Consider the following 288,358-nt stretch of genomic DNA (forward strand, 5'->3'; position numbering starts at 1 on the left):
AGACTTCCCGTCCCTGGGCTTCTCCAGGCAAGAACACTGGGGCGGGTTGCCATTTCCTTCTCCAATGCATGAAAGTGAAAAGTGAAAGTGAAATCGCCTGGTCCTTCTTAACTCATCCACATACTTCGAATCTTGGCCCCTACATCACCTCCTCAGAAAGGGCTTTCCTGATTATCCCAGTCTGTCTGCTTAGAGGGGATCTTTCTGTCACAATTTTCTTCCCTAGTGCCCTTCACATTTAATAATTTTACAGTTATGAGTAACCCCCATAGACACATGCCAAACAATGAGCTCCATGAAGATGGGGCACTCGGGGACTTATTTTACCACCAGTATGTAACCCAATCTGTAGCACAGAGTCGTTGCTCAACCTTCAACTCGTTTGTTGACTCAATGAATAAATTAAATTATCTTTTAATACTTTGGATGAGTGATATGGACCTGTTGTGCTTTTTTTTTCTGTAGTTCATTGCTTACATGTGATGTATGGCAGCCATTAATGAAATAATAGCTTTATCAGGAACACTTTGATTAACAGCTAATAAACAGTTTGACCTGAAACAGCTAATAAACATTTGGCATGGACATCTTTTTCAACAAATTCTTGGTGAACTTCATAAGTCAACTCAGTTTTGACATTGAGAAGTTACGTGCTGTCCCTAAAGGCTAGTGTTCCCAAAGGCTAACAAAAAGCTGTTCTGAAGGTTTGGATACCCTCTTTGTGTTTCTTATTATTATCTGGGTCATGTTGGGAGACCCCTTAAACTCTGTGAATGTCATTATCTGTAAAATGGGGGTCATTGCCCTTATTTTGCCCACTAAACAGTAGTCAAATGAAATAAGAGTATGTGAGAACTCTTTGAAAATTCTAAAGCACCATGAAAATCTAAAGTATTATTACCACTTTTCTGTCCAACTCCTATTACCGAAATGGAAGGATGAAAATATCCTCTCTTGCTTTCCTCCCTTTTGAACTGAGTATCCTCTTGACAGAACTTACAGTAAGAGTAGATGGCATCAAACCTTTTATCACTTGTTCAGGAGCCAAGCTCTAATATTTTTGTTTGGATTCTGTTTGTTCTGAAATGCATTATCTTTTCCCTTTGTGCATTTACCTCTCACGGGAGGAAAACAAGTCACTTGTAGACTTGGGATCTGCAAGCATAAAATATGCCTTTCTTGTCTGTTCAGATATAGAGAATCTAAAAACATGAAACTTGAGATGTTTCTTCAATGTGCTATGGGCTTTGAGGTGAAGAATTTGCAACAGACCAGTATTCCCCTCAAACAAAAATCTGTGTATCTGAAAATGCCTTTGTGCTATAAAAAACCTTCCTAATTTATCTATACAATATGCATAGTAAGTATGGAGTGATTTTCACAAACCATACAGAAGAATCCATTTCACTGTACCTGTCCCTTTCTAGGTGTGCATCTACATTAATGCCATTCTTAGTGCAGTGACCAGTGTCTTTATAAAAAGGGGAAGTTTGAAGAATGACATACAGGGAAGATAAAACATGTGAAGGGGGAGGTGGAGATCAGGGTAATGGTTCTACAAGCCAAAGAATGACAGGCTGGTCATCGGCCCTCCAGAAGCTAGGCAAGAAGGGTGAACAGATTTTCCCTCTCAGTCCTCAGGAGGAACCAACCCTGCTAAGACCCTTCTTCACCTAGAACTGCTGGCCTCCGGAAACTTGAGACAATAAACTTCTGTTGTTCAAGTCACCTGGTTTGTCACACTTTGTTAACAGCAGCCTTAGCAAAGTAATACACGTCCATGCTGGAAAGTGAGTGACAGCAGCCAGACACATTCAAGGGGGCAACTACGTAGGCAAGCATACCAAGAACCTTCTCCTGTTCCTTTCTCTCTCTGAAAACCCGCTGGCCCTCCCAGGCTGCTCCAAAAGCCATTTCCACCACAAAGACTTCTGTTGGGAAATAATTGCTTCTCTTGTGCTCACAGTGTAGGCAAGCATATGTCCCTCGTTCACCCTTTCCCTTTAAAATTCATTCTGCCAGTGAAGCTAGAGTATCTCCCTTAAGATCACCCTTATATCCTAGTTACGTGTTCACCCCTGTCCCTTACCCATTCAATTCTGAGGGTTTTGAGAGCCCAAGATGTCTCATTCACTGGGCTGTGTCAGATCCACCCCTACCAGCTAATGAGGAATGCATGCTAGCCTGGGACATACAGTGGATGCTCAGTAAATATTTGAGAACTCAAACTGATTTTCCCATCACTACTTCTTCATCATAACTGCACTGTGAAAGAACCTTTCAGAGAGGGAGGAACTAGACCTAGTTGGATGACCAAAGGTAAGTACCTAAAATTCTCTTTTCTGTTGTTGAGGTTTGTGGAAAGGGAACTGGTGGTCAAAAAGCTGCCGGGGAATAATAGGGAGTTCAAGGCTCAGAGGCCAGCAAACTAATGTTGTCCAGTTGAGGTAGAGGATGGGAGAGCAATTTAGGGCTGGAGGTCTGAAGGCTGGTCAAGGTGGGAATCCTGGTTACCACAGTGAGAAGGAAGGTCAGGTTACGGAGCCCAAACAGATTGGAGCTGGGGATTGTCTGGGCATGGGGGAGGTTGAGGGGGAAATGATAGGGAAACCAAAGGGTGTCCAGCTACTGGTGGGAGTTGGAACTGGGACTACAGCAGGAGTGAACCTGAGCGCTGGGTCCAAGTGGGTTTGATAACAGTATCTTTCAAAAGTCAGCACATCTGATAAATACAAATGAATGTATCTGAACATTAGTGCAGAATATTTGAAAATGGACTGATTCAAGAAGATGTACCATATGTGGTTTCTGTGGTCGTAAAAATGATGATTAGAATAAGTCTGAGATGATGGTCTTTTCTTTCTTATAGTTTTTGTCATCTTTTCCCCTTGTCTAGCCTGAATAGTGAACTGAAATACATTTTGATTATTATATTTTTGTTTTAAGAGCAGGAGAATTGATTTTCTATTTCTTAAAATGTTGATTAAATTATTGGTTGTCTATAGCCCTCAATGGAGTTTTTCTCCCATTGCTTAAAATTTCCCCTCCTGCTCTAAGATCTCCTTAAAAGAAAATTTAAATTCCCTTTTTTTCATTTCACAAGACCAAGAGTATTGCTCCTTTGCTTGGGGATACCCTATATCTTTTTTAAAGGCTTTTGGAATTTTGTTCATCTTTTCCATTGTTCTTATAACATCTATATGAATTGGACTTGCAAAGGCATTTTTTCATTGGATACTTACATTTAGCACAAGAACATTCATATCACTGATCCCTTAAGTTTAAATTAACTTCAACATATTTATATTTTTAGACATGCTAGTTAGCAAGGGAGATTCCCAGCTGGTACGGTGGTAAATAATCCACCTGCCAGTGCAGGAGGCACAGGTTTGATCCTTGGGTCCGGAAGATCCCCTGGAGGAGGAAATGGCAACCCACTCCATTTCTTGCCTGTAGCATCCTCTGGACAGAGGAGCCTGGTGGGCTACAGATCCACGTGGTCACAAAGGGTTGGACATGACTTAGCAGTGAACAACAACAAATTATCAAGGGTAGGGAATGCAGCAATAGAATGTGTATAGTTCAGCTGTAAAGTACAAGAGACTGTCCTAGTAATTGGGCCATTTTCTCAAATTAATTGTAAAACAGGCTAATCACAAAAATAAATTATCTAGCAGTATAACTCTAGATAATTATCTAGCAGTATAACTCTAGAGTGATAATCTCTCACATTATGTCTTCAAGTGTGTAGAACATAGGTTACATTTTACAAAATTTCTGCTATGGTGTATTCACTGGCTTTCATGTGTGTCTCAATTGTGCATTTTCTGGAAATGGGCTATCTTTCCTCCTGTGTGGACCTCCAAAATTCTGTCCACAAGCAGTGCTCCTGTAATCTTCCAGGAACTGATAAGCTTTTAGCCTGTAAAATGAGATGCACTTACCTTACTGAAAGAAAAAAAGCCGATAAACTTGCAACTTTTTTTTTAAACGGATGAATCTTTGCCTTTATAATGCATAGCAGATTGAGGACATTTTTCGTTGCCCCCTGTTTTTTCGGTAAGTGAACAGTTAAGGATCCATCTGTGAACCATTAGGAGTTGTATATTTACTTCAGTTACTTATTCTTAAATTCCCCTTGACCCTTACTCTGAAGTCTGTCTCCTTTTATGTGGATTTTAAGAATATGTTCAAAGATAATCTTTTAAACTGCCATAAGCTTAAATTGATTGATATGTTTAAAATATGGCCTTTAGCTATAAAAGGAAAGAGAATTTGTATTGTGAAATAGCATAGCTGAAGTGTCAGAGGAGTTCAGCAGAGAGGTGGTAGAATACAGTGGTTAAGCAACTTAAGCCTGGGTTCGAATCCCACCTCTGCTACTTACTAGCTGTGGCCTGGGATGAATTATTTAATCTCTGCACTTCAGTTTCTTCTTTAATGAAACTGTGGTGTTTCGTTATGTGATAGCTTGTGACTGATTACCTTATAGGTTTATGATGTTAAATTAGTGTTTATAAAAGAATGAGAACAGTAGGGGTTTCCCAGGTGGCTCAGTGGTAAAGAATATGCCCGCCAAACAAGAGGGGCAGGTTCAATCTGTGGGTCAGGAAGATCCCCTGGAGAAGGACCTGGCAACCCACTCCAGTATTCTTGCCTGAAGAATTCCATGGATAGAGGGTCTTGGTGGGGTCGCAAAGGATTCAGACATGACTTAGCAACTAAACAACTTCAACAGCCTAGATTGTAGTAGGTTAAAATAAGCATTAAGTAAAATTCTTCTCATAACTAGCAAAATATTTTTGATGAAATTTCAGCTGTGCATTTCTTTGCGTAAGTGTTACATTTATGTGGATCCTTATGAAGAACTCTGAATCTTGCTCCAGAGTCTGGTCAGTAGGAGATTATGAAAATAACTAAACCCATTTATTCTGAAGAGCTCTTTACATTCCCCACATCAGGTCTCAGACAGGGGCCAGCTGCTGCCAACTCTTGCTGCTTGAGGTTTCCGGGTATTGCTCTGAATGGTGGGGGGAGACTCTGAATGAGGTGCAGTTGGAGGAGGAGATTTCAGTTCTGCTTTTGTGACTCAGGAGTGAATCAGGGCATCAGGCAGTACTTCCCCTGAAGTCCTGTGATGTTTTTGGTATGTGTGAATACGTGGTAGGAAGCTGCATATGAGAAAAACAGCTACTTCTGAAAAATAGCAAGACAACACAGTACAGTACTACACATTCAGCTGTAAGGATAATCAGCAAGTTTGAGAAGCATGATAGGTTTAACAAAGAATTAGTATTAGTTTTGATGTTAAATTGGTAGTTCTAGTCTCGGATAACATTAGCAAAATCTCTCACTCCACTGGATTAATGGGCTAGTAGGGCTGACCGTTTCGGAATATGCAGCTCCACAGTCCATGATGACCACTCGGGGGGAGGGGGATGGGGCACAGATAGCATCAGCTGCCCATGACAGTAAGATAGACCTGGTGGGCTATGTGAACTCACTTCAGTTTATTTTCCTCAGCAAAACTCAGTTTAATATACTCATTCTAGCACATATTCTTGTAACAACGGAGCACCTCATCAGAGCACAACAATACTTATTAGTCTCAGCATTGATACTTTGCCTCACTTGTAACTGCAACCTGATAAGCCCTTTCTTCTCTACAGTACTATAAAAAAATAAGGCTTTTTTTGGAAATAATGATTAATGACTGGCATTTAAAAAATATTTCCTATCAAGTTAAAAATCCGATTTCATTCTACATGCCATTTTAGTTTCATAAACAACTGGGAATCTGTCATTTAAATATTATCCTCGAAATAACCTGAATCTGAAAGTATGATTTGCTACTTACAACACTATTTAAAGGATTCATTCTCTAAATCCTAGTTATAAGATGACTTCCAAAAAGCATTTGAAAGTTATTCTCAGTTATCTTCTTTGTATTTAACTGTTAATCTACTATATTATGACAGCAAGTATCTTCTAGCTTTTTCTAATTATGGAAAATCTCAAAGATGCACTAAATAGAATCATATAATGAAGAATTTCATCTACCTTTCAACAATTATCAATCCGTTACTAATTTTGCTTCCTTTAATGACGTATCTGTATCCCTTTTACCTCCATATTATTTTGATGGAAATCCCAGATACCATGTCAGTTCTTCTCTAAATATTTCTATATGTTTCTCTAAAACAAACACTACTTCTTAAATGTTATCACAATACCATACCCCTTCAAATCTACAATAATTCCTATATTGCCATTTCGTTTTTAAATGAAAACTTCTTACTTATTAAAGAAATCAAGTTTGTCCTGTAGTCCTATAGGGTCTCCCTTGGTCAATGTAGCATTGATTGCATCCCCATGGTGTCGTTTAACATACTCTTCTATTTGTTGTATTGGTAGTTAGATCTAGGTTGATTGGATATAGATTATTTATTTATTTTTGGCAAGACTGTTTCACAGGCAGTATTGTTTATTTAGGTAAATACCTAAACATGTAGTATTTAGTATTTTTCTTTGTTGGATATTAGTAGCCACTGATGATCAATGTCTTAGATTCATTATTTCACTAGAAGTTGTAAAGAAGTTGGATTTTTTATTAATTTTTTGGGGGGCTTAGTGTCTTTACAATGCTGTGTTTGTGCTCTACAGAATTTTAATTATATTACTCCTTCCTCAGTTACTCGTCAAACTGCTTTTATAAGAAAAGATTCCCTCATCAACTTTTTTATTTCCCTGAGGTAAAGTTCCTAAAATAAAGGCAGGATAAATATTCATTTTTTTAAATGTAGCACTTTTAATAATAAAGAATTGTGAATTTTTTGGAATTCATTGATTTAAAGGTATTTGACATGTTTCAGTGCATTGCAGGTATTATCCTTATTGATAATAAAGATAATATTGATATTGTTTCATCTTTGACAAGTGAGGGATTATCACTTATGGGTTCCTGAGTCCATTAGTAACACTCAGTAGTTACTGGTAGCTTCTAGTGTGATAACACTGCCATCAACAATATGAGTACTAAAAATAATTTTTTGTCCTACTAGCATACCCACTCAGAATGTATAGTCAAATTATTGGGCCATAGGGTCACATGGAATAGCTCCTCAAAGAGAATCAGGCTTTGGAGTGAGTGCACATAGTTAGCTTGTTTTATTGTGCATTACATTCTAAGGGGTTGATTTTATAATGCTTAATTTTCTTTTATAACTATGCGAAATGTGTATAAATACCAAATAAGGTGTATGCAGTTGAGTCTAGCTTCCTCCTCTGTACCTTCTATTTCCTCTTCCTATATATAACTATTTATATTTTAAAAGAATTTTTGATTTAAAAATTAGCTTTCATGGTAAACAGTAAGATTAGCTAAGTTTATTTGTATCACTTGATGACTTCTGAAGAAGGTAACACTACATGTTGTATCACATGTAAACACCACCATGCACATGATACAAACCATTTTCCTTCACCTCGAAAAGTTTGTTTGTGCCTCTTTGCAGTTATTCCATTTTTCCTGTTTCTGGTCCATGGTGACCATTAATGTGCTTTCTGTCACTATAGTTTGTCTTTTCTAGAATTTTATATAAGTGGAATCATACAAAACAACACAATTTTAAAATGAGCAGAGGAGCTGAATAGGCATTTTTCCAAAAAGGAAATGCAGATGCTCAACAGGCAATATGAAAAGATACTCAACATCATTAATTATAAGGAAAATGCAAATCAAAACCACAAATGAGACATCACCTCATACCTGTCAGAATGGCTATCATCAAAAAAGAATACAAATAACAAATGTTGACAAGGATGTAGAGAAAAAGGAACCCTTGTACACTGTTAGTGGGAATGTAAATTGGTACAGCCACTGTGGAAAACAGTATGGTGGTTTCTCAAAAACTAAAATTAGAACTACCATGCTGCTGCTGCTAAGTCACTTCAGTCGGGTCTGACTCTGTGTGACCCCATAGACGGCAGCCCACCCAGCTCCCCCGTCCCTGGGATTCTCCAGGCAAGAACACTGGAGTGAGTGGGTTGCCATTTCCTTCTCCAATGCATGAAAGTGAAAAGTGAAAGGGAAGTCGCTCAGTCTTGTCCAACCCTCAGCGACCCCGTGGACTATAGCCTACCAGGCTCCTCTGTCCATGGGATTTTCCAGGCAAGAGTACTGAAATGGGTTGCCATTGCCTTCTCCGAGAACTACCATATTACCCAGCAATTCTACTTCTGGGTATATAGCTGAAAAAAAAAAATCACACTAATTCAAAAGGGTATTTGCACCCAAAGTTTGCAGCAGCATTATTGACAATTGCCAAGATATGGAAGCAACCTATGGATAAAGAAGTAGTGGTATTATATAGACAATGGACTACCACTCAGTCGTAAAAAAGAATGAAATTTTGCCATTTGCAGCAACATGGCTGGACTAGGAGGCCACTCAGTCATAAAAAAGAATGAAATTTTGCCATTTGCAGCAACATGGCTGGACTAGGAGGGCATGATGCTAAGTGAAGTAAGTCAGACAAGACATGACAGGACATTACGTGTTCATGAAAAAGTGAGCCTTAACTTGTTCATCCACCACATATGTGTTGTGAAAAGGAAGGTATAAGAGGGCTCGGTGATCTTGGCAGACCAAAGCTCAGGAAACATTTTCAAAGGGCCAGATTGTAATGTTTCAGGCTTGCAGAGACTGTGTATGATCTGTTTCGCAGTTATTCAGTTCCCCTGTTACAGCAGGAGGGCAGCCATAGACGATATGGAAACAAATGAGCACGCCTCTGTTCCAAGAATCTTATCTACAAAAACAGGTGGCAATCTGGATTTGGCCCATGTGCCGTGGTTTGCCTCTCCCTGAACTAAAAGATTGGAATTGGAAGGAAGATGAGATGTTAGAAACACAGAAGAGTCTAGGAAGTATAGGGGGAAAGTCAAAGCAACACAATCTCTATTTTAGCATCCTCAAAGAGCAAACACTTCTAGCGTGGTGGTCCCCACTATGTAACTTTACAGAAATAGTATGTAAATCTTAGATCAGAATCCTTCTGACCTTTTCTGTTGAAAAACATGAGTTTAGGAATCAGAAAAGAATGCTGATCTCATTTTGCCTTGCCCAAGCGGGAGCAGGAAAAGCTAAGTCTTCCAGAAACTTGGGTAATCTTAACCCAGTTACAAGCAGGCACCACCCTGTGCTGGAACTCTCGCAAAGGGGGAATTTTGATATTGGAAGTCAGTCTTTTAGTGTGGTAATTAGCCAGGCTTGTCATTTTGATGGTTAAAGTTATAGAAAGCTTAAAGGCTCCTCAAGCATTACGTAAAAGTCTGGAGAATTATTGAATAGATCTGAGAGCAAAAGGGTAAACCTCTTGATAAATTGAACAGGATGCCTAAATTGGGTCTGAAGGTGGATTAAATGCATTCTAAATATTCTTCAGACGTGCAGATTCTACAAATAAAGGCAGCTTCATAACAACTTATCAGAATGTTTGGCTTTGACCAACTGCTAAATAATAGAGAAATTCAGTTGTCTAGATGCGTCTTCATTTTGGTAACAGTACAAATAATTATTATGTACTTCACATAATCCATCAGTCTGAATACAAATCTTTTTGAGTCACAAGGGTAATGACTATAAAAAATTCTTATAATTTTAAAAAAGTGACTGTATGCCTTTGAAGGAAAAAAATCTAAGAATTATTAAAGTGAAGATGGCAACTTTCATCATGGAGGTAATGATGTTTCCATAATTATTGTTTTACAGAAGGGTTTAAGTCATTTATATAATTACTTTTTAATTTTCAGAATCCACCAGAGAGAAAAAACAAAGATTAGTTATTGAGCGGGATACTTATTGAGAATGTCAGTAGGAAGCAAATCGCCTGTCAACAAGATGCAAGCTTCATGATAATTCTAAATGAAATTCTCTTAGGTAGCTGCATACATTATGGTATATGCTGTTTGAAATACAGAGATAAGTAACTTGGTCCTCCACAGTGTTTCTTTTGTTTCTCGTTAGTTTAATTTTTCAGGAAAGAAGCAGACATGAAACATGTTTTCCCTTGTTCACCAATTATTACTCAGTTTGCCTCCTGGGCCCTTTTCTTTTTATCACTTCACTATTCTCGACAAATAAGATTATCTTATGCAATAACATATTTAAGCTCTTCAGTAATCACTGGTCTGTGACCTGGAACGTGATCTCTTGCTCAAACTATCCAATATTTTTGAAAGTTTGAATTTCAGCTCCTGGGATTTCACCTAAAGATTGGGGTGGGGGCGGGGGAAGGTAGGCTTGGTGGAGGCAAGATTTGAGCAAAGGGATAGAAAATGATTATGAATACTGTGTCCCAATCACTGTTAAACTCTTTGCATAAATGATTTCATCTGAGGAGGTCATAGTCCTGAGGAAATCGGAGGAATTATCACTGTTGTGTCTGATCAAACTGTATGATGTTTCAATGCATTGGCCAGGACATCTAGTAAGATGTTGAATCCGTGTTCTGTATTTCATTCAAAAATTAATCTGTTTATAGTAAGTGATTATTTCATACCACTGCCCACATTTTCCTCTCCCTTCTCTTCCTTTCCCCATACTCCCACCACAACTCAATGTACACCTCCACCACAACCTAACAAAATGTTCATACATAAGAAGTTCTTTGCATCATTTCAAATACAGCACTTCAAAGGAGATGAGATAAATCCGAATGGGTCCGAGGGCAAGGGGTGATGATGGTGGTGGATGTACTGTGTCTGTGAACACAGTAATAGGCCCAGTGGAAGGACCTTGCGTGGCCAGATTTGACAATGTAGGAGGTTTGGGGAGCCTAGACTGGTGAATAGGGAGACTGGTGTGAAGACTCTTATAATGCCCACATAAAGAATAGTGAGGACAGCCTGGTAGAAGGGATGATGACATTGGCATGGATTTGAGAACGAGTCAACCATTATTACATGTGGACTCGAGGAAGAGGGGAGAAGTTAACACGTCTCTTAGATTTCTCGTGTGGAGGACCAGGCAGATGATAATGCCCTCAACGAAGGCAGAGGACACTTCTGACTTATTAAACTAAAAAGTATTTTCAGCTTTCAGATTTAGGCATGAAGATTAATATTAGATAGAACTGTCCAATATAAATATAATACAGGTCATACTTGTGAGGCACATATATAATTTTAAGTTTTATAGAAGCCACCTTAAGTAAAATTAAACAGGTGAAATTATTTTTAATCATTTATTTAACCCAATGTATTAAAAATATTGTATTACTAATTTAAACTTTTAACCAGTATAACCATTGTTAATGATACTTTTACACTTTATTTTCATATGAAGTCTTCAAAATCCGATGTGTGCTCTATACTTAGAGCACTTCTCCAACATCTCGTCACACATGAGATGGTCAGTGGTCACATGTGGCTACCACACCGGGCAGTGCAGCTGTACAGCATCCCAGTGTGATTCGATGAAAGCATTCTTTTTCATGAAGAGCAATATAGTTCTTGGAAATTGACTAATTAACTAGTCAAGATAAGTACCGTAGAGCTCAGAAAGAAGCCATTTAGCTTAACAAGAGAACAGATTATCAGATGTGGCACCTACTTTGAGTTCTAATACTAAAAGTTGTGTGATCTTAGGTAAGTCAGTTTTTCTGCACCAGAGTCGATGTAAGATCAGGTACCTTCTGCACAGTTTACTTCAGAATCTAGGTCAGGGCATTGGCTGCCTCGTGTTGCAGCTGTGATTCCCGTAATAGTAGTGGTGATGAAAAGGGCAGACCTTCACCTGTGTGCCGGGCTCTGCGTCAGAAGACTTCACACGTCAGTTCCTCTAATTACCACACAACCCTATGAAGTAGACTGTACTCTCGTGTTTATTCCATAGATAGGGAAACTAAAGATCAGAGAGGTTATCTAAAGAGATAATAGAGTTGGCAGTTTGCAAATTTGGGTTTGAAATGCATGTATTCTGGCTCTCAGGCCCTTGCCTTTAAGCATTGCACGTACCATTTTCTTAAAAAGCAGTACATACATACAAAGGCTGTTATTTTTTTTCAAACTCATAAAAAATAGTTTCAGAGCCCACACTAATGTGCTTCAGGTCAGCTTGAATAGCACAAATAATGTGCTATGTCCATATTTATCCTTAAAAGCCAGTTTTAATTGTAAAGAAAATAGAAAGGTAATTATTACTTTCTCTTTCCTTGTAGTAGACCTTAAAGCAAGCTCCTTTTGACACCATAAAAAACAATAAAGGCCAGTAGGTAGAAATACAAAATTGGACATTTCTCAGTACAGATAACTGTCCTCTCTAAGAGTAAAAACAGAACTAACAAAAAAATAAAAATTGGACCTATCATTCACTTTTCCTAGATGAAAGTGAGACACAAGTAGTGATATACTGATAAATATCTGATGACTGTCTCTCTGGAAAAGAATGTATAAGTTCTATATGTAAATTTTATATGTGATTTATAAATGATAATAAATATACCTGTGCCCTTTATTATAAACTCCATATAGCCACTGATTCTCATAAAATACTTTTATTAACTTTTTAATTTTCTGAGCCCTTGTATCTCTTGGTGATCTATGGCAACAACTGATGAATGAGTGTAGTTTGGACATGAGTGTTGACTGATATTTGCATTTATGTTAACCTGAAAGACAGCAGTGAGACAAGACAGAGTGGAACATCTCTTTTGTAGATGATGTGCGTCACTTTGCTGAATCTGGTGGAAGAATATTTCCTCATGTTATTTGTGTTATTTGCAGTGTAATGGCTATGGATACTAAGCATAGTTTTAGGATTAAACTATATCATGAAGACTTTTTCCTTCATCTTTAAAATTTTAGGCAATCAACAAAATAATCAAGCCCTCTTTGACAGTAGTTGGCTGATTCCCTTGGTATAAATACCCCCCATCAAGGCCACTTTCAAGCAGCAGACATAATGTCCTGAAAGGAGAACTGGAAAGAGATTGTCAGTGGCACATCATTATATTATATTTCCACTATACAGGAACATTACATGTTAATAGCCTCAAAGGCAGAAAAAATAGTAAAATATAATAAAATAATTTGAAAGTATTTCCTACTTTTATGATTTATTCAACTGTAAGTTTATATAACTCAATTTTAATAACAGTTCTAACAACTGATTCACGAAATTCCTAAAAATGTAATAATCGTCTTTTATGCGTTGGTACAAGTTGGCTCCCGCACTCCACGGACACGAGAATGGGACTTCATATGCTGACTTAGAAAGGAGCGTGTGGGGGAAATCACTTCCCCCAGCCGAGACACACAGGAGAGTCAAAACCTCGAGATTGTACAGCCTGGAAAGATGATAGGGAAAAGGAGCTGTAGCAGCATAAATAAGGGTAGCCCATTTAGCATACTCATCAAAAAGTAAAAGTCTCTGCCTCTCTTTACTAGAATCTCGCCGTTAATAACCAGTCAGACTCCGTGTAGAGGGGCATATTTAACTTAGATTTTTTGGCAACATCAAAAGCGTTTGTTGAGAATGACTAAACCCATGCATGCTCTGTAATAAGACCTCTTACAATTTAGAACATGCAAAAGTAACTCTGAAGGAGGCAGAATGTGTTTTTATACAGGTGTCTGTTCCTTCTTTGCTAAGAAATTGATGACAGTGCTTTCTCTCTCGTGATTGAATGGCTTTGCTGGCTCCAGCCACATCTTCTGTTGGCTGCCCCAAATTGTTGCCACAATTCAAAATCTGTTCTGTCTTGAAGATGTCCGCTTCTTGCTTCAAAGTCCTGGGTACAAAGCAAGGCCGTTGCTTGTGCCTTTTTGCCCAAACCCTACCCTGAATTGTGAGACTTGACTTGTCTGCCCTAGGAGTGTGTGCAAGGCTGCAGCTCTTTGAGCCTTTTCCGAGGTCCTCCACGTGGGGAGTGTCTCTGCACCGGAATTTCACTGGGGAATGAGCATTCTTTTGCATTGCATCTGGGTTTTCTCAGTGTCTAACTGTAAGGTGTTTTGGAAGAAAATCCCTTCTTGTCTGTTCTGAAAACAGATCCTCCATCGCTGGGGCATTTCTGGGCAACACAAGTACACATACCATATGAACCTTGCCCACCTCCCTAACACATAAAATACAAAGTACCTGGGATTGTGTCACTTCTGATAGTGTGTGGGGTTTATGGAGTCAAGAAAATCACCACTGTGAACCAGACCATCCTTGGAGCTATCATTTTTAAATATTGTTGGAGTAAGATTGAATAATGGTTTGTGATGGTTTTAATATTTTTTAAAAATCTGATAGACTTTATTTGTGTTCCTTCTTTGCATTTCTTGACTAGTTTATCATATTACTATTTCTTTTCAGAAAGCATTTTCCTCAACCTATTGATCGCTTACATTGTCCTTTACTAATTGTTTTTCCTCAATTGGCATTGTATTTCTGCAGTTGAGCAGTAGCTCTTCTGTCCCTAGGCTTTGTTGATTGATTCTCACTTTAACCCCCACAGGACCAATTTATGAACATGAAATGTATTTATTCATAAAATTTCAAGATCAATCATTGGCAGAATTGTAGGGCAGAAAAATCCTGGCTTCAGTGCCTCCTTTTATAACATACCTAGAGATTATAAGGTTCTTGAGGCAGAGATTTTATCTCATTCATCTTCATGCGGTAGGTTTTATACTTCAAATACAGTCACAAGTTAGATGTACAAGAAGTGTACATCCGTCCTTGAAATCAACTTAGCTCTCTACCACTTCAAAGACACTTTTAATCAGAAGATTAAAAGTCTTTTTTAGGAAATGACTAAATTCAGAATTGAAGCTCAGTCAGTTCACATCGCAGCTTCCCATCATGGTTCCTCTCTGTGGTGAAACTGTCCTGGTTTTTCATCCCCTACTCGATCCTGAGATGGTGTCTGGGTGCAGGGGGCTGTGTGCTGTCTCCCAGACTATCGCTCATCTACTTCACTCTTCGGTAGGGGAGCGAGGTGGCTGCCTATGTTGCCCCCACTGGTGGTGGAGCCTCATAGTCACTCTCTCCACACTCGCAGTGTGTCATGAGCTCTGACATGTCCCCATGCTCCTTGGCACTCCGACTCAGATCTCGCTGGCCTTGGGGGTCCCCTGTGGCTACTATTTGACCCCTTAGATGGGTCTGTCAACCCTGAGGTCCCCTGCCACAAGGTCTCTCTTTTATAAGTTGATATGTTTCATTTTCATTTTCATTTTTATTCAGTTCAAGAAATTTTCTTTTTTCTTTTTCTGGCTCTGTGACATGTGGGCTCAAACACTCATGCTCTGCAGGGGAAGTGTGGAGTCTTAACCACTGGACTGGCGGGGAAGTCCCTGTCACAAGGTCTTTTCATCTCAACCATAGTGAGTCCTCTGAGAGCTTGCCAGTCCTTCTCGCTGGGGAACATGGGAGATGACTGATCTCTGCCGTGCCCTCTACGATGGTTTCTGGAAGGTGTGGGTGATCTCGGGTTCTGTCTGGACTGCTTCATCCCACACTTTCAGGTGGGGATGGCAAAGAAGCCTCTCCATCCTCCAGTATTCAAGCCTGTTGCTCATGCTACCCTCCACCCCAGGATTTAACTCAGGAAGGGGCCTATCGGGTAGCCCCTCTTGAGTATAATTCTCTTCTTTCTATGCTATCTCTGAAGATGAGATGATGGAGACCACCCTCTGTGGAAGCAGTGCTGCTCTTCTCTTTACATCACTGTCTGCAACTTAATAGTCTCCACATTCAGTCTCCCGAACTTTGGTTTCTGAGGCTAATAGGGAGTTTTTAGGATTTAGGAAACTCAAGTGCCAAGTTCTAGTCATGGAAGCCTGGTTCTCTTGCTTAATCTTATCTGGAATGTCCTTCAAGAGCCAATCTCAAGACACAGTCTGAACTGCAAAACTTTAGCCATTTCTCTCTTCCAGCTGTAACAACCTCTTATCAGTTTCTACACCTGCAAATGTAAAATGCAACACAGAGCTGTTATCTTACTGTGACTTCCGTTAAGAAGTAGGGGAACCCAAGAGTCAAAGGAGAGCAGCGAGGCTGGGCCTCAGAAGCAGAGGACAGGGTGCTGTGTAATGTGTACACCTAGAGTTGTGTGTGTGATGCAGCTCTGTTAGAACAGCTTTGAAGACAGGGGCATGTGGCTCAACTAAACACTCATTGTGAAGTCACTCAGTCGTGTCCGACTCTTTGCTACCCCATGGACTGTAGCCTACCAAGTTCCTCTGCCCATGGGATTTTCCAAGCAAGAATACTGGAGCGGGTTGCCATTTCCTTCTCCAGGTGACCTTCCCGACCCAGGGATTGAATCCGGGTCTCCCACATTGTAGGCAGACGCTTTATCGTCTGAGCCACCAGGGAAGTACAAAATTAAACCAAGTTAAAATCAAAATGAAAAGTCATATTATGTCCACAGTTACATCAGTCCATCTTAGGATTGTTAAATGTCATCAGTTTAAGAAGAGGCATCACATGCGATTGTTGTTGAAGGTATTTGCAAACTTGGAGAAAGTCTTTTCCTTGCAGTAGAGATGTCCACCACGGGAAGCCTTCCACTGATGGAGAGGGGGGCGCTCCACAAACCCTGAAGTTAGACTGATTGTGAAATGCTGCGTAGGAGTGAGCCCAGGACAGGAAGGCATTGTCTTGAGGATCAAATGGCAGACTCAGGATTTTTGGAGTCAGCAGAGGTAGGCTCACATAGATTATCAGGCCCGTCTTTTGGCTCATCCAGACAGTCCCATTACGGAAGCGGATTGGGAAGAAAGTGGGCCAGGGGCTTCAGTAAGCACGGAGTAAGTTGCCTCAGTATCTAAAAGGAAATTGACTGATTGGCCCACAGTTATTAATATCTGGGGTTCCTCAGGTGTAATTAGGACAGGAGCTTGTGTGGGGACCCCCAGGCACCTTCAGTCCTGTTTATCTTGAGAGTCCAACCCCTGAAACCTACGCCTCTGGGGACAGTCTCTCTTCCAGTGTGGTCCTTTGCAGACCAGACTTGTATCGAAGGGAAAGAGGACAATTCTGATCTCTGTGGGCCATCCACTCGCCTTGAGCCCACCTTGCACTTCTGTGTGTTCCTGATTCACCCACGGAGAATCCACACTAAAGCAATTATAACCTCTGGCTAAATAGGAAGAACATTATATTAGGAAATACAGAAAAGAAAACATGAATAAATTTCATAGTGTTGTTTTACTATATTTGTATCCTCAGAACCCAGAATGCTATCTGGCATGTATCCTCTCAAGAAAGGTATACATTTATAAACTTATGTTTAGTTTATATGTAGCGAGATACATTAGGGTGTCTTTTCCATTCAAAACCCAGAGCCAGGTGACTCCACCCAGCAATGACCACAGTCCTCTTCTCCAGGGGGACCTGGAGGAGCAAACCAGCTAAGAAAAGGGCAGTGGCTAGTTTGTCCTTTGTCTGCTGAGAACAGATTCCAATGAGAACGGGGAAGCTGCAGGGAAGAAAAATCATAAAAGAGGCAGAATCTCAGTGCCTGCAGTTACCTGAAGGTAAATTGCCACTCATCAAATTACTTTCAGAATTGTATTTCATTTGGATCAGATTTGTGATCCGTAGAGAACAGAAATTCATCTACTTTAGGAAATACACCCCTTTTCACCATTAACCGTTGAAATGAATTCAGAACAAAGGGTTGCTAGATCTTTGAAGCACTGCAGTTAAGGGTATAATAATTCTTTCTCAAGTATCTCATCATCTTCAGTCTCTTTTCAGTCACTTTGAGAGAATTTTTAAAAATAGCCAAGCTTCAAGTGACCATTTATTTCTACATGTGATGGCAATATGGACGGATACAATCAAGTCATCAGGTCCAAACTGATGTTCCATTCTTCCTCTGTAGCAATGAACAAAACTGTTACTTGTTTTTAGGGAGCCAGACCCTCATGATTCTTGTGTGCTGCATGCTAAGTCATTTCAGTCCTGCCTGACTTTTTGTGACCCCATGGATTGTAGCCCACCAGGCCCTTCTGTCCATGGGATTTCCCAGGCAATCCCTGGGAGTGGTTTGCCATGCCCTCCTCCAGGGGATCTTCCCGATCCACGGATAGAACCCATGTCTCTTATGTCTCCTGCATTGGCAGGTGGGTTCTTTACCACCAGTGCCACCCGGGAAGCCCCATGATTCTTAGAACCCAACTTTTATCCCCAGTTCTCAAAGCTGTTTATAAACATGAACTTATTTACTCCCACTCACCAAACACCACTCATGAAGGAATGGATGGAAAGATGGAAATGGATGAAGTAGTGGATAATTATAAATACTGCAATCATTACTGCTTACTGAGAGCCCACTCTGAGAAAATGTTGTATATTTCCTCCTCATGTTGGAGGCGTAGAGGTGGTGCATTCCTGGAGCAAGTTCACAGTGTTTGTCTGGGCACTTAAGAGGCAGCATGGTGGTGTTGCTAAGTTCCTAGATCCAGGTTGAATCCTCAGTACATCTCTTTCTAGGTCTGTGACCTTAGATAAGGTCACCTCCCTGGACTCCCATTTCCCTCTGCAAAGAGGAGAAGACAACAGTGGTGCCGCCACATGGGGTTATTGTAAGTACTGAGTGAGTCCAGATCCTAGCGCAACACGTGGAACCTGCTGAATACCCTTTGAATGCCGGCTGTTGTCATTATCCTGTGGTTGCAAGTAATAAGAGCCCAGCTCACGCTAGCTGAAGCTGCAAAAGAAAAGGCGGCAGCATTTGCTTCAGACGTGCCTTAGAAAAGAGGTTCAAAACCTTCCCCAGGATCTTTGCTTCTCCTTGGCTTGAGGATAGACCAGATCAGATTTGTGGAAGCAAGAGGGCTGTGTGAAGCTTCAGGGCTGTATTATCCTCACAGAGAATGGAAAAATTCTTGTTTCGAAGATCTGGCAGAGGTCCCAGGGGAGTGACCCAGCTTTGATCCTACTCCTGTCCCGCCCCCAGGCCTGTGTCATGTGACACACACTGAGGAACCACGTGTGCCCCATCCAAACCCAGGGCCTGAGGAGAGTTCCTATGTGAAGACACTTAGAGTGGTTCCCAGGATCAAGAAGAAAGATGAATAAATATTATGTATCCATATTGTTTCATGGCCAGCAGATGCCAGGGCAGAGATCAGCACTGTCCTCTCCTTCCAACACAACTTTCATTACTACAGCTATTACTTAATTCAGCCTGACCCTCCTTTTTTCAAAGGCATTCTAACAGGGCTGTATCCCACAACTGTAGGTGCATACGTTACACAGCCTTTAAGTCTCTATTTTTGTGGCCATTGAACCGCTCTCATATGACTTTGTAGTTTCCCTACTTTTCTGAGAAAGGCACAGGAAGGTAGCAGCCCTGTAATTTCTTCTTATATTTGCTGTATAGAAAGTGAGGATGGAATAGACAAGGGCATCTTATTCATTAAGTAGCCGTTTGAGCCTACTTTGTGCCAGATGCTGTACTAAGTCTGCTAGCAGGCTTCTGAGAACTCAACCAGAAGTGACCAATCCAGGATGCCAGTGTTGTGAGTCAAGACTTCCTCTTTGGAGACCATGCCAGGATTCTGGCCTAGTGATGCCAAGGCAGTGGGCTGTCTATGAGTTTTCTGAACTAGATGGTAATAATAACTAGGGACATCACTGAATAACGTTTCAGCTAATAAACATCAATTTCTTGCTCTCTGCCTATGCCTGCTCAGTTTCAAAGGACCGTCTTGGAATCAGTGTATAATAAAAGGAGCGTATGTTTATTGAACATGATGTGTGCAGTGATTCTGCACGATATCCTCTCTAAATCCTGGCCAACAACCCTGTGTGTGGAATATTGTCATCTCATTTTACAGATAAGAAAAATCAGATACCAAAGAGATTAAATACAGGCTCCTAGTCCTATGGCACTAAATGGAAAAAATAGGGTTTACTGGCATGTCTGCTTTGCTTCAAACCTTGTAATTCAAACCTACAATTCAAATCTTGTAATTAAGATTACACTTTCAACGATTCTTCTCCAGACCCAAGTGGCTCACTTCAGGTCATGTAAGTCTTAATGAACGATGTAGTCTGAGACCTATTTGAGGATGGACTCATCGATATGAATTTGGACCTTCCTGTTCTCATCACAAAATCACAGGTCCATTTGTTTGTTAACCTCAGGGACTAAGACCCCACCCCCTCATTTCCATGCTTCCTGAAGGTAAGTGTGCAGCCTAAGGCAATCTGATGCAATATTCTGAAACTCCGTATTCTGAGAAGAAGGAAGCCAGGATGGGAGAAAGGTTAAAATCGGTTCATTTTACAAGAAACACCGACTGAGGCAAGTCTGTGTTCTCATTCCTGCCCCAAGTCTTGTTCTTTAGCTTGACCGTCATAATCCTGTGACATTCCCACGACCGTTCTAAAACATTCTTCCTTGTTTCAGAATCAAATGTTTTTGTGGTTTGCAACCAGAGAACTCTTGTAATAAATCTTGCCTCCCTGTTGGTAGTCCCGCAGGCCACATCTCTCCCCAAGCGTCTCACTGTTGTGCTCGTCTGTCACCAGCTCAGTGCAGCCTAGTATCTTTACTCCATCACTTTCCAGATTGGGTGGTCTGTACTGCCCACGGTGCCTGCTAACGAGTTAGGGAAAGTGAAAGTGAAAGTCACTCAGTTGTGTCCGACTCTTTGCGACCCCAGGGATTACACAGTCCATGGAAATCTCCAGGCCAGAATACTAGAGTGGGTAACCTTTCCCTTCTCCAGGGGATCTTCCCAACCCAGGGATTGAACCCAGATCTTCCGCACTGCAGGCGGATTCTTTACCAGCTGAGCCATAAGGGAAGCCCATGAGGCAGGTAACTTACCTGTAAGGATGAGCTAGTGGCAGATGGAGTCTTTCCTCAGCTTCCCCTCTGAGGCACTTACACAGTTTAGTATTAAACTAAACTTCTCAACAGCTGTTTAAAATGCTTCTTGGACTTAGAATACTGTTTGGAGCTTAGCATCTGGACAGATATAATCGGCTTCCTTCTTTCCCAGACCACAGTGTATACTCTTCTCTAAAGGAGGCCAAAAAGCACAGGAGACGTAGCCCAGGACAGCTGAGAGAAGAACACACTATGGAGAAGCCAGGAAGGACCATCTACAAGCACAAGTATTAATACATCCTGACTCTACCCGTTAAGAACCTGCCATGGATTTCCCGTCTGAACTCCTCACTGGGCATTCAGATTCCCCCAGGGCCTGGCCACTGTATTCAGCTTCATCTCTAGCATTCTCTCCTTTACTCTTTATTCTCCAGCAAAGCTAAACTAAAGCAGGCTTCCCTGATGGCTCAGGTGGTAAAGAATCTGCTTGAAACGAAGGAAACCCAGATTCGATCCCTGGGTCGGGAAGATCCCCTGGAGAAGGGCATGGCAACCCATTTGAGTATTCTCTCCTGGAGAATCCCATGGACAGAGGAGCCTGGTAGGCTACAGTCAACAAGGTCCAAAGAGGTGGACAGGACTGAGCAACTAACACTTTTCCCTGAATGTGCCAACTTGTTTCTTTTCTCTGTGCTTTTTTTTCAGTCTAATCTCTCTCTCTGGAATTACCCTTCTTCTCATCCCCTGCAACTCCAGTCACCTACTCCTGAGCTGACCAGTTATTTATCTTTTAAGACCCATCTCTAGCATTACCTCCCTCCTCTGGGTTCTGTGAAGACCTACTTCTTCAAGCCCCACTCTACCCCCTGCAGGGACTGTGCTTTCAAATTCTTCATCATTTTTATATTCTTAGTGCTTAGTATTGTAGGTACCAATGAGGTTGTAGGTTCTTACGATGGATGGATGGATAGATGGATGGATAGATAAATAAAGCCTTTGTATAATTGCAAAACATGGTGCTGTGGAAAATATTTCATAGTGCAAATCTTTTTAGACCAAAGCTTCATGTCTTTTCGCTTCTCCCACCCTGCCTGGCTCTATTAGTAGTGATTCATTTCCAATCAATAATGATTCAGTTTATTTGTAGAAGTCACTTAAGCCACTCAGTTAAGTCATTCCCAGCGGCTCAGTTATGTCCATCCCATAAATAACACAAGTCTTGGCCTGGCTGACAGGCTCTCTTAGTGACACAGTCTGCTTCATGTGATCACAAAACTGATCAGAGAATACAGAACAGTTGCTGAAGGAAAATAGGTCCTGATGTCTTTTTAAAAATAGATGCTAAGAAAACAATAGGAAATTCAGAGTAATCTAAAAATTGTGTGTCCTTTTGAGAGCATTCAGAAAATAAATCTGTATAATTAGTGCCAATAAGTTTTAAAAAACATTTCAGGGTAAGAAATTCAAGAATTATCAGCTGACTTAGTGACAAAGGATTACTCATTACTTTCAAATACTTCTAAAATACTTGTTTCATTTAAGTATTTTCTCTTTACATAAATGAAATTTTGCATTCAGTTCAGTTCAGTTGCTCAGTCGTGTCCAACTCTTTGTGACCCCATGGATTGCAGCACACCAGGCTTCCCTGTCCATCACCAACTCTCAGAGCTTGCTCAAACTCATGTCCATTGAGTCGGTGATGCCATCCAACCATCTCATCCTCTGTCATCCCCTTCTGCTGCCTTCAATCCTTCCCAGCATCAGGGTCTTTTCCAGTGAGTCAGTTCTTCGCATCAGGTGGCCAGAGTATTGGAGTTGCAGCTTTAGCATCAGGCCTTCCAATGAATATTCAGGACTGATTTCCATTATTTTGCATTAAATCCTCCTACTTTTATCCAATTTTTCTAGAGGATTTTCAGGAAGTGGTGAATGTGTGTGTAAGATGGAGTTTTGACAGAAGTAGCATGTGTCTCTAGGTAGGTAAGAACTGTGCCTTCGTTTCCGGCAGTACAGCTCTGTTGGCTCTGAAACCTCAGACCCTCTTGCCGGGAGACCAGCAGTCAGCATTGCAGGGACTCCTGTAGCCACAGCTGTCTTCCTGTTCTGGTGCTAAACGACCATCCCAGCAGCAGTTTTGCCAGATAAGCAGCCACAAGAGACACTTTCCTTTTGTCCATGATGAGCTCCTGCATAAAGGCCCTGTGTTATTGCCCTTCCTGGTGAGGTCGGCTATGTAGGGCTACGTACATGCTTCATAATCTTACTGCCCTGTCACATACTTGGCACCCAGAGTTCGTGAGGATTTTCCAGATAAGCTTTATTAATGTGAATTAAATCTGACTCATCCCTCAGTATAGGTTATGAAATACCTTTGGAATTCTGAAGAGGAGGCTGTTTAGTCTTGAAGGTAGAACACAAATGATGCTTCTAGAAAGGCTGAGCTGGGATGGGGTAGGAGAGAGAAGGGACCCCACATCTGCTGAGCATTTGGGACAAGCTCAGTACCAGGCAGGATTGGTGTTTGGCAGATGCTGTTTCATGTATCTGACTGTCTGTTAACTCTTGGAGGAGATTCCTTGCTTTTCAAATTAAGAAATTTAAACAGGGAAAAATTAACACAGAGAGTGAGTAGCAAATCCATAATTCAGACTCAGACTCAACTCTGTCTGACCCTCTTTGGTCGACCAACCTTCCACCTCTGTGTATCTGGAAAGTGCAGACTCTTTGTGCAACTGTAGATCACGTATGTCACTGCCCTCTAATGCCTCATACATGTGATTCCACTGACAGATTTACAAGGCAGCATGAAACAGTGAATTCTAAGAGCAGTTAGTAAACTATATATATTATATATATGTGTATGCACGCATGCATGCTCAGTCGTGTGCGACTCTAACACCCCATGAACCATAGTCCACCAGGCTCCTCTGTCCATGGGATTTCCCAGGCAAGAATACTGAAATGGGTTGTGTAGCAAACAAGCATTTTCCCTCTACTGTGGTCCCTAGTCTAAGTAAACTGGAAATGCTGCTCCTGTGTGCTGAATGGCCGCTGTCTACCACAAGGGCAATATATCAACCCAGTTCCCAGATAGAGAATCTTTCCCAGGGTCCCTGGTCGCTCCAAGGGCAAATCAATGGTCACATTCTTGTGCAGTCATCCCCAGCCCAGTGGTTCCAGCAAGTCAAACACGTGACTGCTCGGTCCACAATCCAGACTCTACTAGTTCCACAATCCCGTATCTGTCATTCCGAAATCCAAAAAGCCCTCAGGTCTGGAAGCTTTTCCGTAACTCATTTTGAGTGTAAAACCCTGTTGAGACCTGGACTTAGCTGGTGACAGAGCATCTGATCTGACGGGACTTTATCTTGTGTCCTTCTCCCTCGTGGAGGAGTCCTCGCACACGCCTGTGGACTTGCTGCTGCTTCTGCTCACAGGGCACCGCCCAGATCTCGTGGGGCTGCTTATCAGGCAGGATCTGGGGTACTCAGCCCCGGTGGATGAGCAGAGTTTGATAAAGGACTGTCTGTAACAGTGTGTGGGTGGGTGAAGGACCAGCAGAGATGCATGAGGGCAGGAGGGAGGGATTATGTGATGAAGCAGGCTCTGGTACCGCCCCAGGTGTGAAGGGCCAGACAGAGGCAGAGTTCAGGAATCCAGGGAGAGAGCAGGGGAGATCACAGTCAAGCGTTCTGGCCGGCAGCCGAACCGCAGAGAAGAGCCTGGGAAATACATTCACCCTGGTTCTCCCCTCTCCCTCGACTCAATGGACATGGGTTTGGGTAGACCCCGACAGTTGGTGATGGACAGGGAGGGCTGGTGTGCTGCGGTTCATGGGGCCACAAAAAGTCAGGCACGACTAAGTGACTGAACTGAACTGAACTCGAGATCTGCTGGCGCCTCTCTGATCGCACCCTGTTTGTGTGTGAAGTCGCTCAGTCGTGTCCAACTCTTTGCGACCCCATGGACTGTAGCCACCAGGCTCCTCTCTCCATGGGATTCTCCAGGCAAGAATACTGGAGTGGATTGCCATTTCCTTCTCCAGGGCATCTTCCCAACCCAGGGACTGAACCCCAGGTCTCCTGCATCGCAGGCAGATGCTTTCTCCTCTGAACCACCAGGGAAGCCCTGATCGCAGCCTACCTAAAGTCAAAGGCAAGAGAGCTCACTGAGGCAGACCAGAAAGTGAGCCGCCAGCACCCGGAGGGGTGCGAGGGCGGCGAGTGGATCTAAACGGCAAAAGGTGAGTGTCTTGTACAGCGTATCCTGTAATGGGGCTTCCCTGGTGGCGCAGCAGTAAAGAACCCACCTGCCAATGCAGGGGACTCAGGAGATGAGGGTTCGCTCCCTGTGTTGGGAAGATCCCCTGGAGAAGGATATGGCAACCCACCCTAGTCTTCCCACCTGGAGAATCCCATGGACAGAGGAGCCTGGCAAGCTACAGTCCATGGGGTCACAAAGAGTCAGACACGACTGATGACTGCATGCACACACATATCCTATAATATCTAATACATGTGCCCCACCAGCTTTATGAAACCCCAAAACTCAAAAATGCTTATAGAGTCATCATTTATTAAATCAACAGCACATATCCACATTTGAAAAATATTAATACATACAAGTGAAACATTTTTTTTTTTTTTTTCAGTTTTCAGTGCCTGTTCTCCAGGTGAGAATACTGGAGTGGGTAGCCATTTGCTTCTCCAGGGGATCTTCCTGACCCAAGGATCAAACCCAGGTCTCCTGCATTGCAGGCAGATTCTTTACCATCTGAGCTACGAGGGAAGTCCCATAGAGACTTAGGAACCACTTATAATCCTTGGCTACCCTGAAAATTGGAACTGTTGCATTCAAGAGTGCTATCTCATTCACTGATTCATCGATTTCTGTGTTCACTCAGCAGTATTCACTACTGAGTCAGAACTCTGCAAAACATGGGCTCTGGGATGTAGCAACAAAAATGTGACACTAGCATTTCTAACAGCTTACAACTTAGGAAAAGACATGATTTGTTGCAAAATAGTAATACCACTCTGGGTTAGCAAAGTTTCGTCTCAAACCTACGTCGTTGCTATGGCTTCCCTCTGAGACGATTTCATGGCCACGTCTGGACTCAGTGGGGAGCACTCCTCTGCTCTATTGGCTCTGTGTGATGAGGGTCCAGGAACCAGGCATGTGCTTAGCGCACACACGATTCTGGCTGACTGTGCTTTCAGTGCATGGCAAGATGGGGCGGTTCCCACCACAGGAGCAGGAGCAGCGTCCTCAGGAGGGCAGGAGGAGGGGTTCTTTTGAATTTGGAACACCTGAGAAGACTTCTTGGGGGTGGGTGGGTGGTTTTAAGGATTTCCAGACTGGAAAAGGACAGGGAAGAGCAAAGGCAAGGTAAGAACTTGAGAAAGGTTGGTGTAAGTGGGCCGCGAGGACTTGGGAGTACAAAAGTAGTAGGTGACCAAAACAGAAGAAAGAACCTGTTCTAAGGGACTTGGACTTAATTCTGCAGCAAGTGGGTTACAACTGAGGGTTTTTAGTGGGGGGGGGGGGAGGGGGGCGGGTCTTGTGTTTAGGGAAAATCACTCTTCCAGCACTTTGAATGTCGGGGCGGGCTGAAGGGAGGGAAGAACACTGTCACCCAGGAAAGAGATGCTGACTTGAGAACAAGGACAGCAGTGATGACGATAGAAAGAAGGGCTGGCAGATATTTTGAGAAAGAAATGACAGCTGGGATCACTGTTTGGAGGGAGGAGCCAAAGTGACTCCAGGGTGTCTAAAATACGAATATTCAAGAGAAAGCAGAGGAGGCCCCTGAAAGTAGCATCAGGGAGCTCTCTGCCATGTTGGACCTGAGTCATGGCCAAAATATTTCCAAGGAAATACACTGCAGGTATTTAAAATTGTGAGTCTGTTGTTCAGAAACAAGCAAGTGCCAAGGAGAAATCCCATGCCTGGGAAAGTTTCAGCTACTCTAATTCCTTAGGGTAATTCCAAAAATCAAAAAGTTGTAAAAGTCACACATTTTTTAAAAAGTTTAGTGTCAAAAGTTATTTGGTGACAAACTTGACCTTGATAAACATAAGACTATTGGTAGACCTTATTTATCCCTCTTAGGGTCATTTATTTGCTGAAGAAATAAAATATTTGAATACAGCGGTGCTGTCTCAAACTGCACTAGACAGGTTTCTAAATAAAATGGGTTTTTGCTGTTGTTGTTTCAGACATTAAGTCATGTTCCACTCTTTGGACCCCATGGACTGTAGCCGGCCAGGTTCCTCTGTCCATGAGATTCTCCAGGCAAGAATACTGGAGTGGGTTGCCATTTCCTCCTCCAGGGAATCTTCTAAACCCAGGAATTGAATCCATGTTTCCTGCTTTACCTCTAAGCCACATGGGGAAGCCCCACTACCTACCTTACAGGATTGTTCAAAGAGCTAATGTATAGGATCAGTAAATGTTAGTCATTATTATCTCACCTTTTAATCAACCAAACATTTTCTAAAAAGCCATTTTGGATCATCGTTTGTTTTTGTCTTCCCAGTTTCTGAAAGGGCAATGAAAACAAATGTCTCCCTTCTCGGTGAAAGTGAAGGAAGCAACAGAGAGAACCAGCATGTACTTAGTGAGATTACTCTCTGGTTCAGGGATACAGAAACAGACCCTGAGAGACTGAGTCTTAGCAGGACCCAGGTCGCCCCTCAGTAAGGAGTAACCTAGGTTCCCAGGGGAGAATAAGTGCCAGCAAGTCAAGCGCTTGGACAGGGTGGGCCTTTTTATAGGGTGAGATGTTTTGGTGAGATGTTTTGCTTCTCCTTTTCATCGATTAGAGTGTTCTTTAAAGATGCATTTCAGACCCCAAATTTCTGAGTATGCTACCTTTACCCGCCTCCCTGCCGGGTCCCTGGACCCCTCTTCAATAACCACCTCTGGGAAGAACATGCTCTCTTCGCCTAAGGATCAAGTCTAGTTTTCTCCCATTCTAAAGGCAGTATCTGAATTTGATGGGGATGGGGAGGAGGGCAGGGACGCGGGGCCAGGCAGAGTTTGGTGGTTGTGGCACCCAGGGTGAGGGAGGTGCTCAGCCTGTCGCAGGAGGGCAGTTCCTGCCCCAGAGGCAATCAAGTCCACTGTAACCGGACTAAGTAAACAGCAACGTAATCCGCTTCTTCAATTTTTCATGTGGATGCTTTAAATGAGAGAGTCCCATCTTCTCCCTCTCCTCCCCACGTTGGAGGCGGCCCCTCGGCCGCTTAGCACGGGCTCCCAGGCGCGGTTTTTTCTCGGCTCCAAGCTGCCGAGCAGGAAACGCTCCCGGCCGCGGGATAAGCCTCCCGCTGGAAGGGGTGGGGGCGGGGGCAAGAAAGGGAAAAAGGGAAAGAAACAAAAGCGAGAAAAACTTGACCCGAGCTGCCAGCGCGAGCCTCCGACGATCGCGGCGGGCTTTGGGTTTCCCAGAAGCGGGGATCCCACACCCCAGCCACCCCAACGCCACCCACGGCCCCCCACCTCGCCCTCCCCGCCCCAGCCCGCGGGGCTGGTGGGCGTGGACTCGAATCCATGCTAATGAGCCGCGCGGCGGGCGGGGCGGCGATCCCGCGCCCCTGACAGCCCGGCCGCGGGAGGAGCCCCGGCCGCGGGAGCCCGACGGCCGCGCCTCCCCGCCCCGCCGGGGACCGGGCCGGTGCGCTGGCCCATGCTGGTCCCCGCCTTTGTTCTCCGGCCGGAGCGGAGCCATGCGCGGCTGACGATGGAAGTGGAGGACTCGGGCGGCGTGGTGCTCACCGCCTACCACTCGTACGCGCGCCCCCCGCCGCCCAGCCCCGAGCCGCGCTGCGCGCCCCGGGCGACCGCCAGCCTCCCCGGCAGCAGGTACCCACATCGCCCACCGGGCACGAGTCTCCTGGGCTGGGGGGTGGGGGGTGGTGGTTTCACAGGCAGCTGGGTTTTCTGCCAGAGCAGAGGACCACCATCGTCCGATTGTGGTTTCAAGTTTTAGTGGACGCGATGAGTGAGCCTGTGGTTCTTTGTATTGTCCTCTGAAGACGTTGGCCAGGAGAGGTTAGCAGAGTTGTGTTCTTCTACAACTTGCTGGTAATAGGCATATGCCTCGTTTCTGCCAGATTCATCTATTGAACTATTGGAGAATTAAAAAAAAATGAAGCAGCAGCAGAAAATAGAAAAGAAAGTAAAATGTATTATCTTAAACCTGCAAACACTATCGAGAACTTTTTAGTAACATTTCACATTAGCTAAAACACAGATGGAGAGATTCTCCAAAAAGGAAATCTCCGTAGACCTTTAAAAACGATTTTACTTGTAGATTAAAAAAAAAAAACAAAAAAAAAACAACAACTTTTGAATGTATACATACATTGGTATCACTGTTGTTTTATTGCTAATGTTGACTGTTTATAAATGCAATTCTAATTTTCCTTTAGGTCAAAAGAGGTCTGAAAGCTTTTCACTATGTGCATTTTAGATTTCATAAATCAGGGATCTAGCTTAATTACGTTATTGGTGTTCATCTATTTGACGCAAGATCAAGGCTGGCAAGACTTCTGTTAAGTAAACGAATGTAAGACCCTTAAAAAGTTATCTTGGATGTTCAGATATATTACACTAGTAAGTGAGATGGTTTGATGTCTCTGACACATATTTAGGGGAAATAGTATTTGTTTAAATGTGACTATCTGCCATGCATCCATTGAGCAATGGTTTTCTTTACCAGTGGGGAGTTTGAGTGGTGTGCTTTTCTGCATGTTTATTTTCAGTAATTTTTTCCTCTTGCTTTTATCTTTAGTTGTGATAAGGATTACTTGTTTCCTAATTTAACGGACTTGCAAGACTTTTAGCAGATTGTGACTTTATTTCAAGAAGTATCCTCTTGGCTAGCATCCATGAGAAGAACAACCTGCATTGGCATGAGACCTGGGCTGGGCTTGGCTAACAAAGAAAATATCATTTCTTTCAAAAAGAGCAGGTTGAGTGAAATCTAATTTTTATATAAAGACAATGAGAAAATAACATTTTTTCCTTCCAGTTTTAAGAGCCATGCACATTATTTTAAAGGCTAATTGAAGGTACAAACATGTGTTTGTCTTTCGGGTATTTTCTTTTCTAAGCATGATGGTCGACTCTAATCACTCAGATTATGAGGAACTAAATAGACATACTGGTGAGAGGTGGGCGCCGGGTTTGCACATTGCTAGCTGGTCCTGGTGTGGCTGCCCCCGTCTGTAGCCCTCTGCAGCTGTCTAAGAGTGGAGCCAGATCATGCCCTTTGGGCTATCCGAAATTACATCCCTTTCCAAAGCAGACTGGAGAAGTTCCATCTGCTCAGCATGCGGTCTTCTGGGATAATAATATATGAGAGCAGGAGTTGCCTATCCCAGCTGGTGCTTTACCGTACAGTTGCCAATTAGACTTATGTTGCCCCAACTTTGCATCTTTGGTGACTGCCCTGCACCCCCTGTGGGGGAACATTTGTGCCCCTCACCCTCTGATGCAAGAGATAGATGACCCCTGCCCCCTGCAACCGAATTGTGAGAGAATAGCTCAGTTCCTCGGTTCTCAGTAACAGCAATCCAAAGGGGGTCCCTGTTCTTACAGGGAGCTGAGGACACCATCAGTCATGCGTCTGATAACAGAAATAATCAGGCCTGAATTATTAACCTTTGACTCACTAACTACTGATCAATACTCCCTTTCAAGCCAAGGAGCAAGAATGTATTGTTCCACTTATGAAGAGAGCACTCTCTCTTTCAAGAGTACCCTCTCCTTGAAATTGCTTACATATGTGTAGCATATTTGTGGAGTAGTGACCAGGGTGGCACTAGGAAGCATGGGCTATTGTATCTGATTTCCTGAGTATCAACATTCTTTAGCTCTGGGTAGCGTAGTTTATTTCAGAGCAAGTCATCTGCTTATTCTCCAAGCCTATACTTCATCTAACTTTATGTGCTTTTGATTTTTTTTTCTTTTGGCCTATTTTTTTCCCCACTAAGATATAGTTTCTCTCCCTTTCTCTTTCTCTCTCGCTCTCTTTTCTATTCTCTTTTCTTCACTGTTGTATCCTGAGTGCCCAGATCAGTGTCCAGCCACTGCAGGAGCTCAATAAGTTAATGAATTCCTACCAAATGGCCAAGGTAAAATGGAAGCATTTATAACAGCGTGAGTCAACCTATTTGCACCTACTATGTCCCAGAAACACAGTAGGCATTAGTGATACAACGATGAATGAAATGAAAGAGCCTGCCTTGAGAATGTAGCCTTGTACCTTTCAGACCAGTAGGATTTTTAGAAAAAAAGCTGGAAATAAGTGGTAACATTTCAAAATCAAGAGGCTTCAGATATGAACTTCAGTTTCCCATTAAAAAAAAAAAAAAAAACACAAAGGATCCAACAACTCAGGCCTGCACAGGCTGAAGCTGCGTCCTGGCTTCTCCATTTCACACCTCTCCCTGTTACTCTTCAACACTGAAGATGGGTGTCCATTGTAATTTTTTGGGGGGCCTGCCCATTTTATTTTATTAAAGTATCCATTATAAAGTACACTTGCCAGTTACTCAGGCTTGAGGTCAGACTGCCAGACTCTGTTCATCACTTACACCATTTTCTACCATGTGACCTTGGGGAGCCTGCTTCAGCTACTTAGACTAGTGTCTGACACCAAGGAAGAGACTATTACCGCTTTTAATCACAGTTGTTGATGTCAAGAGGAGTAAAATGTTTTTGATACCTATTTTCCATACTTACTCATGCAGGAAAGACACTCAAGTACTAAGCATTTGTTGGGAGAGAAAAAGCAATTCCTTATTTCACAAACATCTATATTTACATTCTGTTATAAGGATAAAAGAGAATGAAGGATTATAAATTCTCAGTTCTGTTAAAACAGATGGTTGGAGTTGTCCTTAGAATCATGTGATTTTTAGGAAGCTCAGTTCCTAGACCTTTATTCAGAATCGAGAGTGAAATATATGTTCAAAATGATTTCACTTAGAAAATGAAAAGTAGCTGAAGATGAAGGTAGATATTTTGTTTTTCAAAGGTTTCCTAAATTATATGCAAATAACATATACAACATTTTTTGGTGAAGGTACAGTTTAAATGACCATGAGTGTTTCTGATGTTTTTCCAAAGATACCATAAACTTCCTGAAAGAGGACAAAAATAGAGTAGGAAAAAGAGCCAGCTGTTCCTCAAAAACAAATAGAGAAGCTCCCCAAGGTTATCCTAGGAATTCTAACTCTACGGCAATTTTAAAACTTTCATCCAGGCCATATTGTTTCCTAATAGCATAACTATTCATCCTAATGGGGATGATTTGATTAAACTAGAATTAGTGATGAATAGAAAGTAAATATTTTATTTGTGGAGAAGACTAAAATTAACAACTTTTAGTGACATATTTATGGGTACTTTTCTGGAAAAATATTAATTAATTATAAAAAGACATTTATTTCAAGGTGCCAGCTCTCATTCAGTTAAGTATGAATGTAGGTCCATGTGAGCTTATAAACATATACACAGGTACACCAAATTCTGGGGCCTAGTAGGTATACTTTCTAGAGGATTCAGAAAGAGTAATGGAACTAGAATTCTTCGGAGAGAATAAGGTATTTAGAGATCATTCCTCATACGATAGTTGAAACTGGAGTAGGTGTCTCTGGTTTCTTTTTACAGCGGGGTCCTTGCTGATTGTAGGTGGCTCCCTGTGTAGAGCTGTTGGAAAACATCTGGCACATTTCCTTTGATCATGTCATTTGGCTAAATATTTTGCCAGTTGCTCTGTCCATTTTTATCTTGCTCTGTTCTCCCTGATCATTAATCCTTAATGTTTCCAAACAAATTCAGGGAACTTAGAGTGTTGTAGAATCATTAACTTTCCCTTAACTCTTTTTTTTTTAAATTTTTTAAAAATTAATTAATTTTAATTGGAGGATAATTACAATATTGTGGTGGTTTTTGCCATACATAGACATGAATCCACCACAGGTGTACATGTGTCCCCTCATCGTGAACCCCCCCTCCCACCTCCCTCCCCACTCCATCCCTCTGGATTGTCCCAGAGCACCGGCTTTGAGTGCTCTGCTTCAGATTCCCTGGAGAAGGAAATGGCAACCCACTCCAGTATTCTTGCCTGGGAAATCCCATGGACAGAGGAACTTGGCGGGCTGCAGTCCATGGAGTCGAAAAGAGTTGGACATGACTGAGTGACTAAACAATAACAGTACTAGTAACGAAACTATAGACTTTATTCTGATTTCACAAGTTTTTCCCACTAGAATTGGGATTTTTCTGTTGTAGGATTGCATCTGGGATTCCGTATTGCACTTGGTCATGATGCCCAAACCTCCTGCATAATCCACGACGGTCTGTTGTCTTTTGTGACCTTGCCACTTTAGAAGGACCAGTTGGTTGTTGTAGGCAGTCCCTCACTTTGGATTGGTCTTATGTCTTCTCTTGATTGGATAGAAGTTATGCATTTTGGGTGAGAATTTCACTGAATGATGTCAGGCCTTTCTCAGTACATCATTTTGGGGGTTCATAATGTCACGGTCTTGTTGATGTTAGCTCTCATCACCTGGTTAAGGTGTTGTTTGCAGGTTGTTACAGGTTTCCCTATGTAAATTAATCAGTATCTTGGGATAATTTTTGATGGTGCTAACATCCTGTTAACTCCTCAAACTTTCTTCCTCTGATTTTCTTGTCCATATATGGATCTTGCCAATAACATTTATTACAGTGATGTTCTAATGATTTTCTATTTTTCTCATTCCTTCTACATTTATTTTACAAACTATAAAATCTACATTCAGTATTCTCTCTAGTTTTATTATATGTGCCGTTTTTGCCCTTAAAAAGTCAACCAATATATTTTAACCTACTTTTTTTTTTCAGCTTTGCCACAGCATACAATAAAAAGGGTTAGTTTTACCTGGTCTGAGTTTGTGAAACCTATAATGATAAAATTCCTAATTTTCAAAGTACATTGTTTTTTGGAAGCAAAATTTTATTCCACAATGACAACATTGTTAACTGACTGTACTCCAATATAAAGTTAAAGGTTAGTATGAAAGAGGCTTCCCAGGTGGTGCTGGTGGTAAAGAACCTGCCTGCCAAAGCAGGAGATGTGAGATGTGGATTTGATCCCTGGGTCAGGAAGATCCCCTGGAGGAGGGCATGGCAAGCCACTCCAGTATTCTTGCCTGGAGAATCCAATGGACGGAGGAGCAGGCTTCAATCCACGGGGTCACAAAGAGTCAGACACGATTGAAGCAAAGTTGCTGAATTAAATGCTGTGTTCGGGGACGGTGGGTATTAGCGTCCACTTTGTCTGATTTGCTACCGAGGATGCTCTGATGGGAATCTTCTCCCCTTAGCAGTGTCCTGAGATGTTACTTGAATGGTTTGCAGATGTGTCACACGAAATAAACATTCTAGTTTGCATATAATCAAAATTTCTTCTCATTTCATCCTTAAACCAAGTAATTTCACTTCCAAGATCATTCCCATTCTCTGTTTTCTCAATCTGTGGTCTCTTGATACCAGTTCTAGCCAAGAATAGAAGTAAAATGGTCTATAGAAAAGCAATGGAAGAGAATAAAATGTTTCTCAGAAGAATTAAATGATAGACTTTGTTTTGTTTTTAAGTCTCTTTGGATGAAAATATTAAGTCAAATGTATCTACAAATAGTGCAGAACCTCAATGACTGTCCTCATTAAGACGAGAATTGCAGTGCTATAGTATAGGCACTGACTGATGTGAAGTTGTTTGCTTTACAAGTGAATAGCTTAGAGTTAGTTGCTTTGCTGTGCGCTTGAAACGGTCACAACATTGTTAACTGACTGCACTCCAATATAAAGTTAAAGGATAAAAAAAGTAAATAGTGTATGTTGGTGTATTGTTTTCTTGCTTATGTAATTTAATTTAAATATTATTTATTGTTGCTATTTTTTTCTTTATTTTCAGGCAGATCTTAAAGCCACTAGTGGTACTTTTGTTCTTTCTAATATTGCTATTTTTAACATGCTTCGTGATTTACTTTTGATTAGATAGTCAAGCTGGTTAGAACTGTGTAAAGAAGATGCTGTTCAAACGACTAAAATATATAATCTCAGGAGAAATTTTGATAGCATTTATTTCCATTTCTTTGCGAATTTTTTGGTTTTCTTGTTTGCGTTCATGTTTTGCTGTGGTCTGGTTACTTGAGTTAGTGGGTTTTGTATAATGTTCTGTCTTTTATAACAAGGAATTCCATGCGTCCATTGTTCTGAGAATATTAGAGGATGTGCAGCAAAATGTTAACGTTATGTGGGAAAACTTAGAGTGGAAACTAAAAGTAGTGGATTGTTTTTATTATATATCATCTTCCTAAATATTCACAGATTATGACATATTCTTTGAGTATCAGATGTTTTACATCAGTCTTCAATAAATGAATATTACAGATAAAACTGTCCATTTGACAGACATTCACTGCCAAGTAATTCCAAGCGTGGGAGGACATCTACTAATGTCAAGTTGAGAACCAGCTGTGGTGTCTCGTGTTGCTCTTAATAACTGATTAAACCTGTGCATTCCATCTCTGATCCCTTTGACAGATAGATGATGACTGCACACAAACACGTAATACCAAGGACAGGAAGCAGAAGGAGGAACTGGAAACCAAAGAGAGGAGTATGTAGTAGTTTTAAATTGTCCAACACCTGAGATCTATGTGTACCGTCTTAGTTATTCTGAGTTGTATATCTTTTATGTATAAGAGAGAAATCTTTATTCCTATCTTAAATTTTCTGGTCAGTGGACCAGATTTGCTCTTGTAACTCTGTAATGTATAAGGAAAAGAATTCCTTCGAAGTTTCCTGTTCAGTGTTTAGAAAACAATGGACATGTGTTTGTCTTTATACAAAGACCGATCAACAGATTTATATTTTTTAGAGCTATAGAGAAACCTGACAGGTGTTTAGAACAAAAAGGTTAAACTTACTAAAATGCCATTTTAACTAATAATATGATGTTTGATCTCTTTCCTTCGCACTTTTCCCCGCCTTCATTACCATACTGAAAAAAACCAACAGAGTAGCCAAAGTTAACAGATCAGTGGTTGGGACTGAACCCATATTTAAGTGGCTGGGGATATAAAGCAAAACAGAAGAGGATAAATGTTGTTAAAGAAGAAAGGACTAAGCTTCCTTTCTGAAGATTTCCTTGACAGTTGTAGCCAGAAGTTTTCACCTACCATAACAATAATGATCATTTGGTAATTCATCACATGCTGTCCTGTGGTGTCAATTCTGTTTTTTTTTTCCCCCCCAAAAGTCCTCATTTTATTGATAGCTTACCGTGCTTGGCATGCACTGTCTCATTTAATCCTTCCCACAATCCAGTGATGTAGGAGGAAACTGAGGCACAGAGAATCAGCCTGAGATCACATAGCAAGGTGATAACGGTCTTTCAGAAACTGGTGCTTATAACCTGTTATTTAAATCTTGAAACATTATTTTGTATATTATGGATTTAGTGTTTTTCTGCTGCAATTTGGTTATAGGTTTATTGAGAGCAGGGACAGCATTATCATATCCCCACTTAGCAACCAGCAATAGTAACTCTCCCACAGTAGATATTATGCTTCAGTTCAGTTCAGTTCAGTTGCTCAGTCGTGTCCGACTCTTTGTGACCCCATGAATCACAGCACGCCAGGTCTCCCTGTCCATCACCAACTCCCGGAGTTCACTCAGACTCACGTCCACCGAGTCAGTGATGCCATGCAGCCATCTCATCCTCTGTCATCCCCTTCTCCTGCCCCCAATCCCTCCCAGCATCAGAGTCTTTTCCAATGAGTCAACTCTTCACATGAGGTGGCCAAAGTACTGGAGTTTCAGCTTTAGCATCATACCTTCCAAAGAAATCCCAGGGCTGATCTCCTTCAGAATGGACTGGTTGGATCTCCTTGCAGTCCAAGGGACTCTCAAGAGTCTTCTCCAACACCATAGTTCAAAAGCATCAATTCTTCAGCACTCAGCCTTCTGCACAGTCCAACTCTCACATCCATACATGACCACAGGAAAAACCATAGCCTTGACTAGACGGACCTTTGTTGGCAAAGTAATGTCTCTGCTTTTCAATATGCCATCTAGGTTGGTTATAACTTTCCTTCCAAGAAGTAAGCATCTTTTAATCTCATGGCTGCAGTCACCATCTGCAGTGATTTTGGAGCACCCCAAAATAAAGTCTGACACTGTTTCCACTGTTTCCCCATCTATTTCCCATGAAGTGATGGGACTGGATGCCATGATCTTCGTTTTCTGAATGTTGAGCTTTAAGCCAATTTTTTCACTCTCCACTTTCACTTTCATCAAGAGGCTTTTGAGTTCCTCTTCACTTTCTGCCGTAAGGGTGGTGTCATCTGCATATCTGAGGTCATTGATATTTCTCCTGGCAATCTTGATTCCAGCTTGTGTTTCTTCCAGTCCAGCATTTCTCATGATGTACTTACTCTGCATATAAGTTAAATAAGCAGGGTGACAATATATAGCCTTGACATACTCCTTTTCCTATTTGGAACCAGTCTGTTGTTCCATGTCCAGTTCTAACTGTTGCTTCCTGACCTGCATACAGGTTTCTCAAGAGGCAGGTCAGGTGGTCTGGTATTCCCATCTCTTGAAGAATTTCCCACAGTTTATTGTGATCCACACAGTCAAAGGCTTTGGCATAGTCAATAAAGCAGAAATAGATGTTTTTCTAGAACTCTCTATCCAGCGGATGTTGGCAGTTTGATCTCTGGTTCCTCTGCCTTTTCTAAAACCAGCTTGAACATCAGGAAGTTCACGGTTCACGTATTTGAAGCCTGGCTTGGAGAATTTTGAGTGTTACTTTACTAGCATGTGTATGCTTAGTGTTGATTTAATCATTTTTTGCAATCATGACTATTCTGTTTAAATGGAATAAGCATGGAGTAGGTTAATTGTGAATGGATATAATTTGAGAAATTTTGTTACCCCTTGAAGGGAAATAATGGGATTTTTTTTAAAATGTAAAAGCTGTATTCTTGCCCTCTTGCAGTCTCATTTAGGTAACAGTATTTTAAAAATGGACAAAATGTATTATAGAAGTCAGCTTGATCATGAAAGTGAGATCCAAGCAATTTGGGGTTATAGGAAATATTCCCTGGACTCGTTTTTAGGCAGAAGGAAGGGAAGGCATTTTTTAATCCTTTAACCTGTAGGTTCATGTTCTTAGAATTTTTTCATTTTAGTTTTATCAGTTGTTTTCTCTAACTACTAAGACAGATTTCTACGGCTAAAAACATATGTTTCATTTTGTTCTTTCCATGTGATCTATAACGTAGTTCTTAATGCAGGTCAAGAAACAGGCTCCAGGAGAATTATCAGGGTTTTCCTTTTGTCTCTCCTAATATTCAGTCAGGTTTTCACTTTATCTTGACTCTGAAACCAACCAAGGGATAAGCAGCTCCTGGACCTTGCCTTTGTGCAGACCAGGTCTGTTCTAAATGTTGCTCAAAAACTTAGGATAAGTTGAGCTAGATTGTACAGTCCAGTCTGGACTCCGGGCCATCCCTAGTCTCCTGTCCGCCTGAGCACAGTCCTTGTCCCTCAGTGACCCTGGAGCCACGGATGATGCTGAACCAAAATTGGGCTTCAAGGATTTCTGTTTAGAAAACAAACCCAGGGCTCATTGCAGTCTGGACTTGAATCTTCTGGAGAGGTCAGAGTCCACAGAGTGGCCTCCAGGCACTTGTGTTCATTTTCCAGGGGATTCATTTTGATCAGCTTTGTTTTTCAGAACACTGGAACTATTAAAGACTGGACGGTCATTTTAGTATACATAAACAGTGTGGTCTGGGCTTCTCTGCCAACTGCCATGTCTTTAGAAGTGTTCTCTATTTTTAACCAGCCGAGTTGTTCAGAGTATATTACTAATAGGAACTGAGCATCCTGCAAAAAAAGTAATGAGTGAGGACTAATCTCTGTGGTTCAGCTGGGGAGCAAAGAATGGAAAAGGGCCTTGTGGAATGCGTCAGGGCTCTGAGTTTGTCCTGCCGACCTCTGGTCACCCGCTCTCATTACCTCGGCACCTATGCTGGCCCAAGGCATGGACAAATGTGTTCTGGGAGCAGTCAGGCCAACAACAAGGAAAACATGGAGGCGGGGGAAACCGTAGACTTGATGGGAGACCATTAAATGTCCAGAACTGGAGAAAAGGTGGTGACCGTTATGAGAACGGCATTTCCTTAGCTTCCTTTCAAACACTATTACGACTCCCCATGCTCGTTATCCTACCAGACTTAACTTGGAGAGTCTCGAAAACACACTCGCTGTGACTTTTCATTGGCATCTTAAAGAAAAACATTTGCTGACCTCAGTCGAGCAGGCAATTAAATGGGAAAAGCGCTGACTGTTAAGTTTCCGCAGATTCTGTTTTGAAAGAACAGATGATGCCTGGCCCCTGTGATTTTTAACATACCACAACTTCACTTCTCTCCTCCTCGCTTAGAAAGCTCAGTGATTACAAGGTCCACTTGGCAACTATTTTGGTAAAATCAAAATTGTGCTTAGTTGCAGAAAGCCCCATGCCAGAGGACTCCCCCCTCTTCAGTTGCTGGAAGCTGGTAATTGGAAAAAGCAGGCCACGCTCTGCTTGTTTAAAGCTGTGTCATCCTTTGTGGGGCAGTGAGTCAACACCAGCTAAAACAACATGAGTCATTGTTTAGAAGAAGCCTAGGAGAAGCTGGTTTCAATTATACAGTCCTAAATAGACACGATACTACTCTTATCTATACTCAGTTTTATTGTGGAAGTTAAGGAACATTAGCACCCATTCTCTTTAGAGTTCATGGAAGTATTAATACAATACTTAGCTACTCAGAGGACTTTTGAAGGGGTCTTAAGAAGGAACTCTCTTCAGTTCATCTGAATTTTACACTTATTTCTTCTTTTGTCTCTTCCACTCCCCACTCCCACCTCTCTGCTCATACCCAGTTCAGATCATTGCAGTTTTAATCTGGTTTCAGAGCTGTTGGGTTAAAATCCGTAAATTCACAGTTGTGGTCTTGTAACTGTTTGCTGCTTCTGTTCCAGGATCCCCCTGTGTCTTTATTTCTCTGGAGAGGAACGGATAGCTTTAAGGTGCACCATAATTGTGGGGCAGAGAAACACTTTGGAAAGCTAATGCACCGATCCAAGTAAAGACAATGAGAGTCTAGACGAGGATACAGATACAAGGGAATAATAAGGGAAGCCTGTGGGGAAAACAGCAATGAAGTTGCTGTGATTTGGTGATTAATGCATACAGGGGACCAGGAAAAACTCTTTTGAGTTTTTGTTTTGGAGTGTTATGAACTGACGCTTCCCTCATAGCTCAGCTGGTAAAGAGTCCGCCTGCAATGCACAGACCCCGGTTCGACTCCTGGGTTGGGAAGATCCGCTGGAGAAGGGATGGGCTACACACTCCAGTATTCTCGGGCTTCCCTGGTGGCTCAGCTGGTAAAGAATCTGCCTGCAGTGCGAGAAACCTGGGTTCCATCCCTGAATTGGGAAGATCCCTTGGAGAAGGGAACGGCTACCCACTCCAGTATTCTGGCCTGGAGAATTATACAGTCCATGGGGTCACAAAGAACTGAAATTGAGAATTCTGATGGATGAGCAGAAAGTGAATAGGAGAAATTTAGCCTGTGAAATTTGGAACTCAGCTGCTGTACCCAGCTCAGTTCAGTTCGGTTCAGTCACTAAGTCATGTCCCACTCTTTTTGACCCCATGGACTGTAGCACACCAGGCTTCCCTATCCCTCACCATTTCCCAGTTTGTTCAAATTCATGTCCATTGAGTCCAACCATATTGTCCTCTGTCGTTCCCGTCTCCTCCTGCCTTTAATCTTTCCCAGCATCAGGGTCTTTTCCAATGAGTTGGTTCTTTGCATCCAGTACCCAGCTGATAGTTGGCTATACAAGTTGGAAACTCGGGCAGGAGATCAAGGCTGAGAGTTCTAAACTATTTACTCGCGGGAGACTTCAGCATTTGAGAGATGGTTAAAACTGGGACTGGATGAGATCTGGCAGGAGATTATAGTGTCTCTGTAGAGACAGCAGTGGAGCGAAGGTGGAACCCAAGGAGCAGCGCCAGGTGGAGTCAGGTAGAGCTTTGGGGACCCCTGATGGAGACTATTTGGGAACTTTCTGGAAGCTCAGGCATCAGACTTAGAATGAGTGGACAGCTGTATCAGGTATCTAAATGACCAGTAAGGTCAAAACTAAACATTGTCCACAGACTTTGTAGTGTAGATAACAATGGAGACCTTTGCTAGCCTGGGTCTGATGGAAATGAGAGGGGGAAGCCTGTTTGCTACAGGTTGGAGAGTGACTGAGGTCAGGAAGCAGAGGCGGCCAGGGGAACCTATTGTCAAAGCTTAGCTGTGGGAAGGTGGAAAGAGGAAGGCAGGACCAAGAGCGGAGCTTTTAAAATGAAATGAATATTGGCCAAAAGTCAAGAAAGAAACCTAGCACTTCTAAAATGTAAGACTTGAACACACTTGAGCTCCTGCTTATAATCCTGTGATAACATTTCTGCGTGTAGGATGAGCCTTTATCACTAGGCCCACAGTGGTGTGTCAGCGCTTCTGGGAAGGGAGCACTGTTTACTTCATGGCTGACTCTCACTGCCTTCCCCCTCCTCCGTTAAAGAGCCTGACACTCAGTAAGAGTCTTAACAAATTGCTGCTGAGTAAACCCTGCGGGGGCTGATCTGTGTAGATGTGGCCTCTCCTTGAGCCGAGGAGCTGTTAGGGAAGTCTTCCAAAATCTCAGTGTCGCTTCCTCTGTGAGGGCTACCACCTCTCCAAGCCACACTGCTCACTCCACCTCTGTGCCTTCTCTGCCTCTATACTCCTCTTATTATGCTTATCCCGCTACTTAATAGTAAGACTTATGTGGCTGACCTTTCTAAAGATGAGGAGGTTATTTATGCCCTGGACCATGTCTTATTCATCTCGGGTCCCTGGCACATACATGCTTACTCAGTAAGTGAACAATTAATTCACTAAATAATAGTGAAGCTATTTTAAATATATGATCATATTTTCATAATTGGCTATAGTGTTGAACCTAGAAGTATTAGAAATGTTGGACTGGTGTTGTGTTGGAGAATATACTGTCCTGATTTTGCATACTACCTGCTTTCCCAGAATCTACTAAACTAGCCTTTCATCATAGGAAAACATAAACTCTTTGATGATATGCTATGAAGTAAAGATAGAAATCAAAGCTGGCAACAATTGTAAATGAACATGCCTTGACACATAAAACTGAGAGCATCATGGATAATGAAAAGAAGGTAAATATAGCCTCCATTGTTTTAAAGATTAAATTTTGCTCAAGGGTCACTTCGCTTATTAAAACAAGAAGAATTTAAACTGATTTTTACAATAAAAGCGAAACTGAGCAACCTTCTACTGAGCCTCTGTATGCCATATACCCTATCAGGTTCTGGGGCTGCAAAAATGGTTACTCGTCTTTCAGTGAGAATAGATGGACTGTCATCAGGCATTTCAGTGGCATCTGAAGTACAGCTCGTTGAGGGTAGAAGTGATGTCTCTCTCTCTCTGTGTCCCAGCATTAGCCCCCAGACCCAGAGTGGACATTCAGTCTTTGAATGGTGGGAAGAATGGTGGAGGAAAATCTCATGAGATGCTCTGGGAAAGCAGAGAAGGTGTAACTAACGCTTGGGGCTACATTGTTGAGGATAAGACATGGTTAAGGAAGGCATCTGGGAGGGTCCTAGCTAGATTAAGTCTTAAAGAATGAGCCTGGATTAGCAGGAGGAAGGAGACTGGGAAGAGTGTTTTGTCAGGAGCACCAGTCTGGGGAAAAGGAACAGTACACGTAGCCATGGTTGCTGGTGTGCTGAGGCTGGTAACAGGAGACCAGCCAAGGGGGAGGGACCACTCACTGTGCAGTCTGGGGAAAATGATGGAGGCAGGCTGAGCTTGGTTACATGTCCAGTTTTCTCATTAGCATAATGAAGGACTTCTACAGGCTGACCTCTAGGATCCCTCCTAACATAGAAATTCTCTTATTCTCTACAGTTAATTTGGTAAAGAGGGCAATCAGATAATCCTGGATTTTTAACCAAAACATGGACTCCTACCTGCCCTCATTTTGTAATAACATCTTTCCCCTTCTCCATTAGCTCTCTTGTGTAGATGATCTCTTGGGTACTTCTGTGGTCTCTGCGGGAAGCATGTATTGTCTCATGTAGTACCTTTGATTACTCTTAACCAAAATTTGATTCATTTCAAAGAAGCTACCAAAGGTAGAATGACTTGTCAGTAAGGTCTGTGTCTTTCATATTTTCTTTGAAAAATACAGCCGGTCCAATAAGCAGAACTGATTTTTGTTTTTCATGTGATTGTAAGTTGGTAGCCCAGTTAATAGCTTCCCTGGTGGCTCAGACAGTAAAGAATCTGCCTGAAATGCAGGAGACCTGGGTTCAGTCCCTGGGTTGGGACGATCCCCTGGAGAAAGAAATGGCAACCCACTCCAGTATTCTTGCCTGGAAAACCCCATGGACAGAGGAGCCTGGCGGGCTACAGTCCATGGGGTCACAAAGAGTTGGACACAACTAAGCGACTAAGACACACACAGCCCAGTTAATAGGGGTGTTAGGTACTGTTGAAGAGTGCCATGGCCTTTTATGGTTTTTTGTCCACATTTAAAACAGTATTTATTCATAACTTAATTTTTGAAAGATAAATTTTCTTAATATCATACTTCTAGTTATATTGGCACAAAATTAGAATAAATTTAATATGATTTAAATAAAGCAGAGATTTCCAAGAAATATGTGAGCATATTCTATGTTTTCTCTGTGTTTTTCAATAGTCCAGCAACAAGTACACGCAATTTAAGGAGGAAAATATGTTTCAACTATTTCCTCATTTTCTGCTTTTGAGCTTTTGTGAAAGACCAGGTCCCCCAGTTGAGATATCTGAGGACTTACTGCTGGCACGTGCCTGTGAGAGAGATGGGCATGGAGGCCAAGAACCACCCACCCTGTCTTCTCCTGTCTCTCATCACCTCAACCACTCCTATGGCAAGAAATTAATGTAATGGCAATGATCTTAAAGATCTTCAACATTTTTGAAAACACAGCCTCAAAAAAGCTTTTATTTAGTGATAATAGTCACTTGAAAAAAGTGAAAGTGTTAGTCACTCAATCGTGTCTGACTCTTTGCAACTCCATGGACTGTAGCTCACCAGGCTTCTCTGTCCATAGAATTCTCTAGGCAAAAATGCTGGAGTGGGTAGCCGCTTCAGTATTAAATGTACTTACGTATTAAAAGTATTAATGTATTAAATGTACTTAATATATTTAAAAGTTGAGATATGCTCAATATACAGTAAAATTCACAGTTGATTCAGCTAGTTGACTTTTAACCCATGTAACTACCATCCAAAGTAAAATACAGAACATTTCCATCACTCTAAGAATCTCCTTCACACCCCGTTTATATCCTGCCAGTTTCTGACTTCTACCACTGTACATCAGTATTGCCTATTCTTGGAAGTCATATAAACAGAACATAATAGTAGATACGGTTTTGTGTCTGCCTTCCTTTACTCAGAATAATAGTTTTTGAGATTCAAACACATCATTTCATTAGAGCTTGAAAATAGTAAAAAGTGTATGTAGGCCTTTTGGTGGTTTCATTTTATTGTTATAAGTGTTTGTCATCCAATTGTCCACAGGCGTTGGCTGTTGCGTAAAGGAGAGGCTCAGGTGAGGGAGCAGGTTTAGATGAAAACCCGTCACAGGATTAGAATCTGGAGTCTCAGCTCTGTTGTGAAAGTGAAAGTCAAAGTGAAGTTGCTCAGTCATGTCCGACTCTTTGTGACACCATGGACTATAGCCTATCAGGCTTCTCCATCCATGGGATTTTCCAGGCAAGAATACTGGAGTGGGTTGCCATTTCCTTCTCCAGCGGATCTTCCTGACCCAGGGATCAAACCCGGGTCTCCTGCATTGCAGGCAGACGCTTTTACCCTCTGAGCCACCAGGGAAGCCCTGTTGTAGACCCAGGCAAAATTGGGAAGTAAGCACATTTGTTTTTGGTTCCTGCTCAATTTGCTTGGACTTCTGGAAATCAAACCAAGGGTTGGCTAAGAAAGAATGAGAGTTTTACATTTAGCAACACATTAATTGATTTTAAACAGTGAGTGTAATAAATACTTTTGTCCAAATAATTCTTTTAATGATGTGTATGAAGGCAATGGCACCCCACTCCAGTACTCTTGCCTGGAAAATCCCATGGGCGGAGGAGCCTGGTAGGCTGCAGTCCATGTGGTGGCTAAGAGTCAGACACGACTGAGGACTTCACTTTCACTTTTCACTTTCATGCATTGGAGAAGGAAATGGCAACCCACTCCAGTGTTCTTGCCTGGAGAATCCCAGGGACAGAGGAGCCTGGTGGGCTGTCGTCTGTGGGGTCACACAGTCAGACACGACTGAAGTGACTTAGCAGTAGACTTAGTGAGAAAAATAAGTAAGAAAATTAACTAAGAAAATAGACTTCTAGAGTCTCTGTCGTTCAGTTCATTCATCCATTTATTGTTTCTTTGAATTTCTTTCTTAGCACTTGTCTTCCGAGTGTCTTCTCCTGAGGGTACTGTGAAGGATCACAGCTAAACAGGATGGAGTTTCTGTGCTTGAGGGGCTTTTAAGGGAGCCTGAGGGCTTTGGAACCATGTCTTATTCAGCTTTATGCCTCCTGGAGAGGACATAAGCTTTAATTCCTAGAGGAATGGTGTTTAAGTTGGGCGCGTGGGTATACTGGGTAATGTAGGTTTATTGGTGTATGGGTAGGGTGTGGGGTAGACAGGATGTACAAGGGGTCTCATAATCTAGCTCGGATGTCCTGCAGAATTGGTGAGGGAAGTAGTGGAAACGTCTATACAGATATTTGCAAGGTTTTATTTGCAGGGTGGGATTGGCTCAGCGAGTGGTCAAAGATGTGTCAGTTGTTATGGCCAAACCAATGAAAGTAAATTAAGGAGAGTACCTCACCATGGGTGTCTTCAACTCTGTATAAATTTCTTTCAAAATGAATGAAAACTAGTTTTGCGAAAATCAGACCAGAGCGTAAACTTAACTGTTTTAGAACTGTAAGAGAGTTTATTACCCACCGCCTACTCAGCCCCACCCCCTCACAACAAAAATAACCCATATAAAATAGCTTATCCTGTGGGAGTCACTGGCTTAATGGTAATCATAAGCATATGCTGGAATCCAAGTGCTTCAGCCAGAGTCCCATCCTCAGGCTTCACATTTAGCATAGCTCTTACCCTCATTAGCTTGGCTTGTGGTTGGATGACACAGCTGGGTGTTGTGGATGACAGAATTTTCCTAGCATTGTGCACCAGAGGGATACAGGCAGGTGGGGAGAAGACTAGCTCAACACTAATGAAACCCTGACTATCACATGCATTCTGGTAATTCCATGAAGGCAAGAATGTTGCTAATAACAGAGCAGATTTTGTAGGTCGTCTCAAACTTGGTCAGCTGCAGTTAAGCCTGCGGCTGCTGGGCCCATGGAATGCACCCCTATTTGTTTTCGGAAGGTGGTAGAAGAGATCCAGTTACAGGTTTTCCATCTTCCTGGAATTATGCTACCCCTAGAATAGAATTCTCCACATACCCAAGTGGGATTAGACCTCAGTTTTAGCAAGTATCCAATTAAATGAACCATTTACTGCATCAATACCTATTTTGGGGAACTATTTTATGTACAGGATATCTTTGTGTGTGTGTGTGTGTGTGTGGATAAATTTATTTAAAGCCAAATTATAAGTTGTGTTGTCAAAATTATTTGATGAACTACTGAAGCAAGATAACTTCACAAACAGCATGCACGGCAGATGCTATCTTTTAATTTAGAATTAATTGCTCAAAGATACACAAATGAGAACCAAAGGGGCTGTACTTTATGTTTTCTTGATATCTCTAGCATGGGGACCTGAGTGATATTTTTACATATCGAAACAAGAAGGGTTATTTTTTTATCATGTAATTCTTAGCTTTTTCAAGTCCTAGAGCTCTTTGCTGCTGCTGCTGCTAAGTCGCTTCAGTCGTGTCCGACTCTGTGCGACCCCATAGACAGCAGCCCACCAGGCTCCGTCATCCCTGGGATTCTCCAGGCAAGAATACTGGAGTGGTTTGCCATTTCCTTCTCCTGAGATGCTAATAAAAACCAGTGACCTCTATGAAAAGTACACATATGTATGCTGTGCAAATTTGCATGCATTTTTCAGATGGTTCATGGACCACAGGTTATGAAGATGTTGGTCACATTATTCAAAATTTCCTCTCTGCTTCCATCCAGGATATCTTTACACGTGTGGCTAGCACGACCGTTTCATATACCTGGAGAGAGCGCTCATGATATCAAGTGTGTTTCCCAGGACCTAGAGATGAATGCTGAACAAGTGTGGACAAGTTCCGTATAAAAACAGCTAGAATGCCTGCTGTTCTGTGTGTCCCCCCAGGCAGGACACTTCCGGGTGGCCTGGTCATGATGGCCAGTGTCTGGACTTGGGCATTTCCGCCTGGTGTGAGAAAGTCGGTGGGGCAGAAGCTGGGAGTTCTTGAGCTTATGGAATAATCCCTGTATGAAAAGGGTGTTTCTGTTCTCAGGGCTGAAAACGACGGCAGGCAGCATCTAACGCAAGTACTGCATTTTAGCCACTTCTCAAGGAAGGTTTAGAGGGAGCAGAAATCTTTCAGTGTTTCACATGTGGGGGGCGGGGATCGCATAACTTTTCTAATAGTGAGATGAGAGAAATTGTTTCCTTTTGGCTTTTTTGGACCCTCGTTCCCACAGTCCAAGCCCAGTGTCCTGAATGGGAGTTTGCTGGGTGTTCCTAGTGCTTTGCTTGGATCCCTGTGCAGGCGTGTGCTCTGCACTTGAGACTGCTGGTCCCTAGTCTCGTGTGCCCAGACAGACAGGAAGATGTGTGCTTATGCCAATGAAGCATTTCTGAGATTGGAGTTAAAGCCCCTGGTCCATCTCTGACCAATATAATTGTAACCACAGGAAAAAAAGTTTGAGCTGAAAGCTAATTAGAGCAAACAACTGACCTGATCTGTTTGCACATTATCTATTCAGTAGCTGTACCACCATGAAAATAGATTCAGGAAAGGTGAGCTGAAGTCAGGAGTTGCAAATTAGTAACATGTCTTTATAGGGAAGTTAGAAATGAAGGAGCCAAACAGATACTGCTCTCGCCTACAGTGATTCCCTGGCGGTGCTGACAGAATTCTGGACTGGACAGATATTTCTCCTTATACAGGGTTTATATTGTGCCTTGATTACATACAGCCTGATTGTATGTAATCAGTTTGATTTCATCAAGCAGTTTATATCATATTTGAGGTCCCAAGAGTCCTTAGAAAACATCTAACCTTGTTTTTCCAATGAGGAAACAGATATTAAGCAGCTCAAGTCTCTCATATTCTAACATTTATCTGCCATTTTTTATGGGAAGGACTCGGTACATCTTCTCATATTGTCTTATTGTTACTTTCCATAGAACATGCGGTATTCCAACAGGACACTTCTCTGTCCACAGGCTGTCAGATGACGTGTGTGTAACCAGACACGGGTGTTCGTGGGATGTGTGGCATCCATTGATTTAGGACTGCAGCCCTTCTCAGGTCGTGGGACAGAAGGCACATTTAGTGCAGTGTGGTTAGTCTGTCCTTTGAAAAAAAGAATTTTAACACTGGAAGACGTAATTATTTTGCACCAACAGATTTTCTCATATTGTCAAGTTTAGGTAGCTTCACGGATATACCCTTGGTGCTCATTTAAAGTTCAGTGAGGACCTCAGAAAGGAAAAAGTGCTACCTTCAAAATGTGGTTTCTTTAAAAAATTTTAAATAACTTTTTTTCCAGTTCTTTTGAGATATTATCAACATATAGCTCTGTATATAGAGAGAGTGTCAGCATAGTTATCTGACTATGTGAAATGATTACATACATTGTGAAATGATTATAATTAGCTAATATCCATGGCCTCATGTATATACACAATAAGAAAAAGAAAAAATGTATTTTCAAAACAATGGCCTTCGGCTCAATTCTCTTTCCTGGCTTTCTTCTTCTGTCTCCTGGACTTCTCTATAGGAGGAGACAGCTTAAACTCTCCAGCCCGTGAAGGTACCATGCCCTCACCCATCTCTGGGCACTTCCTATAAAGCCAGCTCAGCTTCTAGTGCTTTCTGGCACTGGCAGAAACCCTGGGGGTTTCACTCCCAGGAAGTAGGTACTGGTTCGCCTCTCATTTTGTAGGTTTAGAAACAGATGCAGAAGGTAAGTAATTTGCCCCAGTGAAACCCTGGGGGTTCACTCCCAGGGTTTAAACCCTGGGGGTTTTACACCCAGGAAGTAGGTACTGTTTTGCCTCTCATTTTGTAGGTTTAGAAACAGATGCAGAAGGTAAGTAATTTGCCCCAGTGAAGTAGAGCAGCCTTACTCCAAAACCCATGCTGCTGCTGCTGCCTTTTTTTTTTTTTTTTAATTGTGGTAAAATACACATACTCTGGACTTCCTGGGTGGTGCAGTGGCAAAAAAAAAAAAAAAAAAAACCCACCTGTCAGTGCAGGAGACACAAAAGACGTGGGTTCAATCCCTGGCTGGGGAAGATCCCCTGGAGTATGCCCACTCCAGTCTTCTTGCCTGGAGAACCCCATGGACAGAGGAGCCTGGTGGGCTACAATCTATGGGGTCACAAAGAGTCGGACACGACTGGGTGACTGAGCACACGCACGCGCGCGCGTACACACACACACACACAATATAGCAGAGCCTGTGCTTCTTCACCTGCATTCTCTGCCTGCTTTCTACACACCCTCGTTCCCTTACCTGAAGAGCCTCCTTCCCGTCTCAGCGGCTTCAGTCCTGTCATCCCTGGGGGCTGGGCCACAGCTTATGCTGTCTAGAAAAATCTGCCCTAATGCCTTTTCCTCTTCCTTCCCCTCCAGTCTGTGTCCAGTTTCTCTCCGTCGTGCTCCTGGTGAATGCGGGGCCTGTGCTGCCCTCCAGTCATTATTCCCAATGATAAAGATGCCGTGACTGCTCTGTAGATGCCTGCAGTGTGTGCTGCCCTCCGCGTGCTGGAGCCGCCATGCGTCCCCGTCTTCTCACTGTCCAGCAGCATGCCCCATAGACGCCGATGAAGTGGAGTGGATGGGGCCATATATGATTTTTTTTCCCACCAAACTAGAAAGCAAGATAATCAACTCTAGTTTTAAATTTCTCACAGAAGGCAGTTTCTCACAATGAGAAAGAGAAAATGAAACACCAAGAAGCACCAAGAAATGCTAATCAGGGTCAGGTTCCACATGACCAGTTGCTTATGCTTTCACTTTTTAGGTTTTCTCTCTTGAAAAGGAAAAAAAAAAAATCCCTGGGACGCGAAAGAAAAAGGAAGTGCCTTTTGTTTTTCATACTGTAAAACGAGAGTGTCCATGACCTCATTTGAGGCAGTCATTCTTGGACATAATGTGTCTCCTTTAGTGAAAATGCAGCGTCTAATTTAGGACTCCGTAACCAGGGATGATTCACAGGATATTAGAGGATATAATTTTAAACACTGGGAAATGATGGCCATGAGGAACATACACAAAAATTGAGATTGTTGGCGCTGGGATGTTGAAAGGCAAAATGAGCCCTGCCAGCTGAGTCAACAAGAAAACTTCGAATCGATGGGTTCACACATACTTTACTGGGGTGTCTAAAGGATCTCCTGGTTCTCTCCTGGTGTGCCCACCTGGAGATGGCCCTACCAGACCCTGCAGGGGCAGTGGTGGCTCCATCGTAGTGGCTCCGTACAGAGAAAACGAGTGCTGTCTCTGCGATGGTGTAAACTGTGATACCTGGCATGTCGTTTTCCTTTGTGATTTCAGATGGCTTTCCTTTCCTTGGAATTATCTAGAGTTATGAAGTTAATTGGCAGTTACTAAGACAAGAAACCAATTTTTCTACTATAACAAATAGCAAATAGCAAAGTCTCATTTTTTTTTGAGTTTTTTTTTTTTTCAATGTGGACCATTTTTAAAGCCTTTATTGAATTTGTTGCAATATTGCTTCTGTTCTTTAAGTTTTAGATTTTTGGCCACAAGGCATGGGGGATTTCAGCAACCCCTACCAGGGATCGAACCTGCACCCCCTGCATTGGAAGGCGGTCTTCACCACTGGACCACCGTGGAAGTTGCACCCCCGCCCCCCTACCCCATTTTGAAGACATGCCTACAAATCTTTTAAAGAATTCCAGGCATCTGGGAAGTCCAACTTCATAAAATAATGATTAATTAGAAAGGAAGGAGCACTACATTTGTAGAACAGACTAATTTGATTGTACTTTAACTGTTAAATAGATTAATTTTCAGGGTGGTCATTCTCATTACATGCATTTAATTGATGTTAAATTGTATTAAGAATTTAATTTTAACTCCCTTTACAAACTGGCCAGTGCCCATTCTCCCTTGGTAGACTCATGAGATTTCTACACAGCCGTGCTTTTTACTAATCCTCATTTCTGTTCTGAGAGGAAAACGTGAGTGGGGCCAAATGGAATTCTTTCCCCTACTGAATTGAATAACCACAGTTTCTGAAACTGTCTCAAAAGAATGTGAGTGTTATAAATTATCGGGTCCTTAGACCCAAATTCAAGCTTCCCTGGTGGCTCAGACTGAAGAATCCACCTGCAATGTGGGAAACATGGGTTCGATCCCTGGGTTGGAAAGATCCACTGGAGCAGGGCATGGCACCCACTCCAGTATTCTTGCCTGGAGTATCATCATGGACAGAGGAGCTGATCGGCTACAGTGTGTGAGATCACAAAGAGTTGGACAGGACTGAGCGACTAAGCACAGCACAGCCCAGACCCAAAATCAGACAGTGAAGTGAAACAGACCTTCTTATTTGTTCTGGTTGCATCACTGGCATCACAGGTGAACCAAGGCTTAGAGCTTAACTTTCAAATTTGAGCTTGCTTCCGATCCTGTCTCTGAGCTTCCTAGAGGGCACGAGTGGTAAAGACTGCCTGCCAACGCAGGAGACTTAAGAGACTCGGGTTCAATCCCTGGGTCGGGAAGATCCCCTGGAGGAGGGCATGGCAACCCACTCCAGTATTCTTGCCTGGAGAATCCCATGGACAGAGGAGCCTGGCAGGCTACAGTCTGTGGGGTCACAAAGATTCAGACGCGACTGATGACTTAGCACGTATGCCCATTGATCCTGTGTCTCTCACAATCTTTTCTCTCTGCGTCCGAGACCATTCGTGTCTTCAGTGAACACAGACTTCGTGCAGTGTAACACAGGTTCCCGGCTCAGTAGGGCCAGTTACCGAGCCCCCTCCAGCCCCTGCACCATGAGGATGTTGTCTAAACAGAAGGGATTCTGTGTGGTGGGCTCTGGAAACTCCTCACCCGGTGTCAGGCCGGTTCTTAGCTGGAATCGCAGCATGGTGACTCCCAGGCTCTGCCTCCTCAGTGGAGGAGCACAGATAGGCGACCACGCCGTGGCTTCTTCCTCCCAGCACGTCTTGATCATCTTGGCCACAATTCAGGAACGCAGAGGGCAGGCTCCTGTGAGGTGCCTCAGTAGCATCCCACCAGGATGAGCATTTATTTTTCCCTCTTTATATGCGCATAATCATTCTGTCTGCTTTGTCTTTGACTCACTGACAGAGGATGATTTTTTCTATTGTTGTGATAAGCAGTATGCATAGGAGTGTTGAGTGAAGTAAAAATAGAGCCTCAGGCCTCTCTTAATAAATCAGTAGCTTTTGTATCTTACAGAATTAGTCAAGCGATTCTGCATCAAGGCTGTAATTTGGGAGGGCGCAGAGAAATAAGAGTTTCGTGGATACCCAGGTGCCCAGTGTGAAATGGTACCTGGGGGCTGATGTTGTCGTTTGTTTTTTTTTTTTTAAAGGAAAGTGTCCTTGAAAGAAACCATTAAATGTTTCTGCATACTTTCAATACAGTATCACAGTTGTAAAAGGTTAAAGTAAGAAATCAATTTGATGTGAGAGTCACTGCTTGTGTCTAATTAAAAATAAATCTTCAGATTAGCCTTTCAAAAATTTTGTTTGGACATTGCTGTTCTATCTAATGTAAAGTGACAGTAAAAGCAAGTATTGCGTTTTCAGTGAGACCAAATTGAAGTCGAGTTCCTTTTTTTCTTCTCTGTCCCTTGTGTTATTTGTAATTCTTAGGGATAACGCAGTCCTACAATTCACTCTGTATCACACTGTGAATTTTCAGCTTATTCAGTAAATGCAGCCAGTAGTTGGAAGAATAGAATATGTGCAATAGTATGTGGTTTAGTTAGAGAGTGATCTTTAAAAATTACTTTTAGTAAAATGAATGTTTTTAAGACAATTGAAAGGATAACGTTTGGAGAAATGAAGTGGAATGATTTGAGGTGTCTTCTTCTTGTTGTTTTAAAGCTTGAATTCTGATGGTCTTCCTGGAGCTGTGCCTTCTGCATGTTTCTGAGTCTAGTCGGAAACATTTCACCCCAAGCATACCGATTTTTGTCTTGGTAAATACTATCTCTGTCCATAAAAGACAAAGAGTTTGCTGAAATTCCTGTAGGAGTGTTAATAGTAAAGCTGACACACAGAGACGTACTCGTTTTTCATGATTAAGATTTGGTCAAATTCTGGTCTACGTATTAGTGAACAGGTGCTTAAGTATCACCTCAGTAGCTCTAAAATACGCCATACAATTGATTCTCTGTTTGCAAGGACTCCAGCTCTGTTCTGGATATCTACTTATCACAAATAAGTCCATTGTCGTGAAGGAGCAAGGTAACAGATAGTTAGGAAGAAATGTCTGTTTAAAACATTATTATAGGATGGAATGTATAATTTGTCTTTGACCATGTGACTCTGAAGCTGTAATTACTTTCCTTACATCTTTAATGAAATTCACTTCTATTAAATGTGATCTTCAAACCTTACAGCAATTTCTCCCCAAGAGATACCACACATCCAACTTTTATAGGGAAACCTCTAATGATACGTCATTATCATGGCGAGATTAAACCTCTTTGGATAGTTGAGGCCATTTAGTGGGAACTAAAGATGAATATGGTTCAGTATTGGGTATCATAATCAAGGTGAATTTAAATGCTAAGATCTAAAGAACCCGTGCTGGCTCAGAAAGAGAGAACACTGTCAAGATGTTTAAGTCCCTAAGCAGGGCATGGTAGGCTGTTGTCTCCATCATCCTGATTAACACTGGCATAGAGCAACTTTCCATTGGCTCCATGGTGACTAGTTGTGACTGTACCTTCCAGCATCAGTGACTGTGTGGACCGAGGTTAGAGTAAAGCAGTGCAGTCCAGTGCTTCAGGACATGTAAACCGATCTTCTATGAATGGAGGGCAGGGATCTTCTCCCTTCTTTCTGAAGATCCCGGTTGCCCAAGGATCTTCATAAACAATAAGGTGAGTGAAGGCCAGGAGCTGGGAAGCTTTATTGTCAGCTGTTTCCCAAGGAGACTCTATCTGAGTGGATAATTTTGATCCAAGTGTAGAGAGGCCAGGAGTCCAAAGGTAAGTAATTTTTCAGAAGAATTATAAAGTGATAAGGAGACAGCATAGGCCTACTAAGGCAATTGTCGAGTTGGGGGCGTTACTGGAAGCACAGTGTCAGAGAGTGAAACTGAATAGCTACTTGTTTCTTAAAAGTGACAATGGAATCCTTAAGGACAGAAGTGTCATTTGAGTGGTCGTCAGACTGGAAAGTATTGGAGGAGGAAAGACAGCAGCTTGGCCAAAGGGCCAGAGGGAAATGAAGTGTTTGAAGGTAGGAAGAAGCAGAAAAAAAGAGAAATGGGGAAGAGGACTACTGAGCTCATGATGGTAAAAAATGACAGATTTTCAGATGAGGAGATGAAAGAATCAGAATTGTTTAAACCAGGTGCAACACCGAACAGTTTTCATACAGATTCTGATTCTCAGAAGGTGAATGTGAGATCATTTGAAATTCCTGTGCTGATGTACCAAATCTATAAAATGCTTGAGACAGAAAGGTCAGTAGAACTCTTTCTTTTGCGAGCATATATGATGTTAAACTAGCATTTATAGAGACAATGCTACGTGGCTTTAGGTGCCCAGAAAGTTTTAAAATTATGTATGTTTTGAATTGGGGAAGGAGGGTGTTTGTTTTGTATTGGTTTTGCCTTTTAAAAGTTTTAGAGTTAATCGGTAATCCTAATTAATTTTATTGGTAGGAAAAACTAAGTGGAAAATTATTGTTAAATAGAAGGCATGGAGATGGGACCATGAAACAAACAAACAAAAATGTACATAAAGATAAAAGAGTCAGTACTAACAGTGAACAGTGAACCAAGGGCTGGTTGTTGTTGGTATAGACCAATAGCTTCTGGAGTTGCTAAAAAAATGACTTGAAAATTATATGAAAAGAAAATTGGCTCTGAATCTTGTGCAGTTTGACTTCTGCCAGTTGCACTGGTTGTGCCTAAGTGAGATGACTTATATACTTTATTGTCACTTTTGACAATGGGACACTTTTGAAAGTGAAAGCAAGTGTTCTCCGATCATGTCTGAACGGCAGTTGCTCAGTTGTGTCTGACCCTTTGCGACCCCATGGACTGTGCCATGCCAGGCTTCCCTGTCCTTCACCATCTCCCTGAGCTTGCTCAAACTCCTGTCCATTGAGTCCATAATGCCATCCAGCCATCTCATCCTTTGTCATCTCCTTCTCTTCCTGCCTTTTATCTTTCCCAGTATCAGGGTCTTTTCCAATGAACTGGCTCTTCGCATCAGGTGGCCAAAGTATTGGAGCTTCATCTTCATCCTCGGTTCGGTTCAGTTCAGTCACTCAGTCATGTCCAACTCTTTGCAACCCCGCCAACCGTAGCATGCCAGGCCTCCCTGTCCATCACTAACTCCCAGAGTTCACCCAAACCCATGTCCATCAAGTTGGTGATGTCATCCAACCATCTCATCCTCTGTCGTCCCCTTCTCCTCCTGCCCTCAATCTTTCCCAGCATCAGGGTCTTTTCAAATGAGTCAGCTCTTCGCATCAGGTGGCCAAAGTATTGCAGTTTCAGCTTCAATATCAGTCCTTCCAATGAACACCCAGGACTGATCTCCTTTAGGATGGACTGGTTGGATCTCCTTGCAGTTCAAGGGACTCTCAAGAGTCTTCTCCAACACCACAGTTCAAAAGCATCAATTCTTTGGCACTCAGCTTTGTTTATAGTCCAACTCTCACATCCATACATGACCACTGGAAAAACGATAGCCTTGACTAGACGGACCTTTGTTGGGAAAGTAATGTCTCTTCTTTTTAATATGCTATCTAGGTTGGTCATAAGTCCTTCTAATGAATAATCAGGGTTGATTTCCTTTAGGATTGACTGGTTTGATCTCGTTGCAGTCCAAGGGATTCTCAAGAGTCTTCTCCAGCACCACAGTTTGAAAGCATCAATTCTTTTGGTGCTTAACCTTCTTTATGATCCAACTCTCACATCTATACATGACTACGGGAAAAACCAGTACCAGCTTCAACCATACAGACCTTTGTCGGCAAAGTGACGTCTCTGCTTTTTAATACGCTATCTAGGTTTGTCATAGCTTTTCTTCCAAGGAGCAAGCGTCTTTTAATTTCATGGCTGCACTCACTGTCTGTGGTGATTTTGGAGCCCAAGAAAAATAAAGTCTTTCACTGTTTACAGCAGGTATAAACTGGGATTTTTCTAAACAAGCCAGCACATATGGTCATCCTATGCCTGAGCCCAGATGCTCTGAAATGTATCCTGTGTTTTCTAAAATGAATATCATTCTGGGACAACATTTAAGTAGTTTTCCTGTATTATCAAGAAACACAAAAATCAGTTAAATTACTATATATCTCAATTATTCGGGTTCATATATTGGTTACAAAGGAATTGGGCCATTTTGGTCCTATGCCAGTTTCACTTTCAGCCTCTCCAGTATTGAAATGATCAACTCTGTTAGCGTTTTTTTTTTTTTTTTAAGTGGACTTCTTTCATTTTTTTATTCAATTAATCTGCTGAGGAGACTTTATTTTTGTAGGCAAGAATGCAGAAAGACACCAAAAGGTTAATTTTTAAACTGAAGTCCCAGTGATGAAGTAACTCTCATCCTGAAGAGGGCTGAGGCATCCTGAACCTGGAGAGGTCCAGGTTTTTATTTATCCCAGATTGCTCGATCTTAGGTCCCTGATCCGCAAGCAAACCCATAAGCCCTGGAAGAGAGAGCATGGAGACCTCTAGACCACTAGACCTTCAGGGAATTCTCCTCTGTTAGCTTTAAAAGAACCAAATTAGTGTTGAAGAGCATTTTTTCTAGCTCTGCTACTGACTTTGGCAAGTTATTTAGCTCTTCAGTTGCTCAGTTTCCTCACTGGGGATAATATTAATAGCAGAATTAATCTCATAGACTTATCATGAGGATTAAAGACATCACTGTAACAAAGACCTTAGAACAATGCCACACAGTAAGATTTATATATAAGAGTTAATTTCTTAATCTTGCTAAATCGTGTGCTGAATTGCTTCAGTCATGTCTGACTCTTTGCAACACAATGGACCATAGCCTGCCAGGCTCCTTTGTCCATGGAATTCTCCAGGCAGGAATACTGGGGTGGGTTGCTATTTCCTACTCCAGGGGATTTTCCCAACCAAGGGATGGAACCTGTGTCTCCTGTATTGCAGGCAGATTCTTTACCTGCTGAACTATACTCTAGTCTCTGGTTTGAGGTACAGAATTTTCTCTAACGTCTGTTGCTGGCACTTCATATAACCTCTTTTGTCCTCAGTTTTTCTAGACCTTAGGAATGGGGAGAATAATACCTTCTGGATACACTGTCAAGATTTAATCAGGTGAAATGGGAACGACATAACAGTGTTTGGCTCAACCTGGGGGCTCGATAAATGTTCAGTGTTTCCCCTTTCCCTTCCAGAAGTCATGTAAACATCAGCTGGTAATTGCATCTTCCTTGTAGGTTTTCTACTCAAAGAGAATACTTGAGCAAGTACGATTTTTCTCGTCTTACAGATCGAGTTTCCAAGACAAGTTTCTGTAGACAGATGTCACATCCTTTGCTCATTCCAAGATGTGGGGGTTCGTTAAGTTTTACTTTTGAGACTGAATTGATTTCTTTGTCCTCTGGGTCAAGGAAGACGGTGATGCGCTGGTCTCAGCTCCACCTTGCTTGCCTTTTAATGTTAACACCTCCTCACTACACTGTTCACAGATGGGCTTGCTGCCTTGGGAGTGTGCTGCTGTGTTATTGAAAATGCTCTTCATCCCAGCAAATGGCCTGCTACTGAGAAGCTCACAGACCTGTATTGTAGTACTGTTTCCTCATACTGTATTTTTCCTGATTCAGGGTAAAACCATACAAGCAAAAATTGTCATTCCCAGAAGTAAAAAAAAAAAAAAAAAAAAAAAAAACTTGTAAAAATGTTAATTCCTGTAATGTGAAAGCAGAGGTAGTAACTGGCGCATTGGGAAATTATCCTTCAGTTTTTGCAACATCAGAGCCTAGCTGTGCAGTCCTGGGCAGGTTACATAACCTCTCTGCACTTCTATTTCTTGATCTATAAAATGATGGAAGTAGTAGTTCAGTCTCATTGGGTGGTACAGAGGATGAGATTAGCTAGTACATGTAAAGCACTTAAAATACCTAATCAGATCCTAGCAAACACCTAGAGAGTTTTATTATTATTATCATTATTTTAAGCCTGCATCGTGATTGTACGTATCTTCCTATGAAAAGTCTAGCCTATTGTTTGACTTCCCAATATAAGAAATATAAAACACTTGAGAAAAATAAAATGTTTCATTTATTAATGATCATTAATGACTAGAATTTAAAGACAACCTCTTAGGTAAGGCACATAACTTGTTTGACTTGTAAGTGGAGAATCATGTTTTGTTTTTATTTGTTCTTCCGTGTTGGATACATATGTGATTGCATTTTTCTCATCAGCTGCATCCTTTGCAGAATTACTAAAAGGCTGTCATTTACCACCCAAGCCCAAGAGCTATTGGAAATGGGCAATAAAATCAAGTTTTAGTAGAAGTACAGTATAAAAGCAACAGTCATCCTGTGACTTCCTGCCCAATCATTGGCGCATAGCTGCTAATAGACAAAGCTGGCTGTTCACGGTTTGCAGCAAACAAGAACAGTTTGCTCTCCTGGACTCAAAACACACTTCCTCCTGTCAATCACCTTGCTTCTTTCCTTCCTAGGAATCTACTCAGGACCATTTGTGTTGTGACGGAAGCTATACTTTCACTTCCAAGCTTTTTAATTCCGAAAAAGAGATGGGTTGAGATCTAGACACATACTAAAATTTATTTTAAAACCTACTTGTAATAAAGAGTATTAAATAATAATAATTTTGCTCTGATTATGCAAGTGCTATGACTTTGGCTGTATTCATTCACCCTTCATTTTCCCTTCCTGCTGTATCTGTAACCATGCAGTCTCTTTGAGGTTTTTAATTTTCATTGGCAGAAGAACTTTTGAAGCTGAGGTTATCACACTGGTGAGGCTAGTTTTCATTTATCTGTGAATAAATTACTGCTGCGTGAGAAGTACAATGCAATCATCAGTCAGTATTCAGCATGAATATAGGTAGGTTCCATTTCTTCTGCTGACAGTTTTTGTAGTTTGTGTCTTTCAAGGAATTTGTCCATTGCATGTAAGTTGTTGAATTTCTTGGGTTATAGTTGCTTGTTGTTGTTGTTGTTGAGTCTCTCAGTTGTGTCTGACTCTTTTGTGACCCCACCAGGCTCCTCTGTCCATGGGATTTTTCCAGGCAAGAATACTGGAGTGGGTTGCTGTGCCCTCCTCCAGGGGCTCTTTCTGACCCAGGGATCAAACTTGTGTCTCCTGCCTTGCAGGAGGTTTCTTTAGCACTGAGCCACTGTGGAAACCCATAGTTGTTTATAGTATGCCATTAATATCCATTTTCTATCTTGAGGATTTTGAGGGCCATCCTCTTTTTCTTTCCTAACACTGCTAATTTTTTTCTTCTCTTTTCTTGATAAAATAGCTACAAATTTACCATTTCTGTTCATCTTTTCCCAAACCTAGCTTTTAAATAATTTTTTTCTATCTTTCATCTGTTTAGTCTTTCTTGCATTAATTTTTGTTAGTTCTTATCTCAATTATTTCTTTGATTTATTTTGGGTTTAATTTGTTCTTCTTTTACTAGCTTAGTAAGATAGAAGCTTAGGTCATTCATTATAGACCTTTCTTCCATTTTAATAACCATTTAATGCTATAAAATACCCTCTAAGGATTGCTTTAGTAGTATCCTACTAATACTGATATGTCGTAGTTTTATTATTCAGTTAAAAATATTTTCTGATTTCCCTTGGGATTTCTTCTTTGATATATGGGTTTTTAAAAAGTGTGTCCTTTAACTTTCAATATTTAGGAATTTTCTAGATATTTTCATTTTCTGATTTCTAAATGACTTCCTTTGTCATCAGAAAACATACTTTGTATGAGTTTAATCCTTCAGAATTTATAAAGCTTTGTTTTGTGATTTGGCATATGATTTATCTCGGTGATACTCCCTGTGAACTTAAAGAGAATATATATTCTGCTCTTTTGGGTAAGAGTATTCTAAAAATATCCATTAAGTTGATTTGGTTGATGCTATTTAAGTTTTCTCTTTTTCTTGATTTTCTGTCTTACTCTGTGTGTTGTTGCTGAGCGTTGATTATTGAACTCTTCAACTGTTACTGGGATTTCCGTTCTAAGAGTTTTTACTTCAAATATTTTGAAGCCTTTTGTTTCACTGAATGCACATTTGAGATTGTCAGGGTCTTCTTATGAATTTATTTAGCTTTTTATCTTCAAAAAGTCTCTCTCTTTGTCCTTGGGCATGTCCTTTGTCCTAAAATGTGAAAGTCATAGAACTGTACCCTTCCCCCAAAGTCGTACACTCAGTCCACAGGCTCAGCTGCCACACAGGCTGTGAAATGAATTCATAAATTCATTTAATTTTCATCAGAGCCCTGGGAAGCAGATACTAGTATGATCTCTGTTTTACCCATGAGGAAAGTGAGGCTTAGAGGGACGAAGTTTCTGGAAGATCAAGCAGCTTGGAAGTGACAAAGCCCTTGACCCTGTGTCCTTCCCGTCTCCTGCCTTGCACTCTTGACCTTTGGTGATCCTTTCTCTTTTACTACATACTACCTTGTACTTGATTTTTCTGTACCTGTCTCACCAGTTCGTGAATTGATGGAGGATAAGAACCTCATGTCTTCAAAGCGTTTAACGGAGCTCTTACCCCACAGCCAGTTGAGAGGGAGGAAAAGAGGGAGAGATACTATCTTCTTCGTTCCTCATTTTGGAAAAGAAATAGCCCTAACCTCTTAGAATTAATTGCCATCAAAATGCATCCTTATCAATAAGATTAATCTTTCAGTGTGACTTTGTTTTACTCATTCGAGTCAGCTGGCAGGAAATGTGCTGTCCTATAAAACAACAGATGGCAGAAAGGAAATATTCATTATTGTTCTGTTGTCCAGTTTATTATACCTAGTAATGATATTCTTTGGGATAATGTGTTCTGAGATATTTGCTCCTGTTAGTCATGCCTATAAATTCTTGTCCCTTACCAGATTGATTTTTGTGCTTTCTGTAGCATTAGATAAATATTTATTCAAATGAAATATATAGTCTCAAATAATGATAGAAATAAGCATAAGGTGACCCTGTAATCAGTAACTTGAAGTTTCCTTTTTATTCGTTAACCATACACAATGATATCTTGACTAAGTCTGTTAGTATTAATAACTAGGGCAATAAAACTGTTTTATAGAAAACAGCTAGCAGGGTACATCTGCTTCCCCAGGGAAAGGGGAGGGTATTAGAACTTCTCGAAGAACTGCTTAAAGAGGTTCTTTCTTCATTAGATGAAGAAGAAACTTGACGACTGGATGGTAGTTTCCACAGTTCACCCCCCACTCCCCACAATCATGCATGTTTCTGGAGGCATTAAGCCTCACTTGATAACCCTCAGGGTTGAACTCATAAGCTCCATGTAGACGGATATTTATTAGACTGGAAGCTACAGGTAAGGTGAGAAATCCTTGTTGCTGGAAGCTGTCAAAAGTCGATTTAGAAACTTCTTGGTGGCTCAGATGGTAAAGCGTCTGTCTACAATGTGAGAGACCTGGGTTCGATCCCTGGGTTGGAAAGATTCCCTGGAGAAGGAAATGGCAACCCACTCCAGTACTCTTGCCTTGAAAATCCCATGGACGGAGGAGATTGGAGCAGGCTACTATCCACGGGGTCGCAAAGAGTTGGGCACGACTGAGCGACTTCACTTTCTTTCTTTCTTTAAATCTTTAATTACTCAATTAAAAATGCCTCTAGCATGGGGGACGCCATGAGAGGAGGAGGAGGGATGTAGAAAGCCTTATCATCAGTGTCTAAAATTCTAACTTAGAAAAACGGAACAGACAGTTATTAAAGGTAATAAACTCTGTCTTTATTTGGCTGTAATTCTCTGTTCTTCAGAGATTCTTCTTCGCTGGCCAAAACCTGTAGAACTTTCAGGTTCAGTGATCACAAGATGCTTCCTCATATTTTGGAACTAAAATGACTTCATTCAAAGCGAGCAACTTTAAATCTTGATATTCTGCTTTGAATGTTTGTGGAAAGACCTGTGGTAGGACAGCTCTTATTCTTTCTATAAAGCAGGAGCCAGAAAGAGTGCAGAGAAGGAAAGAGAAACTTGGAAGTGGGGTCCTATTTCTTAAGCAAAGCAAGAGAAACCCTTCGAAGAGGGGATTACGTTTCACAGGATCTTTTTAAGATTCAGGATCTTGCCTCTCCTGGTAATTTTATAGAATGAACAAATATCCACTCAAGTTGCTTTCTTCCTTACACATAATGGATTAATGAGCAGCCATCAAAGAATTGATTTTTAGTCTCTAGTGACCTGAACTAGCCTGACCTGGATTCAAGCAATAATGTTAAGGCTCAAAACTAAATCTATTGTTCCAGGTCCCCATGACTCTCCTGTCTCCAGGCACGTTGTTATGTTACATTAAACATCAGCAGTCAGATCATAAGCGCCACAAGGGACCACGCATCTCTAGCCTTCTCGTCTGGGTAGTGCTCTTAAAAAAAATCAATGAGTTCTCATCAAATCCCATCACCACCAAGCTCCAACTTAAAGGGCAACAAAAGAAAGAGAGTTTCCACTTTGAACAAAAACAGGCCGGAGGAAGGATTTTAGGAACAAATTAAGCTAAACTTTTTCAGCGAATTAATTCACGTTGGATATTATAACTAGTATCCGTGAGATAAGAAGTTTATGGATATTAGGTACAGTATCTAATATGAATTAATTCGCTGAAACTGTTTAGCTGAGTTTGTTCTTGAAATCCTTCCTCCATGAGTAAGAAGTTTGTGGGTTTCCCTGATGGCTCAGATGGTAAAGAATCTGCCTGCGATGCAGGAGACCCAGGTTTGATCCCTGGGTGGAGAAGATCCCCTGGAGAAGGGCATGGCAACCCACTCCAGTATTCTTGCCTGAAGAATTCCACGGACAGAGAAACCTGGCAGGCTACAGTCCATGGAGTTGTAGAGTCCAACATGACTGAGCGATTAACACTTTAACTTCACTTCACTTCAAGAACCATCTTAATAATGTATTTAGAACTGGGTGATCTAACAAAACGTACAGTCACATTTATCTAAAATGTTTTTCAGAGTTCCAACTTGTCTTAAAATTCTATCACGTTGCATTTTTCCTGGGATGTTTTTCTATTAAAAAAAAAAAAAAGTGGCTGTACATTCACTAATGTGATATGTATTTGTTACAGGCTTACCATGTGTAGAGCTTTGTGCTTGATTTTGCCTGAAATGTTGCATTTATCTATTCATTTATTTAGCAATTATTTATTGTGTGTTACTATATGCGGGAAAGTGTTCTGGGTACTGGGGCTATTGTTAAAAACCAGCATTTCTAGTGAAGCCTTTGACTCTCTGGCAGCCTGGGTGCCAGTGAGGAGACAGCCAGCCCACAGGCAAACCGTATTTTCTATAATTTTGTATAGTTTATATTTTGTATAATTTTGGAGAGAAGTGAGGAGAAGTATTCACTCTTTTTGTTGTTGTTGTTTAGTCACCGAGTTGTGTCCGACTCTTTTGCGACCCCATGGATTGTAGCCTGCCAGGCTTATCTGTTTTTACCCAGCTACTAATGTCTGTAACAGCCACTGGGCATCTGGGCGCCATGATGTAATGACTGCGTGCTCTTATTTTATCGAAACCCAGTGTGGGGTCTTTTCCAGCCATCTTAGGCAGTTCTCACAAGCAGACATACAAAGCATGTGTTATCGGTCCTGTTTATTCAGACAAAGAAGCTGAAGCCCAGAGAGATTGGGTACATTTCTTTACTAAAGGCTAGCTAGTAATCGGTGAAGGTTTTTTGAATCCAACCCTTGCTTTCTGACCATGAATCTCTTGGTTTTCTCTGCGTTCTTACTTGATAGACATTGGATCAATCATCCACACCGTCTTTCCTTTCTACACTTCAGGTTAAGAAGCTTTCAGGAGTTGGAACAACTTTTACCAGATCACAACAGGTACAGGTTTTGCTTTTGACTTTCAAAGTGCTTTTAATAAACCCTCCTGTCTACTTAGTGGAGAAGAGAAGGAAAGGGAAAAACCATTTCTAAAAATCACCCTTGCACACCACACGGGTTTGCATAAATCTCAGCCTTCTCGGGGCTGATTACACTCTGCAGTCTTCATTCGGAAATGGATGAAAATGTGAGCCGGGACACAAACAGGAAGGCTCCGAGGCAGCATTGGTCTCGCAGGCACCACCTCTTTAAATAGCTCCCATGCGCTGGGAATTGTTCTCCACTCCGAGAAGAAGCTGCCTCACAGCCCTTTGTTTCTCGGGCCCGCAGAGCTGGAGGCAGCTGCGGGACAGGTCCTGGCTCCCACGTGGAGAGGGAGACAGAACTCTGCAGGTGGCGGGGTGCAGTGGGCCAGAGGATGGCCTCCCCACCCCTGGGCCATGAGGACACCAGGCCACAGAGATGTTTTGAGTGTCCATCTCCCTTGATAGCATTCGTGACCCTCTTAACCTGCTAAGAGGTAAGTTTCAGAGCACTTCCTCAATCAATATTTTGGGCTATAGGCTTCCTTCTGCTGACTGGTGTTTTTTTTTTTTTTTTCCTTTCACTTAAAACAGGCAAGGAGAAAGCAGACAGTTGCTGTAACTTTTTTGTATGTTTTAAATCCATTTTTTGGTGAATGCATGGGTGGGGCTTATAGTTTTTTTTCATTAGATTATTGGTGCATAATATTAAGTGACAGTAAACTGTTAACTTTTTAACCTTTCACGATTTTTGTTGTGGTGTGAATGTAAGTTTCTAAAGCCCAAATACAGAAGGGAAGTAAGTACGCCCTGTTACTAATTTGAGAAGACTAGTTAAAATGGGATCTTAATAGATGCTTAAATGAATGACTTGGAGGTGTTTTGCTTCCAGTTCCTGTTTTTTCGCGGGAGCGTTTAAACTGATCTAATCTTTCCAGATGATTATCTAATCTTAGAAACATCTGCTGAGGGAGACTCCATTACCCAAGCAAGCTCTTCCACCCTTTAATGGAATTAAAATATTTCTTTGGTGGGGCCACCAGTCTTTCCTCTGATTTCAGTGCTGGGGCAAATGGCGCCAAGGGGAAATGGCTGAGTCTCTTGGCCTGGTCCATAGAGAAGACATGTGGGTGAGAAAGGGGTTCTCGTTTTTGTGCCTGCCCTGATCTGGCGTGGGGTTTGTGTGACTGCCTCTGTCCATTTCCTCTGATCTTTTCCTGCCCTCCGTCTGCTCTTCTCTTAGGCACCTTCTTTGAGACATTGATGCCTGAATTAGAGGGTACACGCAACACCAAAAATTCATCTGATTAAACGCAAGCAGAGGGTCTACTTCAAGAAACACGAGTGCATGCTCTCCCCAGGAAGATTTCCATGGTCTGTTTACCTCGTTTCCTGTTTAACTCTTAGAGCACTGCTGTCCATACACCCACTTGTCAAGGCTACTTACCGCACTTCAGTTTTCTTTTTCTGCCTTTCCTTGTCCTCTGTGTTGTCTTTTGGGGGGAAGTGAAGAATCAGGAACAATGGTTTTGTTGTTTATTTGAAATTCATTTCCTTTGAATCGGATTAGAATCATTTACTCCAGTGTGTTCTGGGTTCTTTTTATTTAAGTAGCATCATCTTTATATTTTCAAGTCTGTTTTTTGTTGTTTTTAAATTGTTTTACTAGTGTATTTTGTCATCAAAGGTAAAGTCTACTTTGGCATCATTGAGACTTCTTTTTAGATTAGAATGTGGTAAGAAAGCCTGCTTAACTGAAATACTGGTTTTTTGTTTGTTTATTTCTTTTTAGTTTAATCATAGATTTCAGGGCGTAGTAAGCATAACCAAGGTTCACGACAGGAGATAAGTTTTCAGTGTGATATCTAGGATTGTGGAAATAGCTTGATGCAGTCATTTATTTGTGAAAATAAAGTTACATTTTTGTGCTTTGATGATTATTACTAAATAAGGAGCATGTAATTTTGAATCTTGGAAGTAATAAGGAACTTGCTTTATATTTAGAAATAATTTTCAGTTTCACATTCTATGGTTTCTGTGTGATAGCCCCTGTAGTTCTGTATCTAATCACAACCCTGCCCTCTCTGTACATGTTCTATCTTTACAAATTTGGTAAGGCCCTGGTTAAACTCTAAGCCCAGGAATGAACTGAAGAGCAACTGTGCTAATCAGAGGCAAATTTAACAAGATACGACTTCTGTTTAGATTTGAAAATATATAAACAAAGGACTTAATTTTTAGGATCCTAAGGTTTAAAAAAAATCAGATGGAAAACAGAACAACAACAACGCTTAGGTTACCAAGAAAGCGCAGTTTTTGCGGATAAGGAATTCTGAAGGCAGTGGGCATAATAATGCAAGGCTCTAACAGCTAAGGTCCCAGCAGAAATCATCTGAAAGGTAATAAAATAGCTTAGAGGATGAGCTAAAAGGAAATCAGTGCCCCTCTGCAATAAGCAGAATGAAAAAGTGAAGTACCAGATTTACTGGAAGGCCTCTTACTGACCCCAGCTGAGCTGAGTGCAGGAATGTGTTTCAAAGCCTGGTTAAACCCCCAGAGGTAGTGTTCTGAATCAGCCTTGCTGACGTAAACACAGACCCTGCCTGGAAAGCTTCCAGAAGCAGGGAGAGAAGGCAGCTCAGTCGAGATGTGCACTACTGTTGCAGTCAAGACACGGGAAGCAGAGTACTGCCGTCTTGGGAGACAGAGCGCAAAAGCCTTTCAGCTCGCTCTGAAGGTGTCGTACAACCTGAGGTGAGACCACTGACAGAGAAAATAGCACTAACCATGGCCCCCAAGTGCTTGTCTAAACAGAAGGACGGAGGATCGCGAGAACGGGACTCGTTTCTTAGTGCTAGAGAAGCCTGTGGATCATCGAAGGGGGAAAAACTATTGAGACCATGTGAGTGCTAATGAGGTGGACTTCCATTGCTAGGCAATGAGTGATAAATTAACAATAAGCTTACAAAGGTCAGGTCCCAGACAGACTCAGGTCTTGTAGGTGAGCAGGGTAAACAGGTCTTGTTTCTGTGAGCTATGAAGCTCCCTGTTACGCACTGTCCATTTGTTAGATATAGACAAGTAAATGAACACAAAGACTTCAACTGTTTTTCCTTCTCTTATGAAAATAGGCAGTAAAATTGGGGTCAGATATGTAAAAAACATCTCCTGCTTAAATGCAGTTCTCTGTTTTAGACTTTCCAGGAGTCCAGCAATCACTAGTTGGGACAAGAAAAGTCCATTATTTTGCTTTAAAGGACAGAAAGTTCAGTATCTGTTATTTGTGTACTGAAATGGTATTTAACTATCTGAAACTTCTGGAATAAGTAGGTGATAGTAGAGTTGTTTTCACCCTGCTTTTCTTCTTGTTCCATGAGTTGCAATGCTAATCCCAAATAGTGCTTCCGTAAACTTGGAAAGGAGTCTTGGAGTTATGGAGAGAGGAACCACATGCCAGTCCTGCCTGCTGAAGGTAGTTAGAGAGCCTGGTGTCAGGCAGCCACAGGAATGACAGGAATAGTCAGCCAGGGGCTTCGTAGCAGTATAACTGTAATTGTCATGAGGCCAGCAGAGTGTGTGCGCACTTCAGAGGATTCTTCTTGTGTAATAGCATGGTATGCATCCGTTGTTTCTCATTCTTTGACAACCTCAAATGATTCAGTAGGTATGAATATTTTGTGCTTCCGAGGTGGCGCTAGTGGTAAAGAACCCGCCTGCCGATCCAGGAGACCTAAGAGACTTGGGTTCGATCTCTGGGTTGGGAAGATTCCCTGGAGGAGGAATGGTAACCCACTCCAATATTCTTGCCTAGAGAATCCCATGGACAGAGGAGCCTGGCGGACTATGGTCCATAGGGTCACAAGGAGTCAGACACGACTGAAGTGATGTAGCCCGCACACATGCATGAATATTTAAGTGTATTTTAGTTCAAATATTCCAGGATTTATCACTTGATCCATCTCTGTTTGCTGCTGCTGTTGCTTGTGCTTTCCTCCTCTTTGTCCTTCTGACAAAACAAAAGGCCTGAAGCACAGCCTCCTTTTGAAATTAGGCAAGTCTTTGGAGACCCCTTACCAGTAAGAGGTTGTAGTCCCTTCGAAGTGCATTCTAATCTATGAAATAGAACCCAGACATCAATATTAGACAATCCCATCCTAAACTTTTTCAGGAAGTAGTATAATTTCCAGAGTATCAGAAGGGTCTGAATGGGAGCTTCAATTTCAGCATCAGTCCTTCCGATGAATATTCAGGGTTGATTTCTTTTAGGATTGACTGGTTTGATCTCCTGGAGTTTGATTGACTGGAGTCTCCAAGGGACTCTCCAGAGTCTTCTCCAGCACCATAATTCAAAACCACATGCGTCCTTGGAGCCTTCTCCATGTCTCCAGTGCTTCCACAGCATTTCCACATGTGGTGTGGCTTCTTGATGATCTGTTCATCCACCCTGCTCTGAATTTAGTCCTGGACATCAGCATCCTTCTCCCATGTGGTGCCCAGAGCAGAATTCCAGTTCTGCTGCATTCAGGACAACTGTCTCCCCTTTCTTTCTGTACATCTATGGGACTCAAGACTCAATTATGTAGTTTTCTTGGCGTCCATGTAATGGTCTCGGCTTGTACTGACCTTCCATTTGGCCAACATCTCTTTGTCTTTTTCGCATGACATCTACTCATGCCAGAAAGCAGTCATCCTAAACATGTGCAGCTGAAGTTGCAGAACTTCGTTCTCATCCCTATTAAGTTTCATCCTGTTAGCTTCAGTCCCAATGGAGCTTCAGTCTTCCCAATGGAGAATGTCTTGACTTTGGGATTATTATCCCCAAATAACCTTTTATAGAAGTAAGGAAAATGATCTTCTGAGGGAAAAAAAAAAAAGTTTAATCTTTTAAAAAATTCTAATAACTCTTCCCAAAGACTGTCTCTGCTCATGTCACCTTGTTGAGGGAAACTTTAGAGGCTTTCCATGGCCTAGTGGTTAAAGGCCCAGAGCGTCTTTCTGGGGTACCTGAAGGGTCTTCCCACTGTGCCTTCTGGGGCACCACTCACCACAGTGGAGTCCTTGTCCATCCGGTCCTGTTTCTGCACCTCCCTGGCTCTTTGGCTTTGTTCACCTGGAGCCCAGAATTCACACATGCTTCTATCTGCCTGTCTGAATCCTGCATATGTTCTCCTTGAGGTCTTCCCTGAACTTAAATAGGGAGTCATTTCTCCTTCCTTTGAGTTCCTGAAGAGTTGTCTAAAACTCGTAGCACTTACTGAATTCTACTTTATGAGAGCAGAGTGGCGTGGTAGTGGAGAGCAGAGGCCCTGAGTATGGACGGTCTGAGTGCTGTCCAGACTGAACCCCTCAGCAGTGATATAATCATGGGCACGGGCATTTCTCCCTAACCTCTGTCTGTCGCATCTGTAGAAGGCAGACAGTAGTACCTACCTTATAGGGTTTTCAGGAGAACTGAAACAGTACCTTTTAAAGCACTTTCGGTGGTGCCTGCTGCACAGTAACTGCTGATAACTGTTAGCTATCTCTGTCGTCGTTGTTTCTTCAGTCGCTAAGTCATGTCTGATTCTTTGTGGCCCCATGGACTGCAGCATTCCAGGTTCCTCTGTCCTCCACTATCTCCTGGAGTTTGCTCAAACTCATGTCCACTGAGTCCGTGATGCCATCCAACCATCTTACCCTCTGTCACCCTCTTCTCCTCCTACCTTCAGTCTTTCCCAGCATCAGGGTCTTTTCCAAGAAGTCGGCTCTTCCCATCAGGTAGCCAAAGTATTGGAGCTTCAGCATCAGTCCTTCCAATGAATATTCAGGGTTATTTTCTTTTAGGATTGACTGGTTGGATCTCCTTGCTGTCCAAGGGACTCTCAACAGTCTTCTCCAGCACCACAATTTGAAAGCATCAGTTCTTCGGTGCTCAGCCTTCTTTATGGTTCAGCTTTCACATCCATACATGACTACTGGAGAAACCATAGCTTTGATTATGCAGACCTTTGTCAGCAAAGGGATGCTTCTCCTTTGTGGCTCAGATGGTAAAGAATCTGCCTGCAAGGAGGAAGACCTGGGTTCAGTCCCTGGGTGGAGAAGATCCCCTGGAGAAAGGAATGGCTACCTACTCCAGTATTCTTGCCTGGAGAATCCCATGGGCAGAGGAGCCTGGCAGGCCAGGCTGCAGTCCATGGGTCGCAGAGTCAGACAGGACTGAACGACTCACACTGTCACTTCCACTTCATCTAGGTTTGTCCCAGCTTTCCTTCCAAGGAGCAAGCGTCTTTTAACTTCATGACAGTGAATTTTACTGAAGAAGCTCAGAATAACTCGTGAACATGGTTTAAAAAATTTTTTTCAAACCATGAATATCAGAGGAAATAGGTGTGAATCTGTGGAGACAGAATATTGGCGAGGAACAGCATTTTTCCCACAGAGCCATTGTGAGATGGTCTCCAACTTGAGCCAGCACACAGATTTTTCTCCTGCTTGCAGTCAGATATCAGCCACCATTTTTATAAGCACTTGCATGCTTACGGGTATCAGGGAGTGCAGGTAGTCTGGAGAAACACAGCCTCACTGTTACGAACTGCTTATCAACTTTGTAATTAAAATACTTAATTACTCAAAGCCTAATTTTAATCTCTGTGCCTGTAGGAACATGCTAGTTTGCATTTTGCTTTATATAGTGTGATAAAAAAGAAATTGCAAAACATTGTTTTCCTTTATTCCCTTGGGAAAAAAACATCATGGTTGAACAATATCAGAAACTCATGTATTTAACTTCTGGTGTCATGGGGAGCAGCGGTCTTTAGGCGGATAACTCACTCTGACCTCGGTATTTATTGAAGGACTCCCAAGAATCTTGTGTTGGGTTAGGTAGTGTGGCGATGTTAAGAATTAGAAGATGAACTCTCTATATTCAGATTTATTTGGAGATATAGCACATAGTAAGTAAAATAATAATGTACAGCATATTATATGAAAGTTCTGTACTCAATGAATTATTAAGTCAGGGGTATAGACAAGTGTACATTCTAAGAGCTTCAACTGGGTAGTTATTCATTGCTACAAATCTGTTTCAATTTTTTCCTCAAACTATCAAGACATTCTGTAGACTAAAGAATACAAGCCTTGAGGACATCATCAACCAACTAACACTAATATATTTATACAAAGTGTTTCTTCTTTGAAAATTTGCTAAACGTTAAATAATAGATATGGATATATCTGACGATGAGGAGGATTGTAATAGGTAACACATTTTCTTAATTCTGATGGTAACCTTGAAATATTGTTCCATTTTTTTGAGAGGAGGAAAAATTGGGTCTCAGGATAGATGCATAGTATATTACATGAGTAAGAGGTAAATCTGTGATTCAGTATATGTCAGTCCAAATGAAAAGCCCTCTTTCTTAACCACTGTATTCTCCTGTCTCTATTGGTGCCTATTCAAGGGAACCTAAGAGCAGATGGTTATGGCCAAACCTTAGTGCATGTGACTGGAGTAGGGCACAGAGGTAAGTCTGAAACTTGAGCTAAGGCAGGTGGTAAAGAAACTTTTATGAAAAACTAATGAGTTGTGAAGAAAGCTGAGTGCCGAAGAATTGATGCTTTTGAACTGTGGTGTTGGAGAAGACTCTTGAGAGTCCCTTAGACTGCAAGGACATCCAACCAGTCCATTCTAAAGGAGATCAGTCCTGGGATTTCTTTGGAAGGAATGATGCTAAAGCTGAAATTCCAATACCTTGGCCACCTCATGCAAAGAGTTGGCTCATTGGAAAAGACTCTGATGCTGGGAGGGATTGGGGGCAGGAGGAGAAGGGGATGACAGAGGATAAGATGGCTGGATGGCATCACTGACTCGATGGACGTGAGTCTGAGTGAACTCCGGGAGTTGGTGATGGACAGGGAGGCCTGGCGTGCTGTGATTCATGGGGTCGCAAAGAGTCGGACACGACTGAGCGACTGAACTGAACTTTTGTTTTAGCAACTTAACTGTTGCAAGTGTATGAAAAGGATACTAAACTAAGAGGAAAACATGAGAATTCCCTGGTGGTCCAGTGGTTAGGACCCTGAGCTCTCACTGCAGGGGCGCCTGGATTCAATCCCTGGTTGGGGGATTAAGATCCTATAAGCTGTGTGATGTGGCCAGAAGAATAGGGGGAGAAAAGATCTTGGGCATTAAGATAGGTGGTGCAGTAGCCAAGAGGTAGTCTAAATGTGTGCACTGGACATGCATCAGCATTGAAGAAGATGGATTGAGAGATGTGTCTGAAGTGGACTCGCCCTGACTTATGGACCCGTCCAGAATGGAGGGCAAAGAAGGGGAATATAGTAAAAATGGTAGGGTATGTAGTGATATCATTCCTGAAGTTGGGGAAAAATGGGTGACTACAGTTGGGAGGGGCTGAGTTCTGGACATGAGTTGCAGGTGAAGGAGAACATGTGTGTGCTTAGTTGCTCAGTCGTGTCCAACTCTTTGCAACGCTATGGACTGTAGCCCACTGGTCTCCTCTGTCCATGGGGATTCTCCTGGCCAGAATATTGGAGTGGGTTGCCATGCCCTCCTCCAGGGGATCTTCCCAACCCAGGAATCAAACCGGAGTCTCCTGCATTGCAGGCGGATTCTTTAACCATCTTGAGCCACCAGGGAAGCATACCAAAGGAGAACAAACTGAAGAAAAACTTGGCATCCTGAAAGGCCAGGGCTCAAGAGCAACCAGGCCCGAGATTAGTGGTCCCAGCCTGTGAGTGTTGCCATGACAGTGGATAAGGTTACAGGGAGGAGCTGGGGATGCTATGAATAGAGAGATGCTGAAAGAGGATAAAGGATACAACCCAGGGAAGAACCACTGTTGAAGGTAAGACTCTCCTCAGCAGTGTGCCGATCTAATGGCTACACCAAGGACTCAGATTAGATGTAGGTATTTCCCAAACCTCAGTCATCGTGATTACAAATATTGTAAGCATCCTTCAGGGGGGCTTCCTTAGACAGTGCTACGCCTTTGGCCATTGATCTATACTGGTTCCACTCTCAGGGAATTGACTCTGAACTTGGGAAACAGTTTGCTCTCTGTAAATTGACTAAGGGTTGGGATCATCTGGAAATATGTGTAACTCACTCACAAATTGGTTGTTAGATGTCCCAGCTTTTCTGTAGGACATTCGAAGATAAAGTTTGCATGATCTAGTTTTAAAATAAGTTAGCGTGGTAATGGAATCCACATGAAATGATGGACGATTCCTTAATGAGTTCCACGTTCCTTCTCAAATGTCCCGGAAACTTTACTGACAGCTTCCAGGTCCTAAAAATGTAAGAATGCTTGATTGCAGTGTGGCATGCCCTTCTAGTAATGAGCGGTAACTGACCTAAACTTTGGTCATATCGTCGCTTCATAGACCACTGCTTAGCAATGACCACTGCATGAGAGGCATCAGTGCTGCCGGTAGCCTGTGGGGAAATGCCCATGGGACAGGGCAAAGCCTTCTGGCTGCGAGGTCCTACTGCCCAGGTTCGAAATCCCAGACCTTCCTCTTACCAGCTCAGAATCCTCAGGCCAGCAATAAACTCTCCTTAAACCTTTGTAAAGGAATTGCGACAGTTCCTGTAATATTTTTCATGGGCTTATTGAGGATGTTCAACAGGTATTTTACCGACTTTGGGCAAGAGAGTATTGTGTATAATTACTGGGTGTAAGTGCACGCTGACTACAGTTAGTTTCTCTCTTTTATTCTGTTTAGTGTGTTTGTGAATCTTGTACTATCTGGGACTGCTCTAAGTTTCCTGAGTGTAGTACTGCTTCTACCTGAATGTCCTGTAAGTAATAGATTCTCTGGTGTTAGAGGACATTAGACTGTCACAGCAATTCATTCTGACAGGTTTGGAAGACTATACTTTTTCAGGGCATCCCTCCCTTCCTCTTACAGAATTACCACTTCACATCTGTAAGCAAAGTGCTGGCCTAACTCTGCAGCTTAAGCAGGGGTCAGAAGCTATGAGGTGCTGGGCTGAAATTCTGTTCTGGTCCTTTCTTTTCCAGTCCAGGTCCAAAGCATGCTTGCCCAAATATTCCAGTAGAAGTGTTTCCTTTAATGTCCATGACTTAGAATCATGCAGACATAAAGGGTGCATCCTGTTAGTTCAGTTCACTTCAGTTCAGTTCAGTCGCTCAGTCATGTCCAATGCTTTGCCACCCCATGGACTGCAGCACTCCAGGCTTCCCTGTCTATCACCAGCTCCTGGAGCCTACTCAAACTCAAGTCCATTGAGTCAGTGATGTCCTCTAACCATCTCATCCTCTTGTCGTCCCCTTTTCCTCCTGCCCTCAATCTTTCCCAGCATCAGGGTCTTTTCCAATGAGTCAGTTCTTCACATCAGTGGCCAAAGTATTGGACTTTCAGCTTCAGCATCAGTCCTTCCAATGAATAATCAGTACTGACTTCCTTTAGGATTGACCGGTTTGATCTCCTTGCAGTTCAAGGGACTCTCAAGAGTCTTCTTCAACACCACAGTTCAAAAGCATCAATTCTTCAGCACTCAGCTTTCTTTATAGACCACCTCTCACATCCATACGTGGCTACTTGAAAAACCATAGCTTTGACAGGATGGAACTTTGTTGGCAAAGTAGTATCTCTGCTTTTTATTAAATGCTGTCTAGGTTTTTCATAGCTTTTCTTCCAAGGCGCAAGCGTCTTTTAATTTCACGGCTGCAGTCATCATCTGCAGTGATTTTGGAGCCCCAAAAAATAAAGTCTGTCACTGTTTCCCCATCTATTTGCCATGAAGTGATGGGACCAGATGCCATGATCTTAGTTTTTTGAATGTTGAGCTTTAAGCCAACTTTTTCACTCTCCTCTTTCACTTTCATCAAGAGGCTCTTTAGTTCTTCTTTACTTTCTGCCATAAGGGTGGTGTCATCTGCGTATCTAAGATTATTGGTATTTCTCCTGGCAGTCTTGATTCCAGCTTGTGCTTCATCCAGCCCTACATTTCACATGATGTACTCTGCATATAAGTTAAATAAGCACGGTGACAATATACAGCTTTGTCCTACTTCTTTCCCAATTTGAAACCAGTCTGTTGTCCCATGTCCAGTTCTAACTGTTGCTCCCTGACCTGCATACAGATTTCTCAGGAGGCAGGTCAGGTGGTCTGGTAGTCCCATCTCTTGAAGAATTTTCCACCGTTTGTTGGGATCCACACAGTCAGAGGCTTTGGCAAAGTCAATAAAGCAGAAATAGATGTTTTTCTGCTTGCTTTTTCGATGACCCAACAGATGTTGGTAATTTGATTTCTAGTTCCTCTGCCTTTTCTAAATCCAGCTTGAACATCTGGAAGTTCACGGATCATGTACTGTAGAAGCCTGGCTTGGAGAATTTTGAACATTACTTGCATGTGAGATGAGTGTAATTGTGCGGTAGTTTGAGCATTCTTTGCTCTGCATTGCCTTTCTTTGAGATTGGAATGATAACTGACCTTTTCCAGTCCTGTGGCCACTGCTGAGTTTTCCACATTTGCTGGCATATGGAGTGTAGCACTTTAATAGCATCATCTTTTAGGATTTGAAATAGATCAACTGAAATTCCATCACCTCCACTAGCTTTGTTCGTAGTGTTGCTTCCTAAGGCCCACTTGACTTTGCATTCCAGCATGTCTGGCTCTGGGTGAGTGATCACACCATCGTGGTTATCTGGGTCATAAAGATCTTTTTTGTACAGTTCTTCTGTGTATTCTTGCCATCTCTTCTCAATATCTTCTGCTTCTGTTAGGTCCATACCATTTCTGTCCTTTACTGTGCCCATCTTTACATGAAATGTTCCCTTGGTATCTCTTAATTTCTTGAAGAGATCTCTAGTCTTTCCCTTTCTATTGTGTTCCTTTATTTCTTTGCACTGATCACTGAGGAAGGCTTTCTTATCTCTCCTTGCTATTCGTTGGAATTCTGCATTCAGATGGGTTTATCTTTCCTTTTCTCCTTTGCTTTCGCTTCTTTATTTTTCTCAGCTATTTGTAAGGCCTCCTCAGACAACCATTTTGCCTTTTTGCATTTCTTTTCCTTGTGGGGGACATCCATTTTGCCTCTTGAATTTCTTTATCCTGTTAGAAGGCCGTTAAAAAATCAAGTGTAGTTTGGATGCAGGTATTATTGAAGGGTGCACTGTGTGTTCATATAAGTGAGTGCATGAACATCGCTCAGTCGTATCTGACTCTCTGACCCCATGGACTATACAGTCCATGGAATTCTCCAGGCCAGAATCTGGAGTGGGCAACCTTTCCCTTCTCCAGGGGACCTTCCCAACCCAGGGATGAAACCCAGGTCTTCCACCTTGCAGGCAGATTCTTTACCAGCTGAGCCAATCGTATATCACGTTATCTGGGAAATTCCCCCAAATTGCAGTATTCAGATAGACATGAAGCTCTACAAAGCAAGCAGAGGTGTCCTCCTAGGGCTGCTGATCAGCGCTGTGGAATTTCCATGATAGGAAATGAATAATAGTGCTGGCAAACTGGGCATTTTTAGGAATGGAAACCATTTATCACATTTTCTTGGATAGAGCAAATTGCGAGGATCTGTACCATTGCACAAGTTGGTTTTTGCCAACCGAGTATCAATACTGTGTTTATGTTAAGAGCTCTCCATGCTGTTCTTATTAGAATTCCACAAAGCTTCAGCATGTGGCTCCCAGGGGTACAGTTATGCCAGGATCCCCAGACAGCTGCTTTATGAGCGAGGTCTGCTATGGTGCTAGAGCAAAGGTCACGTTCAGTCACAGAAATGTTTTCTTGCTCTCGTGAAGCATTTTGACCATTATCCTCCTTATCAGGATGAGATGTTTGGGCTGCATCACTGACTCAATGGACAAGAGTTTGAACAAACTCTGGGAGATAGTGAAGGACAGGGAAGCCTGGCATGCTGTAGTCCACCGGGTCACAGAGTCAGACGCAGGATGCAATTTAGCAATTGAACAAGTCCTTATCAGGAAAGATGTTTAGTTAGTGATGAAAATCCATTAGTAGAGCCTCTGACAATTATTTATTGCTTCATAATTACTCTGGCCGGTGTGTTTTTCTAACAGCTCTCTGGCAGAAGTGCAACCATCCCTCTACAAGAGAAAAGCCAGGGTGTCACTCTCAGGGAACTCAAAAGTGAGTGAAGTCGCTCAGTCGTGTCCGACTCTTTGCGACCCCATGGACTGTAGTCTGCCAGGCTCCTCCATCCATGGGATTTTCCAGGCAAGAGTACTGGAGTGGGTTGCCATTTCCTTGTCCAGCTTATGTAGAAGAGATCCTTAAGAACTGGGACAGTTCAGGAAGCTGCAGCGGGAACATGAAGCTGCACTGAAAGACATTACAAAGAAAAGGCAAGCAAAAGGGCCCGGTCCGGCCGGGAAGCCAGGAGCTTCCGGCCATGCAGCCTGTGTCATGGGACATGACCGTGTGTGTCACCTCTCAGGCAGGACCTGGCAGCTGGAAAGGCAGGTGGTTCCAGGCCGTGTTGCTGCTCACAACACGTGGGCTGGACCTCCGAGACCCTCCCAGCTCTGAGTCAGAGCTCAGGTGGGACTGAGATGAAGACCAGAGGGCCAGCCAGGATCTGCTTGTCCGTTGCTGGCACAGGTCAGACCACGGGGCTGCTCTTTCTGGATAGGATTTGACCTTCACTGAATATTCACATAGAACATCTAAGCAGTGGAGGCTAAGAAAAATCAACCACTTGTAATGCATATGAACTTCACAGTCACAGGACATAGCGTTCATTATTTCTGGCAACACAGTTTGTATTCTAACTCCAAGCCCCCGTTTCTGACAGACAGCAGAAGAAATGAATCGAGTCACGGCCACAGCCCATCCGCCCCATCTGATTTCAGGCCAAATTGCTTCTGGTTAAAAGTCAGGAATATTTGGGATCCTTCCCCTCCATGACCCTCCTTCCTCTCCCTGTAGCACCGCCTCTGTAGGGGCGTCAGGGACCTTGGTTCAGGACCCCGCTTCCCCTCCCCTGACTTCTTGGGGCCCAGAGCTGAGCCCTGACCCCAGTGGACTCGGAGGCAGTGCTCCTGGGATACAGGTGTGGATCTGTGGCAGCTCCCAACCTGGCTTCCTGGTCTAAACTACCTGCTGGGCATCGCCTGCCGCCAGGACCTGTACCTCAAGCCAGGAGTGTCTTGTTAGACATAGAATCAGTCAGTCTCCTCTTTCCGTCTCTCAGCTAAAATTGACACCTTTCAGCAAGGCAGGGAACCCCTGAGCCCATCCACCTTAGCCCCCCAGGCTCCGCTATCCAGATTCTTCTTGCCCTCTCTCAGTCTCTGCATATGCCTTCTTTAATGATTAAAGACAGGAAGTAAGGAACAACATCTTCCTAGAGCCTCCCAGATTTGGGGGGAAGCCTGTGGTCCCAACTCTCATCTGATATGCATGGGCTTTATTCTGGGGATGGGACGCGGTGTGCAGCCTCTAACTGCGCTTTTTTCCTCTCAAGTCTTCCCTTTCCCCCAGTTTGGAGTGGGGTGATAAAACAAGCAAACAAAACTCGTTCTGCCAGTTCATATTTCTTTTCAAAACTATTTCTGTCTCTCATTTGAACTAAAGCCAAGAATTTGGAATCTTTATTTACTGGTTTTCTATTTTTTTTTTCCTTCTGACAATTCCCCCCGGGGCAAGTGGTGAACTAGCCACCCCATATCTCTTGGAATATGGATTTAGGGAAGGAGGTGGAAATGGCGAAGAGGGGATGCATTCATCAACAGTATATCATAACATCCTGGCAAAGGGCAACCAGATCTGACTCATCAATCAAGGTCCAAACTGGGTTTTCACTTCCTTGGGAGCCCAGCCATCTCTGATTGCCCTCCACACTCCAGAAGGACTGCTGTGCTTAGCGCTGACCAGGACTGTGTCACATCCCCCAGGGTTGTGAGGTGACACTGTCTTTTAGTGTGAAAGATGCTGATTTTTAGCATGTTGAAAATCCAATTAATGAGGATGTAGTTTTTCCCATTTTTTAGTGTTTTCCTGAGAGCCTTGATTAGAGCTCTCATGAGGAACCAAGTGTGTATTCTTTGTGTGTAAGTATAGATGTATACACACACACATATATAATTTTTATCATATGTCTCTAACAAACTTCTGGTTGGATTTTTTTAGGAGCTAGCATTTACTATGCTTATTGTTTCTGATTTTCCTCAGGTTTGCTTTCTTCCCCAGATCTTGAAATTCCATGATATTGGAAATTCCGTGATATTGCATCTAACTTTTAAAAAGGAGTTAGAGGGTTTTAGACAAAGTGTCTCTTAAGACTAGAGTGAAGGCTGGTCCGCTTGCCTGCCCCCAGCCCCAACCTGCTGGTCCTGTTTCTCTGAAAGATCCTGTGGCCCCTCTGTTCTTAACTCCCTGGGCTGGTCTTCCAGAACTTCATTTCTGCCCTTGCCTCAGGCAGTCAGCTTCTTTTTCTTTTATCTTTAAAGCTGCCCCTGTTTCTCAAGCCCCTTGAGAATCTTCTCCTTTTAAAGATTGCCTACAGAATCAGCACGGACTCTCACAGTCTTTCTCATGTAGCCCACTTAGACAAGTCCGGACTCCTGTTTTAAGAGTGTTTACTTTGAACCACAGGAAATAGTGACTTGCTAAATTGGTTGAAGTTCCTGTGTTCGCTGGCTCCCTGTGCTGGTCACTCTGTCCTCTGTTCTTCATTCTGGGTGGCTCTAGAGGCTCATCCCTTGGCCCCCTGGTCCTCCAGTTGCATGCAACCAGTAGGAGACAAGGGAGGAGATCAGACGATGGGAAGGGAGTGAGGCTGGGACCTCCATTCTCTGTCCTTGTCCCTGGGAGATGCCTTTGCTCCTCCTTTCAAGATACTCAGGAACATGGCGGTTTTCATGACCCTGGGCTATCGTTCCTATTCCAGCCTCGAAGTTCTTCGGTCCTAGTAAACTGCCTCTCCCTCCCTTTGCCCCTTTTGGTCTGGGGCTTGTGTCGGCGCATCCTCTTGGTTCCAAGTCCTAAGGTCCTTAATCTTCTCTTGTTGGCGTCCCTGAATGCTACTCACATTAGGGCTGCTCAGTTAACCTGTTTGAGTTTGCTTTTTCTACTTCTTTCCACAACCCCAGTTGAATTCATGAGTTACAGACATTCAGAGCACAGGTCCTGAGGCAGCCTTGCTGCTTGAGGTGTGTCTGAACTGTGGACCAGAGCATCTGTAACCTCCTGGGAGCTTGTTAGAAGACCAGGCTCTAGGAGTCTGACTCAGACTTCCTGAATCAGAAGCTTCATTCCAGCAAGATTCCCAGGTGATTTATGTGTACCTTAGAAACTGGGAAGCCTTGCTCTAAAGGTAAGTTCCTTCTCAGGAAGTATGTGGCCAGGACTCCCGTTGGGTTGAGGCTTGTTACTCTGAATGTAGTCTCTTCCATTTCATTATAGGGACAATCTACAACTCTCCTGGCCCTTCTTGTCCTGCTTCCAACCTCCTCATCCTGAGCAAAGCTCACATCCCTCTTAGCCTCTTTGTACTTGTTTATGGGTATTGTACACATAGGGCTTCCCTAACGCTCAGTTGGTAAAGAATTTGCTTGCAATGCGGGAGAGGCAGGTTCAATCCCTGTGTCAGGAAGATCCCCTGGAGAAGGAAACGGCTACCCACCCAGCATTCTTTGGTCCACTCTCAGCCCATGGAATGTCAGTGGGGAATTCCATGGACAGAGGAGCCTGGTGGACTGCAGCCCATGGGGTCACAACCTAGCGACTAAACCACCACCCCCATTGGACACATTGTCAACCTTAGGTACTGTCTAGGTGTTGAGAATACAAAGAATAAGATGACATCTCCTTGCTCTGAACTGGATTTAGTGACGGAATGAAGACTTGTCCACAGTCAGTGTGAAGACAGTAAAAGGTACATGCTTGTAACAGAGACAGGAACAAAATGTGGTGGTAAAAAGGCCAAAGTATCAAAACTGCTGAATGTGAGGAAGTCTGTCTATAAAATTCTATGAGAAGCCTCGTGTTTTCCAATGTTAGTCACATTTGAAAGTCTTGAGGACAGATACCCGGTTGTAATCCCCTGTCCTCGGACTTCCTTCTAATGTCACTTTTGACAAATAGCAGCGTCTCTCCCAGGACCAGCCAGCAGTCTGCCGAGTCAGTCTTGTTTGTACTGAGGTGGCTGCTGAGCAGCAAATGCCCGTGGCCAGCCAGATCCCTAAGGACATGAAGGAGACGATTTTTTTCTGAAAGGAAATTCACGAAGGAAAAACCAACTGATTACCTCGTAAGCTGTCTTTGGAATTAATTTCGGTGCTTGTTAAAGAATCGAAATCTCCCTTTCATAAGGTTCTCACTGGAGTTCCTAATGAGGTCCTCATCCTTTGTCACCTGTAAGCAGCTCTCCCACTCAAGACTGCATAATTCATGTAAATAACACAGATGCCAAATTTTCCAAGCAGAATGGGGAGGGGGCGATTTTTATACCATTATGATTTTTCAAAATAAGAAATACCGGCTTTGGACAATGAATATTGATTTAACCATTCATTCATTTATCCTTTCTTTTAAGAGGACCAGGTGTGTCACTCAACACATACTCATTACTTGTTAACAAGTTCATCTTTCTCATTTTTCTAGATTCCAGATATATAAGTAATATTAAATGGTATTTGTTTTCTGTTTCTGGCTTACTTCACTCTGTATGACCGTCTCTATTTCCATCTGGGTATCTGCAGATGGCATAATTTTGTTCCCTTTCATGGTTCAGTAATATTCCATTGTATATAAGTACCACATCTCTTTTATCATTCGTCTTTCAATGGACATTTAGGCTGCTTCCATGTCCTGGCTTTGTAAGTAGTGCTGTAGTGAACATTGGGATACATGTATGTTTTTGTATTACGGTTTTCTCCTGGTACATGCCCAGGAATGCAATTGCTGGGTTACATGGTACAAATTTCAGCAAGATCTTTTTTGACCCATTTCTTAGAGTAATGAAAATGAAAACAAACATAAACAGATGGGACCTGAACTTAAAAGCTTTTGCATAGCAAAGGAAACCATAAACAAGAAGAAAAGACGGTCCTCAAAATGGGAGAAAATATTTGCAAATGAAGCACCTGACAAAGAATTAATCTCCAAAATATACAAACAGCTCGTGAAGCTCAATATCAAAAAAAAAAAAAATCCAATCAAAAACTGGACAGAAGACCTAAATAGACATTTCTTCAAAGAAGTCACACAGATGGCCAACAAACACATGAAAAGGTGCTCAACATCACTGATTGTTAGAGAAATGCAAATCAAAACCACAGTGAAGTATATTACCTTACGCCAGAGTGACCATCATCCAAAAATCTACAAACAGTAAATGCTAGAGAGGGTGTGGAGAAAAGGAAACCCTCCTACTCTGTTGGTGGGAATGTAAACTGATGCAGCCACTGTGGAGAACAGTATGGAGGTTCCTTAAAAAAACTGAAAACAAAATTACCATTTGCAGGCTTCCCAGGTGGCCCTCATCGTAAAGAACCTGCCTGCCAAAGCAGGAGATAAAAGAGACCTGGGTTTGATTCTGGGTCCGGGAGATCCCCTGGAGAAGGAAATGGCAACCCACTTGATTTCTTGCCTGGAGAATCTCATGGATAGAGGAGCTGGCAGGCTACAGTCCATAGTGTCGCTCGGAGGTGGACATAACTGAAGCAACTTAGCATGCACGCATGTCACTTTTTAGGAATGAGTTAACAGTGAAAATAATTATGAAGGTATTCACTTCCTTCTGTGAGTCTGATCTGCAGCTGAGGAAAGATGTTTTCACGTATGCAAGTGATTCTCAACAGTGGGAACTTTTAAAAAATAATAATACTGACATCTGGGCCGCACCCCTTTGATGATTCAGTTGATCTGGAATGTGGTCTGGGCTTTAAGATTGTAAAAGCTGAATTTGCAAAGTGATACCCTAGTGCTTCCTGTAAGTGCTTTACTTTACTACTCAGAGACACAGATTTAACCAAAGTGTTAAGCACAACTCTCAAAGACTCATCTATTGTAAATACATAGGCACAAAGTATTATTTTAATGTAAAAGCTTAGTTCATCTTTTCTAATACTCTGTACCAGTTATATCAATCATTGATTGATCCAGCTGCCATTTCCTCCTAACTAACTTGACTTAGTTTTCTTCTTTTGACACCTTCTGGTTCTTTCTACCTTTTGTCTTGTCAGAAACTTGGCTTCAGCTCCTGCAAGCCAGCTGGGTATGTGAGGTGCTTGAAGATTTTCTTCCTGCAGCTTTTGGCAACTTACATTAATTTGGTCACTTGTCTAGTACTTCTTGCACGCAAACTCAGCATCAGGGCTTAGAACACAAAGATGACTAAAACACAGTGTCTTCCCAGGAGAGGAACTCTTGGCAGTCATTTCTCTCTTATACCAAGAGATAAGTGCTAACACAGAGCATCCACAACGATATTTGGGAAGAGAGTTTGAGTGGCTGCTAACTCTGGGCAAAAGCTCCAGGCTGTAATGGCATTTCAATAGTCTTAAAGGATAAATGTGCTATTTGACCTGGCAGCGAAAGAGAAAAAGGACATTCTTGTCAGAGAAAAACAGCCTTGCAGAAAATGCCACAGTCCACGGCGTGTTCAAGCAAAAGTGGCAGGTTTCTGTTTGTTGGTGCGGAATTGCAGGGGACAAGGCTGAGAAAACAGACTTGGGAGAGCAGTTCTCTGATCTTTTCATGACATGCCTATGCATTTGCTCCTCGACCTTTGCCCTGCTAGGGAGCTAGTGGGACAAATCTATGCTTTGAAAAGCTTCATCTCAATGCAGCATGGAAGATGGACAGAGGGGCAAATACCCAGGAAGGAAGGCTGTCACAAATAACGGGACGATGGTCCAGACACTGTTGACAAGGCTTGAAAAGGATTTAAAGTAATTCCTTATAGGAAAAACCTGAGCATGGTGGAAAATCATGAAGATAATGGAAAAAAAAAAAAAAAAAAAACCACGAAGGGGAAAATACAGATCATCTATACTTCTTTGCCCAGAGATAACCACTATTAGTGGGCTCATTCCAGTCATTTTTCCTGCATAATTTATACAGTTAAGATAATTTTAGAGCTTGATGTTTCATTTAACACTGTGAGAAGCCGTCTTATTATAATAAAGACATCCATTAGCATAACTTTAATGGCTGAAAAATCACTTTTGGATGGTTGCACAATAAAAATACCAAACCATTCCCTAAACTGGTTACTTCCAAATTTTCTTAAACAACCTTCTATTTAGCAACTTTGTGCATAAAGTTGTATAAATTAACCATTTTTATAGGCTATATAACTTAAGTAAAATTAATGAGCTAAGCAACACTTAACATAAAGTCTTTAATGCTGCTTCCTGTATTTTAGAAAAAGTACAAAAATGTGTGCTTTAAATTTTAGACATATAGCCATTTGGCAAATAAGTGTTAGTCAAACCTGTGAAAGTAAGCAAGGGACATAAATCACTTAAAAGGGGGGTGTGCAGATGACTCGGGAGCATTGCAGCTTGGAGTTGGGTATAAAGGAATCAGTAAAATAGAGTAAGAAAGGGGCTCAGGAGGGTCAGGAGATAGCTTGTCCAAGAAGCCAGGAATGAGAGATTTTCCAGAGAAAAAACAATGGCTACAACCCTGGCTTTCAACTTTATCAGACAAATTTGTTCCATTTATCATCCCATGATGAAATTTACCTATAACATGCTCTGCTTGTGCAAGCAGTGCCAAACATTAGTCACTCAGATGTGTCTGTTTGTGAGTCCATGAACTCTTGTAGCCCACCAGCCTCCTCAGTCCATGGACTTCTCCAGGCAAGAATACTGGAGTGGGTCGCCATTCCCTTCTACAGGGGAATCTTCCTGACCCAAGGATTGAACCCTGGTCTCTTGTGTTGCAGGCAGATTCTTTACCATCTGACCTACCAGGGAACTTGTGCACATAATGTTAAACATCAACATAATGCTCCAACTGTGAGATAAAAAAATAAAGTATATTTTATATAACAAGTATTTCAGCGCATAAACGTTGGGACACAACCCAAGCAGATGGGACTGTGAAGGAGTTGGATGGCTGCTCTGATGGGCAGAGTCAGCATGGATGGGGACCCTGCACGTGGAAATCAGGCTGCCTGGGCTTCCTGCTGCCTTGCTGCATAGGACTTGAATTTTCAGAACAGTGAATATTTGAACAAAACAAAGTACAGTTTTCCCTCCACTTACATTATGGTTGTGTTCCTGGAAAATTCTGTATATGCAAAATGCTTTGTATTAAGTCTGAAACTGAATCAGGCTCTGAATCACTGAATCAAGTTGCAGTGATTACAAACGGGTGTCTCACCTGTGATCACTGTCTAGCAGGGCATTTGAAAGTTACATGTGACGCAGGACAGTTCTTTCTTGGTGCAGGACTGTCCACTAGATCGTAAGACTCCTAGCATTCCTGGCCTTGCTGATTAAATACCAGAAGGCCCCTAGTTGTTTTGACAATAAAAAGCTCTCCCACAGCATTCCAAGGCACTCCCTGCGGAGTGACAGAGTCCAAGCGAGAAGCATGGGTTCCCGGTGTCACACGCCCCTCCTTCATCTTTAGAATTCTTTAGTTTTAAGAGTTCGGGCTAAGCAAGAGATGGAGGGGAATTAACGTGATGTGTGACCTCCATAGAATTCTTGGTTCTTCCCTCCTTAAATGATTATAGAGTTTTCCCCTACCCTTTCTACATAAATTTCCCCAATTCCTTCTTTCTTCACTGAAGTGTAAGTTCTTGGGTTAATTCATTAGACATACAGGTACTGCAGTTCCTCTTTGCAAAGATTGATTGAGCAGTATCCAGCCCACATACAAACTAAATCTGTTCCTTAAAGCTGCTTCCAGACCAATGCTTATAATCACTTGGTTCAGATTTGTATTTTAAACATTAAGCAGAACATAATGAGGATCCCGAAAGAAACACCTCAGTTATTCTGGATGATCTGCATGGCCTTTATAGTGATCATTTGGGTGCCAAAGCTTTCCTTGTTTCTTCCCAGGAGACTATTCTCCTTTGCTCTGTGACCCTGGGCAAGTCACTTAACATTGGCAGGTTCCATTTCTTCATGATTAGAACACATATGTTCTAATGTTCTAATGTGAACTCTAAATACTGTGATAAATGTGATAAATGTGAAACTCTAAAATACTGTAAAGTGTAAGGTCCGTAGTTGGCATGGGACTATGGCGGACTATAGAAGACTTTGGCATTTGGGAATAATAAGGTTTTCTTATGCTCAAAGTAAGGGCACTTGAAGAAACTTACTCCTCTAGTATTTCTTTGAAGTGTTATTTTAACTATTCAGACCACAGGTCCTCTTACATTTAACTCTATTTCATGTTTAGTTTTTCCTCTTCTATCTTTTCATGCCCAAGGGGAATGGGTAAGTTTAGAACGGATAGAACATTGTGGAAGAAAAGAATTAGACATAGGGCCCTGGTGGTTATGTTCTGAGTGGCAGGAGAATAAAGAATGGCAGTCAATCTTCAGGGAACCGTTTCAGTGTCTTTTCGTCCTCTCCTTTTTCACTCATCTCAACTGCATGGGAAGCCGCGCTGTGAATTGTAAAACACTGCAAGTGTTTCTGGGCAGTGATACGGAAAAGACAGCAAGTTATCCTCTGTTGGCTTTCATCGGTAGAGGTTGTAAGTTGGCTTCCAGTTTGTTTAGGGAGATCCATGAAGGTTAAGAGTAATCCAGAATGGCTCAGAAAATATAATTCACAATCTAAGTGATGAACTTTAGGGCACATGTGTCTGTTTGAGTTATGGTTTTCTCAGGATATATGCCCAGTTGTGGGACTGCTGGGTCATATGGCGTAGTTAGGTGTTTCATTGTTTTAAGGAACCTCCATACTGTTCTCTCTAGTGGCTGTATCAATTTGCATTCCCACCAACAGTGTAGGAGGATTCCCTTTTCTCCACAACCCTCTTTAGCATTTATTGTTTGTAGATTTTTGGTTGATGGTTATTCTGACTGTTTGGTGATGATACCTCACCATAGTTTTGATATGGAATCTGGAAAAATGTTACCAATGAACCTATTTGTAGAGCAGTAGTAGAGAGACAGACAGCAGGGATGCAGTGGGGACAGGAGAGGGTGGGGTGAATTGCGAGAGTAGCAGTGACATATAGACACGACCATTCGTAAAGCAGAAGCTAGTGGGAAGCTGCTGCATAGCACAGGGAGCTCCACAGAATGGTCTGTGATGACCTAGAGGGATGGGATGGATGCCCGGCATGGGAGGCAGACTCAAGAGGGAGGGGGTATATGTATACGTATAGCTGATTCATATTGTTGTACAACAGAAACCAACACAACATTGTAAAGCAGTTATCCTCCAATTAAAAAAAGCACATTTGACACCTGAACTCACCCATCAGCTATGAGTTTATCCTGGATTCAAGTTTCGATTAAATCATTCCTGCAGTGGGTATGAAGGGCAGAGTGGGGTTATCCATTGTAGATTTCAATGTTGAATTATATGAATTCTTTATTCATTTAGTTAAGAAAAATAAAAATATTGAGTAGCAAACACTGTTAAGCTGTTTTTCCACTTCAACAATGTTTCTCTTTAAGAGAATGTGCAATGGTGTGTAGTCCTAAGCTTAAGATGTTGCAGAACAGATGCACAGAAGATGAACTGTGTTCAGATAACTGCTGGGTTGGGTCTATATTTTCTATAGTTTATCTCACTGCACATCATCACTACTTCTCTCCCAACCGCTTGGACCCTCCCCACAAAGTGAGTATCATAATAGACCAGCAAGTTTTGTTAGAATCCATCTTTTTTGCTTTGTAATGTGGTAAGTAAATTGCAGGGGTTTTTGCTTGATATTTTTGCCTGTCTTCAAACACGAGAAAAAAATGTCACTCTTAAAAACTGACTCATGGGCCTTCAGCTGTAATAGGAAAATGAGGCAGCAGTCCTGTGAATTGCGGAAAGGTCTTGGAACTAACCAGCCCTGCCGGGAAGAGCTTGATCCTCTGCTTTTGTTTTAGAGTCATTGTCTTCCTTAACTTGTGATATTGAAAATTCACGGTTTTCAGTTTTCTTGTACATTCTTTAGGTTCACTTTAAGGGCTAAAGTCTTTCTTTACAGACCTTGCTTTTTGCTCATTCAACAGAAGAATTCAAGCCTCTGAATTCTAATGTCACATGACTGAATTTTTCAATTATGGCTTTTCCTGGATCTATCAAGGAAGATTAAACAGGTTTAAACAGGCTTTCTGGAGAAATCAACTGAAGCATTGATATTTTATTTTCCCAGATTGCCATTGGAGTATTTTCCTGCACATTTGGGTTATTAAAAACTAATTTTCTAAATCCAAGACTGGAACTTAGAGCACTTTTCTTTCTAGATGAGTGGACCTTTATACAAAGATTCCAACTCAGAGTATGAAAAAAGCACAGGCGAGTTTCAGCGGGGCCTCCCGTTCTTCCTGGGGTCCAGCGAGGAGAGTCAGGTATTAGAGCGTCTCAGTGTGTCAGAAGGACACAGCCAATGCCCCTGGGGAGAAGTCGGGGGGTGGGGATGCGTCCACAGCTCTGGTTCCCCAGGAAGCGGTCTGCTCTCTTAAGCTGGGGGAGGAAGGGGTATCTCTCCACTGTCTAAGGTGGCACACAGCTGCAGCCTGCACCCAGCACGTGTTCTTTTGCTGTTGGCCAGGGGTCAGCAGCACATTTCCTGTAAGAAGTCAGATGTAAATGCTTTCAGCTTTGTGGTCAATAGCAGCACCTCTGTGCCAAGTATTCACTGTCACTGCCGCACGGATGCAACTGCGGGCTGTACTTGACAATGGGAGAGGCTGGGTGTCAGTAGAGCGGTCCTTTGTCCACATGTGGTACTCGGTGACCTGGGAGGGAACATCTGGGGGGCTCCCATCTACATGAAGGGTGACCCAACACTTAGAGACTGGGCCTCCCAAAGCACTTGTGGTTTACAGGCCACAGCTTGGGGCTTTCCAGGGAGAGTCTTAAACCACAGCCAAGTAAGTTACACCCTTACATTTCACGTGTGACATTGGAAGGCTTGATTCACACTATAGCTCGTGGCACAAGGTGGACTATCACAGGTAAGGCCTGCGGACTTGTCCTGTGTTTGGGGACAGTCAGATAAACGGGTGGATACAAGTGCTTAACAAAATGTATGGAACATGCAAGGGTGAGATTCCCAGTATTTATTGTCTGAAGCACATATACCAAGAGCAGTGTGCCTGGTGGTAGCCAGCCAAGATCTACTGACTGGAACTCACTGGAAAGAAGTTCTCATTAAATGGAAGCGGTCTGAACATGTGCACGTGCACACACACACACACACACGCACGTATCTATGTACATATAGAGATGCACACGTACGCATGCATTTGTTCAGAGACTGTTGGGACTGTGTGGGATTGCCTTTCTCCATTACAGCTCTTCACCTTCCTGTTCTATTCCTGATAGAGAAAAATGGAATTCTGCTAAGCTTGAACCCCACCTCAAGCTCAAGATTGCTGGGAGAAATATCAATGACCTCAGATATGCAGATGATACCATCCTTATGGCAGAAAGTGAAGAAGAACTAAAGAGCCTCTTGATGAAAGTGAAAGAGGAGAGTGAAAGAGTTGGCTTAAAACTCAACATTCAGAAAACGAAGATCATGGCATCTGGTCCCATCACTTCATGGCAAATAGATGGGGAAACAGTGACAGACTTTATTTTTTGGGGGGCTCCAAAATCAGTGCAGATGGTGACTGCAGCCATGAAATTAAAAGACGCTTGCTTCTTCGAAGAAAAATTATGACCAACCTAGACAGCATATTAAAAAGCAGAGACATTACTTTGCCAACAAAGGTCCGTCTAGTCAAGGCTTTGGTTTTTCCAGTGGTCATGTATGGATGTGAGAGTTGGACTATAAAGAAAGCTGAGTGCTGAAGAATTGATGCTTTTGAACTGTGGTGTTGGAGAAGACTCTTGAGAGTCCCTTGGACTGCAAACAGATCTAATCAGTCAATCATAAAGGAAATCAGTCCTGAATATTCATTGGAAGGACTGATGCTGAAGCCGAAACTCCAATACTTTGGCCACTGATGCGAAGAGCTTACTCGTTGGAAAAGACCTTGATGCTGGGAAAGATTGAAGGCAGGAGGAGAAGGGGACAACAGAGGATGAGATGGTTGGATAGCATCACTGACTCGATAGACATGAGTTTGAATAAACTCTGGGAGTCAGTGATGGACAGGGAGGCCTGGCGTGCTACAGTCCATGGGGTCGCAAAGAGTCGGGCACGACTGAGCGACTGAACTGAACTGAACCCGGCCTTCCTGCCTCATTGGCAGTTTTGCTTAGTCTCCTTGGCCCCTCTTTTAAAGATCAGTCTCTTCTTTACTTTTTTCTTTTTTTTTAATTGAAGTATAGTTGATTACAATGTGTTAGTTTTTTGTTACAGCAAAACGATTCAATTATACATACATATATTCATTTTCATATTCTCTTTCATTATGGTTTATCACAGGATATTGAATATAGTTCCCTGTGCTACACAGTAGGACCTTATTATTTATCTATTTTATATATAGTAGTGTATATCTGCTAAATGTAGTCTTCCCGTGTATCCCTCCCCTCCTTTCCACTTTGGTAACCGTTGGTTTCTATGTCTGTGAGTCCGTTTCTGTGTCATATTTTAGATTCCACTTATAAGTGATGTCATATGATATTTGTCATTCTCTGACTTTACTTAGTATGATAATCTCTAGGTCCATCCATGGTGGTGCAAATGGCATTATTTTTTTCTTTTTTATGGGTGAATCTCTCCTTTTCTAAAAGCTTCCTGTTCTTTCCTTCAAAGATGCTCACATTATCCTCATTTTAAATCAATAGCCACTTATTTGAGTACAACATTTCCTCATAACAACATATTAGTCATTTTCTTTAGAAAAGTTAGGTGGTCACCCAGGCTAAGAAATTCAGTAGCAGTCAGTTCACTGCACTTTTAAAATAATTTGTCTCTTTTTCCCCTCTGAATTCTATTTATTTCAACTTTGTTGTCACTTTCCAAAACACCTCATCACAATATCCTGTAGGTCTTAACAAGTGAGATGGGCAAGTTACCTTTTTAATGAAGTCCTATCAGACTTTTAGTGATTTAAAGAAGCAAAGCCCTAGCAAAGTTAGTCTAAAATTGTCAGTTTGTGCTTCTCCTTTTCAAGTATGCACACACACACACACAATTCTGTGATTTCATGCTTCATTCAGAGTTACAAGTTTAACAAATAACAAATGGAAAACGAAAACTGAGCATTAGCCAGGGTGTCTGTTTGGTGCAGAGCTCTGGAAACTGATGATGGTAATAAAATAAGGTTTATTGAGGCAGACTTCAGAGTTCACCAGAGTGGGGTAGCATCTATATGTCTGTGTCTGGTTAATATTCACTGGAAGTGAACAGACTCTGGGGGTCAGTTGGTCCCTGCCTGCTTGTTACTGTTCCGGCGTCAAGTAAGCCTGGCATTCTGAGGTCACCTATTTCCACTTTAAAAATCCATTCTGCTTTGTGGAAGACAGCCTTTAATTTTCCTTTGGCATCACTGTGACCCACCAGAAGCAACACTTTAGACGTGGGAAAACCCATATCACTCTGACGCTTTTGGAGTTTGTTCTCTGTTGCTTTGAGACTGGGAGAGAAAAGATGGCCGTCGACACAGATGCCTGCCTTCCAGAGGTTCTCGTGGCCCAGGCGTCTGCCTTTCTTCAGGATGTCAGCTGAGGCCAGAACCCTCCTGGCACCGGTCTCTGGGACGATACATGCCATGCAGGGACCCTGGATTTCCATGAAGTTCATGTGGTCTTTCCTCCCCTCCCTCTCCCAAGCCTTCTGTTTCCTCTTTGCTTCCATAATAGCATAGCTTTGTTATCTCTCAGGAGCTGGCACTGCCTGGAACCGATTTCTACAACTTGGAGGTCTGCGAGAGAAAGGAAATTAGAAAATAGTGATTCACTTCAGATAATGGCTTTTAAAAAACTTTTTTTTTTTTTTTAATGCAACCTTGAGTTCAAAGGAAAAGCTTTAAATTTGGAAGGAAGAAGAAGACAGGTACTTATTTTCCTTAATGAAATTCAAAATTGTCTAGAACACATAAATTATAAAATGGTACTTATGAAATAATTTTCTGCAATGTGTTCAATAAAACATTTGCTTACAAAAAGATTTCCATGCATGCCCACCATTCTTCCGCCTTGATGCATTTACTGTTTTCGTCAGGGAAGCAGGCATCATGCCAGGACCTGTGATAGGTGAAAGACTGAGGAATGTCAAGATAAATCTGATATAATGTTTGATTTCAAGTTTAAAATCTAATAGTTGAAGTGAGTCCTATCTTCAAGTCAGTGTAACACAAGAAAGTAAGTGGCATATGTTGGCAGATAATTTTCATCTGGTAAGATCAGGGACAATATCAGACACTATCAGAGATAGTATTATGTCAGTCAGTCTGTAAAACATTTCATTTTCCCTTTGCAGCAACATAGATGAACCTAGAGAGTGTCATACTGGGTGAAGTAAGTCCGACAGAGAAGGAGAAATACCATATGACATCCCTTGTATGTGGAAAAAGAAATGATACAAATGAACTTGCAAAGCAGAGACTCACAGACTTAGAGAATGAACTTACGGTTGCCGGGGGAAAGGATAGTTAGGGAGTTTGGGATGGGTCATGTACACACTACTATATTTAAAATGGATCACCAACAAGGACCTGTTGTATAGCATATGGAACTCTGCCTATTGTGATGTGGCAACGTGGATGGGAGAGGATATTTGGGGGAGAAAATAAAATCTCATTTTTCTCTTAATGTTGTGTAAAATTTCCTTTTTTGGTCAAGTGTTCAAATCTTTACCCTAGTTTAAAAATTCAGTTGTTTTTTATTATTAATGAATTTTGAAAATTTTTTAATATTCTTGATACAAGTACCTTATCAGACATGTGATTTGCAAATATTTTCTTGTCGTATATATCTTTTTATTCTCTTTTTTTAGTGGTATAGTTGAAGAGCACATTTTAACTCGAGTTTTATTTTATGAATCATGCTTTTTGTGACCTCTTTGAAATCTTCACCTAACCCAAGTCACAAAGGTTTTCTCTTATGTTTTCTTCTAGAAGCATAATAGTTTCTAAAACTTTTGGGTTTCCCATTTAGCTCTATGACCCATTTTAAGTTAATTTTTTGTATATAGCGTAAAAGTTGTTTCTGGTTTTGTTTTTATTTATATTTTGTTTTGATTATGGTTCTTGTTTGTTCCAGCACTATTTGTTGAAAAAATTATTCTCTCCCTGTTGAATCCCTCTGCACCTGTGCTGAAAATGGATGGACATTATGTTTGTGGGTTTATTTTTGGACTCTGTTCTGTTTCATTGATCTGTGTGCCTATTTGATGATAATGCTATGTTTCACTGGAGTTCTACAGATCTTGAATTTAGGTAACAAGTGTTCTGATTTCCCTTTTCCCATAGTTCTTTTGGCTATTTTAGGTTTTCTGTATTCCCATGTGAACTTTAGAAAGCCTGTCAATTTCTACAGAGAAATCTGACTTTAATTTTGATTGAGATTGCACTAAGTCTATAGATCAATTTGAGGAGAATTGACATCTTAAAGTATTGAAGCTTCAAATCCATGTCCAAGTCCTATTAACTATAACTAATACTCACAACCATACCATAATTAATTCATTTTTCCTCAATGAAATAATGTAAGTCCACATTTAGAAACACTTAAGAAAGCTAATATTTTTGTTGAATTTATGATTTTAAAAGTTTGAGTGGACACTGGCATTTTCCTCGAAGAATTGTATACTGGAAACAAATGGGAAAGTTTGAGTCATTTAATAGACTTCAGAGATTAAATAGACTTCAGACAGTAAATAGAGTTGTATCAGTTGTTTATTGAATAAGAAAATCTAGGGATCAAGTGAGGCGGAGGTTCAGCCTTCCTCCGTTAGGCAAACCGCTTTCCCCTGAGAAGATAGCCTTTTTTATGTCCATACATAGATGCTTTATGGGACAGCAGGTACCCTGGTAGACTTCAATTTTATAGCTCTTCTGAAATACAAATAACCTATTAAGCAAAAGCTGGGTAATTTTTGCTTTATTGTAAGAGTTTTGCAGGGCTTCCCTGGTGGCTCAGACAGTAAAGAATCCACCTGCAATGCAGGAGACCTGGGTTCCATCCCTGAGTCAGAAAGATCCTCTGGAGAAGGGAATGACTACCCACTCCAGTATTCTTGCCTGGAGAATCTCATGGACAGAGGAGCCTAGTGGGCTACAAGTATAGTCCACGGGGTTGTGAAGAGTTGGACACAACTGAGAGACTACACACACACACACACACACACACACACACACACAAGAGCTTTTGCATGGAAATTGGAAGCAGAAATGAAAACTCTCTTGCCCATTCAACAAAGAAAATAAAAGCCAAAATATTAAGTGGCAGCTTCTTTTTAAAAGAAATGAAAAGATACAGTGAAATGCAAGACCTAATTCCTTTGTGTCATTTGTAATTTTTTTTAAGGGGATGAAAGCTTGGTGGATTTGCTCATAACAGAGTCTGTTCAGGAGAGTATTGACTATCATAATTAATCCCAGTCAGTGGTAAAGAAAGAAGGTACTGTTCTTAGAAAGTGAGTGAATAGTAAGTAAGCCTTCGAGGAGGGAAAGCTTCCTGGCTGGTGTACTCCTCTTGGAAAGGAAAAGCTTCACCTGGTTAAGATGACGGATGTTGAAATCCCTGTCCAACACCAGTGGCCTAAAGTATTGATCGCGGGCGTGTAGTTGCCTTGTCTGCTGTCAGGGATTACATACTGAACGGCTGAGGGCCTTCATCGCCAGCTTCAGAGGTATTGGCTACGAGAGCCCCACCACATGAAGCTCACCACAAGCCAGCCAGTATGGAAGTGAGACCATAACAGCTCTTGTCTTTCCAAAGCTCATGTTTAACATGGGCATTCAGGTTACAGGCCTGTGCCTGTCATCCTGTGAGAGGGCTCTGAGGACCCTTGTCCTGACAGTTGTTTTTACAGCGTTTAGAGAGTGTGAAGTGCTCTGACTGCTGGCTCTTGGATCTGCTCAAGGAATTTATCTGATGATGAACAGTGTCTTGAGTAAATTGGACAGGATGAGGTAGAGAGCTAATCCAAAATGCCTTCAGCTGGATGACTGGTGGTGATGATTGCTAATGGTGATCATAATAAAAGTGTGACTGTACAATTTATTGTAGCTCAACCTGGCTAGGGTACTCGGAAATTGTCTCTACATGCCGTGAGGAAATCTGAGTTAAATGGCAGTCTTAGCTTCTACTTCCTTGGATAGTTTTAAAATAGAATAAATTATTGACTCTTCAATAAAGTCTAATGTATTCTAATATACCAATCAATAGAAAATTTAAAATGTGACTTATGTTTAATACTGCTAATATATCCCTTTTCTATTGGCTATATAGCAGATGTATTTAATGTGTGTTAACTGTCGATATTTTATATACATCTTAGTGTATTTGGTCTGCTATACTTGTCAATATTATTAGTGAACTTTTAGAGAAACTTGCCTTTTTTTCTTTTTTAATCTTTATTTTGTGGGACACTTTTGCATATAGGTCTATTTGTTCTTTAATGAAAACTTTGACTAGGGACATAATTTCCAACATTTTTATGACAAAAATATAATCCACCTATTTTATCATGTGCTGTTTCCGGAATACATTAAGGGGACACAGAGGATAATCTCCAGTGTGAAAGTGTGCAGCTTTATTTTGTTTTAATTTGTGTGGTGAGTGAGTAAAGAATAAAGTGTAAATGAATTAGTAGACTGATGGTCATGGGGGAAGGAGCATGGAATGAGGCATCAGGAGGCCAGGTGTGTAGTTCTTGTTGTTCGGTCGCGAAGTCGTGTCTGGCTCTTTGCAACCCCATGAAGCACACCATGCTTCCCTGTCCTTGTAGTTCTCAGTAATTAGCTGTGTGATTTTGGAGAAGTTACTTGAGCTCACTGAGCTTCATTTTTCTTATCTATAAAATGTGGTGTTTTATTGGCATTTCTCAGATTCCTCTCAGCTCTCAAATCCTTGGATCCTCTGTTTCATTGGAAACCCTACTAATGCCTCTCCAGTTCAAAGCTGTTTGTAGGGAAGTTAGGAAACAGTCGTCTTAAAGTTAGACAGTGAAAACAAGTGGAACACCAAACAGTAATTGTTCAAATGGACCTTGTGGCATGAAAGCCATCATGATGTGAGTCTGAGTGTAGAAAAGTATACTGTGAAAGGAGAGAAATCTAAGAATGTTAGTAATTATTTATCCAGAGGCCAGTCACTCCCATCAGAATGTAATACATTGGATTTATGTTCTGCTTTTCATTCTATACCAAACAGGTTAAAGCTGAGCTGGTTCCAAGGCCCCACGAGAAAGGCCAGTTCTACTTCAGGGAAAGCCTTGTCAGGAAGAACCATAGAGCTCTTTAAGGCCCATCCACGTGGAGAATGACTGGGTGGGACACCAGCCAAAGAGACTGCCTGATAATCCCAGAGATCCTGTGTGTGCCTCTGTCCTGGTATTATTGAACTTTTGGAGCTGGAGAGAGGCAACAGACAAAAGAAATTGAAAAACAGCACAAGGAGGCTGTAGAATAACATTTTCTCCTTTCATCGCTGAGTGTCAATGGCTGGGTAATAATGACAGTAAACAGAGACCAGAGATGTGGGGGAAACAGAGGTCGCCAGTTGTGTTCCAGCAAATCATCACAGCACAGAGAGGCACACGGGGAGCTGGAAAACAAAGGCAGACCCCAGAGGACACCAGAATGGGGGGCTCATCTGTTTAATCACTTTGAAAGTCAGACATAGCAATACAGCCACAGCAGGCTCCTCAAAAGTATGTAATAAAGTGTACACTGTAGTTCTGCAGTTTGGTACTAAAAGATATGGGGTTTCTATAGCTTTGTTGTTATTGTTCGGTTGCTAAGTCGTGTCCAACTCTTTGTGACCCCAGAGACTGCAGCATGCCAGGCTCCTCTGTCTTCTTCTGTCTCCAAAGTTTGCTCAAATTCATGTCCATTGAGTCTGTGATGCTACCCAACCATCTTATCCTCTGTTGCCCTCTTCTCCTCTTGTTCTTTAATGAAAACTTTGACTAGGGACATAATTTCCCCCACTCAGGGTCTTTTCCAGTGAGTTGGCTCTTCGTATCAGATGGCCGAAGTATTGGAGCTTCAGCCTCAGCCAGACCTTTGTCAGCAAAGTGATGTCTCTGTTTTTTAATACCCTGTCTAGATTTGTCATTGCTTTCCTGCCAAGAAGCAAGTGTTTTTTAATTTCAGGGCTGCAGTCACTGTCTGCAGTGATTTTGGAGCCCAAGAAAATAAAATCTGTCATTGCTTTTTCCCCATCTATTTGCCATGAAGTGATGGGACCAGATGCCATGATCTTAGTATTTTTTTCCTGTTGCATTTCAAGATAGCTTTTTCACTCTTCTCTTTCACCCTCATCAAGAGGGTTCCTCTTCACTTTCTGCCATTAGAGTGGTACCGTCTGCATGTATGTAGCTTACTCTTGATATAAAAATACAGCCTTTAAAATTTATTTACCCAGGTTACGTGAAGAATAGTAATCTGAGAAGCACAATGGAGACTTGTGATGACACATGTCGCTGAATGGATAAAGGATAGATTTCTATTAGAGAACGTGGGAGAGCTGCTTTCTGCTTGCATTCTGTTTTACAGAGTCTTTCCTGAACATCTCCTAATTTAATAAAAAAAAAAAAAGAGCCTCTGAGGGATGATTAGGTATCACCAAACTAGTTATTCACTCATAATTGTGGCTTATCCTCATAGATAATATGATAGAAGTCACTTGTGTGATTGAGTGAGCTTCACCAAAATCAGTATATACCTCAACCTCAATATATACCTCAAACTCATAAACTGCATATTAGTTTTAAAACAGAAAATAGAACGTTCACCTGCGGTGGTTTCCTCTGCCTGCACAGCACACATTTCAGCCTGTCTCTTGTTTACATGATTATTGTTTGAGCAGATATGACAGTTCCCATCTGTGATTGTTATCCTTTGCTCAGAACAACCAGTGACTTTTCATAGAAATAGCTTTCCTTCTTTCTAAACCCATGGACCTTTTTGAAAATTTGATTCTTTTTGCTTTTTCTGAAGTTTGCCTTTACTTTGAAATTCCCAAGTACTTTAAAAAAGGATGTTATCTTTTTAGAGCGGTTTTAGTTTTACAGCAAAATTATGGGGAAGTACCAGAGATTTCCCATACACTTCTTGCCCCCCTCACGTGCCCAGCCTCCCCCGTTAACAGCACCGCCACCAGAGTGGCTCATCTGTCACAACTGACAAACCAATATTGACCCATCACAATCACCCAAAGTCCATAGTTTACATTCTCTGGGTTTGGACGAGTGTATGGGCTTTCCTGGTGGGTCAGTGGTAGAGAATCCACCTGCCAATGCTGGAGACACGGGTTCAATCCCTAGGTTGGGAAGATCCCCTGTAGAAGGAAATGGCAGCCCACTTCAGTATCCTTGCCTGGAGGATTCTGTGGACAGAGGAGCCTGGTGGGCTACAGCCCATGGGGTCGCAAAGAGTCGGACACGATTTATCTACTGAACAGCAATTACAACAACACGGTGTCATACGAAACGGTTTCCTTGCCCGCAGACCCTCTGTATTCCATGTGTTCATTCCTCCTTTCCCGCCCCCCATTCCCCACTGTGGCCCCATTTGAGTCCCTTGCTTCATAAACACTGGGGTGCAGCGTGTAATCGTTGGAAGTTATTTCCTCATTGTCACTTTTCCCATTTCTAGCCCAGTGCCTGTGCTCAAAAGTGATATATAGCTGCATAAGAATTTAATTGCTGCTCTGCACTTCAGTTGGTTAAAAAAGAATTCTAGCTTGCAAAACCATTTCAAATATTCCATGCTGAGTGACTGAGATTTGTTTGCTGTTTTAAGCCTCCCCTAATCTACAAACACATTTTTCTGTATCTCGTTCTGCCAACAGGGAGGTTCAGGCAGACCTGTTTACCTTCTGAGGGAAAGGCTTCATCAGCTGTCTCCTCACTCCTCTCAGAGAGCGGAGGAAGGTGGGAACAGAACAGAAAACGGGGCTGGCAGGCGGCGAAGGAGAGGCTGCCAGAATGATAGCGAGAGACCGAGTCGGGGGCCAGGGAAAGAGCGGGCATCTCCTCTGTGCTCTCGCTCCTGTTAATCTGAAACCATAGCTTCTTTTTATCACCATTGCCTTTCAAGTGCTTTCTCCAAGGCGTCCAAGTTGAGCTTGTTTATAAGCATGTTAGAATCCAAGGATATTGAGAAGCCAGAGCCTGAAAACAAGGTATTTATCCTCTGTCTTTATCATCCTGGGTGGCCTCCCCAGGAAGCTGAGAGGGCAGACAGCTGCATGACCCTGGCTGTGCCCAGCGTCTGTCCCAGAGAGTGAGAGGTTTCTCTTGCAGGAGCCCTGCTGCACAGGCCCCGGCGTGGTCAGCATCCAAGATGATTTCTCAAGATGGCCAGGCTGTGCCACCACCAGCATCACTCAGTGACTGTGATGAAGGGGAATTCAGTCCTCTTCTTTTGGAGAGAGAAGGGGAAATCTTTGCTTTTGATACATTCTTCCTAAAATATCTTGGATTATGTTTGAATTGAGAGCAACATAGATATATTCCCTGTATATCTAGGCAGGGATATCTACAGCAAGATTGAAGTTTAACTCTACCGTGTACTGGGGCTTTCCAGGTGTGGCTAGTGATAAAGAATCCACCTGCCAATGCAGGAGACACAAGAGACATGGGTTTGACCCCTGGGTTGGGCAGATCCCTTGGAGAAGGGAATGGCTACCCACTCCAGTATTCTTGCCTGGAGAATCCCATGGACAGAGGAAGCTGGTGGGCTATGTCTATAGGGTTGCAGAAAGTCGTACATGACTGATTGCACTGATCAAGACCAGACCAAGACATGAGGTCAGGCTTATAATTTGGCTACCCTTAAAGTGGAAAACAGACTGGGTCCAAATAGGAAAAGGAGTACGTCAAGGCTGTATATTGTCACCCTGCTTATTTAACTTAAATGCAGAGTACATCATGAGAAACGCTGGGCTGGATGAAGCACAAGCCAGAATCAAGATTGCCAGGAGAAATATCAATAACCTCAGATATGCAGATGACACCATCCTTATGGCAGAAAGTGAAGAGGAACTAAAAAGCCTCTTGATGAAAGAGGAGAGTGAAAAAGTTGGCTTAAAGCTCAACATTCAGAAAACGAAGATCATGGCATCCAGTCCCATCACTTCATGGCAAATAGATGGGGAAACAGTGGAAACAGTGTCAGACTTTATTTTTCTGGGCTCCAAAATCACTGCAGATGGTGATTGTAGCCATGGAATTAGAAGATGCTTACTCCTTGGAATGAAAGTTACGACCAACCTAGACAGCATATAAAAAAGCAGAGACATTACTTTGCCAACAAAGGTTTGTCTAGTCAAAGCTATGGTTTTTCCAGTAGTCATGTATGGATGTGAGAGTTGGACTATAAACAAAGCTGAGTGATGAAGAATTAATGGTTTTGAACTGTGGTGTTGGAGAAGACTCTTGAGAGTCCTTTGGACTGCAAGGAGATCCAGTCAGTCCATCCTAAAGGAGATCAGTCCTGGGTGTTCATTGGAAGGACTGATGTTGATGCTGAAACTCCAATACTTTAGCCACCTGATGCGAAGAGCTGACTCATTGGAAAAGACCCTGACGCTGGGAAAGATTGAGGCAGGAGGAGAAGGGGATGACAGAGGGTGAGATGGCTGGATGGCATCACTGACTCAATGGACATGAGTTTGGGTAGGTTCCGGAAGTTAGTGACGGACAGGGAGGCCTGGCTTGCTGCAGTTCATGGGGTCGCCAAGAGTCGGGCACGACTGAGTGACTGAACTGAACTGAACTGAAAGTGGAAAATCATTGTATTAATCCCACTTTCCTTTAGGAGGCACATTACTGACTGACTAATCTTACTTGAATATTCCCCTGAGTGGGGTGGAGGTGGTGTCTCATCTCACCCCACCCCAAATTACTCATTAAAGTATTCCTTCTACTTATGTCAGTTAGGAATCATTTGGACTGCAAATAGTAATGACAACAACATAGAGTAGTTTTTTAAAATAGTTTATTTTTTCTCACATTGTTGGAAGTCCAGAGAATAGGCAACCTCTGGGGTTATTTCTGAGATTCAGTAATATCAAGGCTGATTCGTGCAATTTCATAACCTTTCTCTCATGGTTGCAAGATGGCTGCTGAAGCAGTAGTCATCTTGTCTACATTCCAGTAAAGAAGGAAGAGAAAAGGATAGCAGTGAAATCAGGAAAACAAAAGATTACACTGAAACCATGGAAAGAGACTTTTCTTATGTGACTTGGCCAGAATTGTGTCAGGTGATCACTCTGACCTAAAGGAGTTGGAGAAACCAGGCTTGGGAATGGGGTTGGATCAGAGATGAGTTCTGATTAAGTGCAGTTTTATTTGTTTCATTGTATTCCTAGTAACATTTTAGTGCCTTTTATAGCCTGACCGTATACCTAGCCATAGGAATGCTAATAAGTTAGCTAAATATGTGCCATGCATTTACATATATTTACTCAGTTAATCCTCATAATAATGCAGAGCATGTATGTGATTCATATTCCATTTTACAGATTAGTAAATGGAGGCCCAGAGGCTCAGCAGCTTGCTCAAGGTTGAGAGCTTGCTCTAGGAAGTGGCGGAGTCCACATTCAAACCTGAACTCACTAGGCTTTAGAGTTTTTCTCTAAATTGTCTTGAGGAGGTAACATTTACATTAGGAGCTGAGTGACGAGAAGCATCTTGCCGTGGAAAGACACAGAATGTTCCTGGCAGAAAAAAACAGTAAGAGAAAATTCCCTAAGGGCAGGAAGACCTTGGCTGTTTTAGAAGAACTGAGAAGAGATGAGCAGGCCTGGTGCTAATGCCAGGGGAGAGCGATAGAAGGTGAGATGGATCAGACAGCTGGGGACAGAAATGCCGGCCTCAAAGTCAGAGGCAAGAATTTGCATTTTGTGGTATTCGTGGCGGGAAGTTACTGTGTCTTCACTTTACTCTCCATAACCTGTCCCTGTTGTATGATGAGACATGTAATACTTGCTTTGACTACTTCATGGAGTTCAGATAAGGGTCAAATGATGGAATGTGTGTGACAGTAAATTGTTCTGTGTGAAATTCTTTATAAAATTAGAAATAGTAAAGGCCACAGAGTAAGGATTTCTTAGCAAGAAGTATGTCTTATAAATGCTCTGTGGACTACACTAAAAACAGCTGAACTTGTGACTGGACAGAACAAGCGGTTCGTTAGCAAATGCAACATTTAAAAAATCCCTGATGTGTTTTACAGTGTTCTGTGGGAGTGCCGCTTCCAGTTAGAATGAACACTAGGTTATGGCTGATTATCTTTCTCACTGTTGCAAGGACAGAAGAGAGGATGCATGTAAAATCATATGTTTTAAGAGCTATAGTGGAGAGCTCTGGACACAAAGAAGTCTAAGGGAGCTCAGTTCCAGGAGGGAAGAGATCTTCCTAGTGAGCAAAGCCCAGAAGTCACTTCCTTCCTTTGTGTGTGTCTCGCCTGGAGTCTCTGCGCTGCTGGGCAGACGATGACACCTGCCCAACAGAGGGGCTTTACGGGGAGAGGAGACAGCACGGAGGCCGGAATCTGTCAAGGCTTAAATTGCAGAGCTGGTTCTCCACGTCTGACAACTCTCTCCCTTGGGATTTTGCTCATAAAGGCTCTAAAGTAGACAGCAATTCCTGTAATCCTGTGGTGTTTATCCTAAAGCCCTCTTGAGAGAGGGACCTGTAATACACACAGGGCGAATCTCCTCCTCAAAGCATTTGGAACCAGCGGTAACCTAAAACTGGTTAAAATTGCAACTCAGCTCAGACCCACTTCAGCTCCTTAATGGATTGGAGTGATCTGTACCTCATTTCAGCCACCAGACAGAAGGCTTGCTCTTCTTGGGGATCTTACTATTTATTCCTGTGTCCTTGAGTTCTTTAAAACATAATGTCTGCCATACGACAAAATAATTGTGAGATTTGTAAACGAACAGGAGGATATAACCCATAAGCAATTGACTGTTTTTTGATCAATATTAGCAGATGCACTGACAGCAGCGGTGTTGGCGCTAAGAGACGAAAACTTTTAAATGACAACAATAAATCTGTTAAAGAAGAGAGACAAAAGGGGGGAAGGGTGAATAATGTCAACAGAGAAATAGAACCTTTAGAAAGAACCAATTGGACATTCTTGATATGAAAAAACGCAGTATTGGAATTGAAGCATTCACAAGGTGGACATATAAGGACACAACACGTAGAAGAGAAGGGAACTGAAGACAGGGTAGTAGAGATTCTCTAAACTGAAGCACAAAGGGTGAGGGCTGGGGAGAAGCGAAGCATATTGTGAAGGACACTTGGGACAACGTCAAATGGTTGTTGTTGGAGTTCCAGAAGAAGAGAGAGAAATTTGGACAGAAAACATATTTGAAGAAAAAATGGATAAGACTACCCCAAAACTGATGAAATACATCTACCCATAGATTCAAGAAGCTCAGCAAACCTCAAGCAAAATAGTGAAAGTTGCTCAGTCATGTCCGACTCTTTGCGACCCCGTGGACTATATATATAGTCCATGGAATTCTCCAGGCCAGAATACTGGAGTGGGTAGCCTTTCCCATTCCCCAGGGGATCCTCCCAAACCAGGGACTGAACCCAGGTCTCCCGCATTGCAGGTGGATTCTTTACCAACTGAGCCACAATACAGAATAAATAGAAATAAAATCACAATCTAGGCATTTCATAATTAAGCTTCTAAAAACAAAAGCTAAAGGAAAAAAAATGTATTAAAAGCAGTTAGAGAGGAAAAACATTATACGTAGAAGAATATCAACAAGGATTATAAATGATTTTTCATCAGAATCAAGAATACAGATAACAATGAAATGACAGCTTTAAAAGGATTATAAAGACAATAAAAACTGCCAGCCTAGAGTCCTGTGCCCAGTAAACATATGAATCCAAGATGAAAGTGAATGAAAGACACAATCAGAAGGAAACATGAGGGAATTTGTTGCCAGCATATCCACAGTACAAGAAATGCTGAAGAAATACCAGAGGAGGTTGGCAAAACCGATTAGAGTGATCTGTTATAGCCACATTGCCTTGTAGGGAGGATGAAGCACATCAGAAAGGATAAACGTAAAAGTCTACTTGTTTAACTTTTTAAAAATTGTTGACTTTTTTTGATTTATGTGAGCTTGATAAAGTTCAGCATTTTTTAAGTCAGTGTTTTTAAAAGATGACAAAAAGTTATTTTCACTTACCGTTTTCATAAATGATTGACAAATACTATAAGGATTTTATAATAACTATTGTGGGATATAAACGTGAAGAAGTAACATATATGACAATAGTGGTATGATAAGGAATGAAAGGAGAATTACACTCACATGTTAGTTACGTTTAAGGTATTTCTTAAAAGATAATGGAGGAGAAATGGAATAATTTTTTTTTTATTAATGGCACTTTGACTTTATGGTAATTAACCATCCACTGAAAATCTAATTTTAAACCTCATGGTGTTTTCCCAACATAAGTTGCTATATAGTGCTGTGTAACGGTCTCATTCTGTTTTCCATATAATGTTTTCCTGGTATTGTTTTGGGAGTAAAAAATTACCAACAGCTGATGAAGCTGAAGCTCTGTTTATCCTAATATGGTGAGGTATGAAGCTGTAAGTCTCCTCAAAGTGTTGGATGAGCCGGAACGTTGCAGTTATGTAATACTTCAGGACTGGAAGGTCACGGTCCCTACTCTACCCTGGGGTGAAGGGGAAGTATTCGGATCCCTCACCAAACAAGCGAGAACCCTTCCAAATGTGCTTATCCCAAAAATGCTGTCTGACTTCTTTGCCAAAAAAAACAGTTGACCGTTGCAATTAAAGGATTTTTGGGGTGGGTTGTCTCAGATGAGACCAGTGTGTTACGCAGATGTTCATGACCTGCATTGCACATCTAATCGCCCTGCTCTCAGCAGTTTATGATGATCTCTTCTCTGAGATTCCACCAGTATTCCCTTTGCATGAGTAAGAAACTGTAGTAAATGAAAACAGTCCTTGTTAATCCTAAATACATATGTTCCTTATCTTCTAAGATTCACTTAATAGTTCCCAGATTTCTCACTTCTTCACATATTTGCAGTGCTGAGGTATATCTGCATGTTTGCTTAATTTCTAAGATAAATTATTCTGTTCCATGCAGCCATTGAGATGGTATGTCTGTGTTGGCATGGAAAAGATATCTATGACATGATTTTGAGTGGCACGAAAACAAAGCATCTCGTAGAACAATGTGATGGGATACAGATGGGAAAGACCTTCAGTTTCTGCTTTATAAATTGTGTATTACTTACACTTTTATCCTTATAATACACCATCTTATAAATTTTAAAAACTTAGTCTGTGTCTTCTGTTAAGACTGTAAATTTTTTATGTCAGTCATACTCATTTTTAAAGAATAAACTTAAAAAAATCTCTTAGTTTTGGTAGCCCGTCAGGCTCCTCTGTCCATGGGATTTTCCAGGTAAGAATACTGGAGTGGGTTGCCATTTCCTTCTCCCCGCCAAAAATCTATAAGTAGAGAAAGTTTCGGGCATCTATATATTTTTTCTGAACAATGTATAGAGGGAAGTAGGCTTTGTGAGCAGTGGTAATCGATTACGGTTTCAAGAAGTAGATGGCTTATAATTCTATGAATTTGCTAATGGTTTTCAGTATTGGTCTTGATGCAAAAGGGAAAGACTTAACAGCCTAAAAATAATATAGGAAGCAATAGCTGTCTTGATAACCTGTGTTGATTTCATATGCATTTCAATCACTAGAATGTGTCTGTCTTGTCAAGCTTATAAAGAACTCAGTGAAGAACTCTTATGACCTAGTTATCAAACAAAACTACCTTAAATTATTTTTATTACACAGCACAGAATAAAAAAAGTGGATATCTTACATTTTTCTGGAATGCTCTGAGTTTTGAAAATAAGTTGGCTAACTCAGTGTAAACCTAGAACTGCTTCTAGTCAGGTACAGTCTCAGGATCAGTGATCAAATTCTGGAAATTTCTCCTAAAGGTGATTGAGAAATCTAAGATTCCAAGCACAGCCGGCTTTTTTTTTTTTTTTTCCCCACTCTTCTGACATTTATAGAAGCTAACTTTTACTATATGTGTTTTGATTAATATAAGCAACTTCTTTATGAGTGTGTAAAAGTCATAGAAAGTATTTTTGTGATAATTCCCACATGGCCACAAAGTCGTTGTGAATTAGAGAGGATGAAAGGATGGGACCACCTGACTAGAGGTTACTCCCTCAAACCTCTCTCCGTCACACTAACTCCTTCTCTCCATTAGTTTCAAACTTGTGTGTGGTTCATAACATGGAACACTGATTTCCGTTGACCGATATTTAATACTTTTCTTTCCTCAGAAAGTCCATCCCTCGCTGCCGAAGAATCAACAGGATGCTCTCCAATGAGTCCCTTCAGTCCCCGGCGTTCAGCCGCTCCAACTCTCAAGCCTCCGTAGACAGCGCCTCCATGGAGGATTTCTGGCGGGAAATAGAAAGCATCAAAGAGACCAGCCTCGGGGCTCAGGAGGAACAGACGCCTGCCGAGGCCAAGCCCCTGGACGGTGAGATGCCAGATTGGTCCCCACTGTGCAGCCTTTTACATGCTCTCTTGTTCTGTTGGCAGGTAGACGTCATTCCATGAGTAGCCTAACTAGTGAATCGATAGACTTTGGCATACCAGCTTCCCACTCCCGCTGGTTTGTATCTGCTGGTCTGGCTCAGGGTGGCTTCTCGGCAGGTGACACAACCTGAAGGGGGGCTGTCAACCATCCAGGTTGATCCCTAACATGTCACCATTTAGGGAGGCTGTACCTGGCTGTGGGTTGGAATCATGATCGTCTAGCAGATTGAGTATTCTAAATTTGAGGTTTTTACATCTGCATACTTGACTATTAATTACCAAAGAAAGATACAAAAAAAAATTGCCAGCATAATTCTGGAGAAAAGAAATATTTGACTTTGAAGCACTTACTAGTATTAATGTATTTAGAGAATGAATAATCTGCACTTCACAAGATAAATGCCATGTCAGATAGGTCGGTTATACTAGTTTCCAGTGAAATTAAACAAGAAGATTGAGGAACCAAAAAAGTATTTGTTGTTTAGTCTCTTAGTCGTGTCCAACTCTTTGCCACCCATGGACTGCAGCATGCCAGGCTTCCCTGTCCTTCCCTATCGCCTGGAATTTGCTCAAACTCATGTCCATTGAATCCATGAGCCCACACAACCATCTTGTCCTCTGTTACCCTCTTCTCCTCCTGCCCTCAATCTTTATTGCCCTTAATTTTCTAAAAGAGCAAAATTACTCACCTGAGATTAAAAGCATGGGACAAAGAGGACCTACTTTATAGCACAGGGAACTCTGCTCAATGTTATGTGGCAGCCTGGATGGGAGTGGGGTTTGGGGAAGAATGAATACATGGCTGTGCATGACTGAGTCCCTTCGCTATCTACCTGAAACTGTTACAACATTGTTAATTGGCTATGCTGCTGCTATTGCTGCTAAGTCGCTTCAGTCGTGTCCGACTCTTGTGCGACCCCATAGACAGCAGCCCACCAGGCTCCACCGTCCCTGGGATTCTCCAGGCAAGAACACTGGAGTGGGTTGCCACTTCCTTCTCCAATGCAGGAAAGTTGAAAAGTGAAAGGGAAGTTGCTCAGTCGTGTCCGACTCTTCGAGACCCCATTGACTACAGCCCACCAGGCTCCTCCATCCATGGGATTTTCCAGGCAAGAGTGCTGGAGTTGGGTGCCATTGCCTTCTCCGAATTGGCTATATTCCAGTACAAAATTGGCTTCCCTGGTGACTCGGATGGAAAAGAATCCTGTAATGCGGGAGACCTGGGTTTGATCCCTGTGTTGGGAAGATCCCTTAGAGAAGGGATAGGCTACCCACTCCAATATTCTTGCCTGGAGAATTCTATAGACAGAGGAGCCTGGCAGGCTATAGTCCATGGGGTCACAAAGAGTCAGACACGACTAAGTGACTTTCACAGTACAAAATAAAAAGTTAAAAAAAAACATGGGTTATCTTCTTCAGGTACTACCTATCCGCAAGTAAATGTGTAAGAAAAACTGAAGGTAGTTTGGGACTTCCCTGGTAGTCCACTGGTCAAGACTCCTCTTTAGGGGTCTTGGGTTTGATCCCTTGTTGGGAAACTAAGATCCTGAATGCCCTGCAGTGTGGCCAAAAGAAACAGAAAAAAAAAAAGCAAAGAAAAATTGAAGGTAGTTGAGTAAGTAGCTATCTATGAATGTTTCCATTAGCCAGTGACTAACCTCAAAACAACTATCAAGATAAACTAAAATGTTAAAAAAAATTATTGTTCTTTTCTCCAAGTCTATCCTTCTTAGATCTGAAGAAAAATAGTTTGGGTCTACCACAATTAGGATATTTCATTTAGGATTAGAAATAAAGCCCACCACACATTTAATGAGAATCTAGTTAAGGGAACCATCCTCCTTCAGAGAAGGCTATTTTTACGCCATTTGCTTATGTCCTTACATTTTGCCTTTTCAGATTCAGAAAGATACATAAAGAAGAGTGCCTCTTGTTCCCCACTTCTTCCATCTCACTAGCTAGCTCACTGGTAGAAGGCAAGGGCACTCCACTCCAGTACTTTTGCCTCCAGTACTCTCCCATGGACAGAGGAGCCTGGTGCGCTGCAGTCCATGGGGTCCCTAGGAGTCAGACACGACTGAGCGACTTCACTTTCACTTTTCACTTTCATGCATCGGAGAAGGAAATGGCAACCCACTCCAGTGTTCTTGCCTGGAGAATCCCAGGGATAGGGGAGCCTGGTGGGCTGCCATCTATGGGGTCGCACAGAGTCGGACACGACTGACGTGACTTTGCAGCAGCAGCAGCAGCTAGCTCGCTATCCGTATTAAAAATCGTGAGCTCTTACTGATAACTTCCGATTCCAATCCAACAAAGTTTGTTGTTGTCTCCCCTTTCTCTGTATTTATAACTCCCTTCTCCAAGAGTGAGAAACCTGGTTCATTCTTTCTTCAATGTATATATTTTTTCATTTGCTCCAGCCTAGAGCATGCAAAAAACATCTTCAAGGTTTACCAACAGAAACGTCTACAAAAAGCTAACTAGAGTGTAAATTTTATTTTACTGATATTTTGTCTCTTGAAGCATATGCCCAGATCTTAAGTGTGCAGTTCAGTGAGGTTTGACAAATGCTACCTTGTAACCACACACTAATCGAAATAACATTCCAGTCAACTCAGAAAATTTCCTCATGGTTTTTCCCAGTCTCATCATTCTCGTGACTTGCTGTCCCTGGCCAGAGACAAATACAGTTCTGATGTTTCTGCGGCATAGATCAGTTTGGGTTTGGCTTCTTTTGCCAAATATTGTATTTTTGAGATTCCTTCTGTGTATTAATGTTTCACTGCTTATTATCATGGGATAGTTTGCATCAGTCTCCAAGGCCTGCTGTAACAAAGTACCACAAAGCTAGGTGATTTAAAACAAAAGAAATTTGTTCTCTTGGGGTCTGGAGACTAGAAGTCCAACATCAAGGGGTCAGCAGGGCCCTCTGCTCTCTGAAGATTGTAGGGAAGAGCCTGTTCCATGTCTTTCTCCTAGTTTCTGGTGTTCCCAGCAATCCTTGCTGTTCCTTGGCTTGTCGACAGTACATGCCATTCTGCCTCTGTGGTCACATAGCCTGTTCTCTGCGTTGCTGTCCATGTTCCTTCTCTTTTTCTTATAAAGACACTAGCTATATCGGATAAGGGCTTCCCTGGGGCTTAGACAGTAAAGAATTTACCTGCAATGCAGGAGATGCAGGTTTGATCCCTGGGTTGAGAAGATCCCCTGGAGAAGGGAATTGCTCCCCACTCCCGTATAATTGCTTGGAGAATCCCATGGACAGAGGAGCCTGGCAGGCTACAGCCCATGGGGTCGCAAAGAGTTGACGGAGCAACTAGAGAGAGATATCGGATAAAGGACCCGCTCTACTCCAGTATGACCTCATTTCAGCTCAGATCCTCATTACACCTCAAAGACTCTATTTCCAAAGAAGTTTACATTCACCCGAATTGGTGGTTAGAACTTCATGTATCTTCCAGGGACTCAGTTCAACCCATAATGGCAATATTCCGTTGTACGAATATGCCACAATTTGTCTGTCCATTTAACTCTTAGTGAACTTGTGGGTTGTTAACAGCTTTGGCCATTACGAATAAGGCTGCTGTGAACAGTTTTGTGAAAGTCTTTTGGTGGAGATGTATTATTTCTCTTGGATGTATACATTTTTCATAGAATATGTGTAATTATGTACATAAGAAACTGCCACTCTTTTTCCAATGTAGCTGTACCGTTTCACATTCCTCCCTTCAGTGTCTGACAAGTCTAGTTGCTTCAGTCCTTGAACATTTTGATGCTTTAAGACTTGTTGACATGAATGGTTCTAGCGACATGTGGAGGTATCTCACTGTGGTTGTAATTACATTTCACTAATGATGTCAAACACTTTTTCTAGTGCTTATTCTCCTCCATTCCTATATCTGGCTTTTGTAAAATCTTTTAACTATTTTAAAAAATTATCTTTCTATTATTGCCTTATATGAATTCATCATATATTCATCTTTTGTTAAATATATGTATTGCAAATACTTTCTCACCATCTGTGGCTTGCCTATTCATATTCTTAGTGGGGTCTTTTAATTTTTGTTTATTTATTTTTTATTGGCAGAAGCAATTTTATTTCTGCTTATACTTTGGTTTCTCTTAATATCATATACATCTTTCACCTTTTGTTTTTTGAAAGTGCAGGTATTGATTGATTGGTTTTTGGTTGCCCTGGATCATCATTGCTGCGCATAGGCTTTCTCTAGTTTCCGTAACTGGGGGCTCTTTTCTTGTTGCAGCAGCTTCTCTTGCGACAGAGCATAGGCTCTGGGGTGCGTGTTCTCGGTGGTTCTGGCTCCTGGGCTCTGGAGCACAGGCTCAGTAGTTGTGGAGCGTGGGCTTAGTTACTTCACAGCTTGTGGGATCGTCCCAGATTATGGATCAAACCTGTGTCCCCTGCATTGGCAGGTGGATTCTTAACCACGGGATCACCAGGAAAGTCCTGGTGGGATCTTGTAAATGGGTGTCTCTCTTTTGTTCTCGCTTCTCTCTCATTTTTCTATTGTTTGCTCCTTGTGCAAAGTATAATTGTTTTTTGTAACCTGACCTTATATTTCATTATCTTTCTAAATTCACTTACCAGTAGTTGTCTACTACTAAATGTCTTGCTGCTGCGTTGCTTCAGTCGTGTCCGACTCTGTGCGACCCCATAGACGGCAGCCTACCAGACTTCCCGTCCCTGTGATTCTCCAGGGAAGAACACTGGAGTGGGTTGCCATTTCCTTCTCCAATGCATGAAAGTGAAAAGTGAAAGTGAAGTTGCTCAGTCGTGTTCGACTGTAGCGACCCCATGGACTGCAGCCTATCAGGCTCCTCCGTCCATGGGATTTTCTAGGCAAAAGTACTGGAGTGGGGTGCCATTGCCTACTCCTACTAAATGTCTTAGGATTTTCTAAATAAACAAAGAGATTTTGGGGGGAATAGAGACGGTTTTACTCTTTCCTTTCTGACTTCTGTGTTTTTATTTTTTTAATCTTTCCTTATCATTCTGGTAAGGCCTCCATATAAGTTGAATGAAAGTAAGTAATGACAGTTTATATCCTTGCTGTGATGCCAGTTTTGCAGGGGAAGGGTTCAATATTCACCACAAAAAAATGGTTGTAACTGTTAACTTTTTATAGATGTTCTTCATCAATAGCCTTCTATTCCCATTGTATTAGTTTCTGGTATACAACATAATGATTAGATATTTGAATACATATACAGTTGTGAAACAGTCACCAAAGTAAGTGTAGTTAATATCCATTGTCACACATTGTTACAAAATTGTTTTTCTTGTGGTAAGAACTTTCAAGGTCCTACTCTCCTAACAATTTTCAAATACGCAATAGAATGTTATTAAATAAAGTCAGCATGCTGTGCGTTACATCCTCATGACTTACTTATTTTCTAACTGGAGTGTGTACCTTTTGACCACCGTTACCCATCTTGCCCACCCCGACCCCTTGCCTCTGCTAAGCACACGTCTATTCTCCGTATTTATGTACTTGGGCTTTTTACTTCATTTTGTTCTTAAACTCCACATGTAATGAGATCATCTGGTGTTTGGTGTTTGTCTTTCTCAGTCTCACTTACTTCACTTGGCATAATGTCCTCAGGGTCCAGGATGGTCTTATTAATATTGTTTACTGATATTTCTTATTCACTGATGTGTACAGACTTACAGATATACACATCATCCAATCCCAGAATATTCTCACCTTCTTTTGGCAACTTCGTTTTACAGAAGGAGAACTTGAAGCAGAGTGGTTGCAAGATGTCGGTTTATCAACCCTGATCTCGGGTGATGAGGAGGAAGATGGCAAAGCCTTGCTCTCTACTTTGACTCGAACCCAGGCAGCTGCAGTGAAGAAGAGATACAATACTTACACACAAACCTTGAGGAAAAAGAACAAGCAGTCTGTCAGGGATGTCAGAGACATCTTCGGAACCAGCGAATCTCCTGTAAGTAATGGACAGGGCTCGAAAGGTATGATTAGGGGAGCAGAGGAAAATATGGAAAAAATATCAGGAAAGTTCATAGTCATCCTCTAGCTTTAAAAGAGAAAACTGAAGCAGATAGCACCATGCAAGATTTTATAAACTTAAGTGACTATTTCTTATTCCCCATGCAGCAGGTTCCCTGCACACAAAATTTATTCCCTTTTGAAGCTGGAGGATAACTTCTTTGGTAATAGAGCACATCTTTGTGGATGGGTTCCAGGGAGCCTTTACTTAAATCTGAGTGCTGACTGGAAGCTCTGTGGACAGGCAACACACTCCTGAAGAAGTGGGCCCAAGTCTCATGAGCATGTCTGGGTGGTTTGCTTTAACTGGGGGTGGGAATGGGAGAGTGGTTAGGGTACCCTTTATGTTCAAAGAAATTAAAATGGTAAAAAGTGAGATACAGCATTAATCAAGTGAGCCAGAGAATGATTCAAAAAACATCAGGGGAGCCTCACATGTTTTCTGAGCCATGGCTGGTTGAAATTCCACCTCACCCTTGGCAGTTCCTGGGCCACAGTTTTACTTGCAAGGCTGTGAGTCATGTCTTCCTATTTCTGCAGTCGTTTCAGTGCTAGCTCTGATCTACTTCATTCATCCATTTATTGCATCATTGATGCAAGAGATAATTAATGGATACGTCCTCTGCAATTCTTTTTTTAAAAAATATTTCTTTGTTACTTATTTTTGGCTCTGTTGGGTCTGAGTCACAGCATGTAACTCTGAGTTGCAGTGCATGGCCTTCTTCTCTAGCTGAGGCGCACGGGGCTCAGTAGTTGCGGCTCATGGGCTTAATTGCCCCATAGTATGTGGGATTTTAGTTTCCCACCCAGGGATCGAACCCACCTTCCCTGCTTTGGAAGGTGGATTCTTAACCCCTGGACCACTAGGGAAATCCCTCTGTGCAGTTTTTATATCACGTTCTATGCAGAAGGATTCATGGACCTAAGATTCATATATAGGAAAAGGGAACTTTATATTTCACTGCAGGCACAGATAAAGTTGACTAAGGCCAGTTAGTTAATCACTTTGATTTAGGTTTCTTTTCTGCTTAATTGTGATCTCAATAATGACATAAATTAAAACATCAAGGATATTGGGTCAGTTCAGTTCAGTTCAGTCGCTCAGTCATGTCCGACTCTTTGAGACCCCATGAATCACAGCACACCAGGCCTCCCTGTTCATCACCAATTCCCCGAGTTCACTCAAACTCATGTGCATCGAGTCAGCGATGCCATCCAGCCATCTCATCCTCTGTCATACCCTTCTCCTCCTGCCCTAAATCCCTCCCAGCATCACGGTCTTTTCCAATGAGAGATCCCTAGTCTTTCCCATTCTGTTGTTTTCCTCTATTTGTTTGCATTGATCGCTGAGGAAGGCTTTCTTATCTCTCCTTGCTATTCTTTGGAACTCTGCATTCAGATGCTTATATCTTTCCTTTACTCCTTTGGTTTTCACTTCTCTTCTTTTCACATCTATTTGTAAGGCATCCTCAGACAGCCATTTTGCTTTTTTGCATTTCTTGCCATCTCCTGTTTGAGCACTTCCAATTTGCCTTGATTCATGGACCTAACATTCCAGGTTCCTATGTAATATTGCTCTTTACAGCATCAAACCTTGCTTCTATCACCAGTCACATCCTCAATTGGGTATTGTTTTTGCTTTGGCTCCATCCTTTCATTCTTTCTGGAGTTATCTCTCCAGTGATCTTCAGTAGCATATTGGGCACCTACTGACCTGGGGAGTTCCCCTTTCAGTATCCTATCATTTTGCCTTTTCATACTGTTCATGGGGTTCTCAAGGCAAGAATACTGAAGTGGTTTGCCATTCCTTTCTCCAGTGGACCACATTCTGTCAGACTTCTCCACCATGACCCACCTGTCTTGGGTGGCACCACAGTTATGGCTTAGTTTCATTGAGTTAGACAAGGCTGTGGTCTGTGTGATTAGATTTACTAGTTTTCCTGTGATTATGGTTTCAGTGTGTCTGCCCTCTGATGCCCTCTCGCAACACCTACCATCTTACTTGGGTTTCTCTTACCTTGGACGTGGGGTATCTCTTCAGGGCTGTTCCAGCAAAGCTCAGCTGCTGCTCCTTACCTTGGACGAGGGGTATCTCCTCACCGCTGCCCCTCCTGACCTTGAACGTGGAGTAGCTCCTCTCTGCCCTCCGAGAAGCCACTGCTCCTTGGACGTGGGGTTGTTCCTCTCAGCTGCCGCCCCTGACCTTGAGTGAGGGGTAGCTCCTCTTGGACACGCTTCTGCGCAGTCCGTCACAGCTGGCGCACTTCTGCGTGGATACTGGGTAGCTGACGTAAATGAAAACAGTCTCTAATTTGAGTTACTTTAGGTTGTGTGTCAGTCAGGTCTTCTCTTAGATACATTAACCAGAGTCGGGTGTTGCCAGAGCAGCTCACGTCTACAGTTAAGCCTTGCCTGTGTGTTTACAACATCCCAGAAGAATCCTGGCCTTTAGACCTGTCTTTGTTGTTGTTGTTGAGTCTCTCAGTCACGTCCAACTCTTTGCAACCCCATAGACTACAGCACGCCAGGCTTCTCTGTCCTTCACTATCTCCTGGAGTTTGTTCAAACTTATGTCCATTGAGTTGTTGAGGCCATCCAACCATTTCATCTTCTGTCATTCCTTTTTGCTCCGGCCGTCAATCTTTCCCAGCATCAGGGTCTTTTCCAATGAGTTAGCTCTTCACGTCAGGTGGCCAAAGTATTGGAGCTTCAGCATCAGTCCTTCCAATGAATATTCAGGGTTGATTTCCTTTAGGATTGAATGGTTTGATCTTCTTGCTGTCCAAGGGAACCTCAAGAATCTTCTCCAGCACCACAGTTGGAAAGCATCAGTTCTTTGGCACTCAGCCTTCTTTATCCAACTCTTAGAACGGTCTAAAGTAGTGGAAACGACCCATTTCTGTGCTCTCCAGTGTGATAGCCCCAGCCACATGTGGCATCAGCACTTGAAACGTAGTTAGTTGTAAGTAAGGAATGAAAATTTTAACTGTTTAATCATAATTGATTTAAACCTAAATTGTCACATATGGCTTATAGCCAGTATATTGATCACAGTTCTAGAATCTTCTGCCATGTATAATGAGTTATAGCATTCTGAGTTCTGTTCTGTTTGAACTTTCAGCCTGGTTGAAACCTGTGTCTTCCTAGAAGGTGAGATTGTCCTCAGCTGGAACTGGGTACAGGCAATGCCTACAACTTGAGGCCAGGCTCCATACACACAAGTCCTGGACTAGATGCCTATCAAAGGAAAGGTTTGCCCTTCGGGTTTAAATTTCCAGCGTCATTTTCCAATTATCGCCCAGATCATCTTGAGCGAGTACTAAGAACTTGGCCCACATGCATTCTTTCCCCATTTCTGTTTCTGGCTACTTTAGACTAAGATTTTTTGTTTTCCCTTGCTGTTGTTATTCAGTCGTGTCTGACTGTTTGTGACCCCATGGACTACAGCACGCCAGGCTCCCCTGTCCTTCACCATCTCCCAGAGTTTGCTCCAGTTCATGTCCCTTGAGTTGGTTGTGGTATCTGACCATCTCATCTTCTGCTGCCCCCTTCTCCTTTTGCCTTCATCCTTTCCCAGCATCAGGGTCTTTTCCAGTGAGTTTGCTGTTCGCATCAGGTGGCCAAAGTATTGGAGTTTCAGCATCAGTCCTTCCAGTGAATATTCAGGGTTGATTTCCTTGAGGATTGACTGGTTCGATCATGCAGTCCAAGGGACTCTCAAGAGTCTTCTGCAGCATCGGAGTTCAAAAGCACCAATTCGTCTTCCCTGGCAAACTGCAAAATATAGAAGTGTCTGTAGCTTCTCTTGAATCCCCCAGCTACTCAAGAAAAATGCATAACTAGCCTTTCTAGGTTTCCTAAAACTTTTCACTATAGCCACATAGAAACAGTGCTTCTCCTTTCACTTGGACCCTGAAGGAAAGTATAATGTGGGCACTTTCCCACTGGGGCTTAAGTGTTATGAACAGTCTTATTTTTCCATAGCATGTAAGTGCAGTAAACTGTTCAATATTTAACTCCAGCAAAGGCAGAGAGATGACTACATTCCTGGTGGGTCAGGGGAGTGGCCTGGGGCCTTCCTCCTGTGCACTTCCCTCATCTCTCCACCCAGTCTTACTGCTGGAGGTCCAGCTTTAGAGACGATGGGGAGTGAGGCAGGCCGAGTGGTCGCAGGTGGAAGAAGATGGTCAGTCTGTCACCACGGGGACAGTTAAGTTGAATCCTGAATACATTTAGCTGCTGCTTGCTCTTCTCCTAAACAGCTGTTGTCTTCTGAATTAGGTGATGCCTTCGTGCTCATTAAATTTTCATCCTGGAGATGTGCTTTTTCTCAATCAGCATTGACCTTCCACACATTTTTCTCTTGTACCTTTTTTTTAGGCCCAAGTTTTTCTCTACCCTTATCAAACCATTCTTGCTTGCTTTTTATCTTCCGGGAACATCCAGCAATTTCTGTTCTGCTAATGGAAATGTTTCGTGGTTTCTAGATCTACTCGTTGAGAAAAGTATCTCTGACATGTTGAGTAATTTGCAAGAGCAGGAGAATATGTCATCTTGATCCAAGTTTCTTATGTCAGTTTCTCAGTAGTATGTGTTTCTTCCAAAAAATGTGTTTTTTTTTTTCCTTATTATAAAAGTGATACACAGTCTTTAATGGAAATTTAGAAAATATGGACAAACAAGGAAAAACAGGAGTATTTCTATGGGCCCAAATAAAATTTTGTGATTTAATTGACTAGTCAATAAATATAATTTTCAGTGAAATTCTATTCTAAAAGACTATTTAAGCCTTGTTTTAGTAGAACTCTTATATACTAAATCACAGATACAAAGTCAGCCTTTGGATACATAGTGCAAGATCTCAAATCCATTTCATCATGAGCCCAAACAGAATTTTTCTAATATTCAGAAGCTGTGAATCAGATATTACGTCCAGTAATACATTTCACTGAGCAAAATAGTCAACTGAATCTATTTTCAATTTCATAATTGATAAACAGTTAAAAGTGGGACTAACTCACAATTAACTGTATAAATATAGGCATAGAGTCCTTTTTTAAAAACAAACATGATTATATCACATATATATGCTTGACTGCATGGCACAGAAAACCCAAGAGTTATACAAGTACAAATGAGGAAACTGAAAGGTGTTCCTTAGCTTTAGCATAGATCCAGCTTCCTTCCGTCTTGTATTGTGTCTTTCATGAATGGCCTTCATCCTTCTGCTTACCGAGGGGGCAGGGCCACTCCTGACAACCACATCCTTGTTCCTGGCAGCTCCGGGTACTTGTACCTCCTGACTGTCTCTGACTTCAATTTCCCAGAAATCTTACTTGGTAGAATTCCAGTTACCTCTCATGGTCTGGAAACATTATATCATCACTCTTAGCTACTAGAGAGCCTGGGAAATTAATACTTTCTAATTGTACACAAACATTCCTGAAAAAAAAAAAAAAAAAGACCCTATTAAGGAAGACAGGCAACTGGGTTTGGGGCCGGCGGTTGATTTACAGTGTCTTCCGCAGAGACCAGTGTCTGTCGCTGCACCTGGTGTGTGGTGAGGTCCCACATGCAGTGCTGGGTGCACAGGCAGTCGTATCTGGGTGTCTCACCATGTCTGGATGAACGTGCACACTGTTTGCATAATGCGTGATTAAATGCATAGTGACCCCTGGGAGAACATGCCTGAGTAAAAATGCACTCTGTTTTTCTCAATAGCCAGATGAGTTTTGCTGTGTCCCAGCTCCTCTTCTGGATGTGAGCCCGGATGAAGAAAGGATGCCAACGGTCCCTTGCAGAAATGGTCAGCTGGTAAGACAAAGAAAGGGGTGCTCCCCTGCAGAAATGGTCAGCTGGTAAGACAGAGAGGGGTGCGAGTGCTCCAAGGTGAGGAGAAGTGGTTACTTCAAGGCAACCTGGAAAATTTTAAGGGAAAAAAAAAAAAAAAAAACTTGTAACAAGGAAGAAAAAAGGGTCTCAGACTCAGGAATGAATAATTAAATAGTTAAACTCACAAACAACGACGTGGCCTCCTTGTACCTACAGTGAGAAAAACAACCACAGCTGCGGCTGCCGGGAGTCAGGACTGGGGGAGGCCGCCAGCTGAGCCATTGTTCTCTCTGCTGAGTGCACAGTGGAAAATTTCAGGCTACCTTCCTTGAATCCTTCAGAATTAATTTAATTCTCACCATAAGAAATATTTTGACATTTCAGTTATTTTCTAAATGTAAATCTGTCATGGGGACACGGCACTGCAGCCTCTGGAATGTGTCACAGTAAGTGGGAAAAACACACAATCTTGCACAGGAGGTAAATGCGCTTCACTAGAGCCCACCTCGCCCAGGTTAGTAGAGAGTTTCAGAGTGCTGATTGGAGTTCAGAACTGCCACTGAGGCTATTTTAGCAAAAGAGAAGACTCTCAAGCTGTGGTCTGTACCTCCTGGTGTGAGGCTGGATCCTCTTACTGAGCACACCCTTCACCCTGAGAAGGACATGGGTTACTGACATCTGTCTCCACGTGGCCTCCTGGCAGCAAAAATCTACAGGGAGAGACTTGCTTCTCTGATGCTTCTATGTCTCCTTCTCCTTAGCCCTTTATTTTCCTCCCCAGCAAAGGGAGAGGGGTTCGGTGTCGGTCGAGGAGTGGCACGTGTACCATTCTTGATCTGATGAAGATGATGGTGACAATGATGTTTAGATTCTCTGCAGTTTCCTTTGCTCTTACGTGTGTCTGATGTAGGGCACGCTGTCCGCACTTTACAGACCAGCCCCTTGTCCCTTCCAGATTATCTCCATTTTCCCTTATCTTCTGTTCATTTCTTGCATTAAATTCACAAAGCTTTTAAGTTGTCTCTCACATTCCCCATGTCTTTTTGTCCATTTGTTCTGTATGGTAGCAGATTTTGTCCACATCATCCTGTGGAAACCTATTTATAATTTTTGTAAAGAGTGGTTATAATTGGGTCCCTGTTGATTTTTAAACTCAGCAATCATCCTCTTAATTCATAAGAACTCCTGCTTTTTGCACTGATTTACCCTTTCTTGTTATAGGTAGTCCTGACTGATGATTGAAGTAATCTCTCAAATCTCTCTGAGACTGTTACATCATCATAAGCCTTTTTCTCTGCCCTCGATTATCTCTTTCTCCCAGAAAGTTTACCATTATCTGTATACTTCCTTTTTTCCCCAAAATGTTGGTTTTTCTCCATGGCTAACTTTTTTATAGTGTTGATTTTTCTCCAGTGACTGATGATCCTTGGTGATTGGCTGGATTGCCTACTTAGTGACTTTTAGGACATGTCTTTGCTGTATGCTTTCTCTACCATTATATAGATGTTTTCCCAAAGAACTCTTTATTGACTAAGAGGGCTGACTTTGGGTCCTTTGTAAGTCAGTAAGGTGTGTGAACAGTCTGTGAAGGGACGTTATTTTAACAGCATACATGGATGAGTCTGTGCATGTGTGTATGTGTAGACGTGTAAGCATACACAAATACATGGCATGCACACACCTTCAGTGTCAAAGGGAAAGTAACAGATGACATCATTCCCAGATAAAATTCATGTTTTCCTTTTACTTTCCCACACATATCTTTCATGAAGGTCCAGAGTGACCTGATCTTGAGGTCTGTCATGGTCCCAACGCTCGGCATCCAGAAGGCTTTCCTCGGGTTTATGCCTGGCTTCTGCCTGCTGCTCAGTGTAAAGGGGGCTGTCAGGAGGTCTTTGGCCCCTTCACTGAGGAAACGCCTCACACTGAATTTTCCTAGCTGTCACCCTGGAGCCTCTTGTCCTGTGTCATTATCAGTCTAAGTTTGGTTGTTCATTTGTCTGTTTTTTGTGGATTTGCCCTTTCCTTGCCAGCAGTGTTGTCTTATGCTCTTCTTGGGCTGAGGATTTCTCTATGATTATGAAGCAAATTATTTTTTACTTTCCAGGAATTTCTAACAATTGTTCATCTGTTAGGAGAGTACTTTGTTGGTTTTCAGTGCCCTTTGGAGCTGTTCTTATAAAAATACGCCCTTTCTCTATTGGGAGTGGTTCACTCTGTTTTCCATGCTGACCTAAGTTTTCTTGTACCGCTTTTTAGCATTGTTTCCACTTCCAAAGAGACGTGTATTCTTCACATGAATAGCATACATACACACGGGGGGAAAGTTAGAAAATATGGAAAAAGAAGTTTCTAAGGGCTTATGTGAAAGTTTATTTCATTAATACCCAGCATGTTTAATTTTGCAAAGCATTGTTTTAATCATGGATAGAATATTTGCATCTTATTTTGGGAAATTTGCCGTTATATCACAAATGCTGCTAAAAAATCTTAGGGCATATACACAAAGCCTACAGAGCAGTGCATTACAGTCGGAATAGTCTCAAATACATTTGCTGCATAGTTGCATAGTTAAAAATCAGAGCCTTTCCAAATCTCAGAGAATGGGAATGAAATATTTGGCTCAGTCATGTGTGTTCGTGAGATAATCGGTCTAATGTTTTTCTAGTTTCATAATTGAAAGAGCACTGAATGCTCTTGCTTTTGATTTGTAAATCATTCCAAAATATAGTCATAAAGTCTGACTTTTAAGTAGCGTAGTTTTATCAGTAAGCTTCCTGACTTAGACAATTAGAGGTTTGTTTTCCTTACAAAATAAGGACTCTGAGGCTGGTATGACTAATACCTCTCTCATGGACCTACCAGTTTTTTAATCTTTGCATTGTGCTCCATGCAGGCTAATATTTAATGCTGAGGGAATTCTGGGCATCACATGTGTCATGTCCACGTCCTGGAAGAAGCATCAGTCAGCTTGATTCCGTCCACGTCAGCAAGAGAACACTAGCCTTCCCAGCTGTTCCTCCCTAGTAGCATTTTAACCAAAATCACACTGGACCGAACCATCACAGGATCACACTTAGTCCTCATAGACAGACACACAGCATCCTACAGCAAGGTCGTGATATTCGTATGTTAGAGGAGAAAAGAAAAGCGAGTTTTGGCAGGCAGGTAGTGATGTCTGTTTTGAGACTCATTTCTGTCCCAGTGCACGACACTTACGAGGATCAGCATCCTTTCGGAAGAACTGGTGAATGCTCTTACCATTACATTTGAGTCCTTAACTCTGCATCTCCGCAGGGCTGTGCCTTTAAACCGATTCTAGTGTAATGTGTAATTGAGTAAACCATCACACTGGGAAAGATGTGCATGCGTGCTAAGTCACTTCAGTCGTGTCCACCTCTTTGCGACCCTATGGACTGTAGCCCTCCGGGCTCCTCTGTCCATGGGGATTCTCTGGGCAAGAATACTGGAGTGGGTTGCCATGCCTTCCTCCAGCGGATCTTCTCAACCCAGGGATCGAACCCACCTCTGTTAAGTCTCCTCCATTGGCAGGCAGCTTCTTTATCACTTGCCCCACCTGGGAAGCCCTTATTGGGAAAGACATGCCTGGATAAAAGTGACTTCACTTCTCTCCTTAGCCAGGTGATACCTGTGACAGCCACGCTAGCGAGCTGGATGGCGCCCGGGAGGGGAAAGCGCTGCCAGGAATCATCAAAGCCAGCGGCCCCTTGGTAAGTGATGGGGAGGACGGGGTGGGGATGAGACGGCAGCCAGTCCTTCAAGACAACCGCACGAAACCTCACCACAGGGCGGCATAATTAAGGTAGCTGGACAAGCACAGCTGTCAGCATGCCGGTCTGCCTTTATTCGGAGGAAGCCATTCAGCATGAAGTGAACCAAGTTTAATAGTTATAGCCACAAATAACTACATGCTCTATTAAAACAGACACAAAACCAAACAACCAGTGACGGTAGGCATTTCTTTATGACGGATTTAGTCCCTTTACATTTTTCTCTTATTTTAAAATATTCTCCTATGAGTGTTGGTTCCACTGGGTCCCAGGTCCACTGGATACGGATGTCAAGTCATGGGACAGCGGCACGTGTTTCCACCCTGCACCTTACTTCTGAGTGCAATCTTCACCCCAGGCGTCCAGGGCTCCCTTCCCTCCCTCACCACCTGCATTTCCCCAGAGCCACTCTCCACTCCCCACTTACCTGGAGCAGACATCAGGCAAGCCCTGGGAGAAGGATCCAGCATCTGTCAGTTTATAGACAAGGAAGGTTGCTTTATTCATGGTTTAGCCAAACAGAGCCTTCTCTCACATCTGTTTTTATGTGCAGTTCTATCCTGAGCTATCTTTTCTCTCCCTTGGTGAAATGTATATACGTCATCTTTTCTTTACTGTTTCCATCCTCATATTCCTTAGGGGAGGGAATGCTGAATCCCAGAAGGTTCCCTCCTCCCTGCTGAGACAGTATTGGTGGTGTGACTTTTTTTTTTCAGTTATGTTTGTTGATGCTACTAGGTTTTAGGAAAGAAAGGTTTGGTCATCTGAAGAGTCCATATAATATTTTATGATTTTGTTAATGTCCAACGTGTTGGTTTTGCAATAAACTACCTACAATAAAGGAATTGTCGATTATAATATATATAACTGCCTATTGTCTATTATTATATGAGGTTGAGTCTTGACTCTAAATCATAAATGCCACTAAATCTAGGCCTTTACAAAAGATTTATTTACAAAAAGGCTTAAAACCCAATCTACAATCCTCACAAACTACAAATCATTCGTATAGATAAGAGAAAACATTTTCCTTATGTGTAGTTGACATAAATGAATTAGTCATTTGAGGTGTTAGTTAATTCAGAAGGCAAAGTAGTCAGTCTGGTTATTTCCAGTGCCTTAAGTAAAAATCAAATAGCTACATTTGCTATTGATTTATAATTCACTGCAAAATACAATCATACCATCTGTTAAAAATGATCATTTACATCTGTGTTTGCTTTATAGAAAAGAAAATCTAAGAAACTTTGATTTAAACAAGTAGGAGTTTGTTTTAATCACAAGCGACTAACGGTGGGCAAATCAAGCTGGTGCAGCTACAGGACAGTTCAGTGCCAACCTTGGAGTGAGCTTCTGACTTTTTTCTTCCATGCTACCACCATAGCATGTGGATTTAGTCCTTAAATTCACAAGATGGTTAGCAAACACGTATTGGATGGCTCTTGCTTTGCTTGCATTGAATTTCAGTATCCTAAATTTTCTCTCACATTACTCTCTTTTGCTCAGATTTCTTCATCTTTATGCTCCGGGTTAGTAATTTTTTTCTTGGTCATGATTCTGTTATCTTGTTTAGCTTCTCTTACTCCTTATAAATTTCAGCAAACATATTCTTATTTCCCAAGAACAACTTTTTTCTCTGTGATTTACCCATCATGGTAGCTGTAGGTTCTTGATTCATAGCAGCTATAGACCCTTGAAGATAATTATATTATTTGTAAGGAATGGGATTATTTCTGCCTGTTTTTTACTGTTATATATTTTTAAAACAAGTGCCTGCATTTTAGGTATATAATTCAGTTCATTTTGAGAAGCGTTTTTACCTGTGTAATCACAGCCAGTCAAAACAGAGAACATTCCAGTCACCCTAGACGTTTCTCTCAGACCTTTTCCCACCCACTGTCCTCTTTCTCCAGCAGAGGCCAACTCTGTTGGGATTAGTACACACTCTTGTGTCTGGCTTCTTGCACACAAAATAATTTTAAGATTCATCCACTTGTTGCATGCGTTAGAAATTTAGTCCCTTTATCACTAACAGTAATCCATTGTGTAGATATACTGCTGTTGGTGTATCTTTTCACCTGATGATGGACATTTGGATTAGTTACACTTTTGATCCATTATGAATAATGCCTCCATGAACATTGATTTGTAACAGTAGAAAGGATATGTACTCTTGTTTCTCTTTGCCAAACACACAACATAATTCAGGTTGTTGGCCAACAAGCCACCCTCAGCCCCATCACCCTTAACTCTTAAATTCAGCAAGGAATAATTCAATAAATCAAAAATAACTGAATTCTGTCTTTTGGAGAAAGCTTCTATAGGCAGAAACACCAGCAACATAAACTCATTTCTTAATTTTTTATTGGCGTACAGTTGCTTTACAAGGAACTAATATCTAAATGTGTATTTTAAGCAAGTTATCCTGAGAAAATAAATTGGAATAAATAGCTTTTTTACTAAAAAACTACATAAATGTGTATTTTAAAGCAAGGATGTTGTCAACTAAAGCTTGGGCCTTGTGGGTGAGCTTATACAGAAAATTAAGACTATGTAGATTTCTTTTCAGTATCTTCAGTATCAACTAAGAAACAGATGTTTCGTTTTTCCCAGTTATTTCCCAAATGTAAACATCTTGTGTGGAGAACATGCTAGTTTCTGGAATGTGTAGCAGTAAGTGACACAAGCAGCGGAGTCTTGCCCAAGCGAGAGGACCATCTGATGAGGGAAGCGCATGCCTCCAGGGGGCCCTGCGGTGGGGAGGGAGGGACAGCAAGTGTCCCCTGGTTTACAGTGCAGGGAGAGCTTCTCCCCAAGACTATGCGTCCTGGGTGTTTCCTCCTGTCCCCAGCCCTTCCCTCACACTATCCCTGTCTATCAGAATCCTGTCACAGCAGGAGGGTAGGAGGACCCACCAGAGGGAAACAGAGCAGAAAGTGTTCAACAAAGTAGAAGATGCCAGCACACTCGCAGGGGACCACAGCCCGTGGGTCCGTAAAGTTCTTTGCAGTCATTGTGCAAGTCTTTATTGATTTTTGACTGATTACTGTAGGAAATTGCTGTATGTTTCCTCTGCAGCCGTGTAGATTGATTTTTTTAAAAGGCCAAAATTGTTGATCGTGTGTTTTTGAGAGTGATTGGGGTGTACTTAACTTTAAAGGGGTAAAAGTGAATATAGTGTTCAGGTAGGTTAGTAAACACTCCCCAGATGCAAAACTAATGAAGGTCAAAGCTGATTTCATTTCTCCATCTCCCCTCCACGTCTTGTGTGGTCTTCCGAGTTGCCTCCCTCTTAGACCCCTCCTTCCTCAATATCCATAAGGGATGGGTTCCAGGACCCCCTAGAATGCCAAAATCCAATGGTGCTCAAATCCCTTATATAAAATGATGTGGTGCTAGCATATGACCTATACGCACCTTCCCTAAACCATCTCTCAGATCAGATCAGATCAGTCGCTCAGTCGTGTCCGACTCTTTACGACCCCATGAATCGCAGCACGCCAGGCCTCCCTGTCCATCACCAACTCCCGGAATTCACTGAGACTCACGTCCATCGAGTCAGTGATGCCATCCAGCCATCTCATCCTCTGTCGTCCCCTTCTCCTCCTGCCCCCAGTCCCTCCCAGCATCAGAGTCTTTTCCAATGAGTCAACTCTTCGCATGAGGTGGCCAAAGTAGTGGAGTTTCAGCTTTAGCATCATTCCTTCCAAAGAAATCCCAGGGCTGATCTCCTTCAGAATGGACTGGTTGGATCTCTTTGCAGTCCAAGGGACTCTCAAGAGTCTTCTCCAACACCATCTCTAGATCACTTGTAATCCTTATTACAATGTACATGCTATATAAATGGTTACTGGCATGTGCAAAACTCAAACTTTAGCTTTTGGGAGCTTTCTGGGTTTTTTGTTTTTTCAAATATTTCAAACGTTATCTATCCATCTGGATTGGATGAATCTGCCAATGGAAAACCTGTGGAGACAGAGGGCCAAGTGTACTCAAACCAGGAGCCCATCCACCCCAAAGCAGTTCATTTTATTTAGACTGAATTTGGGTTTTTGTCCTCAGATTATATTTAGGGGCTGTCTATATTTTAAGGAATGATTGACTGCTTCATCCCTGGTTTGTAAACAACTCTTGACTATCTGCCGGCAGCTCTTTCCTACCCTTTGTACATCATGTTGTTTTTATCTTCCCTGTCTGAAAAACTTTCTTTTATGCTGCTTTCAGTTAGAGGTTTTGTTTTACCAACCAGTTCTGTTTGCTTTTCATCTAGAAATGTCTATCAGCTCTGGAATTCTTTGCTGGTTTCCAATGCTGTTAAAAACCTGTTCCTTTAAATTTTTTTTCCCATCATTTTTAGTAATTTGGGGTGAGAGGGGAGCTGGATGATGGTGAGTTTGCCATCGTGACTTAAATTTCTTGCGCTAGTTCTTGTGTTCTATTTGTTCCTTTGAAGAAAAAAAAGAGCCCTTTGTTCATTTTTTAAAATAACACATACCATCCATAGAAAATTCAGAAAATATGGTCAATCAAGATGAGTGACAGTTTTTTAAAAGACAAAATATCATGTGTTTTCATAAGTATCAAGTATATTTGATTTTGCAATGAAAGAAAAGAATATTCATGTCTTAAATTTCAGTAACACCACTGTACATTAAAGCAAAAATCTTCGGAGTTTATAAATGAAAAAGCATTTTGGTACTATTGCTACTGAATTCTAATCATTGCAAAAAAAAGTCTTAGAATATAGTAAAAAAATAATAGGATTAGACAAGTTTGTGTTTGGCTGCATGTAATAGGAAAGTAGGAGCTGCTTTGTTTCACGTGGGGATGATTACGAGGGATGCTCCAGGACTGACGGGGCAGCCACGTGATGCTCTCAGCACAGACCCACCCACATCTGGCCTCCAGCATCCTCTCTGGAGCCAGACACCTGCAGACCCTGTGAAGCCTGTAGCAGCTGACCCTCCTCTTTTCAGTCAGGAAACACTTACCTTTTCTGAAAACACTCTTGGTAAAATTACACTTAAATTACACCTCATTGCCCGCATTTGTCACATGGTCACTTTTAGCTGCAAAGAAGCCTGGAAATCTAATTCTTTGGTTTAACATCTAGCTCCCTGGAACAAAACTAAGATATTGTTCAGGAAGACAGAGTTTGTGGTAGATGATAGCAGGGTCTGCTGTAGGGGCCAGGGTCTGCCAGAAGGCCTGGCCTTCCGGTGGCTCACGGTGACGATCCCTGAGGGGCTGCTGCAGTTCCCCACCGCCCACCGCCCCCCCGCACTCACAGCTTTGTGTATTGCCACATGTATCTACATACATACACGTGGTGGAATACACACAAACATGATAGAAAGCATTTGCCTAAATAAGAACTGTGCTCTCATTTCTCCATTTAGCCAGATGGTGCTTCTCTCAACAGTAGTACCCTGTCAGATGGGTCCCAGGATGAAGAATGGAGTTTTACTGTTCCCAGGAGTGGCTCCATGGTAAGTCATCACCTGCCCAGACAGTTGCGTGTCAGGGAAAAATTGCAGGTTCAAGGCAATAAGAAGCAATTTCTGCAAACAGATGAAATGAACTTCAGCTAGCATTGTAAGGAAACCACAGCTGCCAGTGGACCCACCAACGTGGAATGAATGATTAGGAAGAAGGCAAATCAAAATACTGGGGAATGACTAGATCTCATTTTGAAAGAGGACTCCATGAATTAATGCCAATGCGATGTTCTTTACGAGGATCAAACATGGAGGAATTTGTTATTCTTTGATGTAAATATATAATCTGTAAAAACTGTTAGGTATAGTTTTATGCCAAGGCCTAGCATTATTGTAGCCATAATGCTTTGATTAATTTTTCAGTAGGTAGAGTCTGAGGGTTATATTCCTTTCAATCGACCATCTTGTATGAATTTGATAATGTATATTTGTTCTAGCAAAACATCCAGTTCAGTATATGTTGGTGTGTGTGTATGTGTGTATATAAATATATAGTTATATATAATATATTTATTTATTTAGGTGCATAATTTTAGCATTTTCTGTGCAGTATGGCTATTCTTTTTCTTCCTAAGATTTATGTCTTTTATGTCAATCAGAATGTAAATACTTGCCTGTGTGGTCAATATTTTTTTTTAAAGTCACTACCTTTAATTAAGCCTACTTTTTCTATTAAATTAATATAAATCATTAATTTATTTAATCTTAATTATTTTTTTCATTCATTCTTGGGTCGACTTGGACAAGTTTTCCTAGTCTCTTAGATTATAGACCTATTTCATTTATTTTTAAACTTTCTTACTTGCATTTAAGGTTAAGAAGTAATCTGAGTACTTTGGCTATTCTCGTGGTTTTTGGAATTTATTACTCTCACTGTCTTTAATATTTAGTTTATAATTTCAGATGTGATTCAGTATTTAATCTGCGATGTCATCGAATTGCCTTTAAATTCACATTTGGATAGATGTTGTAGTTGTTGTTTTTTAATTTCAAAGCTGATTGCATATTCGTCCATGAACGTGAATTATTTAAGTTCATCTCTGGGGAATTTGGCACAAAGTGGTTACAAGAGGTGGATTTCTCCGTTCTGATCTCAGGTGCAGAAGAGGAATATGGTAGCCATGTTTTCTGTAATGACTCCAGCACAGGCAGCTTTAGTATCTAGAATTACAAAATGTAGATTCACACCATGAGAAAATACCCAGCAACCAGTCAGGACAGTGAGGAACATATTAGTTGATAAATTTCTCCTTTAAGTAAGGAACGTGAGAAATATTTGGTATGGTGATTCTTCAATGTGAAGGAAATATGCCATAGTCAAAGTCTAGTCTTAAGGGAACTCACATAGCTCAGTTGATAAAGAATTTGCCTGCAATGCAGGAGACCCGATTTCGATTCCTGGATCGGGAAAAGATCCTCCTGGAGAAGAAAATGGCACCCCACTCCAGTAGTCTTGCCTGGAGAATCTCATGGACAGAGGAGCCCGGCAGGCCACAGCTCATGGGATCATAAGAGTTGGCCATGATTTAGCAACCAAACCATCAAGCAGATAGAGCTAACCTTCTACATCTTGGAATTTAAAATACTAATCCCTCAGCCTTGACTGTGATGTCCCAGTGTAGTAGGATTTGGGCAGCAGGGCGAGCCCTGATGGCTGCGTGTCTTTGCCTCTCTTAAACCAGCTGAGGCCCCAGTGGAAAAGTCTCATGGCTGGGATTGTAGGGAGATGGCAGGATCCATTATGGACAAGCCAGAGAAGTTTGTTTTAAGTGGGAGTGGCATATATGTTTGAAATACTTTAAAATCACTAGAAAGAAATTTTAAGATTCTAATACTAATATGTTTAATGAGTAAAGGGATGTTTTAAAAGTATGAATGAAAAAAAAAAACATGAATACCAAGCACTGAGCCTTTCCCTTCAATGTATTTCAAAACTCCTGGTCCCTTTATTGGCAGTGAGATCTTCCTTTTCATTTTCACCAAGTCATTCTCCTGCTTTAATACATAAGAAAAGAATGCTCATCTGTTTGTTTTGTTCTGCTGTGTTTTAACCCTTATGAGTCTGAGTCTAAGCACCTTTACTTGGCTTTAACTCCTGGCAAATCAGGCTCTCCATTGATCCTCTCATGAAGCCGAAATGCTTCAGATTTCCATACCTGGAATTTATAATTCCATGCCTGGCCTGAATGCTTTGCCCACCTCCCTGCCTTGGTAAGTCCTTTTCATCATTCCTTGAGTTCCAGCACACGATCAACAACCTCTTCAAAGAGACCTTTTGGGCAGCACCTCCTTGCTTTCCATTACTCTCCAGTGAACACTTGTATTTTAGTGTAGAAATTCACTCTTAGCAGTGGACTGTGTTTTAATAATGTTCCATAAATGTTACTCTCTTCTCATTATAAATAGCTGAAGAGCAAGGGTCACAATTTAAATTTCTTCTTCCCCCGGGAAAGTCCCAGAATCATTCACATTGCAAAGAACGGGCCCTTGTTCAATACTGTAGGCTGGCTGGAGGCCATTTAAACCTAAGGAGCAGATGACACCTCCACTTTACAGATCATTAAATTGACATTTAGTTGTTTAAGCTTCCCAAGCCCAGCATGAATGTCGATTTTTCAGGAGCATTCTCTACTATAGATGAGTTACTTCAAAGTTTAATGAAGTATTTATTGCTCTGTAGGAAAACTTAAGGAAACCACTGAAAAGTGTTCCACATTGTTTTTGAAGATTTTGTTGTGGGGTAATCTTCATTCTGTGGTGTTAGTTTTTAGAGCCACCAAATATATACTTGGGCATCTGTGTTAAAATAATTGGGTATGCCTTCGCATTCTGTTTACATAATAAGATATGTCATCTCTTTGGCACAAAGTAGGGAGAAGAGAAACAAAGTTCAGCATTCGCGATTCCTTTGTGCAGTTTGTAGTGGTGGTGGTTTAGCCGCTAAGTCCTTTCTGACTTTCGTGACTCCATGGTCTGTAGCCCACCAGGATCCTCTGTCCATGGGATTTCCCAGGCAAGAACACTGGAGTGGGTTGCCATTTCCTTCTCCAGTTCACTTCATATTGCTGAATAAATATGAGAATAAAAGAAACAACACCAGGTTCTGGGGAAAAAAGAACAGACTTATGTATAAAGAGCGTATAAAGGATTCTTGATGGAGTAGCCAATTTTCACCCCCAACGTACTCATGGTTGATAACTTCCTCGTTAAAATTCATATTCGTAGAAATAGTGGAATTTGTGTAAAGTTTTAACTAGTACCCACCTCAAGGAGCCTGATGGGCTATATTCCTTGGGGTTGCAAGAGTCAGATACGACTTAGCAAGTAAACCGCCACCAGCATCCAATCTGAGTAGTAATGCCAAACTCTATGAAGAAAGATACCCAGCTTCCGATAACATTCCAGGGGAGTGCAGCAGTGTGGCAGGATCACAGTGAAGAAAATAGCAAATTAATTAAGAGAGGACACAACTAGAAAACATGCTGAACCCTTTGGTAGTCATTATCCCTCTGTGTTTTGTCGTGAAGAAGTTAACGTATTAGTGTATTAACAGTAGCTGACCCTCATACAGTAGTCACTGTGCATCAGATGTTGTCCCCTGTGATTTATAGTCATTTAAAATTCATAAAAACTTGTTGAAATATGTTATTTTATCATCTTCATTTAACAGACCAGGGAGACTAATAGAAAGTTCTGTAACTTGAAGTCATGTGAAGTGGAAGAGCCAGGACTAGAATCCAGGCAGCCTGGCTCCCGCATCCCTTCTATTAACCATCTAGTTATGTCATGACTTAGGGTTTATGACCAAAATGTATGACCAGCTGCATCAAGAATAACAAGTACAGGGACTGCCTGGCAGTCCAGTAGTTGAGACTTTGTCTTCCAATGCAGGGAGTGCGGGTTCGATCCCTGATCAGGGAACTGAGATCCCATGTGCCTCTCAGTCAAAAAAATAAATAAATAAAAACATAAAAACAGAAGCAGTGTTCTAACAAATTCAGTAAACACTTTAAAAATGGTCCACATCAAAAATTCTTTAAAAAGTCAGAATGATAACATAATCGTCAAACTATGTGATTGCAAGTTTTGTCATTTCTGCATGTTAGGAAACATACGCCAGTAAACACTTGAGGAGGCGTGGTCATTCTGACCTTGGCTTAGTTCTCTTGAGAAAACTGTGTGGGCTGTACAGGTCTGAACTGAGTGAGAAAACAGGAAAGCAGATGCCAGCCCTTCATGAAATCAAGAATTGCTTTTTGGTGAAGTAGTTCTAACGCACCGCCCAACATAAGTGAGGTTGAAGCGCAGGGTAGCCTGCATTCCTGGTGAACTGCTCTGTGTCCATCTTCCCTTGGTCCACAGTCCATCCTGGAGGCCATTCCAGACGTGCCAGTTCATTCCAACGTCGCGGCAGACCCTGGACGGTCGGCGCGGAACGCGGCAAGTGGTGAGTGACACAGCCTCCTCAGCCTGTGTGTCGTTTTGCTTTTGTGCCGACGCTCACTTCGGTGAGCAGTGGGTTTCTGAAGCAAAGTATACGTGTGTTTTTCTCCCCTTTCTGATTTCCGTCACCCTGGACCTCTGCTCCCTGTACCTCCAAACACCCCATCCTGTCACACCAGTAGTCACATTGCAAGCAGAATCGTTTCCACCTTGACGACCACTGTGTCATTTAGAAACTACTCACTCAGGCAGTGCCTTTGGTTTTGGGTCTCTTTTATAGCTGGATCTGCTGAACAGCATCAAGCAGGCCGGAAAGTAGACACCTTCTAAAAATCTCTAGTTATGCTCAAGTATGTGCAGCACCAGAGACACTTGTGATGTTTCCTTACAAAATAACAGGGTGAACTTTTAATGGGGCCTCCTCCACTTGAGAGCTGGGTGCTCTCCGTGGGTTCAGAGTGGAATCTCAAATCCTCCTTGTAGGAAATAGGTCCCCTTTAGGCCACAGTTTTGTGGTTCCCCAAAGGTGCCCCTAAAGATACACGCTCCTCTCAGGCACAACAGAGCTCCATACTTGGAGTGTTTGCTTCAAAATTCAAATAAGTTGAGGTGATGAAACGTTCTAACATTGATCGATGGTTGCACAATGCTGCAAATATGCTAAAAATCACTGACTATGCTCTTCAAATAAGTAATTGTTGGGCATGTGGATTACATTTAAATAAAACCGTTATCAAAACAAATTAAAGATAATGGATTTACATAAATTATCCCACATCATTCTGTTTGCTGCCGTGTTGTTACTCAGTTCGAATCGTACCACTGAGAGGTAAAAGTCCTCTTGGAGTAGTCCAGTGATTTGGCGCATCAGCCTGTACAATCACCACTGTCCAAAGAATCTGCCCATAGATCTTTAAGAATTTAGAGTCTTGGGACTCCCTGGTGGTCCAGTGGTTAAGAATCCACCTTGCAATGCAGTGGGTGCAGGTTTGACCCCTGGTCTAGAAACTAAGATCCCACATGCCACGTGCCGCAGCGACTGCACTCGCACTCCGCAATGAAAGATCCTGCATGCCACAAGTTGAGTCGACACAGCCAGATAAATATTTTAAAAAGAATAACAAGTAGTTAGAGTCTTATCTAACAATTAACTGTTACTCTGATTTGAATGCAAGCCTCTGTATAATGTGTGAAAATTGTAATTTTGCCTTGTTACTTTCTGAATTCTTACTGTATCCATTTATTGTGTTTTAAATCAATATTATTTTTTAGAATTTTAGATCTGTTGATTTACATATTTCTCCACTAAACTTTTAATTGAGATAAACTAGGTCTTCTATTATTTCTATCTGTTGCTTCTTTTGTTCTATTTGGCTTTCTTTTAGTTACTGTTTATAGAAGGGGGTGGGCTTCCCAGGTCAGTGGTAAAGAATCTACCTGACAATGGAGGAGATGCAGGTTCGATCCCCAGGTCAGGAAGATCCTCTGGAGAAGGAAATGGCAACCCACTCCAGTATTCTGGCTGGAAAATCCCATGGACAGAGGAGCCTAGTGGGCTGCAGTCCATGAGATTGCAAAGAGTTGGACAACGATTTAATATAGAAGAGGGTAAAGCTGATGAGTTCTTTTTTTGTCATCAAATAATTCTTTTCATGACACAGGAACAATTTTGCCAGGCAATAAAACAAGATGGCAAGCTAGACTCTCAGTCAAAAATCAGATTTAGGATTCCTCAAATGATTTCCCTTGCTTTTGGTAAGGAATCTATTGTCTTAATTTCAAACTTGAGAAAAACAGGTATAGGGGACAGGACTTGTCACCCATTCATCTTTGGAATATGCACCATCCAAGACCAGAAAACCAGGACAGAGTCACAGGAATCAGGATTAATTCACCTGAACAAATCTCAGTGAAGGGCAAACTGGATTGGAACAAATCTGAAGTGGCATAGTTCCACAGTTTGGGATAAAAACTCAAGAGGAATGAAAGTAGGCAGAACTTTTCTGTGGGACCTCCACCCTTCCTCCTTCTGCTTTAAGCTTTTGCTTCCCCAGTAGCAGCATTGAGTATGGAGAGACGTCATTGCATAAGAGTACATAGAAACATTCTGTTATGGACTTTCTAATAATGTAATAATCTTCAGTGCTTTTCATGAGACATTAACCTCTAAAATTAAAAAAAAATCAGATTAAATAGGAAGTTCGCACAATGATTGTAGAAGCTTGTTCATATGGAAGTCTGATGACACTACATTAATTGTTTAACCAAGATCATTCTGAGTGAGTCTGATGCTTTTCCAGGGATGTAAACATTTCAACATGCTTGTGGATTAACTCATCAATATTTTATGCTTATTTTACAGTCAATGGTATTGATCAATTAAATGGCATATTAAATATTCCACATCCTTTGTTCTTTAGATGATGAATATCTGGAAAAAAACATTCCGGTAGAAGCTGAAGAGCTGTCCTTTGAAGTATCATATTCAGAAAAGCTAACACAGGCTCCAAAAAGGAACAGATTTAAGAAGTTAGATTTTAAGAAAGAAGACTATGTTTTACCTGTAAGTAAAATGTGGAAATGGAGAATATAGCAATGGCATTGTCTTCAAAATGAGAGTAGGATTATTTGGCACTTACTGTGCATTTTGGATTTTTAAGGACATTTTTAATTACCTAAATTTGACATTTAAGATAGAATGGCTATTGTCTCAGCAAGCACGTGCAGTCAGTTTCAATAGGGGAATTAGCTGCACTCTGTACATCACAGTTGTGATGATGATATTATAATATATTTCAGGTGACTGTTTTGTGTTTGGTTTAGTAGTTGTGATCATCAGAGGTTCTAACAGTCATATTCATGACCTTTCTATGACGCAGCATGCGCCTCAGATATCTTTTTATGTGAATAGCAAGCATGTCAGGCTGTACAGATTTGGAAGGTCCAGGTCTCCTTTGAATGAAGGTATAATAATTTTCCTTTGCCATAAAAAAATAAATATCCTCAATATGTATTTTAGAAATTTGTTGTTCAGAAAACCAGATTTGGCCTAACCAAAGCAGAAGATCTGTCTGCGGAAGACATGAAGAAAATCCGCCATCTCTCTCTGATTGAATTGACAGCCTTTTTTGATGCCTTTCGAATTCAGCTGAAAAGAAACAAAACAGAGAAAGTCAAAGGACGAGGTATTGAGACTTACTCTGACTCTAACATTTTGACACACGGGAATAAGACAGTGCTTTTCTGACTCTTTTTTTTCTCCCCCTTCTGTTTTACAATGAAGACAGTGGGATTTTTGGAGTTCCCCTCACAGTCCTGCTAGAAAATGACCGAAGGAAAGACTCTGGGGTCAAAGTTCCTCTTGTGTTACAAAAGGTGAGTTCGGTGTACATAACTGGGGAGTTCATAGAGCTCTGTGCTTGTAGTATGCTATTCAGAAACCCGCCGATGAATATTCTTAGATCTAAAGACATGAAGGCCCCTTTAGGACTCGGGTTTCTGTAACTCTCAGCTTCCCTCCTTGCATCCACGTGACATCTAAGGTGCCTGGGTGTGTTTGCCTTGCTAAGAACCTCTGTTGCATTGTCCAGCCAGAAAGCATCAGGTTATGGACACAGATGCTGTCACATGGCGTCCTTCTGTTACATTTGTTCCAATATTTTTAAAATATTTGTGTGTATGTATGTGTTTGTGTGTGTGTATATGATTATTCTCTCCTGGATAAAAGATAACTACTAATTACTAATAGTCCATTTATTAATCTTACAAGTATTTGCTGAGATACATCACAGGTTGGGTGTTTTGCGATGTGTGTGTATTACTATTTAAATGAATTTTCCAGACAAAGCTAAATAAAGTCTAGAAATCAGCTTATTCTGGTGGTGTTTTCAGAGTGCCTGGGAAAGTATATATTGCGACAAAGAAGATTTCTGGTTTAGGAAGTTGTGAAAATGATGTCTGAACAATACAGTTGTCTCAGTGACCCTCACTGGCAGATGGCTCATTTGCTTTTAAGCCCCACCTTTTATAGCCGACAATTTACTGTGGTTTATTCAATAGGGATATCCAGTAGTACAAGTAAAATTCCAAGCCCTAAATACAAATCTTGTTGAATTTTAAATTCCATTTTTTGAGTGTTTTTTTTTTTAACTACACTCTGTGGCATGTGGGATCTTAGTTCCCTGACGAGGGATGAAACCTGCACCCTCCGCATTGAAAGCGTGGAGTCTTAACCATTGGACCTTCAGGGAAGTCCCTTAAATTCAGTTTTTAAATGATATGTGAAAATACTGACAGAGGACACATACTTTATTCACAACAGCACTTCTCTTTCCTGTCTTCCTCAGTTTGGGTACCAATACCTCAAACTGAGCTACTCCTCCAGTCGGGTGACTGACTGGCCGCCCATAGGCGCAGGGAGGATAGCAAACGGGGTCCAGAGGATGCCAAGGCCTGCCCAGCGTGTGCATCCCCAGGGCGCCTCCCTCCACTGGGCCACATTTGATCTCTGTGTCCTGTCACATCTGACCATCACTGAGCCCCAGGAGGTCGCTATGGTCATCTCCTTTCTACTGGTGAGGCAACTGAGGCATCATAGGGTGAGATAACACGCCCAGAAACACACAGCCAGCAAGAGATAGATGCAAAGGAGAGCAAGTCCATGGTGACTCTAAGATTCCTTTCCATCCTTGGGTTGAACCATTATTGTGCCCTTTATCCTCTAGGAAGAGGACACAGTCTGAAGAAAATGCATAAAAATCTGACTGAGAAGATTCAACACACGTTTGTATTATTACGTAGGAACAGAAGCCTAGCCCACAGAAGGTGCACCGCATGCTGCCTGGTTCCTCTCACATTAACTCCTCAATAGAGGCTCATTCTGGGTACTGCTGAGGTTAGCGGTGCTCTTGTAAGACACTGGAGGTGGTGTTCTTCCACTCCTGGGGGTAGAGGCTTTTCTCAGGAAGAAGTCTCTTCTCCCTAAATACTTACATCTCTTCATACCTGCAGGAGCTGCCTTAGTTCCAGGCATCATCATTTCTCGAAGGGAAAATAGCAGAGACTCGGAATCCTGCTCTTGCTGTGTGAACATGGGCAAATCTTTACCCCTCCCATGCCTCAGTCTCTTCAGCTGTAGAATGGGGACACCACAGAATCATCATGAGGGTCACGTGCATTAATATATGTAAAGTGCTGAGAATGTTGTCTGACACGCTCTTAAGTGCACAGTGTTAGTGTTTATTATTATTTAATAGTGAAGCATCACCATTACCATGAGACAGATAAGCCTTTACAATTTCTAATTCCTTGGTCAGATTTTGAGAAGCCCTACAGTGTCTTGGGCTTCTCTGGTGGTACAGTGGAAAAGAACTCCGCTGCCTGTGCAGGTTAGATGCAACAGACATAGGCTCGATCCCTGGATCAGGAAGATCCCCTGGAGAAGGAAATGATAGCCCATTCCAGTGTTACTGCCTGGGAAAATTCCACGGACAGGGGTCGCAAAGAGTTGGACACAACTGGGCCTGCGTGCATGCACAGTGTCTTAGCTAGAATAGTGTAACTAATGATAGTAATTTAGGGTCTTTTCTTACTGGTTGGTGACGCTGACTCAATGGACATGAGTTTGAGCAAGCTCTGGGAGTTGGTAATGGACAGGGAAGCCTGTTGTGGTGCAGTCCATGGGATTGCAAAGAGTCAGACACGACTGAGCAACTGAACTGGCTTACTGGTTGACCTGCAGAAAGATACAGTAATCAGATGTTAAAATATTTAAGGGGCAATGTGCTTTCGTGGTTAAGAACAGAGTTGGTGCGTCACTTTTAAGGATGACCCTGGGAAAGTGAAAAACAACCCTAAGTCTCTATTTCCTCATTTGCCAATCGGAGGCTAGTGTTGACCTCCTGGGGGCGTGTGAATGTTTAACTAGGCATTCAAGTACCTGGCATGTCTGTATGCTTGGTAATGTATCGTTTTCATCATCGTTGTTATTTTAAATGCTCATAATCATATGGAGGTATTTATTTCTGTCTTGTATCATTGCTTTCTAGTTCTTTGAGAAAGTTGAGGAATCGGGTCTGGAATCTGAAGGGATCTTTCGACTTTCAGGATGTACTGCCAAAGTCAAGGTACCAAACATTGTCTCTCTTCCTCGTTAGAGATCTCAACTAACTGGATCAGTTCACACAGGCATCCTCTGTGGTGTTGTCATCATTTCTGATTCTCTCACTTGGCACTGTAGAGCGTTCCTCAACACCTATGACGAAATGTTATTCCATGATCCTGAGCTGTGCATTCTTTTAAATTAAAACAACAATAATAAAAGCAAACAACAGTAAAAGAACACATCAGTTCACTCTCAGAAACTGCCGCTTGTCTTGTCCCATCATTATTTTGGGGGTTAAACACTTCAGTTTTTTTTACTGAATTCTACGACAAAGTTTACTCTTTGTCCTAGAATTCACTGAGCCACTATTAGATGACCCCTGGTATCTATTGTCAGTTGTTTTAAACTTAGAAACATTCTCTGGCTTTCCTTTTAATGAACATCCTTATAGGAATTTGTAGGAATGGCTGTAACCACTAAAATACTCCCTCAGCAGTTCTGAAACCCAGTTCCATTGAAGGTAATGTTAGCATCTACATCTAAAACCACCATGCAGTGGGAATTCCTTTACTTTCTTCCCTCTGTATGGAGGCTAAGTCTTCAGTTCAGCAAAGAAAAGAATTAAAGGGAAGCTTTGCTCATCAGTTGCCAGCAAGACATCCCACTTGCTCTGCCGGTACACAGATGAAGAGTCCCTTTCTGCCCTGGGTCACTCCCTGGTGGGTGGACCTGGAGACATGAGCAGTTGTCAATAATGAATCCTTGAGGAAAAAAACCTCAGGGAGAGGGAAAAGGGAACTTGACTGTGTTCAGAACTATTAAAAGGAATTGTGTAGGGGCGGGAAAGCATCTCTTCCCTAATTCATTTTGGCACATGCTTTGGGAGATTCTATTTGTATCAGCAATTTCAGTCTTATATAGAAGTATGAGGAGATATTTTTCAAGGTGGAAACTGAGAATCAATAGGCTATATCTTTGGAAGCTCCAGAAAGCAGGTGCTGGGACCAAGTTAGGAGGAGAAGAGGGTTACAGGAGGACCTTGCTTCTCAAGGATCGAGGGTCGGGGGAGGCGAACTTGGGGGTGTCGAGCCTCAGACCAGGTGCAGGCGGGACCATCACCCTGTGCACTGTCAGCCCCAACCCTGGGGAAGGGCCTGAGGCTGAGCAGAAGGTGCCAGCAGCTGGGGAGTCATCCACCTGGAGTTTTTGCAGATGAACAGCCAGTTCTGTTTTGAAGGGAAACCTGAGTGGTGGTCCACACTTTGTCACTGCATGTCTCTGGGATGTGACTTCCTTGGGAGTAGAGATTACTAAATCCTGGCACAGGTTCGCTTAAAATGCAGGAAAATTCCTAATGGCTCCTTAAGGTTCATACTTGCTAAATGGGATCTGGTTTTTGTTTCAGCTTCTCACAGGAACAGTTTTTACATATACTTCTAAATAAATGTCTCCTAAATCCGAGAACAAAAGCTGTCACTTCTTGGTTAAGTCTTTGTGGTTATATCTGTAGAGTCAGAGAACCAAAATGAAGTCAGGAGAACAAGTTTCCTAAACCGAATCAGACTCCATCCCTCTAAACTTCCCTCCATAATAGGGAAGCTGTATTTGTACATGTTCTTACTGACTTATTCTCTGTGTGTGTGTGTGTGTGTGTGTGTGCGCGCGCGCGCACAAATTAGTAGGGAAGAGTGGGAGCATAATGGATATGATTTAAAATTTCTATTTTTGAAAATAATTCAAAGGAGAAAAGATTACACAATGTTTCTTGTGTGTATGAAGTTTAACATCATAGCACACGTTGCTTTTCTCTAGCTAATCTTTGACTGAAAAGCACTTATCAAAGGCCAGTAATTCCTTTAACGTGCTCTAATAGACGCATGCATTCCTGAACCACATTAGGTAAAAGTCCCTTTTGGCCCTTAATCGGTTTTATGTAGTTTCAGCCTATTTAATTCCATTTCTTGTCCGTCCGAAAAATGTATTCCAGATGTTTTCGTGGTTTGAGCTCCAGGAAAGCCAGTGTGGAAGAATGCTGGGTCAGTGAATAGAAACAAGGGAATACTGCAGTTAGAAAGGCATTGCAACTTGATACAGCCAAGGGGTCTTTATTTCTTCCCTTTGTTCAAACTTGAAACTTAAAAAAATGTTTTCATCAGTTAGACTATTTTTTTCTAGAAATGTGCTTGGGGAAAGAAAGTTTAAAAAAAAAAAATCTCCCTCATAATTATCGTCAAGTTGTGCCAAGTAGCTGACTCTAACCCTCAGGTATCACTGTGGGTTGTACTTTCAGAGCCTGGTTAGACTTACAGGGAAGCATCCTTGGGGGAAGCTGCGGATTTAGCCTCTCAGGGCACCAACCGCCGAGCCCATCCTGGACGTGAGGCCTTGGGTCATTTGGAACCAATTTAATGGCTCGGTGTTTCCAGTAATTTTCTTTTCCACAAATGACAGAAATTTGAGCCAAACACTGGGGAATATATTTTATGGAAGAAAGCAGACTGCTTTGACGTGCATGGCTTTCTTTTTTTGACTCATTTCAATTATTCAGAGTCTGCTCTAAATGCTTTGTGAGGATGTTACCTGGTCTTCTGGTTTCCCACCCTGAACTGGTTTTTTGAGGCTGAAGGTGGGTTATTTGCATTTTTGTAAAATTACCTCAGGAGGAGAAGCGGGATGGATATTTGCTCAGACGAGGTTTAAGGCCCTGGCTCCTGATCCTTGCCTGCTGCTGCTGCTGCTAAGTCGCTTCAGTCGTACAGTCCTACAGAGTCACACAGTCCGACTCTGTGCGACCCCATAGACGGCAGCCCACCAGGCTCCCCCGTCCCTGGGATTCTCCAGGCAAGAACACTGGAGTGGGTTGCCATTTCCTTCTCCAATGCATGAAAGTGAAAAGGGAAAGTGAAGTCGCTCAGTCATGTCCGACTCCTAGCGACCCCATGGACTGCAGCCCACCAGGCCCCCTCCGTCCATGGGATTTTCCAGGCAAGAATACTGGAGTGGGGTGCCATTGCCTTCTCCGGATCCTTGCCTAGCGTCCTCATTAACAGTTTAAACATCCACCCGTCTCTGGTGAGGAAGAGTCGGCCCCTGGTTCATCTGGTCCCTTGTTTAGGACACCGTGGAGCTCTGCACCAGCTTCCAATGTGCTCTGCTCCAAACTCAGGGAGGGTGTCCTTCCCCTCCTTTCTGTTGGCCCTCTAGACAGAACGAGGTGCCATTACTCCCCGAATAGCAGTCCACATACACATAGGTTTCCCGTAGTAATAACACTAGAGGTTGTAGCAGAGACGAGGGAGGGTAAATGCGGCCAGCACTTACTGAGCGCTCTCTGTGGGCATGCCCCGCCCCCTGAGCTCTGTGTTATCCAGTTTAATCTCTGCAAGGTTGTTTGAATATCCCTGTTATGCAGTGGGAAACTTCACAGGCCTTCAACTAGACCATTGTGGAACCAGGATAAACACCTAAAGAATGTGGTTATACCTTAAGAATGCATTCCAGTATACAGTAGGTACAGACAAATGCTGCTTGATTCCACTTATACGAGGTACCTAAGAGTCAGATTCCTAGAGTCAGAAAGTACCTTGATGGATGCCAGGGTTTGGGGGAGGGGCGGTTGGAAGATGCGGCAGGGAGCCGGGGACTTAGTGTCTACTGGGGACAGAGTTTCAGTTTAGGAAGATGAAATATTAGGGAGATGGATGATGGTGAGAGTTGGACAATGATGTGAATGTAGTTAGTGCCACAGAACTGCACAGTTAAACGTGGTTAAAATAGTGTTTTTATATTATGTGACTCTTACCATAGTAAAAAAAAAAAAAAAATTTTAATGAGTGTGGTTCTAGAGCCTGCCCTTGATCCTGGGGCCATGTTTCCCCGTAGGTGACAGGGAAGCACTGGAAGTTTTCAACAACAGTCACCTAGTGTTTCAGCCAGCCTCTTGTGGCATAGGTCTGTGGAAGTGGATCTGAATTATCCTGCTCTTGCCAGTGCTTCCTGAAAACCAGCTTCCCCTTGGCTCTCGGGCAGTGGGACAGGGAAACATTGGCTCCTCCCCCTCCACTTCTTGTCAATAGCACCTCCTTCTGCCCATTCTATCCCAGCCTGCAATCTGAGAGCCATCCTGGACTTTTATTTCTCCCTCTGAGTCTCATATTCAACCCATCGCCTCTCCTTGAGAATTTTCCCTCCTGGGTGTTGCTTAAATGCCACCTCTTCTTCCTGTCCTGCAACTGCTCACCTAGGTTAGTCGCTGATTATCCGTCACCAGAAATGCCAGCGGCTGCTTTCGGTTTCCCCAGCCTTATCCCCACCAGCACCAAGCCCCTCACCTGCTCCCCCCCTCCACCACCAGATCACTTTTCCACCTGGCCACCAGAGATGGATGATAAATCTCACCTTGTCATCCTCTAGCTTCTCTTGCACGTTCAAGGCTGGAAGACTTAGGTTTCTCTTGAGAATAAAGCAAAGGCCTTAAGGATTTTTCACAGTTTTCTTTTTTAAAGTATCCTTTTTGAAGCAGTTATTGTTAGTTGGGAAACTGACTATAACTGCCTGGTGTTATTGGTAAACCCTGTAGTTCAGGGAGCAATAGAATGCCCTGGGGGTACTGGCCATCAAATGAGTTAATAATCTAAAATGGATAACCCAAATCAACTTAAGGACATTTAGTGATTTTTTTAAAAAGTATTAACACAGTGTTCCAAACCTTACAAAGTACCGGGCAAGCATGCAGGCATGTGGAAGACATGTGTCCAGCTTGGCATGAAACTTCTGTATTTGCTCCAGGAAGACGTCATGGGTATGCATGTTGCAGTGAGGTCAGAGTTCCTTTGTTGGGTTAGTTTTCATTCTGTATGTAAACCAGCCAAGAGGCATACATCCTTCATTGAATTTAGAAATATTAGTATAAGATGAGGTGGCAGAAGAAAGGAATCATTGGGGGGAAAAAAAGAAATAGAGGCTTTGTCAAAATCTAGCAGTGCATTTATCATGTGGGGATAGTCAGTATTCTGCCAAAACGATATAAATGAAGCTATGATCTGAGTAAAGAACTTTTGTATTTGTACAGATGGCAAATTACTTTAAGATTAGCATTATTCTAAAAGGATTTTAGAGAATGTTTTTTTTTTTAAAAATACATTCAGAAAGAGCTATTTCAGTTCTTCAATCGTGTTGAAAAAGAGGAGCTTAGTAGATACTGGCATTTCAATCTAATTACAAAAATAGTTTGTGTAATGACAGTTTTTAAAGGGGAAGAGAGGGGGATCAGGTTGTAAACTCACTGTTTTCCTTGATTTTCAGCAATACCGTGAAGAACTGGATGCCAAGTTTAATGCTGACAAGTTTAAATGGGAGAAAATGTGCCATAGAGAAGCTGCAGTGATGCTGAAAGCCTTTTTCAGAGAACTGCCCACCTCTCTCTTTCCCGTGGAATATATACCTGCCTTCATCACTCTAATGGAAAGTAGGTGGAAGAAGTTACATGCGAATGGATAAGATACAAGGTCAATGAAGTGGCACAGAGCAGAATAAAGATGCATAATCAGATGTGATCTTAAGTGTATACATTTGCTGTTTCCTGGTAGTGCTTGGCGAAGTATTGAGTTTGATGGTAAACTGTCATCTCTTTGCATGTATATATTTAAAGTCTGGTCATTAGGATTTAGAGGGTTTTATAATGGTGGCTCAGATGCTAAAGAATCTGCCTGCAGTGCAGGAAACCCTGGTTCGATCCCTGGGTCAGGAAGATCCCCTGAAGAAGGGAATGGCCACCCTCTCCAGTATTCTTGCCTGGAGAATTTCATGGACAGAGGAGACTGGTGGGCTACAGTCCATGGGATTGCAAAGAGTTGAATATGAGTAACTTTTCATAATCATTAAAAGGCAGAGAGGGATGTAGAAGGACCAAGGTCTTGAGATATGAATTCCTGCTCAAACATCTGTTAACCATGCAGTCAGCCTTTCTGAGCTTTATGGCTGCCCCTGTAGATTACAGATAATAACTACTTGTCAAAGTTGTTGTGAATATTGAATGAAGACATCTAAGACAGTGACTGGTATATAACAGTCTTTCAAAAATAGAAGATCTCTCCCTTCTTTAAATCCAGTGTCCTAGATCCGATGATGTAGCATGAAACAAGAAAGAGTTTTGTCTCTGAAAATTACTATATTGCATAGTGTTTCTGAAGCTTATGAAGTCACATAGATGAGGCCTTAGCTGAGATCCATGCGTGTGTGCGTGCTAAGTTGCTTCAGTTATGTCCAACTCTTTGCGACCCCATTGCAACCCCATGGACTGTAGCCCAACAGGCTCCTCTGTCCATGGAATTTCCCAGGCAAAAATACTAGAATGGGTTGCCGTGCCCTCCGCTAGAGAATCTTCCTGACCCAGGGATCTGAACCTGTGTCTCTTAGGTCTCCTGCATTGGCAAGTGGGTTCTTTACCATTAGCACCACCTGGGAAGCCCTTAGCTAAGGTACTTGGATTAAAAAAAGTATAGAAACTGGTCAGCATGGCTTGTATTTGGCAGTAAGAAAGTAAATTCCTCCTAAGGGTTGAGTATTCAAGAAGGTGTGACGAGAGAAATTTAGAAAAGTGGAAAGGTGTTACATAGTGTGGGCTTTGACTCCTAACCTGAGGAATTCAGGGTTCACAGCCTACATATGTATAAGCTTGCTAAGTAAATGGTGATTCTGTATGGACAGAAAGAGACCATGGCCCGACTGAGAAGATATATCCATATAAAGAGGTTGGCCACTGCTCAGTTCTCAAAGAGGTTACCACGCAGGAGTGAAAGCCAAAATCCAGGCTTTAATGATGAAAGTCTTATTGGTAATTTGAGAATGTGAGCCAAAAATTGACGTTTTAAAACACTACATGAACATAACAAGTATTATCAGTATCTGCCAGTTTACAACCTTTGGCAGGTTGGCCAGAACCATCAAATCCTTAAAACCACAATGAAAGAAAATAATAACAACATCCGAAGTTTTTTGACAAAACTTGTCCTGGAAATTAGTTGGTTCTCAATCTTTAAAATGTTTAACTAAACCAGATTCATAAAACAATCCTTTATGTCTTCAGAGAAGAGATTATGATTAGAGACTTTTCTAAGCTTTAATTGACATGCTGTGACCAGTGTCTCTGTTCTTTGTAAGATGTAGCATTTTTGTTTTGTGACAGAGAGAACTATTTCTCTTATTCTTTCTTTTTTTTTTTTTTTTAATTTCAGATATTGTATTGACTTGGCCAAAAAGTTAGTTCAGGTTTTTTCCATAACATCTTATAGAAAATCTGAACAAAGTTTTTGGCCAACCCAATATATTCCCAGTTGTAGAATTTCCAGTGGCTACTTTATACCTATTTTCTATTTATTGACCTTGCCTGTCCTTTCATTCACTGTAAGTCTGTTTTCCTTCACATCCTTGAGCATAGTTATCAGTATGATAACTACTTTACTAGTTCTGTCAGTATGATAGCTACTTCATAACTAGTTTTAACATCTGGGTCATCTGAGGGTTGGTCTCTGTTGATTTGTCTCTTCTCTTGAAAATGGGCCAGTGTTTATGTCAAGTAACTTTAAACTGTATCTGTAACATGGTGGCTTTTTTTTTTTTTGAGACCCTGTACTCTGTAATATTTCTCCAGAGAATGGGATTTTTTGGATGGTTTTGCTTTTTGTTTGTATTTAAGCAGACAGTTTGTTAATCTTTACCTGTGCTACTCCACATATGCATGATTTATGGGGTGAGCCAAGATTTGGGTGGATTTTAAACCAGAACTGGGGCCTTCTACCTTTTGACCTTTCTGGGATTCCCCATAACTCCCCAGTGTGGTCATCCTGAACCCAGCCCTCGCATTGTTCAGGCCAGAAAAACTGGGGCTTTCTTTTGGAAATTTAGCCACCTTATGCCGTGCTCTCTATGGCCTGACTTCAGACTGAAAGCCAGGTGATTAGACACTCTCCCTCCACTGTTCCCTAATTCTAAGTGTCCGGTCCTGTCCTGAATCTGCCTGCCTTTGTTCATTCTCCACAGCCTTGTGTGGCTGCTTTTTGTACTTTGCCCAGAGTTTATGGTTATCTTAAGGAGAGTTGATTGGCAAGGAGCTTACTCAGCCATGGCAGAAGCAGAACCTCTTTGTTTGTAAGTCAGAAACACAGGAGCTTCTGTAAAGTTTGCTGTCCTGGAAGATGGGCTGCAGAAGTCTTAGCTTCACCTTGATCTGCAGCTTATATACTGAACAGTTCATCAAAACAAAGGGTGCCACAGAGGGATTTTTTGTTCTCGTTTTTTTTTTTCTTTTGGTCTCAGGAAATTATGCAAGGAGGAATCAGTCTCCCATATAAGACCTGTTCAGAGAATTGTGTTTAAGAAGGAAATCATATTTAGTTCTTCTTCATACCTCTATTCAGATGTTGAAGCCAGTGTGCTTCAGGGAATGGAAAGAATCTGGAAAAGATCCTGAGAAGGTTCACAGGAGGGTCCAGGTTTCTCTATGTGACTTTGAAAGTGGAAAATACTAGATTGCAGTGATTAATTTGATACCAGCCAACCCTGCAGGGAACCCAGAGTTCTGGGCTGTGACCAGCAGGGAAAATGGCCTTTTTCCCACCTGGGGTAAGCTCTAGTTTTAATGAGATTTCTGAAGGGAAGAACAGTGGACATCTGTGTTTAAGCCACCCCTAGTTTTACTCTAAAGTATAGTCTTTTCCACTTTTCATTTTCCCTTTTCAAACTTGGTCCAAAAATTTCCCATAAAATTAGAAGACTAATAGTTGATCAATCAAACCTTAGATACTTTCCAGACAACTTTAATAATTTTTTGGGAAAATAATGACCTCAGGGCAGGGGGGGAAAAAGACTCAACTAGGATGCCATAAATGAATTAACTGCAAAGCGATTAACCACAAAACCGTGCAGGGCCAGGTTTCCTAAGGGAAATGAAAATGGATTATTTGCCAGTTTAGATTTTTAATCTTAAAGGGGATTTCGTAATTTATCTGGAATTGATGGAAATACAGAGCCTGCATCTGCATCTATTGTTTTCCTCCAGAGGTTTTCTGGGTTGCATTAGAAAATTATAGACAGTCTGGAAGATACGCATTAAAATCATGTCTTCTCTGTCCCCAAACATTTATGCTGAGACATGCTCCCGATGGTGCCTGTGATTCAGACAAACTCACGTCAGCATGCATTAGCCATTTTTAAAAGCAACCTGGACCTGTGTCATTTTTGTTTACAAATCTGACATAAATTTTTAAAAATCCACATGAGGATTTGCTGGGCAATATGACATGAGCCTATAAATACTCCTGCCAACTGTTCCTTCATTTCGTGGTTACTCACATCAGTCATCCACTCTTAACTCGGGTGCCCATGACCTCCTGTGACCTAGGAACTTGTCACAAGAGTGTTTCCACTACTGTAAAGCCAAGTAACTGTAGGCAGCTGACTGCCTTTATCCACTGAGCCGTAAATTGATAGATTTTCCTGCAACTTGAGAGCTCCCCAGGGATTACAGAACTGCATGCTTCCCTCCAGGGCCTCCCCACCAAGAGACCACTTTGGGGAGAAAACAGAGAGAACCGGGCAAAGCCGGATGCTCCAGCTTACCCTCCATTTTCAGCACAGCCGGTTGTGGATTATCCCGTTGTTGGATGGATTTTCCTAAAATCCTTTCCCCAAAACAGGGAAAGAGCCAGCATTGAGAGCACACAGGAGTAGGATGCCAACCCTCTGGCGACACCTTCTGTCACTGCCGAGGAATAAAATAGTCAAGAATCTCAAGTGATCCAGCTGTGGTCACCTTCCCTTGTGGCTCAGCTGGTAAAGAACTTGCCCGCAATGCAGGAGACCTGGGTTCGATCCCTGGGTTGGGAAGATCCCCTGAAGAAGGGAAAGGCTGCCCACTCCAGTATTCTGGCCTGTATAGTCCATGGGGTCGCAAAGAGTCAGACACGACTGAGCGACTTTCACTTCGCTTTCCATCCACATCCCTTTAAGATCTGAAGTCAGTGTCGCTGATCATAATGACACCTACAGAGGTAACTGTGCAGGCACTGATGTAGGTAACTGTGCAGGCACTGATGTAAACAGTCTATGTATTAACTCGTTTAACCTTGGTAAGGGCCCAGTGAGGTAGGAATGATGACAGTCCCCATTCTATAGGTGATAAGCTAGAAGCATACGGGTTGAATAGCTTGCCCAAGGTCACTCAGGGACTTAGTAGTCGATGCAGAGTTTGAATCTGATTCTAGAATTTGTGTTCCTAATAATTGTGCTTGGCTGCCTCATTATGTGGAAATAAGATTTATGTTGTCTTGAATCGAGCCTTAGGCCAACTGTTAATAGCATCAAAGTAAAAGCAAGGTCTGTGCAAGTGCTTTGAAAAGGGAAGTGTCACACGGATCCAGAATTATTTTGAGGGTCTCATTGGCCACCTGCTCCAGCACTGGCGTTCTGGGATGCTAAAAAGGAGTTGATAGAGCCCGTCTCCTGTCCAAGGGAACAGACTCACGTTCTTGGTCACAAAACCCAAGTCTTTAGCACTGAAAGCTGTCGGGGCCCTCCTGTGCCCCTCGGTGTTAGTTAGCAAGAGACGCTGTCAGGATGCATTAGCGTTATTCAACACGTGGGTATTTCTGTTTTCTTGTCAGGAGGGCCTCACATCCGAGTACAGTTTCAAGCCTTACACCTCATGGTCATGGCACTGCCTGATGCCAACAGGGACACAGCCCAGGTAGGTTGTATCAACCTTACGGTCTGCCGTCAACTCTTACTGGTCAGAAGAAACGGCCCAGGTGGAAAAATGAAAACTGTGTGTATGTCACATATACCGTACACAATTCAAACTTGGAAAACCAAAGAGCATCCCCTTTTAGGAGTTCAACCTTCTTGGTGAATTTCAGAAAGTTCTGATAGGCGTTTATACATTGGTGGCCCAGCCAAACTTTTATCAACCAGTCGAGCCTGCAGCAAGCTTTTTGCCTTTCCTGACACCCACTCCTGTTCCCCGGAGGAAGCCAGGAAAGAATATGAGTCCCAGAATCTTCTTTGAACGTTTCCGTTTCATTCATTCATTCAATCTGTTAAGAGAAACTGAGTGTCTATGATGTGCCAGGCACTGGGCTAGGGTTAGGAGTAGGAAGAAGCCAAGATGGAAGGCTTAAATGGAATAACATCAGAAGTAAATGAAACCCTGATTTAAATGAAGCTTCTAGAATGTTCATGTCTTACCATAATTCAATTTAAAGAATGATAGAATCAGGTTTTTAGAGATCTCCTGATTGGACCTTGACCTTTTCCAGGTTAAGAAAATTAAGCTGAGAAAAGTTATTTCTCCTTTATTAGAACATTAGAACATTTCATAGAATTATATTCCATAGGTCTCCATCCAAAATATTCCTCCTTTTCTTTCAGATTCATTTCTTTATGTTTGCAAAGATCAGGGTTTCTGTTGCTGTTTTGATCCTGATTCTGCATACAGTAGGAAATCAGTTATAAGTACAGCAGGTGCCAGGTTCTTTTAAGTGAACTGAGGTGAGGATGAATTGGAAAGAGCCCGTCCTTTGGGGGCCAGTAAACACGATGCTGAAAACAAAGCTGATCCTTTGTGCTGCCTCCTGTCAGACGTTTCAGCTTGGTGAGGACCTTTTCTCCTCCGGTGAAACCATCTGCCAATTGTATTACATCCTCCACCCAAGACGAGGAATAGGTGGAGGCATGCAAATGTCTGTTTCTAGTACAATTTGGTAATTTTCCAAAAGCTAGAAATTTAGTAGCTTTGCTTTCTTTCCTTTATCTGAACAACTTTTTTCTTTCCAAAAATATTAATTTGGTATCAGATATATGGGTGAAAATGTCATCTCCCCTTTCGTATCACCAAGGATGTAGCAATGACTAAAGAATTCAGCCCATTTCTAATAGAACGTCCTCTTCACTCTCTCTCTTCCACTGTAAATTGTGAGTGGAATGAAGATGAAGCTAGTGCATTGTGCAAATTAAGAGCTCTGGCTGAGGAGTTAGGCTTCTTTGGGCAAGTCCTGGCTCTGCCATTTACTTACGTAACACTGGACAAAGCTACTCAGTCGCTCCCCACCTTACTTTCTGTAACTGTAAAACAATATTAAATAATAGTACCTACCTCCCAGGGTTTGGGGGTGATGATGAAATGAGTGGATGTATGTAAAGTACTAAAAATAATACCTGGCTCTCAGTTAACCCACAAATAAACGGTAGCTGTGATCACTAGTATGTGCATATGTTACATATACTGTACAGAAATCAAACTTGGAAAACCGAAGAGCCTCTCCTTTTAGGATTTCAACCCTTTTGGTGAATTTCAGAAAGTTCTGATAGGCTGTTACATGTTAGTGGCCCAGCCAAACTTTTATCAAGCTTGCTTTTTTTTTTCAATAGTGAGAGCAACTGCATATAAGCATTTCCCTTTGGTCTGCTAAAGACTCCAAAATTGAAAAGCAGCGGAAAAATGACACCCCCAAAATAAAAGTTTTCTGCTTTTCAACTGACATATTTGTGAACTGAGAAATTAGATACTCATTTTGTTGTTGCTATTCTTTAAATTGTTTTATTTTTTAATCTCTTTGTTTTTAAAATTTTAATTGAGTTATTGGCATACAATCCTCTGGAGAAGGGATTGGCTCCCCACTCCAGTATTCTGGGACTTCCCTGGTGGCTCAGATGGTAAAGAATCCGCCTGCCATGAGGGAGACATGAGTTCCATCCCTGGGTTGGGAAGATCCTTTGGAGAAGGGAATGGCTACCCACTCCAGTGTTCTGGCCTGGAGAATCTATACAGTCTGGACCCCTATACAGTCCATGGGTTTGCATAGAGTTGGACATGACTGAGTGACTTTCACTTTTGACATATAACATTGATTTCAAATATACAGCATGATGTTTTGATATTAGTATGCACTGCAGAGCAATCACCATAGTAAGTCTTGTTACCCTCCATCACCATTACAGAAAATCTTTTTTTCTTGAGAGAACTATTAAGATTTACTCTCTTAGTAATTTTCAAATATGCAATACAATATTATTGACTATAGTCATCATGCTATGTGCTATATCCCCATAACTTATTTACTTCATAACTTATTTATTTTAAAGCTCAGTTTTTTAAAATGTGTTTTTCTTTCCCAAGGAAACAGAAAATATTTTTAACAATATTGCCTTAAATTAAGAGTGAGTTACTTTTCCTCCTTCACAACAAAACTGCATTTCATGTTTATTTGAGCTGTAGTGTTTTTTCTCCCTTGTTTATTGTTTAATTTTAATATCTGTCAAACTTGCTTAAGATAAAAGAAAATAAGAAAATGCAAACTATTATTTATAGTGATCCCAATATGACAAATTCCATAAAAAATGGAGCTACTTTTATGAAGCAGAGAAATGAATAAATTCTTCACATATCTCATCCACACTTTCAAGCAATTAAAGAAGAAACGTGACATGTTTAGCCATTCTTTAGTTCTGACCATTTTCTAGAGGCCTGGTGAGTGGGTACAGAAATGAATGACAGTAATCAGCAATGCCTTTTTATGATTTACAACTAGTGTGACCCCGTGCTGCTTCTTATTAGGCCCTCATGACATTCTTCAATAAAGTCATTGCCAATGAATCAAAAAACCGCATGAGTATATGGAACATTTCTACCGTCATGGCACCAAATCTTTTCTTCAGTAGAAGCAAACATTCTGACTGTGAAGAATTACTCTTAGCAAACACTGCTGCCCACATCATCCGTCTGATGCTCAAGTACCAGGAGATGTTGTGGACGGTGAGTACCGATGTGACGACCTGGATGTTCCTCTTGCGTCCACCGGCACCCACCCAGGAAACATAAAGGCTGGTGAGCGAGCAGTGCCCTCAATCACAGGGGGAGATGGGAGACATGATCCCGGGTTCCTGGTGGTGTCTTTTGCATTCCATAGGGCTGCTCGCTCCCAAACATATTTTCCTTGAAAGGAATCCTAATAGATTTTCCTAATCTTTATGAGGACAGAACCACAGTTCCTGGTTCCTGGATACTGAGTGGCCAGAAGGAGTAAACAAAACTGAAGATAGACTCTACCAGGGAGGGTCAATCCACATGTTTTCCTTCTTTTCAGGCTCTGTTTCTTCTCCAGGTTCCGTCTTTCTTAATCTCTCAAGTCAGAAGAATGAATGAAGCCACCATGTTGTTAAAGAAGCCGCTCCCAAGTGTCAAAAAGCTGCTAAGGAGGAAGACCATAGAACGAGGGGTAATGAGACAATAAATAAATGCATGAATATCATGACCACCAGGCTCTACTGTCTCAAAGGGATGCACAAAGTAGCTTGTAATTTAGAAGCAGAATTGTTATGTTCTCACAAAGTGTCACTCTTGTGACTGTAAACACTGTGGAAATTGCATTCATGACAGAGTGCTGTGGTAGTTCCATTTCGTTGAATTAGGTGTTGCTTGAAGTTTTTGAATTCCGTCTATCATCATGAGAGATAATTCATTAATATTAATAAAGATAATTCTGTTAATATTCTCTCAAGTACTTAAGGGCAAATGGTTCTTACAGATGCTGAGAGTCAACATTTTAATCCCCGTGAACTGGATTTAAGGGTGGTCCAGCTGTCAGTGTATCTAATAGCTAGAGACTGAGATTTCCATGGTGATTGGATGCTGAAAGGATATCTAATCCTCAAGTTATTTAATGTAAATTTGTTGCACTTCAAAGAATTTTTGCCTTAGCACAGTTGCTTGTGTGGAGATGCATAATGGGAACAGGCTTTAGAAGAATTATCTTTACTGCTTTAAAGATCTCTGAGGACGATCGCGAGTATCAGGCATAGCATTTGGCCTTGAGGAGGATGCAGAGGTACAGGAAACTCACTTTGTCCTTAAAGGAATGTGTATCCAGCAGAGAGATAACCTGATAGAGAAGTGTACACAAGAGCCATGAATATGCATTCCATGTCAGGCGTGTTGTGCAGATAGCGGGCTGGGGCTCACATAGAGGAGAAAGAAGTGTGTCCAATGTGGAGCATGTGGAGGCTTCGTGGAGAAAGTGGCATTTGAACTGCATCTTGAAGGATGGATAGCATTCTAAAGGGAACAAAGAGAGGAGAGTTCATTCAAGGAAAGAAATAGTGAATCCCGAGGTAGTCAGGATGGATGGCTGTGTTTCCTCACTATATACAGGCAAAGTGATTTCAGATCAAGTAGAACCAACATACTAAATTTGGGGAAAATTTTTTGTTTTAGTTGAGAAAAAATTCACACATAAAATTTGCCATTCTAACTATTTCAAAAAGTGTAATTTTTAGTATCTATTTCTAGTATAATTGGCAGTGTTGTACAACATCACCACTGTCTAACTTCAGAATATCTTTACCATCCCCAAAAGAAACCCCATACCAGTTAGGCATTCACTCCTCACTACTCCCCTCCCCACGATCCCTGACAAACTCTCACCTACTTTCTATCTCTATGAATTTACCTACCTGGACATTTCATGTAACTGGAATCATACAATATGTGGCCTGTTGTGTACATGGCTTCTGTCACTTAGCATAGTGCTCAGGGTTCACCCCGATGTGGCGCGCATCACTACCTTGCTTTGTTTGTTTGTTTGTTTTGCATTTTTCTTGGGCATCTCTTGGGTCATATGGCAACTCTATGTTCAGTTGTAAGTACTTTGATGAGGATTTTTGCACCAACTTTTATAAGGGATATTGGCCTTTAGTTTTTTGTTCTTGTTATGTCTTTGTCTGGATTTGGTATTAGGGAAATAACAGCCTTACAGAATGAGTTAAAAAGTGGTTCCTCCTTCTATTTTTTGAAAGAGTTTGAGAAAGATTAGTGTTATTTCTTTAAACATGAGGTAAAATTCACCAGTGAAGTCACCTGGTCCTGGACTTTTCTCTGTAAGAATTTTTTTACTACTAACTCAAGGTCTTGTTATAGCTTCATTCAAGATTTTCTGTTTCTTTTTGAGTCTGTATTGATAGTCAGTGTGTTTCTAGGACTTTATATCATCTAGGTTATCTAATTTGTTGAAATACTAATTGTTCATATAAATAGTATTATGATCTTTTTTATTTCTCTAAGGTTTGTATTAATGTTCCCTCTCATACTTTTGATTAATAATTTAAATCTTTTTTCTTGGTGAATCTAGCCAAAGGGTTGTCAATTTCTTTGGTCTTTTTGAAGAGCCAGCTTTTGTTTCATTGATTTTCTCTATATTTTGTTTTTCTCTAGCCCTTATTAAAACTCAGATCTTTATTTTTTCCTTCTTTATGCTTGTTTTGAGTTTGGCTGGCTTTTTTTAGTTTCGTAAGATGGAAAGTTAGGCTACTAATTTGAGGTCTTTTTTTAAAGTAAGCATTTCCTTCTATAAATTTTTCTCTGGGTTTTGGTGTACTGTTTCATTATTGTTCATTTCAAGGTATTTTCTAATTTCCCTTTGACCCATTGGTTATTTAGGCATAAATTTTCTAAATTTCCTTTTGTTATTGATTTCTAATTTTATTCCATGGTGGCTATGTAGCATGTGTTGTATTATTTTGATATTTTAAACTTGACTGAGACCTGTTTTGTGGTCTAACATACTGTCTGTCCTGGACAGTGTTTTATATGTGCTTAAGAATGGATTCTGCTGTCACTGTCCTACAGATGTCTCCTAGGTCAACTTCAGATTCTTCCTCCGCCCCAGGGTTGCTGTTTGTTATAGCTGTTATACATTTGTTAATGACTTTGCCGCTGAACTAATTTTCTTATGTCTCTATGTTTTGTGTGGCTGCTGAAATCTCTGTTCCATTAGCCTAGTGGTTTGCTGGTGTTTGCACAGAGATTTTCTTAGATACCTGGAGCCAAAAATATCTCCCAGTCTTTGCAGATGAGCTCTGTGTGCTGTGTGCTTGACACACCTTCAGCGTTCAGCCAGGCAGCTTACAACTTGGCCTGAACTTCAGTTCCTCTTTGGACAGTGCTTAAAGGTCAGCCAGAGGTGAGCACTTAGGATCATTCAGGTCTTTCCTGAATATGTGCACAGCCCTGAGCATGCACATGACCTTCTAAGTTCTCAGGAATATGTTGAAGCTTTTCAAAGACCTTACTCCCCAAAGCATCTAGTTCCCTTGGCTTGCCTCCCAAGATTTTTAATTAGTTTATATTTTCCCCTGCTCTTAGGCACTGCATCAGGCAGCAGTGATTAAAACATTTGCCTATAAATGTTTTCAACATCACACCGCTTTAGCACTGGTCAGGTTCCAAGTCAGACAAGATAGAGGCCAGCCAGTCTTCCAGGGAACAAATAACTAGAATTCCTTGTGAATGAGGTCCCTTCCACGCCCTTCAGAACCTGCACCAGGAATGCAGGCGGTTATTTTCAAGGCTGTCGCTGAGCTGTGGAGCAGAGATGGGAAAATGTAAGCTAAAATGCCACTGAGTTCACCATTCTTATCAAGACTCAGTCGTTTTTCTTACTTAAGCACTCCCCTGGCTGCCACTTTGGGGTTAGTTTCTAGAGTTCTGAAGAAGATGACAGGGACAGGTTTTTCCAGTTTGTTCACTGCTTTTATGGAGGGACAGACTTCTAGATTTCTTATTCTTTGCCGTTTTCATTCTGGAAAATTGTAATGGTGTTAGTATGATGTGTGTGGAGCTGAATCTGAGGTCAGGTCAGGCTTTGCGAGCCCAGGCAAATTTAAGTCTATCTCTGAGCCTCAATTTTCTTACATTTTCACTCTGGGGGGAAAAGTCATGATACCTACCTATTTCACCAAGTTGTCTTCAGCACCAACTCACATAACGTGGGTGTAAAGAACTGTGTGATGCTTTATGCATGTCCGTTGCTTCAGTGTTTTAATTATAAATAGAACTAAGTGGAATTTTAAAAGGTTATAAATACCATGGAAGCAAGCACTTAAAGATGAAGAAATAGTCTTTCTTTGGTTCTCTTGTACTATATCGTATTTTTACTTCTTGACTTAGACTGATAGTTCATTGACAGTTTATAAAATTCAAAAGATTGAAAGGGGAGAAACTGTAGAAAAAAGTTGGTCAGCTCTAACTTCCCCTCCTGAGGACAAGTAATATAACCAGTGACAGCGTGTGTGCACGGGAACACACAGGTATATTTACTTGTAGAGAGGTGCTGTGACATACAAGCAAATATGAGGATACGGTCTTCACCTTTTTCACATGAATGGTAATGTAGGTGAAACTCTGTGCTGCATCATCTTTAATGACTTATGGAATCATAGTGGTTATTCCACGTCAGTCCACAGAGCCTTCCTTTTTGCTTCTTTTGCATGATATTCCAAAGACACACTAACTTATTTAAATATTCCCAGATTGTTGAATAGTTAGATTGTGTCCAACCTTTTGCTGTTAAAGTTTATGCATCAGTGAATAAACTTACACATATGTCATTTCTCACAAATGAAGACTATTTGTAGGATGAAGTTATAGATGTGGAATTGGGTCAGAGTGAATATATTTTATAATTGGTAAATATTGCCAAAATGTTTTCCATAAAGGTTCTACCAGTTTACACTTCTAGCAGCGGTACGTGCTTGTTTTCTCTGTATCAATTCTAAAGATTAAATGTGTTTTGTGTGTGTGTATGTGTTTTTTTTTTAGGTTACAAGCCCCAAGACATCAAAGGTACTGCAAAAATCACCCTCTACAAGAAGAATGGTAAGGAAACAAATTATTCTGTCTCCTCCCTAATTATTAACTCCTTACAAAATATTCTTTGGCTGTATCTACCTTATCTGTGTCTAATTTTGGTCATGATATCCCTTCACACTTGACATTTTCAGTGTAGCATGTGAAGGAATGGTACAGGGACTCAACTAACTGATGACTTGGAATTTGTGGCTAGGGGTTCTGTTCACAAGAGTGAATACCCTGGAAAGTTAGAGGGAGCCTGTGATCATTATAACAGTCTCAGTAATGTCAGGAGTGTGGAATTCATCTTCAGAGGCTTCTGGGGGGCGCTGGTAGAGGAGGGACCTGAGATGCTCCAAAGAGTGTTTTAGGAGGGTGCTCTTAGCTCCCTGCTCCCTCCCAGCTCCCGACCCCTGGCATTGGCCATTCCTGCATGCTCTCCTGGTTCTCGCCGGTAATAGTAGAAATGTATTGTAAGAACTTATCCTTTAAAAATAGTTTCCTAGTGCTGCAGTAACAGTGCCACAAACAGGGTGGACTGACGTGATAGAATTTACTTTCCCACAGTTCTGGAGGCTGAAGCTCTGAAACCAAGGTGTTGTTTGGTTGATTCCTTCTGAAGGCTGTGAAAGGAGTGTGTGATTCTGACATCATTCTTAGCTTTCGTCCATGCCGGCAGTCCTGGGCCTTCCTTAGCTGTGGATGAGGCATCATCCAGTCTCTGCTTCCATCTTTACATGGCATTCACCCCACGTGCGTGTGAGTGTGTGTGCGTGTGTGTGTCTTCTCCTCTTATAAGGACAGTGGTCACCAGAGTACAGTGGCTGGTCACTGGAGTGCACTGGGCCTTGGATTAAGGGCACATTGTACTCCTGTTTCCACAAGGTCACATTCTGAGGTCCTGGGGCTTAGGACTTCTACACAATTCAACCCATATTTCTTCTAGAGGATATAGTGAGTCAAATCACATGAACCTTCTACATCAACAATACCATCCTTTGATAACACACAGATTATTTAAAGCAATTACCTGAGGTATAGCCAGATCCTCAGATAGAAATTTATTTCTTTCTGTCCATCTCTAAATAGATAATTAATATTTAAAACACTCAAAATTTTGAAACAATGGGAAATTTCCATCCAGTTAGAACAGAACAGACTTTACTGTCCATTAGACAGCACCATTCTTTGACTGTTCCATGCAGACGGGAGCTCTGAGGTCCCAGGGCCCATCAGAGCACACGAGAGCAGCACACCCCTCCCAGCCACCCACACTTCGCAGTGCTCCTAGCACACTTTGAGGGGTCGAGTTCGGTGTCCATCAGGAATGCAATTTGGGATTACCATTCATTGCTGCTGACTAAAGAAACAGGTATATTTGAAAGGCACATTTCAAATAGATCCTTAAATTTTCAGAAGGTTGACTTTCTTAAAAAAAATTGAAATACAGAATCCTGCTTCAAGTAGGCCTATTTAGGACATTGTTCAAAAAAATGCATGGATAGAAACATTAGATTTCTGTCACAACCCAGTTTCACTTCCCTCATGACTTATAAAAAATATTTATTTGTTTATCTGGCTGCACCGGGTCTTAGCTGTGGCACGCAGGCTCTTCAGTCTTCGTTGGAGCACACAGGATCTTTAGTTGCAGCAAGTGGGATCTAGTTCCCTGACCAAGGATTGAATGTGGGCCCTCAGCATTGGGAGCACAGTCTTGGCCACCGGACCACCAGGGAGTCCCCTCTCTTGTGATTTTAAGGCGTTATAGTGAGACCAAAGCCTGTAACAGAAGTAAAACCCCAGGTTAAGTTTAGTTTAGCGGATCTCCTGTAAGAAAGGAAGAAGTGTTCTGTTCTGGCTGAATCCCCATCATGTTTCCACATTTCCCTCATTTGGAATGCCACTGATTTCCGTGTGTCTTAAGTGCAATCACTGAGTTTGACAAAATGTGCTGCCTTTTTCCTCCTTGGCAGTCCGACGTGCCAGAGGGCGTCATAAGGGTCCACGCGCCCCTTCTCTCCAAGGTGTCCATGGCCATTCAACTCAACAGTCAAACCAAAGTCAAAGACATCCTGGCAAAATTTCAATGTGAGAACAGGTGAGTAGACGTGAGAGTCTCTATAAGGCAGATGGGCTTTTATCTGATGAGCAAATCTTTTATTTGAAAATTTGACCTTTTTGAAAAATTAGAACCTTTCACTTTAAGGACTTCACCAGTAACTGAAGAATCAAAAGTAGAGAAAGAAGTATACTGTAGAATTATCAATAACAAAAGCTTTTTTTTCCAAGGAACTTCTACAATTGAGATTCTTAAATAGGTAGATTTTCTGTCTTGGTGGCTTCATTTACTCATTGAGTTTTACTTTTTATTTGGATAAAAATTTTAGCAAGTTAGTTTTTATATATCTTGATAGATTTCCAGGCATATTGTTATTCCAGGCTCCACTGGGCTTTAACATGACTGTAACAAGTACAGTTTATGTAGTGGAGTGAACGTCATAAAACCTACTATCAATGAACCTTAGGATCAGAGTGATGTTGACAAAATATTTTTGCATGTCCGCCTTGAAAGTGTGAAGATGTTAGTTGCTCAGTCGTGTCCGACTCTCTGTGACCCCATGGACTGTAGCCTGTCAGGCTCCTCTGTCCATGGAATTCTCCAGGTAAGAGTACTGGAATGGGTTGCCATTCCCTTCTCCAGGGGATCTTCCTGACCCAGGGATCAAACTCAGGTCTCCTACATTGCAGGCAGATTCTTTACTGGCTGAGCCATGTCTGCCTTAGTCACACTAAAGAACGTTAAGTCATGGTAAATGGTGGAGGATAAGGACAAAGGCGGGGTGTGGGGCTATTAGTGGGAACTAGGGGGACCGTGTGGAGCAGGAAACACTGTAGCTTCACTGAATCCATGGGGCCCTTCTGTTGTGACATCGCACTCAGATATTGCAAGATTTTACTATCAGGGAAACCAGGAAAGAAGTACACAGGATGTGTGTATATTTTCTTATATCTACATACAGATCTACAACTATCTGAAATAAAATGTTTAACTAAACAAAGAGGGTGCATATCCTTCTCCTTCACAGTGGAGAGAGAGGATAGTCTGTAACCATGTCTGTAAGTAAGCAGGCTGACAGTTCAAGGAACCGGAGCTCAGCAGTGGCCTTTCCAGACTCTTCTATCCTGGCAGCCTAGTCCAGGGTGGAAAATTAAAATTGGCCAATTATTTGCTCGGACTTGCTTTCATTATCGGGCAGAGACATACAACAAAGTCAGCGTTAGTTTGCAAAGCACTGGGCAAGCTTAGAAGTGAGGCATGGGCGAAGGAGAGAGCTCCGTTCGATTTTTGACAACGGCAGAAGTGAGGCTGGATTGCTTTTGAACCGAGAGTGATGTGGCCCGTGACATGGCAGTGTGAAGCCCAGCTGCTCCTTGGCCAGCCTCGATATGTCTGCAACCGTGTCCCCTCTCGAGTGGAGCTGACAGTGTGACAGTCGTGGACGAGAGGCCGGGGTGGCTGTGGAGCCCGGCTGCATCCGTCTTCCTCTCTGCCTCAGAGGCTTCGCTGTGTCAAACAGACCAAAAAAAGCTTTTATCCTCCCTTCAGTCGTCATCATGATTTGTGGGGTGTATTCCACTCAAAGCAGAATGAATTGTTTGCTGCTATGGTTACTTAATCCACAGGTTTACCTCAGAATCTCTGGAGAGGGTTAAAATTATATCGCTTTCTTCTTTTCTCAGTCATGGTTCATCGGAATGCATTAAGATCCAGAACCAAAGCTTATATGAAATTGGAGGTAATATAGGTAAGCATTTGTCAATAATTTTTACTCCTACAGGCTCTGATTACTCTGTTGTTGTTCAGTCACTAAGTCAGGTCCCACTCTTTGTGACCCCATAGACTGCAGCACGCCAGGCTTTCCTGTCCTTCACCATCTCCTGGAGCAGAGAAACTGAGTAATCTGCTGATTACTCTGAGTAATGCTCTAAAGGAAACAGGATGCTATTACTGGGTTAATAAGAGATGGTAGGATGGCATCACTGACTCAATGGACATGAGTTTGAGCAAATTCTGGGAGATAGTGAAGGACAGGGAAGCCTGGCATGCTGCAGTCCACGGGGTTGCAAAGTATCAGAGGCGACTGAGCCACTGAACAACAATTGTGTTAATAAAAACATATTTTACAAGTTTCTTAGATATAAAATCAAAATCAAAGTGTGTGTTTTTTTTTTAAATCTCACATAAGAATAGTGTAACTTTCCTAAAAAGTGTTCCTAAAATATTCTCAAAATTTGCATGTAAATACTGTAGTTGATGTGGAGTAGATTTCTGAGTCTTTTAAGGATGACTCTGAAAGTTAGAGCGTCTCTGGAGAGTCATGCAAATGAAAGGAGAAACTGTGGCACTTTCAGAGTCTTGACATCCTTTTGGTTGAACATCACTGTTCAGCTCTCAGTCCAGGTTCATCCTCTTCCCCAAGAGGGGACAGGAAGGAATAAAAAGAAAATTCCATCCCCGTGCGTGTGCCCTTAGCTCCCTCTTGCCCCTCACGGTTGGGATGAAATCCTCGTGCTCCTGTTTGCGGCCGGCGCGTCCCTGCTGCTGATGAGGACTGTGGTCATCGTCCCCTCTGTCGTCAGCTCTCCCCTCCCAACCCCACCATTTCTCTCTGCATAAACATTTCTGGAACTCCGCTCATCTCCACACAACTCTCTCGACCCCTTCCAGTCGACTCCCATTTCTCTGCTCCACTTGTGATGACAGCTCCTTGAGCTGGTCATCTGCTCCAGTCTCTCCCCCTTCTCTCCTGAAGCCACTCCAGTCAGGCTTTACACCTCGACACTTCACCAGAATTGCTCTTTCGTCCAGGTCAGCAGAGGACTCTCAGGTGTGAGATCCAGGGCTTCCTTCTGTCTTCATAAGCACCCGAGTTGATCCTTCCCTCCTTTGAAAACAGTGCCCTCTTCCCCTGTTGTCCAGGGCCCCGGGCGCCTGGCTCCCCCGCCCTCCATCCCCACTTCCCAGGCCGCTCCTTCTGAGCGTCTTCTGCCTGTTACTCCTCATCCTCTCACCCTCTGAGCGCAGGGGACGGTTCTCTCTGCACTTGTCTCCATGGTGAGCTCGTCCGTCTCCCTGCTCTGGAGGCATCTGGGTGCCGCCTTCTCTCAGGTTTACATCCAGACCCACCTCGACACCCACCTTCACATCCGGTCACCAGCCATCTTGTCCTGGGCCTTCGCCTCTGCTCCGACTCGGGCCCAGAGCACCCTCCCTCGGATGACCCTCTCCTCACTCCCTCACCTGGCAGCTTTGCCGGTGTCTCAGCTTCTCAGTGAGAGCTTTCTGGACGGGATCCTCTTTCTGCCTTCCCGGCTTTCTCATTCTCTCACGTTCTAATCATCATCGGGCTTACTTCCCATCATACTTTCTTATTTACTAGTTGCCTTTTACCACTTTTAGAACATAAGCAAGAGGGCAGATATTTTTACCTGTCTGGTGCATTGCTGTGGCCTCAGCCCTTAGAATAATGCTCGACACCATAATGGCTCGAGAAATACTTGAGAACTGAATGAATGAGTCAAGCAAGCAATGAAATCTTGGTATTTTGTTTGAGACTTGAGTGCACATTTCAAACACACTGTACATAAGAATTTTCAAAGGCATTTGCCCCTTTCTGTTGTTATTCCAGATCTTCTTCCCACAGGAGAAATGAAATGACCACTCCTAAAATGAAACTTCATGCTCATCCTTAGTCCTGGTCAAGTTACTATCTGTAAAAAAAAAAAAAAAATTAGAGGACATGTATTATCACATAGATGATCATCAGTGATCATCATCATATAAATGAGCTGATGCCTGAAACAGGTTCTTGCCATGTTTTTCTAATTGGTGTGGTGATCTGGGGAGCAGTTTTCCTGGGGTTAGTCTGTTTTTTCCCACAGTGTCACATGGGGTTTGTTTGGAGTACTTCACAGTCAGAAAGAAAGAAAGGAAAGAGGGAAGGAAGGTAGGTTGGCTGTGCTGGAAACTTTAAACTGAATCTGCTTTTAGCTGAGAGAATGATGTTGGCCTTATTTGAGACTTGCAACACCCATACACAAAAATATGCCCATGCATAGAAGTATGGCCTTTTTGAAAACATTCTCCAATTTTCATTTCTTTTAGGACAGCACTGCTTGGATCCGGATGCTTATATACTGGATGTTTATCATGTGAATCCCCAGGCAGAATGGATGATTAAACCCCAACAGAGTGTTTGAAATCACCCCCCAAGATGGCAGCTATCATATATTACACGCCAAGGAGTCCTACATTCAGTAGGGGAAAAGCAAGCTTCCGACATGTCTGTCCCTAGACCCTCTCAGTGTTTCTCAGCCCAACTGGTGTCTCCCGGAATTGTCAGCATGAATCGTGGATGAGGAGCTGGTTGACCATCTGAGCTGAAGCCATCTCATGGTGGTTCCTTGGTAAGAGTGAAGGAAAGAGGGTGTGATCCTTCCAGAAGAAAGGCCAGCATAGAATATGGAGCTCTCATCATTTCTGATACTTTGACTCACAACAGAAATGAGCTTGGTCTTTATACCTGGGGATAAGAGGCACTTCTCGACGTAGCAAATGCTGCCAAACACAGGAGGTAGAAGAGACTTTTTTATACCTATGTTTTATATATATATAGAGAGACCTTTTTGAATAAGAATGCAAGAAAAAAACACAAAAATTTCTTCTCTGAACAGTAATTTAGATCTCCTTTCCAAAGAGAATCTGTTTCCAAAGTCACACATACAATATTTATGCTCTGACTTGCTCCTGAATTGGAGGAGGAGGAACTTCTGTGTACAGCCCACTGTACTGTTCTGAATGCTGTACCGTGTTGTGACTGCCTGCTTTCTGGTGCAAGTGAACATTTCCCCATCATGGACTATTGAGAACGGATACTTTTAAAGCGTACTCTGTTATGAACACATAGTTAAGGTCAGGTTTACAAAGGATTTTCTTGTGCTTCCATAACCTTCGGTGTAGTCAGCAGTCCTGGAGCTTCTGTTTCTCATCATGATGATGGTGCTCAGTGAATAGCTCTCCATGTGCCAGGCCCAGATTGTCTTTCCTCCCCAAACAGATCGTTTTTTAAGTTTCATGACTGTAGATAATCACTTCTGCAGCCCCAGTGTTCAAATGCAGAACTGCCTTTATCCAACTGCTCTTTATCCAAGAGTGCTGAAAAATACCATTCTATCCAGACTTCCTATGCTATAAAAACAGATTTTGTTTGTGTTCATCCATCATAGACTTGGCCAGGCCCCATGGATTAGCATCAGGCTTTAGAATCAGATGCATGTTGGGTGACCTGAAAACTGACTTGCTCCCAGAAGCCCACAGGGCCATTTTTCCAGGCCTGCAGTTGGTGAGAAAGCACAGTTCTCCACGATTCTGAGAGCAGATCTGACATGTGCTGAGAGGTCAGGGAGCCCTGCCTTTCCTCTGGGGACTGCAGCATGTAGAAACAGGGATAGAGGTCTCACTTATCCCACATGTGTGCTTTGGATTAGATCTACAGCTTGAGATTTTGACAAGCTTATGTGAGTTTTAATGAAATTTAACATCCAAATGACTCTCCTTTGCAGTTCAAACAACAGACAAAGTTGCTTACAAATGAAGAAAACACTTTATCTACTTGCATTGGTAGGTGGGTTCTTTACCACTAGTGCCACCTGGGAAGCCCTTTATCTACTTACCAAGTCTCAGAACATAATGTGATGATAATTTAAGCCTGTATTCTAGAAGAAATCTTTTCCATGCTCATTATGCCTTGATATCTATAAAACCTTGATTTATATTCAACGTTCCTGCCCATTGGAGCTGTGTTACATTTTTGTGGAAAGCTAATATCCATTCATTTTGTTTATTTGAGAGTTTTTATTTCCTTTGCTTGAAAACCCAGTGGAAGAAAAACATGCATTCTGTTGGTTTATATTTATTCCTATATTTCATCAGTTTTCAATGTATGGCTAATTGACAGCATGTGAGTTTGCATAATGAACTTTGAGGGTCTGAGAAAATGCAGTTATCATTCTTGCAATTCAAACAACAGGAGTAAGCATTTTACTTCGTGTATTAGTCGCTAAGTTCCAAGACATAAGATGGCTGTAACTGATGCCCACATACAAGGAAGTTCTTCAAATTAGGTGCCTTACACTTCTGTGTATATATTAAAACAATGACTGATTTCTCTAACTGAATTTCCTCTCATTTAGAGTAAATTCTGTTGTGCTTAGAAAGTTCACCAACCTAGCCAATTTTTTATTTTTAATTTTGGAATTTTTATTTCTTTTGACTGAAAACACATTAGCACTGATGGAAGACTTCTAAAAGTTTTAAGATTTACCCCATTAAGTCATTAGTTTTAAATAAATGGCTAAAAAATGACAGTTAAAAAAATTAAGTTTCTGAATTTCTTATCCACATTTGATGTGGATAAGATGTGACGTCGTTTAGATGTCAAAGGCTCAGCCCAGTCAATAATCTTAAATTAATCACTGCCTTCAAGGATGTGTGACAACTTTAAAATAACTATATAATATGGAAGCCCATGTCAATACCAATATATTGGATGTAACTTGAATTCTTAGTCATACAATTAACTGATCAGAGAAGAATTTCCAGTAGACACATAAACTAATTTTTGTGAGGTTAAAAAAGTTCTTTTTACTGATTTTATTACTTTTTTTAAAACTTGAGTTTATTCTTAGTGAATAAACAAACCCGTACAACTAAAACTCAAAAATGGCAGTCACCTAAGTGTTGAAAAAACTATACTTGCCTTATGAAGAGTTGTTTTGGCAATAGTTACAGTCATCTGTAAAAATGAATAGTGTAAAGGCAAACATGAATAGTGTATCTGCAAACAAAAGACAAGTCAGACCCTGGGCTTCTAAATTCTGTTCTTGGTAGCTTCCCCTCACCTTGTCCCATGCGCTCTTCGTGTGCAGTTAGGAAAATGACATCTAGGAGAGCGCTAGAGAAAGTTAACGTTTTAGGAAGACTTATTCAGAAAAAAAACACTAGAACGCGCTCCTTCTTGCCTCCAGTCTACAAAAGAAGATCCCTTTGCTAAACAGCTCCCTTGAGGATATGATTCTACAGGTCACTGAACAATGAGTTCAGTGAGTTCAAGGGGAGATCTTTGAACAAACTGGAATATTAATCTCTTTACAATGTATATACAGTATAAACTACCTCACTTGTCTTTCCTTGGGGGGGGGAATGACGGACGTTAACAATTTTTGTTACAAATGGTCCCTGATCTTATTATTTAAGTCACTTCAGTTAGCTTTCAATGTACATTTAATAATATGCATTTAATGATGTAAAATATTTTTAGCAAAAGCTTTAAAACCAAAAATACTCTGTAACTGTGATGTGTGTTGTAGAGGCCGAGAGAATCTGTCCTTTAGTCATCGTCTTGTGTGTTTAACCCTGTGGAGTCACAGGTTTTCAAATGTAGGAATTCACTTCATCAAATTTCACGCATTTTCAGCTGTTTTCCCCACATTGCACTTGACTGAAAGTCACGTGAGATTAAAGTGCCCCTTCTTTCTATCAAACATATTTCAACTGTTTTTCATAAATGTATTACACATCTGAAAGGAATATATATTCTGGGACTCTAGTTTTCTATTTTCTGTCTGGCACTTTCAGCTGTTTTTTTTTTTTTTTTTCATAAACATGTCACTTAAAAAATAATATGACATGGATTAAAATGTTCAAACATTTTTCAACAGTTGTACACACACACACCACCTTAATTTAAAAATGACATCTTTTCTTTCAGGTATTTTCCAGCTGTTCTTGGAAATGATGTGATTTGATTGAAAAGTCATGTTGTCCCTAGGATGCCAATTTTTTATGTTGTCTCCCATCTCAAGAGTTAATGTTCTTTCATCCCGTCAGTTTCATTGCCAAGTATAATATGTATGTTGCATTTTATTCATAAAAATAAAGAGGAAAAAACCAAAAGCATTATCATGAGATGTCTTACGTTCAACTAGTCCGAAGACACCATGGTGCGCTGGTGAAAGAAAAGGAGCCTTACAGTCAGAAGGTTTGTGTTTTGAGCCCAGTCTTGGCCATCTATCATAAATGGTGATGTTATAGGCACTGGGGTAATGGTGGATGTTTGTGCAAAGCTATTTACTAAACTTGTTTGAGTTAGTGCCTTTTAATATGTGCTTTTGAAAATATATATATAGTTTCAATAGATACAGAAAAGAATATTTGACTCATTCATGATTTTTTTTACACTCAACATTTTACCATATACCAAAGGCAAGAACAGTAGCTAATAAAAAGGCATAAAGATTAGAAGAGATAAAATAGTCTCCATCTGCAAATAATATGATCATTTATATACAAAAGCCTAAGGTACCTTCAGCTATTAGAACTAATAAGATGATTTAGCAAGGTCATGGCGTACAAGATTATTATATAAAAATCAGGTTGGGAAAAATATAATTGTAAAGCATATATTTAACAAAGGACTAATATTCAGGCTATATCAAGAACTCATTAAAAAAAAAAAGACAGGCAACCTAATTTCTTTAAATGGGGGAAGACTTGAATAGATCCTTCACGAAAGAAAATATACAAATCGCCAGTAACCACGTGTTTAAATGTTCAGCATCGTGTGCCACTAGGGGGATGCAAATTAAATCCACATTTCCTGCTCCATGGTTGATGAAGCTGTCATCCCAGGCCCCCGGTTAGTTGCTCCGAGGACTCTCCCTTCCCATGGCTCTTGACTGGGGAGTGTGTGCTTTCTCTGCTGGCCGTCCTGGAAGGTTCTCACCCTGCCTGAGCCCAGCTGCCATCTCTTCCACTAGATCAATTTGGAATCTGGCTGGCTGTAACAAGTGACGAAGTACATTAGCTCAATTCCAAAGATCTCTGCCAAATGGGCTTTGACAGCAGAGCACACGAGCAGATGGAAAAGAATCTGGAGCTCCTGGGGTGCTGGGGGCCCCCCAGATCTGCTTGTCTCATCTTCCCAGCAAGAAATGACACCTTTCCTGACAGGCCAGACAGATCTTGGGGGAGGGGAGACCATCACCAAAGGTTCATCTGAGTTTTATCAACTAATAATCACATGTGGACTCTACACATTGTCATCTTATTCATGAACTTTAATGCCGTAACAGTTCATTCTCAGCAGTTGCTCTGCATTTGTACAACGTGTTTATTACGGCACAGCAGTGGGCTTTGCTGTGGTTCTTGGCTCCATGTCCTCAGATGACAAACTAGGAACAGGCTTTTCTCCCACGTAACCCTCAGCACATCACAGTACCATGGGACAGCAAACACTCAGCTGTACAAGGAAATAATTGACAATCTGGATCCACAAGATTTTAAGCAAATATATCATTATTTTGGCCACCTGATGCGAAGAGCCGACTCATTAGAAAAGACCCTGATGCGGGGAAAGATTGAGGGCAGGAGGAGAAGGGGGAGACAGAGAATGAGATGGTTGGAATGCATCATCAACTCAGTGAACATGAGTTTGAGCAAACTCTAGGAGACAATGAACAAAAGGGAGGCCTGGCGTGCTGCAGTCCATGGGGTCGCAAAGAGTTGGACACAACTGAGCGACTAAATGACAACAATCATTAACAAAAAGGCAAGCCACATATTGAGAGAAAATTGTGTGTGTGTCAAATGCACATGTTACACCCAGGCTATGTAAAGAACTCTTTACATCCTCTGCCAAAGCTCAAGAGTAAAAAAAGAAAAAAAGGGGGGAGGCGGGTACTTCCCTGGTGGTTAGGAATCCACATTGCAAGGGACGCAGGTTCGAATCCTGGTTGGGGAACTAAGATCCCACATGCTGCAGAGCAGCTAAGCTAGAGCGCCACAACTAAAGAGTGTGTGCACTGCAAGGAAACACCCTGCATGACACAAGGAAGACCCCGTGTGCTGCAACGAAGACCTGACGCAGCAAATACCTAAAAATTAAAAATAAAGACAACTCATGTTTTTAAATGGCCAAAAGACTTGAACTAACATTCTGCCAAAGTATAGAAATGGTTGCTCTACAAGGCAAGGTACTCAACACTATCAGCCCTTACTACTACTACTAAGTCGCTTCAGTCGTGTCCAACTCTGTGTGACCCCATAGACGGCAGCCCACCAGGCTCCCCCGTCCCTGGGATTCTCCAGGCAAGAACACGAGTGGGTTGCCATTTCCTTCTCCAATGCATGAAAGTGAAAAGTGAAAGTGAAGTTGCTCAGCCGTGTCTTGACTCTTAGTGACCCCATGGACTACAGCCTACCAGGCTCCTCCGTCCATGGGATTTTCCAAGCAAGAGTACTGGAATGGGGTGCCATGGCCTTCTCCGATCAGCCCTTAGGAAAATGATAATTAAACTACAATGTAATAGCACTATGTAAACACAAGAATATCCCCGTTAATAACTGGCATTCTCATTGCTGGTGGGCGTGTGAAATGGGAGAACCACTTTGCAAAACTGGTAGAATAGTACAATTTTAATCACACACCTACCTTATGTGGCCACAGACATCAGAGTGGTGGCCTTTGTGGTGGGATGGGCTGGAGACGGGCATGAGGTAGCTTTCTGGGTTCTCCACGAGAAGGCCCAGCCCAGTTTGCAGCCTTTCTCGGTACTCCACACTGGGGGCCCTTTGTGTCCATTGGACAGCTGTCTCCACGCCCCACCGACCCCATCCCCAGCCTTCCCGTTACCACAGTGAAAGCACTTTGCAAGCTGGGCAGTCATTCCTCAAGTGCTGCCATGGCAGATCCTGCAAAGATCTTAAAGCCTTCCCATCCCTTTCTACCCCCACTGAACCCCAACGTAGCCCTTGCTTTTATGGTGTTTTAACTGGAGAAGGAAATGGCAACCCACTCCAGTATTCCTGCCTGGGAAATCCCACGGACAGAGGAGCCTGGTGGGCTACGGTCCATGGGGTCACAAAGACCAGGACACGACTGAGCACACGCACAGCAGACAAGGTACACGTGTGCTTCTTGATGCAAACAACAGAGCATTGTCTTCATTTTCGTCTTCACAAACTTCACACTTAATTGAGTTCACACTTAAGTGATAAATATTTGTTGATAAATGGATGTTCGACGTTTCACCACGTGTCACATCCTCAACACCATGAGTCGTGCTAAAGACAGCTGCCCAGACTGAGGGAATAGAAAACGAATGCCTTACCCTAGAAACCCGAATTGTTAGGCCCTAACCTCCAGATCAAAGAAGCAGCCTTTGTATTCCGGAGCTTTGACACAAAGTTATACCAGGTCCTTTAGTGGTATTTCTTGAGACACATTCACAAGACTGACAAGCAACAAAAGGATCTAGGAAAACTGGAATTGAACACAACCTCCCTCCTCCTCTGCTCCTTTCATTTTGAAATCTGGGTGATTGCCACCCACCAGCATCCTTTCTTCCTCCAGGACACATTTCCCCTCCAGGAGCTTATGAGAAAACAGCCAAGCTGCTCGGCCAATGTCAGGATAAAATGAGAGTATCAGCCAAATTGAATACTGCAAGGAAATTGGAAGGAAAACTGGAAAATGAACAAAGATTCGGTGAAAAATATATAACACACAGGAGAATCAGAAAAAGGGAGTCTGGGGTGCAATTGTAATTGGTCATATTTTTTCCCTAATTGAGGAGATCAACTAACCAGCATTTTATTGAAGATTTTCACATCTAGGTCCAAAAGAAAAATTGGCCGGTAATTGTCTTATAATTTCCTTACCTTGTTTTGGAGCCGGGGTTATAGCCGACTTGTCCAATGGGTAGAGTCGCTTTCCTGTTTCCTGTTTTTGTCTTCAACTTTGTAACAGTGTGTGAGGTGTTTCAGGGAGGGGTGGGCGGGAGGGGCTGCAAAGGGGCAGGAGGAAACCTTGTGGGTAGTGGGTGTGCTCTTTTTCCTGAATGAGGTGATGATTGGGAGGATGGATACACACAAAGTCATCAGGCTGCGCACTTTAAATATTAATATGTGCTGTCAAGTTTATCACATGTCAGTGACACCTCAGTGAACCTGTAAAAAAAAAAATCAGCGACACACACTCAGGCCTGGGCTCTGAGCTCGGGTTCCCACACGTGTGCCCCAGATTCCCCGGGACTGGACGCTGGGAAACAGCTAGGTCTCACCCCCACTGCCCATGCCTGGAAAGTGGTACCCAGCAGGAAACTTGGGGATGACATTTAAACTGTGAGGCTGCCCAGAAGGACAGTCAAGAATATCTCCTGTGCAAAAATGATGATTTTCACTGGAAAAATTCCCAGAAAGAGACTGGGTCTTCACGTGAAACTTCCCAGGAGGCCAGAGCCCCCACGGTTCCCCAGTCAATGACCCCAAGGTTGGTGTGAAGGGGCGTACACCACCTCGTCTCTTGAGTGGGCTGTGGCTGGGATTCCAGGGGCCGCGTCACGGCCAACATGGGACAGTAGCAGTAACAGAAATGGTTCACAGAGGCTTCTGGAGTCCTTGGACCCACAGCCTGTTGGGACATGATAGGGAAAAAGAAGTTTTACTTAAGCCTTCCCTGGGGTCCCAGATGAATGGAACCACTGGGCCAGGGTTGCTTTCTGGAACACTAAGGATCTGAAGTAACAATCCCCAGTTTCTATAAGAATTATCAAAGCAGCTTCAGTAATATAAAGTGGGGATGAAATGCCAGAGAGAGAGAACCCTCGTCTGATCTGCCTGCAGCGATGGAGGCATCAAAGGAGAGGAAATTTCTGTTACATTTGATGCCTAGAGAGGGCTTCTGATTATTGCTACAATTCTTGAGAAATCACCCGGTTGGGTAAGGTCGCTGGACAGGTCTTGCAACCTTCAGGAAATAACAGCAAAATCACAGTCTCCTTGCAAAGTGACTCAGGGTTCAACGTGGTCTCTGCAGATAATGGCCTCCAACTGCCAGGATGGCTTGCTGGAGAACTTGAGCCATCCTGACAAACTTCAGGCCCCAAGAAGGCCCAGACAAAAATCAGCATTCATACTTTTAAAAAGGTCTAAAAGTAGGTTGTGGTGGGGGCGGGGGGGGGGGGGGGGCGGGGGGGCAGGCAAGGGAGGTTTCCCCATTTTGTGTTCTCCTACATGTCACCTTGGGTAGAGCTGCTAGACACAGTCCTGGCCTCCCTCTTGGGAGATGGCCCAGCATGCCAGGGGCATCTGCAGTCACATCTTAATGCAAAAAAAAATTTTTTTCTTCCAGTCTCTCTCTGTTCTCCATATGGAGCTCCTATTACTCTATGTTAGATCTTTAGAAGTTATCTACCTGACACTGGTGTTTTGTTTTTGTTTTTATTTTTCAGTCTTTCATCTCTCTATTTAATTTGTTGAATAATTTTCATTATTCTATTTTCAAGTTTACTCTTTCCTTTATCATCTACGCTCTGATCTTGAGTCCATCCAGTGATTTTTTTTTTCACTTCCGATATTGTATTTTTCAGTTCAGTAATTTTCAGTTGGTTCCCTTTTCTATTTTCCATTTATCTGCTGAGAATTTTTTTTGTCATTACATTCATTTCCAATGTGCTTACTCTGACCTTATGTAGCATAGATATAATCACTGCTTTGAGATCTTTGTCTCGTAATTCCATTTTGAGGTTGGCATCTTTTCCCCTTGAGAATTGGTCCTATTTTCCTGGTTGGATGTGTGTAGAAAGATTTTGAATCGTATCCTGGATATTGTGAATGTTATGTGCTATATAAATTCTGGGTCCTATTATAAGTCACTGAGGAATTGTTGATGTTTTGGATTTTGGTAAGAAATTGACTAGATTGTGTTCAGACTATAAGTTCTCTCCCATTTTCTGTTGGTTATATCAATTAAAACACACACATGGATGCATACCTTTCAGTTGACTTTGGGAACTGCTATAATACTCAGCAATAATTCATTGATTTGCCTTGTCACGTTATCAGTTCAAGATTCCTCTCCTTTCTCCCCACTCCCAACATTACTTAATTCTAATATAACAGTGAAAGGAGGAAAAAAGTATTATCTCTTAGGTTAGCCTGTTAAGAAGTGCTTTCTTCAGTTCACTTCTGATCTCACCTAGAAGGCTGAAAGACTTTCACAGTTATCCAAGTTTGAACATTTCTTCCCAGCCAGACTCAGTGAGCATAACATGCCAGATGATTTTCTACTTTTTGCCCTACTCACTCATATTTCTTCTTAAACTCCATGATCAATTTAATCAAACTTCAAGAATACACAATTACATTTAAATCACACACAGGCTCCTCTGTCCATGGGATTCTCCAGGCAAGAATACCGGAGTGGGTTGCCATTTCCTTCTCCAGGGGAATTTTCCCAACCCAGGGATCGAACCCAAGTCTCCTACATCACCTGCATTGCAGGCAGACTCTTTACCCACTGAGCCACTGGGGAAGCCCCACTGACTTCCTCACCACACCTAAATCCTGTTTACCTTTCTAGTCTGGTTGCAAAGCCCCCGTTGTAACCTCTGCTGTGTCTGGACTTCACAAGCTCCCATCTGCTCCACTGACCGACGTTCTTTCCCTAAATGTCCTCTTCTGACCACCTAATGGGGACACAGAGCAATGCTCTTCCATATTTATCAAAGCTTTTACTGTCTTTTTATTCATAACAGACAATCACATTTGGATTTTCAACACATGCTAAAAAGTAAATTATTGATGAAATGCTGGATGCTTATAACGGTTCTGGCTAAAACAAACTGCCATAAACTTTACTCTTTTGTGTTTATGAAATTCTTCTAATTATGTAAACAGAAACCACAGCTTTTCAGTATTGAAGATGGAGTTTGTATTGTGACACTTCATAATTATCACACACTCCATATAATCTGAGAAGAAAGTATCATTTCTAAATTTTGTTACTCAGAAAAAAAATCTCTCTGTTGTTTTTACCCAAGTCCTTGCTTCAGACAGCCGCAATGGGTCCCTTTGCTGGACGCTGAAAGAGTTTGAAAGGAACATGAGCTATGCCTTTGTCACTGTTTGAAAAAAAATCCTGATAGTTTTTGCATTTCCGAGTATATTATGCTGAACATTTCACTACATATTATGGAAACTGTTAAGCCTATAGAACTACTTTTGGGAATATCTTGCAAAAGAGGCTTACGCTGCCATTTGTTTTATGCTTATTAGATGGCTCAGAGGAATTACGTTTGCAAAGAAGTTTTGAAATTTATATGAAGAGCTACACTGCTGAGGTATTTTTAGAAAAAATGATAAACTAATATTCAACTCAACAATTATCTACTAATAATCTCCCATAGGTCCTAATTATGTTAGCTTTGAGAGAAATGCCCAAGAAATATCCGACACAATATAGCCCTTACAGGAGTTGTGGACCAATTAGATTGTTGAGATGCACATGCTATCTGAGGGGGGAAATGAGCATAAATAAGAACCACTAAAATCAAAAACACTAATTTGAAAAGATACATATGCACTCCTCTACAGCATTGCAATATAGCGATGTAGCAGCATCATTTACAATATCCAAGATACAGAAAAAGTAAAAAGTAGGAAAGTTAAAAAAAAGTAAAAAGTAGGAAGTCAAGAAACACTTGGAGTAACAGGCAAATTAGGCCTTGGAGTACAGAATGAAGCAGGGCAAAGGCTAATAGAGTTTTGCCAAGAGAACACACTGGTCATAGCAAACACCCTCTTCCACCAACACAAGAAAAGACTCTACACATGGACATCACCAGATGGTCAACACCAAAATCAGATTGATTATATTCTTTGCAGCCAAAGATGGAGAAACTCTATACAGTCAGCAAAAACAAGACCCGGAGCTGACTGTGACTCAGATCATCAATTCCTTATTGCCAAATTCAGACTTAAATTGAAGAAAGTAGGGAAAACCACTAGACCATTCAAGTATGACCTAAATCAAATCCCTAACGATTGTACAGTGGAAGTGAGAAATAGATTTAAGGGACTAGATCTGGTAGACAGAGTGCCTGATGAACTATGGACGGAGATTCATGACATTGTACAGGAGACAGGGATCGAGACCATCCCCAAGAAAAAGAAATGCAAAAAAGCAAAATGGCTGTCTGAGGAGGCCTTACAAAAAGCTGTGAACACAAGAGAAGCGAAAAGCAAAGGAAAAAAGAAAAGATATACCCACTTGAGTGCAGAGTTCCAAAGAATAGCAAGGAGAGATAAGAAAGCCTTCCTCAGTGATCACTACAAAGAAATAGAGGAAAACAATAGAATGGGAAAGACTAGAGATCTCTTCAAGAAAATTAGAGATACCAAGGGAATATTTCATGCAAAGATGGGCTCAATAAAGGACAGAAATAGTATGCACCTAACAGAAGCAGAAGATATTAAGAAGAGGCAGCAAGAATACACAGAAGAACTATACAAAAAAGATCTTCACAACCCAGATAATGATGATGGTGTGATCATTCACCTAAAGCCAGACATCCTGGAATGTGAAGTCAAGTGGGCCTTAGAAAGCATCACTACAAAGCTAGTGGAGGTGATGGGAATTCCAGTTGAGCTATTTCAAATCCTAAAAGAGGATTTTGTGAAAGTGCTGCACTCAGTATGCCAGCAAATTTGGAAAACTCAGCAGTGGTCACAGGACTGGAACAAATCAGTTTTCACTCCAATCCCTAAGAAAGGCAATGCCAAAGAATGCTCAAACTACCACACAATTGCACTCATCTCACGCTGTAGTGAAGTAATGCTCAAAATTCTCCAAGCCATGCTTCAGCAATAGGTGAACCATGAACTTCCGCATGTTCAAGCTGGATTTAAAAAGGCAGAGGAACCAGAGATCAAATTGCCAATATCCGCTGGGTCATGGAAAAAACAAGAGAGTTCCAGAAAAACATCTATTTCTGCTTTATTGACTATGCCAAAGCCTTTGACTGTGTGGATCACAATAAACTGTGGAAAATTCTGAAAGAGATGAGAATACCAGACCACCTGACCTGCCTCTTGAGAACTCTGTATGCAAGTCAGGAAGCAACAGTTTTAACTGGACATGGAACAACAGACTGGTTCCAAATAGGAAAAGGAGTACGTCACAGCTGTATATTGTCACTCTGCTTATTTAACTTACATGCAGAGTACATCATGAGAAACGCTGGGCTGGATGAAGCACAAGCTGGAATCAAGATTGCCAGGAGAAATATCAATAACAGATATGCAGATGACATCACCCTTATGGCAGAAAATGAAGAACTAAAGAGCCTCCTGATGAAAGTGCAAGAGGAGACTGAAAAAGTTGGCTGAAAGCTCAACATTCAGAAAACTAAGATCAAGTCATCTGGTCCCATCACTTCATGGGAAATAGATGGGGAAACAGAGGCAATAGAGGCTGACTTTATTTTTTTGGGCTCCAAAATCACTGCAGATGGTGATTGCAGCCATGAAATTAAAAGACACTTACTCCTTGGAAGGAAAGTTATGACCAACCTAGACAGCATATTAAAAAGCAGAGACATTGCTTTGCCAACAAAGGTCTGTCTCGTCAAGGCTATGGTTTTTCCAGTAATCATGTATGGATGTGAGAGTTGGACTATAAAGAAAGCTGAGTGTCGAAGAATTGATGCTTTTGAACTGTGGTGTTGGAGAAGACTCTTGAGAGTCCCTTGGACTGCAAGGAGATCCAACCAGTCCATCCTAAAGGAAATCAGTCCTGAATATTCATTGGAAGGACTGATGTTGAAGCTGAAACTCCAATACTTTGGCCACATGATGCGAAGATCTGACTCATTGGAAAAGATCCTGATGCTGGGAAAAATTGAGGGCAGGAGGAGAAGGGGACAATAGAGGATGAGATGGTTGGATGGCATCACCGACTCCATGGACTTGAGTTTGGGTAGGCTCTGGGAGTTGGTGATGGACAGGGAGGCCTGGCGTGCTGCAGTCCATGGGATCGCAAAGAGTCGGACACAACTGAGTGACTGAACAGAACTGAACTGATATATATAAACAATGCAATACTGTGGTGTGCTTAGTCGCCATCATACCCAATTCTTTGTCACCCTATGGACCAAAGCCCGCCAGGCTCCTCTGTCCATGGGATTCTCCAGGCAAGAATACTAGAGTGGGTTGCCATGCCCTTCTCCAGGGGATCTTCCCAACCCAGGGATCGAACCCAGGTCTCCCGCATTACAGGCGGATTCTTTACCACCTGAGCCACCAGGGAAGTCCCAATGCAAAACTATTCAGCTGTTAAAAAAGAATGAAAACTTGCCCTTTGCACAGCATGAGTGGAATTGGAGGGTATTATGCTTATTTCACTATAAGTCAGAGAAAGACAAATACTGTTTGATAGATAAACAACATAGCTTGCATTGTGAGAAGAGTCCCGGGCCAGTCCATAATCCAGCCAGCCAGTTGAAACACCTCCCTTCGGATTGTCTTACCAGTCTCTCAAATTCAATACATTCAGAGCTTGAGTTCATAATTTTTCTGTGTACCTCCTGTCTGTGGAACTGCCATTGTCATTGTCCAAGCTCCCTGCTTGAGTCTCATAATCTTTTACTGCCTAAAGCTAACGCGTTGCTGGAGCCTCCAACATTCCTATACAATTCTCTTATCTTTATCCCTGCTGTGGTATCAGTTGCCACTCAATCAGTGCTGCTCAACTGGCAGACTCGGGCTGCCCTTTCCAGCTAGTTTATGATTTCAAATGCACCATTTCATCACAACATTCTCCTAATGGAAAGCCCAGATGCTTCATAAGGCATGGCATCCAGTCTCCTCCCTACCAGCTTAAATGTTGTGCTCTCCAAGGTTAGACCCAATGCACGCTGTTCTCTCTCCACCTGCCCATCCCCCCACCCACCTCCTTATATTCCCATCAGTCCACTTTCTTTCAGCTGGGTGGCTTGGACCCACGTGTCATGCTTCCATACTGCCTCTCTAGCCCTGAACACCACCTTGCATAGAAGTGTTCATTGCTATCATGTCCCAGTCTTTGCAACCCCCTAGACTATAGCCTGCCAGCCTCCTCTGTCCATGGGGATTCTCCAGAGAAGAATACTGGAGTAAGTAGCCATTCCCTTCTCCAAGGGATCTTCCTGATGCAGGGATCGAACCTGGGTCTCGCACATTGCAGGCATATTCTTTACTGTCTGAGCCACCAGGGAAGCCTGTGCATAGGAAAGCACTTTGTATGTTGGCTGCTACTACTGTTTATTCTGCAAAGCCTAGTTCCAGCTGCCTCTGTCAACCTTCCCAGATCTGTCTTTTACTTGGTACCACAATTTAGCCCTTGATTTATAGTGTTCTAAGGTGAGAATACATGTGCCTTCTGGTCCAGCATTTCTAACAGAGCATTTAATCATTTTCATCGCAATTTCTGATTTGGACACTAAATTGGCCCTTAATTCTTAAGCCTGTGTTGGATGTGGTTGTTCCATATCCAGCCACGAGTGTTATCATTCCTAATTATGATGCATCCTTTTAGAGGTGGTGGCACAGACAGACAAAACAGGAAAATGAATAAGGTGTTATATAAATCAGACTTCTCATAAAGGTTATACCAGCTGTGTTAAATGCATTAGTTAGTTTTCTTTTTCTTGTTCCTGGTGTTTAATAAAGCATGTCTTTAAACCAACTGATTTTTGTACATTCTGCCAGCAAATGTGACTGAAGATTAAATTTCACTAAGGTCAAAGTTATTGGTTTATCCAGATGTTCTCTGAGTCAATTTTAATAATATTTCCAAATATAGACCTTTTTGTGGTTGTTGGCATAACTACATTTTACAGGTGGAAAACCTAAGCTTAAAAATTGCACTGGATACTATGGGGAAAAACGTATGGAGTTTCCTCAAAAAATTAACAATTGACTTACTGTATGATCCAGTAATTCCACTTCTGGGTCTTCACCCTAAAATGGTGAAAGTAGGGACTCAAAGAACTATTTATATGCTCATATTCGCAGCAGCATTATTCACAATAGCCAAAAGGTAGCAAGAACCCCATGCCCATTGATGGATAAATGAATAAACAAAAATATGGCATGTAAGTCGACAAACAATAAATGCTGAAGAGGGTGTGGAGAAAAGGGAATGCTCTTGCATTGTTGGTAGGAATGTAAATTGATACAGCCACTATGGAAGATGGTACAGAGAGTCTTTAAAAAACTAAGAATAAAATCTTAGTTGATTGACCCAGCAATCAATCCCACTCCTAGGCATATACCCTGGTGGCTCAGATGGTAAAGCATTTATCTACAATGCGTGGGACCTGGGTTCGATCCCTGGAGAAGGAAATGGCAACCCACTCCAGTACTATTGCCTGGAAAATCCCATGGATGGAGGAACCTGGTAGGCTACAGTCCATGGGGTCGCAAAGAGTCAGACATGACTGAGTGACTTTACTGTCTTTTATTCACTTAGGCATATACCCTGAAGACAACAGGGTTGAGAAAGACACATCGATCCCATTGTTCATTTCAGCACTATTTACAATAGCTAGAACATGGAAGCAATCTAGACGTCCATTGACAGGTGAATGGATAAAGAAGTTGTGGTAGGTATACACAATGGAATATTACTCAGCCATAAAAAGGAATGCATTTGAGTCAGTTCTAATGAGGTGGATGAACCTAGAACCTATTATACAGAGTGAAGTGAGTCAGAAAGAGAAAAATAAATATATTCCAATGCACATATATGGAATCTAGAAAAATGGTTCTGAATAATTTATTTTCAGGGCAGCAATGGAGAAAGAGACATAGAGAATAGACTTGTGGACACGGGGAGAGGGGAGGAGAGGGTGAAATGCATGGAGAGAGTAACATGGAAACTTACATTACCATATGTAAAATAGATAGCCAATGAGAATTTGCTGTATGGCTCAGGAAACTCAAACAGGGTCTCTGTATCAACCAAGAGGGGTGGGGTGGGGAGGGAGATGGGAGGGAGATTGAAAAGGGAGGGGATTTATGTATACCTATGGCTGATTCATGTTGAGGTTTGACAGAAAACAATGAAGTTCTGTAAAGCAATTATCCTTCAATAAAAAATAAATTAAAAAATATGGTATATACACACGATGGAATATTACTCAGCCTTAAGAAAGGAAGGACACTAACACATACTCCATCATGGATGATCCTACAGGACCTTATGCCATGAAAAATAAGTCAGTCACAAACTGACTGATGCTGAATGATTCCGGTGACTCAAGTCGCCAGACCCATGCACACAGGAAGAAAAATGGTGGATGCCAGGAGCTGGGGAGAGAGGGCAGCTGGGAATTAGTATTTAATAGGTACAGAGCATGTTTTGCAAGACGGAGTGAATCTTGGAACTGGATGGTGGTGATGGTTGTACAACAGTGTGAAGGTACCTCATGCAGAGAACTGTACACTTAAAAATGGTGAAAATAGTAAGGGCTAGCTATCTAGTTATGATGCCACTTCTTTTTTTAATCTTGCAAAATGCTCTGTTAGGTTAGGTCCTCTCAGAACAAAGCTTTGTCTAGACCAGGCTCTGTCTTCCTGTGTTCCCTTTGCTTTTTGACTTGCTGAAGTCTATTTAATGTGCTTATGTGGCAAACAGTTGGCGCCCTCTGCTGGAATAGAACCAATAGTGTTACCTGTTCATTGTAGAAACTGGAGCTTAAATTCTTGATAAAGAAATCAAAGTATTCGTGTTGCTGTTGTTTAGTTGCTAAGTCATGTCCGACTCTTTTTTCAACCCCATCGACTGTAGCCAGCCGGGCTCCTCTGTCCCTGGGATTGCCCAGGCAAGAATAGTGGAGTAGGTTGCCATTCCCTTCTCCAGGGGATCTTCCCGACCCAGAGATCGAACTCTTTTCCTGCATTGGCAGGTGGGTTCTTTACCACTGAGCCACAGGGAAAGCCCATGAAAGTATTCATACACCACTCTAATCTATGATAGTCTATAATGATATTTTTTAAAAGTTTAAAATGCAAAACATGAAGTATTATCAGGCGATCAACAGAACATTTCAAAAGTTTCATTAAAAAAACTTAAAAGAGCCAGTGATTTCAATTTACATTTTAAACTATTTAATAGAGGTATTTGTTGTACACATGGTTTTAGTTAAACATAAACAAAAACGTTCTCTCTGGAAATACTGAACCTGAGTTGGAAATGAAATCTGAACTGTAAAGATTTTAGTTCACAAAATATAAAATAGTCCTCAAAATATAAACGATGGTTCCCAACTGAGGGATTCCCCAAAGTTCAGGACTCAGTCCCAGGACAGGAATGAGGGAAAACTCCTTGCAGGTCAAAAGCTGTGCTGAAGTCGAAGGACTGCACTTGCGGGCCCTTAGTCAGAGTGAGCCTCCGCACACAGCCCCGGAAGGAGGTCCGGCTGCTCAGGCAGTTCTGCTTCACATCAGCTGTTTAGGAAAGAAGAGAAAATAAATCTTGTTGTGTTAAATGATGTAAGAACAGCAGTAGAAACAAAACTAAATGCTTGTGGTTTCTGCATCAAGATTAGAAGAATATTTTTCCACATACGTGGCTTCAGTGATAGCGTAATTTATAGAAAACTATTAATAAGCAATAATTTTAAGGCATAGTTGTGACTTGTCATAAAAGGGATTTTTATCTTATTAACATTTGTATTAATTACTTGGAGAATCTGAAAAGCGATGTGAGAGGGTAAGACACATGCTTGTCCTCTAAAATGATTACCAACCCATAAATTGATTCCCACTTCTGGGCATCATTTAAGATTTCTGTCAGTAAAGTCACCCAGCTTACCATACACCATACCCGATGTTCTCAGTCTTACCTGATGATCAACTTCCGCGTGCATGAATACGAAGTGGCTTCAGTCGTGTCTGACTCTGTGAGACCCCGTGGACTGTAGCCCACCAGGCTCCTCTGTCCATGGGATTCTCCAGGCAAGAATACTGGAGTGGGCTGCCATTTCCTTCTCCAAGGGATTTCCCAACCCAGGGATTGAACCCGTGTCTCATATCTCCTGCATCAGCAGGTAGGTTTTTTTGTTTGTTTTGTTTTTTAACCCTAGTGCCAACTGGGAAGCCCCGATCAACTTATATATGTAGATTATTCTGATTTTTCCAAGAATTCCTAGGCATTTGGAATAGAGCTAAAATGGTAAAGGATTTGTTACCCAAACCATGTATCTTTCTTCACCCCTATTCTTTATCCCCCTGGATAAGACCTCCCCCAGAGGCAGTGCCCCTCGAAAAGTGAGCAGAGTAGACATCACACGCACCAGGATAGCCGCCGACATAAATGGGGTCGTTGGTATCAGCAGAGGTGGACTGGGTGTGCGGACTTTCCGCTCGAACCACGTTCCCGTCGACAGTCAGAACCACTCGATGCTTGCTCTTGTTTGCCTGAAGGGTGTGCCATCTCCCATCGCAGAGCCTACTGGGAGTTTTGGGCTCGTACGTGGCCGTTATCCTCCCAGCACCATTATTAACGTGAAACAAGAGCTAAACAAACGAGACACAAGCCAATACCTTGGTGAATTCTTCCTTATTCAAGGAACACAGTCCATTCACACGATGTTCTTAGAGTGCATAACATCAGAGCATTCTGCTAAAAGGGAGGGCTACCTATGAAAATGTTGGCTTAAAGTTCAACATTCAGAAAACAAAGATTATGGCATCTATTCCCATCACTTCATGGCAAATAGGTGGGGAAACAGTGGCAGACTTTATTTTTGGGGGCTCCAAAATCACTGCAGATGGTGACCGCAGCCATGAAATTAAAAGATGCTTACTCCTTGGAAGGAAAGTTATGACCAACCTAGACAGCATATTAAAAAGCAAAGACATTACTTTGCCAATAAAGGTCCATCTAGTCAAGACTATGGTTTTTCCAGTAGTCATGTATGGATGTGAGAGTTGGACTATAAAGAAAGCTGAGTGCCAAAGAATTGATGTTTTTAAACTGTGGTGTTGGAGAAAACTCTTGAGAGTCCCTTGGACTGCAAGGAGATCCAACCAGTCCATCCTAAAGGAAATCAGTCCTGAATAGTCATTGGAAGGACTGATGTTGAAGCTGAAATTCCAATACTCTGGCCACCTGATGTGAAGAACTGACTCATTTGAAAAGACCCTGAAACTGGGAAAGACTGAAGGTGGGAGGAGAAGGGGACAATAGAGGATGAGATGGTTGGATGGCATCACCGGCTCAATGGACACGAGTTTGAGTAAATTCTGGGAGTTGGTGATGGACAGGGAGGCCTGGTGTGCTACAGTCCATGGGGTTGCAAAGAGTCAGATATGACTGAGCAACTGAACTGAACCTATGAAAAACAAACAGTGGTTTTGTAAGACAGTGTCCTAAGGATTCTGATGCTAGCCTATTCCCAAGGCTTCGGAAGGGAAAACGGCCACCTCCATGGGAGCAAGCCTGAGCCACAATCTTTGATGCATCCTCAAATCAGTGTCATATTTTCAGCATGACAGGAGCCCATGGGTCTACTAAGAAAGTTGGTTCACAGCTGTTGCAATAGCACCTGTGAAGGAACATTTACTAACTCCCTCCTGAAAAACCATGGATGCTCTACTACCCCAGGTGGTAGCACAAACAATCTGAGACCTGCAGAAGGAGGGAGGGAAACACTAAGTATCCTATTGTCAACTTCTTGTGCTGTATGTGAAGCTTTGTTATTGTTGCTTAGTCACTTCAGTCGTGTCTGACTCTTAGTGATCCCCTGGACTGTAGCCCACCAGGCTCTTCTGTCCATGGGATTTCCCAGGCAAGAACAGTGGAGTGGGTTGCTGTTTCCTCCTCCAGAAAATCTTCCTGACTCAGGGATTGAACCTGTGTCTCCTGCATTGCAGGCAGATTCTTGACCACTGAGTCACTGGGGAAGTCCTTTTTTAGGATTATCTATTTTTAAATACTAAATGAATCTTTTCTGCATTCCATCAAAGTGCATAATTAGAAATTTGGATCTAGATATTTCTACTGTTTCTCAACTGCTCTCTCTGACACTGGGATGAGATGTGCGGGGGCAGGGAGGGGGAAGGGCATCCAGATTAAGTGTTCACCTTTCCATCTACAATCTCCAGTCCAATGGCATCCACTTTGGCGCTGCTGATCCCCAGGAGGACACCGTTCTCCGATGAGGTACGGAACTCCAGCGTGATGTTCACGTCGGATCGCACTCTGTAGCCTTCTCTGACTGAAACACACAAGGAAGACACTCAGTGATGGGGCCTGCCTGATGCATGAAGGCGTAGGCTCAGAGAGGCCAGGGGCTGGGCTGGCTGGCTGGCTTTGCTGTCGGGCTCCTGATGAGGGTCAGGAGACCTAGCTCCAGCTCCTTCTCTGGATCCAGCTCCACCTCCACCAGCAAGTCTCTTCCACCGCTGAGCCTCGGCTTGCACCTCCGTAGGATGAAGTGATGCCTTTAAAGAAAACACACTACCAGCTGGGCTAAACCTGACTAGAGCTGACATAGGCACATGCTTTTATCCAGAGCCACGTAGGTAAAATCAGAAGGGAATTGATCCATGTAATTGGTTCATTATCCATCCAAAAAATAGAGCACTTTACTTTCCCAGTATCCACTAACCAGTGTGGCATTATTTGCTGAGTGTGTTAAGTGTGTTAGACTCCACACTATGCTTTTTTTTTTTTAAGTGGGGTTTTAATTGAATGAATTTTTCATTCAGGTGATAAAGAAGCTGGGCTAAGTTAGGGGATATTAGCAATAGCAGGCAGTTGTTACCTATGGGGCCCAGGGCTGAAGGAAAAGTGGGAGATGGTGGTGTTACTAGAAGCACAGAGTGCAAGAGAGAAGCCTGCTGGCTTTTCCTCTCCTCCCTCCCAACCTCCACCTTCCACCAGAGCCTCCCTGGAAGCCCCAGGCAAAGGAGCCCAGAAATTAGTTCCCTGTGATAGGAAATAGAACAGGAGCCAGGGGAGCACTGTTTGAGTGCAAACAGGAAGTTAGCCGGCAAGCTGCTGTTGTTTAGTCCCTAAGTCGTGTCAGATTCTTTTCGATTTCATGGACTGTAGTCTGCCAGGCTCCTCTGTCCGTGGGATTCTCCAGGCAAGAATACTGGAATGGGTTGCCATGCCCTCCCCCAGGGGATCTTCCCGACCCAGAGATCAAACCCACATCTCCTGCTTGGCAGGCGGATTCTTTACCATTGAATCACCAGGTTTAGCCGGCCAATTAAGCATCTGAAGTGGGAGAGCATGTAAGATATTTAACAAGGGCTACTTCTAAGCCTTGAGGAATTTCCATCCTAAAGCATTTTAGAGATTTAAATTCCTCTACTTACTACTCATGAATATTTCAACAGTCTAAACAGAGTTAATTTCTTCATCAAAACTGAGTCTCACTTGGCTGGCTGGTCCAGACACTTTATGGTGCTGGTTTGGAATTCAAAGGTCTTTATTAACCTGAACAGTGACAGCTTTTGCCTTATGTAAATCTGGGGCCAGTACAGATGACACCAGGACCACATGTTGCCGTCTGGAGGGTCACCTCTCCTAACGAGAGGAGGCCATCTGGGTACCACGACAGGTGAGCAGGTTTTTACACAAGATGCTGAGAATCCAGAATTCGTGGTCTCACTGCAGCTTGTACAGCGGGTCCTGTCCTATCGGATGATTCCTGGATCCTCATCATCTTAGATTACAGGGCATCCCAGAGATTGCCTGTGAGACAATTGATCGTACATACCGAGGGCTGCATATCCACTGCCTTCAAAGAAAGTTCCTTCCTGGGCCACGGCATAGCACCTGGTCACTGCAAACGCAGACACGGGGCTGTCCATGTGCAGCTGCTGGCTGTTCACTGTCACCTCCCCGAGGCAGGCAGGGACGCTGTGGGTGATCTAAGTGAAATGATGCAGGAGTAGGTGATGGTGAGGACATGAGAAGGACAAGCACATACTGTTCCCACTCTTCAACACCACACAGTAAAAGACTGTCTTTTGGTTTTAAAAATCCAGTGGCCACCATACTTCACGTGAAGGTCTAACTTAAAGCTACTATAATAGAGTAAAAAGGGTTTTCTACTGAGTAAATATTGTGGAAATCAAGACTGTGGAGTGGGGTTTCCCTGGGGGTTCAGGGGTAGAGAATCCACGGGCCAGTGAAGGAGACACAGGTTGGATCCTCGGTTGGGAAGATCCCACATGCCATGGAGCAGCTAAGCCCGTGTGTCACACAACTATTGAGCCAGTGCTCTAGAACCGGGGAGCTGCAACTGCAGAAGCCCGTGAGCCCTAGAGCCTGTGCTCCACAACGGGAGAAGCCACTGCAATGAAGCCCGTGCTCCACAACCAGAGAGCGGCCCCCTCTTGCTGCAACTAGAGAAAAGCCCAGGCGCAGCAACAAAGACCCAGCACGGTCAAAAATGATAAATGAAAAATCAGGAAAAAAGAAAAGACCGTGGCGTGTTCTAACCTGCAAATACAAATTTGCTGGACTTTTCCTGAGTTGCACGGGGCTAAACGCCTGTGGGAAGGGAGTTGTTTGTTCACTAACAGGAAGGCAGGCTGGGCTTCAAGGAGAAGCCCCAACACACAGTCGAGGGATGTGGTTCCAAATGTTTCCATCTTGTGGGCAAGCTCCAGGCCCAAACACGGTAATTTAAACATAAATACATTCCTCCACAAGACAAACAACAACCACAATAAAGGTACAAATGGGCCTACGGAGAAAACGCTGCTTACGTTTCCAGTGTTCCTGGCCCTGTACTCGGAGGGGAGGCCTCCGAGGTACAGCTTTCCTTCCACGTCTAGCGTGGTGGCATCTCCCACCGTGGTCACCACGGGCGATTCCTGGCCGTCGACCGTCATGAAGCCCCTCCTTTTAAAGTACTCTGTCTTGACCTAGAGAGATCCGAAGACATGAATCATTTCTAAGGAATCTGAGAAAACAACAGCTGTTTGCAGCATCTGTTCACTGCTGGAGTAATAACCCGAATGGAACCCTCAAGGACGGCTCAGGTGTTCGCACCTCCGGGGTTGAGAGGAGGCTGAGCCTGGAGCAGGTTAGCACAGGACCTGCTGGAGAGTCCCCATCACAGCAACACGGAGGCCAGGACATCAGGTTGGGCCCATTCACACCACCCGTGGGCTTGGTTGACTTCTCATCAAACCAAGAACATACCTGGTGAGTGAACATTTTGTTCATTCTACCAATGTTTGCTGAGTGCCTACTAAGTTTCAGGCACTGAGTGATCCCTTGAGGGTATTTCAGGAAGCAGAAAAGGTTGTGCCCCTCAGAAGCCTACATTCTATGGGGCAGACATCAGACACAGAGCAAGCTGGAAATCAAAGGGGTTGATCCCACTACTGTGAAACGGAGTGCACACGAGGGGCCGTGGAACAGAGCTTGGCACGAGTGACCCCACCTTCCCGAGAGCCTACCGTGTGCCACTGGCCGTCGCTGAGCAGCGCAGGGTGTGAGACCTTGGTCCTGCCCTTCCCAAGGTCGAAGGTGAAGTGCAGGCGGCCCGCGTGCAGCTGGAGCGCGGCGTGGTCCACCTGGTTCTGGTGAGCCATGTAGAACACCAGGCCACTGGAGGCGAACGTGCGGATGCGCAGCTGAACTGAGAGCCTGGAGGGAGGCGAGGGCTCTCAGGAAGGAGCATGCTCTCACTCTTTAATTGTTTAAATTCACTCTTTAATTTCAATTAAATTTCTTCAATTAAATTAATTTCAATTAAAGTCACTCTTTAAATTCAAAGACCCCGGTAAGTGTTTCAACATCTGTTTTGAACATCTCAGGTTATCCATCCCTTCATTGATCTATCCATTCATTCACTCGTGGTAACTGCCTACCTCCATCTGCCAGGAATCTTCCTAGGAGCAGAGGATCAAGCAGTGAACAAAGGAGGGTCCCTTTCTCCCCAAAACTAACACCAGAAATATACCACAGAGTTAAAACTGAGTCACGTGGAGGCCAGTGGGGAAGGGGGCTAATGAGCTGTGGCAAAAAATGGTGATGATGGTGAGAAAGCCAGAGGGCTCAGAGGTCTTGATGGGGGTGAGCAGCTGCTGGAGAGAGAAGTAAGGAGGAGAGAGAGGTGGTTAGCAGGATGCTTAAAGCGAGATTGTGCAGGTGGGGTGGGTACTTAGGAAGTGCTCAGCAGTGTGACCACGGGGAGAAGGCAGCCAGGGAGGAACGAGGGAAAGACCTCTGACAGATCGGAGCCAGAGGACCTCAAAGATCAGGGGCTGGGCAGCTGCCAAGCTCATGGGGACTGAAGGCAGGAGACAAGGGGCAGTGACCCCAGATGGCGGCGACAGAGGGGTAGAGCACTGCAGAGCCGAGGGCGTGGACTGCGGGGCTGAGACCCACAGGAGGACAGGGAGGCGTGCAGGTCCTGAGGACCCTTGGCCACGAGCTCTCTGGGATGTGAGCTGGCTTCCCCAGCTGGAGAAGGCTGCCTGGGACAGCCAGGTGTGAAGGGCAGAGGGAACGTGCAGGCTGGCGTGCGTGTGGCTCCAGGAATTTGGGGTCATGATGATAGAGCTGGGGGGGGGGGCTTTTCTGCAGATTAGTGAATGCTTCTTGTAGAACGGGGTTCAGCGTCCAGAAGACAGCTTCAGGGGACTTGGGATTCCAGAAGGAAGAGGGGTTTAGGTAGCCAGGGCTCTCCTCTACACCGCCAGAGAGGCAGCCACCCACCATCATCAAGACGGCGTCCAGACAAACCACGGAACCCGGCCGAGCCACGCTGGCGCATCTGAGCCGCATAGGAGTTGTGTTCCTATTTGCCTCTCACTGCCACCACGTGGTGGCAAGCTGAACACACCAAAGTGTTCACTTCTCATGAAACACGAGAAGCTTCTTCCGGAAAAGACTCACTGCTGAAGAATATGCCCTGGATTCTTCTAGCAATGAGACATCTCGTGAGGACATTAGAGCATCACCTACCTCTTTCGGACAGCCAGCTGGTTAAAGGGCAGCACCAAGTGGCTGCCTTCTGCGAGGCCAAACTGGTGGGCATTGGGGATGTATTCTGGGGCCCTTTCCGTGGCGCACAGTTCCTGTAAGAGATGCATATGGCTCACAGCCATGCAAGGCCAGGCCCACCACCCCCGCCCTTCCCCACACCCTGCAACACAAACATGTCCTTCCATGAAGGAAACATCTCAGAAGCAAGGGTGTCAGAGCACCAGCAACACAAACACACCAGCAACACAAACACACCAGCACAGCCTTTACCTTCTTGGCTATTTGTTCCACACCCCTCTGTCTCTCTGAGAAGGCAACTAGAGCCTCTGTTTTTTACCTCAGTCCCACTCAAGTTCACCATATTCCCATGAATTTTCATCAGGTCCAAGGGGCAAAGGCCTTGCTTGTGCCTGCAACCACTCCCCCTCAAAAAAAAAAAAAACCTGCTCTGGGGAAGGCAGCTGCAGGAACAGCTGGCACATGGGCAGCAGGGGACTGTACGTGCCCACAGGGGACAGGCCAAGGTGGTTCCTCCTTGACAGGAGCGAGGTGTAGCCAGGAGGAGCCGGGCTGGAGGGCAGGTGCCCTGGGTCCAGGCCGAGCAAGGCCGTAGACTCAGTTTCCCAGGTCAGTGGATGGAGGCTACCAATACCACCACCCTGAACTCAGAGATGGGCCTTGCTCTACACAACTGAGCCATGTGCATCATCACAGCATGAGCTCTCAACCAAGGAAGCAGAGAAATCATCAAACAGAAAAGTGAAAGCTAACAAGGGCTTCCCTGGTGGCTCAGATGGTAAAGAGTCTGCCTGCAATTCAGGAGACACAAGTTTGATACCTGGGTAGGTAAGATCCCTCGGAGAAAGGAACTGCAACCCACCCACTCCAGTATTCTTGCCTGGAGAATCCCATGGATAGAGAAGCCTGGCAGGCTACAGTCCATGGGGGTCACAAAGAGTCAGACACGACTAATACTGAACTGCATAATTAAAGAAGGGCCTTCTCACTGGACTTGGTAGAGGCTGGGGCTCTGGCGGGCGCTCTCCGTCCTCGCGGTAGACGGCTAGTTTCGGCCTCCCTGAGAGTGAGCAGGAGTCCAGGTCTGCATGTTCATAGTCAGCGGCACTCGTGAAATCCAGAAGTCTAGATACAAACAAAGCGTTTCAGAATCAGTGGTGATAATACAAGCCAACACACGCACCAAGGTCACAGGATTACTGAACACTTAAAATCCATTAAAAAATACGAATACAATACTCTTAAAAGTAACCGAATCGACCATCTCCCACAATGACTGGAAACCCATATGCATGCTCAGTCTATTCAGTCGTGTCCGACTCTGTGACCCCATGGACTGTAGTCCATAGAATTCTCCAGGCAAGGATATTGGAGTGGGTGGCTATGCCCTCCCTTAGGGGACCTTCCTGACCCAGGGATAGCACCCACTCTCTTAAGTCTCCTGCACTGGCAGGAAGGTTCTTTACCACAGCACCACCTGTGGAACTCATGTCTAGCGGTTCTCTTCTTTCTCATGCATGATGACAGACTGTCCACCATTCTAGTTCAATAAAGGCCATCTGGGGGGACTTTCATGATAAAACACGGGATCCACTTATCATTTGGGAACCTGCAGAATTTGAGGCCAGCTCCAATGACAAAATTAGACTGTAGATTAGTGTCGGTACTGGGCATTGAAAGATCGGGACGGGCACAGTCAGGCTGAGAGTGCAGTCATACTTACTCCATGTTAAAGACCAGGTTTCGGATACAGCCGTGGAACGAGCTTCTCATCTTGAGCATGGGTGTCCCCTCACCCTCTGGAATGCCCCCGACGTACAGGCTGGACACATTTATAGTCCTGCTTTCTGCTGACGGGCCCAACTTCATTTCCACAGGAGTTGTCTCATCCACTTGAACAGTAACAACTCTAAAGGAGAATATAAAGGTTTTTAAATACAATGAAACATCACTGTCCATTTTATTCCAGCAAGTTCTTACTAATAAAAGTTTTCCCTGAAAGAAATTTTTTAACATGAAATTTAACATGTGTGAATAAAAAAAAGGCAACTCTTGAACATGAAAAGAGACAGCTGAACATTTTCCCAAAATGAATGTAATGGTGATTAAACATTATTCAGTTCGAGTGCTTTTTGGAGTGTATCCTCTACTTCTTTATCTGTGACAAAATGTCCAGTGTGTTTTTAAAACATTTGGTCCATAGTTTTTGAGAGAGATTAATACAGAAATGTTACTCTAACACTACTTACTACTATTTACATTTTACTGTTTGCATTGTTGCTATTTACTATTATACCATTCACTATTAAAATTTGCTTCCTGGGTGGCTCAGCGGTAAAAAATCCGCCTGGCATACAGGAGAGGCAGGTTCAAGCCCTGGGTCAGGAAGATCCCCTGAAGGAGGAAATGGCAACCCACTCCAATATTCTTGCTTGGAAAGTCCCAGGGACAGAGGAGCCTCGCAGGCTACAGACTGTGGGTTCAGTCGCAAAGGGTTAGACACAACTGAGCACACTACAGTTATTTACCATTTTCCCACTCACTATGAGAATTCATTAACACTGTAATGAATGGTAGTTGACACAGAATTTTTCCAACTAAAGACAATTTATCCTGGGCCCCACAAAAGGGCGGGGTTAAGGTTGTTCAATTATGAAAAATCTGCAAATGTCTTATTATAAAGCAAATGAAATTGATTTCCAAGGAGGTCTTCCAGCAAGCTCCTAGAATTATTTTGGAACTTTAAAAACTGAATGCTAATGACATCATACTAATTATCCCAATCATTTCACTGCAAAGAGCCCCATACAGGCATCCTACTGGGGAGCTTTGTAAGGTCAGGCAAATACCTTCCGCTCCTTATCATGGAGATGGAATGCTCTTGACCGTCACCGTAGGTGCCCGTGGGAGCGTGCAGGAGAGCTCTTCTCAGGGTGGTTCCGTCCCCAGGGTTAACATGCACTTCAACGTGGCCTTCAATTAGCATGATGGACCAGAAGGGCTAGGAAGGAGACACAGATAATTCCCATAGAAAAGACATTACTATAGGATTTAAAGAATTATCATCTGATGAAGCCCATGTGGCTGTATTAGTGCCAAGGAAGCAGCTCCTTAAAAACACCACCATGTGACACAACTGCTTTCTACTTCATATGCTACTTTCTAATCTCTGCTCACTTAATTTACTTTCTGCATTAGGCTGTTATCACTAACCACATCAAAGATTTCCATTTCTACACAGTCTTCACACTTCCTTATTGCTACGTTATGTGCTACCAAATAGTCACGTCGTAAGTCACTGATCTATTTCTCTCTTTCCCCAGGTTTACTGAGACATGATTGACATATACCGCTGTATTAGCCTTAGGTATACAACACAACCATTGGATATTTGAACATATCACAAAATGATCACCACAACAAGCTTAGTTAACATCGATCACCTCATATAGTTGCAAAATCTTTTCTTATGGGGAGAGCTTTTAAGATCCACTCTCTTAGCAACTTTCAAATGCAATATGGTGTGGTGACTATAGTCACCGCGCTGTACATTGCCCCCTGATCTTCTTACAGCTGCACATTTGCGCCTTTTGGCCCTCTCCACCCAATTCCCTCCTGCCCTTACAAACTCTGCTGACCACCAGTCTGTTCTGTTTCTATGAGTTTTTTTTTTTTTTTAAGTTTCCCCATATAAGTGAGATCATACAGTACTTGTCTTTCTCCATTTACCTTACTTCACTTAACATAATGTCCTCGAGGTTCATACGTGTTCATTCATAGGATTTCCTCCTATTTTATGGCTGAATAAAATTTCACTGAATAAACACACAGTATCCATAAAATATCTTGCACAGTAGAGAGCCATACTTTAAACTGTAGCTCTGTGACTTCTCTTTCATTAATATAATACCTTAGCATTCTCGGAGTCTCTTCGAATTACGTAATATATAAAGTCTGAGGAGAGGAAAGGGTAAATATCACCTAATTTATTATGATCCGAGGTAGACACTAAGTGTCTTTCTTCTCAGTGGCTGGACAAGGAAGATGGACTTTGCAACACAAAGACACCACTGATTCATGAAGGAAAACACATTCAGTAATGAACACGTTTCCTTAGTAAAAATGTGCCCCCATAAACAACCAGGCACATGGCTAGAATACACGTTAGGACTAAGTCATCTTCCATCCAGTGTTTCCTGAAGTCATTTCCTCCCTGAGCTCCTGGCTTGACAGCCTCTGGGTCACTCACCCCATGTGCCTGCCGATCACCTGGCTTCTCACTGCTCTGGCTCAGGGCAGCCAGGACGATGCCACTGCTGCTCCTGGTGGCAAATGTTGCCAACAACTCCGTGTCTGGTGACAGAGACTTGGGGGGCAATTCAACATAGCCACCTCTCAAGAAGCTGACGCTTCGGACAGGCTGGTCAGAGAGGAGAGAAGAAAGCCCATCAGGTCCACCGTGTGTGGAACCTCCCCCACCCAACCATCACCCAGAGGCTGCTGCTGTTTACCCCACCCCCCTCTTTTCTATTCAATCCCCTGGTTTAGATCCTGTTGCCTTATGACGTTAGTAAATCAATAGGCAGTTGATTTACTCGTCCTAATATGATTACACTTTTCTCAATATTCATAAAACACTCCCCACCTCTAGTATACAGCCTTTCCTCACGCCATAGGAATTTCTGAGTAAATCAAAGGTTGATCTGGATATTTCCAGGTTTTTGATGCAGCCCACGTAGCTTTTGCTGGAGACACCTTTCCTGTAGGGAAGGACAGGACAGCAGCAGCAACAAAGTTTGGATCTTATAACTCCAGGTTTGAAAGAAGAAATAAAAACAAGGAAGATCTCCTTTCAGGTGTCATGGTCTCCCTGTAAAAAGGTTACTGACCGTGAGATGGTGAGAATTCAGGTCAAACATGTGCTCGCCTTAGGACTAAAGAGAAGGATCAAATTTAGTGAGCACAACTATCCAGATGGCCACAAAGAAGGCCAAGCACCAAAGAATTGATGCTTTCAAACTGTGATGCTGGAGAAGACTCTTGAGAGTCCACTGGACACAAGAAGATCAAACCAGTCAATCCTAAAGGGAATCAACCCTGAATATTCATTGGAAGGACTGATGCTGAAGCTGAAGCTCCCTGTCTTTGGCCACCTGATGCCAAGAGCTGACTCACTGGAAAAGACCCTGATGCTGGGAAAGATTGAGGGCAAGAGAAGGGGGCGACAGAGGATGAGATGGTTGGATGGCATCACTGCCTCCATGGACATGAGTTTGAGCAAACTCCAGAGATAATGAAGGACAGGGAAGCCTGGAGGGCTGCAGGTCATGGGGTCATAAAGAGTCAGTCAGAACTGAGCAACTGAACAACAACCACCTAGGTGGCTACCTAGACAAACCCTGCTTAATATTTTTAAGGGAAACTATTACAGTCATTACCATTTGGACGTACTCACCAAAACAGGGGCCAGTTATAAGAAAGGCAGTGCATTGTCGTAAGGAAGTTATGGCACTTAGTTTACAGTTCAGTCTCTGGGAGCTCGGCTGCCTTGACTGCCAGCTGTGGATGCATTCTTTTTTTTTAATGGTGTGAAAGAAACGTCTCGCTTAATTTGTTCCCAGTTCAAAATTACAAAACTGAGAACGGCAAACTACAGAAAGTTTATGTGAATTATTAAAGTCGCAAAGCTAAACAAGAATCAGAATCAGTGCACCTCTCCTCTGCTATCTTTAATCCAACTTGCTGATGCTGGTCTTTCAGCTTTCACATACATTATTCACTCTAATCACACAAAAGGGGAATCCAGATAAGTCTGTAGAAAGCACGATCTTTTTTTTTTTTTGGTCTCCAAAGAGATTTTTCTAGTAGAAAGTCTGGACAGGAGAATGATGCGTGATGGAAAGTAAGGCCTCCAAATATTGCACAGTTACCATTTTTAGATGTTCTACAGGCAGTAGAACATCATAAATTTTACTACAAAAGGCTTTCTTTACTTCTCAAGTATATGGCATACTTGGAAATAAATCCTGAATGTTCACTGGAAGGACTGATGCTGAAGCTGAAGCTGAAGCTCCAATTCTTGGGCCATTTGATGTGAAGAGCTGACTCTCTGGAAAAGACCCTGATGCTGGGAAAGATTGAGGGCAACAGGAGAAGAGGGTGGCAGAAGATGAGATGGTTAAATAGCATCACCGATTCAGTGGACATGAATCTGAGCAAAATCCAGGAGATAGTGAAGGACAGAAAGGCCTGGCATGCTGCAGTCCAAGGGGTTGCAAAGAGTTGGACACAACTTGGAGACTAAATGACAACAACAAATATGGCATACTAATCAAAACAGAGTGCTATGGGCTCAGTTGTGTTCTCTACCTCCTCTCAAAAAAGATTTTGACTTTCTAATGTTCTACTTTGACGTAGTATTCATAAGGTACTGAATGTAACCATACTTGGAAATAGGTCTTTGTGGTTGTAATCAAGTTAGGATGAGGTCATTAGGATAGGTTCTAATCCAGTATGAGTGGTGTCCTTATAAAAAGGGGAAATTTGGTCACAGAGAGACACAGAGGGAAAACAATGTGTCCACAAAGACGAAGAATGCCACCTACAAGCTGAGGAATGCCCGAAGCTACCAGAAGCCCAGAGACAGCATGGAACAGATTCTTTCTCATGATCCTCAGAAGGAAGCAGCTCTATGGACACTTGATATCAGAACCGCAGGCTCCAGATACTGTACGAGACATTTCTTATACATTTGTTAATCACTTCCGTTGTTTAAGCTGGCCGGTTTGTGGGATTTTGTTATGGAAACGAAAACAGTAATTAGGGACATGACACTTCTGCAGTGTGGTATCATACCTCACTACCCTCGACCTCGGTAATCCACCCACATAAATTGGATCCTTATCCAGACGATTGAGGTCAGAAGATGCCCCTGGAGTCTCCCCTTGCTTGGTTTCTTTGTAGGTGGTGTTATAAGCATCAATAACTGCCAGGAGCCCTATAGGAGATCAAGGGGATAAGAACATCATTTTCTACAGTAAAACAAAACACAGACATCTCACAAAGTTCATTAACAAAGACATATTCTTTTCCATCCTGCAAATTTGACCAAGGAATGTTCTTGACTGTTAAAGGGCAAATGAAAACCCTCTTTACAAAAGTCAATAAATCCAGAATGCACATGCTAAATGGCACCAGAATGTGTGAAAGAAAATGGAATCAATTTGACCCTTGATTCCAATTTAGCCTTTAATGTTAAATAATGCATTTGCAAAAGTGAAAGTCGCTCATTCGTGTCCGACTCTTTGCAACCCCATGGACTATACATATACAGTCAATGGAATTCTCCAGGGCCGAATACTGGAGTGGATAGCCTTTCCCATCTCCAGGGGATCTTCCCAACCCAGGGATCGAATCCAGGTCTCCCACATTGCAGGGGGATTCTTTTTCAGCTAAGCCACCAGGGAAGCCCAAGAATATTGGAGTGAGTAGCGTATCCCTTCTCCAGCGGATCTTCCAGACCCAGGAATCAAACCGGGGTCTCCTGCATTGGAGGGGAATTCTTTACCAACTGAGCTACCAGGGAAGCCCAATGCATTTGGAAACCACAGACAAACAGAATATTCCTTCACCAAGCTGTGAATCCCGGTGCTCAGAATTCCAAAGAAAACAAGGGCTTTTGAATAGAATGTCATTCAAGAAGACTCAGAAAGCTAAAGAAAAAACAAAGACTGCTAACTTTGGAAAGATGTTCATTCCCACTAGGGCATTTTGTCCGTCTGTCCTCACACTTACCTTGCTTTTTATTTCGCTGGAAGGCAATTTTGTACCACGTTCCATTATTATAGCGTCGGTCGGTAATCAGAGCAAGGGGCCCAGAACCCAGGTCAACTGTTACCCTGACTCTGCCGTCGACCAGGTCAATGGATAAAAAGTCTTTCTGTAAAAAACAAGAGAAAACACTTACCCGTGGTTACATTATTATCACAAGATTTCTTTCCCCTCCAAGTCAGGGAGGGTGGAAATCTCCTACAGTCAAACTGAGAGAACAGGATCTGGCCTAATAGTTGGACATTAAAAGTGTCCACAAGGCTTACTAGATTAATATACAGACGTGTGAAATAAACTCATGAATGTCAAAGTCCACAACACAATAAGAGAAGTGGACTCTCTGCATCTTGTTCACTTAGATTGACAAATGAGCCAGTCCTAAAAATACAACCACAAAACAGAAAGATCACCCGCACTCAAGATAAAAATAAGAACATGAACTCCTCTGATGGAATTCAAATAAGATTAGGAAGTCACAGTGAATAAAACAAGACCTCTTATTTAGGCTCAAAATCTAATAATAAATGTTTAAGTGACATTTATAATGAGGGGAGGGCTTCCCAGGTGGCTCAGTGGGTAGAGTCCACCTGCAGTACAAAGAGACACAGGAGACTCAGGTTGGATCCATGGGTTGGGAATATTCCCCTGGAGGAGGGCATGGCAACCCATTTCAGTACTCTTGCCTGGAGAATCCCATAGACACAACAGCCTGGTGGGCTATAGTCCGTAGGGTTGCAAAGAGTTGGACATGGCTAAATGCACATAATGATGGGAAGCTATTTTCTATTTGACATGCTTTTCCAAATGTTTGTCAGTGAGTTTATACTGATAAATAATTTAAAATGGGAAACTAGTATGGCATACATGTGTATATATTATCCTTGTATGTGCTCATAAAACAATCATTTAATAAATATCCTCATAGCAATCCAACTGTAGTTACACAGCAGGACATAGAACCCTTAAAGACTCTTACGGTGCCGTTTGAAGCCAGGTACAGAAGCAGCCCGTTAGGTGAATAGGTACTAAAAAGCATAATTATCTGAGTCACAGTAGCCCGGAGAGTCTTCTCCACGACAGAATACCCACTCCCAGCAAAATGGAAAGAGGCATCTTCATCCTGGGGGCTGCACAGAGAGAGGGTGAAATATAACCTGTTCTTAGGAAGGTAGTTCACAAGGACACACGACACTCATGAGTTCTTCCTCACAAAGCTGTCATAGAGCATTTATTTCCATAATTTGGTAGTAAGTCTTAAGTCATAATAACTTAAAAGATGCCCCCCATGAGATTATGCGAGACAAGCACCCAGTTGCTTTATAAAGAAAAGAGAGTTAACGTAGGCAGCATTCACTGTAGTAAAAAGAAATTCCCTCAAAGGATGAATTGCGGCTATAAATAGTTCTACTCAGCGACTAGATTTTCGTTTGCTCTAATTTCCTTTAATGTGACTTTGATGTCCTTTAATATCTCATTTCCTTTAATGTCCTGTCTTAACTTCAGCACTTTTGGAATAAATTTTATATTGGCATTTATTACCTGGTGCTGGTTTTAACTAAATGCATCAGTTAAACTGGACTAATAATGGAAAACAAATCCATACCAATGTGCCAGAAGGATCAGCTTACAAAAATATCACTGACCAAACAGAGTCTCAAAAATCTGCAAGATGAGCTTACAACTCAGTCACACACTGTGGACTCCAGCATATCTTAGATAAGTGTTTTCCAGTTTTCCCCACGCCTCAAAAAGCTGACTTAATTTACTCTTCAAATACAAAGTACTTGGAACATGTCATTATTATGTTCAAAAGGTACTTTTGTGGAATGTCATAGGGCTTGAGAGTGAAATTTAGATTAGAGTGTCCGGGCCGGGGGTATGAATTTGCACTTTCTCCTGGTAAAGGGGTAATAACCAAACTCTGTGACAACTCCAAGCAGAGACAGAAGACCCAACGACAGCGTTTTCATTAACAAAGTAAAACATAACGGTACTCTGTAAAACCCAAGGTTTCAAACTGATAGCTTTCTATAGTCCTATTCTTTCTGAAAATTTCTGTCTTGAGATCTCCCATAAAGAAGTATAAGAAATGTACTGTACAGTCTTATGGACTCTGTGGGAGAGGGAGAGGGTGGGAAGATTTGGGAGAGTGGCACTGAAACATGTAAAATATCATGTAGGAAACGAGTTGCCAGTCCAGGTTCGATGCACGATGCTGGATGCTTGGGGCTGGTGCACTGGGACGGCCCAGAGGGAAGGTATGGGGAGGGAGGAGGGAGGAGGGTTTGGGATGGGGAACACATGTATACCTGTGGCGGATTCATTTTGATATTTGGCAAAACTAATACAATTATGTAAAGTTTAAAAATAAAATAAAATTAGAAAAAAAAAATAAAGTAAACAAATAGCAGAAAAAAAAAAAAAACCTAAAGAAAAAAAGAAATGTACTGTGTATAAATCAATTATGGTCTAATTCTCAATCACCTCCTAGAAGCAAGTCCCATTGCTTTACCTTCAGACGACTGGATTCATGTAGCGAAGGACACAGATTCTAGCAGCAGATTGCTGGGGTTCAAATTTCAGCTCCCCAGCTTACTAGCTGTGTGACCTCAGAAAAGTTACCTAACCCCTCTGTGTCTCATTCCCTCTATCTGTAAAATAGGGATCATGAGAGAACCTCTCTGGAAGGGTGATACATGATTTAATATGCGCAAAGAAAAGAAGACTGCCCTATCAAAGGTCAGCTAAGCAGCCAATGCGCTGCTGCACCAGCCACTCAGAACTTATACAGAAATAAAGGCCTGCCGATTAAAGATTTTTTTCCCCCCATATTTAGATGTGAACTGTTAAAATCAATGATTTTATATTATCCTTTAAGGATCTAAGAGATTTTTCATAATTATAAATGTATGCTGACACCACACTAAAAGAGTACAAATGTATTCAAAGAGGAATTAAAAAAAAAAAACCCAGTTAGCTTCCTTGGTAATATAAGCCAAAGTTAAAGGTACATGATCACATTGAGAAAAAAAACTTTTTTTAAGTCTAAAGGGCATCGCTGGACCATATCAATGATTTAATAATGGAAAATTACACACAAAGGTGAAAAGCACAATGAATTCTAATCACTGACCTGCTCAAATGGATTGAGTTCCTAGAAATAGTTTATTAACTCACTGAGCTAAAGCTTTTGTCTAGGTAGGGACACTTATCTAAAATGAAGACAGTTTAATCCAGTGACAAATGCAGACATAAAGCACCAGTTTGTGTCTGTATCAGCATTTACAAAGTGTGTTCTATGGAACATTAAGAAAACTCATTATTAGCAAGAGTTCAGGGGTGGCTCAGTGGTAAAGAATCTGCCTGACAATTCAGGAGACACAGGAGACTCAAGTTTGATCCCCAGGTTGGGAAGATCCCCTGGAGGAGGAAATGGCCTGGAGAATCCCAAAGGAGCCTGGTGGGCTACAGTCCATGGGGTCTCAAATGACATGACTGAGCGACTAAGCATGCATGCAGGGTCAAATGCATTTGAGAAATGCCACAACTTGAACCTTTTCCCTGGACCAGGTCACTGTACACATTAGCATCTGAGGTGTCACCTGTGGGGCGAGTTACCTTCCGAAGCAGCCGTGGCACTCCCCCTCCCTCTCAATATAGTTCCACAGGCCGATCGACTGTCCATTCAGGAAGGCCTCGCCCATGCAGCCTTTAAAATGAGTAACCTTCACGGCAGGAGACTTCTAGTGTAAACAAACACGCAATGAGTGAAAAGAAATGCATTTTTTAAGTGTCCAAAGCTCTTCCTTGGGAGCTCAAATTTCACAGATCCAAATTTTGAGAAAACAACATCCAGGAAAATGGCCAGTTTGTAATCGCTGGACTTCCTTCCAATCATGAATTGGGATCCTAAAATGAGTGACAGACAGCAGGACGAGAACTCAGGGCACATCAATTACTAGGGTCGCTGGAGAGAAGGCCCTTCATCAGATGAGAAAAGACCCAGAGGATGTGGTCAGTGATGACGCCTCACTCTCATTTCAGAGCACTGAACCAGGTCCAGGTAACCCCAGCTTTATTCGGTGGGAGGATAACTGATGTAATAAAATATACCATGAACTCTTTTGCTAAACACTAGGGTTAGAGTTAGTCTACCTTTAGAGTCAGGGCTTCCCTGGTGGCTCAGATGATAAAGAATCTGCCTGCAGTGCAGGAGACCCAGGTTTAATCCCTGGGTTGGGAAGATCCCCTGGAGAAGGGCATGGCACCCCACTCCAGGAATGTTGCCTGGAGAATTCCATGGACAGAGAAGCCTAGCAGGCTATACAGTCCCTGGGGTCACAAAGAGTTGGACATGGCTAAATGACTAATACACCTCTAGAGTCAGAATAGAGATAAGGGAGTTCACAAAAATTAATGTGGAATACTGAATTTCTTCTTTTATTATTGAGGGGGAAAAATAGTAAAATGAACCGTTGGCTGCTTTTCCCTTTATACCATTTATGAAGCATGATCCTTTACAAAACCAACCCAACTCTGCAGATGAACTGTCATTAAACAAAATAATAGAAGCAGGAAAATCGTTCTCTGCCTAGAATATTTTCAAAAATGTAAGCATATTCATTTCATCTATTGGTAAAATCAGCCTGTTCAGATGAGCCTTCAGAATGTTACCTTTATCTGTCCGCCAAGCCCTCCAACAAACATCATGGTTGAGTTGTTTACATCCAGAACTTTGGCTGTTCCAGGGGATTTACTTGTTCTTGGTGGAGGCTTTTGAGCTGCGCTCATTTCCTTTACGCTCAATGAACCAATGTTCCCAAACCTGGGGGTCACAGACAGTTGCAAAAAGAGCACTTTCAGAATGACAGATCGGTCCACATGTGTGCACGCATGCACACACACACACACACACACATCTGTTCTACACACAGCCTCCACCGGCTTCTGCCCACGTCTCCACTGGCGTCTCTGCTTCTAGGTTTGCCCAGCCCAGCCCTAGTGTGCCCTCTAGAACCTTGTGGAGTATTTCTTCTAAAGCATCAATTCCATCCTGTTATCTCCTGCTTACAATAGTTACAGATAATGGACTAAATATGTTTCAACAGCCCACTGTCTTTATTATATCCCTGTTTTCTCAAATAACAAAGTAAAAATCACAAATTCCCAACAACACCATCGTAACAACAAAATGTGATATTACAGAAAAGTGAAGAGAAAGATACACATAAAGCTGCTTAACAGTAGTTGCCTCTGGGGAAGGACTTTATTTTTTATAACTTTTATTATTTTTTGGTAGAACCACATGACAGGCAGGATCTTAGTTCCATGACCAGGGATCAAACCCTTGCCCCCTAGAGTTGGAAGCACAGAGTCCTAATCACTGGACCGCCAGGGAAGTCCCTGGGGAGGGGCTGTAAAAGGAAGAATTTCACGTCCTTCCTGAATTCTAAAAAAACGCCACCCCTAACTGGTTCCCTCCTGGCCTGCCCTCTGCTTATCCTGCTGCCAGCCACGTGGTGTCTCCATTATGCTGCACGTTACTGCCCTCTTCTGGGTTGGCTGCCCAGACTTAGACCTGACATTCTGAAGGTAATACAAACTTTAAACTTTTTTCTTCATTTGATGGTTGATTTTGGCAACAAAGTTTATTTCTCTTGTAATAATGAAAAAAACTCCTACAATAAATCTAAACCAAGTATTCTTTCATTATAATCCCACTCCCCAGAAATTTCAAGGACTGTTACATGATATTACAAACATGTTGTTGTTCAGTCACTAAGTCGTGTCTGACTTTTTGTGATCCCATGGACTGCAGACACCAGGCTTCCCTGTCCTTCAACATCTCCTGGAGTTTGCTTAAACTCATGTCCATTGTGTCGGTGATGCCATCCAACCGTCTCATCCTCTGTTGCCCCCTTCTCCTCCTGCCTTCAATCTTTCCCAGCATAAGGGTAAACACGTAGTTACTTAAAAGATGCAGGAGAGAAATGAGAGATGCTCAGACAGAACTTTGTCTGCTACCTGGTCACATAGATGCCGTGCCACTTGTTGTCATCAATTGGGAAGTCTGGAAATTCCAAGCGTGTTGATCCAGAGCCCAAATCCCAGAGGAAGGCCACTTTTCCTCGCCGCATCTCCACTGCCAGGAAATCAGCCTGGGGTGCAGGGCGTGAGCTGGGGTTAGTCCACAGGCAGGACTGTGGGCATGACCACTGACACGCTCTAAAGGAATTCTTACAGCATTTTCTCTATTCTTAAAAAGTAAAACAATGAACACAAAAAAAGACCTTCTATTGTCCTTAAATGCTCCCCTCCACTGGAGCTGGAGCATGACCCGAAGGATCGTACTGGAGACAGTGGCCACCGTTGGCCATCGGTGCCCACCACCCTTCCCCGGCATGGCCCTCCATGGAGCCTCCCATGAAGTTCTCCAAGAAAACTCGCTGGGGGTAAGCAGCCTCTACAGGGGTCATAAGGAAGGCGTGGCACTTGTCTTTCTGCCCAGCCTGAAAAGGCAACGTGTGAACGTGAATCATGCAAGAAGACAGAAGCCATGAAGCCCTACAGCACCGACTGACCTGTGCTGTGCACCTTGGGTCTTAAGAATACACTGCAGATGGCATTTGTGCTTGCTAGTATCTTCTGCCCAAGGGTCTGACCCATGCCCCACCGACAGCCTAAAGAAACAAGTCTTCCCCAGGGGACTTGCCCTCTGGGAACCGCGAGAATCTCAGTGGGTGGAAGAGTCTGGGGGAAGCTTGACAATTCTGACGTGTCCCTCGGGGTGCACGCCTCCACGCCTGGTGACAACTGCCAAGGTTGACTTCACAGACTCGAAGTGAAGCTCCGTGGCTTCAGAGGTCACAGGAGACATTATGGAAAGCTCTGTCCCCACAGCTCACAGTTAAAGGGGCAGAGGGAGGCACCGCTCATCAACGCCGCTCTCCTCTTTACAGGCACGCAGTTTCACAGTTTGTTTTCCATCTAACATTACCAGCTTAGCAAAAGATTAGAAGCACTAGTGATTTCATGAAGGCCTTATTTTTTTTTTAGCCAAAAATGTACCAATTGAGAAAATATCCTCTGGCCTAAGAGACTCGGCGTGGCTTCCGCAGGTCATACTCACGCTCGTGCTGCTGCCCAGGTAGAAGAGAAGGTTGTCGGGTTCACTTGTCTTCACGTTGAGCGTCAGGCTGTTGTAGTTGGTAGAAGAGATCTGGGGCTGGTAGGCCCGGATGCAGTCTCGGTCTGCAGACACAGCAACTTTGATCTGGAGAAGGAGAAGAGACGTGTCCCCAAGTGCCTTAGAGTCATCCAGGACACACACTGGCAGCATGCCTAGGGTTCAGAAGTGCTGTGCTGTTCTGACTCTTCGCTGCTAGGCAGGATTCCTCTCCAGATAATAGTGCTATGTGTCTCAAAAGGTGAAAATCAGATGGGGCTGAAACTTATTCCATTTGGTAAAATATTTTACTATGGAAAAAGCCAGTCATGAGGTTTTAAAGAAGAATTTTACACAAGGAACTCTATTTTATGAGACTTGATTCCTTAAAGATAAGGAGTTTTTCTAAATCACTTTGGAATCTTACACCTGACACAGAAAGGCTATTTGATGATCATTTACCTGGGAAATCTCATGGACAGAGGAGCCTGGTGGGCTACAGTCTGCAGGGTTGCAAGAAAGTTGGATGCAACTGAGCATGCATAATATGTAGTAAATGGAGGGTTGATCTATCACTCAGCAAATATTTATAGACCAGTTATTTCACTCATATATCACTCTGGTAAATAATTACTTGCACATAATTTTTACATTAACCCTCAAGACTATAAGTTTATATTAACCAGAGCACTTGGAACCATCCGTCAGGTTTTTTATTTGGCAACTGGAACTAAGGCAGATGGAAACCAGAGTTCTTATAAAACTCCAGCTCTTTTCCCAAAGTGAAATTACTAAGGGATCAAAGAATCTGGAGCTCCTTTTTCTTGGCTAGAAGCTTCAGGAAGGTAAACATTAGACCAGAGGTCACCTTTATTGTCTACAGGTCCCCAGGGCAAATGATGTTCTCTCAATCTTATTTCCCTGAAACGCCTCTCCTTTAGCACACGGCCAGGGCCATGGCAAAGGATGGCCAGGAAACACTCTCTCAAGCTGTGTGTTTTATGCAGTTAGTGAGTGACCTGGATTTGAGCAACATTCATGGGATGTTAGCTGTTTTGTCAGAAGTCTAGAGATGCAGCCCACACTGCACACGCATTCTGGAGAATCCTTGGATTATGATAACACCGAGTTGGGAAAATGATGGAAAGAACACTGTAGGCAACCAGTGAGACTTCCAGCAACGCTAACACTTGGACCAACGTGTTTGTACTATCCAGCGAATTGGTGGGGACCTAGAAATCTAGGCCATGGTTATAAATCTCCATAAGGACACCGAGATCTCTTTGCTAACAACATTCTGAAACACACAGAACAAAAGCAGGAATCAAGGAAAATGGGACTCATTAAATACACTTAAGGTAAATATCAACACTGAAAATTCCTTGGAAGGACTGAAGCTTCACTGGACGCTGAAGCTGAAGCTCCCTTCCTTTGGCCACCTGATGCCAAGAGCTGACTCACTGGAGAAGACCCTGATGCTGGGCAAGACTGAGGGCAGGAGGACAAGGGGGTGACCGAGGATGAGATGGTTGGATGGCATCACTGACTCAATGGACATGAGTTTGAGCAGACTCAGGGAGATGGTGAAGGACGGGGAAGCCTGGTTGTGCTACAGTCCACGGGGTCACAAAATGTTGGACATGACTTAGCGACCGAACAACAACAAAGTAAAATGTGTAAGACAAGGCTTTAAATACACCTGGAGACAAGGCTGTGAGAAACCGGGCATTTCTGAGAACTTGTCAGCAGAAAGTGTGACCGAAGCCCTCTGCATGGGAGACCCTGGGATGCATGGTTCCAGGAGCTTCAGCTAGCAGGGTGGTGCAGGGCTCCCGAGACCCGTGGGCCCCACACTCACAGATGCGGCTTGTTTCCGGGCCTGGCTGATCAGCAGTTTGATTTCTGACAGGTTTCTGCTCAGGTTCTCTTCTAACATCTTCAGAGGCTTCAGCCGATCCAACAAGAGGTTGGCTTGTGTTTCCACATCTTTGACTTTTCTTCCAGCTAACAAAGCTAATATATGAAGGGGACAAAAAGTTGGCAGGGGTGGGGCGGGGGGGAGGCAGGGAGGAAACAAGAGAAATTAGCTGGTCATTACTAGAATATGTGCTGGATATACTAGAATATCCAAATCATCAAATCCCTGATATCTTGGTAAATATATAAAAAATGCACCAGCCCAAGGCAGTACCCGAGGCTCTTCTCTTCCTTTATAAATGCAAATCCAGATGTTGCCACATTTTTATAATTTAGGATTGCTGTCTGCAAACACCCATGTGCCCTGGGCCAGCTCACGTAGCATGACAAAAACTTTCCTAACAGGACGAGAGACCACGACCTACTGGTCATCGAGGAGTCTCGTAGGAGTTCGTCTGTTTCCTGTAATGTGGCGTTAACCCTGGACAGGTCAGTGGACGTGTTCAACAGCTTCTGGCTCAGCCCCATGACATTCTTGAGTGTGCTGGTGGCGCTCTGGTTTGCAGACATGGCCAGGTCTGTGACTTTGGCTCCTCTGTCTCTGACACCTGAAATAAATTTATACTCAAGTATATACTCTGGTGGTTATACACATGGTTATAACATGCAGAAAACCATAAGGCCACAACGAATGTAATTTTACACAGAAACATGTTACAGAATTCCTTTCTGGTCCTTGAACACAAAAGGGGGCTTCTGTTTCTAATGACAGTATTAAGGCTGCCTGTCACGTGCTGGGGTTTCCCTGGTGGCTCAGTAGTAAAGAATCCACTTGCAATGCGGGAGACACAGGAGACTCGGGTTGGATCCCTGGGTTGGGAAGGTCCCCTGGAGTAGGAAATGGCAACCCACTCCAGTATTCTTGCCTGGAGAATTCCATGGACAGAGGAGCCTCGGGGGCTATAGTCCATGGGGTCGCAAAGAGTCAGATATGACTGAAGTGACAGAGCACACACACACATATGTGCTACCACTTCCTTTTTTGGATGAATGAAATGTTTTTCATTCATGAGCGCCAAAGAATTGATGCTTTAGAACTGCGGTGGAGAAGGCTCTTGAGAGTCCCTTGGACTCCAAGGAGAGCAAACCAGTCAATTCTAAAGGAAATCAATCCTGAATATTCATTGGAAGAACTGATGTTGAAGCTGAAGCTCCAATACTTTGGCCACCTGATGTGAAGGATTGACTCATTAGAAAAGACTCTGATGCTGGGAAAGATTGAAGGCAGGAGGAGAAGGGGATGAACGAGGATGAGATGGTTGGATGGCATCATCAACTCAATGGACATGAATTTGAGCAAGCTCCAGGAGTTGGCGATGGACAGGGAAGCCTGGTGTGTTGCAGTCCATGGGGTTGCAGAGTCAGACATGACTGAGTGACTGAACTGAACTGAACTGAAATGTTTTTGATGACAACACTCTATACTGAAGTATGATTTCAATACACAATGAGATTACAAAAGCAACTGCTAGTCGCCATTTGCTCAGCATCTTATATGTTAACAATCTAAACTCATTTGCTCCCTTTCCGATCATTCCTTTCTTACAGTCACTAACAGCTTCTCCAAATCATTCCATGTCTGGATAAGAAGGTTTAGGAATTTAAACCTGAAGGTGCCATAGAAGTATCCTAGGCCAGAGGAAGTGTATTTGCCCACAAGTGGCTGCTGGAAATAATAGCACAGTAAAAACTAAATGGTCACTAAAGATAAACTACAGTTCAATTATTCTAGAAAATCTGGGTGACAGTTTTTTTTTAAGGCACTTTTATTCATTTTTAAAGGGTTTAACACAAAAGGGACAAAGATTAACACTAGAAGAAGGTGGATGCAGGGTATACAGGAATTCTTTTCAATCTTCTGTAACTTTTATGCAGATGTGAAATTGGTTCCAAATAAAAAATTATTTTTGAATGTTTGATCAACATACATCATGTATCCTTAAAAACAGATAAATAAAAGAAAAAGAAAATTTCAGATCAGAAAATGCTCCACTCTTCTAAAGTCCAGCTTCCCAGGGTACTTTTCATGCTTATAAAGTGACCAATACAGTGAATGTGAAACTTGGGCAAACTCTGGGTGATGCTGAGGGACAGGGAGGTCTGGTGTGCTGCAGTCCATGGGGCCGAAAAGAGTCGGACACAACTGGGCAACAGAACAACAACAATAAGGTGAACCAGCAGACACAAGAACTTGGGAGATGTTTTCAGTATCTTGCAAGACTTCAGGAAAAAGAAAAGGCTGAAGGAATGTAAGATAAATAATGCACCACAGTGCAACTTGTCTGTGTTAAAAAGCTACCCTACTTAAAATTTTAAGGAACAGTGCATTTTCAAACCATCAATATTAAAGTGATCTATTTTAGAATGCTTATTGTCTCACAAAAGAAGATTTCCTTAATTTCCAAACAAGAATTCTCTAAATTATCACATTTATAATGAATTTAGCATTTTGCCTTAAAGCAGGAATATTTCAGCTTCTTCACTTGCTAGCTTCTTTCATCTCAGGCCTATTTTAATAGTTAGCAATTAATATGAAAGCACAAAGAATTTAAAGCTTTGTTTTTTCAGAGTATAATTCTACTACTTCAATGCAGGTGTTCTGAAGCTATAAAAAACACAGTGCTCTTCCTTCCAAACCATATCCCTCTGCATGTGAAAATTCTGTCAATCTTGGTTTGGTTTCGGGTGAGGGGTCTCCATCGGACTTGCGGCAGGTCTTCTGCTCATGTGCAAGTGTTTTGCAATGAGACGATATTAATTTAAATCAAGAACCCCCCTTTCCACTTACCTTCGGGAATTGCTCTAAGTATCAAGAGTGATTCGTTGGTCTGCCTGGTAATTTTATCAGCATCCTCTTGAAATCTCTTTGCAGTATCTTTCAATCTACTCAGTTCCAATGTGGTACCTATTCAAAGGGGAAAAAGTGTTTCCTTTTAAGCTGACCCTGAAAAGTTGCCTGGATGACAGTTTTATCATTCCTGACCCATCTATAAAATCAGCAGCTTTCTACAGAGAGCCCAAATATTCAAAGTTTGTCTAACAAGACTTAGCATCACTCAACCCACACTCAAATTGTATGCTTGGGGGCTTACTTGATAATTTTTTTTTTTTTACTTTGTTTTCCTTCTCACTAATACTTCTTAAATTCATGTTTGATTCAATTAGAGCTCTAGGGCGAAAAGGGCTTCCCAGGTGGTGCTAGTGTTAAAGAATCCACCTGCCAGTGCAGAGGACATAAAAGATACAGCTTCAATCCCTGGTCAGAAAGATCCCCTGGAGGAGGGCATGGCAACCCACTCCAGTATTCTCTCCTGGAGAATCCCAGGGACAAAGGAGCCTGGCGGGCTGCAGTCCATAGGGTTGCAAAGAGTTGGACACAACTGAATAACTAAACAGCGGCAGAGTATATTAAGGTGATAGATATCTATCTCTCTATATATAATAACGATATATCTATATAACTATATATAGATCTATGTATATAATTATACGTTATGAAACTTGTTTGTTTCTCTTACACAACAGAGTCGGCTGCCATTCTGCATTATCCTTACTGATTCTTACATGTGCCAAAAATTGCTTACTGAAAGTCTTAGGAAAAATGAAACCACATTGGTATTTTTTTTTTGCATAGGTATTTTTAATAGACAAATCAATATTGATTTAATTCAGTAACTTTATGAGAACCTACCATGGTTCTAACATTGCATTAGCCCTGTGCAGAAGACAAGAGTCAAACATAATACGACTCTTCAAGAAATGGTGAAACCCTGAGATGGACAGAGAAGCACGTGACATCACAGGTATCCTGACAAACGCCGTGAGGACCAGCCTGAGCTCAGGAGCTAGAGCAGTGAGCAGAGGGTTTCGTTCTCAGGGGAGGCTTGTTGAGTCTATGGAAGATTGGAGGGGACTGCGCAATAAAAATTACATGATGTGTCTAGGATAGGAAATTAGAATATTATCGTGACAAAGAAATGTTAAGATTCGACTTGCTCCAGGAAAGAAGAATGTTCTGAAAGTATGTTCAGAGGTGTGTCCACAATCACTCTGGCATCAACACAGCCCCAGCTGGGAACTGACCTCGATGCTTTCTGCTCAGGCGGTTGCCTTCTTTGAGAAACTCGGAACTGCGCCGGAGGGCCGCTCTCCCATTAGAAACAAGAGATTCGGAAGCCTGTAAAATGGAACAGTTTAAACGTGGACCTGCAGGGCGGGGTGGGCTCTTGCTGAAGGTGGAGAGAACAACTCTGTCTTGTCAGAATATCCCCCAGGGTCCTTCCGAACAAGGAAGTCAAGCAGACAACAGGCAGGGACAACTGAAGTAGGCCTATTAACATGTGCTAGTTTGTAGCTGAAGGGAAGGAACACAGTCATTTTTAAATCTATAAACACAAAAACCAGCCCTTAAATGAAGATGTTCACCACGGGTAAGAAGAGATGTCCAAGGCAGATATCAATTAACATTATCATTTTTGTTCTAAGAATTATTTATGACTTAGATGGCTCAGCAGGTAAAGAATCTGCCCGCCAACGCAAGAGACGTGGGTTCAATCCCTGAATCCAGGATTGGACACGGAAGTAGTCTAAGGGGTATATGAGCTTGTTTAAGGCCCACTATTTACTCCCATAGGAAAACACAGTATTTTTAATGCATTAGAATATATTACGGAGAAAGAAATGGCAACCCACTCCAGTATTCTTGACTAAGAAATCTCATGGGCTGAGGATCCTGGTGGGCTACAGCCCACAAGTTCGCAGAGTTGGATACGACTGAGTGACTAAGCATGCAGGAAAAGAAAATGCAGCTGATGACAGAATCCCACCAGAAAAGAACCTTGACAAATGTAAACTTAAGCCACTGCCTCTCTGCTTGAGCATCTCATGAAAGGCTCACCTGACCACAGCGCAGAGACAAAGCAGGCACACAGGGAAACCTGAGGGCCTTTCTTACCGTGCTCGCCTCTTTCACAGTTCCGAGCGCGTCTGTCGCCAACCTCTCTGATTCCTCAATCAGGCTCCGGATGTTGGAGTGGACGTGGGCTGCGCTGGTGGCATTCAGGGACACATGTCTGACATTCCCAAGGCCACTGTGCAATCGGCATATTTAGAGATGTTATGATCAACGGAACTGAATCTGCCCACTGTTCCTAAAAGCCTCCCACTTAGAGAAACATCATCAACGAGGAAGACAGGAGTCTGTGTCAACATGTGGATTCCCCTCTAATTCCAAATGCCGTCTTAAGAAGCTGTGGTTATCTTGTCTCGGTAACACTAAGAACTGCTGCTTAATTAACACCCAAAGAAGAGGTGATCACTGTGTCTCACCTTTTAGACCGTCCAGGCTTTCATCTCTGTTCAAATCCCCTGCCTATTTGCGCTGGTTGTAATCTCTCCTGCTACACACGTGTTCATTTTCAAAAGGCTTTCTTAGCTAAGCATATATGAGGATGCTGAAGCTTATTCCTCAAACAGTATACACCAATTTGACAGTATACACCAATTTGATGAAGTTCACCAGAGGTTTGGGAGGAGGATGAGATAATACTTCAGTCGTCTGAACTTCACTCTTGTAAGGGGACTGATCACTCAGGAACTTGCCAGCTGGTAATGGTGCGGTTTCATCCACCTCACTCTCGCTTCAAAATGAAACCTGACAATAGACACGTCTTTGCCTGCTGAGTAGGCCACTTCATTTTCTCCCCAAGGTTATTAAGTTGGGTGCTTTCCAAAGCAGAGAGCAGCAGTTATTTCTTGCTACTACTTGATTGGCAAAATTCAGTGACTTACAAATAAAAGACAAAGTTATTTAATTTTATGCATCATACCAAACTGTTTTTAAGACTCATACTAAGTAATAAAGATTTTGTTGTAGCTACAGATGTAGTCAGAACATCCTTTTCCTTTTTGGAAAATGAGGAAAGATGAGGAAAGGAGAAAAACTAACTGGGTACCTAACTCCATTTTCTGTTACTGATTCCGACAGCAGACGGAGGCAGTAGAGCTCATTGAAGCACCAGAATTACGTAATAGTCACTTTTAATTGCTTTCGTTGTGTGAGCTCGTCTTTTATGGCAGCACTCCTCAAATTAGAAAAAATACTCATTTTTCTCCTTCCATAAAACACACCCAACACACAGAAACACATGTATTCTTAGTGTGTCCAGACTTTTTCCACTCATAATTAATAGCAGATTCTAAAAAAATAAACTTACTAACTCACAATATTGTGTAAGGCCTTAAACCCCAATTCCCTCATTTGCTGCCATCAGATCACCTGGGGACTTAACAAAAAATTTAAAGTACAGGCCATATCCCACAGTCTGGGGGACAGGGGAGGGGTCAGGGGACAGAGCCATCAGTACTCTGAAGTTCCCCAGGCTCCTCCTGCAACAATTCAGGAACCACTGGCCTACAGTGTCGCTTCTCATTTAAAGGCACATCTAACAAACTGAGGATATGCTTGACAAATATCCAAAAATATATGTTAAAGTAATGAGTACAATGGTAGCCTTTTAGGCAGTAGAAAATAATGGCGATGGTATCTTTCAGGAATCGACAAATAGATCCTCAACGCTTCTAATAGTCCACAACCTGCATCCATGCAGAAAGCCGGCTGGATCACAAGTCCCAAGAAGGCAAGATGATGCATAAGGAAATCAGTATCTGGTTCTGTCCATGGGTAACCTCTTAAAGTCCTGAGTACCAGGTAGATACTGAAGGCCTTGATATCGTAGCATAATATTTGTTTTCATTCCTATCTGCTTCAGTTCACATTTTTCCATCGTACATTCCTGCTGATGGTCAAATACACTACCAGACTTGGGAGGAAACCCTCCTTGCCATGGAAATAAAAGAGAAGTCTTTGTTTTTACACACAAAAAACAATGTGACTCGACACTGTGAATGAAACAGGCAGGCTTATTATTCTCTCTGATCTGCGGCTCACAACTTGTGGGGTTCCTGCCAGATATGCCTCACCTGTCCAGAGCACCTGCCCGTCTCTGCAGCTCAGCTGCGTGATCCTCCGCCCTGTACACAAGCTCCAGCACTCTCTTTTCGGACATCTGCATGACCAGGTCATCCACGTGGCGCCTGATTTGGGCAGTCCACAGCAGCAGCTCGTCCTGGTGTTGCTCTAGTTGCTACACAGAGATGAACACTGTGACCACGTGCCCGTCTGTTTAACAGCCTGTCTGGGGCCTGGGAGGCTTCCCTGGAAACCCTGGGCTGTGCTGAGTTGGGACTTACCAAGAGAGCCTCCCCAGATGCGTTTGCAGGAGCAGCGGCCGCATCCAGCAGTCCTCTTCCTTCGGCGATCAGCGCTGATGTCAAGTTCTGTTCTTCTTGAACACGCAGCTTCTTCTCCTGCAGCAAACATCACCTCTAAGGATGCTTCATAAAAGCAAGTCAGCCTCTGAACCTCAGGTGCCTGACACTGTGTGCTGGAGTCAGCCCTGGGGCTCATTTTTTTAAGAAACAAAGGATGACGTCATTTACGTGGGAGGATTTGGGACCAGCTCTAAGGGGGCGAGAGCTGGCAGGACTCACGTTGAACTCTCGCAGGTTGGCCCCGATGAGGAGCAGCAGGCGACTGCTCTCCTGGGTCTTCGTCTCTGCTTCTCTCAGGAGCTCTTCTGCAGCCCGCACATCCCTGTTGTGTGTTGAGAGGAGGCTGCTTACTGCTTCTTTTAACACCGCCAACTCTTCCTGTGGCTTCTGGTAATTTTCCTGAATTTGTGACAATAAATCTTCGGCAGCCCTGGGAACATAAAAGATGGTAAGAAGTGAACAACAAAGCTCACAGCTTTGATGTATAGCGAAAGGAACTTTTACATATCCCTTCTCAGGCTCATCTTGAAGTCCTAAGTGGTACATCGCAATCCCTTAAAAAGGGAAAAAATTTTCCTAAGGCCGCTATATATATGGCAGGTTTACACTTTATCCTTAACGATCTTTCTTGATTTAACAAACTTCCTAACATATTTAGTGGAATTAAAGAAACCATCTCAGTGGATTTGGATTCAGGAAACTGGGGTCATAGCCTGTGAATGATGGCAACTGAAATCTTCATTATAATACGGTCAATATTGAAAAAAGGAGACGCTTCAGTGATTTGCTCCAAAGTCACCAATGTATCCATACAATACAAAGATTTTTCCTGCAGTTAGTAAAGAAACAAATTTTATAAAAACTTGCAAATCCAAATTGCCAGAAAGATATAATTTCTACCACTTTGATAAAAGCAAGCTTCAAGAAATCAAAAGACATTTCCCTCTATTCTTTTATAAATGTGCTATCAAATTTGAACTTAAAGCTATATAGAATAATACAATTTTCACACTACAGAACTTTGCAGTGGTTGAATATATCCTATTAACTTCTTCCTTCAATTTATCAGAAGAACTTTGAATATTTTTGTGGAAAATGCCTTGTAAATCCCCTTTAATTTTCAGATTATCAGATTGCTGGGCTAAAACACCACAAAAAAATTTTCCAAAGGTATATATTTGAACTCTGACATCATGAGAACATCATCAGGAATTATTTGAACATTCTTGTAATTTTAAGAATTATAAAAAAGATAGTAAGATGCTGTATTATGATAGTTACAAAGAGAACTAAAAATAGTACATGGGAGACATACAAAAAAGTCCAATATATTTCTAATATCTAGCCATTAATCCTTCAGTTCATATCATTAAAGAAAGTATTGCTCTAAGAAATTGAAAGTAGAGATCAAATTTTCATCTACAAAATGACTTCACCATCTAAACCACGACCAAATGAAATGACATAGTTGACAATGACTTGAAAGACTACAAAGAAAAATCACAAAACCCCTCAGCACTTCTTATCAGCTTCTTCCCTTAAAATTCAGTTAATACGGTAAAACACAGTTTCTCGAGTGGCATTTCTCCACCATACTAGTGCCGTGAGCAGGTAAGCAAGTTCCATGAGAAAGGGTTGCGTGGTGCCACGCAGTCAGCTGTCTTATCCAGGCTCACTGTGGAGATTCAAGATTAAGTACTTAGCCTAAAGACTTGTGGTAAAGACTCGGCCTCTCCTTAAGAAACTGGAAAACAGTCAGGAAACACAGCTACAAAGGATCACTTGCAGGGCGCCGTAAAGGGAAAGATGGGCTTCCCTGGTGGCTCAGCAGTAAAGAACCCGCCTGCCACCGTAGGAGATACAGGAGACACAGGTTTGATCCCTGGGTTGAGAAGATTACCTGGAGAAGGAACTGGCAACCCCCACCAGTATTCCTGCCTGGAAAATCCCATGGACAGAGGAGCCTGGTGGGCGACAGTCCATAGCGTTGCAAAGAGTCGGACACAACTGAAGTGACTTAACATGCAGAACACACCAGGTTTCATATTGTCATGGCAGCTCAACATTGATGGAGTTGCAAATATTCTCTGGGCCTCAGTTACTTCAGCTGCATCCTTCCCACCTCACAAGGAGATGAGGATGAGCACATGCAGAAGTGAGGGGGAAATCTACAGCTCCCCATCACCCGGCACAGAGGAGTGCTCTGTAGACAACAGCCCCCTTTCCATCTCCTGAGTCCTCACCCAACTCTGAGCTCCCCTTGTCCAGTCCAGAGTCCTCTCAGGGCCCTTCTTGGGCCCTAACAAACATCCCATAATTAAATTACTAGTCCTTTTCTTCAAAGCCTATGTGACAGTATGTTCCACCTTTTGTTTTTCACCTACCAAATCAACAACAATGTCAAAAATCCCACTCAGTGATGAAAATACATATAAACTCAGCTCTCCAGGATCCTGCTGGTAGAAGTGGATGTTGTTTTAAATTCCTAAACTTGGGCTATCTGTTTTAATTAACAATAATCTTCTGATGTTCAGGCTGGCTGTCCATTGCTGCAAAACTTCTATATAACTAGGCTCACCCCTCGCCTCCTTGGAGCAGTTCTCTTGTGGTTACTCGAGATACTGCCTCCCAGGCTTAAGTCCTAAAAATTCCCACTGAATAAAAGATAACTTTCAAAGTAATTAAAACCCATGTAGAAAATAATGTGGCAATGCAAGTCGGGAATCCTCAAAATGCAAACTCTGGTTAAATGACTTCACTTCTTAACATTCACCCTGATAAGATAATAATGTGAAATTCAGAAAAAAGATTTTGATCTAAGTTATTCTATAAAATGTTATTTAAAACAGCATAATGTATTAAAATAGCTTAAATATCTCATTACAGAGACTGGAGTTTTGATGGAGTGTGGTGTGACCACTGAAGCCAGTACTTAATCAGATATTTATCACAACCTGGCAGAAAGACAGCTTTGCTATTGCATCAAGTAATAATTTGTGTGAAAACACTAAGAAAAAAAGAGCCTGAAAGCAAACTGAAACTTTCTCGTGACCACGTCTAACAGTTCTTTGTGACCTGTTTTTCAAAGCCCAGGTTTCGATGACAGTTTGCATAACTGAGCAAAATTATTCTGGCATGATGTCAGTCTGTCATAGAGTTCACAGCTTTGGCGGTGGCCACTGCCTGTGTTTGCTTCCCGTGAGAGTTTCCTGCATTATACTTAATCTTCAATAAAGACAGGATCAGGAGGTTTGTTTGTTCATGCTAAGTCGAAAAGGTGTTTCAGGGTCACGGAGAAAAACCAAACCTAGACATAACAGCACAGGCAGAAGCACTGCCACTGATCACACTGTGCTCTGCTGGTGGGGGAGTCGCACCCCTCTTCTCCTGTGGCACTCTGTCCCTCTGAGAACTGACTTCCCTTCCCCTCCTTCCACCTGCCTCCTCCCCCTCCACTGTCACATTCTTCCCCCTAACTGGTCTTGTGATGAGCGCTGTTCAGGAACTTACTTGAGTTCCAGGGTGGCATTTTGGTGCAGCGGCAGGAACTGCCTTTTCCGTAGGACTTCCAACAAAGCCGTGATGTTCTCCTGCATGTCCTGAAGAGTAGAGCTGGGCAGCTGGACATCGTCATCCAGCGTCTGATTTAGAGTCATAGCCTTTTTGATCATTTCTATGGAGAAAGTTCATCAATCACTGAATAAGTCTCTCAAAAGTGACAGTCCTAGGATGGGAGAACTTAGAACCTTCTCCAGTGAGGCTGCTCTGCCCACCTACACTGGGCTGACCCTCTAACCAGGCCAGGTTAGGCCGTGTATCCAGTGCGCTCTGGACATGCCCTGTCAACACACTTGGGAGGGGCTTCCCTGGTGGCTCAGTGGTAAAAAACCTGCCTGCCAATACAGGAGACTTGGGTTCGATCCCTGGTCTGGGAAGATCCCACAAGCCAAGGAGCAACTAAGCCTGTGTGGCACAACTACCGAGCCTGTGCTCTAGAGCCCCGGAGCTGCAACTGCTGAGCCCACATCGTGACTACCGAAGCCCGTGCAACCCTAGAGCCTGTGCTCCGCAATAAGAGACGCCACCGAAATGAGAAGCCCTCGCACCACAACTGCAGAGTAACCCCCACTCGCCACAACTAGAGAAAAAAACCACACAGCAGTAAAGACCCAGCACAGCCAAAAATAAATATTTTTTTAAAGTGTTTTAAAAAAACACTCAGGAACCTGGGATCCTGGTTTATTTCCTGTCTGCTTCCCTGGTACCCATGAACCCTGTCCAGGCAGGGCTGAGGCACCATGATCACTGCAGCATTCCCTGCCCCTGCCAGGAACATCTGCATGTAGAAGCTCTCAGTAACGTTTACTCTTTGAACAACCACCAATACTTGATACTACTCCTTTTTAAGAAATGTCTTTCGCGCTAATAATGTCTTTACTTTCTGCCTTATAAAGTCTGATTTGTATTGGCTCAGCAGTAAAGAATCCACCTGCCAAGGCAGGAGACCTGGGTTTCAACCCCTGTGTCGGGAAGATCCGCTGGAGAAGGGAATGGCTACCCACTCCAGTATTCTTGCCTGGTAAATCTCATGGACAGAGGAGCCTGATGGGCTACAGTTCACGGGGTCTCAAAGAGTTGGACATGACTGAAGTGACTTAGCACATTGTGTGTGGACAGTGGAAGGCCCCAAGAGTCCAGTGCAAGTCACGGCTATTCAAGTGCTGAGTGAAGAGAGTAGGCTTTCCCTACCAAATAAGCCAGACTCATCAAGCAAAGTTCTGAGGACACTACCTTCGATGTCTGTCTGCAGCTTCTCGGTCAACTTAATGAGGTCCACACTCTTGTCCAGGATTCTTTCGGTGGCCCTGGTCACCTGCTCACTACGTGTCAACACTCTATCAAGCTGATGGAAAATAAAGGCCTTGGGTGAGTTTCACTCTGAATAAAATGCAAGCTTCAGTATGCCAGATGTTGTCTCTTTTAAGCAACAAAACATTTTCTAGAACACAGAAAAGGTTCACCGTCATGGATGCCAAGGTCAACAGGGCAGGGTTGGAAATGGACTAGGTGGTTTATGAAATGATGGACTGCTCACTCTTGGTGAAAAATGATGGTACATTTTAAAAAGCAGCCTAATCGGCTATCCAACCACAGAATCTCCCAGGTGTTGCCACTGTGGAGACCTCATGTTCATGTTAGGACCCAAATTTGCAGAATCTAGACAGTAAAATCTTACTAATTTGTATTGACCATGAGAACTTAGTCAAGGAGTTAAGACACAGAGTTAGGCAAATAGACCTGCTTTTGCCAGGCTGGACAGCCTCATCCATAACTTGGAGTAATTATAACACTTGAATCACAGGACTTCATGAGGATTATATGTGATGATGCCTGTTAGTTACTCTCAGCTGCTGTTTTTATTAAGGGTATTCTAATTTGTGAAAGGCTTCCCTGGTGGTTCAGCAGTAAAGAATCCACCTGCCAATGCAGGAAACCCAAGTTCATTCCCTGATCCGGGAAGATCTCCTGGAGGAGGAAATGGCAACCCACTCCAGTATTCTTGCCAGGGAAATCCCATGGACAGAGGAGCCTGATGAGCTTACAGTTCATGGGATCGCAAAAGAGTCGGACATGACTTAGTGAGACTAAACAACAATTTGTGGGAAGGAAGGTTGTCTGTAATTTCTAGGAATATAAAGTAACTCCCAGAACTGAGAGTCGCTCAGTCGTGTCCGACTCTTTGCGACCCCATGGACTATACAGTCCATGGAATTCTCTAAGCCAGAATACTGGAGTGGGTAGCCTTTCACTTCTCCAGGGGATCTTCCCAACCCAGTGATTGAATCTAGGTCTCCCACACTTCAGACGGATTCTTTACCAGCTGATCCACAAGGGAAGCCCAAAGTAAGTAACTCAGATGGTTCTAAATGTGTTTTCTAGTCAAAATCCAAAGAGAATCTTCTTTAATGGATAGAAAGAATTTAATTGGCTTATTACTTCCTACCAAACATTTGCTTGCTCAGGTACTTTAAAAGCCCACACAGAAACCCTTCAACTCTTCCCAAATGGTCACTAATTCTAAATTAACAGAAGCCAAGCTACTGCATTTTACGGTGCATGACTGTGTACGTGTGTGAACGTTGAGAGACAGAGACAAGACGTACACATACAGAGATGGGGCTTTCCTGGTGGCTCGGAAGGTGAAGAATCTGCCTGCAAAGAGGGAGACCTGAGTTTGATCCCTGGGCGGGAAGATCCCCTGGAGAAGGGAATCGCAACCCACCCCAGTATTCTTGCCTGGAGAATCCCATGGACAGAGGATCCCAGAGGGCTATAATCCATGGGGTCAAAAGTGACTAACACTTTCACTTTCAAAAGGCACACACCTATGTGCTCACACACACATAGGCACACAATTTTAAAGTGAAAATCATAAATCTGACAATAGGCCTCCCTTGCCATCTGCAAATAAGCAGATTCTTTTTTTGGTCACTAAAAACCATTCTTCTGGCCTGGGCTGAACAGAATGAATGACCTCCTGCTGGCATCAAAGTGAACTCTCCTGCCATTCAAAGTGAGACCATCAGAAATAAGGGGCGAAGTCTGAGTGTTGCAGACAACCCAGGAGGAGCTGCCTGTGCTGGCGTTGGGGGCAGGCGGTGGGGGGGGGGGGGCGGGGGGGGGTGGAAACTCAGTGTTCACCATGTGCAGTGAATACAGGATGGGGAAGAGACCCCCGTCTTTTCATCCTGCCCAACCTTAGTTCACAGGAGAAAGTAAGCGGTGATGTGAACTGACAGCCCGACTCCTCCTTCAGCAGAGGGGACAGCAGAAATCAAGTCAGGGGCCCCTTCCCACCAAAGCATGGAGACTGGCTGCATCAGAACCTATTCAATCTGACTTTACAGTAGCTGGAACACAGTTCCTGGGAGTAGGGGGCTGTCCTGATCTGTTCATGACCTTCCAAGAAGTCCCCGTGCCAGTGCTCACAAGGGCTGGGGGTGGAGGGGCACGCGGAGCGGACCCTTTATATGAAGAACTTACTTCTCTTTGCAGGTCCTCCGTTTGTTCTGAGACACCTCCAAGTTGAATTTTTACCAGTTCTTTTTGTGTATTTTCTTTTAATAAAGAGTCCTAAAAGAATGAAGAAAACAAATTATAATGCTTCAAAATAAATCTTCTGGTTCTTAACTAAGAATCACCTGTTGTTACCTTTTTTGTTCACGGAAGGAAATTCTCTTTTCCCTGACATTGCATTAAAAAATAAAATGAATCACATTCACTGAAGTTTGGATTACAGAACATGTTTCCAGACTGTTGTCTTGTGCATTATATTTCCCATGTATATATAAACGTGAAGCCTGGTGTGCCGTGCAGAACTGCTGCAGTTCCTGGGTGGCTCTGGCTGAATTTCAACAGCAGAGTCACATAAATTTTAATTGTAATTGCTAACACCTAAAAAAATGCTTACTAAGCTAAAATACAAAAGTATTAAGCAAAGAAAAGCCTTTATAATTACAACAATTAAGCACTTAATTTATGCCAACACTCCTCTAATTTCTTTATTTGTGTGACGCTACTCAGACCTTATAACAACCTGTGAAGGGGTGAGATTACTGTCTATGGTCAGGACAGGTATTAACCTACCCAAGTCGCTATGTAGGTCAACAGTGGAAAAAGAAATAGTTGAGGGTTCACAATCTCAAGCTCCTGAGTCCTTTATATAAACATAAAAAGTCATACAAAGGAGCTGACAAAGTGCTTTAAATGGGAGCAAATCACTTAAGAGTTAAAGTTGAAATCAAGTATTCATCTCACATGGTAAAAAATATAGTTGTACAGTTGGAAACCAAACTGATGGAAGGTAGTATTTATTGATTGTATCTCTGGTGAGTGGAAAAGAAATTTCAACATTTCTTTCTTTTTTTCCCCCTTATGTTTGAAAACATTTTGTTCTATTTCAGGAAAAATAACATAGAAACATCTCTTACAGTTTCCTAACCTTTCTTAACTCCATTAAATCTATAGAGAAAGGACCAATATTAACAAGAGCGGATCACTGAAGCAGCTGGATTGCACACACGAACACACATCGGCATTATGGCATGACACGGTGAATTAAATACCTCAAATTCTAAAGCATAGGCTTCGAGCCAAATTTAGATTCATTTTTTTCCCCCAATTAGAATAAAAAATGCTGTCTAGCAAGTCAATTTCTTACCTTCCCATCCTCTTTTGGACCCAGATCAAAAACACAGATTTTAACTAAACAAAAACTATGATTTATCCCCAGAGATTTTTATATAGTCTTCGAGGGAGGAGGAACCTTTGTGCCCTGCAACTGTAGTTAAGAATAATACACTGATGGAAAGAAAACAGTTCCTCTTCATTCAGCACATTAAAGACAATGCCATCTCAATTCATTTTCTGTGTTTATATTAAGAGAGCTGCTTTCTGTCCAAAGACCTGTTATCAACAGGGGCGAGTGGACCTTGGCTTCTTCCACAGGCAGCAGGAGGAGCACAGAGGAAGAATTTATACACAGGAGGCATCTGTGGATCAAGTCTTGAACAATCAGGGCTGTTGCACAGTGAAACCAGTAATCATGTGGACGATGCAGTTCTTGGTCAGGTTCAGAGGGAGAAGGCTGGGCACCTCCCAGCACCAGACACTGGGACTGAGACTCCTGCACTGGCGGAGGACAGACGGAATGACCCCTAGGGTCCCAACCAACTCTTCAACTTCCTGTGACATACGCTTCTATCCATCGCTGTATTTGCAGTACCTACCCGGAGAGACTTTGTTCTATTTTCCAGGTCTGACAAAACCCCATATGGGAGAGGGATGGTGCTGGTGAGGTTCACAGACAGGATGGCATCCCCAACGTGGGCCAAGTCATTCAGCAGGACACCCACACAGTCGTCATCACAGGCTACAAGAAAGAGGATGTTCAAGTTACAGCAGAGTCTGCCCGGGTTCCCATGGGTGCCCATCCTTCCTGTAATAACATCTAGGGACTTCCCTGGGGCTCCAGTGGTTAAGAATCCACCTTGCAATGCAGGAGATGCGGGTTCAATCCCTGGGCAGGAAACTAAGATCTCACATGCCGCAGAGCAACTTAGCCCTTGAGCTTAGCCTGCAGACACCACTTGGTACCAGGAAACCATCCAAGAAAAGAAACCCTCCTTAGCCCTTTGGAGGGGTGACACTCACACACACAGTCGCTTTCCACCAAAATGTGCCTCGGTTCACAGTCCCCGCAGCGGAGCCCTGTGGCCCCCGGCCGGCAGATGCACTGCCCGGACCCACGGTCACAGTCGCTGTGGACAGAGCCGTGCGGGCTGCAGTCACACCTCTGGCAGGTGCTGCCTGGCATCCGAGGGTTCCCATAGTAACCGGATGAGCACCTGCAGAAGGAGACAGGAGGACAGAAGGCAGGGTCCACACCAGTGAGTGAGTGAACACACAGAGCAGCCACCCAGGGACAGTCATCACTTCTGCCCCGTGAAGCGTAGAGCACACAGGTCCGCTCACCTCCCTCTGCACTCTATTCCCTCAAAGGAGGACAAGATGGTCACAAGGAAGTGCCTTTACCTGCCTTATTACCCAGGGGGTCTGGTTTTGCATTATCAAACTGGTAACGACTCCCCATCACTTCTGTAAATATGTCCTGTGCATATAAAAGGAGCAGGCGACATACCTTTCACAATACTGTCCTTCATAACCCACAAAACAGGCATCACAGCGGAAATCATGATCGCCTTCCAAGATGCAAGTGGGACTGTAGCTGGAAGAGAAGAATTTTTTTGAATTTTCAGACATACAACTTCAGATCTTTCTTAGGGTATTCATTACTCTTAAGAGTACATGATACTGTTCTAAAAAATAAGTAATTACAAACTGGACACCTGGGCAAGCTTTTTAGGGCTTAAACTCTATTGGGCAGAAGCAAAACAACCATGTAGTCAATACAAGTGGGTCCAGAAGACATTCACGGATGCCTATCCAGTGACAACCACATGAGTGTTGAGGGGATGGAGACCCATTTACAGAGGACGACCAATTAGTCACCGAACGAGAAAGCTTCTCAAGTGGAAAGGGGCTTGTTTGAGACTTGCGTGAATTATCTGACTGATTAGATGAAAGGGTGGCTGGAGAACCATAGCTGACTATGAGCAAACGTGGGACCAGCAGGGAGAAGTGAGCTGGAAGAGTGCTGGGGATTCACCCGACTGCAGTGAAAGGCCAGGGGGAGAAGTCTGGAAAGAGCAGAGAGTGAAGGTGGGCTTGAGGGTGACTGGACCTAAGGTAGGGAGTTAGGTGAGGAGCTTTAGTAGCAATAAGATGGAGCCTCTCAAAACTGAACAATCCATTCGGATGCTGAGCCCTCACTCTGGGACTTCAGCTTCTGGTATATTCCTTTTTTCTAACCACTTTAGCCTCCACATTTTAAGTCACCAACTGGAGGCTCAGCTGGGTACCTGCAAGCCACTAAAAAATGCCAGGGTATCTGGCTGGTAAGAGAAGTTCCCAGCATGAGTCAGTTGGTTGCTATGAGCCCCACTTCACTTCTGACCTTTTTCCTCCTTTGGCACTAAATAGACAGACTTCAGTGGAAACACAAAATGTGTATTCATAGAAAAAAAGCCACATCTCTGGGGGCTTCTCAGATGCACAGCACACACGGCATGTTCACAATCTCACAGCCGCTTCCTAATTGTGTAGCTATTAATTTACCAGTGTGAAGGAGGTTGTGGGGATGGTGTGGACCTTCTGTGATTGAAGAAGTAAAATACACAAACAGTACAGAACTGTGCAAAGCAGAAAGGTGAAATGCCCACCCTGACATTCCAGGCACGTGTAGCCATGGAGCTGTGGATGTGGAGACACATATGGATTCGAATCGTTCCCCAAAGGGCATCACATCATATATTCAATTTCATAATTTGACTGGCATTTCTCCAATTCTGTACACACTGCTGCTGCTGCCGCTCCTGCTGCTGCTGCTGCTAAGTCGCTTCAGTCGTGTCTGACTGTGTGCGACCCCATAGATGGCAGCCTACCAGGCTCCCCTGTCCCTGGGATTCTCCAGTCAAGAACATTGGAGTGGGTTGCCATTTCCTTCTCCAATGCATGAAAGTGAAAAGTGAAAGTGAAGTTGCTCAGTCATGTACGACTCTTTGCAACCCCATGGACTGCAGCCTACCAGGCTCCTCCGCCCATGGGATTTTCCAGGCAAGAGTACTGGAGTGGGGTGCCATTGCCTTCTCTGTCTGTACACACAGATATGCCTTAGTCTTTTCTCAGTGTTAGTATAATATTTCACTCTAGGTGTCTTCCAAAAGACACTTGAGGCATTTAATCAATCCCCTGAAGGTATATTTCAGCTCCACACCTCCAATTTCTTGTGAGTGCAAGCAATGCCAGGCTTCCCAGGTAGCTCAGTAGTAAAGAATCCACCTGTGAAGCAGGAAACACAGATTCCATTCCTGGGTCGGAAAGATACCCTGGAGAGGAAAATGCCACCCCACTCCAGTATTCTTGCCTGGAGCATTCCATGGACAGAGAGGCCTAGCAGGCTATAGTCCAGGGGGTCACAAAGAGTCGAACATGACTGAGCAACTAAAGAACAACAACATTAGCAGTGCTCATCTTTATGCACATTTGCAAGTATTCCTACACTCAGATGACAGGGGTGGAATTAATGATTCAACATTTATATACAGATTTAATACAAAAAGTTAAATAATAGTAAACAATAGCAAGCACTAAATTTTAAGATGCTTGACAGTTTGCAAGAGAAGTTTACACAATGCCTCTCATTAGGCATTCAACGTCAAGCAACACTTACTTGGAGACAACAAAGAGACAAAATTCAAACAAATTAAAAGGAAAACTTCCTTTTGGTAAACCAAAAGTTGGTATTTGATCTATACATGTTCAATGCCTTACCAAATACTCTAAGCAAGAATAAAATGTTATTTATGAATTACAATTTTCATTGAAACCAAACGGACCCCCAGATATTCCAATTTCCACTAAAAATCTCTGGGTTTTGTTAACGTGTTCAGATAATTCTGTACAAGCATCGTGTGTACAGGATGGAACCTGGCCCAAATTTTACCGCCACGCAACCTTTCTCAACTTCATCAGTCATTGGCATATATACATTCTAATCCCAACACCTTACATTAAATAGGAACTGAATTCTGCATAACATTCTTCATAAAATTAATAATAATTCATCTCTGGGCACACTGTACATGGAGGTGGGAGGCTAAAATTAGTCTTAAAGAAACAAAACCTGAACCTCCTTTTATTAGTTTCATTCTAACACACAGATACTTTGTTTTTGCAAAGATTCTCTTTGAATACTGGGAGAATGAACACTTTTTTCTTAAAATTAGCTTTTCTGGACACACGAAGAGTATCCGCTAAGATGGATCCCATGGAAACCCTGGAAAGTGAAGCTGACCATGGAAGCAATCCAGCTTCAGCGGTGGGCGGCAGAGGCATGCCAGCACACCTGTGTGCTCACCTGGCAGGCAGGCTGTGAGGACAGGTGCACGGAGAGCAGTCACTGGCCGAGCCGGTCACCTTCCCATAGTACCCAGGGGCACAAGTGTCACAGTGGTCGCCAGTGGTGTTGTGGCCACAGTTCTGGGACCCCACGTTTCAAAAGGAGAAGAAAACAACAGGAAACTGTTAGAACACCTTCTCACCTGGGGACAGCCCAGCAACACCGCAATTCATATCAGTTGACAGTTTTTTTTAATTCTCAAGGGAGGATGAGCATTTTTTGTCATATTTTAAAATTCCTCAACAATGGCAGCTCTGTGGCCTTCATTCATTGTAAGACTGCATTCATCCAACGTGTGTGTGCATGCTGAGTCACTGAATCATGTCTGACTCTTTGTGACCTGATGGACTGTAGCCCGCCAGGCTCCTCCCAGGGGATTCTCCAGGCAAGAATACTGGAGTGGCTGCCATGCCCTCCTGTAGGGGATCTTCCTGACCCAGGGATCGAACCCACATCTCTTGCGTTGGCAGCAGGTTCTTTACCACTAGCACCACCTGGGAAGCCCATTCAGTCCCCCTACTGCTGCCACTGCTAAGTCACGTCAGTCGTGTCTGACTCTGCACGACCCCATAGACGGTAGCCCACCAGGCTCCCGTCCCTGGGATTCTCCAGGCAAGAACACTGGAGTGGGTTGCCATTTCCTCTTCCAGTTCATGAGAAAGTGAAAAGTGAAAGTGAAGTCACTCAGTCGTGTCCGACTCTTCGCGACCCCATAGACTGTAGCCTACCAGGCTCCTCTGTCCATGGGATTTCCCAGGCACGAGTACTGGAGTGGGTTGCCACTGCCTTCTCTGATTCAGTGCCCCTAGGAGTACCTAATCTTGTTAAATGATTAGTTCCCCAAGGAAAGATGCATTGCGAAAGAACCATGAATTTCCCCAACTATCCACATGACCTTTGTCTCTGTGATGGGCCAAGGGACCTTCCTAGCTAATTACATCTTGCCTGAAGTTAACTGAAATCAATTCTCCTTAAATCCTTAAATGAGATTTTCTCGTTTTCAGTATTAGGACTTTACTTTTGCCTGGGGCATGAACTGATTAGAATGAATAAATTTTTTAATAGTGTTGTAGCTATCTGCATCTTCATTTTTACTTGAATGACTGGAACAGTTCTTTAATCCCAGATATCTAATGGAGTCAGCAAAGGTGAACACACATCTTTTTAACTGAGGAAATCCATGCAGCATTTCAGCTTTTAAATTCACCTGTGCATGGCTATGGTTTAACAGTTTTCCCAGGGAAGATTGCCTTTAAATTCCGCATATGAAAGATGCTTCCCAATAAAAGAAGAGGAAGACAGATCTGCCGTGGGAGCCCTGGTTCCTGTGATGAGGCTACAGCCAGGATCTAGGAGCCTTTGGTGTGTCTTGGTGGGCAGCTCATTTTCCTTGAATGAGCTATTTTGCCTGCATCAAGTCAGTCTTGGCACAATTTAGACAGGGAACCAATGTTCCCACATGAGTTATTATAAAGAATGAGATTTCAGGAGTAGGGAAAAAATATCAGATTATTCTGTGTTATCAATAAGATCTTGTTGGCTAAAGCAAAACCCTGGACACAAAAGTTTGTCTTCAGTCAAGGTCACAAGCTTTCTGTCTGAGGCTCTTGGTCCTTTTCAGCGGTCAGAGCTCTCCTTATGTCACTGATGGTCTAGGGGGAGAGAGCCAGGAAGCAAATGCACACGAAGACCTCCAGGAAAACATGTACTTTTTAACAAAGGCAAGGAGAAAGCAATACCTTACATAGAGAAATATATTTTCAACTTTGGCCTTAACTTATCTAAAAACATCCAGGTGACCCTTCAAATTCTATTACAGAAAGTTCTCATGTACCACCTCTACTGCAGGTAAAAACAAGAGACACTTAACTCATTTCCAAATTGATACCCATAAACAAATTCAAAGAATTTATAAAAGAATTTCCACCAAACATGTCAGGCCACTTAGCTAGACCTTTCTGAAGGAAATATTTGTATACCTTACATTTAGCTAAATTTAAATACTCTAAATCAAGGAACTGGTGTGATTTCAAACCAGAAAAGTAGACACTCAGAGTCTGCTGTAATTTTGAGTGTCAGACAAGCACCCACACAAACCAGCGTACCAGACACTTCCCGGTTTCCGGGTCACAGGTGTCACTGTGGTTATTGCAATTGCAGGGCACACATGGGGCCAGCAGAGGGCGTGGTCTCCTGCCATCACCTTCCGGAAGCTTCCCTCTGTGGTAACCAGGAGCGCAGTCCTGGAGGGAGGCAAAAGGGAAGGAAGTGAACAAAAAACACCCGATTAAGAAATGGGCAGACGATTTGAATACACATTTCTCCAGAGAAGATGCCTAGATGACTGGCACATGAAAGGATGCTCAGCATCACTAATCATCACGGAAGTGCAAATCAAAACCACCATGAGATGCCAGCTCCCATGGTTACTATCAAAAAAACAACAAAAGAAAAACAGAAAATAGTAAGTGTTGGCGGGGAGGTGGAGAAACTGGAATGCTGCGGCTCTGCTGGTGGGAACAAAGAAAAGTGTGTCACTGTGGGAAGCAAAATGATGGTTAGTATGGTGGGTCATCAAAAAGCTAAAGCGTTATCGCATGATCCAGCAGTTCTGCTTCTGGGTATAAGCCCCAAAGAACTGAATCCAGGGTCTTGGCCACATTTGTACACCCATGTTTGTAGCAGCATTACTGACAATAGCCAAAGGTGAAAGCAACTCAAATGTCCGCTAATGGATGGATGGATAAACACAATGTGGTTCATCCAGCCAGTGGAATGTGATTCAACCTTAAGAAGGAAGCAGATTCTGACACGGCCTACAACATAGATGAATCTTGAGGGCATCATGCCCTGTGAAATTGGCCAGTCACCAAAAGATAAATACTGCATGACTCCACTTATATCAAGGGCCTAGAGCAGCAGTTTCATAAGACAGAAAGTAGAAGGGTGAGTCTGGGGGTGGGTATAGGGGTAAGTGTTTAATGGGTACAGAGTTTTCAGTTTTATAAGATGAAGAATTCTGAAGGTTGGTTGCACAGCAGCATGAGTGAACTACTGAACTGCACGCTTTAGAAATAGTCAAGATGATAAATGCCTATCCTACCACAAGTAATTTTTAAAAGGGGGAAAAAATGACATAACAGAAATGCACAGCGCTAGTCATCACTCAGAGCTGCTGTAACAAGCATATTTCAACCCCAAACCAGGAGCCGGGCTTCAACCACCATCTCCTACCTGACACGAGAGTCCAGCCGTGCCTGGAGGACAGACGCACTTCTCTAACAGGAGGGCCACCTCCCTGCCTGCGTGTAACTCCTCCGCCTTTCTGCCGACCTCCATTGAAATATTTGAGATTCTGTGAAACCATTGGGTTAAGAAGTGTGAAAGCAGGCACTAATATTTACAAAGAGAGCTTTCAGAAACAGCACATTACACAATCATGTTGGCGCACCTAGAGAACCAGAACTTTCCTGCCAGGTGGAGGGTCGTTGCCATTCACAGTTATAAAGGAAATGGGTAAAAACACACAAAAAGCACATTAGTCATTTCACAGGGAAAGTCCTCGGCCAGATTTTCAGAACTTAAGAACAATGTTAGAGAAAGCGTACCTGCAAGAACTTGAAGGACTAGTCTGGCCATAACTTGGGTGGCTTTCTTTAGGGGATAGTATCGTGATACTAAATGAGTCTTTAGGGGATGGCATCGTGATACTAAATGAGTCTTTAGGGGATGGCATTGTGATACTAAATGAGTCTTTAGGGGATGGCATTGTGATACTAAATGAGTCTTTAGGGGATGGCATTGTGATACTAAATGAGTCTTTAGGGGATAGTATCGTGATACTAAATGAGTCTTTAGGGGATAGCATCGTGATACTAAATGAGCAAGGGATGACATTCCTGATACACTGTGACAAAGAACGGGCCTTGCAGTTGAAGGGCAGAAAACGGTAGAACTGCTTTGCTGTTTATATGGAAGGTATCATCCTCGTGTACTTACAAGCTATATCCACATTACTATAGGAGATGGATAATCTATGTCATTTTCACATACTTCATAATAACATTAATATTTAATAAGATTTTGGTGAGGAACAGAGATATATATATTAACAACATGGGGTAATGGGAGATGAAGTGAACCAAGTCCTTAAGGTTTGCTTTCAAATAAGAAAGATACATTAAAAATTCTAGAAATTTCCAAGTACCTGCTTTGCTGTAATCCTTGGCCATAAGAGGCTTTGATGAGAATGTACTCAATGTTGCTAAGAACAGACATAAAATCTGAACGTGTGACAGGTTCTTCAGAAACAGAGTTAAAATATTTCCAAAAACTCTGCGGATGAGAAGCACATTCAACTAAAGTTAGGGTACAGATCATCAGAGGCACATGAACTTAATTCCTTTAGAGATTTCTCCAGCAGTAAGCCCAGCTCTGTGTGTGACCTTAAATTTAACTATGGAAGCTCTCCTGTCACTTGCTGGGCGCAGTAGTCCCACCACCTCATTTATCAACAACCTCGTAACACCTCCGCTGGGGCCAGCCACACAGAGAACAATCAGTAAACCTCTCCTGGAGGAAGGAACACACACGTCCCAAATTCAAGGGCATCCAAAAACCCAGAACCATTACATTCATAGGCTGAGACTCCGTAGGCTGAGACTCCTGTATTCAGATAAAGGATTTAAGCTGCATTCGCACTAAATGAACATGAGCCTCATATGCCTTTCTTGAGAATAGAGATCTGAATCCTTTTAGAAACCTTGCTAAACCCAATGGAATTTTGACCCAAAGCCTTCTTCACTCTCTCTTATTTATAGCAGCTTCATGATTTCATTACATGCAGAGTTCCCAGCCCAAGGACTGTATGTGGAAAGAGCACTCAGTCACCTCTGTCATCCCCACTTCCTGCTCCTGCCTCACTCCGTTCTCGGGGGCCGGCGCGTCCACGTAGATGACCTGCTTCCTGGTCCGGCCTCCTTTGACGAGCACCTGGGGTTCCAGGTTGGAGGTGCCGATCCCATCGGAAGCATAGAAGGCCACGCTGTAGCGCAGTGTGCCGCCGTAGGCCAGGAGCTGTCGGAGAGAAGTGCTGTTTACGTCTCTGACATAGCCTTGGTTTAAAGATATTTCAGCATAAGCCTGCTGCCATTTGAAGGAAATCTTTAAAAATACATCATGTTGAGTGTAATATGTTGTTTGACATGTGCTGCCTTCTAATTCTACTTAGTTCTGGATTCTTAAGTTGATCCAAGCTGTGGTTAAGTACGCAATCCTTTAAAAGTTTTACAAACCACTTTATTTTTTTTTCCTTTTTTTAATTTTATTTTTTAACTTTACAATATTGTATTGGTTTTGCCATATATCAACATGAGTCTGCCACAGGTATACACGTGTTCCCCATCCTGAACCCTCCTCCCTCCTCCCTCCCCGTACCATCCCTCTGGGTCATCCCAGTGCACTGCCCCAAGCACCCAGTATTGTGCATTGAACCTGGGCTGGCGACTCGTTTCATATATGATATTAAAACCACTTTATAAAGGTGTGTTTGGCTGCAAAAAGCTGCATTTATGTATTGAATACAAGTTGATAAGTTGGGGATAAGTACACCTTTGAAACCACCACCACCACCATCAAAGTCACAGTCAAACCCATCACCCCCCAGTGTTTTCTCTTAATGATGCCAACAAAGGTGAGCTCCAAAGTGACAAAGCAATGTGATAATCATTCTAATGATTTTCAAGCTCCTTGAATTAAACATGATCTATAACCACTGGAGAACATATTTCCAAGTTTCAAAAATCAGGTTGAATTCACACATCGACTCATGTATTTATATAAGCAAAAATGCAAACCATGTCTTCGTTTCTTTTCTTTCCCCCAAATAGGTGACAAATTCTTGAGAAGACCCTCCTAGGCCATAGCACCCAGGCTTGTACTGAGCCTCTATTAGTAAAAAAAAATAAATAAATGTTTGTTGAGTGATTGCTTTAAAAGGGAGAAAAGGAATACGACTTTCACTTGAAAAGACTTTTAAAAATTGATGTGTGTGTGTGCTAAGTCGTTTGTGACCCTATGGACTGTAGCCTGCCAGACTCCTCTGTCCATGGAGATTCTCCAGGCAAGAACACTAGACTGGGTAGCCATTCCCTTCTCCAGGGGATCTTTCTGATGCAGGGATTGAACCTGGGTCTCCTGAATCACACGCAGATTCTTTACCATCTGAGCCACCAGGGAAACCCCTTAAAATTAATGAAAATGGTAAAAGAACCATTCACCTGGAGGACTTTTTCTAAGTGTTAATCACTCCATCCCCTCGAAGAAGAGGAGACTAATACCCACTCTGTTAGGAATAGGCCAACCCAGGCCCTTGTGACTTCCACCGGCACTTCTGCCCCCAGGAAAGGTGGACGGGGCTCTAGGCTGGGTGCTTGTCTCACCTGATCTCCCTGAAACTGTCCGGGCAGCCGCCAGTAAAACGGCTCCGCGTGGACCTGCTGCCTGACGGTCACGGCGTCCAGCAGGACATCAGGGGCCTGGTAGTACACCCCCTCGGTTGTACCCTTGAGGTTACTCTGAGAAACCACACGCAGCAGAGGCTGATCTGAGCCCAGCGTCACCTAGTCAGGGAGGGGAGGACACAGAACGTGAATGAACTCTGCACCTCAGACCGTCAGAGGCTTCGCTGTTTCAGGTGAGATGGCTTCACTACTCAAACAGGAATAAGAAAGGCTTTTCTTTTAAACTTAAACAGCTGGACTAAAATGAACTGAAAGTGCTATACTGGGCAATGTTCAGCGACATGAAGGAGACCACTGAGATACTGCAACTTCATCTTCCAACTAAAGCTGTGGGCAGGTTAGCACACAGCGACACCAACATCTTGGTTTCTGCTCTGTTTACTTCCTTGACAGCAAAGGCAGGGCTCTGAGGCTTTTATTTTTTAGGCCTCGCAGGTCTTAATTGCAGCTTGTGGAATCTTTACTGTGACATGCGGGATTTAGTTCCCTGACCAGGGATCAAACCTGGCCCCCTGCACTGGGCGCTTGGACGTGGAATCTTTACTGTGACATGCGGGATTTAGTTCCCTGACCAGGGATCAAACCTGGCCCCCTGCACTGGGCGCTCGGAGTCTTTAGCCACTGGATCACCAGGGAAATCCTAGAGTTCTGATTCTTAATGATCTCAAATTAGCTTCCAAGAATTTCTGACGCAGTAAGAGGAAAATGCAACACAAGTACTTAACTGTCTCTCCCACCTGGACCCAGCTCCCAATGGTAGAGGGTTAAAAACAGAACACTTAATGCGCGTGTGACTCACTGGCGTCCTCATGTAGCCCTGGGCCTCTGAGCACAGCTGCGACAGCCCGAAGCAGAAGCAGGGCGTGCATCCCCGAGGGTCCGCCTTGTCCAGAGCAAAGGTGCCGGCTCGGCACTCACCGCACTGAGGCCCAGCGACGTTTTCCTAAAGGGGACAAAGCGATACACTCACTTCTACTTGAGAAAAGGAGACACGGTTTCTGAACAAACGGAAATGGAACCAAACACAGAAACCGTTTTGGATGAACAGGCATGGATGAACCAGCTGCTTCTTAGGCTGGCTCCTCAACCACTCTGAGCATCAGTTCTCTCAGAATCAGTGATTCCCAAGCTCAGCTAATCATCTGAATCATCTCAGAAGCTTCAGGAAAATGTAGACACCCTAGTGAGTCTCCAGGAGGGGGCCCGGATCCTCCTGAAGTGAGTCCCCATGGGACTGGTTGAGTAGTCAGGCAAAGAGCCTTGGGCCGGTTGTCCTGCACTGGCCGTCTGTGGTGAGAACTGAGGCCACAGACGCGGGGAACCAAGCACAGATCCACTGAGAATCCCATCACCCCCGACCCACTCGAGTTTCCCCTCCCTCATCCCCCACCACCAATCAGCCCAGGACCAGGCTTTCATCTCCTGGGCCCAAGGAAAGGACCAGAAAAGTGGTCAAGGACCTTCTGGTAACAAAGCACAATGGGAAAACGAATGAAAATTCACAGAGCTAGGTACGATGTTGAAATCTAACCTCCTGGGAAAATAATCGATGCAAATTTCTTCCAGTCTGCCCAGCAGGCGCAAGAGAAGAGTTACTTACCAGCTGTACAACCACACATTCTCCTGAAGCCCTGTTATCTATTTTATCTGTATATTCAAGACAGACTGGCTACTCAGCCAACCGGGACACATGATAGAAAACTCGGCATGTTTTTCAAATCAGTTCCATCATCTGACACTTGTAATAAACTGTACAAATTCCATCTAAAGCATCATCCATCACTCTAGAAGAGCACACACAGAATTTAACCTCAGACATAGAAGGCGGTGCAAACTCATTAAGAGAAGCATCTAGAAGCCAGGTGCTTATTTAAATAGTGAAAGCCCCGAAGTCATGATGATGAGTGAGAGGGTGGAAAGGAAGTGGGGTCGAGGCCAGTACCTTGCAAGAGCAGGCTCCGGTTTCCTGGGCACAGCTGCAGAGACCCTGCTCCTGGTCGCAGGTGTCGGCCAGGGTCCCTCTCGGGTCACAGTCACAGGCCATGCAGTCGGGGAAGCCTTTGTACCCTGGGGAGCACTGTTCGCAGGTCCGTCCACCGAAGGCAGGCTTACACCGGCAGTGGCCGGTGACTACATCACACCGTTGGCTGGCTGCCCCCACACTACTGCAATTACAGGCCTGGAAGAGACAACAGTGAAATAAATCAAAAGGTAGCTTTTACATTTTCACAATGTGTACAGACAGGGACGACAGGAAACCTGGAGAAACCATACAATCAAACGGACCTCTCTCACTGCTGCTTTTGGAACTCACGACACAAGCCATCAAGAGACAGGACCCACATTGCTGGACATCGTCGAACCCCTGCATGCTGGGCCACAGTTGTGGACTGAAATTCAATCTACTTAGTAGGTCAAAGCAGTCCAGCAAAATCATGTTAGAAGACGAGTAATGTTCCCTCTGTTTTCAAAACGCAAACTCTACATTTAACAGACAAAAGTAACACAGAAAAATAGAACCGTGGAAGACGAGACATATGTGCCCTGCCCCAGGAAAGCACTTTATGTCCTTCTCCTGGAAGATAGCGTCTATTGCAGAATATATTTAAAAGGCAGTAAAATAAAATTTTGATCTACTAAGCTGTCAATTTCTCAAAGGTAGGCTCTTGAAGAAAATTTAGAATATTGCGTTTTAAGGATGTCACTTCTTCCACTTTGATTCCCACCATGGGTGCTGAGTTATGACTAGAAACCATGAAGCCACTCAACAGGGTAAAATTAAGCACACAGATAAAAGAAACAGAACGAAACCGGACCCAGCAAAGTGGTTCTCAGTGAGGAAAACATGCGGTGGCAGCGCACACCTGGCATCCAAGCTCTAGGTCGTGGCCCCAGTGTCCGTCTGCACACTCCTCGCACGCTGCACCCCGAGTGTGAGGCGGGCACACACACTCCCCGGTCTCCGGGTCACAGGTGTTCTGGGTATGAGCGCAGTCGCAGGCTACAAGAGATATGGAGTCTTGTTAGGGATCAGGACCGTCGGGTCAACCAAAGAAGTCAGAGATGCTGCTGCTGCAGTGTCTGCCTGTGTTAATAATCTCAACCACTCCTGTAGCTCCTGAAGAGACCTCATGATCCCCAGGACCCCACCATGTCTCATGACAGGCTGTTGCATGAGAGATGATCAGAGGCATCGGAGAAACAGAGAGAAGGCCAGGCAAGGCCTCCACAGGTGGGGAAAGCAGACAGCTAAGGCTTACTGAGCCTCTGTGTGCCAGTCACTGTGCCAAGGACTCTAAGTACCACCTTAACAGTAACTCCTGGATGGAGTCTAATCGGCTCCTCCACTTTACGGATGAGGAGACCAAAGCTAAGGCAAGTCATTAGCCTAAGCTCACACAGTTAGTACAGCCTGACCAAGGCTTATGGACTTTCCAGAACAGGGATCAGGAAACAGAAAACAAGGAATGAATTCCTACACGTGAAGAAAAAACGTAAAGGAATTTAACAGAATTAGTCTGAAGCCGAAGGAGAGTTCCAAGAAAAGTTTAGGCACTTTTCTAGGGAAGTCTGAAATGCTGAATCCCAGCGCTTACGTGTACAGCCGCCGTCCTGGTAGGAATAGAAGCCACGGGCACACCTGTCGCACTTCTCCCCGGCCACACCCGGGACGCAGAGACAGTGGCCTTCTGGTGTGCAGTCATCCGACAGGGAGCCGGCACTGCAGTTACAGGGCAGGCACCCGAGCCCCGTCTCCAGCCCATAGTAGCCGTACTGTTTCATGGGGGCAGAGCGGAAGAAGATTAGAACAGATTTTAGTCAGTGACTAGTAACTACTAACTCCAGTATTCTTGCCTGGAGAATCCCAGGGACAGTGGAGCCTGGTAGGCTGCCATCTGTGGGGTCGCACAGAGTCAGACACGACTGACGTGACTTAGCAGCAGCAGCAGCAGCAGTAACTACTAATGGAGAAGGAAATGGCAACCCACTCCAGTATTCTTGCCTGAAGAATCCCAGGGACAGAGGAGCCTGGTGGGCTGCTATCCATGGGGCTGCACCAAGTCAGACACGACTGAAGCAACTTAGCAATAGCAGCAACCTACTAACCACCGACTTGGTGGACATGAGTTTGAGCAAACTCTGGGAGATAGCAGAGGACAGAGGAGCCTGGCATGCTGCTGTCCGTGGGGTGGCAAAAAGTCGGACATGACTTAGAGACTGAATGACAAAAACAAAATATCTACTAGAACATTTCCCAAATCAGCACCTGCGTGTGTCACAAGCTCACAAAGGACTCGTGACATCATCCCACCACCCTCAGAACTGATACACACTCTCCAGACATGGGTGCACAGCACCTCCCACCACCGTGCTGCAGGCACCCACTCTTTCTGGCAGTCATGATCCATTTCATCTGAACCAGTTCCAGACGTCAACACTGATGCACACATGAACTGTACTCAAGGACCTGGAGGCATCTTACCAAGCACTGGTCACACCGCTGTCCGGTCACGTGTGGTTTGCACTCACAGAGTCCAGTTTCCGGGTGGCAGACGGCAGAAAGGGAGCCTTGGCCATGACATTCACAGGCTAACACACACAGAAGACATATTTGTGCCTATTTATGGATATGGCTCATATATAGTCCCTTAATCCCCAAAGGAGAAATCTTACACATTCGTGTTTCAAATCGGAAAATGAAAACAAAATGATTGCTTTGCAATAACTTTAAAAATTTACTCTTTTTCTGAGTGAGTCAACATAAGGTTGGTGCAAGGAACCATCATAGACAAAAAAATGTACTGAAACTATTAAGGTAATAATCTGCAAATGAGCTTAACCAATTTCATGAATTCCTTGAAATTTTTAAAATGAGCTGCCAATGTATATCAACCAAACTTCATTAAAAAACATGCAAAAAAGATTTCAAAAGTGATTTAGCCATTTGCTCATTCCAATCATATATAAATTATTTTAAGTTGAGTTATAGCCATGTAGATAACTAATATTATAGTTTATAATATTAGTTAATTAGATAACTAATATTATAGTTCATGATTTAATGAAATATTTCTTATTCTAAGACCTGAGTTGTTTGACTCAGGCATTCAGGGCTGAGGTTGCAGTTTCATCTCCAGCCAGAATATTGATGTTTAAAGCTACAAAGTCCCTCACCTTGTCTAAGTGATGCAATTTAACGAGTCCAAGAAAGGTTGAATTGATATTCATACCACAGCTGTCAATATTCACTTCATTTAAAATTTGTAATATGTTCACTGACAAGATATCCCATGATGTGTACTATTTAGGAATGCTTAGGCTTAGAAAATGCACACTCTGTCCGATGGCATAATCATGTAAGAAAAACATCACGAAATATCTCAGCCCCAAGCACACTGTGTGTGGCACACTTTGCAGGGCACACACCCGTCAGCTTGTGTCTGTCACATTACAGGCAAAATGTGGAATAAATGAATTAACCTTCATAACAAACACAGAAGGGAAGCACTAACATTTTTCTATTTGGTGAAAATTTTATTTTTCTCTTTGCTGAGAAATCTAAGACTTAGGAAGATGATATAATTTACCATAAATCACACAGCTATGTCAGGCTGGATGTACAAAAAGGAAAACTTGTAAATGTGTTTGAAAAACTTGGGTGTATGAATCCACTTCTTCAACACTAAATTTTATGTAACCTAAATGTAGATCACGTATTTCTGATGAAAATTTAGCATCCTAATTATTGTTGTTGTTTAGTCACTAGGTTGTGTCAGACTCTTCTGCAACCCCATGGACTGTAGCCCACCAGGCTCCTCTGTCCATGGGATTTCCCAGGCAAGAATACTGGAGTGGGCTGTCATTTCCTTCTCCAGGGGATCTTCCCTACCAAGGGATTGAACCTGGGTCTCTTGTGCCTTCTGCATTGCAGGCTGATTCTTTACCACTGAGTCACTTAGGAAGCCCTAGGATAGGCTATAAAAGATGCCTTCAGAAAATAAAGATCATGGCATCCGGTCCCATCATTTCATGGGAAACAGATGGGGAAACAGTGGAAACACTGTCAGACTTTATTTTTCTGGGCTCCAAAATCACTGCAGATGGTGACTGCAGCAATGAAATTAAAAGATGCTTACTCCTTGGAAGGAAAGTTATGACCAACCTAGATAGCATATTCAAAAGGAGAGACATTACTTTGCCAACAAAGGTCCGTCTGGTCAAGGCTATGATTTTTCCAGTGGTCATGTATGAATGTGAGAGTTGGACTGTGAAGAAGGCTGAGCGCTGAAGAATTGATGCTTTTGAACTGTGGTGTTGGAGAAGACTCTTGAGAGTCCCTTGGGCTGCAAGGAGATCCAACCAGTCCATTCTGAAGGAGATCAGCCCTGGGATTTCTTTGGAAGGACTGATGCTAAAGCTGAAACTCCAATACTTTGGCCACCTCATTTGAAGAGTTGACTCACTGGAAAAGACTCTGATGCCGGGAGGGACTGGGGGCAAGAGGAGAAGGGGACGACAGAGGATGAGATGGCTGGATGGCATCACTGACTCGATGGACATGAGTCTGAGTGAACTCCGGGAGTTGGTGATGGACAGGGAGGGCTGGCGTGCTGTGATTCATGGGGTCGCAAAGAGTCAGACACGACTGAGCGACTGATCTGATCTGATAAAAGATGCACTGCATTTTGAAGACTCATTATTAAAAAAAGAAAGCAATCATCTCATTAGCACTTTGAAAATTTGATTACATGATAAAATAACACTTTCTATATATTGAGTTAAATACAATGTGTTATTAACACGTATTTCATCCATTTCTTGGAGAAGGCAATGGCACCCCACTCCAGTACTCTTGCCTGGAAAATCCCATGGATGGAGGAGCCTGGTAGGCTGCAGTCCATGGGGTCGCTAAGAGTCGGATACGACTGAGTGACTTCACTTTCACTCTTCACTTTCATGCATTGGAGAAGGAAATGGCAACCCACTCCAGTGTTCTTGACTGGAGAATCCCAGGGACGGGGGAGCCTGGTGGGCTGCCGTCTATGGGGTCACACAGAGTCGGACACAACTGAAGTGACTTAGCAGCAGCAGCAGCAGCATCCATTTCTTTATAATTTTTAAAAGGTGGCTACTACAAAATTTTCAATTACATGCATGGCTTGCATTTATATTGGACAGTATTGATACAGAAAAATAATATAAATTACTGCTCTTATTGCTAGCAATTATAATTGCTACCATTTCTTTACTGTCTAGAACTTTGAATTTGTTATCCCATTTATTTTTCAGAAAGGCCTAGTGTACACATATACTTATGTCCATTTTACGAATGAGGAAATAGCAGCTAGGCAAGGTTAATAAATTTGCCTAATACCACATGGCTGCTTGGTGACCATGTAACCCCGGATGCTACCCTGTGTTATTCAGACCCTAATGCCCTGAACACACATGTGCTTCCCTGGTACACCATCCTATATAGCTCCCCACTAGACTTAGGATTTTTCAAGTCTGATAAAGTTCCAACTCCCATCACAATACTTAGCATAGTGCCTGGGAAGTAACAGACATGCAGTAAGTGACAAATGAACAATCATCGAGGTTTGCGATAAACGTGAAAAGAAAAGCCATGAGAATAGTTGAAGGCATTCTGTAAACTTTGAAGCTTTACACAATCACAGGTTATCATAATTATGATAATTATCATCTCCTATGATAGTCAATCAAGATGCTGAACATCAGGCTCCTAAGCCCAGGGTCATTAACACCTTGTTCATCCCTTGTCCTCCTAGGTAGCATCTTTTCTGTATCACTGGCTCCCTCTTGTGTCTCTACATTGTAATAGCATAGCCGGGCTTCAGTATTTATAGGAAATCATCAAAACGGTGAAATCATCAAAAGGGGCTTTCCTGGTGGCTCAGATGGTAAACAGTCTGTCTGCGGGAGACCCGGGTTCAATCCCTGGGTCGGGAAGATCCCCTGGAGAAGGAAATGGCAACCCACTCCCAGTATTCTCGCCTGGAAAATCCCATGGACGGAGGAGCCTGACAGACTACAGTCCATGGGGTCGCAAAGAGTCAGACACGACTGAGCAACTTCACTATCAAAAAGGTAGTTATGGTGGTAAAGAACCCGCCTAACAATGCAGGTGACATAAGAGACACGGATTCAATCCCTGTGTGGGGAGGATCCCCTGCAGGAGGGCATGGCAACCCACTCCAGTATTCTTGCCTGGAGAATCCCATGGACAGATGGAGCCTGGAGGACTACAGTCTACAGGTCACAAAGTCAGACACGACTGAAGCAACTTAGCACGCATGCATCAGAACAACAGATCACTGCAATTTTTATTTTTTCATTCCTTTTTCAAGAACCGTGCAAAAAATAAAACGGAGAGCTGTATCAGACCTAAGGCTATACGTTTGTCATCCTGGGAATTTGCTTTTCTCAGTAACTGATTCTGCACAGTGTATCATCTCAAGAGTCTGAGCTGAGCCCTGCAGAGCGACATGGAGTCAGCAGTTCAGGCAAAGACTACTGAGATGTGCCAATCTGAGGGCTAGGGTCTCCCCATTTACCACTCCACATCTTGAAATCCCATCTGCCTCAAGAAGCCCTTAGCATCTACCTGACAAACAGGACAGGCTTCCTTCACCTCCTCAGTCCCTGGGAGCAGTGCCAGCACTCTGTGGAGTACCACTTCCTCCTGAAATGGGAGGCTGTGTGTTTTCTAGGCCACTTGACCTCCACTTGGAGTAACTGATCGAGCTAACCCAGTGCAGATGAGGTCAAGTGACCTCCTGGGCCGAGCACTGTTTGATGGTAGGTAGATGGATGGATGAGTTTCCCCAGTGGCTCGGGGTAAAGACTCCACTTGCCAATGCAGGAGACTCAAGTTCAATCCCTGGGTCAAGAAGATTCCCTGAAGGAGGAACTGGCAACCCACTCCAGTATTCTTGCCTGAGAAATCCCATGGACAGAGGAGCCTGGTGGGCTACAGTCCATGGGGTCAAAAAAGAGTCCAAAATGACTTAGCAACTCAGCATGAGCACAAGATGAGTGGAGTCTTCACGAGGTGGCAAGTAGTGGACCCAGCTGCAACAGCCCACACACTCACCACGGCAGTTCTTCGCGGTCACTGCGTCCCCATAGAAACCGTCAGCACACCTCTCACAGTGGGGGCCGTCGGTGTTTCCAAGGCATCGAAGGCATTCTCCGGTGACGGAATCACAGCTCCCAGGCTCCAAGAGGTCAACGTTGCCACTGCAGTTACATGCGACGCAGGAGTCTCCGGGCACTGTTGGGTTTCCATAGTAACCGTCTGCACATCTGTATAAAAGATGGAGACAGAGATGCGCACAAATGCAATTACTGTAGACGGTCCCCCACCATCCAGGGACTCTCTGAGTGGTTAATCAATCAGACTAACTCTTCACCTAAGATTTACTGTGAGAGGAACGCGGCTCCCAGTTCAGGCATTCACAGATCCCATCACTCATTGTGAGGCGTGGGGAGTGCATCCAAATAAGCCAACAATCTCCTAGGACAGGCTCCAGACCCAGGCAACTCGACCCGCATCCCACCACTCAGGGAGGCCACCTCCCATGGAGACCAGCCAGACTTGGCACCAAGACTCACACGGGAAAGACAGCCCCTGGCCTCCAGGCACCAGGAGACACTTATATCAAACTAGCTCTCACTTGTGGGATTATCCAGAGTAAAAGGACATTCAAATGTGTGAACAGACATATGAACTCCTGGCTGTTTCACATTGCTACCGATGAGAACTCAAGTTAGCTCAGAGAGATCCAAGTATGCCCATGGACTTTCAACATTAATTTTTTAATTGATCGACTGGCTTCTCTGAGTCTATAAATAATAATTACATATCAAAAACTTTAAAGCCACACGTAACTACACATTTAAAAACAAACACAAAATTCATTGTAAACATTTGTGGAAACTGGTTGAGTGAAGGAGTACCTCTCGCACCAATCCCCCATGTATCCTGGGGCACACTGGTCACACACCACTTCGTCCCCATCATCCAGGTGGCAGGTGGGGCTGAAACTGACAAAACAGCAGAGATGCATGCAGTTCTCCAGTGGATGGTGCAGAACTCCTAAATATTGAAATGCTTGGCTTCCACCACTCCTATCCTTACACACCTTCACTGGATCCTCACTCCTTAGCCCAGAAACGAAGGCCCCCCAGTCACACAGCCCACCCAGTGGGCACTAGACACTCCCTGTTTGTCCCTTGGCCTGGGCTGCGATTCTCCCCACTGTCTGGGCTCACTGGCTCACCCTCAATGTCCTCCAGGAGGCCGGCTCTGATGATCAAGCCAAGTTCCTCTCCAGTCCCTGGGGCTGGGCTGCCTGCCTCAGAGCTACCCACACTGGCCAAGAGCAAGTTCACTTCCAATTTGGTTCCTCAGGGCATCGCCCCTGGTAGATGCCCCCTGCAGAGTGGACATACTTCCCCTGTCCTCATGATCACACAGTGGATGCCATGGCACCGGCAGCCACGGCTGAACAGTGTGATACTCAGGACACCTACCATGATACCCAGCACATACCAGGCACTCAATAAAGATTTGTTGAATCAACTTAATGAATTCAGTTCATTTCCAATGAGCCTCATATTTACATATTTTGGTCATTAGCTCAAATACTCCTGAAGCCCAGGAGCAAGTTTTATTCATATCCATGCCCCCCTCTACTTCCTAGCCCACTGGTAGGCACACAACACTGAAGGAAGTGATGATCGACATGAGACCAAGAGGGAAAAAGGCAGGCAAATGTCTTTGCCACCACACAACCTGCCTTATATACTTCAACATGTCAAGCTTTTTTTAAAAGACAGAGTCTTTTCCTCCATCTCGAGTCCCAATTAATTACCATGGGGCAAATTCACATTCTCATTGCACACAGGTCTTGCTCTGAAGACATCAGTGCGGGTCTGGATGGGGACCCTGGCCCCTCGGGGCAGGGCTGGCTGGTGGAGGAGCCGGGCTTACTTGTTGGAGGCTGTGGAGAGCGGGCAAGCGCAGGGCTGGCAGTCCCCGGGGGTCCCTCGGGAAGGCAGCCCGTAGAAGCCGGGCAGGCAGCGCTCACAGTGCTCCCCGGTGGTGTTGTGCTGGCATGCCTAGGAAACACGTGTGGAGAGGCTTGGCTCTGGCCCGCTGAGCGAGCCTCAGTTACCCACAAACAACTTGCAGTCCAAGCAGAAAAAAAAAGGCACAAGACTGAAACAAGTCACCAAACACTCCTATATGAGGAGTGGCTGCCTGTTTCCAGACTGGCTGATAAAATCTTTTAATTTGTGAAAACAGGAAGTGAAGAGACCTTTCACTTCCAACCACTATATTCGGTCTCTTCTACAGTAACAAAATGGATCAAAGAGCTGCTCTCAGATCCTGGTCGGCAGAGGGTGCAGAATGTGGACCCCCCCCCCCAGCCCAAGTGTGCGCAGAGGCCTCCAAACCCGAGAGGAAGAGGGAGAGAGCTTTTAAAGGAACAACCACCTCATTAAGCAATGGGAAGCTGAGCTGGAGGAACTTATAGTGGAAAGACTGAGTCTGCGTGCAAGCCATCCTTCCACGCCACCCTACAGACACTTCACTTATAGAGAACAAAGACACGGACAAAGAGCTAAATGAAAGCTGTCCTTCCAGAGAAACAGAAAAATGAGGCTCCAGAGAGAATAAGCAATGGGCGGCACCACGCCGAGGTCTTCCCCATGATCATTAAATTTTCCCTGCCCTGCTACTCAATCAATCTCTTAGGGAAAAAGCATGAACCTCCCTCTGTGCTGTGCCGGTGAATAGGATTCAGTTGATTACCATACACATTCATTCCGTCTCTGAGCGGTGAATCCATTAGAGCCCAGGAGTGTGGGGGCACAAGAGCCTAAAAGAATTCCTGACTGAAGTTAAAATACGTCTTGCCCTGTATCTGCCCCAAAGTTCATTCTCAAGATTAACCACACATTTGTTAAGCCCTGTTTCAACTTCTACTGCACGAAAGAGGGACTTGTTCGCAGAGTTCATCTGCTAACAATGATGAAGCATTATATATTGCAGAAATGAGTGAGATTATCAGATATCTTATTATTCCTCGTATGATATACTATGTAATATAATGTTAAAATCTACTAGCATTTGCATTTAAAAGATCTGATCTTCTTTGCTTAATCAGTGGGCGTTTTCTACCTTTATGTTATTTTTTAGTCTTGTGAAGGAAATCATTACTTATTGTCCCAAGAAAAAACCTGCAGTGAAATGATACCTCCTTTTTCTATTATTACCAAAGCAACTTTTCTTCAAAAAAACAAGAAATAAAAAGCAGGAGATAGTCTATGTCTTAAACTTAAACCTCCAGATTTCCTTTGGGGTTCACAAAGGCAGGGATGTTCCCTGTGGAGGAAGCATTTTTTAAAAAATCACTTCTGAGCAGAGCCAGGGCTTCAGGGCGGGGGAGGGGCACATGAGGTCTCAGACTCACAAAGCAAACACCATGAACATCACACTCAGCTGCATGGCCGTGGCATTCACAGGGCTGACAGATTCCTCCGAAAAGTATTCCGTCCACGCGGTAATAGCCGGGAAGACAGGACTGCAAAAGAAGGACAGGTGACCATGCAGGTGAAGGTAACTTCTTAAGCAAAATGCAAACCACCCTTTTCCAAATATGTTAGAAACAAAAACCACTCAGTCTTCCGGGAACAGAAAACTTATTTTTTTGCCCAAACATGCCATAAAATGCACCCATATGATGCATAGCATTCAATGATTTTTTTTTTTTTCAGTAAATTTACTGAGTGGTGCAACTACCACCAGAATCCAGTTCCTTATATGTTTTGAAGGCAGAAAACATGCACACAACAACTTAATAGCTATTCAATAAGCCAGCGCACATCATAGGAGTTTTCCACTGCAACATTCTTAGAAATCATGTAATAGTCATTTACATTTCAATGTAAATGGAAAGGATATTTTCCCCTCTACTATTTTTTCTTTTGCTTAAAATTTATAAAATGTTGCTATCATGGTGTTAAACGCACATCTGTGTCAAATACCATCAGTTTAATAAAACAAGTGTTACAGGTGAGCTTCCCTTGGTCTTCCTGCTGGTCTGACAACGTGGAGGTTCAGGGACAAGGAGTCCCCTAGACACTGTACTTCATGTCATCCTCCTGGTGACCCTGAGCAATTGACTCTCCATTTGACAGACATGCAACCTGAAACATGAAGCATTAGCTCTGGTCCTCGGCGCTGATACAATGACTCAACGCCAGGTGTGCACACCTGCAAGACCCCTGTCCATGGGCCACCCAGGGCGACAGCAGGCAAGAAATGCATCCAGAGTGCAGACTGGGGAATGATTCATTTGAGGCTGGCACACTCCCTTGGGGCCATGGCACGAGGGGGTGTGGGCTTGTTTTCTATTGTTCTAAGGATTCTTAGAGAGCATTTCATTATAGTAATAATGTATAATGCCTTCATTCACACTGATCTTGGGAATGTCCCCTATCACCTCCCACAGCCATGCTCCCCTGGGTACAGCAGGCCTCTCTACAGATGGGCATTGAGCAGGCAGCCGCCTGGGGGTCTGTGTGGCAGCTACAGGGCTCCCCCAAATTCCATTCTCAGTGAACAGCTGCCTGATTCTTTAAGTCAGCTTCTGAGCAAGAGTTGGATTACAGAATGAGTTCTGCTTGACACAAACCCTGACAAAGAAGACTTGAGCTTCCTGTTCCTGCCTGAGCATCATCCCACACACACCCACAGTTTTGCTCCAAAGCCACACTCACACCAGCACTTGCCCTCCAAAGCCCTGCCCACACTAGTACTTTCCCCCCAAAGCTCCACCCACATCAGCACTTGCCCTCCAAAGCTCCGCCCACAAGAGCACTTACCCTCCAAAGCCCCGCCCACACCAACATTGCCTTCCAAAGCCCCGCCCACTTGCCCTCCAGACTCCTTCCAGTCTAGCTGGCAAGGCTCCCACTTCCACGGTTATCTCTGCACTACCTGTGGCTCCCCAAGCTCACATCCACATACTATGAGGTGGTCTGAGGGTCATTTTTCCGTTAAGCACAAGACCCACAGGGATTAGGACCTATGAACTCTTGTTGGTCCTAAAAATAAATGAGATGTTAAAAAAAAAAAGTTCTTTGGTCCCCACCCCATACCAAAAATACTTTTCTAAATATTTAAAATAGAGATAAAAATATTTAATTAAATATCTGCACCAGGAGGCTTCAGGCCAACCTTATTAACTACAAAGTTAGTAAAGGTAAAAACAGATTATAAGTTAAATGTTCTCACTTTGTAAAAGCGCAAGCCAAGAAATCACAGCCAATGACAAATGTTCACAATTACAGTCAGTCATGGACACGTGAGAAGACCTCATGGCAGTAGCCAGGGGTGAAGTTCAAATCTTAATATGACTGCTTGCTAGCTGTGTGACCTCGTCAAGGTACTTAACCTCTCTGTGTCTCTTTCCTCATCTGCGGAACAGAAAGCATATGAAGGGCCGACCTGACAGGGCTGTTGTAAGGATTAAATGGGGGTAATATGTGGAAAGGGCTCAGAACAGTGCCAGATACATACAAAGTTCTCAGTAAGAGAGAGTTATTATCAATATGGATGTCCAAATAATTCAAAACATACCTCAACATTTTTAAGCAACAGATTACTTTTAGCAATGAATGTAAGAGTAGGTTCATACACTGACTATATGATGTGGAGCCCACATAAGTAACACAGCTGGGTGCCATCAAAGGTCTCCACACAGGGCTGGCTTGGCCAAAGCTTTCCAGGTCAAGTGTTGGTAACTGGTAAATATTCAAATATGATCAAAGTTCGATCCTCCTTAGGAATGCAAAACATGGCTTGGGTGCTGCAACTTTCCTATTGACTAAGCCAGACAGTGACACCTATGAGGGTATTCCCAGGGGCTTCAGAGAAATCGGATTTATTTTTTTTAAGATTTTTTGATGTGGGCCATTTTTAAAGTCTTTATTGAATTTGTTACAATGTTGCTTCTGTTTGGTTTTTTCTCTTTTTTTGGCTGTGAAGCACACAGAATCTTAGCTCCCTGACCAGGGGTCGAACCTGCACCTGCTGTGTTGATAGACAAAGTCTTAACCAGTGGACAGCCAAGAAAGTCCCTACATTTCTTTAAGCAATGTGCTTCCTATATTCCAAGATCCCTCAAAAGTCTGAAACTTAGAAACACTGGGTTTCCAAAACTAAAATTCAAACATACATCATGACATCACCTTCAACGCATTTTTCCCCCATAGGAAGGAGCAGAGGAAGCAGACAGGAAGGAGGAGGAGAGTCACCTCGCAGGAGATGCCCGCATAGCCCTGAGGACACTCGCAGTGCTCCACCTCTGTGGCCAGCGACAGGTCTATGACGTTAGGGCTGGCCACGTCCAGAGAGACAGAATCCAACCTACCAACAGACACACAGATAGGGCCCGTTACACAACTTAACACGCTTGCACGCAGCATCTAGAACCTCAAAGAAGACGAATTCCTAAAAAAGGTTTAATTCAAACAAAATGATTTTTTTTTTTTTAATTAAAAAGGTGAGTGTGTTGTAAGTAACGAGAGATTTTCACAACAGAACATTTTCTGGGAGCTGTCATTAGTCCCTGGAAATGCCTTCAAAATTTAGAAAAAGATGAGCTACTGCCCAACACAGCTGAGGCACGGCTCCGTGGGGCCCCTTCGGAAGAATGAACTTCAGAAGAACAAGCCCAGGCAGCTGAACTCTCTCTAGTGCAGAGAGACTGTCACTGGGTGTGCCCTTTGGTTTGCTTTAGCCGTATTCTTTGTGCACGTTCTGACTGGAGTTGCCAGAAACAGACCTTCTTGAAGTAACAAAATGACTAAGGCTGAACTCACGAGCTGTGAAAAATCTAAGCCCATTAACATCAAGAGGGTGAAAACTAGGTGAGATGTTGCTGGCAACTGTCCCCTCATTTCTCAGAAAACCACCCTGAAAGTTTCTGATCCTGACACCAAGTCTATTTCCTACTAGATACATCGGTCATGGACAACTCTTCTTACACTTTTGATAAAATTATAGTGATGAAAAATAACTCCAAGACAGACAGCTCCATTAGCTGTGTCCTGAAAGTAATCAAGTGTATTCAACTTAAAATACATAATGCATAAAATAGACAATTCATAAACTATACAGTACAAAAGGCAAGACCACTGTAAGTTTTCCCTCTGTTCCAGTACACACCTGTAAAGAGCTGTCTGGGCAGAGTTGTAGTTGGCTCTGATCAAGAGATGGGTCACATTGGCGAGGACGGTCATCAGCTGGTCGCGATCTATCTCCCTCTTGCTCTTGAAATCTCGGAAGTTCTCTGGCAGCAGTCTAACCACGTTCAAGTACTCTTCGTACGGCTGCAACAGCAGGCCCTCAGCCTGGGTGCTTAAAGTGATTCCGTTTCCCTAACATTTTTAAAACAAGGAGGAAATACATTGATGATTCATTTTCATGATGAAACACGAAAAGCAAATTTTGTATTCAGCCACCTGGCTTTTCATGTCTTGGCCAAACATGTAATGATATCCATGTAACCCTTAGTCCAAAAGTATCAGAGATATTTCACTGTGTTCCTCTCAGAGGAATTTGGATAATAAGTCTAAAGACTATGCCTCTGTTAATCTCAGAAAAGAAACACAGACAAGCCCTAGACCATGTTTTCCTCAAAGCAACCAATCTGATACCCCTCATCTTTTTTTAAATTGAAGTACAGTTGATTTACAATGTTTCAGGGGTATAGCAAAGGCCAAGGCCTTGCTGAGTTTTTTGTTTGGTTTTGTTGCAATTTTTATTGGAATATAGTATCTTAACTCATTTCTGGACACAATCATGTAATAAACCTCCTGATTTCTAGCAATGTAAGAAAATACCTATTAAAAACCCACAAGTTCTACTCATTGTCGGCCTTTGCTGGCATTCTGTCACTAGAGAATACACACCAATATCTGGTATGTTGCAAGCTTTCAAGATAGCCTGGATTTTAAAAGTCAGTCCATTAGTTGTATCTGATGGATGTAGATTTGTCTCCTAGTTCACTTTATGTCACGAGCTAAAACTGTGAACCTAACTTCCTCTTATTGGTGGGTAATAACTGAAAATAAAGATTTCATTGTCATGCTCACTTCTTAAAAGTCATAAAAGTAATCAGATGGGAGCCCATTTATCATCATGTGTTTTCTGACCTATGTGTGTACCCCCAAGGGTAATGTCCATTTTTCATTTTTTCACAACCTTAGGTTTTGTTCATATGGAGTGTTTGTTAACCTAGTCTGTCAAATAACAATTAGGAGAAGACCTATTTTAATTAGAAAATTTAATTCTTGTAAAATTAATTTCAAGGACCGACAGGACAATTAGCATTTCTTTTAGGAAACCCCATGGTGACTCAGATGGTAAAGAATCTACCCCCAAAGCAGGACACCAGGGTTGGGAAGACCCCCTGGAGGGCATGGCAACCCACTCCGGTCTTTTTGCCTGGAGAATCCCCATGGACAGAGGGGCCTGGGGGCTACAGTCCATGGGGTCCCAAAGAATCGGACACGACTGAACGACTAAGCACACAGTTGCTTTACAATGTGGTGTTAGTTTCTGCCGCCCAGCAAAGTGAGTCAGCTATATGCATACATATATCCCCTCTTTTTTTGGATTTCCTTCAGGTCACGACAGAGCACTGAGTAGAATTCCCTGTGCTGTATAGTAGGTTCTCATTAGTTATGTTTCTTTTTGTGATGGGAGTGAGGACAGGGATGGAGGGGACAGAGGTGAGATAAAAACAATGACACATCTCCTATCCCCACACAGCCAGACTCTGTGCTGCCAGACTCTGTGACCAGCCAGACTCTGGTCACTCAGTGGGGAGGACATGACCGGAGGGGCGGAGGGGCTCCAAGGCCGATCAGGAAGTCCCCACATGGAGGAAAACCTTCTCCCTTTCGAGTGTGAATAGACAACTCCACTACAAGATAAAGGGAAGAGCTACAGTGCGGCCCCCGGGCAGTTCTGGAAATTTCTAGTCTCAGGGGACCCGAGAGGCAAACCATTGCTGAAAGCCCTCCTGGCCCTGAGCTCCTCGCTACATCGCACCCCCTCTTAGACATTTTTAGTCATAAAACTGACCCCCCACGAAGCCCTCGGCTCTAGCACAATGACAAGAAAGCAATTACCTTAATGATGACGTCGGCGTGAGACAGGGGGTCACCATCCACCGCTTCCACTGGGACCTCGTAGGACACTGTGTACTTCAGGAATCCACCGAAGGCCGTCAGCTGGAACCACGAAGGGACAGTGAGCACCGAGAGGAGGGAGCATAGCCCGCAGTCAGAGGACACGGTGCTTAGGACTCATCTGGAAACTGCTGGGCTGCGAGGCGTCCCCGAGGCCCCAGCACGTAAGGACTTCACATTTAAGGCAGTGGACAGGAAGCATGTTATACGAATCTTCTGTTTAACGGACATCACCAAATGCAGGATATTGTTTAAATGCACAGAAAATGCAGTCCTTCTTAGAGCTAATGAGATAAATTACTATGAACTTCTGTTAGTCCAACAACAGACCTTTATTTCATGGAAGAACTGCAGCGGGTGGAGAGTTTGCCCCAGGACTACGGTCTCAACATTGGGTCTCATCACCGTGCTTGTGGGAGGACGACAGACACATGAGTGATCAGCCAAAGGAAGGACTAAGGGCTCTCTCCCTGACCCCATATCCTTTAATGTAAAAGAGACATTTTTTTTTTTTCTGCCAGCTGTGGTACAACAACACAATGTTCAGAAGCCAATTTCTGCACCATAAAAAAATTGGAGAGGTGATCCCAGGCATACAAACTACCGAATTTTGGTGATAAGACCTCATTCTAAACAGAAAATGACTTCTAAGATTGTAATTTAGTGCAGAAAAGCAATCATTAAAAAAATAAATAAACACCAATTAAACATATACAAAACAGCTATAAAATTTTAAATGTAACCATCAAATTAACTAGAAATGGACTATGGTATGAAACCTACAACATGACTTAAACCAAAGGCGAGGCTAAGGCAAGTAGGGAGCCAGAGACATTGAGGGATATTCCACTGAATATATTTTCAGATCAGAATCTGGAGAAGGTGCGTGATTGGTGAGGAGGGACAGGACCACGTCACAGAAGGGAGAAGTTAAATCATATCAACCAACTTCCCACTTTTGTAGAATCCCCTTTGAGCATTTTCTTACAATGGAAAGGATCCTATCTGTTCTTAAACATGAACTTCACGTGAGCAACAATCATGAGAAAGAAGCAGGGGGCCCCTGCACACCCTTTCTAGGAATGTTCTATACACCCAGTGAGACAGGTATGGGCTTCCCAGATAGCTCAGTACTAAAGAACCCGCCTGCCAAAGCAGGAGACACGGGTTCGATCCCTGGGTTGGGAGGATCCTCTGGAGAAGGAAATGGCAACCCACTCTGGTATTCTTGCCTGGGAAACCCCATGGACAGAGGAGCCTAGCAGGCAACAATCCTTGGGGTCGCAAAGAAGCAGACAGGACTGAGCATAAAACTGGTACACGGCTGACTCCACAGAACAGGGATGCAAGGGACCTTCACAAAGGCCCGGGTGACCCAGGAACCCAGAGCAAGGCAGAAAGTCTGTATGGGAGAAGGGGACAGGCTTCCCCTACCTACCAGGGGCTTACCATGGTGCCAGGAAGGACACAAGTTCGTATTTTAATGATGTAGTAAAGTCAAGCAGGGATAAAAAGACCATGGGAGTCAGGTGCAAGTAAACACTATGTGATAGTCTGCCAAATGCCCAAGAGAATGACGAGACTACGTGAAAGGCCAACCAAAGTTCTTCGCGAATGTGCTCGAGATCCCTGCCCCAGACACCGTCACCACAGATACCTTGTTTCCCAGGTAGGCCTCCGGGGCCGCCCAGTAGTACTGGGAAGTCAGCCGCTGCTCCACCGCCGAGTTGTTGATGCTGATCTGGTGACGTCCACCCAGGGCATCCTCCTGAGACCGGATCTGGTTGGAACTGACCAAGTCGGTGACCAGCCACCCAGACATATCTTTCACCTTCAAAAAAGATCCAAGAATTTCAGACGTGTGGATCCCTTTGGGTTTCCCTCAGCCCAGCGCTAGCATCTTCACAGTGAAGGGGCAGCCCCAGAGAGCTCAACCAGGATGGAGTTCACACATCGTGGCTTCTACTGGTCAAAAGACCCAGAAAACCTAAGAATGAGTCACAGTCCCCCAAACCCAGGTCAATTAGAAATAGATGAGCAAAACTGTACAGGCCATGGATATATATCTCAGATTAAAGCAATAGCAAAGAACTCAATAAATGCACTGAATAAAACATCTCTGGCTAATGCTGACTTCTTCATTGCTGTCCCCTACTTCTTAGCCAAATGCCAAAACCTATATAAAGCCTCCAGATCCTATCCTCCTAATCTGTCACCTATGTAGAGATGACAGGAGACCACCCACAGGAACACTTAGCCCTGCTCAAGTATTGACCAGAATCCCCCCTCCCCAGGCACTAGCAAGGAAGGAGAAGGGAGGTCAGGGAAGAGCCCAAAGCTTGAGCCAGCATGCTGTCCCTCTAGAAACCAACCCCCCAGACTCTCTGTTCCCCAAACAGCTAGGACACCCTGACTGTCCTCGTAATCTCCATGCCACCTGCCACACTCCCATCTCCCAGCTTTCGGAAGGTGCCCCCACCTGGCTGACGGGCCAGGAGAGGCTTTCACAAACGTCGGAGACGCCGAAGCAGAAGCACTCGGAGCAGCCCTGGGGATTCTTTTCCTCCAAGTTATAGAATCCTGGCTTGCAGCGATCACAGTGACTCCCCTCAACATTTTCCTGCAAGTGAAGCAAACAATTAGCTTTTGAAACCAGTAACGGACAGAATAAAATGACATGAACATGACACAGTCCTGGAGAGTCTCTTGGACAGCAAGGAGATCAAACAAGTCAATCCTAAAGGAAATCAAGTCTGAATATTCATTGGAAGGGCTAATGCTGAAGCTGAAGCTCCAATACTTTGGCCACCTAATACGAAAACCCATCTCATTGGAAGAGACCCTGATGCTGGGAAAGACTGAAGGCAAAAGGAGAAGACGGTGGAAGAGGATGAGCTGGTTAGGTAGCATCACTGACTCGATAGACGTGAATTTGGGCAAACTCCAGGAGATAGAGGAGGACAGGGGAGCCTGATGTGCCACGTGGGGTCACAAAGAGTCGAACACAACTGAACAACTGAACAACATGACATTATCGGGAAACATGTCTGGTGACCCAGACACAGGTAAAGAAAAAGACAAATGCAAAGCCTCATGATGTCACAATTTCCAGATAGTCTGAAATATTATCATCTGATTTTGTACTCAAGACTGAAGCTAAGGATCTAGAGCTTGGTTGTTATATTGAAATGGATTTTTCGTATCGTTTTGTCTTAAATCTTCTATGTTTTCCAAACTTTCAAGCATTTTAAAATCTGAAGAGGACTTTATTCATCTTGTAAATGAATGCTCAAGATTATTTACTGTCATACATACCTTACAGAGACAAGACTCAGAGCAGGGTTCCTCATTCACACTGCCAGCTGGGTTGCAGTCACAGGACACACACTCCGGGTAACCCTTATAGCCGAAATGGCAGCGATCACATTTCTCTCCCGCATAACCTTCTTTGCATGGACACTGACCTGGCCACTTCCCTTCAAAGAAAAGTGGCAAAATGATCCAACAGGAAAGTAAAAGGGTTTAAAGCAGGGGCCAGCCAACTATTCTATAAAAGGCCAGAGAGTACATACTGTAGGCTTTTTGGCCAGCCTCTGCTGCAACTATTCAACTCAGCCCATATGGCTTGAAGGCAGCCACAGATGGTACATAAACAGATGGAAACAGCTTTGTTCCAATAAAACTTTATTTATAAAGACAGTGGTGCCAGGTATGGCCCATAGAACATAGTTGACAACCACCCCTGGTTTAAAGAAAGAAAAGATGGAAAACACATGTAACTGTAAAATAATGCAGTAGCTTGTGAAAACCATTCAGTTCCTCCTTGAAAGGCTAAGCATAGTGTAGCCGTAAGATCTAGAGATGCCACTCTGAAGTATCTACCCAAGAAAAATGGAAACATATGTCTTCCCCAAAACTTTTACACAAAGGCTCATAGCAGCATTATTCACAATAGTCAAAACGTCAAAACAACTCAAATATTCATCTACTGATGAATGAGTAAACTAAACACACACACAATGGAGTATTATACAGCAAGAAAAAAAGAATGAAATGCTGTGACCTGCTACAACAGGGATGAAATTTGAAAATAGTATGATTGCTGAAAGAAGCCAGTCACTAAAGACCACATGTTCTATGCTTTTATTTCTATGAAATGGCCAGAATAAGCAAATCTCTAGAAAGAAAGTAGCTCAGTGGTTGCCTAGAGCTGGGGCGGGGCAGGGGAGGGGTGAAGGGAAACAGGCAGTGAAACTGCCAATGGGTCAGGGGGCTTCTCTACAGGGTGATGGAAATATTCCAATACTGGATTGTGGTGAAACAATGGACTGTACACTTTAAATGGGTATATTGTATGCAATTATATCAGAAAATTCTTTTTTAGGGAAAACGTACAGAAGCCAGTGGTGGAGGGTGATGAGCACTGTCTTTTGCTTTAATGCCAGCTTTGAAAGTTGCAGACTCTTGGCCAAGTTTCTCAAGTGCTCTGAGCTACAGTTTCCTTGCCTGTGGAGTGGGTAAATAACTTTTACTTGCTATGATTAAAAATTAAAATCATGTGTATTTTTTAGTGAACCCAATCAAAGGTAACTGTCATCATCAGCATCATCTTATCGTGGGTTGCAGATATGAATCACTGCTGCTGCTGCTGCCGCCAAGTCGCTTCAGTCATGTCCAACTCTGTGCGACCCCATGGACTGCAGCCTACCAGGCTTCTCCGTCCATGGGATTCTCCAGGCAAGAACACTGGAGTGGGTTGCCATTTCCTTCTCCATATGAATCAGTAGTTCCTGTAATTCACCACCACCCCCAACCAGCGGGCCCCACAGTGAGCACACCCTTCTCAGGTGATCAATATCCATTTCCACTGCCAGCAACTGAGCACCGGAGGGGGCCGCAGGGGTCTCCGAGCAGATACAGCCTATTCAGGGGACTCTGGCATTTGCACGTCCATTTGCCAGTTTTGGAAATGGAAAGAACACTGACATTTACAAGGTTACCTGGAGGATTTGCTTGCGTTGTAGGGGGATGTATGCTTAAGCCTCTGCCTGTCTTCTGAGAGCTAAATGCAGTGATTGATATTTACTGTTCCACATATGACTTGAAACAGAGCCTCATTTCTTCTTTCATCAAAAGCTCAATTAACCTCTCAAATGTCATTTCGTCACCTTGACATCACCATCTCCACCCCTCCCTTCCTCAAATTCATCACGATTGGTAATTTTGCTTTATGCCCAGGGCATCAAGACTTGGCTTTATATTATTCGTGGACTTGTTCATTTAGTGTCTGCCTATGAGCAGAGACCTTGGTCATCTGTTCAACTGTATATATATATATGTTCCCAGGTCCTACAAAACTGCCTGGCACATAGTAGTAGGTGCTTCATAAATATTTGATAAGCAAAACATCAATAGAGAATCATCACCAAATTATTACACAATGATAACAGTCTTGCTAGGTGCAAATCTTACACACACAGACACACACACACACATACACACACACACACATCGATTACGAGCACAGAAATGAATCAAGTACCTCTGTGTAAGTCAGAGTGAAGGTCATCCTTAATACAGACAGAATTGAGGGACCCCACAGGGTCACAGTCACAGGGGCGACAAGGGTGGTCCTCATAAGGAGACACCTGAAAGGCAGAGGTTGTACTAGATTATCTTGCTAGAAATAACAGCAATCTTAGCATTAACACTGACAATAACGTCAATGATAAAGTGTTAATTTTTCATCCCAGATGTGACTATCACCATGATTTTGTGTACCCAGGGTGTGTAGGTCAAGCCAGAAAATACCAAACATCCTTTTGATGGTGACAGCTGCTGGCATCATTAGCAAAGTGTCCTCCTTTCCCATTATCACAGCTCTCAGGCCTCCTAGCTCTGCTGTGACCTGGAGTTATTTAGAAGCATCTCCTATAACCCAGCCACCACGGGATTCCCATGTCAGCTACATGTCAAGTGAGAAGTGTGCACTTCCTTTGAGCAGGAGACAGCTGCTTCAGTTATTGGCTGACCCTCCACGTGAACACTGAGTATCACAAAACTCTGAGAGGATGCAGCCAGGGGGCTCTGAATTCAAATTAAGTAGCAGTGACCGAACATCCTACTCTGAGCCAGAAAAGAGGACAATAGAGCAGGATACCTATACTGAAGAACACTACAAGCTAAAAAACAAAGATTAAGTGGCAGGTATTCCCAGGGCAACTGCCAGTAGAAGGACAGAAGAAAAATCATGAGTCAAAGTCTAAGAAAGGTCCTAAGAACTGGAATCCTTATAATTACACGCACATACCCCTTACTAGAGGGATTCTGAACCAGAAAACAAAACAAGTGAGAAATGGTCAGGACTCAAAACCTTCCTTATCTTCACAGCTGACTGCCTATAACTCTATTTCAGCCCTTGAATTAGTGACTGAGTTCATAGTTAACCATTGGGCACATCTGTCTCCCCAATCAAGTTTTAAGTTCCTCGAAAACAAATGGTTTCTTTTTCACCTTTATATGCCTTCAATTGCTTGGATTATAAAAGACTCCCTAATAAATATTCAGTCAAAAAAGGAATACAGACAAATGTTATAAAAGGAAATGTCTCCAGTGCTGTGGTTCTGTGTGGTGGTCTGAGGCTCTTTCCTACCACAAAGCTGGCACTCTTACCCGACGGGGTCTGTAATATCCATCCGCACTCTCACCCCGTGGGGTCTGTAATACCCATCCGCACTCTCACCCCGTGGGGTCTGTAATACCCATCCGCACTCTCACCCCGTGGGGTCTGTAATACCCTTCCGCACTCTCACCCCGTGGGGTCTGTAATACCCATCCGCACTCTCACCCCGTGGGGTCTGTAATATCCATCCGCACTCTTACCCCGTGGGGTCTGTAATATCCATCCACACAGGTTTCACAGTTGACACCCATGGTGTTCTGCAGGCAGCCAATGCAAACCCCTCCTCCTCTGAACTGTCCAGCAATATTCAGGCTTCTCCTCTGATTGGCCACGTCTTCATCATAGTAACAGTCTTTGGCTTTATTGTGGCAATTGCATTCTAGGAGAATATTTTCACATCTCAGTTAATATAGACGTCGTGGTCTAGATAACACAAGCGTTCCTTCCCTAAATAAGTTTTGCAGAAAGTGAAAGTTGCTCAGTTGTGTTTGACTCTTTGCGACCCTATGGATTATACAGTCCATGGAATTCTCCAGGCCAGAATACTGGAATGGGTAGCCTTTCCCTTCTCCAGGGGATCTTCCCAACCCAGGGATCGAACCCAGGTCTCCTGCATTGCAGGTGGATTCTTTACCAGCTGAGCCACCAGGGAAGCCCAAGAATACTGGAGTGAGTAGCCTGTCCCTTCTCCAGTGAATCTTCCCGACCCAGGAATTAAACCAGGGTCTCTTGCATTGCAGGTGGATTTTTTACCAGCTGAGCTACCAGGCAAGCCTGGCTATAAATTAAAACTATAGAGTAAGTCATTTTGTAGGACATGGGCCACCTTCTGGAGGCGTTGGGGAATAGCTATCTGAATTATGAGTTTGCACACCCACTGGATCCATCAACCTCTTTCCTGGGATCACATTCTGCAGAAGCACCTGCTCACTTGTCAGTGACGAAGGTGAACCACTGTACCACTGCCTGTGTTAACAGAAGACTTGCTGTTGTTGTTCAGTCGCCAAGTTGTGTGTGACTCATTGTGACCCCCATGGACTGCAGCATGCCAGGTTCCTCTGTCCTTCACTATCTCCTGGGGTTTGCTCAAATTGTCCATTGAGTGGGTGATGCTATCTAACCGTCTCTGATAACAAACAAAATACTATAGGTAGGTATATGTTTTGAATGTACATCTATATAATGGAGTTCAATGCAACTATTTTTTAAAATTAATTAATTTGGCTGCACCAGGTCTTCGTTGCAGCATGTGGGATCTATTTCCCTGACCAGGGATCGAACCTGAGTCCCCTGAATTGGGAATGCAGAGTCTTTGCCACTGGGCCAGCAGGGAAATTCCCCAGTGCAACTATTTTTAAAGCAGCATTTCATACCCCTAATATGGAAAGATTTTCTTTAAGATATATTGTTAAATATAAAAGCAATGCACAGATCGACATGCACATTACATTAGATTCTATGCACAAATTGTGTAAGGTGTTAACATGCTTTACTTGCACAAACATTTCAGGAAGAACCTACTAGGAAATAATACAAAGAGAGAAGGGTAGAGATAGAAATATATAAATATGCTTTAATATATTGTAGATATTGGAACCTTGTGAATACACTATTTAAAATCTAAATCCAAATTAATACAGAATAAATGAATACATGGTAAGGGAAATCAAATAAACAGTAAATTATAATGATATATCAGGTCTCAATCCTTCACATCTTATGACAGTAGTCTGCAGCTTTGGGAGTTACTTGAGTATCTAAGAAAACCATTTTATTGTTGTTCAGTTGCTAAGTCGTGTCTGACTCTTCACAGCCCTCCAGACTGCAACATGTCAGGCTGCCCTGTCCTTCACCATCTCCCTGGGTTTGTTCATGTCCATTGAGTCGGTGATACAATTCAACTATCTCATCCTCTGTCACCCTCTTCTCCTCCTGCCCTCAATTTTTCCCAGCAGCAGGGTCTTTTCCAAACCATTACACACTATAAATATGAAGTCACTGGGAACTGAAGCAGACGAAGGGGGAAGACTCCACATCCCTGCACCTCTGAGCGGCCTCACCTTCACACGTGTTCCCGGAAGAAACAGTGCCGGGTCTCCAAGGCTGCTGGTGGTACCCAGGGCAGCATCGATTGCATCTGTCCCCACACGTGTTATGTTCACACTGACACTGGAATTTCTAGACGATAAGGAACATAAAACTGCATCTGAAAATTGACCTGCATGCTTTTCTTAAGTTTATTTCAAGAAAAATTCATCACAGTCAAATACATAGCAAGGGTTTGCAGTTGAGGATATATGGTGACATATAAGGAAATTGGTATTTCATTTTTAAAGATAAAAATAAACATAGAACCTGATTACATGCAGAATCGAGAAGAAATAAAACAAACTAACATGGGTTAACTAACAAAAACTTTTCAAAAGAGATATGTTGACTTGAAAGGTTTGGAAGCTCCTATGAGCAACTTCCTTTTAAAAAAAAAAATTTATTTTGGCTGCATCGGTTCTTAGTTGTAGAATTCGGTATCTAGTTCCCTGACCGGGGATCAAACCTGGGCCCCCTACTCTGGGAGCACAGACTCTTACCCACTGGACCACCAGAGAAGTTCCTGAATAACTTTCTTGATATTCATCTCTGTATTTTTCAGCATTAATAAGAGAATAATCCTATTCAGGAGTTAAATTATAACAAAGATTTGGAAAAAATAAAAAGTAATTCCATGTAAGTTATTTAAGAGAAGAAGAAAGGAGAATGTCCTCTTCTTCATTTAATATGATGCTAAAACAGGAAAACTTTGTTTTATCTTGATTTAGCACCACAGAAAGGAAAGAGGAAGGGACTCTTAAAAACATAAGCATAATTTCTAACTGCACATGATTTTCACTTACTATCTTACAGAAAAGAGCTTTAAAATTCAAAAGGCCACTGGATTGGACACTATTTTACAGTTAAAGGTTAAAATGGCAAATATTATGTTATATCTTGTTTTGCAACAAAAATAATTCCTAGAAAGATTTAATTAAAACGTATTCTTCAACCAAAGCAAAATTAAACTGTCTTTAAAAAATTAAACCAGTTAAATTATCTGAAAAGTTCTTTTTTTGTGGCATGATTTTAAAACTTTCAACACTTGCCTTAAATAAAAAGTGCAATGCCAACATTATAGCTACAACTTCTGAAGTTTTAGTAAAATGTGAGATACTACTACTCACCTTTGTACCTTCATCCCATGGGCAGCTACTAGCATGGCCATAACAGATACACATTCCTCCAACAGAAATGTCTTTTATTGAATAATAATACTAAGGAAAAAGAAAGTTTAAAAAAAATTAAAACCTCTTCTATTTCAGTGCAAAGAAAATGACATCCACACAAATACCTCAGTTGCTATTGGTAATCAAAAACACACATATACCTTTTAAATCATATTTCATGCACAAATAAATATAAATAAAATATTTATGTTCAATTAAAGTAAATAATGTTCAAATTAGCTCATCAACAGAAACCAAAGGAGTTGAAAAAGAATTTCCCAACTTGGCTCCATCATAAACTGAGGCAGTCATATTCGAAACCTAGGCTACTGAAAACTCTAAAAATATTCCTAATTTGAATACAGCCCTATATAAACTACCCACTCCAGTATTCTGGCCTAGAGAATTCCATGGACTAGAGAAATCCATGGAGTTGCAAAGAGTCATACATGACTGAGCGACTTTCACTTTTTCACTATATAAAAAGGATAACTCATGACCAAGTAGGCCTTATCCCAGGGGTGCAGAGTTAATTTAACATGTAAAAATCAATAAATGTGAATCACCATTTTAACAGAATAAAGGAGAAAAACTAAGATCCTTTCATTAGATGCAGGAAAAGCATTTTAAAGAAGGCAACACCATCATTCAAAAAACTCAGCAAACCAGAAGCAGAAGCAAGCTTCTTCAGTCTAATAAAGGTGTGTCTATGGAAAACCTGGATCTAACTGTGGAAAGTTAAGCACTTTCCTCCTAAAATCGGCTCTCACCATTTCTAGTCAACATTTTAGTCACCCGTACAGTTCAATAATGCAAGAAAAAGGGTGTCAAAGGCAAATAGAGGGCACAGTAAGACTGAACTGTCTTTATTTGTAGATAAAATGATTGTGTACATAGAAAATCTATCAAAAGCTACAAGAATTTGTAAATCGGGATGAACAAAAATGAATTACACTTCTATATACTAGAATGAACAAATGGAAAACAAATTTTAGAAAGCAAGCCATTAACACTAACATTCAAAAACATGAAATACTTAAAAATAAACTGAACAAAAGATGGACGATAAACAGTAGATCAATGCCAAGAGGGGTGAAAGAAGTCAGACATAAGTGGAGACGTATAGCACCTTTGTGAACTGGATGATCCAATACTACCAAAATGTCTTCCAAAATTCCTCCTAAATTGATCTACTTGATCTATGGAATCAATGGACTCCCAGCGAAGGTCTCAGCAGGCTTTCTTTCTTTCTTTCAGCAGAAATGTACAAACTGATTCTAAAACTCATAAGGAAATGCAATGAACTTGGAACAGCCTAACCAATCCTGGAGAACAACTGAAGTGGACTGTTACAATACCTGACGCCAAGACTTCTACAGTAATGGAGAAAAACCCTTATTGGCATAAAGATAGACAAACAGATCATCAGAACAGTACAGTGTCCAGAAATGCAGCCACAAAAATAAGGTCAAGTAATTTTCAACAGGCCACAAAATACTTTAAAGAAAAAAAGAATGTATATATTTTCAACAAGTCGTGTGGAACAATTGTATGTGCACATGGAGAATAAATCCATGTAACTTCTACCTTACACCAAATAAAAAATGAACAAGAATGGATAATAGGGGTGAAAACTAAAACTATAAAACTATTACAAAAAAGCATCAGAAAATATTTTTGTAAAGTTGGGGTAAACAAGTATTTTTCAGAGAGGAATAGAAAGATTAATTCTGAGGAAAAAATGATAAATTGCATTTTATCAAAATTAAAACTTCTACTCATCAAAAGTCATAGTTAAGAAAGTGGATAAGCAAGAGACAGAGGACGGAGAATGGATTTTCAGTAGAGACACATCTGACAAAGGATTTGTACACAAGATATGTAAAGATATTTATAACTCAGGAATAAAAATACAGCTAACCCAATTTAAAGATGGATAAAAATGTGATCAGATACAAATAAGCACAAACTCAACATAATTCTCAAGGAGATACAAATACCCAAGGAGACAATCCTCCATGCACTTCAGCACTGCTGAGGTGACAGTGACCGACACCCCAGTGTGGACATGTGTGGTGTACCCGGAGCCCTCACACACTGCTGCAGAATGGCATAGCTGCTTTTGATGTCTCAGTAAATTCCCCAAAATTAAACATACAGCTATCCTGTAACTTGGTTGTCCCATTCCTACTTTATCCAAGGGGTTTGAAAACGTCTGTCCCTACGAACCTCGTACATTTACTATACATATATCTCAAAGTTTAAACTTTTAAGTGGAAAAAAAAAAAAAACCCAACAACTCTCACTTGCTTGGTCAGTCGTGGAGCCAGATCAGAATGAAGAAATGGCCACTACATCCCCTGCAAGACGATGTCATCGGATGAGTGGAGACAAGGGGGCCTGAGGACATCAGAACTTCTACCTCATTTAAAGTTGGCATTTAATGTTGTCAACAAAAATAAGAAAAAAGGCCAACCAGGGAAGAAATGTCTATTTCCCTTAAATGACATAAAGTTTTTCCATAGGTCAGGAGCCCGGCCTGACTTACTCGTCTGGTGACAATAGGGTCCAGGTCTTTAGGGTCCCGGTGGCTGAGGGTCATAAGATCGGCGTTGAGGGTTCGGATGCGCTGTAAACGCAGGCGGATGTATCGTGCAGAAGTGAAATCCAGCAACTTGGGTGAAAGATCGTCAGAGCTTGGTCTGCCATTGATTAACGATGTGTGAATCTAAAGATAAAACATTAAAATAAAGAAATATCCATTTTAAGCATTCCAAAAAAATGTAACTCTGATGGTTCAAATTCAGGACATAATCTTTACAGATATTATCTAAAATCAAAACAAATAACTAGGTTCTTATAGGAATCTAATGTTCATTGACACTTGTGAACAGCAATGATCACAACCCAAGTTCAGTTTATTAAAGTCATTCATTCTACTGTCTCAGGGATTGTAGGAAACCTTTAAACAAGAACACTTCTCCTGGTGTGATGAGAGCATTTTAACATGGATGTGCAGGCATCTGTGAACCAGAGTCTAAATGTGAAGGACAGACTGAGGAGATGGGAAAAGGTGCCTGGGAGCTTTGTAACTCCCACTCTCTCAACTCATCTCTGCTCTTGAAACAATGCAGGGCCTGCTGCAGAGTTCCTGTGTGAAAAAGCACTTTTTTTGGAGGGTTTTTGTGGTTTTAGCTCATTAAGGCATTCTATCAAGGCACGGCTAGGTTTTGATCACACTCTGATTTAATGATGTGTGTGCAGTCTGGGCATGTAGAGCACGGAACTGGAACACTTCATCAACCATATCCAACCCACAACACCCCCAGGGAGAGTGAGAACTTCCTGGAGAAAACTGGGAGCTCTATCAACAAATGTTGTTGCACTGGTGTCATGGGAAGGATCCTCCAGGGAGGACGTGATGAATTATTAAATCACAGCAGAGTGAAGTTGAGGGACCTTGAAGGGAAGAAGTCAATAAATAACATGTGTCGGGGGCAACATGAAATCAATAGACAGCAGGCAATGATACCTCAGCTCCAGAATCTCAATAGTTAAAGATCTCTGTGATCTGCACCAGGAGAGATTTATTTTGAGTCCTCGGCTTTGGCTCCTACGACAGCTGTGTTGTCATTGGAGGTGGGGAAAAACAGACCTCCCAGCCGGTAGGGGGCGCCTTACCTCTCCGTGCTCAAGCGGCACCAGTCTGGAGTAATAGGAGGTGCAGATGACTTCGTCATCCGCCCTGTAGGTGGGCGGCCCCCGTCTCGGAGTGATGTTGTAATGCGTCAAACATTCCGTGTCACTGACCGCATAGTACTGCCAGGGGCTGAACTTGACACCATCCACAGAACGTTCCAAGATCCAGTTTCCAGGTCGAGGGGCATTAGCTGCCTTGATGATGACATAAGCGACCTGGAAGACCTGGAACAAAGCCATTGAAAAGTCTCAATCAATAATCAGCAACAAGTGCTCGGAAACCAAAGTGCCTCTTGAGAGCACTGCCATATGACGACTTCCAGTGTCTTTTACTGCTTTTGAAGATAACTGCTCATAAGTGTTCATCAGAGATGTATCTTGTAAATGTTTTGCTGGTGGCATTTGCTTTCAAAATATACTCAAACTGTTCACAAATGAATCTGTATTACTGTTATTAGCAGTGTACTTTTTAAAATATGTTTTGAGTGTGCTGTGTACCTTGTGGGATCTAGTTCCCCCATCAGACATGGAACCTGTGCCCCTTGCATGGCAGCATGAAGTCTTAACCACTGGACCACGAGGAAGTCCCAATAATGTTAATAAGTGCCTGTTTTCTTGTTTTCAATGTCTTTTTCCAGCAGGATTCTTAATGGTCGTAGTTGCAATATATTTCACTAATAGTAGTGTTAAATGTATTTCTCATACATTGATTTGGAGATAACACATCTGAACATGAGAAAAAAAGTTAACTTACTACACACCTATCATAATGGTTAAAATCCAGACCACTAACAGCATGGAATGCTGGTGAGGTTGTGGAGTGACAGGAACTCTCATTCAGAGCTAGTGGAAATGCAAAATGCTGCAGCTACTTCAGAAGATAGTTTGGTGATTTCTTACGAAATTAAATATGATCTAACCATACAATGGTGTGATCACTCACCTAGAGTGATCATTCACATCCCGGAATGTGAAGTCAAGTGGGCCTTAGACAGCATCACTACAAACAAAGATAGTAGAGGTGATGGAATTCCAGTTGAGCTATTTCAAATCCTGAAAGACGATGCTGTGAAAATGCTGCACTCAATATGCCAGCAAATTTGGAAAACTCAGCAGTGGCCACAGGACTGGAAAAGGTCAGTTTTCATTCCAATCCCAAAGAAAGGCAATGCCAAAGAATGCTCAAACTACCGCACAATTGTACTCATCTCACATGCTAGTAAATTCTCCCAATAATGTTAATAAGTGCCTGTTTTCATACATACACACATCATATGCTCAAAATTCTCCAAGCCAGGCTTCAGCAATACATGAACCGTGAACTTCCAGTGTTCAAGCTGGTTTTAGAAAAGGCAGAGGAACCAGAGATCAAATTGCCAACATCCGCTGGATCATCAAAAAAGCAAGAGAGTTCCAGAAAAACATCCATTTCTGCTTTATTCATTATGCCAAAGCCTTTGACTGTGTGGATCACAATAAACTGTGGAAAATTCTGAAAGAGATGGGAATACCAGACCACCTGATCTGCCTCTTGAGAAACCTATATGCAGATCAGGAAGCAACAGTTAGAACTGGACATAGAACAACAGACTGGTTCCAAATAGGAAAAGGAGTACATCAAGGCTGTATATTGTCACCCTGCTTATTTAACTTACATGCAGAGCACATCATGAGAAACGCTGGGCTGGAAGAAGCACAAGCTGGAATCAAGACTGCTGGGAGAAATATCAGTAACCTCAGATATGCAGATGACACCACCCTTATGGCAGAAAGTGAAGAGGAACTAAAAAGCCTCTTGATGAAAGTGAAAGAGGAGAGTGAAAAAGTTGGCTTAAAGCTCAACATTCAGAAAACGAAGATCATGGCATCTGGTCCCATCACTTCATGAGAAATAGATGGGGAAACAGTGGAAACAGTGTCAGACTTTATTTTTGGGGGCTCCAAAATCACTGCAGATGGTGATTGCAGCCATGAAATTAGAAGACGCTTACTCCTTGGAAGGAAAGTTATGACCAACCTAGATAGTATATTCAAAAGCAGAGACATTACTTTGCCAACAAAGGTCCATCTAGTCAAGGCTATGGTTTTTCCAGTGGTCATGTATGGATGTGAGAGTAGGACTGTGAAGAAAGCTGAGTGCCGAAGAATTGATGCTTTTGAACTGTGGTGTTGGAGAAGACTCTTGAGAGTCCCTTGGACTGCAAAGAGATCCAACCAGTCCATCCTAAAGGAGACCAGTCCTGGGTGTTCATTGGAAGGACTGATGTTGAGGCTGAAACTCCAATACTTTGGCAACCTCATGGGAAGAGTTGACTCATTGGAAAAGACCTTGATGCTGGGAAGGATTGGGGGCAGGAGGAGAACGGACGACACAGGATGAGATGGCTGGATGGCATCACCGACTAGATGCACATGAGTCTGGGTGAACTCCGGGAGTTGGTTTTGGACAGGGAGGCCTGGCATGCTGCGATTCATGGGGTCACAAAGAGTCGGACATGACTGAGCAACTGAACTGTACTGAACCATACAATCTAACAATCATGCTCCTTGGTATTTACCCAAAGGACTTGAAAACTTCCACAGGTGAATGGATAAAGGAGGTGTGATGTCCATACAACAGAATATTATTCAGTACTAATAATTTTAAAAATTGACCTCTAATGCCCCAAAAAGACATAGAGGAACCTTAAATGAATATTGCTAAGTGCAAGAAGCCAGTCTGAAAAGGCTACGTACTGGATGAGTCCAACTACATATGACCTCTGGGCTTGTTGGTTTTCTGTTTTTTGTCTTAAGCCTCTCCCCATCTTAGCCCTCACCAATTCCAGGAACACAATTCCTCAAAATTAACCCACCATAAACCAAAATATTTTACTTTCATCTACTGAAATATTCCCTGGGAAGGACAGTTCTATCTCATTATAATAACTTTGTTCACCTACAAGAAACTCCCCCCAATAAAGCACACCCCCTGTTTCTAAAGCATATTAAAAGCAAAATAATGTTATTGGATTTCAGTAATGAGGAAAATCAAGAACTGCTTGTATCCAGAACTGAATGTCCGTGTTTAAAAATCTAGAACCATCTTCATCAATTTAAATCACTTACAGTAATTAAAATAAGGCAAACACTATTCTGCTGGAGCATAAACATCTCAAGAAAATTCTCCTATGAACATAATTACATGGCTTTTTCTTTGGGGGAGTTTTTTTTTTTAACATTTCCCCAATTTTGTAATTCATATATTCTATCATTTATATGCTTTTTGATTTACTGTATTTTGTTTGCTCGGTTGCTTAGTTGTGCCCGACTCTTTGAGACCCATGGACTATACAGCCTGTCAGGCTCCTCTGTCCATGAAATTCTCCAGGGAAGAATACTGCAGCAGGTTGCCATTTCTTCTTCAGGGGATTTTCCTGACCCAGGAATCAAACCCCAGTCTCCTGTGTCTCCTGCATTGCAGGCAGGTTCTTTACCTGCGGAGCCACAGCACTTGCTGTGGCTGAGAACAAGTTAAGTGCTTTATTAGAACTACTAGCACTTCAAACCTTTCTAACTATATTCTTCTCATGAAATACGTACTGTTACTCCCGCTACTTTACAGATGAGGAAACTGAGGCATAGAAAGATTAAGTAATCTTCCCAGCATCTCACAGGTACTAAAATGTAAACCACGCTTCTGCAGGTTGCAAGGGAAAAGAATGAAACCCTGAGCTGAGCAACAAGTGAACACCAACCCAGTGTTCCAAATCTCTGACCTCAACCAGCAGCAATTGTTTCAATATCATGTTCTTGTGCTTTCATCAGACCCTTGTTGGCTTTTAGACAGAGGTCAGTCACGTGTCACAGAATGATATCCAATGGAAGAGCAAACATACTGGGAAAACTTTAGGACAAATCATTTAAGTATCTTGATCAAGGCCTTCAGATATGACACTGGGCGTTGTTCTCACAATCTCTGAGTAGTTCCCCAGCTGGAGACTGGGAAACAAACCAAAGCTAAGGGATTATGAGATGTAAATCCGCAAAAGTGGAAGAGGGGGCTATGAAGCATCTAGATGCAATATGTTAAATCACGTTACTGGCAGAAACGTCTCCCCAAAATCCAAATGCCGAAGTCCTAACCCCTAGTACCTCAGAATGGGACTGTATCCGGATAGAGGTTAAAGAGTTAATCAAGGTCAAGGGAGGTCATAAGCCTGTCTGACTGGTGTGCTTTTAGGAAGAGACGATTAGGACCCATATACACACATGGAGGGTCAACCCTGTGAGGACACAGTGAAAAGATGGCCATCTGCAAGCCTAGAGCGGAGATCTCAGACGGAACTGACTCTGCCAGCACCTTGATCTTGAACTCCCAGTTCCCAGAACTCTGCTAACACATTTCTGCTGTTTAAACCCCCAGGTCTTCCGTATGGGCTATAGCAGCCCTAAGCAAATGAACACAAGCTTGTCTAATTCACCCGTTGTGTGCTGACAAACAGGTCTTAGCACCTAATATAAAAAAAAGTGAGGCTTCTTTGTTAATATATAGAACCTTTGCCCAAATGAAATCCATGACATTTCTGTTGCCGCTCTTTAGCATGGTTGACTGAACTGCCTTGTCTCTCCATATAAGGTTGGCTGAACACAAATTGATGACACAGGGCTTTCACTACATTCAGCGTCACTGAGGTCTTGCCAAAACCTGTAGCTGATACAGCCACTTTCAAATCCACTTTCATCAGGGTTTTCCACCGAGTGGCCTTTGTTAATGATCGCTGGAATGCACATCAACAGTGCCACATAAATAAAGTACGCGCACACCCAACACCGCTTTCGACACAGGAATCCAGACAGGAACTTTCATGTGGGCCTCAATCTTTAATGTATTAAATCCACCTCAGGCGCAGAGATAAGAACAATACACGGAGCCTAATTCTCCAGCATCAGGGCTCAGCCTCACATGTGCTGGGGAGGCCAAGCGTCTCTGCTCCCGGGAAAGCTCAGCTGTGTAACTGCAGGGGCCCAGACGCCACACAGGACCCCAGCTGGAAATTCTGCCCACAAGCACGTATCTGCCTCCCAGGCCATAGTGAAACAGTGGATGGAGGATTGCTTTCTCTTACCCAGTGGGAATGACCTTTTCATAGGCAAAAGAGATTTAGATTTTTTTTTAAGTTTTTTGTTTGTTTGTTTTGTAAATTTTCATTCATTTTATTTATTTTTGGCTGCACTGGGTCTTCATTGCCATGTGCATTCTTAACCACTGAACCACCTGTGAAGCCCAAAAGAGATTTCGTTTTGTAGTCAAATTACATTTTAGAAAAGAGATAGTTCAGTCTATTTGATAAATCATACTGTTCATTTGGGACTTCCCTGGTGGCACGGTGGCAAAGAATCCACTGGCCAATGCAGGACACACAGGTTCCATCTTTGGGTTGGGAAGATTCCCCGAGAAGGAAATGGCAACCCACTCCAGTATTCTTGCCCGGAGAATCCCAAGGACAGAGGAGCCTGGCAGGCTATAGTCCATGGAGTTGCAAAAGAGTCGGCCACGACTGAGCAACTGAGTGACTATGACAATTTCTCAACTATTCTTATAAAACTGGTGAATCTGTGCTTTGTAAAAGTGTATTTCTTTGGATATTATAGGAAAATAAAATTCAGAGTGATCATTTGAGCTAATATTTATTACTTAAGAATAAAGAAACAATTATTTACCAGAAGGCTAATTACTAATGTAGCTATGATTCCCTTCTGGTTTTACAGCGTATGTATCCTGAAGTAGCTTGTCAGTTGATAATGACGTAAAACAGCATCAAACACTCGGCAGAACGAGAGGAGTTTGGGTCTTGGACCTTTACTTGGTGTGTAGGATCCACAGGATTCACATTTTAGGTAAATCTCTAATGGACAGTGATCTTAAAATATCGTTTCTATTTGATGCTAATGACTGTTATACTGTTATTGCCTCATTTTAGGACCAGTACCCAAAATGAACAGACAAAAGGACTTGACTTCATGAATGAGATGAGAAGTGTGAAATAAAAGAGGCTTGTTTCTCTTTAAATCTGCTGCTGTCATTAGAAGTGCAGGGTAAACAGGTCAGAATCCACTGTCTTTTCCCATCTTTCTTTTCTTCTTGTTTTTTCTTTTTATGGAGGTGAGGAGGGACTAGCTACTTATAGTGGCAAATGTAGATCAAATAGATTTCTTTTCTGAAAATTCTTAAGCTTCCTGTCTCAGAAAATCAAAGTTGGCTCATTCTGGAACCAAGTTCAGATTCTCCACATAGACACAGGAAAAGCCAGGGTGAGAAAGCTGAGGAGCAAGGAAGGAAGGGCAGAGAGGGGGGCCCATTGCATAATTAAAAGGGAACTGGGACCAGTTACCTGGGGATGGGAAAGGGGTAATTAAACCCCTGCAGGAGAAGTTCTGTTTTTCATCAAATAGGAAAGCTCTTTCTAAAAGAGCCCACAGGTAAGGAGTCCCAGGGTTCACGACCCCTTGGTTCCATCTCAGGATGACTCAGGGTATTATTTCCAAGGATACGTGTTGAGCCCCATGAAGAATCAAAACTGGAAGTACTAGGTTGGTCTCCATCCCTTGTCTCATGGATCTCTCTGTAGAAATGCTTCTAGCATTTAATTTCTCCAAGCATTCTGGGAAGATCTGGCTAAGTTTTGTGGGAGATGAACTGGAACAACCTCAAAAGCACAGCCAGGAAGGTCCCCAAATGCTCTTTGTGGAGATCTTCACTACTTCTCCCCACCTGGAGATCCTGGGTGACAGCTGAGCCCAAGAATGAGATAAACCCACATGGGAAATGCAGGTACCAACCCTTCTAGGACCTGAGAAACCTAAAAAGCACCTTTCCTGTCCCCAGACTCTGACCACCCATCACCCAGGGACACAGGTTTTCACCCAGGAACATCTCAGCCTTTGAAATACACTGGACTTTCTCCCCCAGACGCAGTGCCATTTGTTCGTGTTGGAACAGAGTGGGAGGTCAATACCAGTCCCTCCTTCCCTCCCGACCATGGAAGCAGTCTCGGGAATCCATCATGGAGACTGGAGGAAGTCAGGGATGACCCAGGAAAAAACAGAGCTGGAGGTGGTGGCATAGAAGGTGGCTGCAGAGGCCAGCCCAACACTCAGCCTCTGACGTCACAGGCTAAGAGACACATGCCCGCCCGCTTGGTAACCTTGTCCTGGGGCCAGGACCTGTTCCTCCTGAGAACAGCCTGCCCAGGAGGAGAAGCGCAGAGCCAGATGGAGCCCAGAGGGATGGGTCAGCTCGGCTCCCTGTTAGAAAAACAACAGCCCCTCTCCTGGGAAGGGGTGGGAAGGCAGAGCTGCTGCTGCCAGAGATGTCCCCACCCCTCTCCACCAACACCCTCCCCAGGACACAGGAGGCTGAGAGCAAAGGATGCTTCTAACACCCTTTCACTGGAGACTCATTCTGTAGATACTGAACGTCTGCTCCGTATTAGTAACAGGACTGTGTCAGGGGCCATGAAGACAGCGCTGAAGTGGGGGACATGGTCATCAGTGTGGCCTGGATGCCCTGACGGGCAGACAGGTGGGCCAGGGCCCCAGAAGGACAGAAGGTGATCAGGATGTCTGGGGGGGGTGCCCTTGTCTGGAGAAGCGGTAGGGTCAGGGAAGGTTTCTCTGAAGGATCTCTGGAAAGAGAGGGAGACATCTAGGGGAGGAGAGAAAGCTGCTGGGGGACAGGAAGCTGGGACCCTACAGGGCCAGAGCACGGAGGTGGGACACAACGGGAGGCCCAGCTGGCTTGAGCGTTGAGATGGGAGGGGAGCAGACAGGACAGGGCTCTTTGCAGAACGTTCAAAGTTCTTGACCATTTGAAGACCCTGAACCAGGGAGAGTTACCAGGTCACCAGGGATGAGAAGAAGACGGAATTGGATGCTGGTGCCAGGAAGTCGTGATGGTGGTGACAAAGCAAAGACCAAGACTAAAGTGGAGAAAAAGCCAGTGAGCCTTAAAGAGTTTTCCTAAAGGTCTAATGTGAGTGAGAAAGAAAAACGTGGAGGCCCAGCAAGGTTTTCCAGCTTTGGCCAGACACCTCAGGAAGACAGGGCAAGTCTCCCTCGTGTGGCCTCAAAGCCACCACTCCCCTCTTCTGTCCTCAGTCCCGGAGAATTTCTGGCTGAAAATACTTGAAAACTTCCTTTCACTTCCTCTCCTGGTCCTCAGGCTGACCTACGGTGCCCAGGAGATTCAGCAGCAGTTAGAAACAGACGGCCCCACAGCCCTCTGCTCAGCCCTCATCGTGAGAAAACAGTCCCATCGCTCCCTAAAAGTAAAAGGGGCCCCTAATCATTAAGCCTCACAAATCCAACTGGCAATATCGTCTAGAGAAACCGTGCGAATCTGCACCTGACCGGGTCCATTAAACATTAACCTTTGAGTTACACATTGACAGCCCCTGGACACAGTGATTATGTGCTTCTTTCCGTTGGTCACTAAATCTAGCTGAATCGCTTATAGTATCAGCTCTAGAGAGATTAGAAAGCATTTTTTTGTTTCTGCAAGATTTCACTCAGTACGTGTAACCTTGATCCACATCCTATTTGAAGATTCCCATCTTTCTTTAGGAACCTCTAACTTCACGGAACATCTAGAATTTCTCAGGCGTCGACTTGACAAACCGTTACACTTAAAAACTGCTAAATAAATGTCTTATACGGGAAGGCTTTTGTTTATTTAAAAAATGTGGTGGGAATGTAAATTGATGTAGCCATTACAGAAAACAATATGGCGATTCCTCCAAAAATCACGGCTAAATGGTTAAACAGGGGCTTCCCTGGTGGCTCAGTGGTGGAGACTCTGCCTGCCAATGCAGGGGACACGGGTTCGATCCCTGCTCTGGGAAGAGTCCACATGCCACACGGAGCAACTAAGCCAGTGTGCCACAACTACTGAGCCTGTGCCCTGGAGTCCAGGTGCCACAACTATGAAGCCCGCACACCCTAGAGCCTGTGCTCCAGAGCAACGAAGACCACCATGGGAAGGGCCTGCAGACCACAGCTGGAGAGCTGCCCACACAGCAGTGAAGACCTGCACAGCCATAAATAAATCAATAATAAATGAAATGTTCAAAGCAATAAAATAAATGGCTAAACAAGCTCTGGGATACAGTGGACTATTATTGAGCCTAAAAAGGGAATGAAATTCTGATACACGCTACAACATGGATAAAACTGGAGGACATTATGTTAAATGAAGTCAGCTGGACACAAAAGGACAAATACTATATGATTCCACTCATACGAGTTGTGGAGAATAATCAAACTCATGGAGATGAAAATTAGAACTGTGGAAAACTGGAGCTGGGGAGGGGAGGAAGGATGGGGATTAGTGTTTAATGAGGACAGCGTTTCAGTTAGCCAAGATGAAAAGCTCCAGAGGTAGATGGTGGTGATGGTTACACACAGTGTGAATGCCAGTGAACCCAGAAATGGTTAAAACGGTAATTTTAGGTTATGTATGTTTTTCCACAAGAGAAAAAAAGATATGAAACTAGGTAGAGAAAAGTGAATGATACAAAGACTCAATTGTTTTAGGGAAAATGGAGATTTCTAAATAGAGCATGATTAGGAACCAACCCTTGTTTATTCATTTATTTTTTCCAACCTTTGTTTAGAAATTGGAAAAGACCCTGATGCTGGGAAAGACTGAAGGCAGGAGGATAAGGGGAAGACAGAGGATGAGATGGTTGGATGGCATCACTGATTCAATAGACATGAGTTTGAGCAAACTCTGGGAGATAGTGGAGGACAGGGAAGCCTGGCATGTTGCAGTCCATGGGGTGGCAAAGAATCGGATATGACTGAGTGACTGAACCAAAATAACAGGAACCAAGTCTGGAGCAGCCCACCGAGTAGTCTGGAGGGCAGGCCAGCAGCTCAGAGGGGATGATGAAGTCCTGTCTTTCTTCCAGCCCTAGTTCTGTCAGGCTCTTACTAAGCCCTGGCAAGGCCTGATGGCTTCACAAAATACAGAATCGGAGGACAAACATTAGGGTTTGAGTGTGAAAGAAGGCTTCTGCAAGACGTGACTGGAGACCCACAACTCAGAGGCGGGCTCTCCTCCTGGTGATGTTTCCTATGTGTCGGGCTGACTTCTGGGCAGTCCCGCTCCTCGCCTGGTCCTAGAGTCTGGTTCAAGGTTGTAAATGATCCTAAATGGTCGCCACCTCAGTGGAAACCTAAGAAACGGTTATTTCATGGGCTTTCTCGTGCTTCTAGCACATGATGCACAAAGATAAATATCTTCTGATTACATGTCATAAAATAGTAGAGAAAAGAGAAATTTTTAAGTTATAAGACTGGAAATTCCCAACAGTCACCTACTTGTCGGAGGAAAGATCTTGGAAACTATTAAAGCTACATTAGCTCAGTCACTTTATGATTTCACTCAGAGGGATGGTATGGGGAGGGAGGAGGGAGGAGGGTTCAGGATGGGGAACACATGTATACCTGTGGCAGATTCATTTTGATATTTGGCAAAACTAATACAATTATGTAAAGTTTAAAAATAAAATAAAATTTAAAAAAATAAATAAAAACAATGATGAAGAATAACCCAAATTTGATTAAAAAAAAAAAAAAACTCTTATGTGGGGATATATGGGAACTCACTTTCCACTCAATTTTTCTCCAAATCTAAAACTGCTACAAAAGAAAGTCTACTAATTAAACACACACACACACCCAAAACAAAGACAGAGCTATCTGCACACGTTGCAGTTACTATCATCTACTCTTAAGAAAGCATAAGCCACTGCAGCTGGTGCACAGAAACTGATGAGTGGCTTTCAGGTTTCACCAAGCTTCTCAGGTGTGTGGGCATCCCAGCTAATTATCAGCAGCTTTTAATCTGATCTCCCAGCTTTCCCAGGCTTCATTTCCATACCTTATGGGGCATGGAGGCCACCAGGCCAGGGCAAGCCAGTGCCTCCACATACCTGAGCACAGATTTCAAAGGAGCACAGGTCTGAATGCCTTGGTACAAGCAGGCGGCTGCCTCAGTCCCTAAGAGTTTCCATCTTTGTCATGACTTCGGCAGCGTCATCATCTCACTAAGACCAACGCTTGCAGAGTCAGATTTCCAGAATTAATCCCCACCAGTGCGCTAAAAAAGGTAACACTTTGTGATTTATTGCTGTTCAGCCGCTAAGTCATATCTGACTCCTTGTGACTGCATGGACTATAGCATGCCAGACTTTCCTATCCTCCACCATCTCCCGGAGTTTGCTTGAACTCATATCCATCGAGTTGGTGATGCCATCCAACCGTCTCATCCTCTGTCGACCCCTTCTCCTCCTGCCGTCAATCTTTCTCAGCATCAAGGTCTTTTCCAATGAGTTGTCTCTTTGCATCAGGTGGCCAAAGTCTTGGAGCTTCAGCTTCAGCATCAATACTTCCAATGAATATTCAGGGTTGATTTCCTTTAGGATTGACTGCTTTGATCTTGCTGTCCAAGGAACTCTGACTGGTGATTAATAGATTTCAATTTCTTACAATCCAGAGAAAGAGACTCACAAACTTAGAGATGGAACTTTTCGTTGCCAGAGGGAAGGATGTGGGGAAAGGAGAGTTAGGGAGTTTGGGATGGACATGCACACACTGCTGTATTTAAAATGAATAACCAACAAAGACTTACTGTAGAGCACAGAGAACTCTGCTCAATATTAAGTGGCAGCCTGGATGGGAGGGGAGTCTGGGGGAGAATGGGTGCATGTATATACATATATGGCTGAGTCGCTCTGCTGTGCACCTGAAATTATTACAGCATTGTTAACCAGCTATACTCCAATATAAAATAAAAATTTGTTTTAAAAATATGTTTTCCAGGATTCAGGCTTAAAATGATCGATCCACTTGTATTCTCTACACCACATGCATTATTCACAATAAGTAATATAACTATGAATCTACACGTTCTTTAGATTTCTCCCATCATAGGTGTGAAACAATAAATAGGAAAACATTTTATAAAATGCAAAGTAGGGATGTTAGGTACCACTATCGGACTTTTGATCACCCTCCTTAAGTACCATAGCTATTCTCCTGACAACTGGCACCTCTCAAAAGGATAGTATTTAGAGTTCATTCAATTTTGTTCTCTTTTGTTATGACTTGAAAATTCTTTCCTGCCTCTTACAACCATATTCAAAGATTAAAACTGTCACCACCATTTGACAAAACATTTGCTTGGACAGAGATGAATAATCATGGCATAATTTATATCTATGAAGGTGATCAACAATATCAGACAAACATTGTTAAGCATCTGAATTCAGCTCAGTGCTCCCAAATTTGTGTTCAGTAAAGTAACAAAATGCAAATAAATGAATATACATTATATCCAAATGAATGAAAATTCCCTGCTATTCAATAAACAAAGAACAAAAAAAGAAACTGTTAGCATCTGTGCTACTAAGGGGTTATGAGACACACCTTTCATTCACTGCTAGTGAGTGTATAAACTGAGCAGTATTTTTGAATGTGCACCTCACTGTATGTAAACCGTGTGTCCATGGAATTCTCCAGGCAAGAATACTGGACTAGATTGCCATTTCCTTCTATAGGGGATCTTCCTGACCCAGGGATCGAACCCGGGTCTCCTACATTGCAGGTGGATTCTTTACCATCTGAGCTACCAGGGAAGCCCGTATGTAAACTATATATCTCAGTAAAAAGAAAATTGAAAGATATCCATTATGATCACACTGGATGGACTATTTTAGTGCCACAAACAGGCCTTTCCTGTGCCACTGTCTCCTGGGCACCCTTCCCTCACCCAGTCCTGCATTTGGGTTGTTTCTCTGATGCCCTCAAGCTTCCCAAGTGGCTCAGATGGTAAAGAATCTGCCTACAATGTGGGAAACCAGGGTTTGATTCCTGGGTCAGGAAGATCCTCTGGAGGAGGAAATGGCAACCCAGTCCAGTATTCTTGCCCAGGGAATGCCATGGACAGAGGAGCCTGGTGAGCCACAGTTCATGGGTTCCCAAAGAGTCGGACACGACTGAGTGAACTAACACTTCCACTTTCTGATGCCCTCAGCTGCTCTTCCTACCTATACCCCAAGCCTGCTCAACCCTCACATCCCCCAAACCACTCATCTGCTTCCTTGCCTCTCTCCCCTGCTAGCCCAGAAGCCCCTGAAGGCCAAGATCAACCTTAAACGACAATTTAAGATACAGTGACCATATCTACATTTATATGGAACCAAGATAAACCAACTGTTTGCTGATTACTTTCCTGGGATGTGGCCATTGAATCCCAGGATTCATCAAGGAATCCTGAGATGTCAGCCCTTCAGAAGCAGATGTCATGAGACATAGACAGTGTTCTCAGATATGCTGGAATGGATCAGAAGATAATTCCTGGCTGTTAGCATCACAAGTGATTTTTTTTTAAGTTTTTTCTTATGTTAAATATTTTCTGCTTCTATATCAGAATAAAGGAGTTCTGCATAGAGAGGTCCATTGAAGGCATTAAAAGCATGTGAGATATTTTAAAATACAGCAGAGGTATTCATGAGCTACTTTTTTTTTCACTTTGCTACAGCTTTCCTTTTAAAGATGAAGACGTTAGATGTTACCATTTGAATACATTGCTAAGTAAAAAGCAGGGGGAAAAAAAAGTTAAAAGCAAACACAAGAATGGATTCCAAAATGTATTTTTCAAAGAAAAATTTCTTCAGAAATTAAAACATCTTTTTTTTTTTTTTTTGGCTTTACTATCACAGGAAGAAATAATTCCAGAACAGACCTCCCTTTCTTTCCATAAATACACAAAAAGCTTTATTTTGAAGCCAAAACAGTTGGAGATAGGAAAGTATATTTTGACAGAGTCCTGCAAAATTCTCTTCACTCACTTTCTAAAATCCTCCCAAGGCTGATCTAAGAAGCCCCGTAGAGCAAGCAAGACTAACAGTACAGCCAACATTCTGCCATTTAAATCAGGAAAATAAAAAGGGGGGACCTTTGGTAAACTAAGTTGTGTTAACTGGAAAAATGGTTACGCTTGACTATTTGGCAAACCACCATTGATGACACACATTGGATAAAGCTTAAAAATAAATCTTGTCAGGAAAGGAAACTCCACATATGCCCTCAATTATGTTCATATATTAAAAAGCAGAGACATCACTTTGTCAACAACAGTCTGGATAGTCAAAGCTATGGTTTTTCCAGGAGTCATGTACAGATGTGAGAGTTGGACCATAAAGAAAGCTGAGCACTGAAGAATTGATGCTTTTGAACTGTAGTGCTGGAGAAAATTCTTGAGAATCCCTTGGACAGCAAGGAGATGAAACCAATCATAAAGGAAATCAACCCTGAATATTCATGGAAAGGACTGATGCTGAAACTGAAGCTCCAATTCTTTGGCCACCTGGTGCAAAGAGCTGACTCACTGGAAAAGACCCTGATGCTGGGAAAGACTGAAGGCAAAAGGAGAAGATGGCAGCAGAGCACGAGATGGTTGGATGGCATCACCAACCCAATGGACATGAGTTGGAATAAACTCAGATACTGGAGGACAGAGGAGCCTGAGGTACTGCAGTCCATGGGATCACAAAGAATCAAACTCGACTTAGCAACTGAACAACAACAAATTCAGCTCACTTATCATTAACATTGAACAATTTAAGGTGCATCGTCTGTATCTCCACTTGGTCCTACAGCTCTTTATGTCGCCTAAATATAAAGGCATAGCCCCTAAAAGGTAAGCTATGGGAGATCGGCAGAGAGAAGCCTCTTTTCAGAAGTGTGAGGCAGTGGGGGTTCAGAGACATCTCAGAGTGGTTACCCCTCTTCCTGTGAAAGGCTGGGGTTGCCCTTTGTTTACTCCACTTGAATCTCAGCCAACTTCAGGGACTGGGAAGTCCACAGAGTAAAGAGGGAAATTCTGAGTGGCACTGAGGCCAGGTCCTAAAGGGACGCAACTTCTGTCGCTTTCTCTGGAACACCTGTGCTGGAGCCCTGAACTGCCCGCTTACAACCTGCCTTAGGGCTGCCATGCTGTGAGGAAGCCCCTAGCCCACAAGGAGAGTTCACAAGGAGGAGCCCTGAGACCATATGAAGGGAGAGCCTTGGCCAGCCCTCCCCCCAGCTGCCCCAGTGCTGCCTCCCCAGCTGCCCAGACCTCTCCCTCGCTTCTCAGACACCCCCCCTCAACTGCCCCAGGGCCTCTACTCCAGAAGTGCAGACCCCTCCCCAGCTACCCTAGCACCCTTCCCTTAGCTGCCCAGACCCTACCCGCAACTGCCCAGGGGCCCCTCCTCCGGATCACCTGCTCCAGCTGCTCCCCTGGCAATGGACTGCAGCCTGAGACACACCCATTCAGTCTTCCTGAAACCCTGACCCCCAGAAACAATCCCAGAAAGACAAAAAATGAATGCTGCTTCAAGCCATAACGTTTCACAGTGGTCTCTTACACAACAGTAGATAACTGGAAGAGACACTGCGAAGGGGAAAACAAAGTGAGATAATAAAAATGTGAAAACAAGAGACAGACATATCTCTGAGACTAGCAGCTTCACGGAGAACGGGACCAAAGAGATAAAAACGTCTGAAGGACAAGAATTCCTCGTGGCTTACTTCCAACTCATAAGGAGGGACTTGGTTTCTTCCAATCTGTTCATTTTGCCAAACAAACTCAAGAAAAACTTAGTATTTGAAATCGGTTGAGACCCATGTGAAGTAATACAAAATTGAAATAAAATCATTTTGAATAGATGCAAATACACAGCCATCGGTCATTTCGACCAGGATCTCCAGGAAGAATTTCTGCCTGACCTGTTTTAACAAACACCCAAGACTCATTTGTAATGAGAAGCTCCTATTTACATGCAACTCTTGTTCTAAAAGTCTTGCAAGGTTTTCTGCCTTGAGAATGCAAAATTTGCCTGTTCTTTTCTTGTTTACCTGTCAATGTGCTTAGCAAACACTTTACATTTGGATGATACAATGATAGACCTCAATCCAGCTCTTGCCAATTTTTCAGAAATTTGGGGGGAAAAAAACAACAGCAGACATCCAAATTAATGAGGTTTTATAAAACCCAGCACACAAGCAGCTCTTGTCTAAAGGTTTGCGTAAAACAAAGGCCCTTCTGTGATTATGTTCCCACAACAAAGTGCTACTTCCTAATTAAACCTACACAGAGTATAAAGCACTGCTTCAAAAAGCAGCCTTTATCTTCAATGCCATAGAAAATGTTTCCTCTTTTTACGAAACACACTTTGTCTTCTAAAGGGACATTACACATTTTTACTCACAAGTCGGGCCACTCTCAGGGAAAATTTTGCCCAGGTTGAAACATTTTTGAAGGGGATTACTAAACATTGATGCATTTTCCTGCTTCTTGACCAAAAATCACGTGAGGGGGCACCCAGATTTACCATGCAAGGAGTGTTGATACTCCGCCCCATTCCCAGGGGAGAGGACCCTGCTGGGTGACAAGACAAGAGGGGTTTAGGAAGAACCCAGACAGACGCTCCCAAGGCAGGAGGAAATTGTCAGAGTGCCTGCCAGTCTCCCCATGAAACCATAACAGAGAGGGAACAATCGTGGGAGACCAGAACAAAGGAGGGGAGACTCCCTGGACGGTGTGGAAGGAGATGGAAGTCACAGTGTCCAGCCCCAGGGGCAGCTGTACAGCCATGCGACTCTGGGCAAGCCAGTGGACCACACTCTGCACTGCTACCTCCTAATCTCCAAGGAGGGGGCCATCTCCTCTCCAGGACTATCAGAGATGAAATAATATGAACAAGAAAAAATGCTGTAGAGTCTACAAACTATACCTGTGTAGATACATGTATGTGTGTGTGTGTGTGTATATGAGATGGTTGGATGGCATCACCTACTCTATGGACATGAGTTTGAGCAAACTCTGGGAGATAGTGAAGGACAAGGAAGCCTCCCGTGCGGCAGTCCATGGGGTCACAAAGAGTCAGACACAACTTAGCGACTGAACAACAGCAGCAATATACACACACCTATATATACACACACAGTACATGAGTGTACAATACACAGGCTGAGCATTCATGTATATGTATTAATAGACTGAAGGCAAAAGGAGGCAAAGAGATTGAAGGCAAAAGAAGAAAAGGGTGGCAGAGGACGAGATGGTTGGATGGCATCACCAACTCAATGGATACAAACTCGAGCAAACTCCAGGAGATAGTGAAGGACAGGGAAGCCTCGCGTGCTGCAGTCCATGCGGTCACAAAGAGTCAGACATGACTTAGCGACTGAACAAGAAGAACATTAATAGATTCTATATGGTACATAGATAATATATTGTATATATTCTATATACACCATTACTAAACTCTATACTATTCTAAATTCTAAAATACTAAATTATATATATATTATATATAGATTATGTACTACATGTACTGTTTAATCTATATACTATGTATAGATTCCTTACTTATAACTGTATATATGAATACATGTATAGATCCCTCTACACAACAGGCAGTGAATGTTTCTTTTAAAAGAAATACTCAAAACTAACTAGAAACGTGCATTCTGAGCCTTGGAAATGATCTGGCCACACTGCACTCCTTCACTGGCATGTACTCTTTTTTCACTGAAACCTCAAGTTATTACCCATAACAGAGAAGCCACCAAAATGTCAGGCGTAAACTGTTGTGCAAATGATGGGTAAGCCCTAGAACAGGATGTTAGTGGAGCTTTAAAATGATTCATAATGATTTCAGTTATATTGAAAAATGATCATGCTATAAAGTTAAATAAAACATCAGGACACAAACATACGTGTCACAAACCTTAGCCAGCCAGAGGGTTGATATTGTCCAAGAATGCAGATAGTCATGAGTTCTACCCTTGAATTACTTCAACTCAGCCTCAGTTCATCATTTGTCAAAAGGAGCTAATGGGGAACCAGACTCATGTGTGATCATGAGGGTTCCAGGAGCCAGTTCAGGATGAAGGTGCTGCAGGACACCTGGCCCGGAGGAATAGGAAATAAAAACGCTAATTTCACTTCGCATGTTTTCAAGGTTCACCCATGCTGAAGCATATATATCACCACTGTTCCCTTTTTAAGGCAAAAGGATCCATTCGATGTAGAGAGCACATTTTGTTCATCCTTTCATTGTTGATAGACACCTGGTTCCTTTTACCTTCCAGCTATTGTGAATAGGCTGCGATAACACATGGGTGTTCGAATATAATATCATTTTGAATTCCTACTTTCAATTCCTCTGAGGCTCTATCTAGAAGTGGAATTGCTGGAGCATATGGAAATGCTCTGTTTAAGGATACTGTTTCCATAGTACTGCACCATTTGATGTTTCCAACCTGCCCTGCACAAGGGTTCTAACTTCTCCATACCCTCACCAATCCTTATTTTCTGTTTTTTTTTTTTTTTTTTTTTTATATAACAGCCATGTTGATGGGTATGAAGTGGTATCTCATTGTGGATTTTCATTTCCACAGTGTCAAAAGATGTTGAGCATCTTTTCATCGGCCCAGCATCCTAACATAGAGTATCTCACACTGGAAATCCTTGAGTTATTCAGTTGAAAAATACTACCATAGGAATCCATTTAAATATGTTTAATAGAATATATACAGTTTCATATAATTAACAACTAAAAGAATCCTGACAGTCATAAAATTCAAGATCTATCAAACGTGCATGCTCCCTATCTCAGAATGATATCTTTAAATTTTTAAGTTATCACAAAGGATCCCTGGCTTGTGTCAGTGGTAAAACACCATGGAACATATTCTTAAGTCACTGGACAGTGAGCAATAGTTTATGACTGGACACCATCCACGTGGTGGTGGTTTAGTCACTAAGTCCGACTCTTCTGACACCATGGACTGTAGCCTGCCAGGCTCCTCAGTCCATGGGATTCTCTAGGCAAGAATACTGGAGTGGGTTGCCATTTCCTCCTCCAGGACACCATCCAGGTATATGTTAGTTTTACATTTGTTAAGTGACTCATCAGTTTTTTCTTAAAACAATTCCTACAGATTGTTTTCTTTTTAAGTAAGACATTGCTAAGTATCTAACTGTAAATTCTAACATACGGTGAATCGATGAAAGAAATGAATCACAGGCATTATTTTAAAGAAGTAAAAAGATAAATTGAATCGTTCCTCCTGTAATATGTTACTAAGGCAGACACTCCACAGTTAAATCTTACTGCAAACCAAACAACATTTATGGACTTTCTGATAACACCACTTTCTATCTTTTCTTCAGTTTATCTTTCAGGTAACCAAACACTGTATACAGAAGCTAAAAATGCCATATTTTCTATAGCTGTCATCAACTAGAAAGTCAGGAACAGGATCAATGTCTTTGGCACTTGCCAACAGAATGAAGCTGACTGATTTGGTCATAAAACCTTGGAGCTGACATATTTAAGTTGCATGAACACATTTACAACATGAAGATGCTATGATCCTTGATAACATTAAGGTCTGCCTAATTTTACTTTAAAACCTGTACTTCAGAGCTTACATTTTTACAGAAGGGAAACAAAGCAGTTGATAGGTTATAGCTGATGGTTGGTTATCTTTTAATCCAGTTGTGAACCAAAAAAAGGAATGCAAAAATAAAGCACTGGTTCACAGTGATTCCACACTCACTGCCTCAGTTCTGCTGATGTCTGGGCATGCAAGACAAGCTTCTATAAATGTTAACAAGGAAGGGAGAGAAAGAGGAGGAAGAAAAGAGGAAGCAGACAGCTGTGGTCCCTGCCTTCATGGGGTGTATGATCTAGAAATTAACTAGCAGGTGGTGAATAGCTGGCCTGACAGAGAAACATACAGACTTTGACAACGGAAAAGTCATCAGAAGGTGTAACCAGTTTCACATTCTAAGAGTTGCATGTCAATGAGACCCAGGAAACAAGGATGAGAGATGGGAAAAAAAAGGAAACAGCATGACAAGGGAGTGATCCAGATGCCAATACCTAAGTGGGACCCAAAGATAGCCTTGCTTCTCATGAGACAACCAGCCCTGGATGCAACAGAGCAGCCAGGATTGCCAAGCATGGGTTCTGGCCAAAAATACTTCACTGGAATGTAATCAAGTATTATAGCTGAGTTTAGTTCATGAGAAATAAAGGACATAAAGGAACATATTAAAATCACAATGAAACCACTTGACAAATCCAGAATGTGGGATATTCTACAAGACAAAAAGCCTTGTGTTTTCAAAAACTGAATATCACTTTTTAAAAACAGTGTGTGCTAAGTTGCTTCAGTCATGTCTGACTCTTTGCAACTCCATGGATGGCAGCCTGTCAGGCTCCTCTGTCCACGGGATTCTCTAGGCAAGAATACTGGAATGGGTTGCTACGCCCTCCTTCAGAGGATTTTCCTTACCCAGGGACTGAAACCGCATCTCCTGTGTCTTCTGCATTGACAGGTAGGTTCTTTACCACTAGTAACACCTGGGAAGCGCCCCTCCCACCACCTCACCGAAAGGGAGAACAATTCAGGTAGAGGTTTAAGAAGCATAGTAATCAAATGCAATGTGTGTTCCTTATGGACCTTGGTTTGAAAAACAAAACCAAACCTATAAAAGACATCAGTGATTAAATCGGGACAACTGGATCTCAGTGAAGAAATAGTTACTAGGACATTGCTGTCCGCTTTGTTAGCTAATGGCACAGTGCCCATTCGTAACAAACGTCCTATTTTCTGAAGATACAAAAAACCTTGCATTGGTCCAATGTCACCATGACTGCAATTCACTTGGAAAGTGTTCCCAATGTGGCAAAATGTTTAAAAATCCCCGAATCTTGGGGGTAGTTATATGTGTGTCACAATAATACATTTGCTACATATTCAAAATATTTCACAATAAAAATAATAAATAAATATATCTGAGAAAGGTTTGCTCAGATATAACCATCTAAACTTTTTTTAAAAAAAACTTAAAGCACAGTAGAAATTTTATATTCTGCAAAAGATGAAGAAAATTCTGCTTATTTTGTTATTTAAAATTATCTTAATTTAGAAGCTTATCTAAAAACACTAGAATTTACCTGGTGTGCTGTGCTAAGTTGCTTTAGTCATGTATGACTCTTTGCAACTCCATGCACCATAGCCCGCCAGGCTCCTCTGTCCATGGAATTCTCCAGGCAAGAATACTGGAATGGGATGCCATTTTCTACTCCAGGGGATATTCCCGACTCAGGGATCAACCGGCAGGCAGGTTCTTTACCACTAGCGCCACCTGGGAAGCCCTAGAAGCCTATATAACTCTGTCCATGACTCGGTGTGAATACGACTTAAAGACCTAAAACTGAGGCCCCCGAATTCCTCAAGCTGATTCAGTCCAACTTACGGCAGAAGCTCTCCTGTTAGGAGAAGCCAAGATCGACAAATTGCAAGATAAAAGCAGTCGAACTTGGGATTTGAAGTTTCTCTGTAAAATGTCCAGCTGTTAATTTGGCCAAACTCACATAGTATCACATTCCTAATAATGAAAATGTTGTACTTTTTTCCCTCAAAGAAGGAAAACACATTGAAAAGATGATGAGAAAACCAACATTTCCTGCAGAAGCATCCTTACCACTTAAACAAGGACGAAAAAAAAAGCCAAGGCAAAAGGGGGGATTTTGCTCTTTTCCTTTAGGTTGATTTGAAAAGGCAAAGGCATGTCATATTAATTAAGGATTTGTGGTGAAAACGCCCAGATGTATTATTTTAGTTACGTGATTCTATGAACCTGAACTTGGAAAATGTCTCTCAGCTTCACATCTTACTACCTCACTTACCATTATGATTAGAGCTCAAAAGTTCCTTACACGTGAACAAACACAGTATTGTCTTGCTTTTACTTAAAATTCTGCATATTTTGTGATTTCCCTGGTGGCTCAGATGGTAAAGAATCTCCTGCAATACAGGAGATGTAGGCTCGATCCCTGAGTTGGGAAGATCTCCTGAAGAAGGGAATAGCTGCTCACTCCAGTATTCTTGGCTGGAGAATTCCATGGCCAGAGGAGTCTTTGGGCTACAGTCCATGAGGTTACAAAGAGTTGGACATGATAGAGTGACTAACACTTTCATGTTTCACTCATTGAAAAAATTATGATTCTTCATCATGAAATCTCCAAAATTCATACTCTACACCTTTTGAACGAGTTTTCTCTTTCATTGCGTATTTCCCATGATACTGAGGAGTTCTGACCCAAGAGGAACAGAATGGAAATAAATAAGAAGGCTATGTTATGGCTTTTCCAGAGAACTGAAATAGAAATTTGACAAAAGCTGCCACCTTTCTTTTTCATCCCTTTCACTCAGATTTCTTTCCTTTTCTTTCCTTTCCCTAGAAATATTTGGGGCAACCAGGGCTCACATCGTATTTCGCTCCATTCTCCTGAGTGGTCTTGAGCAAAGCTAGGGAGATACACATGTGATCTAAGCCAATTAAACCCTGCCTTTCCTAGCTGGTGCTGAAGGCTTCCTCACTGAGCACTGGGGTGCTCACAGCTCTCATACACAGCATCAAAGAGAGTCCAGAGGTTTAATGCCTTCTCCTTCTGTTTCCAAGCCTTATTTTCTACACAGAACCCTTTACTAGAGCTGCATGGTGAAAACAGTAAGATAATAAGTTTGAAAGGCAGCAAATGGATGTGTTTTGTGCCCCCAGCAGCTGTGTGTGTGTGGACACTGGGTACCATTTGTCAAGGCATCACGGGTGGATGGATGATCAGCATCCTGACACAGTGTCCAAGAACATCAAACCACATGGGAACAATTCTATTCATCACCCCAAGGATACCTAGGCATGATAAATGTGACAAAAACCAGTACCAAGGACAAACTCTGTGTTTCACTCAAATCCATCAAGTGAAAAAACAGTGAGACCAGGATGTAAACATGTTAGGAAACAAGTGGACTTTCCTTGTGTATAAAAAGCATTTAAAAGACGCTTGCTCCTTGGAAGAAAAGCTATGACAAACCTAGTGTATTAAAAAGCAGAGACATCACTTTGCTGACAAAGGTCCAGATGGTCAAAGCTATGATTTTTCCAGTAGTCATGAATGGATGTGAGTTTTGGACCATAAAGAAGGCTGAGCGCTGAAGAACTGATGCTTTCAAACTGTGGTTCTAGAGAAGACTCTTGAGAGTCATTTGGACAGCAAGGAGATGAAACCCAATCCTAAAGGAAATCATCCCTGAATATTCATTGGAAGGACTGATACTGAAGCTGAATCTCCAATATTTTGGCCACCTGATGCAAGATGCCAATTCATTGCAAAA

The 288,358-nt window shown here is 42.8% G+C and overlaps 2 protein-coding genes across 4 annotated transcripts in view; one reads left to right on the plus strand and one right to left on the minus strand.

The window, feature by feature from the left end:
• Positions 1–28,438: 28,438 nt before the first annotated feature.
• Positions 28,439–167,825, plus strand: ARHGAP28 (Rho GTPase activating protein 28). 2 transcript variants are annotated; one of them, XM_019986426.2, is made up of 19 exons: positions 28,439–28,712; positions 107,174–107,376; positions 113,185–113,402; positions 119,186–119,278; positions 122,935–123,027; positions 128,487–128,576; positions 132,948–133,032; positions 135,449–135,591; positions 136,048–136,213; positions 136,312–136,403; positions 139,076–139,153; positions 144,436–144,598; positions 149,793–149,875; positions 152,741–152,938; positions 153,288–153,401; positions 157,778–157,834; positions 159,781–159,905; positions 161,549–161,613; positions 163,974–167,825. In XM_019986426.2, the coding sequence occupies exons 1-19, from the start codon at positions 28,537–28,539 to the stop codon at positions 164,066–164,068; spliced, it is 2,337 nt and encodes a 778-aa protein (XP_019841985.2). In that variant the 5' UTR covers positions 28,439–28,536; the 3' UTR covers positions 164,069–167,825. The 2 variants fall into 2 exon arrangements, with proteins under 2 accessions (XP_019841985.2, XP_070635023.1); XM_070778922.1 differs by lacking the exon at positions 28,439–28,712 and adding an exon at positions 63,305–65,069.
• A 14,008-nt stretch (positions 167,826–181,833) lies between these two features.
• The window catches only part of LAMA1 (laminin subunit alpha 1), a 125,361-nt gene continuing 18,836 nt past the window's right edge, over positions 181,834–288,358 (minus strand). The window contains exons 4-63 of one of the 2 annotated variants that reach the window (XM_070778924.1): positions 265,049–265,291; positions 263,916–264,095; positions 261,326–261,415; positions 260,171–260,288; positions 258,311–258,489; positions 256,971–257,076; positions 254,744–254,904; positions 253,908–254,048; positions 253,086–253,259; positions 251,369–251,470; positions 249,399–249,610; positions 248,486–248,597; positions 245,638–245,748; positions 244,152–244,279; positions 243,116–243,202; positions 242,250–242,461; positions 237,618–237,724; positions 236,731–236,908; positions 235,999–236,135; positions 235,077–235,313; positions 233,934–234,077; positions 233,054–233,233; positions 231,504–231,689; positions 230,821–230,948; positions 229,848–229,968; positions 228,719–228,856; positions 226,572–226,693; positions 223,734–223,820; positions 223,247–223,440; positions 222,823–222,965; positions 221,078–221,167; positions 218,825–218,936; positions 217,544–217,706; positions 214,253–214,463; positions 213,953–214,069; positions 213,683–213,846; positions 211,656–211,791; positions 210,785–210,878; positions 209,490–209,606; positions 207,067–207,249; positions 206,583–206,737; positions 204,689–204,832; positions 203,584–203,717; positions 202,234–202,384; positions 201,178–201,302; positions 198,536–198,686; positions 197,524–197,668; positions 196,585–196,726; positions 194,375–194,489; positions 193,979–194,149; positions 192,579–192,730; positions 191,453–191,638; positions 190,719–190,854; positions 189,691–189,803; positions 188,178–188,367; positions 187,479–187,637; positions 186,482–186,635; positions 184,836–184,969; positions 183,044–183,266; positions 181,834–182,195 (exon numbers count right to left, since the gene is read on the minus strand). In XM_070778924.1, coding sequence (XP_070635025.1) covers positions 182,035–182,195; positions 183,044–183,266; positions 184,836–184,969; positions 186,482–186,635; positions 187,479–187,637; positions 188,178–188,367; positions 189,691–189,803; positions 190,719–190,854; positions 191,453–191,638; positions 192,579–192,730; positions 193,979–194,149; positions 194,375–194,489; positions 196,585–196,726; positions 197,524–197,668; positions 198,536–198,686; positions 201,178–201,302; positions 202,234–202,384; positions 203,584–203,717; positions 204,689–204,832; positions 206,583–206,737; positions 207,067–207,249; positions 209,490–209,606; positions 210,785–210,878; positions 211,656–211,791; positions 213,683–213,846; positions 213,953–214,069; positions 214,253–214,463; positions 217,544–217,706; positions 218,825–218,936; positions 221,078–221,167; positions 222,823–222,965; positions 223,247–223,440; positions 223,734–223,820; positions 226,572–226,693; positions 228,719–228,856; positions 229,848–229,968; positions 230,821–230,948; positions 231,504–231,689; positions 233,054–233,233; positions 233,934–234,077; positions 235,077–235,313; positions 235,999–236,135; positions 236,731–236,908; positions 237,618–237,724; positions 242,250–242,461; positions 243,116–243,202; positions 244,152–244,279; positions 245,638–245,748; positions 248,486–248,597; positions 249,399–249,610; positions 251,369–251,470; positions 253,086–253,259; positions 253,908–254,048; positions 254,744–254,904; positions 256,971–257,076; positions 258,311–258,489; positions 260,171–260,288; positions 261,326–261,415; positions 263,916–264,095; positions 265,049–265,291 — 8,886 coding nt within the window. In that variant the 3' untranslated portion in view covers positions 181,834–182,034. Of the gene's footprint in view, positions 182,196–183,043; positions 183,267–184,835; positions 184,970–186,481; positions 186,636–187,478; positions 187,638–188,177; positions 188,368–189,690; positions 189,804–190,691; positions 190,855–191,452; positions 191,639–192,578; positions 192,731–193,978; positions 194,150–194,374; positions 194,490–196,584; positions 196,727–197,523; positions 197,669–198,535; positions 198,687–201,177; positions 201,303–202,233; positions 202,385–203,583; positions 203,718–204,688; positions 204,833–206,582; positions 206,738–207,066; positions 207,250–209,489; positions 209,607–210,784; positions 210,879–211,655; positions 211,792–213,682; positions 213,847–213,952; positions 214,070–214,252; positions 214,464–217,543; positions 217,707–218,824; positions 218,937–221,077; positions 221,168–222,822; positions 222,966–223,246; positions 223,441–223,733; positions 223,821–226,571; positions 226,694–228,718; positions 228,857–229,847; positions 229,969–230,820; positions 230,949–231,503; positions 231,690–233,053; positions 233,234–233,933; positions 234,078–235,076; positions 235,314–235,998; positions 236,136–236,730; positions 236,909–237,617; positions 237,725–242,249; positions 242,462–243,115; positions 243,203–244,151; positions 244,280–245,637; positions 245,749–248,485; positions 248,598–249,398; positions 249,611–251,368; positions 251,471–253,085; positions 253,260–253,907; positions 254,049–254,743; positions 254,905–256,970; positions 257,077–258,310; positions 258,490–260,170; positions 260,289–261,325; positions 261,416–263,915; positions 264,096–265,048; positions 265,292–288,358 lie in introns of both variants that reach the window. The other variant, XM_070778923.1, reaches the window with a different exon arrangement.

This window comes from Bos indicus, chromosome 24, assembly GCF_029378745.1.
Source record: "Bos indicus isolate NIAB-ARS_2022 breed Sahiwal x Tharparkar chromosome 24, NIAB-ARS_B.indTharparkar_mat_pri_1.0, whole genome shotgun sequence".
NCBI classification, from domain to species: Eukaryota; Metazoa; Chordata; class Mammalia; order Artiodactyla; family Bovidae; genus Bos; species Bos indicus.

What these genes read in the sequence shown, in the direction of transcription:
- ARHGAP28 (XM_019986426.2), top strand. Translation starts at nt 28,537, where the DNA reads ATGCTGGTCCCCGCCTTTGTTCTCCGGCCGGAGCGGAGCCATGCGCGG. An exon ending in TCGGAACCAGCGAATCTCCT is followed by an intron (nt 113,403 to 119,185) that starts GTAAGTAATGGA and finishes TTTTCTCAATAG; the next exon opens with CCAGATGAGTTTTGCTGTGT. An exon ending in ACCAGGAGATGTTGTGGACG is followed by an intron (nt 152,939 to 153,287) that starts GTGAGTACCGAT and finishes TTTCTTCTCCAG; the next exon opens with GTTCCGTCTTTCTTAATCTC.